The following is a 244,290-nucleotide window of genomic DNA, read 5'->3' as shown; positions in this document are numbered from 1 at the left end:
AGCCGAGAATATTCCCTGACAAGCAAATGTGTGGGAGCCACTGTGGAAGCAGGTGCAGCCAGCACTTTTTAACGTGTCCTTTCACTCTTGTGATGGGGCAAGGCCAGATGGCTATAGAAAAGTAGTTGGAGATAGATATATTAGCTCCAGGCTAAACAAATCCCTGGTACCAGGATAAGTTAAATGGCAGCTGCTCCAGGTCAATTAAGACACCTGGGGCCAATTAAGAACTTTCCAGAAGGAAGGGAGAACGCTAGGTTGATTGGGACACCTGAAGCCAATCAAGGACTTGGCTGAAACTAGTTAAAAGCCTCCCAGTTGGTCAGGTGGGTGTGGATGTCAGGAGCTGTGGGAGGAAGTGGTGCCGTTGGAGAGACTGAGCAGTACACACCATATCAGGCACAAGGAAGGAGGCCCTGAGGTAAGGGTGAAGTGGAGCTTGAGGAAGTGGGGGCTGCTGTGGGGAAGTAGCCCAGGGAATTTTATGTGTCCTGTTTCTAAAAGGTCAGCTACCATAGCTGATACTATTAGGGTCCCTGGGCTGGAGCCCGGAGTAGAGGGCGGGCCTGGGCTCCCCCTTTTGCCCCCCCCCCAATTAATCACTGAGACTGGGAGACAACAGAGACTGTTGTATCTCCTCACCTCCCTTGTTGGCTTAAGATGAAAATGGCTCAGTAGAATGTGACCCTTGTGTCTAGGGAGAGAAGGGTTACATGGAGGGTCACAGTGAGCCTCTGAGGCTATCAAAATCCACCAGGAAACGTGGGACCCAAGGAGACAAGGACAGAGGTTTGTCACACTCTATTACATGGGTGGTACGCCCCCAGGAATGGTGGGTGGACCAAATTCATCCCAATTGTAGTATGTACATAAAAGGAGTGAAACAACAATTCAGTTGGTGGGTGTGGGGACACACCTGGAATTGTCATTGGAAAAGGGGATTGTGGGCAGCGGGGAACACTATGCTGGGTACATGGAATCTGGGGGATGAGTGAGTAACCAAACAATTGGTAAGCCAAAATGTGAAATTTCAACAACAAATTAATGGCACAGCAACTATTGGCAGTTACCACAGGGTGGAGGACAGCAGTAGAGGTAAACTTGCAGTTAACTTATTGGACCTGCTGACATGGGTAGGGGATGGCTTCAGAAGACTAACATGGGGAGAAGTGTGTGTAGGTATTCAAAATGCTCAGTTAATAATGTTAATGGATATTATGAAAGATGCTCGGTCAGAACAATGGCCTTCAGTATTAAATCAGGAGGCTAGCCCATATTTATCCACAATTGCAAAAACATACCCATCTACCTGGAAAATAACATCCCCGACCTGTGGGGAGAGTTCTTGTGTAATTGTTACTATGATACCCTGGGAAGGAAATGCAAATAGGGTGGTCCCCCTTGAACCCTATGGGAGTAACTAGGGAAGGGGGAGCGCATTGGGAGCCACTAGGAAATAGGTGTGTGTGGGGGATGGAATGGGGGTAAACTGGACTGTCATCACATTATGCAGTTGTATATCCAGAGGAGGAATATGGATGTGCCCCTCTCCTATGACTATGGAGGAGCAGGATCAATGGCCTATTGAAAAGGGGGGGCATTTAGGGGTAATGTATATGGGGTACAGTGTATTCTGTTGGCAATGTATGCAATCCTGGAATATAACACTGGGAGGCAAAATCCTTCCAGTGTATGACCAAATTATGAACTTCTATACACTGCCACCTGGACTGTGGTGCACCAATGGATCAGAGGACTTAATCATTGTAAACAATCAAACCAGCACCTACTACCCCATGCTGTACCAAGTAGTTGAATTGCTTTGGACAATACCAAATTTCACTGTGGATATTCAATGGTCACACAATATGGACAAAAGTACACAAAGATTACAAGAGCAACTTGCTGCAAGCGCCAACAGTTGGACACACTTACAATACACACTACAGGATGGCACTGACAAAATTTTAACCTTATCAAAGGAGGAGAAGCAGTGTTTTTGGTGGTGGCCAGGATGTTGGACCACACTGCAGTGGTCAGGACTCTCAGTGTTGCTGTGGATTATCATAGCAGCTGGTGTATTGTTAACTATATTTGTGTTACGTTGCATATGGAAACGATCGGGGGGGGGGGCACAACCCCCTAGAGAACAGCCACTAATTATAACCTATAAGTAATGTAGTAAGCCCTCCCCCTCCAGTGTACTAGAAAACCCGTACCCAATCTTCTCGGGCCCACTATACTGGGAAGTCTGGAACACTAACTGGAATAGGTGTAGTATGCCCGTACGAGAGAAGGTGCAGGGCACGGTACTACACAAGGGGCAGTGGGACAGATGGAGCATCGACACCTTCCACCTTGATGCCTGGCCCTATCAGGAAGTGTGTCACCATATGTCCTATGCTTTTCCAGGGATACCTGGGCAGGAGGATGGCAAAAGAAAAAAAAAAAAAAGGGGGTTAGCGTGTTAGGATATAGATATTCAGGTCTGCCTGTAAAGACCTATACTTTAAGAATGTAGGTATATGTTTATCATTTAGCTAGTAATAGAGGTATACAAGAAAGAATCTGTGTAAGGGCCTTCTCTCACTGTCACAGTCTGAGGCCCTGTTCTTAGGCCAATGCCTTTGGCTAAGCAGCAGAGGCAGCCATAAGCTGGGAAGCAACTGGTCACATCCTCACATTCCAAACTAGTCAATATGGGGCTGTTAGCAAGGTGATCCGATCTATCACCTCCAAAGAAAGGGAAGAGCCTACAAGATGTAAAAGGAAATTTAGTTGGATAGTTTTCTGTCTGATAAGAACTTACTTATCAACAGTGGTGGATTAATGATTTTGCCGCCCCTAGGTCCTGAAATAATTACTGCCCCCACTGCCCCCCGCGCCAGATCACCTCCGCTCCGACTCAGCCTCCTCCCCAAGCACGCCGCCGGGTCCTGCTTCTCCCCCCTCCCTGCCAGCGCTTGTGTGTGAAACAGCTTCGCGCAGCTGGGAGGGAGGGGGTTAGAGGGGGGGACGCAGCACGCTCAGGGGAGGAGGCTGGGCTGGGGTGGGGATTTGGGGAAGGGGATCAATAGGGGCAGGGAGGGGGTGGAGTTGGGACGGCAATTTTGGGGAAGGGGTTGGAATGGGGTCGGGGAAGGGGTGGAGTTGGGGCTGGGCCTGGGGGATGCAAGCACCCACCGGTGCCGGGGGAAGTTGGCGCCTCTGGCTGCACTTACAAATTTGCTGCCCCTGCAGATTTGCTGCCCTAGGCCTAGGCCTTAATATGCTGCTGCTTATCAATAGACAGCTGGGAAACCCTTATGTCTTTATAGGGGTAGTTGTGAAATCCTCACTTCTGTATTGTTTTGTCATTATAGTTCCCACTTTGCTATTGTTTATTTGCATGGTCTCTGTCTGGTTCTGTGATTGTTTCTGTTTGCTGTATAATTAATTTTGCTGGGTGTAAACTAATTAAGGTGGTGGGATATAATTGGTTAGCTAATCATGTTACAATATGTTAGGATTGGTTAGGTAAATTTCAGTAGAATGATTGGTTAAGGTATAGCTAAGAATATTACTACATAAATTAGGGGCAAACAGGAAGTAAGTTGGGATTCAAAAATAAGGATAAAGGAACTTGGATTTAAGCTTGCTGGAAGTTCACCCTAATAAACATTGAATTGTTTGCACCTTCGGACTTCGGGTATTGTTGCTCTCTGTTCATGCGAGAAAGACCAGGGAAGTGGGAGAGTGAAGGAATAAGCTCTCTAACAGTTGAGGTCAATACATTTGAGGGTGTGGAAAAACATCCAAAATATTTAATACATTTCAATTGGACTGCGATTGGTCACGATTAATTTTTTTAAGTTAATCGCTTGAGTTAATTGCGATTAATCGACAGAGCTACTGCATGCAGATGTGGTCACCCCATCTCAAAAAAGATATATTAGAATTGGAAAAAGTACAGAAAAGGGCAACAAAAATGATTAGGGGTATGGAATGGCTGCCGTATGAGGAGAGATTAATAAGACTGGGACTTTTCAGCTTGGAAAAGAGACAACTAAGGGGTGATATGATTGAGGCCTATAAAATCATGACTGGTGTGGAGAAAGTAAATAAAGAAGTGTTATTTACTCCTTCTCATAACACAAGAACTAGGGGTCACCAAATTAAATTAATAGGCAGCAGGTTTAAAACAAACAAAGAAAAGGAAGTATCAGGGGGTAGCTGTGTTAGTCTGTATCCACAAAAACAACAAGGATCCGGTGGCACCTTAAACAAACAAAAGGAAGTATTTTCCCCCCACAATGCACAGTCCATCTGTGGAGCTCTTTGCCAGAAGATGTTGTGAAGGCCAAGACTATAACAGGGTTCAAAAAAGAACTAGTTAAATTCATGGAGGTCCATCAATGGTGTCACGGAGTCACTGGGGTGCTCTGGAACTATTCTCTACGAAGCCAGTCAGGACTCTGGGGGAGCCTCGTCTCTCTGAGCATACTGTCTCCAGGGCAAGAAGCTTACACAGCTTCGACCTTCCTGGGTCTGACTTCGGAGCATTCAGCATCCCCTTCTTCACCGTGTGCTTCCTGCAGCGAGTCCACCCAGGCGGGGCTCCTGGGGAAGCCAGAGGGCCCTGCACCCCAACTCCACAGTCAGCAGTGACTCTCAGCCAGCTGGTAAAACAGAAGGTTTATTAGTTGACAGGAACACAGCGTAGGGCAGAACTTATTAGCACAGAAATCAGTGACTTTCAGCCAGCTCCATCTTGGAGGGAGGGGAGCCCAGAGCCATGGCTCTGGTCCTCCCCCTGAACCCCCAGCCAGCCAAGACTGCCTCCTTTCCACCGGCCAAGCCTTAGTTACCCTCGAGCCCCTCCTCTGGCCTTTGTCTCTTTCCTGGGCAAGGAGACCACCTGATCTCTTTGTTCTCCAACACCTTCAGTTGGTACCTTGCAGGGGAGGGGCCCAGAACTTCAGTTGCCAGGAGACAGGGTGTTGGCCATTCTCTGTGCAGACAGCATCACACCTGCCCTCTAGGGCTCTACAACAATTACACACCCTTATCCCACCACCTAAGATACTTAAGAAACACACAGGGGAAACTGAGACACCCACACAGTATTCAGAGAAAACATTAAGAACATTCCCACTTCATCACAAACAGCTATTAGCCAGGATGGGCAGGGATGGTGTCCCTAGCCTCTGTTTGCCAGAAGCTCGGAATGAGCGACAGGGGATGGATCACTTGCTGATTACCTGTTCTGTTCATTCCCTCTGGGGCACCTGGCATTGATTTCTGTTGGAAGACAGGATACTGGGCTAGATGGACCTTTGGTCTGACCCAGTATGGTTGTTCTTATGTTCTCCAGTTTACCCTGGCATGAGGGAGAAGAGAAGCAATGTTTTTACCTGACGTTTTGCCCAAGTGAGGGCAGGGCTTGACCCAATCTGGTAAAAAACCAGGAGTGATGAGTGTGTGTGGAGGGGGGTGGGGAGGGGAAGGATTCACTGTTCTTTCACTTTCCTTATTGCTCTATCTAGAGGTGCCAGACGGGAGTGCGTGACTCTCGGTACTTGTTCCAAGCTACTGGCCCTCACATAAGCCCACAGAAGTGTCCACATTTAGCACATAATTATAGTGAAAAACAAGTCCATTGAGCTCATTTCTACATCCTCTGGGCCTGCAAAGAAAGTACTGCAACATCTGCTGCCTCATCATTAGGCCGTGTTCACTGAAACATCACTGGTAATTAGGGAATTAATTCTCATAGCCATTTGACCGCCATAAGGAAGGGGGTAAGGGACTACTGCTAGAGGTTACATTAAAACAACCTCTCTCAACTTCACACAGGCTACATTTGAAGGCCACAGACCAACCAAATGACCATTTCTTGGGAAAACCATTTATTTCTCAGCGCTCACAGGGAGAACAAGAGGGACGGGTCTAGAGTACAAAGAAAAGGAGATTGAAGAATCCTGGGCAAACCTCTGCCCCTTACCAGGCAGAACTTCTAAGAGGCCAAATCCTTACAGTCCTCAATTTTTAAATCACTTCTTGTGACTTCAGGACAACTTGCTCTGGTTTGCCTGAGTAAGCACTAGAGTATTTGACCCACTAAAGGCAATAGGAGTTTTGCTGGGAAAAGCCTAAAAGATCTGACCCCATTTGAACATAGAGCTGTAATTCTATCAAAAGGGTCTGGTTAGAGCCTGAGCAGGAGCAGCTGAATTTTCCACTCAGTCACATTCATTAATGTCTGTGAGGTTAGTTCAGCTTTACACCAGTGAAAACAAGTGCAGAATTTTGCCCTCAGATTGCAACTCATTTCTTCATGTGCAAATTGTTTTATAGGGCCAGGCATTGCCTGAGTGGCTTTGTTCTGCATCTGCTGGATGTCGCTGGGAAACTCCATTGGATCCCTCCCTTTGAAAGCTCCAAAGCACAAGTCCCCCCACCCACTCATTCCCAGTCAGGGTACTGTCTGTCCACCAGGAGAGGAGGAGAAGAAGAGGCTCTTAAGGACACTATAACAGCACCACCCCATCTCATACACTGATGGTTACTGTGCTAGGGTCAACACCATGCTGTCTCCATCACAGCTCTCTCGCTTTGCCTTTCTTTTCTGCTCTCCTCCATGGCTTTTCTCCTTTGAAGCACGAGCACCCCAAATTGGAGCCCGTTCTTCAGCAAAGTTGGAGATTGGGTATTGGGAACTGCTGACAAGTCCATGTTGTTAGTGGGGTTTGAGAAAAGGCTGGGAAGGCAGCTGGCTTTCTGCCTATGCAGGGGACAGGCAATGGTTGGGACAAAGTGGGGGCCTTGGCCTGTCCCCAGTGATGGCAACGGCAAAGGTCCCATTGACAGCAATGAGAACAAGAGTATGTTGTTAATGGGCCAAATTCTGCTCGCTCTTAAACTCAGAGAAGCCCCTTGATTCCATGGATCTAGAGAAGCCCCACATTCGGCCTATCGTGCTTTTACCTCTCACGCACCTCCCCCATGCAGCACGTGCCCCTCCTTGGGAGAAAGACCTTCATTCACACATTAAGACTGTGAAAAAACATCCTCCTGAGCGACAAAAGTTTTAGCGCTGAAAAGCACCACGGTGCTCCCAGCGATAAAGCTACTACTCCTTGTTCTGGGTGGTTATTTTTTTATCATCGTGACAGCTCTCCCCCGGCAATAAAGTGTGACTACACTGCCCGTGTCAGAGTCTCTCCATGGCAGATTTGCCACAGAAGGGCCACCAGCATTGGGTCTAGAGAAGGTGGCAGCTTTTAGCCTGCTCTTCCCCTCCTGTCTCAATGGTATCCCAGGAAAGCACCTCCTGCTCCAGTCACACTGCTTGCCTAAGTCTCTCTTAAGACCCTTATTTATGTTAGATAAGGGTCACTTGGCTGAGATGTGGTTGGGGCTTACAAGAAATCCACAGGGAAAGAAAGAGTGTTAAATCCCCAATGAAAATATCCTTAGCCCTGGAGTTTAACCAGGTATATGCCCTACCACAGAAGTTTGTGACACTAGGGAAAGTAACCACCTGTGCATTGCTGCACCCTGTATGGCAGACAGCACAACAACAGGGAAGGGCACCCATGTGTGTACAGGGAACTGATTCTAGAACTTGGGCTTGTGCTTCTAGATCGCTTCTGAATGCATCTGGGAGATTCTGGGCTGCATACTCTGGGACCAGGCTTCATCCCTAGGGAGTTTATGGAGGGTTGTCACAGACTCACCATCCTGGAGTGCCTCCTTCTGGCAAGAGCCAGCATCGCTGTCTCACCCTCCTCCTCCTCCAGACTGCAGTGACTTAGCCCTCCAGCCAGGTCATGCTGAAAGTCCCGCTCCTTCGGGGATAGCAGAGTCCTAACTCCAAGGAACGAGAACTCTTCCAACTCTCCCCAGATGCTTTTCCTCTCCCCCAGGCTCTGCAGCTCATCCTCACTCTTGCAGACACTGCCTCGGAGGAAACCCAGCTCCTCCTGTGCCACTGACCCAGGCCTGATTTAGGAACCCCCTTCTCCCCAGCTACCATCTCTTCCAACAGGGACAGGGTACAAGCTCCCTCAGTGGTTCCTTTCCCAGAGACAGAAAACTCCAGTCCCCGCTACCGCTCTGCTGGACCACCCAGCTGGCTCTAATCCATAATTGCCCATCTCTTCTCCAGGTGCCACAGAATGGGCTAATTGGGGTCCCCAGTTCCCACTAACCCTGTCATTGCCAGTGTGGGCTACTGGCCCATCACAAGAAGAGAGGAGTTTTTTCCCCTTAGCTTCACCTCTGATAGTGTGACAGAGATGGAACAATGTTTACAAAGCTTGACTCCATTATTAAAATGCCCGTGGAGCTCCATCGAGACTCTGTGCTTGTAACACTAGGAAATACCAACTGCCTGCAGGAGAAGTTTGTGTGAGCATTCTGTATGCCCTCTGCTACCCTACATGATTCTAGCACACCTTTATGAAAAGCAGCAGGGCTCACAAAACGTTGTATAACAAATAAATATTTATTTAACCCTTGATATTGCAGCAGAGGATATAGATCTGCTCTATGCCATGATTAGAGCTCAGCTGTCAAGGTTTCTGGTCAACATCCCTTTGAGGAAGGAGCTGTTCTTTTGTTCTGCATTTGTACAGCACCTACCACAACGAGGCCCTGGCGGCCCATGCCATGGGTGAGCGCCTAGGCACTTCTACAGTACAAATAATGAATACTAACATGGTGTTATACTATTGATTGACAAATCACTTGGGGCCAGATTTTGGAGGCCTAACTGATGCGGGCCGTATCACCCTCAACCAGCAGTCAAAAATAATGGAGCAGGCCTCCCCAAAACTATGAGATTGGCTTAAAAGTCACGAGATACTAAAAGCAATACATTGGTGATTCTTTTATTTGCCTTCCGATTTGTGAGCCTTTCGGGCCATGTTTTCAAGATTTTATCCAGAAACTGTAAGGCTAAAAACATATTTGTTCTTAACTTAAAAGCAGAGAGTCTCACACAGTCATGTGACTCCAGGGGCTGAGACTTTAGGAAAAACACTAATTATGGCGAGACTTGCAACAAAATTCTGAGAGTTGGCAACACTACCTGTGATTCCAACACATTTTAAAAGAAGCTCTTTGCTGGTAACTCACTGTGCTCCAATATCTCCTTGCAAGTTCCCCTGGAGTTAACACTGCACCTCTCTAGTGAGGCTTTTAAAAACATTGAGTCAGATCCTCAGCTGATGTAAATCAGCATGGGAGCTCTTCTGGTTTATACCAGCTGAAGGTTAGGCTCATAGGATCTGCTCCTATTTACACCAGTGTATATTTGGAGTAACTCCATTGACTTTAATGGAGTTGGTCTGACTTTATCCAAGTGAAATTGAGCACAGAATTTAGTCCAGAGAAGACAACAGGGAAAAGCAAAGAAATAGCAGAGAGCACTTCAGCTTGGTTATTAAATGAAACAAACAAGAGGCAACAGTAGCTCAGCTTTTATTGGTATTACCCCAATCACACACAGAATGCACTGAGTTTTCGGTATGTACATAGAGATATACATAAATGCAGGCATACAGCTTGATTTGGTACAATTTCTCCTGATACCCTTGAATCTGTGATCAGTTTTTCAGAGTCTTGCATCTAGTGAATCACTTATGTTCACATAACTGTGCTGTACCTCCAGAACTGTGTGGGTACGTCTACATTCCAGCTGGGAAGTGTCCTTCCCAGCTCCGGGAGATGTGCATGGGTTATCTCTGATTGAGCAAGCACACTAAACATGAGCAGGGTGGCTGTAGCAGCATGGGTGAGAGGTTGGGCTAGCCCCCTGAGTACAGTCCTGTCCGAGGTCTTAGGTAGGTACTCGGGTGATTAGCCTGAGCCACCACACATGTGGCCACTACTATTTTTAGCTCAATTGGAGCTAGCGCATATACCGATCCTGAGATGAGAACTACAGTGCAGACATGCCCAGCTCAGTCTATACGTGAGCCCATGTGTATCTAGCCCCGCTCTACCGCAATTCCAGCTTATTCCTTGGGCTCCCTCCCTGAAGTTAATAGTAACCTTCCAATTCCTATTTTCTCTATGCTGCAGGATGTTGTGCCATCTCTAGGATGAGGTATCTATCCAGACCTCCAATTGCAAGCATTTCTAACATGGACCTCGCTCCTAACCTGATACAATTCTCATCCACTTCTCCTACCAATGATTCAAGTCCCACTCTATGTGCCTCTCCTTTGCATGCGGGCAGGCTTCCAGCAGGAGTGCCTTGTGATGTGGACATTTGCTCACTAAGGGTGGGCTTCACAAAGGCACGTAACTCCCATGAACTCAGTGAACCCCAGCCTAAGGGATTGATGTGTGATGTCAAAGGGACATTGCCAGACCAGGATTTTGGAACAGCCACTGAAGGGAATGTCATCCCTTCGAGAAGCCACCCCAGACTTTACACTGAGCCCAGTGTCTGCTTGGGACGGGACTTGGGGAGTCCTTCTTAGCACTTGGTGACTACTCATTAAGGGGAGCAGGTTACCCTGCACTGGAAGCCTCGTGTGCCACTTGAGTCCCAGTTGTATGTAGAACACCTAGCAGCACAACATGACCCTGCTGATGACTGAGTCCCAGGAGCCAAGACCAGGACTGTAATACAATGACAATGCCAGGTTCAGGCTTCTGCCTCTGGAACAAGGCTCCCCGCTGCCCATCACTATGGAATACCGTCCCCTTTACAGGAACTTTCTGTCACATGTCCCATGGAGACATTGCTATGGCAACACAGACCTCACAGTACCCAGAGTACTTTAGAGCAGCCCATCCAGGCTAGCGCTGCTGATCGCCCATGATTGCACTGAGGGGCACTGGAGTCTGTTGTCCCGGGAGAATGAATTGCTGATGCCCAGTTGTCTTTCATCTCTCCCCAGCTGCGCCCATTCCAGATGGAGTCCTGAGGAACTTTTCTCTACTTACCTACTTTGGTTTTCCTCCTCCCACCCTCTGGATGAGAGGGCTCCGAATTGGGACCTGTTATTTTTTTACTGCCTGGCTCTGGGGGTAAGTCTAAGGCTGACCGATTTGAGGATAAACTATACCGTGAGCTAAATTCATCCCTGCTGTAACTCCCCTGACCCGAGTGGAGCACTGGGCATGGCTTATGCAGGGGGTGCTGTGTCCATTGGGGAAGTTAGGAAATGCTCCCATGTGGACCATTTCCCCACATCAGGATTCCAGGCTAATGACTCCTTACAGAGCAATAGCAGGATCTCTGACTTGGAGTGACAGCTCTAATAGGAATCTAACATCCCAGCTAGAGCTAAGGCCCAGCAGCACCCAGGGAACTTTGTACTTCCTCAGTGAAATAGATGCACACAGTGGATCCAGGCTCTGCAGCTCTCTGCCACTCAGCAGTGCTGGATTCAGGAACAACTTAGGGACTTGCACCCTGAAAACCAGCTGACACAGATACAATTTGGGCAGAGTGAGAGGTGGGACCTGCTGTTTCAAGAGCACCTCCTGCTGGCCAGTGGACATACAGCACGATCAGTGCTGCTCTTAGGAAAGGCAACACCTGACGGATTGTTGTAGGGCAGAGAAATGGTCAAGGATATAAAGGACTGACAGCAGCTCTAGAATGAAGGGGTGGGGATGCCAGTGTCTCCCTGGGCCTGGCCTTTGCACTGCAGTCAGGGGCTGAAACTGCTGTTGAACTGTTTCTACTGGGCAGGAGCAGTGGGCATCAGGCCTGGGGCAGTTGGCGGTAAGTTCCTCCCACAGGGCGTCTGCCCTCTGACTCCTAGCTCAGTCAGATTCCTACACAACACAGAGTTTAATTTACTGTACTATGCAAACCCCTGGCTTCCAAGTACCCTACGGAGGGTGAGTCTGTTGGAAGTGGAGGCTAAATAAAGCCTTGCTGCCTACTGATTTCTGTTCCCATTTACAGCCACTCCATTTAGGCAACAGGAAGTGGCTTTGGCTCTCTGCCCAGGACTAGATCCTGTGTGACACACCCATGGCTAACTGGTTCCTTATGTGTCTGTAAAATCCCATTTCATTAAAGCAATAAGAGCACTCTGGCCATGCATATGAAGGGGATTATTGTACTCCTTGGACCATAGGCACCTCCTTGCCCGGGGGGTACTCAAGGCCCGCTCAGCCCCAGCCCGCACTCTACCCTTTCCTCCTAGCACCCAGGCCCACCCTGCCTCTTCTTGCTCCCGCTCCACCCCTGCCCCGACTCTTCCCACCCAGTTTTGCCCCCTCCTCCCGAGTGTGCCCCGTCCCCACTCTTCCCCCTCCCTCCAGCACCTTCTGCAGGCCACGGAACAGCTGATCACAGCAGGAAGGAGGCACGGGGAGGGAGGGGGAGGAGGGGCAGTTGGCTGCTGATGGGTGCTAAGCAGCCCTGGAGCACCCACGGAGTTGGTGCCTATGCCTGATGCTTCGAGTAACTTGCTTTCAGCATCACCTGAGATATACCTCACTGAAGTGGCCCAAGTTCTTGAGGCAACACACACCTACTGTGCACCCCTACGTACCAGGCCTGTTCCTACTGAAGTGCCAAGATTCCAGCAGAACACTGGCAGCACGTCATTCAACTGCTGCTGGGAGTCAAGGGCTGGGCTAGCAGGGGGCTGCAGGCTGGGAGTAAGGGGTACCGGCAGAGCTGTATGGGGAGCCCATTGGCTGTGGCAAATCCATCAGCAAAGGGTGGCAAGCAGTGGTACATCTGAATGCATGATGGCTGCAATGCACCAGAGCCAGATTCTGATCTTGGTTACATCAGTATAAAACTAGACCATTTTCTGCAATGGAGTTGTTCTGGATTTATGGTGGTGTAACAGAGAAAAAAAATCTGATCCCCAATAGCTTACACTCAGAGGCCCAGCTCTCGGAGTGCCAAAGTAGCCAATGCTAAACAACACGGTCCAGAGCAGCTTGCACAAAAAAGAAAACAGATACTGCAGCTTGCTAGCTAGAGACCTCTCGATTGCCATAAGAGATCAATGTTCAGACAGGAACCAGCACCATCAGGCCTTACAGTCACAGGATTGCAGAGAGCAAAGGGACCTATTGTGGAACAACACAGATTGTACAGGGGGAGTTTCACTCCAAACATCAAAAGGAAACTGACCAGGCCAAATAAATGAGAGTTTCTGGAGACAGTAGCTTTTCTTATTGTAAACGTTGCTCTCTCCTGCCAGTGCTGAGCACTGAATCAGCCACAGGGAGCCTGGGAGAAGCTGCCCTCTTTGAGGAACAGGAAACAGGGCTTCCACTGAAGCAATCAGTCAGCCTGCAGCGACTGAATTTCAGAATGGATTAAGTATGCTGCTGTACAAACATATTGGGAAGTTTAGTCTCAAGAAATAGCAAATATATCTGACCTAGCCTCCCGGAGAAGATTGGGTTTTTGCCTTTAAAAAAAAAAAGTAAATGCAATGTCAAATGTGCAGCATCCCCCTCTCTGCCACGCTCAGGGAGAGCCTTCTCTTCTTCATTTTACTCCAGGTTTTTTTCAGGAAGGCTGTGATGTCACTACTTCTGCAAGCTGCCACTGCACACATTGGGAACTGGAGCTGTCAGAGAAGCCAGTGAAAGTGAGTCAGTCTCGTGCATGGTGCAAACGGCAGCAGGAAGCAGAAAGAGTCTGGAAAGAGGAAAAACTAGGGCATGCCTCCTTCATCAGCATTCTGACGGGAGAGGGAAACCAGCCATTCGGATACTGGGCAAAAACATTTATAATTTCATGAAAAACTGCCAAATTGTTTCCATTTCATGAGGTTCAAAATTGAATCGCTTTTTCCATCAGTTTTCACAGAATATTTTTAAAAATCTTGAATTTTCAAAATTTCAATTTCCCCCTTTTCCCACAGATTGAAAGAAAGTAAATGATGTCTTGGGCAGAGTTGGATTAAGGTTTTGTGGGCCCCTCCCCACCCCTTTCACCTGTGGGCCCATCCCTGTTCTGCCCCTCCCCCCATGGCCCTGCACCTGTTCCACCCAAGATCCTGTCCCATTCTGCCCCCAATGTGGCCCTGCAACCCGTTTGCTCCTTTCTGCACCCCCAAGGCCAGAGAAGGTCTGTCTCCCCACCATGGCCATGGGCTGCAGTGTGGAGTGAGAGCTACTCCAGTCCCAGGGCCACAGGCGGGTTCGAGTGCTGGGGCTTCCCCCACCACCCAGTGCTTCTGCCAGGGAGCAGGGTCAGGGCACAAGGGTTTCCCGTGCCCTGTCTGCCCATCTGGCGCTTCTGCCAGGGCTTCAGGCTTCCACTGCAGTTTGGCAGATTTTTGCCAGGGCCCCTGGACATAAGCCTCATTAGCCCGGTGGCTAATCCACCACTGGTCTTGGGGGGGGGGTCTTATCCTCCCCCCCTCAATAACTTTTCAAAACTTCCTCTACAGCACGGCAGAATTACAGTTTCCACTGGTCCCTGACACTCTGAGGTGCTGAGCATCCACAGCTCCCCATGGCTTTAGCTGGAGTTATGGGTACTTAGCATTTCTGACGATCCGTTACATAGCTCCTTGAAGGAGGGTCTGGCCCTTCTGTCTTGTGCAGCACTTCTTTGTGCCCAACAAGTCATTAACAGTGACAGTTACCTACATGCAGGCAGCCAGGGGCAGTGGCTCCTGGTATCCCATGGAATGAGATATTTTACCATGGGGCAGGGAGGTGGGGCCGTGAATGAAGGAGCTGGAAAAGAACCACAGCTCTGGGGACTGGACTGGTCTTTCCAAGATCAGTTGCAGCTTTGTTACCTCTTTCCTGCTGTTCTCCAGACTCCCCCCCCCCCCCCCCGGCTGGCGACTCCTAGCTCCCAGCACTGGCATTTAGTGCTGATTTCAGCTTTGCCTTCACTGGAACAAGCCCAGTGCCCAGTGCACAGCTCTGCTTCTTTTCCTCCTGCAACGTGTAGTCTGTTCTCCAGGCACTGCCTCCCCAGAGCTAGTTACAGATGCCCTTGCAAACGACTCCCCAAGCTGACTCAGTACCCAGGGCTGTGGAAATGGTGCCCAACTTGCTGCTGAGCAGATGGGTGCGTCAGCTACAAGTTTTCCCATTATATGCCATGTCAGCTGGCAAGCCCCATTCAGCAGCAGGGTAGGGCTGGACAGAGCGGCTCTTACTAAGTGAGAATTACTCAGAATGAGGGAACTCCCCCGTGAGCAGAGTGGGGGAGTAGATCAGAGTGAACAGGCACGTGTGGCAACAGCTGGATTGCCCTCTGAGCAACGCCTCTGGGGATCACAGCTATACACCCAGGTCTCCATTTTATGCATGCTCCTAGGCAGGTGCCCTTGAGGGGGGAATGGGCAAAGGGGGCCCCTTCTCTCCTCCCCCTCCCAGAGCACATTTGCAGATGGCAAGTGTAATTTGGTTACTGGTGCTCTGGAAGTGCTGGGGGTGGGAGGAAGGGGGACCAGTCTGGCAAGCACTAACTGGCCAAGGGGGGATGTGTTGGGGCACTAGCATGAGTGCTGGGGAGAGCACTGTAAAATAGCTAAAGCAGCTGCTGTAGGCACCCCCAGCACTCCTGCCATGTGCTGTGCCTTCTGAAGGCATAATGCACCCCACGTTGGCATGGTGCTGGCTCACAGAGACCACAGACATGAAAGCTGGAAGGAATCCGTTGGTTCATCTGGCCCTCTGCCACAACAGGCCTACCCCCTCAAGAGTAGCCTTCACGGCCTGGCTTTAACTGAAAGGTTTCCGTGGTCCTGAGTTCTGGCAGCAAGACAGACTTGGTTAGTGCCTGGGGCAGCAGAGGCAGTAGTTAGAAATTCAAGGCCCTACACAGACTGCTGCGAAACCAGCTGTGCTTCCAGCTCCAGCCTATCTCCCAAAGGGCCTGATGGTTCCATTCTGAGGCAGGTGAATCAATCATGGTCACTGAGCCAAGGAAGAACGAGGAGTAACGGTCTCCAGCTGCAGGGGGGGAGGTCTAGGCTGGATATGAGGAAAAACTTTTTCACTAGGAGGGTGGTGAAGCACTGGAATGGGTTACCTAGGGAGGTGGTGGAATCTCCTTCCTTAGAGGTTTTTAAGGTCAGGCTTGACAAAGCCCTGGCTGGGATGATTTAGTCGGGGATTGGTCCTGCTTTGAGCAGGGGGTTGGACTTGATGACCTCCTGAGGCTCCTTCCAACCCTGAGATTCTATGATTCTAAGTTCTTCTTTTTCTGGTCACTAACAAACACGATAGCTCTTGCTGCTGCTTGTGCTTGGCCTGGTTTTCCCCGGGCAAAGGGGCGTCGGAGGCTCTGAGTGAGTGGATGGCTCAAAGCGTTCTCCTGCTCAGTGTGGGGGATCTAACTGGAGATTGGTTTAATCCATTTACAGCCTTTGAAGTGAACAAGCAGATGTCTGAAGAGGCTCCCTTTAATCTTTACACAGCTGCTCTGGGTCACCCTCCCATCAGCCTCCACCAGTGCCTGCTGTGGTTGGGCTGCGAGTTCAGACAGCCTGCAGCCAGTTACCCCTCAGACCTGTGTTGGTCTGAGTACCTAACAGGCCTTCTTACAAACCACCCCGAAGGGAAGAGAAATGCAAACTCCTCATGCCCCAAAATAGGGTGGTATATGGCATCATCCGCCATCCCTCTCTGAGAGCCCCCCTGCAAGTCTGGGCAGGTGGGGGCAAAGCAGTGACATATCTGGGCAGGTGCAGGAATCTGAGGGGAATCCTTCATGGCCCCATCTCTCTTCCCCGCAGTCCTATATTGCAGGGCAATATAATGTGTCACTGTCAGTGCCACTTACACACATTCTCCCCATGCTCTGAAATGCCTTCAGGGGGCAATTTAGGTCAATTCTGGCAAGGAAGAATGGGCAGCTGGGCTTCTGAGAAAGCTGTCCTGAATTGTGCTCTGACCACTGGTAGAAAGAACTTCTATGACCATTGCCAAGAGCGCCCTATCTCAGACTTGGCTGTGGTCACCAGTAAAGTCCCCACTGTTCACCAAGTCTATTCAAGCAGCCTCTGAAAGGTTCTTGAGCCTAAATAACAGTATAAACCCACTCCCAGCTGCAGACAAAATGTAATACCCTAGTTCCAGCACTAGCTGCTGAGTGCAATATGGTTCATGAGTCTTACATAAGCAGAGGGAGAGAGCCAGTCCGCGTTCTTGACCAGACTGATCCCTGGTGTAACTCCACTGGCGTCGCATTGCTTCCATCTGTGTGAAACTGCCAAGGGGCAGACTGGAGCTGCAGGGCAATACAGTTACTTTAGTCAAGCTTCACCCACAGCCCCAGACTACTCCCCCATAGCACCAGGGTAGATGTTTCTGCTAAAATGACCAGCTGTGAAATAGTTAATAACGTTGATTTTAATTTATCAACATATGACTTCCTCGTGAACACCCCACCCTCAATACTCCAGATTAAATGGTGACACCCCCACGTAAACCCAACTCACGGGGCTTTTAGGGGAGGCTCCAAATGGCCATTCTTGTAGGCTCACTGATCCACAGGCATCTCTCTGTGTCCTGTTGAAGTGGCTCAGAGCAGGCTACAGTTGCTCACAGACCACGAGAGAAGAGATCCCAGGATGCTGCCCTTCAGTGGTTGGCCAACAGAAAGGAGACAGGATCTACTGCAGCTTTCAGCTTGAGTGATAACAGTTTGGAATGGAAGAAGCAGGGTTCTAGCCCTAGTTCCACAGAGGTATGTATCTGATTTATGTGGTATTGTCTATATATTGTCTATCTATTGTCTCTACAGCACATGGGTGAGTTACAAGCAGGAAGTACTTTACCTGCCATCTTTAGCTCAGCCGAGTGGATGGAGCTATAGGAAGGCCAATGGGCTAACAGGAAACACTTAACAGAAGCCCCTCTAGATTTTATCAGCCTTAGACTAAACAGTCATTTCAGACCTGCAAAAACAAATATGTGGCAGGAAGACAATTCACATCAGCAGGAAGAGGAGAAAAAATACCCGGGGGAAAAATTTTGCTGGACAGCCCTAGAGGAGAGCTCCACTGTGCACACTTTGATTAGCTGAGAGTATTGTTTCCAGCTCCTAAAGGGGAGATTTTCTTTGACATTTGCCCTAGTTCTTACTGAGTCTCAGAGCCATGACTTCAACACCAGTGCCTCAGTTCTGACCATAGTGGCATAACTCTGGATTTACACCAGTGTAACTGACCTTAGTGTGCTGGCTCTGCATTTACACTGGTGCAACAAATCCGAAGCAAGCCCTGCTAGTGCACATACCTGCAAACAGCCAGCCATTATGGCTCAGATTTTCAAAGCCAGTCATTGCATGTGGATGCTCAATTCCTGTTACTTCTAGTGCTGACTGGGTGTCCAAATCTTCTAGGCTGCCTTGCAAGTCTGAGCCCATATGTTCAACCACTGCCTGGACATTAGCACTTATTTCAGTGCTGGTCAGAACACCAGGGCTATCCTGTACTCTGTTTGGGAAGCACTGCAAGATCTTTGATTTAAGTGCTACTAGGTGGAAGGGACTCAGAGTTCCTTGCTATTAGTCCCCGTAGAATGGAATATTTGCATTTACTTTCTGTAACTCCTGTTTACTATGTCCTTAAGGCAAACAGCCCAAGTTCCCAGCACTTCTGACTATTCCCTGGCCCCCATCCAGTCAGTCCTAAGCACATCCCTGCACTCAGTTCAGTCCCAGTCTTGTGCGCGGGGACTCATGTCCAAATCATATTTTGGGAGAGTGGATTCCAGAAGGATGCCTTCCCATGAGGTGACTGATATGGATTGGTGTTATTAACCAGGCCTCGGTACCTGTGCAGTGTGCCCAGCAGTCCCACATCTTTCCCTTACCTTGTAGCTATTGGGATATGTAACTCTCAGGAAATAGGCTGTATTAATAAATCAGTGGGTAGGTGTTTCACATGTTTCAGGAGGGTTACTTCGGCAATTGAAATTACCTTCCACTGAAGGGCTGGGGAACAGATCTGACCCCTTCCACTCAGAACTGAGGCGCACTCACTAGCTTGGCAGGTGATGGCAGCATTCCATGCTTCTAAACATGAGATCTTGGTCTGAGTCAACCTGCCTTCTTGTTCAGCAGGCTTGCAGGGTCAGGAGGACAGAGATGGGGACTCTTGATAATTAACAGCAACCCACTGGGGTTTTTAGTAGTAGTAGCCCATTCAGCCCTCTTCAGTTGTAAGGATCCTACAACTCAGGATCATGAGGGATTTATAGCGTCTGTGGGTGCAGGGGGAGATAAAGGTAGAATCTCAGAATTCTGCTGAGTGAAACAGAAGGCAAACACTGGCTGCATGTGTGTCTTTCAACTCTTATGCCCTGCCTACACTAGCCCTCAAATGGGGAGGGGCATACCCTTGTGGCTAAAACACAGGCCAGGGAGTCAGGAATACTGAGTTCTAGTCCCACCCTGCCTGTAACCTTAGGCAAGTCATATAATCTCTCTGGGGTCAAATTCCTTAATTGTAAAATGGGGATAATTCTATTTCATAGGGGAATGTGAGGATTGATTCCTTAATGTTTGTAAAGAACTTGGACACCAGCGGAAGAAGGTGCTAGAGAAGTGTACAGTGTTATTTAAATAGATTTTATTGAACCATTTTAACAAGCAATTTAAATATAACTGCAGCTAAAATGATTTAAAAACATGGATGAGGCCAAATCCTATTATAAACCATTTTAGATACTGTGAGCTAGCATAGGGGGGGTCTAAAATGGCGTAGAGTAGCAGAATTTGACTCCGTCCACCCTGGAGACCCAAACAACAGCTGAGCCATTTTAAGGGGTAGGAAAACTGCAGATGAAGTTTGACCCTCTTGAGATGTCATTATCTATCTCCAGTTCTCCATCTTTATTATTATTTGGTTTCAGTTGTGCTTCCACCATATCTCTATGAAGGCACACAGCCACATTGCTTTTTCTTTTTCGGTTTGCCTTAAAAGTATAGTCTTCTCATGGTAGAGAAGAATCTATATAATATAGTGCAGCATATTTCATACAGAACACCAACTACTATAGAATTGGACACAACACATACACCATGGTGTACTACTATGTAATACTGACTCTGTGCCAGAGTTAGACCTCGGCTACACTGCTGTAAATCCAGAGTCAGTTTGTTGGGGTGGCTCTAGCTTTACACTGGTATTACTAAGGGCTGGTCTATACTACCACTGAAGTCAATGTAACTTACATTGCTCAGGGGTGTGAAAAAGACACCCCCCAGAAAGATGTAAGTTACATTGGTTTAAACGCTGTCCACAACAACGCTATGTCAGCGAGAGAGACTCTCCCACCAATATTGCTTCCACCTCTCATGGAGCTGGAATAATTATGCCAATGGGAGATTATCCCATCGGCATAGCATGCCTTCACCAGACGCAGTGCAGCTGCACTGATATAGTGCGGTAGTGTTGACTTGCCCTGAGAAAGGAGAACTTGTTTTTTTTAAAGAAAAGCCAGTCAGCAGAATGAATGATCAGAGTCAAGTGACATGTTTCTTGGCATAGTAACCAGCTAGAGTCATTGATAATTAGCTGTATTCACTGTCCCATAGGAGGTAGAAAATGGTCCCCTCCTCAAGTTTTCTATTCCAGCCCTAGCAGGTATTGGCAGGAACTATGCCAGAAGCTCATCCCACTTGGAGTAGGCCATCCAATATGGCCTTAGGTATCCTCCCTAACCATGAAGAGAATGCATTATATGCTGTACATATGGAATGGATGACAGACTGCACTGTACGTTCTGCCAGTGCCCAACCTTCAATTGATCTCCATTTCCTCGGTCACCCACCGCTGCCTACTGTAATGCCTGGTGGGGCTGCAGGAACATCCATGCTGCTGTGAGCTCCCTTGCAGGCAGTCATTCTTTTAGAAGCTTTGTCTCCTTTCTGCCGTTCACACAGAAAGAATTGGCCGAGCTTAGCAGAAATGGAAAATCCAGAAGAGCAAAGAAAAAGCTTATCTGAAGAGCCAAAGATCACTAAGCCAAAAGCAAATCCAGGATGAATTGTCTTTATCATTGACCCTCACAGTGGCTCCTGGGGATGGGCTAGTGCAGTCTTCTCACATACAACTCTGTGTATGCTGTCTCCTGTACAGCTTGTTCTGGAAGCAGGACACAGAAAAAGATCTCAGACTAGGGACCAAATGGCTAGGCAGCAGTTCTGCGGAAAAGGACCTAGGGGTGACAGTGGACGAGAAGCTGGATATGAGTCAGCAGTGTGCCCTTGTTGCCAAGAAGGCCAATGGCATTTTGGGATGTATAAGTAGGGGCATAGCGAGTAGATCGAGGGACGTGATCGTTCCCCTCTATTCGACATTGGTGAGGCCTCATCTGGAGTACTGTGTCCAGTTTTGGGCCCCACACTACAAGAAGGATGTGGATAAATTGGAGAGAGTCCAGCGAAGGGCAACAAAAATGATTAGGGGTCTAGAACACATGACTTATGACGAGAGGCTGAGGGAGCTGGGATTGTTTAGCCTGCAGAAGAGAAGAATGAGGGGGGATTTGATAGCTGCTTTCAACTACCTGAAAGGGGGTTCCAAAGAGGATGGCTCTAGACTGTTCTCAATGGTAGCAGATGACAGAACGAGGACTAATGGTCTCAAGTTGCAGTGGGGGAGGTTTAGATTGGATATTAGGAAAAACTTTTTCACTAAGAGGGTGGTGAAACACTGGAATGCGTTACCTAGGGAGGTGGTGGAATCTCCTTCCTTAGAGGTTTTTAAGGTCAGGCTTGACAAAGCCCTGGCTGGGATGATTTAACTGGGAATTGGTCCTGCTTCGAGCAGGGGGTTGGACTAGATGACCTTCAGGGGTCCCTTCCAACCCTGATATTCTATGATTCTATGATCTCGCTCTCTCTGTCTTTGATAAGCTCTGAGACTGCCTTGCAGTACCAGTTCTTGATCAGGTTAACCATTGATGGAGGCTAGGACTTGAACTTCTGTCTTCCCTGGTGCTTATGAGTCCTGCATCTGACACAAAGCTCCTGCAAGCCTATAAAACATCCCTGAGGTTTCCTTTAGTTGGAAATGCCTTTATCATTTCAAAACTTTTTAATTCAGCATTTATTTTTGGTGCTGTATTTAGTGACTGAATACAGTGACCTTTTGGAGAGCATTACACTCCAGCAGCACAAGAGAACATAGCACTCTCATTCCTCCAACATCAAGGAGGGGTCTCTAAGGACAGGACTGTGACCAGCCCCATGGAGCTACGCAAGGCAGCATTAGAGGGTTCTTGGCAAAATAATAGTCCTTGTGCTCCTAGAGCAGACGACTAGACCCTACAGTGGCACTGGTCTCCAAAAGTGGGTGGGAGCTATGGATCTGTCCCCTCTCTTGTGCCACTTTGGCCAGGACAGCTGGTCTTACACCAGGTAGAGGGAGCACATCACACCCTTTCAGCAGGCGCAGCAAGGACTGTGCTTACCCTTCACTCCCCAGAGCTAAGGGAAGCACTTGAACTTGTTTCCAGGAGCTCCATTTAGGGCTATGCCACCCCCAATGCAGGGCTGTGCCTGAACGGCACAAGACAGACCAAGATGAGGGATATGGCCAAAACCAAAAATAATGAGCAGAGGAGGAAACGCTGTGGGTTCCTTTTCTTCAACATGTAGAGTTCAAACTTCTGCAGAGAGCTAATTGAATAACATTCCCTGGATGCATAATTCGGCAGATCTGGGCTTTTTCTGTGAAGCCCTGGTGCATCGTTCACCGGCATTCAACCGATGTCACAAATGAATGAATGGCCATCTATGGAGCATTTATGTTGTGTCTAGTATTGGTACTGACTATCTAAGCTTCAAAACTGGCCACCCAGGTCACTCGTGGTATGACGCACCTATTCACAGTCAAACGCGTGTATGTGCAGCTGACCGCAAACACACAATGCCAAAGAGGTGTATTTGATAAAGCTGGAAGACATTTTTCTGGCAAGACATAATTCTGACAAATGAGACTTTTGGTCAAAAACAATTTTTGTGTGGAAAAAATTATTTTCAACAAACTATTCTGGTTTTTCATGGGAAAAAAATGGAAACCCAAACCTGAACATTTTTACTGAATGATTTTCAGATTTTGGAAACTGTACATTTTATCTGAAAATGGTTTTTGGTGTATCATTTTGGTTGAAAAATTCTCAAGAGACGTTTGATGAAAACAAAAAACCCTCAAAATTTCAAGTAAAAAAGTTACTGGCATTTTTTGACCAGCTCCAGAATTCAGCTAGATCATGCAAAACTGTTTCCCAGCTTTGCGAACACTAACGGGCTGGGGTGTAGTGGAATTCTGCATCTGAAATGAGAGCTGATTTGTAAGGGGAGAGGGTAATTTGATGAAATTTGATAAAATGAATGACACGAATCATGTAAAGCACACACGTACCATATGGGGAAGGCACTCTCACATCCTGGATTGACAGAATCATGTGTCAGGGGCTTTACATAATCCCATACCCCTATGTAGAACTGGCTTGACATGAGTAATTAAACATGGAGGAGGCCTTATATCTTGGGAGACAGGATTAGGTAGGTAAATGGATAAGCAGGCTGGAAACAGAATGTCTGAGCTAGCTAAGATAAGAGGGAGAACACCCTGGGAATCATCTACTAAGAACAAGAGAACAATGGAGAAGAGAAGTCAGGAGTGTAAAGATGATGTAAAGAGTAAAGTTGAATATGGACAGCACGTGGGCAGAGCTTGCTATAAAGGGATTGGTTCCTGCAGAGTAATGCAATATATAGTGAATATAACGTATATAACGGAAGGGAGTTTCTGTATAACTTTGGATGTGTGGTATAGCCTGTGCCCACCCCCACATCTCAGTCTGATCAACTCAGCATAGCTTTGAGGTATGCCAAATAAAGGACCCTGAGTGATGAGACCAGTGTCAAACAAAGATCTTGGGGAACCAAGTGGACAAGGTCTCAGAGGTACCTCAACATAGTGGTTCCATAACGGATCAGATCCATTCATCTGAAGCAGGTAACACATGGTCTATTATACTTGGAGCTTTACTGTCAAGGATTGCAACCCAACAGGTTAGCAATGGCACTGGAAGGGTTTACATTTAAGAATGTTTCCAGGGCACTAAAGAAGTAAGTTAAGTCTAGGGGCGGACCCTAGGGACTCCCCAGAGAGGTATCAGGAGAACACTGGAATCAGGTGAAAAAGGAACTCCAATGGATAGTGCTTACTCCATAATAATAGTGCTGACTAGTGGCTGACTGCAGGCTCAGACCAGCTGAATGGCTAGGATGGCTGCAGCTGGGTGCAGTGTGATGAATGGCATTAAATGGGGGAAGAGGAAGCCCAGACTTAGTTTTAGGATTCCCACTTCAATCTACCACTTTCTGGAGTCACTGCATCCAGATGGTGAATGCTCCTTCCCTTAGCACACCCCAACTACGCTAACGCAGCCAGGACTCCCCTACACTCAAATTCTTGCATTTCCTCCCTCTGGATTTACTTTCTCTCCAGGGAAATCTCCATTTGGTTAGCAGGTTATACACTAGACCTGAACCCAGGACTCCGGGAGTTAACTAAGAAGAAATCACAATCCACTGCTGGGTGCTCACTGTGCTGCAGAAAGCAAAGCTAAGTGTGTTTGGTCTGTTGCGCCATTCTGCACGTGACAGACGAAATTACTCCAGCGAGCTCTGTGACGTCTGTGATCCCACTGATCAGCCCAACTCACCAATCTCATCCACGATATTCCCAAGGCCTCCAGGATGAGTGGCTTTCTCCTGTTTTAAAACAAACACACAGCAAAAACAAAAGAAACATCAATACTGCAGCCTTCTGTCCAGGACATAATTAACTTCCTCTCCCTGGAATGATTAACCCCAGCTGCAGGTCTTTTACTGCAGTGTAGACATGCCCTATTGCTGCAGCAGCAGTGAGGCTAGAATTCATACCCTCCTGCTCAGAAAGCACAGACAGCTACTGCTTCAGCTAAAGGAAAATCTCCTTTACCTTTAGCAGTATTAGGGCTATGCCACACAGTCACCTGGTTCCATTCTATCAAGTAGAGGACACACTATAAGCCTATGAATTTTTTTTAAAATACAAAACAGTATTAGTACAAGACACTATTTCATGCATCTGTTGCAAGACTGAAGCCCTAATTCAGGTGAGGTCTCTGCCAGTGTGAGCCTGAAAAAACACCACCACCATAAAACAAAGGGACTGGAGGGAGGTTAGTAGTGGAGCTTCCACAAGACTGGTCTTGGGCCCAATCTTATTCAATATTTTTATTAATGATCTTGGCACAAAAAGTAAGAGTGTGCTAATGAAATTAGCTGATGACACAAAGCTGGGAGACATTGTCAATACAGAGGAGGATTGGAACATTATGCAGAAAAATCTGGATGACACTGATCAGAGATACAGAAATGAGATGACCTTCAATAGTACAAATTGCAAGGTCATGCTTGTGGGGTCTAATAATAAGAATTTCTGCTACAAGCTGTGGGCTCAACCACTGGAATTGACACAGGAAGAGAGAGACCTGGGTGTGCTGGTCCATCACAGGATGACAATGAGCCACCGATGTGATGTGTGAAAAATGTGTGATGTGTTATGTGTGAAAAATGCATCAGATGAGGCATTTCCAGTAGAGATAGAGAAGTGTTAATGCCTTTGTACAAGGCACTTGTAAGACCTTATCTGCAATAATGTGTACAGTTCTGGTCACCCATGATCAAGAAAGATTAATTTAAACTGGAGCAGGTACAGAGAAGAGCTACTAGGATGATCAGGGGAATGGAGGGCCTGTCTTCTGAGAGGAGACTGGAAGAGCTTGGCTTGGTTAGTCTAGCAAAAAGAAGGCTGAGAGGTGATATGAGTGCAGTATAAAATACATTAGCGGCGTAAATACCAGGGAGGGTGAAGGCTATTTAAGCTACAGGACAATGTTAGCACAAAACCAAATGGCTATAAACTGGCCATGAACAAATCCAGGCTGGACATTAGAAGAAGGTTTCTAACCATCAGAGAGGTGCGCTTCTGGAACAGCCTCCCAATAGAAATTGTGGATAAATTTATGAGAGCAGTTGTATGACAGGGTTGCTTGTGATGGTGCAGATCAGGGCAGGGTTCAAAAGCCCTGGGGCTCAATTCTGCTTTATGGCTTATGTTCCTAAAGCTCGTGCTTCAGAGTTTCAGCTGGCCATCTGGTGGGGTCAGGAAAGGATTCTCCCACATTGTATTTGGAGATGGTTTTTTCCCCTTCCTTTGAAGGAATCCATCCATCAGGGATGGCCATGGCTGCAGATGAGACATTAGAGGAGTGGACCAGGGCTCTGTGGTGATACAGAGCATTGTCTCTCTCAGGTGCGGACCTGGCAGGTTCTTGTTCACATGCTCAGGGCCTGTCATAAATATAAAGGGAAGGGTAAACCCCTTTGAAATCCCTCCTGGCCAGGGGAAAACTCCTCTCACCTGTAAAGGGTTAAGAAGCTAAAGGTAACCTCGCTGGCACCTGACCAAAATGACCAATGAGAAGACAAGATACTTTCAAAAGCTGGGAGGAGGGAGAGAAACAAAGGGTCTGTGTGTCTGTCTATATGCTGGTTTCTGCTGGGGATAGACCAGGAATGGAGTCTTAGAACTTTTAATAAGTAATCCAGCTAGGTATGTGTTAGATTATGATTTCTTTAAATGGCTGAGAAAAGAATTGTGCTGAATAGAATAACTATTTCTGTCTGTGTATCTTTTTTGTAACTTAAGGTTTTGCCTAGAGGGGTTCTCTATGTTTTTGAATCTAATTACCCTGTAAGATATCTACCATCCTGATTTTACAGGGGGGATTTCTTTATTTCTATTTACTTCTATTTTTTTATTAAAAGTCTTCTTGTAAGAAAACTGAATGCTTTTTCATTGTTCTCAGATCCAAGGGTTTGGGTCTGTAGTCACCTAGGCAAATTGGTGAGGCTTTTTACCAAACCTTGTCCAGGAAGTGGGGTGCAAGGTTTTGGGAAGTATTTTGGGGGGAAAGACGCGTCCAAACAGCTCTTCCCCAGTAACCAGTATTAGTTTGGTGGTGGTAGCGGCCAATCCAAGGACAACGGGTGGAATATTTTGTACCTTGGGGAAGTTTTGACCTAAGCTGGTAAAGATAAGCTTAGGAGGTTTTTCATGCAGGTCCCCACATCTGTACCCTAGAGTTCAGAGTGGGGGAGGAACCTTGACAGGGCCTAACTGATTGCCATATGTGGGGTCAGAAAGGAATTTTCCCCCAGGTCAGATTGGCAGTAACCCTGGGGATGAGGGGTTTGCCTCCCTCTGCAGTGGCTGTGGGTCACTTGCCAGGATCATCTGTGTGTATCTCTGTGACATTCTTCTCTGGCGTTATCTGGACCAGTGATCTGCTAGGTCACTCCAATCCTTGACTCTGGGAGCCAGCCTTACCCTGCTCTGCTGTGAGAACCCCCACTCCTGGGCTGTTCACGCACAGCCTCTGGCATGTAAGCTGCTCCTTGGATTGTGCAACCAAATGACACTAGTGAATACCTCCAGTCCCAGACACAACCCTACGAACCTCTGTCTTGCAGTGTCCAGTTCTGCCCGCTGGATGCGGCAAGCTTATATGAGTTTGTCAATTTAGCAAAGAAATTGATATGTATCAGGCTTGTTATCACCAGGGGAGCCTCTGACACACTTCAAACCAAACACTGCTTCAGGTAGAATAAACAAACAAATTTATTAACTATAAAGATATGTTTTGACTTATAATCACTTAAAGTCTAACAAGTCAGATTTGGTCAAATGAAATAAAAGCAAAATGCATTCTAAACTGATCTTAATACTTTCAATGCCCTTACAAACTTAGATGTTTCTCACCACAGGTTGACTAGTTGCTCTTCAGCCAGGCTCTCCCCTTTGATCAGTGCTTCAGTTGCTTGGTGTGGTGTCTGTAGATGTAGGTGGAAGAGAGAGGAGCAGCATGGCAAATCTCTCTCCCTTTTATCATGTCCTTTTTTCCCCTCTTGGCTTTGCCACCCCCCCCACCTTCAGAGTCAGGTGAGCATTACTGAGCCATTACCTTCCTTGCTGTTGCCTCTGTGGAGATAATATTTGGCTGATTCCCCCAACTTACAGCATGTTTTAGTGACAACCATACTACACAATTCTCATAATTTCATATGGATTAGTGATACACATATATAGATAGAGAAATGACTTTCAGCAGATCATAACCTTTCCCCTGATATCTTACAAGGCATGCTTTATACGTAAACCACAATTATATGAAAATTAGGAATATGAGGGTTACAACACCCTCCCCCAAGGTACAGAATGTCACAATCTCACAATCATTTCTGTGCTATTGCAGGGGACTTGGGCACTGGTGCATCTCAGTCCCTCCTATTCTCTTCCTGTGGCACAGAACAGTCTAGTCTCCTGTGGGCTGTGATACTTTGGACTCATTTCGGTTGCTGGGGTGTGTCGGTGGCCTGTGAAATACAGGAGGTCAGACTAGACAATCTGGCAGTCCCTTTGACCTTAAACTCTGTGATTCTCTCGACAGCAAGTCAGGACTCTTGGCTGCAGAGGCCAGTTGGAAGTGCCCCCCAGAACCTGCTTCCCAGCAGAAAGAGCAAGTCAAACCGCACACCTTTTAAAGGGGTCATTGCAGCAGGTTAGACACAACAAATCCTGCATCTTGGTTGGGCATTAGGCTAGATGATCCTTGCGGTCCCTTCTAGTCCTATGGTTCTAAGATTTAACAAATGATGGTCCACCACAGCTGTCATTATGCTGCATATCACACCTATTCAAGAACTGCAAGACGACTAATCTTAGAATCTCCTGCTCTAGAAGAATAGACAGTTCTTGAGTTAAAGGAGAATCTGCATATATGGTTAGCAGTATAGAGCCTATGACAGGCAGTTGAGCAATTCTAATTCCAGCCAATACAGGGGACTGGTGCAGACAGATGCAAGCCAGCTCACTACAGTACTTTCCATTCCATCAAAGACAACAATTCACCTCCTGTGCAGTGTACCAGCGGTTGAGAATGCCAGTTCTACATAGAAAAAGATGTATTAAAAAGAGGAAATGAGGCCAAACTGGATTATGAAGTTCTGCACCAGTTCACAAAGTGTCTCACATGGGAGAGGAAATGACAACCTTCATGCGGTCTCCCGTTATGTGCAAAAACACAACCAATGTCATCAAATCAGCGACCAAACATCCTTAAAGGACCTCCAGGTCAGAAAATCAATGGCAATAATGGCCTATGTCAGAGCCAAACCTCCCTTCCAATAGGCCCATTGCTGCAGATTATGCAGTTCAATATCAAGGGACTATCCAATGCAAAGTATTATTACATCACAACGATACTGCAGACTCAAAACACTAATGTCCTTGCACTACAAGAAACACACTTGGAGAGTGCAGGCCACCAACTGATGATCAATTGATATGCCCTTGTATCTGGAAGCCATCATCCCAAGTATGGACTCGCAATGTACATAAAACATGACCTTAAGGATTCCATCCAGATCATGCCTATCACAAATCCCTACTCAACTGCCATCAAGATGGGTGATCTGACAGTTATAAACATGTACAAGCCACCATCAATGGAATGGCCATGTCCAGTGTTACCAACACCAAACCATCCTACAATCTACATTGGCTATTCCAATAGCCATCATAGCCTATGGGGCTATAACAAGAATGACCATGCTGGAGCACAACTAACATGCTGGTCTTTCACAGAAGACCAGCACCTCCTCTAATGATGCCAAAAACAGTGGCATGTTCAGGCTGGCCCGACAGAGGAAGTGCTACACTCCCAACCTTTGTTTTTTGTCGTGTGACATCCGTGGCCACCAACTGTCATCTACAAGTTCTCAATTACCTTCCCAACAGCCAACACTGCCCAGTTATGATTTCTGTAGATCTACATGTTCCACTCATTTGATTCCCTGCACTGGAATTTACAGTCTGCTGACTGGTCCTGCTATGCAATGATTGTACAGGGCTTGATAAACCAGATCTCACTATATCCAGCTCACGACTGCTTAGTAGGCCTACTAATATCAACCACCAAATCGAGGATTGCGAGGGCCTTCAGAAAAGCATTCACTCCTTGCTGGACAGAACAGAGTGAGACACTCTTCTAGCAATATCACGGCAACAAAAGCCCTGAAACTGCAATGGCACTGCTTGAGTCTTTGAACTCAGCAAGAAGGAAGAGGTTGTGTGAAACCGTGATGGCTCTTGACTTCACAAGGTCAAGCCACAAAACCCGGAAGCTCCTCTGTCTTTTAGGCAGTGTGGTTCCAGCAGCCTACCAACCATCTCAAGTAAAAATGTGAATGCCATTGCTACACAGTTAACTGTCAACTCCCATGTGCCAATGGATAAAAACATCAGGTAAGTCCACAAACAACTTTACTAGGCATCAAACTAGTGCCAGTTGTCTTCACCCTTTTCTGCCCCCTATATAGAGTAGGTGAAGTGGATATGGGTCTGTCCAACACTAAGGGCTGGTCTACACTATGAGGTTAGGTTGAATTTAGCTGCATTAGGTTGATTTTATAAGCAACGCTGTTCCGTCGACCTAAAGGGCTCTCAAAATCGACTGCAGTACTCCTCCCTGACGAGGGGAGTAGCGCTAAAATCGACCTTGTTGGGTTGAATGTGGGGTAGTGCAGATCCAGCGTTGTGCAATTTGACAGTATTGGCCTCTGGGAGCTATCCCAGAGTGCTCCAATGTGACCGCTCTGGACAGCACTTTGAACTCCGATGCACTAGCCAGGTACACAGGAAAAGCCCGGGGAAATTTTGAATTTAATTTCCTGTTTGGTCAGCGTGACGAGCTCAGCAGCACAGGTGACCATGCAGTCCCAGAATAGCAAACGAGCTCCAGCATGGAGCGAACGGGAGACACTGGATCTAATTGATGTATGGGGAGAAGAATCTGTGCAGGTTGAATGCCGATCAAAAAGAAGAAATGCTAATATATATGCCAAAATCGCATAGGGCATGGTGGAGAGAGGCTATACCAGGGACACACAGCAGTGCCGCGAAAAGTTAAGGAACTCAGGCAAGTCTACTACAAGACAAAGGGAGGCAAACAGTCGCTCCGGGTCAGAGCCCCAGACATGCTGCTTCTATGATCAGCTGCATGCCATTCTAGGGGGGGACCCTACCACTACCCTACCACTGTCCGTGGACATCTGCAAGGGGGGAGTCTCACACAACGTGGAGGAGGATTTTGTGGATGACAAAGAGGAGGAGGAGGAGGAGGGGAATGTACAGCAGGCAAGCAGAGAATCTGTTCTCCCTGGCAGCCAGGACCTTTTCTTCACTCTGAAGCCAATACCCTCCCAAGGCGGGTTCCTGGACCCTAAAGGCAGAGAAGGCATCTCTGGTGAGCGCACATTTGTAACTTCAGTACAGGGGTGTGACGGATCCGGCACTGCAGCGCCCCTTTGTGGCGGGGTGGATGGGGTGTCGGGACCTCACCACTTTTACTTTCCCACGCCTGTCCTGTAAGGGCGTTCCAATGTGGCACAATGGCCGGTTTCCCTGTGCTCAGCCCTTAGTCAGGGTAGTGGGACCTAATGGCTGGAGTCCATGTGTCACCCTGAGTATCGGGCGGTGTGGCCCGACAGCCAGGGTCCACATAAATCGCTTCCTGCTTTGGAGCAGTGCAGCCTAGCAGCCGGAGTCCATACAATCCCCCTTGCAAGTGGGGTGGTGCGGCCTAGCGGCCAGAGTCCATACAATCCCCCTCGCAAGCGGGGTGGTGCGGCCTAGCGGCCAGAGTCCAGATAACTCACCCCACACATCAGGGCAGCGTGGCCTAACGGCCAGAGTCCATATAACTCCCTCTCAGGCGGGGAAGTGTATCCCAATGGTGGGGGGCGGGTAGGGGGACCCGGGCCTGCCCTCTCCGCCAGGTCCCGACCCCAGGCTCTCCTATTGGTTGGGTTTCCCCTCGTGCTTAGCTCGGTGGGGATCCGCCCGCAACACGCCGAGCATCAGTGCAGCTTTAACGCTGCCCGTCTCTAAAATGCCCCTGGGTCACTTCCTACCCTCAAAGTCATCTTCTCCACTCCAGGGGGGGGGGGGGGTCCTATGAGTCCATCCCCTCCTGCCAAGACCTCCGTCTGGGATGTGGGGTGCGTCCCGGTTTGGTTGGCCCCTGGATCCGGAAGCCAATGTCATTTTGGGATGTATAAGTAGAGGCATTGCTAGCAGATCGAGGGACGTGATCATTCCCCTCTATTTGACATTGGTGAGGCCTCATCTGGAGTACTGTGTCCAGTTTTGGGCCCCACACTACAAGAAGGATGTGGAAAAATTGGAAAACATCCAGCGGAGGGCAACAAAAATGATTAGGGGACTGGAACACATGAGTTATGAGGAGAGGCTGAGGGAACTGGGATTGTTTAGTCTGCAGAAGAGAAGAATGAGGGGGGATTTGACAGCTGCTTTCAACAACCTGAAAGGGGGTTCCAAAGAGGATGGCTCTAGACTGTTCTCAGTGGTAGTGGATGATAGAACGAGGAGTAATGGTCTCAAGTTACAATGGGGGAGATTTAGGTTGGATATTAGAAAAAACGTTTTCACTAGGAGGGTGGTGAAACACTGGAATGCGTTACCTAGGGAGGTGTTGGAATCTCCTTCCTTATAAGTTTTTAAGGTCAGGCTTGACAAAGCCCTGGTTGGGATGATTTAGTTGGGGATTGGTCCTGCTTTGAGCAGGGGGTTGGACTAGATGACCTCCTGAGGTCCCTTCCAACCCTGATATTCTATGATTCAGTGGCAGAGGCCAGGAAAGCATTCAGTGAATGTGATCAGAACACACAGGAGGGGATGCTGAGGCTAATGGGGGAGCAAATCGATATGATCAGGCATCTGGTGGAGCTGCAGGAAAGGCAACAAGAGCACAGACCGCCACTGCATCCATTGAATAACTGCCTGCCCTGCTCGCCAACTTCCATATCCTCCTCACCCAGATGCCCAAGAATGCGGTGGGCGGGGTGGAGGCTCCGGGCACCCAGCCACTCCACTCCAGCGGATGGCCCAAGCAACAGAAGGCTGTCATTCAAACAGCTTTGATTTGTAGTGTAGCTTTAATAAGGAATGTGGCCTTGTCCTTCCCTCCTCCCTCAACCAGTCCCGGGCTACCTGGTCAGTGATCTCACTTTTTTTTTTAAATAAATAAAGAATGCATGGAATGAAAACAATAGGCAAACAGCGCCGGCAGGCTTTCAAACGTCCAAAGGCACATTCTACCACCACTCTGCACTTGCTCAGCCTATAGTTGAACTGCTCCTTACTACTGTCCAGGCTGCCTGTGTACAGCTTCATGAGCCATAGGAACAAGGGGTAGGCTGGGTCCCCAAGGATAACTACTGGCATTTCAACATCCCCAATGGTAATTTTCTGGTCTGGGAAGAAAGTCCCTTCTTGCAGCTTTTCGAACAGTCTGGAGTTCCTAAAGTTGCAAGCGTCATGCACCTTTCCCGACCATCCCACGTTGATGTCAACATGGGACAAACCATCCCGATGAGTCGAAAGAACAGTAAATATGGCAGGCGACCAGCTTGGCTTAATGGTGAAATCCTAGCGGATCTTAAACATAAAAAAGAAGCTTACAAGAAGTGGAAGGTTGGACATATGACCAGGGAAGAGTATAAAAATATTGCTCGGGCATGTAGGAATGTTATCAGGAGGGCCAAATTGCACCTGGAGCTGCAGCTAGCCAGAGATGTCAAGAGTAACAAGAAGGGTTTCTTCAGGTATGTTGGCAACAAGAAGAAAGCCAAGGAATGTGTGGGCCCCTTACTGAATGAGGGAGGCAACCTAGTGACAGAGGATGTGGAAAAAGCTAATGTACTCAATGCTTTTTTTGCCTCTGTTTTCACTAACAAGGTCAGCTCCCAGACTGCTGCGCTGGGCATCACAAAATGGGGAAGAGATGGCCAGCCCTCTGTGGAGATAGAGGTGGTTAGGGACTATTTAGAAAAGCTGGACGTGCACAAGTCCATGGGGCCGGACGAGTTGCATCCGAGAGTGCTGAAGGAATTGGCGGCTGTGATTGCAGAGCCATTGGCCATTATCTTTGAAAACTCGTGGCGAACCGGGGAAGTCCCGGATGACTAGAAAAAGGCTAATGTAGTGCCAATCTTTAAAAAAGGGAAGAAGGAGGATCCTGGGAACTACAGGCCAGTCAGCCTCACTTCAGTCCCTGGAAAAATCATGGAGCAGGTCCTCAAAGAATCAATCCTGAAGCACTTGCATGAGAGGAAAGTGATCAGGAACAGCCAGCATGGATTCACCAAGGGAAGGTCATGCCTGACTAATCTAATCGCCTTTTATGATGAGATTACTGGTTCTGTGGATGAAGGGAAAGCAGTGGATGTATTGTTTCTTGACTTTAGCAAAGCTTTTGACACGGTCTCCCACAGTATTCTTGTCAGCAAGTTAAGGAAGTATGGGCTGGATGAATGCACTATAAGGTGGGTAGAAGTTTGGCTAGATTGTCGGGCTCAATGGGTAGTGATCAATGGCTCCATATCTAGTTGGCAGCTGGTATCAAGTGGAGTACCCCAAGGAGGATACTGATTTGATGACATTGGTTGATCTGGAGGATGGTGTGGATTGCACTCTCAGCAAATTTGTGGATGATACTAAACTGGGAGGAGTGGTAGATACGTTGGAGGGGAGGGATAGGATACAGAAAGACCTAGACAAATTGGAGGATTGGGCCAAAAGAAATCTGATGAGGTTCAATAAGGATAAGTGCAGGGTCCTGCACTTAGGACGGAAGAACCCAATGCACAGCTACAGACTAGGGACTGAATGGCTAGGCAGCAGTTCTGCGGAAAAGGACCTAGGGGTGACAGTGGACGAGAAGCTGGATATGAGTCAGCAGTGTGCCCTTGTTGCCAAGAAGGCCAATGGCATTTTGGGATGTATAAGTAGGGGCATAGCGAGCAGATCGAGGGACGTGATCGTTCCCCTCTATTCGACATTGGTGAGGCCTCATCTGGAGTACTGTGTCCAGTTTTGGGCCCCACACTTCAAGAAGGATGTGGATAAATTGGAGAGAGTCCAGCGAAGGGCAACAAAAATGATTAGGGGACTGGAACACATGAGTTATGAGGAGAGGCTGAGGGAGCTGGGATTGTTTAGCCTGCAGAAGAGAAGAATGAGGGGGGATTTGATAGCTGCTTTCAACTACCTGAAAGGGGGTTCCAAAGAGGATGGCTCTAGACTGTTCTCAATGGTAGCAGATGACAGAACGAGGACTAATGGTCTCAAGTTGCAGTGGGGGAGGTTTAGATTGGATATTAGGAAAAACTTTTTCACTAAGAGGGTGGTGAAACACTGGAATGCGTTACCTAGGGAGGTGGTAGAATCTCCTTCCTTAGAGGTTTTTAAGGTCAGGCTTGACAAAGCCCTGGCTGGGATGATTTAACTGGGAATTGGTCCTGCTTTGAGCAGGGGGTTGGACTAGATGACCTTCTGGGGTCCCTTCCAACCCTGATATTCTATGATTCTATGTCGGTGAAATGTCCCTTTTGATCCACCAGTGCTTGCAGTACCATTGAGAAGTAGCCCTTGCAGTTCACGTACTGGTTGGCAAGGTGGTCTAGTGCCAAGATAGGGATATGCATTCTGTCTATTTCCCCACCACAGTTAGGGAACCCCATTGCAGCAAAGCTATCCACTATGACCTGCATATTTCTCAGAATCACTACCCTTGCTAGCAGAAGGTTACTGACTGCATTGGGTACTTGGATCACAGCAGCCCCCATGGTAGATTTGCCCACTCTGAATTGATTCCCTACTGACCAGTAGCAGTCAGGCATTGCAAGCTTCCACAGGGCTATCGCCCCTTGCTTCTCAGCTGTCAGGGCAGCTCTCATCTTGGTATTTCTGCACTTCAGGGTGCGGGAAAGCAACTTACAAAGTTCCAGGAAAGTGGCCTTATGCATGCAAAAGTTTCGCAATCACTGGGAATCATCCCATACCTGCAACACTATGCAGTCCCACCACTCTGTGCTTATTTGCTGGGCCCAGAATCGGCGTTCCACTGTATCAACCTGCCCCACTGACACCATGATGTCCCAATTGCCACATCCCGTGCTTTCAGGAACATCTGTGTCCATGTCCTCCTCACAATTGTCCTCATGCTGGTGGCTTCTAGCCAGGTTCTGCACATACTGCAGGATAATGCACGAGGTGTTTACAATGCTCACAACAGCAGTGCTGAGCTGAGTGGGCTCTATGCTTGCCGTGCTATGGTGTCTGCATGGGTAACCCTGGAAAAAAGATGAGAAACGATTGTTTGCCATTGCTTTCAAGGAGGGAGGGAAGAAGGGAGAGGAGACTGACGACATGTACCCAAAACCACCTGCAACAACGTTTTTGCCCCATCAGGCATTGGGAGCTTAACCCAGAATTCCAATGGGCAGCAGGGACGGTGAGATAGCTACCCACAGTGCACCACTCCACCAACTTACTGCGCTTAGTGGGGACCTACACAATCGACTGTATAAAATCTCTTTCCAAAGATCGACTTCTATAAAATCAACCTAATTTCGTAGCATAGACATATCCTAAGTCCAGGAAAGTGGCAGGAATGGACAGAATATACCCCAAGTTGCTGAAGAACCTTGGCCTGAAGGCAAGAAGTTGACTGGCAGACTTCTTCAGCAACATCCACTCTTTTGGCATAATACTGAAAGAGTGGAAGGTAGCCAAGCTCATAGCATTTTGAAGCCTGGAAAAGAGGCCACTGGCTCCAAAAGCTACCAGCCCATCTCCTTCCTTAACAGTTGCTATAAACTGTTGGAGCAGGTCCTATTTCAAAGGTTACAGCCAACTCTGGAGCAACTGGTTTCCAAAGAACAGGCTGGATTTAGAACTGGTCACAACTGCTGTGGTCAGGTGCTGGCTTTAACCAGCTACATAGAATCTGGCTACCAGCGAAAATAAAAAACAGCAGCAGCATTCACTGATATTTCTTCTGCATACAATACTGTATGGCACAAAGGTCTCCTGCTGAAGTTATCATTAGCTCTCCCAAGCCAATCAGTCATCAGACTCATCACCGAGATGTTGAGTAACAGAAGATTCACTGCACACCTTGGTGAGTCTTCTAGCAAATTATGAAGATTGAACAATGGCCTCCCACAGGGATCTGTTTTAATGCCTACACTGTTCAATCTCTATACCAGTGATATTCTGGTCACATCATCCCATAAATTCATGTATGTGGATGACAGTGTGCTAACAACACAAATGTCCTCTCTGAAGGCCACAGAAAAGGTCACGAACAATGAACTCTGGATACTTGAGACATATTTCAAAGTTTGGTGACTGAAACCCAACACTTTGAAAACACTTATTTCTGCCTTCCACTTGAACAACCACGATGCCAAAGTCTGCTGAAAGTGGACTTTTATGGTCTACCTCTTTTGCATGACCACAACCCATGGTACCTGGGAGCTACCCTGAATTGGATGCCGAGCTATCACCACCTTGACAACACTAAAAAGAAGATAAAGATGAGGGTTTGCCAGACGTTTGCTGGCACATCCTGGGGATGTGATACACATAAGCTTTGAACATCAGTACAAGCCCAGATTTTGTCAACAGTGGAGTATTGCATGCCAGTTTGGTGCAACAGCTCCCATACCAATCTCATTGACACTGAAATGAATGCTGCACTCAGGGTCGTTAATGACTCTCTCACATCAATGCTAATACTGAGGCTCCCACTTTAGGCGAGCATCACACCAGCCAACATCAGGTGAGACGTTGCTGTGGTCTGGAAGTTAAACAAGATTCTGGCCATTCCGGACCTGCCAATAAACCAAAACCTCAATTCACTGTCACTCTCCTGACTCATATCCAGGAAGCTTGCTGAATCAATGCATCAACGCCACAGGCCAACAGAAAGGAAGCTAGCACTTGCTGGCTCAAATTGTGGAATGGTCCCAAACAAAGACCTCATTGAAGACCCAATAAAAGAATAATTCCAGGGTTCTGTCTTCCCTGTAGGCGGTGGACTGCACTGATCTTCATTCAGACAATGTATGGAAGGTATGGCTATCTCCTTCATGAATGGAAAAGTTAAAGAATCACCAAATTGTGACTGTGGTGAGGTACAAGCCATGTAACATCACAGATAACTGCCCCTCTCACGCTTACCGTGATGGTAAAAGTGGGATCCACCAAGCTCCTCTAGAAGCATCAGAATGGCTTTTGAATCTTAGGATTCAATTATAATCCCAGCCCACTTCTTTTTGATTGTCACATGAAAGAAGAAGAAGAAGTGGAAACTCATTGATGCTGTGACCCCCAACACACTGGTGCTGGAGGACTTGTGGGTTTGGTATTTGGGATAATAATAGGTGTGATATTCAAGAGTCTGTGAAGTTGAATGTAAATTTAAAAATTAACAAAAAAAAGAAACAGTAGTGATAAAAATAATTAAAAAATATAAGAACTAGGCTGAGGTTTAAAAAATAAAAATTAAGATAAAAGAAGTTTAAATTAAAAAACAAAACAAAAACTCTCTCCCCCAAAGAAAAAGCTAACAACAACATGATGTAATTGAATCAATTTCACACACATACACATGGCTGAATCATATGACTTTCTACAATACTGCGGTAAGTAACTGAAGTCAACACAGCTTAGGTGGACTTACACCCCACTGTGTTGACAGGAGATGCTCTCCCGCCAACTTACCTTATGCTTCTCAGGGAGCTGGAATCAACCAGAGAGCAATCTGCCATAGGCTTAGTGGGTCTTCACCAGACCCACTAAATCAACACCAGCTGCATTGATCTCAGATCTACCTGTAAGTGTAGACATGGTCTTAGTACTGTTAACATAAGTTTCCCTATTTTCCCTTACTTGTTGCATCTTATTTTAACTTACAGTGTAAGCACTTCAGAACAGGGGCTGTGCCTTTCTATATGCCTGCACAGTCTAGCACAGTACAGCCCCAGTCAACAGTAGACACTAAAGTAATATAAACAATTACAATAATTATTAAGAACATAAGACTGGCTATACTGGGTCAGTGCAATGGTCCATCTAGCTCAGTACAGTGGCCAATGCCAAGGTGCTTCAGAGGGAATGAACAGAACAGGCAATCATCAAGTGATCCATCCTGTCGCCCATTCCCAGCTTCTGGCAAAGAGAGACTATGGACACTCAGAGCATCGGGTTGCAACCCTGACCATCCTGGCTAATAGCCATTGATGGACCTGTCCTCCATGAATTTATCTAGTTGTTTTTTTTTTAATATAGTTTTGGCCTTCCCTGCCAACAAGTTCCACAGGTTGACTGTGCATTGGAATCTAAATCTGTATTGCCCATAAAAAGAGTCCATAATACAATCATATAAGTTGGATTTTAAACATAAAATCCTCTCTGGGTTTCCCACTGTGTTCTGCTTCTTCTGTATCACTCTTGCTTAGACTGTAATAACACTGGTAGTGTGGCCTTTGAGAACTGGACTAGGACTCAGGAGTCCTGGATTCTATTTGCAGGTCTACCACTGGCCTGCTGGGTTAACCTGATTGAGTCACTTCACCTCTTTTATGTCCCCATCTGTATAACGGGGATAATGATGCTGACATCCTTTGTTAAGTGCTTTCAGATCTACTGATAAAAAGTGGTAGGTGTTTATCTGGAGCAAGGACTATATTTACTGGACGTTCTGTATGATGCCGAGCCCCTTGATAATAATATGTTGAAATTAGATATATTTTTGCCCTTATGGACCAACTCTATGCTAACATCCATGGATTTGCCACCAGTCCTGCCACCTACTTTCTGAAGCCTTTAACAGCTTGTTGCTCTTTTGCTAAGAGCTCCTGGGGAGGGAGGACTCCTGGACAGCAGGCACTCATTAATGTCACTCTCTGGCTGTAACAGGAATCTCACATGAACCCCATTAGTTTCATTTGTTTCGAAGGGCTGCTGTGACTAACTGGGTCTCCGTGAATATGCCTTGGCGCTGGAGTCTGTATTTATCGCTAGCCCAGGAAACATGCACTGCCAATCTGGAACTGACCTTTGGGGTGGGGAAAACAGTTCAATTTCCCATCCCTTCTAAATGTCTTGAAGGGGCTCCTAAAGTAGGTGTTGCTGTTGGCATCGGCCTCTCCTGTCAGGTACCCACTGACCATCTCCTCCTGCTAGATGGGTCTCTTGATCTCTCCCCATCACTTATACTGCGGTAACGGCAGTGGCAGTTAGGTAAGAACCTACATAGATCAGACAATAAGCTGAAAGTCTGATGCAGACGGTTGGCTCACCCTGGACCCAGTGTGCTGCCCTCTAGGATATAGAGATGGAAGTTTTTATAACAAGTTATCAAGCGGTGGGAGATATTGAACAAAGAAAGGAAAAATATAGCATGGGTGGTAAAATTATAGCTGATTATCTCTCCCTAGTTGCACTCCAGAAGCCCTGTCACTGGCAGAGACATGGTATGACATTAATTTGACCTTTTGGGTTCAAGGCTTCCAAGGGCTCCTGCATTTATGTAGCAGTCATGTGGAATATCATATTAGATCATATTGGTATAGCCTTACATTCCTGTGGGGGCCTGAGTGTAACTAAATATTGCCCATGTTGAGCAGTGGCATGTGACATCAGCCTTCCCTGCAAGAGCAGGAGTCTAAGATTCCTTCTCCACTGCTCACAGAATGTGTGCTACTGCTCAGCCAATGGCCCTCAGACAGTGTGTTATTACAGCATGCAGGGATGGCACATTGTTTGGAACAAGTGTAAAGCAAGACCTGGCTTTCAGATCAGCAGCAGATGCACCCAGGGTTTTCACCAGTGACTTCGCTGATGTGTTACGAATTTAGAGTGGATTTAGGCATTGTAGAAACAAGCAGAAGGAGCAGCCTGGGGGTGGGAAGTCAGCAGTCTTTCAAAGAGCAAAGTTTTAACAGGAGCATTCAAGTGGCTGAAGTACGGGTCAAAGGGCCAGAAACATGGACAGCATTAATCCCAGAACACTAACTCCAGATGGACGCAAATGCTTGGAAGGAGAGTGATGCCAGCTGAAAGGTACAGGCTTACCACCTGCTTGAAAAGAGCCTTCTCACATGTCTGCTGCCTAATGAATCTTACTCGTGTTCTGTAATTGCTCTGCCCCAACAGATTATTTTCCCCCATCTCCCTCTGTGACAATGTGCTATTTCAGGGCCCTCTCTACTCCATCATCAGTTTTCACTGGCACTTCAGCTGCCTCGAACCTGAAGAAAGATATACGATTAGCTGTAAATCTGTCACTATGAGCACTGACACAAACACTTCATTATTATGTTTTGGCTAGCTAGCTGCTGTGCTAGATTCCATTCCGGTGCCCAAGGTTAGAAGAGAACTTGAAGCCTGGTTTGTCAAAACTTGGTTAATTTTCATTGGCTGGCTGAAACAACCTGCTATCTTGGTTTGACCTAGAATTCACCTTACATGTTCTTTCTGACTGGAGACTCTCTTCCCATCTGGCAGAAATGCCAAGGTCTAAATGTCCAATACACCTGCCCAGTCCCTCAACAGTTCAGCCTATCAAACAGTCTATTTTTGACTGCTGCAGCTCCTTGGGGGTGGATCCAAGTTCCAGTTTGATTCCAATTATGAGACAAAAGAATAGCATAAACAAGGCAATGTTTCTTTTCGACAAGAGCAGACAGAATAAATAGCTTGGGAGCAAAATCTGATAAGAAAGCTTGAGCCACACAGTTTCTTTCCTTGTGCACAACTGGGATAACTGCTATCCAGATTTACAAACAGGCTATCAGTTGATGGATCTGGTGACTAGCTCTTCTAAGATCTCATCTTTGGAATTTGTTTCCATGTATTGGACCATTATAGTTTGAATGTATTCACCTCTCAGGCAAAGCTGACCTGTTCACTCACAATTTTGCCTAATGGGGAGATTGTGGGAGTGTGTTGAGCACTATTCTGTAGATGAAGTCTATGTTGTCTGACATGTCAATCAGTGAGAATATATATGTATTGTTTTGACTTTCTGTCCATGCATCTAAAGAGGGTGCAATAGGCCAATTTTATAACAAACAAAATAAAGTTAGCAGAGTGCAGTAACCAGAAGAGAAACATAATAAGCAGCATTTCTCACCACTGGAAAAACTGTGACCTGCATTCGATAATTAAGTTCAAAATTAAAAATTATGCCTTTTAAAAATAAAGCAAATTTGGTACTTGTTTAAAAGTGTGAAGTTCGAAAGCCCTGGAGGCTGAAATCCTCTGGGTATCCACAAAAAGGTCTGACATGGACAGTAACAGTCTGTTTGCTATCTTACTTCTTGGGTTCTGCAAAGATTTTACTCATCTCCGCTAGTACCTTTGTTGACGTGTGTTTGCGAAGACCTGGACTGAGATCACAAACGGTCACACAAGCACTGAATAGTTGGACAGCAAGAATCTTCAGTCACTATCAACCTAGTAGCTTCTGAAGCAGCAACCTAGAGGTAAAAGGATCCCTATTGCCTCTACTCTAACCTTTGTGATATACACCCACCTGCTTAACTATACTTTTGTTATTGTTATTTACATCATTGGGAAAGGTTCTCTCAAAACTAAGAGCTGAAGAAAAGAGTTCCCCTCTGACACAGATGGCAAGGATATCAACTCTTGAGAACTATTACAGTGCCCAAAAGGCACCTCTGGTTGTATTTGTAGCATAAGTACTTTGGGATATGGATCCACTAGGAGACAATAACAACCAATTTCTATCCTGCCTTAATACTAATGTAACAATCACAAGAACTTTACTAGGCACAAGTTTGACATTTTGTTAAAATTCTTCCTCCAACGTTAAAGCAGTATGAAACAAAAGGCAGAAAATTGGGGTGCGGGTGCTATTTCCTCCAGACCTGGACTGCTCTAGAACCTGATCCAAAGCCCGCTGAATTTACTGGAAAGACTCCCATAGAGCTGTGGATCCGGCCAATAGTGCTGACATTTCATGCTATGGGTCAGATTTCCCCCTCCCATGGATAAACCAATGGCTCCTGTGGGATGGGCAGCAAAATGTCTTGAGATTCTCCTTGTGGAGTACCTTGCACATTATGATGACTGCTCATAACAATGCCAATTTGAATGTAACAGATTCTGCCCAAGAAATGCTTCCCATCCTGTGAGCTCCAATGACAGAACAATGAAAAGAAAATGTCACCCAGTTTTTTAACAAGAGAAGAACAATCCTTTAGAAGAAACAAAGATGGAGATAATTTGAAGGTCTTGTACAAACCTATTTTAAGTGAATTTTGGTCTCCAACAAAATACACATAATATTAATAAAGCCAAATCCACTCCATGTTGATAGGCCAGTACATGAGCTGATGAAGGAGAATTTCTAAAGCGTTGTTACAGCCGAGACAAAGGTGAAGTAGATCTGCTGTGGTAGTGTTAAAATGTACTTCATGGAGCGCATTCATTATGATTCTTTTGATAGGCAAAGCCAGTCTTCAACTTTCTCCCATTCACTCACCTACAGTAGTGTCCAATCAGCATTGATAGAGAGGCATGTGTGTATACAACTAAACAGCAAAAATCCCATTAGCAGTTACTGGTAATGAGTGGCAAAAACATTAGAAACTTAAATTCAGCAGGCTTTGGATCAGCCTCAATAGCAGTTCAGTCTCAGAGGGGAAAAAAACCCACCCAATTTTCTGCCTTCCTTTCATACTGCTTGGATGGCAAAAAATATAAATTCAATTAATGCACTGAGAATTTATATGACACATTGCTTAACAACATGTTCCATGTGGTAGGACTGTTTTTCCAAAACTCCTGGCCAGAGCTCTGGTACAAACTCAATTAAAGGAGCTGGCCAAGGGCATATGACTGCACTCTTCGTTCCCTGTACTTTTCAAAATCCCTGAACCAAAGAGCATTAAATAAGTCATGCAAGCATCTGGTCAGTACCTTTATGTCTGGGACCATGGATGCACACATTACACACTTATATTACCATAAACTGCTTTTGTTAGCAGTGATGTCTCAGTCAATGCCTGACTCAAGTGGCAAGTAAAGGAAAAAGTTGAAACTATCCTAAAATTTCCCTAGTTATGATTAGTTCCTAACTCCCACAACTGCTCCCATTCTCTTCGTGAGAGAATCATGTCGTATCACACTCGCCTCCTTTTACCGCAGCTATACTCATCCAGCTAGGAGCAGAAGAAACACCATACAGCTAAGATGCTTCTTTAACCACACAGCAGTGATAAGACATGCAGCAAATGACCCAAAGCTGAAATATGTTTGCATAAAACAGTCACACAATTACGCAGTACAAACAAAGGTGGGGCCATTTGCAAAACTTCAGATCTGTGGTCTGATTTCAACCACTCCCTAAGTTTTAGGAATGATCAGATCTGTGGTTCTGATTCAGGCTCAGATCTAGTTTAAAAAAGCACAACTAACTTGTTTGGGACAAAACATAATTATTTTCTTCAGAATTCAAATATCCTTACGAATTTACATAATAAGCCACACCCACTCCCAATCCCTATACCTCCACTGAAAATTCTAGATCTACTATCATCGGGTTGGTTCAACATGACTAAAAACAGTGACAAAAATGGGGTGTCTTTTTAGACCTTATTTATTTGTATTGCCTAGCAGCCCCAGTCATGGCACAGGACCTCAGTGTGCTAGGCGTTGTACAAAAACACAGAACAGAAAGGTGGCCCCTGCCCCAGAGAGTTTACAATCTAAGATTGGGCTCTTTATTACTCCTCCATCTCCTAAATAGTGAACTGTAGTGGGCAAAACTGCAAGAAGTCCTGCCTCCTGCCTTACCCAAAGGACAAACTACTGAAAGACCTAACTAAAAAAGAGTGGTTGATGTTGCCATCTTCTCCTTGCTTGCAGAGCTGATATGCTAACATCAGCATTGCTGATTGTTGGATGATGTTATAAACTTCTGGGATATACTGGATTCTTACAGGGCCTCATAGATTACATGTTGATTTCATAGCCAAATGGAAGTTAAATCCTGCAAATTTATAAAGACTAATCTGCTATATTACAAATATAGCTGTATTTTAAATGTCACCAACAGCTGAGCTATAGGCCTGGTCCCAGGAGTGAGAAATTTTGGACCTGTAATAAATTATTTCTACTTATGATGAGCTCTGAACCTGCAAAAGATGTTATCATCCTACTGGATCTTCCACTCCTAGGCCTTGCCTTACAGCAAGCAAAAGGGGTGGGGTGTGTGTGTCAGGATGGATTCCTCACCTTAAAATAGAAGCACTAGAGTCCCTTGCTGCAAAATTCAAAGCGATTGGAAGTCATCAGAAGTCAGTTAATAGAAAGCCTACTAGTCTCTTTAAATTTGGGGTGAGTGAAGGAGAGGGGCCCATTCTTGTATCATAAGAAGCAACACTATCAAGTATGTATAATAAATACTTCCTTTCAGTTGTCCACTTGCTGTAATAAATGCCAAACACATATGACTTAGACTTATATTAGCACCATCACCAAAAGCAGTTTCCTGGGTATAGCTTTCTGAGGCCTGCTAAAGGAGACCCACGTTTAGGACAGCCCTAACCCTAACGCTGGAAAAAAGCTACTGGGTTCAGAAGCACTGGCTGTAGGCACGTCCACTGAAAGAAGTGACTTTACCTGACAATCTGACCAAAGGTGAATCCAGTCTGAATAAGAGAATAAATATATATACAGGTCCATATTCTGGTCTCAGTTACACAGCCAGGAAGTTACTATGGATTTACACCACTGATAATTTAATTTTACAGTCAATGATCGACAGCACAGGGTCTAGCTGTAAATACTCTAAGGAGACAGGCTAAGACATGCTTATGCCAAATTTTAATTTGCCCTATCATGCAGCCTTACCCCAATCTACAGCCAAGCAGATTTGGACACAACCCCCATGTTGTCATTAGCTGGGTTACTACACTAGCCTGTCACCCCTGAATGACTAAGTTGGCATGCTTGGTTTTTAAAGCCCTTGGCTATACTGAAGACTTCCTATTTCTGCCTTGCCCTAGTGGGTATGTGCACCCTGACACCTCTCTTCAGAGTACTTTAAGATTAGCAAAAACAACAAGGAGGGGATTAGCAGGGGATCCCACTCTTCCTGGGGGGAGGGAGAGGCATCCTCTGTGCCATCTGTCTCAGTTCATTTCTCTCCACCTTTAAAAAACAACTTGAGAGTCTGACCCTGCTCCAAGAGACTTCAGTGGAGCGGGATTCCCCTTATTTGCATTGCATTTTCATAATATGACTGCTGTTGGTCCCACATTTATGACCTACACCCACCTAAGCCTCCTGCCCCTTATATTTGAGTATTGAATCCCTTCACGTGGTTTTGTGTGTTTGAATTGTAACAAGTGGTTCATGTTACTAGACTGTTCAGCTTCCACAAGTATGGGGAGGAGAGAGATGGTTTGCAAAATAAATGATTAAATTATCTAAAAATCAAGTGTAAAGTTCAATGTAAAGACAATTGGAGATCCCAAGGAAAAATTGATTTTTTTTTTAAGGGGCACCTATCCAATGGTCTGGGTAACTGCCATGAATTACAAAAACAACTCTAGTTCTTTGAGAGTTTGTCTGTATAACAGGATGACTAGCCCTGGTGGAAGATGGAGTAAGAGAAGGTGCAAATTTAACACCATTAATTTGGGTTTGAATAGGGACTGGGAGTGGCTGGCTCACTACAAAAGCAACTTTGCCTCTCCTGGAATTGACACCTCCTCACCAATTATTGGGAATGGACTACATCCACCCTGATTGAATTGGCCCTTTCAACACTGGTTCTCCACTTGTGAGGTAACTCCCTTCTCTTCATGTGTCAGTATAATAATGCCTGCATCTGTAATTTTCACTCCATGCATCTGAAGAAGTGGGTTTTTTACCCATGAAAGCTTATGCCCAAATAAATCTGTTAGTCTTTAAGGTGCCACCAGACTCCTTGTTGTTTTTGTGGATACAGACTAACACGGCTACTCCTTGATACCTGTTATAGTCTTCGCCTTCACAACATCCTCTGGCAAAGAGTTCCATAGGTTGACTGTGCACTGTATGAAGAAATACTTCCTTTTGTTTGTTTTACACCTGCTGCCTATTTAATTTGGTGACCCCTAGTTCTTGTGTTATGAGAAGGAGTAAATAACACTTCTTTATTTACTTTTTCCACACCTGTCATGATTTTATAGACCTCTGTTGTATTACCCCCCATTAGTTCTCTTTTTTCCAAACTGAAAAGTCCCAGTTTTATTAATCTTTCCTCATACGGAAGCTGTTCCATACCCCTAATAATTTTTGTTGCCCTTTTCTGTACCTTTTCCAATTCCAATATATCTTTTTTGAGATGGGGCAGCCAGGTCTGCATGCGGTATTCAAGATGTGGGCGTACCATGGATTTATATAGAGGCAATATGATATTTTCTGTCTTATTCTCTATCCCTTTTTTAATGACTCCTAACATCCCATTTGCTTTTTTGACTGCTGCTGCACACTGAGTGGATGTTTTCACAGAAATCTCCACAATGACTCCCAGATCTCTACCTAGAGTGGTAACAGCTAATTTAGACCCCATTGTTTTATATGTATAGTTGGGATTATGTTTTCCAATGTGCATTACTTTGCATTTATCAACACTGAATTTCATCTGCCGTTTTGTTGCCCAGTCACCCAGTTTTGTGAGATCCCTTTGCAACTCTTCACAGTCTGCTTTGGACTTAAAATATCTTGAGTAGTTTTGTATCATCTGCAAATTTTGCCATCTCACTATTACCCCTTTTTCAAGATCAGTAGTAGAAGATATACTTTAGTCAAACATAAGTTACTGGGCTCCATACAGGGGTAACTGGATGAAATTCTATGGCCTGTGTTATACAAGAGGTCAGACTTGGTCTAATGTTCCCCTCAGACTTTGAAAATCTATGTATCTATGAATGTATCGGTCTAGTTTTACAGAGCAAAACGAGTGTATTTGGAAAATACATACATACTTGGGTTACCAAATGTCAGTTGACCCATAGAACAATAGCAGAAATAAGAAACCGTAACAATCAAGTTTCATAAATACCAAGGAAAGATAATCTATAATCAGAAATTAGATTTTGTATCCAACTCATCAAAAGCGGCTTCAGAGCATCCATAGTAACTATTTTACAAATGGGATAGTCAGTCACTTCAAACTTCTTACAAAACTCACGCTTTAGTAATGAAATGCTCCCCTTAATTTTGTTAGATTTGTTAAATTAGCTTAACTGGATGTTGCAATAACACAATCATATACTTTTACAAGACTTCAATTTTATGATTGTGGCAACTGACCATATTTAAAAATCATTCATTATCAGGTACCAGAAGTGAACAGCAGCTGTTCTTGAAAACTACTAGATTTCTTGGCACCCAGCATAGCACGATATGGGAGAAGGGACAGCTGCAGATATATTAGCTCAATACTTCCACTGGAGGGTCCAAGATTTCCCATTGGAACTTCTATGATCAGCCACATTGGAAGCATGGAAATCTAGCTGGGAAGAGATGCATCCCAGTTCAGCTTGAGGCTCCTTGTCTCTGATGAAATGGCAGCTCAAGACTCTCAGCTGTTTCTAGCTCAGAACTAGAGCAAAGTATGTTTCAAACTGAGTAAACATGGATGTAACGTTTCACTTCAGGTGAATATCTATAGGTTTTATACTGCTGCCATCACTATAGCATCTGAGAGTCTTCCATATAAAATCAACAGCAATAGCAAAGCCCCTAGTGCAGGGGCGGCCAACCTGAGCCTGAGAATTTATCAATGTACACTGCCAAAGAGCCACAGTAATACATCAGCAGCCCGCCGCATCAGCTCCCTCCTCCCGGCTCCCAGCGCCTCCCACCCACCAGCAGCCCTCCTCACACCGCCCAATCAGCTGTTTCGTGGCATGCTAGAGGCTGGGGGCAGGGGCAGCGAGGGCATGGCAGGCTCAGGGGAGGGGGCAGGAAGGGGTGGAGTGGGGGCAGGGCCTGTGGCAGAGCTAGGGGTTGAGCAGTGAGCTCCCCCTGGCACACTGGAAAGTTGGCGCCTGTAGCTCCAGCCCTGGAGTCGGTGCCTACACAAGGAGCCGCATATTAACTTCTGAAGAGCCGCATATGGCTCCGGAGCCACAGGTTGGCCGCCCCTTCCCTAGTGGGCTTCCCCTCTGACTAGATGGCATAGGTACCTGGCAACGTAATACAGCACCTTTCACTCAAAGGTGCTGCTTCAAATCAGTGGTGTCTTAACATTACCATATAAAGGCTGTTGGGCAACCCCTGTGAAATGAATTGGTCTTGGTCCAGTTCCTAATGGATAATGACCCACATCTCAAAAATCACCAGCTCAACTGCCGCTACTGTTGGCACTTTCAGGGCTGAGTGAACCATGGAGACTGAGCCCCAGAGGTGGCCAGCTCAGCAGAAGGTTGCGGCACGTACTGGGGTAAGCGTGCATGCTACCTTCCGAACGGTCTCTGCTCAATGAATAAATGGAAGACTCCAATCCTGTGAGGTCCCAAACCACCTCCTTCCACCAACACTACATTCACTTTGAATTATTATAAGACATTAAAAGGTGAAAACACCCTCAGACTGCTAGTACAGTGGAAGGATCAAAGTGTCTCAGAGCCTCCTGGATCAAGACCCAAAAGTCTTCATCTACAGCTGCACTTTTTGGTGCATCCAAATGGTACATTAATCAAAGCCCTTACACCCCCTTTCTGGGGAGGCTTGAGAATAATAGCCTAACCAATTGGTTACAAAGTGAACACAGATCCAAATCCCTGGATCTTTGGACACTGAAAAAAAATAAAAATAAATCAATCAGTTCTTAAAAGAAGAATTAAAAAAAAAAAAAAAAAGAAAGAAAAGGTAAAAATCCTCTCTGTAAAATCAGGTTGGAAGATAACTTTACATGGTAACAAAAGATGCACAAAACACAGAGGAACCCCCTTAGTTTCAAAGTTACAACAAAACAGGGATAAACCTCCCTCCATCAAAGGGAAAATTCTCAAGTTGAGAAAACCAAGATAAACTAATATGCCTTGCCTGGCTGTACTTACAATTTCTGTAATATGAGAGACTGGTTCAGGATGGTTTGGAGGACATGGATTGATGTCCGGTCCCTCTTAGTCCCAAGAGCAAACGAACACAGAAACAAAGAACCCAAAACAAAGCCTCCCCCGCCCCTCCCCAGATTTGAAAGTATCTTTTGTCCTCATTGGTTCCTTTGGTCAGGTGCCAACCAGGTTATTTGAGCTTCTTAACCCCTTACAGGTAAGGAGGAATTTTAGGCTACCTTATGGTTGTGACAGGGTCTATAAACAAAAACGAATGCCATTATTCCACTGGATGAGCCACAGTACTTCAAATACAGATCTTTGCCATTTTCAGCCTACTGAAGAGAGAATAAAACTAACAGCACCTACACTTCAAAAAAATACATGCCAGGGAGTTTGTTGTTAACCGAGTTATTGGGTCTCTCAACATATGCTGCATGAAATAATCTCACATATGGATATCCTCCACCTCTACCTCCCTTTAGGTAGATTATTTTAATCCATAAATAGCCACTCTGTCAGCTGCTGATGACTGGGAATTTAAAATGGGATTTCTTAGTCAGCTGCTCCGAGTCTAGTTAACTGAAAAGGCAGTATACAGTGGTAACTCATACCAGGGGAAGTTGGGAGCATCTCTTGCTGCTTTGACAAGAAATGGGATATTGACATCAAGTGCCTGTCTGACCCTCTGGGCATCAGGGACTCAGCCTTTAGAATATCTTCCCTTGAGCAAATAATTTCTTATCTCACTAGTGGGGTACTGGCAATGGAAGACAGCTGCTAGCAGAGAGTTAATAGAGTTTTGCAAAACTGCCACAAAACTGTCAGCCCAAGCACAAAAATCTGATTTATTGTGATGAGAGCAATGATTAAAAAAAATAAAGGTATTTAACTTGTCTCCAACCCTTGTAACTTTAGTGCCCTCATGGCCAAGATGGACTCTGCTCTGCAGGTAGCTCTGGCCAAGAGACAGAGCGCGCAGGAATTCAGCAGGAAAAATTCCTTCCACCCCAGGGACACCTGTTCCAACCCCCCCAGAATGAACACACACACCCATAGGAAAAGTACAATGGATATAACAAAGGGAGATATTTATTTACAGAGGGACGAGAGGAAAAAAACAACAAGAGGAAAATGTAGGGGGAGAAGTAGAACAGGGTTGCATCCAAACCAAGGCCCCACAACCCAGTGGTAGCACAGTCTGAAAGGGCAGACGCTGAGCAATGTGTCTGAACACAGAGTTCAGGAGTCCTGAGCAAAGTTCCAGTCCAGTGCTGAGTCTTGGGTGCTCCTGGTCGTCTTTGGCGCCAGTCAACTTTCCCCAACAAACCCCTCCGGTGCCCTCTTCTGCTGCTCTCTGCAAAGCCATACAGGGCGACAATCTCCTCACTTAACTAACTAGCAGCCTCCCTCCTTATTCCCAATGTAGAGTCACAAGCCCCAGTACTCACAGCCCCATGCAGCTCTGGCAGCAGTGATAATGGGTCCAGCTCCGGCCTGTCCTTCTCGGGCAATTCCTCCCTGGCACAGTGCTCCTCCTGGCTCCTGTCCTGGGGTGTCCCCGATCAGCTGCCCTGTCCTTCCCAGGCTTCAGGCAGGTTCTCTCTCCTTCACTTTGTCCAGGGCCTCCCTGCTGCAGCCCTTCTCTCCCTGGGCTCCACAGCCACACCCTCAAGTTTCCCTCCTTTCTCTCACTGCTCCCCCGCCCCACTAGGGAAAAGATTTAAAAGGGCCATGCTCTCTAAACCCCAAGGGGTTACACCCTTAAAAAAATTACTTGCCCAAGGCAAGTTGAATTTTACAAGTCTACAACAGCATTTTTCATATTCTTAGGAGTTAGGAACAACACCAAAATAATATGAATTATCACCCCACATAAGGGCAAATATATATATAAACACTGTCCATCATTCAGTATTATGCTTGCAACAGGCAAGGGTGGGTGTCAGAAGAGCATCTGTACATATTGGACCAGATCCTCAGCTGGTTTAAATGGACACAGATGCATTAAAGTCTAAGGAGTTTTACAGATTTGTACTAGCTGAGGATCTGGCCCATTATTTCTTAAAATAAAAAAAATCCTAGTTACTTATACGCTTAGTACAGTCAAAAATAAGGTGGATTTACCAGGTTCATATACACACAAGTGGGAAATATCTATAGCCCATACACACTACATGGAGCTTAGGGTTGAACTGTTGGATCATGTTGAAATACAGCATAAGCCTGTGTGTGTGTGTGTGTGTGTGTTACATACATACACATCCCCACCCACCGACCCACCATATATATTTCAACAAGACTCAATATATCAACCAAGAGCTCAATGTAGTGCTGACTCTGAAATTCTTGGGTGGCCTTGCTCCATTACCTGAACCCTCTGCTGGCTAGATAGATGCTGGGAATGTCCTGGCCCCTTTCCCATTAGCTCTTTAGTTTCAGACTCTGCATCAGGTGCTTTGTGATGGTGATAGGCTTCTGCCTTTGCTGTTTTCTGCTCATGGTGGGTTTCCCTTTTTCTAGCGTCCACCTCAAACAAGATGCTGGTTAGCCTCTCCAGGGATTTCTCCATCTCTTCTTCGGTGTATTCCAGATGTTTGCCAGCACCACTGGAATAATAGGTGGTTGGCACTGGGGTGCTTCGTGTTTCTGTAACTTTCTTTGCGGCCTCCAAATCTGGGTCACGCTTCCTTAAAATAAGCACCAAGACAAGCAAGAACAGGCACAAGTAGACAACCCACACTTCTTCCATCTCGACACTTAGACACTAGGAAGATAGGTGCCTTAGACAGACCTGAGAGAGAGAGAGAGAGAGATCTGCCAACCAACACAAGGGTTCAATTCACAAGCCTCACTGTTTTCACTGTCAAGGGGGAAAAGGTCTATTACTATGAGGAGGATCAGTAATTAAACCACCCTCTAATTTACCTAGAAAAATGTTCAAAAAAAAATTTAAGCAAAAAAAAAACCCAAATGCATTAAAATGCTTAAAAAGCATTCTTCAGATGAAAATACCAAAGTAAGAAAATAGCATAAGCAGTAAACAGCCAATAAAACAGATATTTTCTTCAAGAGAGGAAAATAAAATGATTTCTTCTACCTTTTGAATAAAACAGCTTCAGTGGAAAGTTACAAGCTTATGCCTGCCAGCTCTTTACAGTCCCAAATCACCAATATTTCTTTTTTTACTGGCTTGAAACTTTTAGTTGCAGTCTCTTGGGGGGGGGGGGGGAATATCTTCAGGGGAAGAGAGTCCCAAAGAATCCTAGGTCAGGAACTTCACAGCTAGTTTCTATGTGAAATTAGGTAGCTCCAAGTCCAATTCCTCCTTGGAGCCTGAATATTAAGTCTTTTCTTTTATTATGTTTAAATCGAGTATTGATTATTTCCTTGGCTGCTGTTTTAATTAAATATCAAGGTTTTCTTTTGTTTGATTTAAAAAAAATTGTAATTCAGGATTCATTTTTAGTTGAAGATATAAAATATTTTCTCCCCCAATGATTGTTAAATGCACTTTTCCCCACCCTCTTTAACACTATTAAAAAAAAGATTAAATGACCAAGGTGAATGATAAACAAACTGTTACTTTAGATAAAGGTTCAGTGGGAGTGACTTCAGGTGGCTTCTCTCTCTGCTGGCCTTGGGGAGAGGCAGTCAAAGCAGATGATGGAAGTGGTTGCTGGGACTCCACAGATAACTCCAGCTGCACCTTTGCAGGGAGCCCAAGATCTCCCGTTGGCTGTTCTTCTATGTCTAGGCACTCGAATGCTCTGCTGTCACACCTGATTACTTCATGCACAACATGGGCAGCCCAGGGACCAATCAGTTCACTCCTTCAACCAATCCCAGGGGGAAGGAGAAGGAGGTGGTTGGCCAATCGGCTCTTAGCATTGGGTATTACAGCCAAAATGGAAACTGATAAAAGGAGCTGTCAGTACTGGGCCAATCAGTGAGTAGGGAAAGCTTGACTGGTGGTGCTGCTCTTTCCAGGGCCTGACTGGAATGGGATTGTGTTTCAGAGCCCTTGCTGTGGGATATTATTACAGATGAGGGTGCCAAGCCAAAAAGGGACAGAGACTGTGCCCAGGTGTTGGCTGCCTCCGCCATCTAACACTCCTCAGCTCAATGACCAGCAAAAACAACTCCAATTTCTTTGTTTCCAACCCACTCCCTGCTTCTTTGTGAAATAACCCTGAGCCGGAAGAGAATTTTGGCCTTCTCCCATCCATTACTGACTCTGCACGATGACAGAGGCTCACCCCAGGGCACCAGCAACCTCAGTTCTGCTATTTCCAACCTTTTGACTCCAACCTTAATATTCTTTTAACATAATTGTTTTGGATGTAATTTACTAGTGTAAAAAAAAACCCTGAAAAAACAAATGCCATCACATGAAACTATATCGATTCCCCCTCCAAACCCAACCCCCCGGGTTCACCCTTTATATCTTCAGCACAGATCTCTACCACCTGAATTAATGCAGTGAATGGTAGCTGTAGTAGGCTGTTACCCTATGTAGACCAGTCACTAGACCGGGGTTTCAAACACGTGGCCTGTGGGCCACATGCAGCCTGCGGGGTTATTTTCTGTGGCCCGCCAGCTCTCCACGGCACCCCCGCCTCCCCAGCATTTACATAGAGTGGCTCCAGCCCGGCGTGCACTGGAGGCAGGGCAGGCTCCCTGCCTGCTCTGTCCCTGCGCTGCTCCAGGAAGCGGCCGGGACCTGGGGGGGTACAGGAGTCTGTGTTGCCCTGGCCGCTCCTCCAGGTACCTCCCCCAAAGCTCCCATTGGCCGGGAACGGGAAACCGCGGCCAATAGGAGCTTCAGGGGAGGTAACTGGAGGCATGGCCAGGGCAACACACAGACCCCTGTGTCCCCCCAGGTTCCGGCCGCTTCCCGGAGCGGCATGGGGGCAGGGGAGGGCGGGGCAGGGCAGGGAGCCTGCCCTGCGCCCAGTGCGTGCCGGGCCAGACCCGCCCCCTGAACCCCTCCTGCAGCCGAACCCCCTGCCCTAAGCCCCCTGCCACACCCCTCCTGCACCCCGACCCCCTGTCCTGAGCCCCCTGCTGCATCCCGCACCCCTCCTGCACCCACTGGGGGCAGGGAGGGGGCGGAGTTAGGGTGGGGATTTCAGGGAAGGGGTTGGAATGGGGGCAGGGAAGGGGTGGCAAGAGGTGGGGCAGGGGTGCGGCCTCACGGAAGGGGTGGAGTGGGGGCAGGGCCAGGGCAGCGGGGGTGGGTGGTGGTCAGTGGTGTGGCCCTCGGGCCAATGTACTAGTCCTCATGTGGCCCTCGTGGTCATTTGAGTTTGAGACCCCTGCACTAGACACACACTTTGCCAATGGATTTCACAGTTATTTGCTGACAACAGAGGAATGTAGAGACTGAGGACTTCTGGATTCAGCTCCAAGTTCTGGAGGAGAGTGTACTCTAATGGTTATAGACCCTTCAGTTTATGTGTCCCTGGCCAGTCTCTACCCACCTCCAGCTCCTTTCCCCCCTCTACCCACAACCTCCTCATTCCCAGATGCCATTCCTCACCCCTCTGTATTCCAATAAAGTATCCTCCTCCTCCTTGCTGCCAGGGCGCCTGCAAGGGTGGACCCTGAGAGCCCAGGAGAGACAGACAATCTCCCTGCTCAGTTCTGGCCCCCAGCACCTCAGTAGCCTCTTGGCAACCAGGAGGAGCAATTGAAAGGAAAGTGCTGCTCAGCTCCTGCAGCCCTAGGATGGAACATGCTCAATCGCTCTGTGGGGATGGAGCATACTTAGTGCAAACAGAAAAAGATGAGGAGTCATGGCACCTTAGAGACTAACAAATTTATTTGGGCATAAGCTTTCATGGGCTAGAACCCACTTCATCAGATACATGGAGTGGAAAAGACAGAAGCAGATATAAATACATGAAAAGATGGGAGTTGCCTTACCAAGTGTGAGGTCAGTCTAACGAGACAATTCAATTAACAGTAGGATACCAAGAGAGGAAAAATAACTTTGAAATGGGCCACTCTCATTACCACTACAAAACAGTTGACAAGAAGGTTGAGTAACAGTAGGGGGAAATTAGGTTTAGGTTTTGTAATGACCCAACCACTCCCAGTCTTTATTCAGGCCTAATGTGATGGTGTCCAATCTACAAATTAATTCCAGTTCTGCGGTTTCACGTTGGAGTCTGTTTTTGAAGTTTTTGTTGTTGAAGAATTGACACTTTTAGGTCTGTTATTGATGGTTTCTAACCTTTCCATAAAACTGTTGTTCTTTGAGATGTGTTGGTCATGTCCATTCCAATGCCGCATGCACCATTGCTGGAAGTTTTTCCCCTATTGGTATCTGTTGGATCGACTCTGGTGCCTCCTGGAGTGGCACCTTCATGGCGTAGTATATAGGCACCTGCCGACCCGCCGCCTCCTCAGTTTCTTCTTGCCAGCAACTCCAACAAAGGTGCAGATGGGTTGGTTGTGGAATGGACATGAGCAACACATCTTGAAGAACAACAGTTAGGAAAGGTTAGTAACCGTCTTTTTTTCTTTGAGTGCTTACTCATGTCTATTCCAATGTAGTTGATTCCCAAGCAATCAGTTAGGTGATAAGATCAGAGTTTCGCTGCGACACAGACCAGAGGACTGCTGTGCCAAAAGCTGCATAATTTCTGGACTGTTGAGTCATGGCATAGCGTGAGGTGAATTGGTGTATGGAAGACCAGGTTGCAACCCGGCAGATAACCAGGATTGGGATTTGAGCCACGAATGCTGCTGAAGAGGCTTGAGATCTTATGTAGTGTGGAGGACACCAAAAATCCAATCCTGGCCTTAAAAAAAGTAAATTTTATTAAAGGCTGTCAAGTGTGGAGGTGACACTTTAGCTAGGTCATAGCACATGCGGATGCAGATGTGATCCAAGAGGAGATTCTCTGTACTGAGACAGGGTTCCCTTCATCCTGTCTGCGATAGCGATGAAAAGCTGGAGTTGTCTTTCAGAACGGCTTGGTCCTTTCTATGTAAAAGGCCAATGGACCTCTAACGTCCAGAGAGTGTAGCAGCCCCTGCTCTTGCCTATTAGTATGAGGCTTGGGATAGAAGACTGGAAGAAAAATGTCCTGGCTACTGTGAAAATGTGAGACCACTTTCAGGAGAAAGGACGGATGTGGTCAAAGTCAGACCTTAAATATATACAGTGGTTCAGAGGGGAGGGCCTGGATTTCTGAGACTCTTCTGGCCTAAATAATGGCTACTAGAAAGACAGTCTTCCTGGATAAGTAGAGCAAGGGGCATGTTGCCACTGGCTTGAACGGTGGTCCCATCAGTCTTGACACTACCCGGTTGAGGTCCCAAGGAGGCAAACGTTGATGCACTTGTAGATACAAACACTCTAATCCCTTCAAGAATTGGGCGCAGATCGGGTTTGAAAATACCGACCGGTCATTCGCCACTGGGTGGAATGCTGAGATTGCAGCAAAGTGAATCCTGATGGATGATACCGCAAGACCTTCCTTTTTCAAGTAGAGCAAGTAATCCAGGACAACGGGCAGTGGGGCCTCCAAAGGTAGGATCTTTCTCCACAGTGACCACAGCGTAAACCGCTTCCACTTAGCCAAATAGGCCATTCTAATTGACGGCTTTCTGCTATCCATAAGAAAAGCACGCACCAATGCTGAGAAACTCTGTTCTGCCTCATTCAGCCATGGTGCTTCTGGGCTGTCAAGTGTAGGGACTTGAGGTTGGGGTGGAGCATATGTCTGTGCTCCTGGGAGTTCAAGTCTGGCAGCACCAGAAGGCTGACTGGCGTGTCTATCGAGTGGGCCAGCAAGGTTGTGAAACAATGCAGGCGCAGCCATGCTGGTGTTATAAGGATTATGTGCACCTCGTCCCTCCTTACCTTAAGCAAGACCCTGTGGATGAGTGGGGGGGTGGGGGGGAAGGTGTAGAGAAACCTCCCTCCCCAGGGAAGGAGAAAGGCACCTGAGAGTGAGCTCAGGCTGTTTCCTAGGTACAGGCAAAACTGGGGACATTTCCTATTGAACCTGGTCGCAAACAGCTCCACCTAGGGAGACCCCCATTTCTGGAAAACTGCATTCAAGATGTCTGGTTGGATGGACCACTCGTGATGATTGGTGAAGAATCTGCTCAGGTGGTCCGCCACCCCGTTCTGAGCACCTGGTAGATAGGAGGCTTCCAGGTGAATGGGGTGAGCAATGCAGTATCCCCATAGAACCAGCACTTCCTGGCACAGGGGAGAGGAGCGAGCCCCCCTTTGTTTGTTTATATAAAACATCATGGTTGGTTATCTGAGGACTGACATGCATTTGCCATGTAGGTTGTGACAGAACACCTGACAGGCTAGGCTCACCACTTTTAGCTCCCAGACATTGATTTGTAAGTCTAATTCCTCTGGCGTCCTGAGGAGTGAGCTCCCCATCCCATGTCCAAGGCATCAGTTACCAGAATCATTGAAGGGGCAGGCATTGTGAAGGGGACTCTGGCACTCACTGTGTCCTGGTCCAGCCACCACTGAGGAGTGAGCGTTACTGCTCGGGGAAGAGTGACCACCTTGTCCAACAGGTGACAGCCTGGTATACATATCAATGCCAGCCATGCTTGAAGAGGCCACAGTCTGAGCTGCGCATGTTGCACCACGTAGGTATAGGAGGCCATATATCCCAGGAACCTCAAGCATCTTCGTGCCATGGTGATGGGAAAAGGACCTCGGGCCGTTTATGATCTCTTTGAAGGCTTGGAAGTGGTTCTTTGGCAAGGAGGCTCTGGCCTGGTTCGAGTCGAGAACTGCTTCTATGAACTCCTTTGTATAGGAGAGAAAGTCGACTTGTGCTTGTTTATCAGCAGCCCCACGTTCCTGAAAGTGGATTGTATGAGGTTCACGTGCCCTTCCACCACGTCTCTGCATTGTCCTCAGGCGCGCCCTCATAAGGACTGCTTAGACCCTGCAGGTTGTTTTGCAGGTGCAGACATGGATGTTGAAGGGGGGTAAGGTGTATGTCTCCTCCTAAAGCCCTTGTTTCTCTGCTGACTGAAGTCCTGCCTCTGCTGTTGAGGCTGGTGGAATCGGCTCATAATGTTTACGAACCAGGGCCAGCATGTGAAGTCCTAACGACTTCAGAGTGGCCCTGGAATCCTTCAGACTATTTAGGCGGGCGTCTGTCTAGTCTGAAAAGAGAGAAGCTCCCTCAAACAGCAGGTCCTAAATTGTTTCCTGGACCTCATGAGGGAGTCCAGAGGACTGGAGCCAAGAGCTCCACCTCATCATGACGGCTGTGGCCATGGCCCAAAAGCCGCCTGGAGGGATGCCTTGGATACAGCCTTACCGTCCTCCACCAAAGCTGCAAACTCTGATCTGGACTCTGTTTATGAGAGTTCCCTGAACTTTAACATGGCAGACCATGAATTAAAATGGTAAGCAACTTAGGAGGGCCTCCTCAGTTGGAGGCTCTGCATAGAGCAGACTTTTCTCCCCAACAGGTCCAGTTTCCTGGCCTCCTTTGCCTTAGGTGAGGGTCCTTGTTGTCCCTCTCTCCCCCACTCATTGGCAGCAGCCACAACTAGGGAACACAATGGGGGATGGGTATAAAGGTACTCATAGAATATCAGGGTTGGAAGGGACCTCAGGAGGTCATCTAGTCCAACCCCCTGCTCAAAGCAGGACCAATCCCCAATTTTTGCCCCAGATCCCTAAATGGCCCCCTCAAGGATTGCACTCACAACCCTGGGTTTAGCAGGCCAATGCTCAAACCACTGAGCTATCCCTCCCCCCTAAAAAGCAGGGCCAAGCCCCAATTTTTGCCCCAGATCCCTAAATGGCCCCCTCAAGGATTAAACTCACAACCCTGGGTTTCGCAGGCCAATGCCCAAACCACTGAGCTTTCCCTTTCTTCCGTTCCACCTGCAAAGCCTTGATGGGCTAGAGAATGACCTCGTTTAAAGGTAGGGCCACTCTGGCTGGACCCGAGTGTGCCAGTATGTCTACAAGCAGAAGAGATAGAGGAGTCAGCCCTGGCACATTCAGGATTTGAGCCACCCGACACAAGAGCTCCTGATGGGCCTTGTAATCATCTTGTGTGGGTGCTATTGACTACCTCATCAGGGGAAGATGAGGAGGAGGCTTGTACTGTCATCTGGGCCTTCATGTCTTTCGTTGCTGGTCACTCCCCCACGGGGGTATCCTGGGTCTCATCCACTTCTGCGCCTGGAACTGAACCTCTCTTCGAAGGGGAAGGTTGAGGTGCCCTTGCCTTCCAGGGTGCCGAGTGGGACCGATCAATGTGGAAGGCTCGGTAGGATCGTGCTGCCCATGGAGTCCACATTGGCCACTGTAGTGGCCTCTGCCACTGCACAGGTGGCCATGTTGGCTGGGTCAACCCCTGGGTCACCGGCACAGGATGCCCAAGGTCTTGCTAGATGTCTGCTCCGTTGCAAGGTATATGACCTTGCCATCGACTTTGAGCTTGAGGACCCACTTCTGGGTGACCACGGAGGTGCCTTACCCACCCGTGCCGTGTGGTGGTATCACGACTGAGGAGCGGTGCCTTGATGAAGATTTGGTCCAGGAATGTGACTGGTGCTTCAATGTGGGATGGTGCCAGGGTCATGACTGTTGTCGGGATTCCAATCGGTGCTGTGATTGCGAGCAGTGCCAGGACTGTGATCGGCCAGGAGTGGAGTCTCTAGAGGATGAGTGAGATACCAGGAAGTGTTTCACCATCATTGAAGGCTTGCCCAAGATGGGTACTTGCATCCATGGGACAATTCCTGCGGTACCAGGCCTACCTCCGATTGGCCTCGTCTCAGAGAAGGTGCTGGAAGGGACTGAAAGCCTTTTGCTGGCTCATATGCCTCTGGCGTAGTTGGCATGGCCAGGGCTGAGTCATCTTTCTGGCTCATCCTAGGTGGGGAATCCATGCGCACTGGACTCGATGGGTCCCTTCCCGGGGTCAGAATCAATGGTGCAGGCTGGTCGTCGCCAGTGTGAGAGTAGCCTGGCACAGGTCTCACTTTGTCTGTCACTTTTCCCAAAGAGGATCGTCCCCGGTCCAACTTCTTTGTCCTTTTGTTCGGCACTGGTGATGAGTATTTGCTTGCAGCGCAAGAGAACAAGAGCGTTCCAGCAACTGTCACAGTCAGAAAGAAGGAACTGAGGAGGCAGCAGGTTGGCAGGTGCCTATGTACCAGAATTGACCCGACAGAAACCACCAGCAGGAAAAATTTCCGGGGATGGTGCACGCAACACATGCACCCCTATATTGGAATCGACATGAGCAAGCACTCAAAGAAAAACCTCAGATTTAGCTATTAAACTCTAACAAGTGTCCACTGAGTCTGAGCAAACTGAGATTTATCAAAGGTTTATAACTTGGCCAAATTTAGTCAGATATTCACAGGGATGTCAAAACACACGTTCCTGATACAAGGGCCAAGCTCCTGCCCCATTCCCAATGAAATTTCAAGTCCCCGCTCCACAACATGGGGACACTAGAGCGTCTCAATGAAATGGATGTAAGATTTTCTTTTTTCCAGCACAAGCAAATGGCGTATTTTCCCCAACCTCATTCTTAGAAATGGCCACTCACTTTTAACTAAAATTTAAAAAAAATTAAATTAAAATAAAAAAAAATTGCAGCCTGAGGCAAACAGCTGGCATGGAAAATTTCTGCCCAAATAGCTGGAAATTTGGCAACGTTATGAGTAAGGCTAAGTTTTTGTCGGGGTATTTTTAGTAAAAGTCAAGGACAGGTCATGGGCAATAAAGAAAAATTCACAGAAGCCCGTGACCTGTCCCTGACTTTTACTAAAAATATCCATGATAAAATGGGAAGGGGCTGGGCAGCTGCGGGGCCCCCACCACCTGTGGGGGCTCAGAGCTCCAGGGTTTCCCTGTCTCCACAGTAGCGGGGAGCTGCAGGGATCCCTCTGCCTCCCCCCCCCCCATGGTGGGGGCCAGGGAGCTCTGGGGGTCCCTCTGCCCCGCTGGGGTGGCCAGGGAGCTCTTGGGGTCCACCTGCCCTGCCGATCCCCCTGTCCTGCTGCAGCTGGCGGGGAGCTGCAGGAATCCCCCTGCTGCCACGGTGGCCGAGGAGCTGCAGGGGTCCCCATGTCACCGGTAGCAGCTGGGAACTTCAGGGTACCCCTCCTGCCCACAGTGGCCGGGAGCTCCCTGCCGCTGAGGAGGCGACAGGACCCTGCAGCTCCCAGCCCCTGGGGCTGAAGTTACGGAAGCCTTTGGAAGTCAGATTCCCTGACTTCTGTGATCTCTGGCTCAAAATTGTAGGCTTTGTTAATGAGCAACCAAAAACACATCTTATAATGGAAAGTGGCAGACAATCTTAACTGCAGGCAGTGCTATCAGCTCTGCCTATAATGAAGATCAGCCTCAACTTTTTCTAGTCTATCATCTGTCCCTTTGATCTATTCAAAGGAAATAAAGTCCCCAATTCGGCAAATCACTTTAGCATGTGCTTGACAGCTATGTGAATAGGGACCACTCACATGCTGAAAGTACTTTGGTGAATCAGGGCCTTAAATTTGCACAATGCCACTTTGGGCTCTAACAGGAAACCCTCTCTCTCCAGTGGGTCACACTGCATATTCATCAGTGGGTACTACTGAATTTTAATTCTCTACCCTCTTCAACACCCTCACTTTCCCACAACTATAAGATGCATCATTATAAGAGGAGTTAGCAGCACTCATTCAAAACAATTGCCTCAAGTAAAAATATACAGCTCGGGTTAATCCACTCTCTAGGCAGTCCAACAGCAATTAGCAGTATAAATGAATCCATTCCATTAATTAATGACATTTCTTTCAAACAATCCAGCTTGGTGAGCAGTTGGATCATTATTGCCTGGTAAGAGTTTTGAAAAGTAAAAATTAAATTATCATAAAATAATCCACAGAATTTTCTTTTAGAAATTGCTAACACCAAATCAGAGGAGCACAAAGACTTCAAAATGCAACTTTCCTCCATCTGACTGCCGTATCATAAGGAGGGACCCACCGCACTCTGATTGCCATACTTGATTCCCACAGGAAAAGGGGTTGACAAGCAACCGACCCCCCACTCCCCCGACCTTCCAGCCTTCTTGCTTCCACAACCCACTCTCTTCCTCACCTGAATGATAATTCTTAGGGCCCAGACACTTCAGTGCTATGCTGCAGTATGTGACTGCCCATCCGCAGACTAAATTTCACTGGAACAATGCTTTAGGAGTTGGAGCACCTCAATTTTGCACAATTCACTTGTAGAGGCAGCCTACACACCAGGAAGCAACACAGGCAGTACGAGCTGAAAGTTCCCCAGTAAGGAAATGGTTGGGGTGTTACAGCAGAAGGCTGGTTAGATCGTTATAAGAAAACCAGAACAAACGCCTACTTTCAGTGTAACTCGGCCAGCACTATAAAACCAGACTATCTAGTCAGCCTGTGCTACAAGACTTTCATTAACACTCAGCCAAGTACAAAAGCAACTCCTTTGTGAGATGTCCATGATCCCTACCACGCCAAGCCAACTGCCCAAGCAAGCCTACAGATGTGGCCACAAAAGGCCCAGCAATGCAAGGCTACAAAGAATCATATATAAATGCAAAGGGTGGAAGGTATCCAAGAGATGCTCATAATTTACAGGGATAGTCACATAATCTAGGCCCCATATTTTTACAAACGGTGACAAGGAAAGTCCCCCAAATTCCAAATAGATAACAAAATTTTAAATTAAAAGCCACTGTGTCTTTGCTATGAAACAACATTTTTGTGGAACCCACAGCATCTGGTTTGTGCGGTTTCAACCAAAAACAGTCAAGAGATACATTAACAACTGATAATGGTCCAGAGATGTTTCAAGCATGAGAAAGCAACAACGGTGGAGTTAAAAACTGCTGTAAGCTCGCTTCTTATACAGCGATTATTTATTAACTAACTTTCAACAAGTCTTTGAAATAGGCAAGCAGTATCCCCATTTTACAGTTGGAATGACTTGCTCAGGGACACAGTGCGTCTGTGGAAGAGCCATCAACTGAACACAGCCTATTCCCATTCTTGTGATCAGTCAACTTTCCAATTTACAAAGGTAAGGTATTGTTGCCTGGGACTGTAATGTACCCCTTTACTGAACAGCTGCACTCTAGATCTTCCCATGCTGCAGCACAAGGAAATGAATATGGGAATATGGCTTTATAGACCAGCTTTATACAGGTCCAAAGCACAGACCTGTAAAAGCCCACAGAATAGCTCTCCCAAGTTTTGGAAGAAGTTTTCATGTCCCCTGCCACCTTTGGAGATAACAGGATTTTATGGTAAACTGCTATATTAATTCCAGCTTCTTTGGAAGCAAGACAAAAAAGACAAAATTTGCCTAATGGAGACCACAAAACTAGTGAGGATAAAAGACTGTCATAATTCTACAGCAATGGAAAAAATTATTGCAGTGTCTTTGTAAACTGCATCAAAATGCTAGAACTTTGGGAGTGACATAGCTTTTTCATGTTTAATATAAAAACTTTTTATACCCACAAGGAGTTTCAATCCTACTTTGTTACTCTGTTCCATACAGCCAGCATGAGAGCTGCACTTCGCATACAACAGAAGAATTGCCTTCAAAGTGCTAAGCTATCACCCTTCTCTTCATCTTTACTTATCCCTTTTCTGACCATATATCTTCTCCTTACCAAATTTGTTTCCAAGCTCTAGATGTTCCTCAGGGGTGCAGCCATAAATATATATATATTTTAAAGATTTTAAAAAATATATGCACACCCCAGGAGGCAATTTATTATACCTGAGTCAAGGATGAAATAAGTTCCTTGTTATGTTCAGCAACAGTTTTTTGAAGTCCTCTCCAGCAAATATTCTTGCTCTCAGTACATTCAAGAATCCGCTTGTACAGCCGTTTGTTCTGACGATTTACTGGGCCACAAAAAGGGAGGAAAAGAAGATTCAAGCGGAGCTCTTCAGGGACAAGTGATGTCAGGTCTCTATTTAAAACATGGCCTGTTCCTTCAGATTTTCAAACTCCCTCACTAGGGAGGATGCTCTGCATGCACACAGCATAGCATACACATAGGCACATTAACTGAAGTATCATCAAGACTTTGGAAACAGACTCATTTAATTGTCCAAAAAATAAAAATATTCACTGATTGGATATTGATCATATAAATATTTTTATTTCAGTAAGTCCTCTGCTGGGCTCTCCCACTTTATTTCACCTCCACCCAAGGCTTGGCATGGAGCTGACTCACCCTTCTGGTGAAAGAAAGCTAGGTATGGTCAGTCATTACTGTTCATTAGTTGGCTGCTCAAGAGCAAAGCTTCTTTTTCCAAGATTGACTGTGCTTCCTTCACAGAGCTCCCACCAACTGGCCCAGAGAGCAAGGGACTGCGGCTCAAACTAAAATCCTTTCTTGTCTGGTGGTAGTTGGTGCTGTCCCTATACCACTTTGTTGGTTTAAGTTAATCTGTAGACCTTCATCATAGAATTCTCCTCTCAGACTACACTCTGAATGGCCAGTAGCCTGTGATTCACATACTCTCTCTCTCTCTCTCTCTGAGTGATGCTGAATCTTTGCACACTGCAGAGGATGGGGATACCAGTACTGACCAGGACCTGTGAAACCATCATAACTGGTTTGTGCTATTTAAAAAAAAAGGGGGGGGAGAATCTCCCCTTTACAAAAAGATTATCCCATGGAATTGCCATGAAGATAAAAGAAATGCAAAGTCCAACTCATTCCATACTGATAATTTGCAAAGGCACCTCCTAAAGGTGTGTATGAGGAAAGGAGCCAGCCCACAGACTGAGTCTGTGGAGTTGTATGCATTATAGGTAGAGCTGTTACATACACTTGATCTAAGGCACTTAGTCTCTTTTCACTATGAACCTATGCATGTTTCCCACAACATGATCCTTTTTCCCTGCTCAGCATCCTTTCACCCCCTAAGATTATACAGGTTTTGGCAACATTTTCAGCCATGAAACAAAAACAATAAATGTTCAACGGACTTTCCTAAAAAAAGTTAAAGCGGAATTCCTCTTGGGAAGTTGGGATCATGAACAAGTTTGTGCCAGACACCTGTGGTGACTCAGAATGGCTGGGAGGATGAAAAGGGGATCCTGCAGAACTTGGGCTTTTCCTGGACGCCTCTGAACGCTTCCTGAAGACCTGGCTGCTCTTTCTGCGGGCATTCTCCCTCACCTCCACGACCTGAGCAGACTTCGCAGCTTACAGAGTGGAAGAGAAAGACAGAAAGAAAAACCATTAAGGCTTCTCATGCACCAGAATTCCATTCTCTAGGGCTACATGGACAATGGAGGGATTAGTATTCCTGCTCCCTTTTTTCAGGCATCGTTTCCCATCCTGGACCCTTATGTAGGTCTGCCTCTCATACCTGCCTGCATGAGCTTCAGTTGTTTCTGTCTCTCCTCCTCCATCTTCTTCTTGTAATCTCCAAACATGGCTCGCATGACCTGACACTTCTTTGCCAGCACAGCCTTGTCACTGCGGAGTGTCTTGATGGCACAGAGAGCTTCTTCAGCTGAATCATTGGAAAGGAGAGACATGTGCACACAGAATATAACTCTCTCCCTTTGCTCTTTCCCTGCATCACTGCTTCTGCCTCCCTTCCCTTCCAACAAGACACTCTCTGGCTTACTCACCCTGTTTTGGAGTGGATTTTTGTGTCTTCAGGCCAAGTTCCAGCTGTTCCACACACCAATCCACTTCCTTCCACAGCTGTTTAACTGACTGCTACATAAAACAGAACACAGAGAGGGGAGGAAATGAAATTGCCCCAAAACTAAAACTGCATCTGTTAGTCAGCAAGGAAAATCAAGGATCTACAGATTTAGGAGTTGAATGTTCATGTTTTCACACCCTCAGAGCTGGTTTCACTTCATATTCCTGAAGCCACTTTATGTCCAGCACCTTCCACCTGATGATCTCAAGCCTTTGCACAAACAGTACTGAAGCCTCCCAACACCTGTATGTGGAAGGTTTGCTTGCCTATGTTTGTCCAGCACTATGGGAGCCTTTGGTCTGACAGCAGTTATACAAACATAAAATAAGTCATTTTCCAGTGGGGAAAACTAAGGAAGAGAGAGGTGAAGTGACCTTCCCAAGGTTGCACAGTGAGTGAGTTACAAAACCCAGAAGAGAATCTAGTGGCCTGTCTCCTATTGCCCTACCCTCCCAGGGATGTGCAAGTGTTAGCTAGTTAATGTCTGTGAAAACAGAAGGAGCTATCCAAACACTAAGGCCTGGTCTACACTACAAGTTTAGGTCGAATTTAGCAGCATTATCTCGATTTAACCTTGCACCCGTCCCACACGACAAAGCCCTTTTTTCCGACTTAAAGGGCTCTTAAAATCTATTTCTTTAATCCACCCCCGACGAGGGGATTAGCGCTGAAATCTGCCTTGCCGGGTCAAATTTGGGGTACTGTGGATGCATTTCGACGGTATTGGCCTCTGGGAGCTATCCCAGAGTGCTCAGTTGTGACCGCTCTGGACAGCGCTCTCAATTCAGATGCACTGGCCAGGTATACAGGAAAAGGCCCGCGAACTTTTGAATTTAATTTCCTGTTTGGCCAGCGAGGCGAGCTCACCTGCACAGGTCACCATGCAGAGCTCATCATCACAGGAGACCATGCAGTCCCAGAATCGCCGAAGAGCTCCAGCATGGACCGAAAGGGAGGTACGGGATCTGATTGCTGTATAGGGAGACGAATCCGTGCTGGCAGAACTCCGCTCGAAAAGAAGAAATGCCAAAATATTTGAAAAAATCTCCAATGGCATGAAGGACAGAGGCTATAACAGGGACCTGCAGCAGTGCCACGTGAAAATTAAGCTCAGGCAAGCCTACCAAAAAAACCAGAGGCAAACGGCTGCTCCAGTTCAGAGCCCCAGACATGCCGCTTCTATGATGAGCTGCATGCCATTCTAGGGGGTGCAGCCACCACTACCCCAACCCTGTGCTTTGACTCCATCCAAGGAGTGGGAGGCAACCTGGAAGCAGGTTTTGGGGGTGAAGAAGATGATGATGATGAGGAGGAGGTTGTAGATAGCTCACAGCAAGGAAGCGGAGAAACTGGTTTCCCCAACAGCCAGGATCTGTTTATCACCCTGGACCCAGTACCCCCCCGAACCCACCCAAGGTGGGCTCCCAGACCCTGAAGATGGAGAAGGGACCTCTAGTGAGTACACCTTTGTAAATATTATACATGGTTTAAAAGCAAGCGTGTTTAATGATTAATTTGCCTTGGCATTCACGGCCAGTACAGCTACTGGAAAAATCTGTTAACGTGTCTGGGGATGGAGCGGAAATCCTCCAGGGTCATCTCCATAAAGCTTTCCTGGATGTACTCCCAAAGCCTTTGCAAAAGGTTTCTGGGGAGGGCAGCCTTATCCTGTCCTCCATGGTAGGACACTTTACCATGCCAGGCCAGTGCATGTAGTCGGGAATCATTGCAGAACAAAGCATGGCAGCATATGGCCCTGGTGTTTGCTGGCCTTCAAACAACATCCATTCTTTATCTCTCTGTGTTACCCTCAGGAGAGTGATATCATTCATGGTCACCTGGTTGAAACAGCGTGGTTTTAGTAAGGGGACATTCAGAGGTGCCCATTCCTGCTGGGCTGTTTGCCTGTGGCTGCACAGAAATCTTCCCCGCTGTTAGCCATGCGGTGGGGGGAGGGGGTGAAGCCATCATCCCACAGAATTGGGTGTGTGTGGGGGAGGGGGCTGGGGGGGCGGTTAGTTGGGTTTCTGCTGCACGTGAACCTGAAAACCACAGCCCTCCTTTTAAATTGCCAACCCATTTTTAATGGGCAACCCAACGGCTACTTCGTATGGGAAATGAGGGTGCTGGTGTTTGAAACCATTCCCACGTTATGAAGCTTAAAGAAACCAAAAGACTGTGGCTTACCATGGTTGCCTGCAAGCCGAATTCTGCTGCCCAGCCCTGTGTGAGTGATCTCTCACACCAAACCAGCATACCCTCAATAAGAGGCAAAATGCGACCTTGTAATGAAAGCACATGTGCTATGTAATGTTAACAGCAAGGTTTACCGTGAAAGAGTGTTCTATAAAATGTGTCTTTTTAACTACCACTCTCCCCACCTTTTTCCCCTCCACCAGCTGCATATGTTTCTCCTTCCCAGAGGCTAGTGAAGATTAGAAGGCAAAAAAAAACAAACCACTCGTGATTAGATGTTCTCTGACCTCATGCTGTCCTCCCACACTGACAGAGCACAGCAAAATATGTGGAGGCAGACAATCTCAGAGTGCTGGAAAACACAATATGACTGCGAGGAGAGGTGGTGGGCTGAACATGGTAGGTGGCGTCAGCTTGCTGAAAGAAGGCAGGAGTCAATGCTCAGGCTGCTGGAGGATCAAACTCATGCTCCAGTGTATGGTTGAGCTGCAGGAAAGGCAGCAGGAGCACAGACCACCGCTACAGCCCCTGTGTAACCAACCGCCCTCCTCCCCAAGTTCCATAGCCTCTTCACACAGACGCCTAAGAATGCGGAGGGGGGGTTCCAGCCACTCCACCCCAGAGGATTGCCCAAGCAACAGAAGGCTGGCATTCAATAAAAGCTTTAAAGTGCTATGTGGCCTTGTCCTTCACTCCTCCACCACCCCACCCGGTGCTTCCCTCCTCCACCACCTCCCCGGGCTACCTTGGCAGTTATCTCCCTATTTGTGTGATGAATAAATAAAGAATGCATGAATGTGAAGCAACAATGACTTTATTGCATCTGCAAGCGGTGATCGAAGGGGGGAGGGGAGGGTGCTTAGCTTACGGGAAAGTAGAGTGAATCCGGGGGGAGGGGGGGAGAAGGGGGGTTTCCATCAAGGAGAAACAAAACAGAACTTTCACACTGTAGCCTGGCCATTCCTGAAACTGGTTTTCAAAGCTTCTCTGATGTGCACTGCGCCCTCCTGTACTCTTCTAACCGCCCTGGTGTCTGGCTACACGTAACCAGCGGCCAGGCGATTTGCCTCAACCTCCTACCCCGCCATAAACGTCTCCCCCTTATTCTCACAGATATTGTTGAGCACACAGCAAGCAGTAATAACAATGGGAATATTGGTTTCGCTGAAGTCTAACCGAGTCAGTAAACTGTGCCAGCGCGCTTTTAAATGTCCAAATGCACATTCTACCACCATTCTGCACTTGCTCAGCCTATAGTTGAACAGATCCTGACTACTGTCCAGGGTGCCTGTGTATGGCTTCATGAGCCATGGCATTAAGGGGTAGGCTGGGTCCCCAAGGATAACTATAGGCATTTCAACATCCCCAACGGTTATTTTCTGGTCTGGAAAGTAAGTCCCTTGCTGCAGCTGTTCAAACAGACCAGAGTTCCTGAAGATGCGAGCGTCATGTACCTTTCCCGGCCATCCCACACTGATGTTGGTGAAATGTCCCTTGTGATCCACCAGTGCTTGCAGCACCATTGAAAAGTACCCCTTTCGGTTTATGTACTTGCTGCTCCGGTGCCAAGATAGGGATATGAGTTCCGTCTATGGCCCCACCACAGTTAGGGAATCCCATTGCAGCAAAACCATCCACTATGACCTGCACATTTCCCAGACTCACTACCCTTGATAGCAGCAGCTCAGTGATAGCGTTGGCTACTTGCATCACAGCAGCCCCCACAGTAGATTTGCCCACTCCAAATTGATTCCCGACTGACTGGTAGCTGTCTGGCGTTGCAAGCTTCCACAGGGCTATCGCGACTCGCTTGTGAACTGTGAGGGCTGCTCTCATCTTGGTATTCTTGCGCTTCAGGGCAGGGGTAAGCAAGTCACAAAGTTCCATGAAAGTGGCCTTATGCACGCGAAAGTTTTACAGCCACTGGGAATAGTCCCAGACCTGCAACACTATGCGGTCCTACCTATCTGTGCTTGTTTCCCGGGCCCAGAATTGGCGTTCCATGCCATGAACCTGCCCAATTGTCACCATGATGTGCACATTGCAGGGGCCCGTACTTTGTGAAAAGTCTATGTCCATGTCCTCATCACTCTCATCACCGCGCTGCAGTCGCCTCCTCCTTGCCTGGTTTCGCTTTTCTTGCAGGTTATGTTTCTGCATATCCTGCTGGATAACGCATGCGGTGTTTATAGTGCTCATAATTGCTGCAGTGATCTGAGCGGGCTCCATGTTCCCAGTGCTATGGCGTATGCGCTAAAAAAAGGCGCAAAATGATTGTCTGCCGTTGCTCTGACAGAGGGAGGGGCGACTGACAACATGGCTTACAGGGTTGGCTTACAGGGAATTAAAATCAACAAAGGGGATGGCTTTGCATCAAGGAGAAACAGAATGGCCCCCTCAAGGCTAGAACTCAAAACCCTGGGTTTAGCAGACTGTTGATTTCACGGAGAGAGGGAGGAAGGGAGGGGAAAATGAATACAAAACAAATCTGGTCTATTTCTTGTTTTGATCCATTTCATCTATCTTTATAGATCTTGCTGGCAGCAAACGGTTCAGTACGACTGCTGGTCATCATCATCTCCTCGGTGCTCGGCAGAAGACGGTGCAGTATGACTGCTGGCCATCGTCGTCTCCTGGCTGCTCATTAGAAGACGGTGCAGTAGGACTGCCAGCAGGACTGAATCTCCATGAGACGAAACTTAAAAGGGAAATGACCTGGCTAAGTCACTCCCATGTTTGCCCAGGTGCCCCGACCAACCGCACGAGGTCAGCTAAAAGAGCACCCTGGAGTACAGCGACGATGGCTACCAGTCATACTGCACTGCCTGCTGCCAAAAGGCAATGAGCTGCTGCTGTGTAGCAATGCAGTACCGTGTCTGCCAGCACCCAGGAGACATACAGTGACGGTGAGCTGAATGGGTTCCATGCTTGCCGTGGTATGGCGTCTACATGGGTAACCCAGGAAAAAAGGCGCAAAATGATTGTCTGCCCTTGCTTTCACGGAGGGAGGGAGGAAAGGGGGGCCCTGACAATATGTACCCAGAACCACCTGTGACAATGTTTTTGCCCCATCAGGCATTGGGATTTCTACCCAGAATTCAAATGGGCGGCAGAGACTGTGGGAACTGTGGGATAGCTACCCACAGTACAATGCTCCAGAAGTCGACGGTTGCCTAGGTACTGTGGACGCACTCCGCCGACTAAATGCACTAAGAGCATTTGTGTGGGGAGACATACGCTCGACTATATAAAAACACTTTCTACAAAACTGACTTCTATAAATTCGACCTAATTTCGTACTGTAGACATAGCCTAAGTGTTATCCAGCATACCCAATAGACTGGATTTAATTCACGGTTACCTAGGAAAGCTACCCACTGGTGCCTTATATACAGTGCCCACCTGAGGGATGGATACCTCAGGAGACAGGTAAAGGGCTGTGGGGCTTTTGACCCCAGGCTGGTCTGGTCTAGGGCAGTAGTTGCTGAGATTCATCTTCTGAGGTGTGTCTGTGCGTCTCAGTCCAGTTCCTAATGGACAGCTGTCCACATCGCATAAACTGCAGTTGTCTGTCTCAATAGAGAGGCCAGTAACAGAATGGCCAGAGATTGAACCCTCCCACCTCACACACACACTCTTGGAAGGGGGCTCTCAAGGTCAGGGTTGAGGCACAGCAGTTGGGTGATGGAGGAACCTCTCACAGCTGTTTCCTGTGTTGCAGCCTTCACATTCCAGCCTTGCTGATCTGGGACCATTCATGAGGCCTAAATTCACTGACATTTTAAAGAAAAACATAACAGAAACTATAGACTTCAGTGCAGCATTAGCAGATGGTAAGGTGTACTTTAATGATCTCTTAAAAACAGGACTCAGAGCAGTTGGTGCCTTCAACCTCTTTCCGTGCCATTATAAATCTAGAGACAAGGACTGGGACGCAGGAGGTCTTCTGGGCTCTGTTCCTGGCTCTGTGACAATCTTGATCTTGGCCAAGTCAGCTAACCTCTCTGTATCTCAATTTCACCATTTGCACAATGAGGATAATACCTACCAGCCAGGGATGCTACAAAGTCTAAATCATTACATGTCTGCAAAGCGCTTGCAGACTCTCAGACATGGTTCTAGGGAAGGGAAAAGTAACATCAACTTGAGCCACCTAGTCCACCCCCACTTGTTAGGTTTCTGGTCACAGTGAAACCCTAATGGGATAAGCAGCAATAAATGGCTATTCGTTTCCAGCCTGTGCCACCACACAGATTTAGAAACCCCACACATACATTAACTTTCCCTTCCAACGAAACTATGGAGCCTTAACAGTGAGGTTATGTTTATTAGCCAGAAATTAATTCACATACCTGCATGGTCTTGTCCTGGACGGACAAATCTGTGTCTTCACATCCACTGGCTCCCACCTTCACCTTCTTGCTGACCTCAGCTTCTGCCATCTCCTTCTTACTATTTGATGGTTTCTTTTTCTTCTTCTTCTTCTTGGGCGCTCCAGCTGCTGCTGTCTTCCCTGCCTTCACCTCATCTACAGAAGCAATCTCTGGTTTTGGGGTCTCAAAAATGAGAGCCTCTCTCCCTAATCCTCCACCCACACAGCCCACAACCTCAGGCATATTAGCCTCCAACAGGGTTGAATGCTTCATTGGTCCTGCAGATGCTAAGCCATGTGATGTCACATTTTCTGCTACACTCTCCGCTCTTTGGCCTGTAACAACAGACGGCATCATGGGGCCATCTTTATCTGGGATGACAAAATTGAAAGCAAACTTGGGCTCTTGTCCAGTGGTGGAAAAGTTCAACACTCCCCCAGAACTAGAAGATTTGAGTGAACTTACACTGATGGGCCTCTGTTCAGAGCCACCTACCCCCTGGGCCTCTTCCAAAGTTCCAGTGGTTGCTTGTGGATCCATCTCAGGAAGTGCAAAGCTGAATTGGAAGCTATTATCAGATGGTGTGAACCAGTTTGTTGCTGTCTCAGAGGTCTGTCCAGATCGCTTCCTATACACCATGCTCCCTGAAGCAGACGCCTTCCCTTGCTGTATTTGCGCTTTCCCAGGTTTCATGGCTAGAGAGAAGAGGAAGATTTGTGTTTCTTTTACTTCTCTGATTTCTTACCATGTTGGTGCCACATTAGAACAATTCACTTCTATAAGGGACACCCAACCCATGTGAATGCAGAATGCTATTGTATTTTGGTACCAGCAAGGGATTGTGGGCAAAATACTGTAGCAAATTGCCGGCACTACTATGATGGGTCTCACGCTCTCTCTTCTTGGGGGGGAGGGGGGGGTCAGGGCACCGTTTCTTGCCCCTGAACTGGGGTATTAACTGCCCCACTAGTGTCCTAGAGGAGGGGAGTGGAAAGGGAGGGACCCGGGCCCACCCCCTACTCCGGGTTCCAGCCCAGGGGCCCTAGGGATAGCGGTAAACCACTAGAACTAGCAGTTCCTTCCCCTGGTCTACTTCCCTCTCCTGCCCTTCAGCTTGCGGGGCTTCCTGCCCTCCCTCTGCACCAATCAGTTGTCCCTTTACCTAGCGTCTTGGTCTTCTTAGCCCACCGCAGCACTTCTCCAAACTCTCCTCTGCTTCCCTCCAAACTGCTCTCTGCTTCAACACCAATCCACTCTGCTTCAACTCCTCCTCTTGTCTGATTGAAGCACGGAGTTTTTATCATGTGACTGGCTTCAGGTGCTTTAATTAATTTATAGCAAACTTTCTTCCCTCTACAGGGAATAAAGCTCCCTTCTAACACTCTCCTGTTGCCCTCTGGCCATGCTGTATCACATATCCCCCCCCCTTTGCTCAACCACGGGGTTGGGCTACTTCAGACGAGAGGCAGTGCTGTCATGATAGGCCATCAGTATTGCCGTATTGGCTTCCGGCCCTACACTGTACCCGGAAATGGAAGGGCTGCAGGGATAGGAACAACCTAGTCACTCTTGCGTTCTTCTCCTTGTTTCTGTGCATCCACTGGAGTGGGGCATGGTCTGTTACGAGGGTAAACCGCCGCCCCAGTAGGTAGTAGCGGAGAGTCTCCATAGCCCATTTTACCACCAGACATTCCTTTTCAATGACGGTGTACTTTTGTTCCCTGGGGAGGAGTTTCCGGCTGAGGTACAAGATCGGGTGTTCCTCTTCTCCTACCATCTGCGAAAGGACGACTCCTAGCCCTACCTCCGAGGCATCTGTTTGTAGGATGAATTCCTTCTCGAAGTCTGGAGCTATGAGTACTGGATGGCAGCAAAGGGCTGTCCTTAAATCTGCAAATGCTCCTTCTGCTGCATCAGTCCACTTTACTATCTCGGGGCCCCGAGCCTTTATGAAATCCGTCAATGCTCTTGTGGCAAAATGAGGGATGAATCTCTGATAGTATCCTACCACCCCTAGAAATGCTCTGACCTGCTTTTTGCGGACTGGTCGAGGCCAACCTTGTATTGCCTCCACTTTATTCCATTGGGGTTTCACCAAACTTCTCCCTACTACATACCCAAGGTATCTGGCCTCAGCTAGTCCTATCACGTGCTTGAGAGGGTTGGCAGTGAGGCCGGCCTTCCGCAGGGCGTCTAGCACTGCTTCTACTTTTCCTAGGTGCATTTCCCAGTCAGAGCTATGGATGACTAAGTCATCTACATAGGCATACTTGGCATGGGGTCGCAGCAATTTGTCCATAAGTGGTTGGAATGTTGCAGGGGCCCCATGGAGTCCAAAAGGGAGGACAGTGTATTGGAACAGGCCATCGGTGTAGAGAAGGCAGTCTTTTCCCTGGCATTCTTGGCCAGGGGAATTTGCCAATATCTTTTGGTCAGGTCCAGAGTGGTTAGGTACTGGGCCTTGCCTAACTGATCAACTAGCTCGTCAATGCGTGGTAGAGGATAGGCATCAAATTGGGATACTTCATTCAACTTCCGGAAGTCATTGCAAAACCTCAGGGTGCCGTCAGGCTTGGGAACTAGGATGATAGGGCTGGACAACTCACTGTGGGATTCTTCAATAACCCTGAGTTCCAGCATCTTCTTCACTTCTGTCCTAATTTCTTCCCTTTTAGGTTCCAGTATCCAGTACAGTCTTATCATCACCCTCACTCCGGGCCTGGGGACAATACGATGTTGGACCAGTGTCGTACGGGCTGGCTGTGTATAGAACACATCCCGGTTCCGTTGCATCATATCAATGACCTCTGTTCGTTGTTCTGGGGTCAACTCAGGAGATATCTTCACCTGCCCCTGTGGGTCGTCTGTCTGGGATGGAGCTCCCCGAATGACCAGGCACATCTCTCGGTCACGCCAGGGCTTCAGTAAGTTGATGTGGTAGATTTGCTCTGGCCTTCAGCGGTCTGGTTGTCTGACCTTATAGTCCACCTCCCCAATGGCTTCCACTATCTCATATGGTCCATGCCAGCTGGCGAGGAGTTTGCTTTCTGCTGTCGGCACTAGCACCATCACCCGTTCCCCCAACTGAAATCGCCGTATTTTCGCCCGATAGTTGCAGTATGTCCTTGGTCTGTCAGGATCTCCTTAGGGATGCCCACTCTGGCAAAAACCTGGAGTAGTTCTTTTTCTATTGCCTTGGATGTGGGGTTTCTTAAAGGAATGGCTTCTGGATACCGTGTGTTGTAGTCAAGGATGACTAGTACGTTTCGGTGGCCCCATGCCGATCTTTCCAGTGGGCCCACTATGTCTATGGCTATCCTCTCGAAAGGGACTTCAATAATAGGCAAAGGTACTAATGGGGCCCGCAAGTGAGGTTGGGGGCTATGCAACTGGCATTCAGGACAGGAGGTACAATAGCGCTGGACCTCTGCATGTAATCCTGGCCAATAAAACCTTCTTAGGACTCTATCCAGTGTCTTGTCTACTCCTAGATGTCCCCCAAATAGATGACTGTGATCTAACTCTAGTACTACCCTTGTGGGTTTCCGTGCGACTAAGTTGTTCTACTTCTTCCCCTCGTATTTGTGCTATCCCGTATAACAGATCGCGTTTGAGCACATAATACGGCCTTGGGCCTTTCCTTCCACAGGTACGTCATTTACTTCCACTACCTCCTCCCTCACATTTGCATATAGCGGGTCATTGGCTTGGTCCTGCCCAAAATTCTCATGTGCGGTACCAATCTGACCTAATTCCAGGGGGCCTGTTTCTACTCCGCCCCCTGGGTTGCCTCTACTTGGGCTAGGAACTGCCTCCGAGTCCTCACTGGCCTGAATTATCTCCTGGCCTTCTGAACAGGTTTGTCTACCAACAAGGGAGGTTTTCTGGTTCTCTGCTAGAATCCTGGACCCCAATCTTTTATCTGCCCTCCTTTCCTGCCTAGACTTTTGGGGTTTTCCGGGGGATGAGAATAACTCTGGGACAAATTCGGCAAACATTGGGGTGAGGCTATCTGTAGGTGCCTCCGTCTCAACCCAGAGGTTGCTACCCTCCCCTGGCTCTACTGGGGGGAGTAAGCTCTCAAACCCGGGGAAGTCCCTACCAATTAAGACAGGGTAGGGGAGCCTGGGGACCACCCCTGCAGTCACTCTGGTAGTAGTCCCCTGGACCACAATCCGTACCGGGATTGTGGGGTAGAAATTTACAGTGCCATGAACGAACGTTACCCCTGTGTTTTTGGCCTGGATTAGTTGGTCTTGCCCCACCAACTTCCCTGAGACCAGCATGACAACACTCCCGGAATCTATTAATGCTGTGGTCTCACTACCATTCATTTTTATTGATCTTGTATACCCATGCAAGGTCATTGTGACCCCTACCAGGTCGATTAGGCCACATTGCTCCCCATGATCCTCAACATTACATTGCATAGACTCTTCCCTGTTGGGGCACTGGGCTGCTCTTTCAAAAGCCAGGAAGTATGCCTCCACATCATCCTCGTGTGTCATTTTCTGTAGGCAGTGGTGGGCCCGTATGATCTGGGTCCCGTCGCAGTTGTGGTTCAGCTCCATAAGGGCCTTCATCTGGTTCACCAGCTCTTGCAGCAGGGCTCGGTCCTGGGCAGCCTGACTCAACAACAGATGATTAGTCTCCTGCTGCATCTGAGTCGCCTCCTGTTGGGCGGTTGCTTGGACCCGGGTAGCCTCCTGCTGGGCTGTGGTGGCTTGTATTAGGGCCTTGACCTTAGGGATGGCTAACCCTGGTTTAAGTCCCCAGCGCGTAGATCCCACTTCTCACACCACGTGCAGCAAATTGCCGGCACTACTATGAGGGGTCTCGTGCTCTCTCTTCTTGGGGGGGGGGGGGGTTCAGGGCACCGTTTCTTGCCCCTGAACTGGGGTATTAACTGCCCCACTAGTGTCCTAGAGGAGGGGAGTGGAAAGGGAGGGACCCGGGCCCATCCCCTACTCCGGGTTCCAGCCCAGGGGCCCTAGGGATAGCGGTAAACCACTAGAACTAGCAATTCCTTCCCCTGGTCTACTTCCCTCTCCTGCCCTTCAGCTTGTGGGGCTTCCTGCCCTCCCTCTGCACAAATCAGGTGTCCCTTTACCTAGGGTCTTGGTCGTCTTAGCCCACTGCAGCACTTCTCCAAACTCTCCTCTGCTTCCCTCCAAACTGCTCTCTGCTCCAATGCCAATCCACTCTGCTTCAACTCCTCCTCTTGTCTGATTGAAGCAGGGAGATATTATCATGTGACTGGCTTCAGGTGCTTTAATTAATTTATAGCAAACTTTCTTCCCTCTCCAGGGAAGAAGGCTCCCTTCTAGCCATGTCCTGCTGCCCTCTGGCATGGGCTTTCCTTGCTTTTTGCCCCTGCTTTAGTTCCCCCCCCCGCGACCGGGCCAGACGGTTTTTCTTCGTTTTTTTTGTTTTTGTTTTTGTTGCCATTCGAGTGCTGGTCGGCTGCTAGCTTGCCTTGCCCCCCCCGCCCTCGGACGCTGCTATTGCTCCAGCTGCAACCCCCAGAGGAGGAGGGGGGGGAGGACTGCCGACCAGCTCCCCGGAGGAGGGGAGTGGACGCCCCCAGACCCAACCGTTTTGCTGTTCATTTGTGGACCCGCGATTACTCGTCTTCTTATCTTTGCTTGGCATTTTTGGAATGCTCCACAAAGACCGGGAGAGAAGACAGCTGACAGAGACATCGCCCAGGGAAGCTACAAATCATTGTGGAGAGGGCCGTAAGACTGAGTAACTTTTGAACTGTACTCTCGTGTGGGGGGAGTTTGACTGTGTCTTAACTGCGTTTGTAGGGGCACAGGCCGTGTGGCACGGAGCTGCTCCCCGATCCATCGGTGCCGCCCCCCCCCCCAATACTACTACAACCGTCACGGCCCCTCCCGCCGTCTGTCCCTGCTGGCAACCTGCTATCTGCCTCTAGCCTCAAGTGCTTGCTTTGAATTCCATCATCCGGACCAGACACAACAGCCGACCAAACGAGACTCTTTGGATAAACGCGCGTGGGTCTGCGTTCCCCACCCCCGGACTGCCCACCCCACAGTTTGCCCCTATTACCTGACCCCAACTCCTGTTTCCTTTCCCTGTCCAGTCAGACCCATTTGGCCACTCCCTGCCTGCAGCCCAACTGGGAGAAGTGGTTAATCTGCTTCCCCCTCCCCCCTACTCCTTCTGGTGTCTCCCCATCTCTCCCTGCTCACAATGGCAGGGAATGAGAGGGGTGAAACCCCTCTAACAACCTCTGTTGCCCCTCCCCCACCTACCCCCCTGCCCAACCCCCAAGCCCCCCTCCCCACCACTGCTGCCAAAACACCTGCCACCGCCCCCGCTGGGGCATTGGCAGCCGGAGGCACCAGGGCGACTATTACTGCTGCTACGCCCACCGCCCCCCCCAAATTCAAGGAAAGCCCCCCCCGGTTAGCCGGAAAGGCCAGGGGGCAAAGAAGGGGAAGGGCCCCGCCACAACCACCAAGCCCTCCATGGCAGAGGCTGCCCCCATCGCTGTGGCCTCATCATCGACCATGGCATCCCTCCCCGCTGTTCCCTCCACCAGCTCTGCGAGCGTCCCTCCCCCGGCCCCCAGGGCGTATGCCCGGGCCGTGGCGGCCCCACCCCCACCTGCCGCCTCGTCATCTCACCCACCCCCCGCCTCCGCTACCATTAATAGCGGCCAGGGCCCCTTTCCCACCATGACCAGGAAGCATGACGTCCGTTGCCTCCTAGTGCCCGCCTCGCCCCACATGGAGACATACATGCAGGCGTTGGCGACGGTGCTAGGACCCACGGCTATTGTGGCAGCCTCCAAAATGTATGGGAAGGTCGTCTTTTTCTTAGCATCGGAGGCTGTCGCCCAGGAGGTGGTGGAGAAGGGCCTGGCAGTGGGGGGGGTGTTTGTCCCCCTGGAGCCGCTAGAAGACCTGGGCGTCCGCCTAGTCCTGACCTCCATCCCTCCTTTTCTACCCAATGCTGCCCTGTTACCCGCTCTCTCCACCCTGGGGAAACCCGTTTCCGTCATCAGCCCTCTCCCGTTGGGCTGCAAGGACCCCGCCCTCCGTCACATCCTTTCGTTCTGCCGGCAAGTGCAGCTTTTACCACCGCCAGCGGCGCGTGACGGAGAGGTGCTCGAGGGGTCCTTCCTAGTCCCCTATTGGGTCTACTATTCCACAGGAGAGGCCCGGTGCTACCTCTGCCGCTCAGCGGGGCATGTCCGAAGAGACTGCCCCTTGGCCCGGTGGGGAGGGGCACCCGAGACCCCCGAGAAACAGCAGGACATCGGCTCCGTCGTTGCGGATACCCCTGGCCGCCCGAGATCTGAAACCACCTCTCCTCCTGCTCGATTCACTGCTGCTCCTGCCCGGGCCCAAGAGACACCTCCCCTACAATGCCCAGACGAGCGAGGGAGCCCCGCCCTTGCTGTTAACAATCCAGCAGAGCCTACGGAGGAGGGTGCAGCAAAGATATTACCGGGCATAGGAGAGGACCCGCCCCCAGGAGAACCGCCCCCCCCTCATGTTGCCTCACCTTTACCCCCCCGAGCCCCTGAACCACCGCCTCTGCCCCCCGCCATGACCCCTGCTAACCAGCCCCCGGACGATGCTATGGAGGGCTGGACCCTAGTCCAGGGAAAGCGAGGCAAGCGAAAGGCCCGAGCTACGCTGCACCCATCCGATGCAGAGGTCCCCCGGAAGACCAGGAAGGGAGGCACTGACACAAAGCCTTCCGCTATGCCCATGAGAGACATCCATCCGCCGGTGTCAGGAGTGGAAGACAAAATAGCACTGGAAGGTAAAATCTCCCCTTCACGGGAGACTCTCCCCTCCGAGACCCCTGAGGAAGCCCCTTCTGCCCGAATATCACCCAAACCCCCCGCGAACCCCAAAGCGACCGTCATAGCGGCTGCCAGAGGCGAGTCCCCCAGGGGGGCAGAAGACAACCTTTCCTCCCTGTATGAGGAGATCGAGGCCCTAGGTTTGACCCCGGTCACCCAGGGAGAGAATGACCTACTACTGGCTGGCCTCGATCTGGGCAACCTTACCCCAGTCCCCCTTTCCCCATGCTCCCTCCCCCTAACCGCCTTCCCCGGCGAGCACCCTGCAGAAGGTGGTCCACCACCTGAAGCCATGGCTGCTAAATCCACCACAGAGCCTGCGCCTAGCATCACTGGGAGCCCCCTCCCCATCTCCTTAACCCTCGAATCTGTTCGGGAGGCACCACCTCTCAGCTGCTTGCCTCCCGAAGCCCAGAGCCTCGCCTCTGCCCCCGCCCCCACCCGTGTCCCTGCCCAATCCACCTCCTCCTACAATGCTATTGCCGCCCCGGGGTTATTTCTTTCCCGTTTTTTGCGGATCCCCCCCAAGGAGCAGTCTTTGCATTTTCCTGCCGCGACCCATTGGCGGAGGGAAAATTGCAGCTCCTATCCTCTTCTACCCCAAGGCTTGAGACAGACCTAATAACTTTAGCCTGTCAGACGCCCCGTTGGTGGTCTGCACCCTGCCTGCCCGCCTCAGCGGACCACAAGCCTGCACCAAGAGCCCCACCAGGGAATAACCCGGAAATCGCAACCCCCCCCCCCCCCATGAGCCGCGAAAAGCGTTGCGACAGTTTTTAGAAGACATCCGTGGCTCCCGCAACAGGGTACAGCTAGCTCTCCAGCTATGGGGGGGACTTTGATCACATCATCCAGGCCACAAGGGCCCTCTTAAAGGAGGGTAAAGGGAAAGGAAGGCACGACGCTGCGGCCTACGGGCGGGCCCGCAGCTTCCGTGACAATTTACTCACTTACGGGATGGGTCACTGATTGCTGCGCGACCCGCTGGGGGCTGCAAACACCCCCGCCAACAAGAAACCCACAGCCCTCTGCATGACGCCCCTCATTATTGCAACTTTGAACACCAGGGGCTGTAGGATGGCTTTCCGCAGGTCCCAGGTGTTCTCTTACCTTCGGGAAGGGGGGTACTCTGTGGTTTTCCTGCAGGAGACCCATACGGATCCTACCGCCGAGGACAGCTGGCGGCTGGAGTTGGGGGATGGGGTCTACTTCAGCCACTTCACGATTCGACAAGCTGGAGTGGCGACCCTGTTCTCCCCCAACCTACGGCCCGAGGCGCTAGGGGTCACTGAGGCCGTGCCAGGCCACCTGCTGCATCTCCGAGTCCGTATGGAGGGGCTCGTGGTCAACCTCGTCAACATCTATGCCCCGGCAATGAGCCCGAAGCGGCCGCAATTCTATCAGCGGGTGTCCAACTTCCTCAGCACCCTAGATTCTCACAAGTGCTTAGTCCTGGGAGGGGACTTTAACACCACCCTCGAGGAACAGGACCGCTCAGGGGCCGAGCTGAGCCCAGCCGCTGCAAATATTCTCCGAGAAATAGTTGATTCCCTAGTAGACGTCTGGCGTGACCACCACCCAGATGACACTTCCACGTTCACCTTTGTCCGGGTTGGAGGCCCATCGGTCACACCACTCTCGGTTGGACAGTATTTATTTATCCCGTTTCCATCTTTCACAGGCCCACTCCTCTGACATTCAGCCAGCCCCATTTTCTGACCATCATCTAGCCACCATAACGGCCTCCCTCCGTGCAGAGAGGCCGGGGCCGGCCTATTGGCACTTTAACAACAGCCTGTTGGAGGATGAGGGCTTCGTGACGTCCTTCTGGGAGTTTTGGCTGGCCTGGTGAGAGCAGCGGCGTGCCTTTCCCTCGGCGCGGCGATGGTGGGATCTAGGGAAGGTGTGCGCCAAGCTCTTCTGCCGTGACTACACCCGGGGCACCAGCCGACGGAGAAATGCAGCAATAGAGCAGTTGGAACGGGAGGTCTTAGAGATGGAGAGGCATCTGGCCGCCAGCCCCGAGGACCCGTTTCTCTGCGGAGCATGCCGGGAGAAGCGGGAGGAGCTCTGGGCCCTCGAGGACCATGGGGCCCGAGGTGCCTTTGTTCGATCCCGCATCTGCCTCCTTCGGGAGATGGATCGCGGCTCCCGTTTCTTCTACGCCCTGGAGAAAACGAGGGGGGCCAAGAAACACGTCACCTGCCTTCTAGCAGAAGACTGCGCCCCCCTCACGGATCCAGTGGAGATGTGTGGGAGGGCCCGTGACTTCTACATAAGCCTTTTCTCCCCGGATCCGACCAATCCTGGCGCTCGCAGGGTGCTCTGGGAAGAACTCCCCACGGTCAGCATGGGCGACCGAGACCGACTAGAGCTGCCTCTCACCCTGGCTGAGTTCTCGGAAGCCCTCCGTCGCATGCCCACCAATAAATCTCCAGGCATGGACAGGCTCACCGTGCAGTTCTACCGCGCGTTCTGGGACATTCTTGGCCCAGACCTAGCCACTGTCTGGGCTGAGTCTTTGCAGGGCGGGGTCCTCCCTCTTTCGTGCAGGTGAGCGGTGCTTGCCTTGTTGCCGAAGAAGGGGGACCTCTGCAATTTACGAAATTGGCGTCCCGTCTCGCTCCTTACCATGGATTACAAAATCGTAGCGAAAGCAATCTCGCTGCGGCTAGGGTCCGTGATGGCGGACGTGATCCACCCAGATCAGACCTATGCTGTCCCGGGTCGCAGCATTTTTGACAACCTATTTCTAGTCCGAGATCTTTTGGAACTCGGCGTAGAGATGGTCTGTCGTTTGCCCTCCTGTCTCTTGATGAGCAGAAGGCGTTCGATAGAGTGGACCATGGCTACCTCCTGGGCACTCTGCAGGCGTTTGGATTCGGACCTCAGTTTGTGAGTTTTCTCCAGGTGCTGTACGCTTCCGCGGAGTGTCTGGTTACGCTCAACTGGACCCTGACTGAACCGATCAGCTTCGGCCGAGGAGTACGGCAGGGGTGCCCCCTCTCGGGCTGGCTATATGCTCTGGCGATCGAGCCCTTCCTCTGTCTCCTCCGCAGGAGGTTGACGGGGTTGGTGCTGTGGGAGCCGGAGCTGCGGCTGGTCCTATCGGCGTACGCCGATGACGTGCTCCTCCTGGTCCAGGACCTGGGGGACTTGGCGCAGGTGGAGGCTTGCCAGGCCATCTATTCGGCAGCCTCCTCTGCCCGAGTCAACTGGGTCAAGAGCTCTGGCTTGGCGGTGGGGGACTGGCGGCAGGTGAGCTCCCTCCCACCTGCGCTTCAGACCATCCGGTGGAGCGTGGGCCCACTGCTCTACCTAGGTGTTTACCTTTCTGCCATGCACCATTCTCCACTGGAGAACTGGCAAAATTTAGAAGGCGGGGTGATAGAGCGGCTCCGGAAATGGACGGGGCTACTCCGATGTCTCTCCCTCCGAGGCAGAGCGCTGGTGCTTAACCAACTAGTCCTGTCCACGCTCTGGTACCGGCTCAACACCCTGGTCCCGGCCCCGGGTTTCCTGACCGACCTCCAGACATCGATTCTAGAGTTCTCTTGGTCAGGAATGCACTGGGCCCCTGTTGGGGTTCTTCATAGAATATCAGGGTTGGAAGGGACCTCAGGAGGTCATCTAGTCCAACCCCCTGCTCAAAAGCAGGACCCATACCCAATTAAATCATCCCAGCCAGGGCTTTGTCAAGCCTGACCTTAAAAACTTCTAAGGAAGGAGATTCTACCACCTTCCTAGGCAACGCATTCCAGTGTTTCACCACCCTCCTAGTGAAAAAGTTTTTCCTAATATCCAACCTGAACCTCCCGCACTGCAACTTGAGACCATTACTCCTTGTCTTGTCCTCTTCCACCACTGAGAATAGTCTAGAACCATCCTCTCTGGAACTACCTCTCAGGTAGTTGAAAGCAGCTATCAAATCCCCCCTCATTCTTCTCTTCTGCAGACTAAACAATCCCAGTTCCCTCACCCTCTCCTCATAACTCATGTGTTCCAGACCCCTAATCATTTTTGTCGCCCTTCGCTGGACTCTCTCCAATTTATCCACATCCTTCTTGAAGTGTGGGGCCCAAAACTGGACACAGTACTCCAGATGAGGCCTCACCAATGTCGAATAGAGGGGGACGATCACATCCCTCGATCTGCTCGCTATGCCCCTACTTATACATCCCAAAATGCCATTGGCCTTCTTGGCAACAAGGGCACACTGCTGGCTCATATCCAGCTTCTCGTCCACTGTCACCCCTAGGTCCTTTTCCGCAGAACTGCTGCCTAGCCATTCGGTCCCTAGTCTGTAGCTGTGCATTGGGTTCTTCCGTCCTAAGTGCAGGACCCTGCACTTATCCTTACTGAACCTCATCAGATTTCTTTTGGCCCAATCCTCCAATTTGTCTAGGTCCCTCTGTATCCTATTCCTGCCCTCCAGCGTATCTACCACTCCTCCCAGTTTAGTATCATCCACAAATTTGCTGAGAGTGCAATCCACACCATCCTCCAGATCATTTATGAAGATATTGAACAAAACCGGCCCCAGGACCGACCCCTGGGGCACTCCACTTGACACCGGCTGCCAACTAGACATGGAGCCATTGATCACTACCCGTTGAGCCCGACAATCTAGCCAACTTTCTACCCACCTTATGGTGCATTCATCCAGCCCATACTTCCTTAACTTGCTGACAAGGATACTGTGGGAGACCGTGTCAAAAGCTTTGCTAAAGTCAAGAAACAATACATCCACTGCTTTCCCTTCGTCCACAGAACCAGTAATCTCATCATAGAAGGCGATTAGATTAGTCAGGCATGACCTTCCCTTGGTGAATCCATGCTGACTGTTCCTGATCACTTTCCTCTCATGTAAGTGCTTCAGGATTGATTCTTTGAGGACCTGCTCCGTGATTTTTCCGGGGACTGAAGTGAGGCTTACTGGCCTGTAGTTCCCAGGATCCTCCTTCTTCCCTTTTTTAAAGATTGGCACTACATTAGCCTTTTTCCAGTCATCCGGGACTTCCCCCGTTCGCCACGAGTTTTCAAAGATAATGGCCAATGGCTCTGCAATCACAGCCGCCAGTTCCTTTAGCACTCTCGGATGCAACTCATCCGGCCCCATGGACTTGTGCACGTCCATCTACCCCTGAAGAAAGGAGGGCAGGGCCTGAAGTGTCTGCACACTGAGGTCCATGTCTTCTGCCTCCAGGTCCTGCAGAGGCTCCTTTATAGTGCAGGTAGTTCGACGTGGAGCATATTGGCACACGCCTTCCTGCATTGTTTCCAAGAGCTCCGATACGACCGGCAGCTCTTTTATCTTTGTCAAAGAGGTTTTCCGCGAGACCTCTCTGGGCTGCCTGTCTTCTACCAGGACCTCCTCCGGATCTGGAAACTGTTTTCAACGGCCAGGTCCGTGGAGGCCACCGTGGGAGCAGATCTCCTCACGGAGCCCCTGCTACACAACCCCCAGCTCCGTGTGCAGGCGGCGGAGTCCCGCTCGGTGCACCAGAGTTTGGTCCTGGCGGAAGTCACGAGAGTCGGAGACTTCCTGGACTACGACCGGGGAGACTGGCTGGATCCCGTGACGCTCGCTCAGCATATGGGGCTCTCCAGACCTCGTACCCCCCGGCACGTACTTCAGGAGGCGAAGGCCGCCTTTGCGCCCGCTGCTCGGGCTTATCTCAACTGAGCCCTGCGCGAGGGTGCACCCCGCCCACCCTCTACCCCAGGCCCACCGGACCTTTCAATTGGGCCCCTACCCCGTAGATCCCAACAAACCCCTCACCCTTTCACTGCAAGCCGGCTGCATGAACTGCAGCCGGTCAGCTTCCAAATCGCGCGACGGAAATATCTATACACACTCATGCTTCACACCCTTCATGCCCACACCCTGGTGTCCCGCCCCGATACAAAGTGGCGGGACCTCCTGCCACCTTTGGAGGGTGAGCAACCCCTGTGGGCCAGCCTGTATTCCACCTTGGTCCCGAGGCCCGTCAGGGACATTAGTTGGCGGCTCCTTCACGGAGCTGTGAGCACGGGCGTGTTTTTGACATGGTTCACCCCCATCCCGGATACTTGCCCTTTTAGCAACGTGAGGGAAATCCTGGTGCACATATATTTAGAGTGTGCCAGGCTGCAGCCCCTTTTCCGGCTCCTCACGAATATTTTATTACGCTTTTGGCTACACTTTTCCCCTCATCTTTTTATCTACACACTCCCCATCCATGGCCCCACAAAATCGCGAGATCTCCTGGTTAACCTCCTCCTAGCCCTAGCTAAAACAGCCATTTATAAAACCAGAGAGGGGAGGTTGGCTAATGAAGCGTCCTGCGATTGTAGGGCCGTTTTCTGATCCTCAGTACATTCACGTATCCGGGCGGAGTTCCTCTGGGCGGCGTCCACCGACTCCTTTGACACCTTCAAGGAGCGGTGGGCGCTGTCTGAGGTTCTCTGCTCGGTGACCCCGTCCGGTTCCCTCCGTCTGACCCTTTGATCAAGGAGAAGAGCGAGAGACCCCAGCCCCAGCCGTTGCCGCTGTGGATAACATCATCACTGTCACCAAGGAGGGGTCCTATCACACGTGGTGTACGTCCCACTCACCCCCAAACCACCCACCCCGCAACTGTGCTCATCTTGTCGAGCACTCTCAGGAGAGGAATAATTGGTGACACTGGGCGTGGCATTAAGTAACTCGAGGGGGTGGAAGACCATGAGTGTCGAGGAAGCCCCTCCGCTCTAGGCCCAGGCTAGCCTGAACACTTCTCCCTCCTGATGGTTGCTGTGTTATACCTTGTGTTTGCTTTTGTTTTGTTGCATAGTTTTGCCTTATCCTTTTTGGTGATTCCTTGTAAGTGTTACACAAATAAAATTCTTTTCTGCTTCAAAAAAAACAAAACAAAGAAAACCACACTCTCCTGCTCCCTCTGGCCATGCTGTATCACAATACCCAGTGCAGCAGAACTAGCTGTTTCTCCATTTCCATATGGGACTGCCTGACATGCAGCGGGAATGGGGGACTTGGTCCTATTTATTCGGGCCTTGTGCACCACCACCCTCACCAATCTCACACACAGATCCACAATGGATTCTTGGAGGAGTCCCATCTTCTGCTATTTTCATCCTGCTCAGTGCCATGTTAGGCCTTACTCTAGCTGTCACTAATAGGGCTTCCAAAACTATGAACTTCTCCTTAACACTGGACCCCACACCATGGTGATGCCATGAAGTTTAAACAGATACAGCCTTTACTTCATCCTCAAAACCCCCTTCAGTCCTGGGATTACATGTGTTTAAAGGCCCTTCCACTTTAATGGCATCTGGCTGGCCCCTTAAAGAACAGGACGGGGGAAAGGAGGTTTATTCCTCATGGGAATGACTGGACGAGAAGCCTCAAGAAAGGCCATTTGCTAACACCTGGACACCACATCAGAGGGAACCAAATGGTTCTGTAGACTTTAAGGATGGCCCCAGCCTCACCTGCTTTCTCCGTCCTCTTCTGCTCCTCAGCCATCTTCAGTTGGTAATCCCCAAACACGTGGTTCATCACCTGCCGCTTCTTCACAAAGGCAGCCTTGCGGGAGCGCAGGATTTTGAGGACGTGCCGTGTCTCCTCTGCTGCACTCAAGAAACCGACCGACACAAAGACAAGAAACGGGATCACAGTGAGTCCTACGAATCATAGTCAGGGAGGGAAATGATGGCGATTTTTCCCTCGGCCAGGTACTCAGATAGGAGAAAAGTCTCAAAGCGGCAGCACTTACAGACGTGTCCTAATCGCTATTCTTTGACTGCATGAGGACTGGAATGGCTACTGGTTAGGACACTGGGTATTTATACCACATACAGAATTAGTCCCTTATCAGTGGTTCAGAGATAGCTATTTTCAGGATTTTTACAAATGGATGCAATACCATGTAATACTTTTCCAGCGAGCACTCTTATGTGCTTATTGCATATACCTTTCTATTGTACCTGTCCCCATAGTATGTGGGCATCGACTACAGCAGGCGTTCTCAAACTTCACTGCATGGCACCCCTCTTCTGACAACAAAAATTACTTCACAATCTCAGAAGGGGAACCAAAGCCTGAGCCTGCCCAAGCCCCACTGCCCCGGGTGGGGGGCCAAAGCTGAAGCTCAAGGGCTTCAGCCTCAGGCTGGGTGCCTGCAACCTGAGTCCTGCTGCCCAGGGCTGAAGCTCTGGGCCCCAGCAAGTCTAAGCCAGCCCTGGCAACCCCGTTCAAATGGGGTTGTGACCCACTTTGGGGTCCCAAACCACAGTTTGAGAACCGCTGGATTACAGGTTACTAGACTTGTATGACCAATAGCATATGAAGCAATGCTTTAATATATAAATGATCAAATCTCATGCTTCTGCATAAACCAATGGCTGCAGCGTTCAGGAAAGAATTTTGTATCCTTACGTGCACCACAACAAAGACAGCCAAATGCCTTACAAGGGAAGTTTCACTTTCCTTTGAACCACTAAGCAGTGGTCACTGAGAGAGGCATGATACAGGGCCTGGTGGATCAACAGGTATGAAATCTTGAAACATTCCGGAATACACCTGAAGCCAGTATTTCAATGTTTCTCTTTTAAGTGATTTCACCTTTTTCCAGGGACAATGCTTAAAAAAAATAAAGCTACAAGCATTTAAGGGGTATCTCTATTGATACTATGCAGCAGCAGTCACTTGAGATTGTGGGATTATACCACAGATAAGTAACAGATACAGAATGTGATAGATCAACGCACCGAGGGGGATAAAACCACTGTCTGAGCTGCAAAGCAGTGTAGGAAGCCTGAAGTAGCTGAAGAATATGTAAGTGGAAGGGTACAAATAAGGGGAAGGGAGGAATGAGGCAAAGGGGCTAAAAGGAAAATGAGGAGAGAAGAAACAATGCATAAGGAAGGAGACAGTCCAGGTTACAGGAGTAAGGGCAGATAGGCAGATGGAGTTCAAAGTAGAACAGATGTAAAATAAAGCCAAAATGTTTAATTACATTTCACGTTTAGAATGAATTCCAATTATAATTCAACAGCCAGAGAAATTAGAAAGGCTTCTGGGTGAACTGAACCAGCATAGATTTTGATTTTAGCCAGAAATCTTGGGGGAGGCAGCATACCTTGTTTTGGGGTTGGGTTGAGATGAAGGAGGCCTGTTTCCAGCTGCAAAATACACCACTCCAGCTCATCTTGGAATGTCCCTTGGGGAGCCTGGGATATTGGGAAGTGCACAGATGGGACAATGTTTATTTTTAATGTACGGACGTGTACATAAACCAACCCCACACCCTTGCATCTGACACCAAAAAATTCCCTGTCCTGAGCTACGATAAGATGATCACAATGGTCCCTTCTGGCCTTAAATTCTATGAATGTTGCATAGGCTGCAAAGCAATGAAGAATAAAAGTACAATGGGCCCAGTATTAATCCAGGCTCAGAGTGAGGGTGGTGGTGGTTTTATGGTTAAATTGTTAAAAGCCTATTGAATGAGGCCCCTGTATCATAGAAATTAGTGACAGAAAAGATGTATTCACTGTCTGTCATCCTGTCCATTTCTATGCCATCAGGATTTTCCCTATAGGATTTTTCTAGTTCGATGCCCTGTTTAATGTAAAGGTCCAAAGTGATGGGTTCCCACCAATCTTCTTTGCAAAACAGTCTCCAGTCTAACAGATCTCTTGGTCAAGAAATTATCTCCCTTGTAAAAAGAAGGACTTGTGGCACCTTAGAGACTAACTAACTAACTGCGATGAAGTGAACTGTAGCTCACGAAAGCTTATGCTGAAATAAATTTGTTAGGCTCTAAGGTGCCACAAGTCCTCCTTTTCTTTTTGCGGATACAGACTAACATGGCTGCTACTCTGAAACCTATTTCCCTTGTATAACTTATACCCCATCCCCACCCAATCTCTCTTGGTTGCATTAAATAACTTTGTATCTATGTTACAATGTAAAGAGCAAAGTATGTCAAACAAAATCAAACAGATAATTTAAATACATTTGAACATACATAATTAAATTACATTGAACAAACAGAGGACTCACTAAACCCAAAAGATTAAGGCCAAGATTTTCAAAACTGACTAATAATACTAATACTTCAACGGGGCCTGAATTCAAGAGGGCAGGTGCTCATCATTTTCAGAAAAACAGGCTTCTTTAAGGTGTCTCAAGTTGGACTCCCAAATTCACTAGTCAGTTTTAAAAACTTTGGACTGGATTCTTTTTCATTATTACTATAAAAGTGGTAGACCTTAGGACTGATTGTCTGCCAAGACTTCTTATATTCCTCAAGAATATACCATAGGTAAAATTAAAATGAAAATAGTTTGTGTATGTTTAAAGATGACAAGTTTAAAGACAAGTTAGAAATTATATTGGTCCCTTTTTAATTTTCTGAAATGTTTTAAATTAGAGTTTCATTTTGCAATCGCATGAAGTTGGGGATCAATACAAACTTTTCTACCTGAATGTAATACTGTTAGCAAAGTGCTGTACTCTGAACAGTATGTTCCATTGCATTTATCATTACAAAAATATGAAAGCTTAAAAAAAGCCATTACAAGTATTAACAGATGGACATATGGTCAGCCTGTTGATATGTGGAGAATTGGGGGGAGCTTTAAGGAGGGGAAACAACGCATGGCAACCTCTCCACAGGGCAGCAGGAAGATGCCTTGAAAGATCAGGGCAGATGGCAGTTTTAATTGTATCAATTAACTTGAGTGCAGAAGACAGAGAAGAGCACACTGAATTTTTACCTCTTCCATTAGGAAAGTTGGCCTTGCTGATGTTCAGCTCTGGAATCCTCCTACATCGCTCCTGTTACCTAGAAGCACAAGACAGTAAGTGAGCTTTTGCTTCCTTTATATCATAAGGAGGAATGAAGAAATCCAGAGGCAGCAGAAAGCAGTGATGGAAGCAGCCCTTGGCATACTTCAAAAGTAAGATTTCAGGAGTGGGAAAGGAGTAAAACCATTCTACCTAGTTGCTTGTTTCAGAAAGCTCCCTATTGTGGGGAATTTCTAAGGGCGGGAGGAAAGAATGGGATCAAAACTAAGGTGGCTACTTTCAATTGGCGCTCCATCTCTGACAGACTCCAGCTTCTTCAGCAACCAATCACTGATGTCATTAGGGGAGGCGGCAGTGTCAGTTGACTGGTTTGCACAGAATGCAAAGTGACTGTTTTTGTCTTTTAATGATCGGCTGCACACCTAATATGGCCAACCAGACTTTTAGCAGCTGGAGCTGCCAGTGTCCCTTTTAGACTGGACGTTCTGGTCGAAAACTGGTCACCTGGCAACCCTATGCTCACAACTGAGGGTCAAAGCCCAACAGAATAAAAGATGCTGCCAGTGGCTGTTGACCCAACCCATCATCATGATTGAATTATGTCTAGTGCAATAATGTCTCCTACCAAACTCTAAGAGCTTGTATGTTTCTTTATTAACAGATCCCACTGGAACCATATCCACAAAACAACCACCCAGCCCTCCACAAATTCAGTACCCTACTTCTCCTCCCCAAATATTCATGCCCCATTCAACCTACTCAGGGTAAGTCCAGGTTGTAGATACATTTTGTTCTGATAAAAAAAATCAGGGCTCTGTGGAGCAGGGGGAAGAGACTAGAGTTCCACAGCCAAGGAATCCTTACTGAAAGCACACAACCCCCCACTGCAATGGGCTACACAGTAAAGGGTCAACAGCCCACAGCACAGTTGGCACAACTGGGTACAAAGACCCCTTGGTCTGTTTAATGATGCAAGAGATGAACCAGTAACGCTGTCAGGTTGGTCATGGCTGTCAAAGCTATAACCTACTCCCTGCCAGCCTCAACCCCATGAGCACCAGGACAGCCCCTCTCCCCAGCTCCGCATAAACCCCGTGGGGGGGAAAGGGCGGCTCGGCACCGGGAAAGCTCCCTCAGCTCTGTAGACAGACACTCCAGGGCAGGGCTCAGCACCGGGACAGCCCCCCGAGTTCTGTAGATAGATACGCCCCCCGGGGAGGGGGGTGTCTCAGCACCGAGACAGCCCCCTCAGCTCTGCAGACAGACAGACACACACCCCAGGGGGGGTGGGGGGGAACTCAGCACCGGGACAGCCCCCTCAGCTCTACAGACAGACAGACACACACACCCGGGGGGGGGGGGGAGCTCGGTCCCGGGACAGCCCCCTCAGCTCTACAGACAGACACCCGAGGGGGGGGGAGCTCGGTCCCGGGACAGCCCCCTCAGCTCTACAGACAGACATACCCGGGGGGGGGGGAGCTCGGTCCCGGGACAGCCCCCTCAGCTCTACAGACAGACATACCCGGGGGGGGGGGAGCTCGGTCCCGGGACAGCCCCCTCAGCTCTACAGACAGACATACCCGGGGGGGGGGAGCTCGGTCCCGGGACAGCCCCCTCAGCTCTACAGACAGACATACCCGGGGGGGGGGGAGCTCGGTCCCGGGACAGCCCCCTCAGCTCTACAGACAGACATACCCGGGGGGGGGGAGCTCGGTCCCGGGACAGCCCCCTCAGCTCTACAGACAGACATACCCGGGGGGGGGGGGGGAGCTCGGTCCCGGGACAGCCCCCCTCAGCTCTACAGACAGACATACCCGGGGGGGGGGGGAGCTCGGTCCCGGGACAGCCCCCCTCAGCTCTACAGACAGACATACCCGGGGGGGGGGGGGAGCTCGGTCCCGGGACAGCCCCCTCAGCTCTACAGACAGACATACCCGGGGGGGGGGGAGCTCGGTCCCGGGACAGCCCCCCTCAGCTCTACAGACAGACATACCCGGGGGGGGGGGGAGCTCGGTCCCGGGACAGCCCCCCTCAGCTCTACAGACAGACACACACACACACACACACCCGGGGGGGGGGAATGGAGCTCGGCACCGGGACAGCCCCCTCAGCTCTGCAGAAAGAGACGGGCGTCCCTGCCCCTAGCCCTGCACACAGACACCCCGAGGCCGGCTCTGCTCCTCACCTGTCGATCTCGGGCGGGGCGGTCCGGCCCCAAACTCCTTCCGCCACCGCGCTCCTTTCCCGCAAGTTCCGCCCTGCGCTCTGGCCCGGCGCGCTGCACTGTGCGGGGACTCCCGAGCCGGGGCTGGGCCGGGCGCGGCCTGGGGTGCGCTGGGGAAGATTGGGCTCCTAGGGGGTTACTTACCTGGCGTGAGTTGCAGGTGAGACGCGGGGTGTGTGGATGGGGCCGAGCCAGCGCCTGTGCTGGAGGCCAGCCAGGCAGGGCGTCCGTTGCGCGTGCCCGGGTAAATGGCGGCGTCAAGCAAGAGGAGCGTTTTGTGCAGGGTGTGGGCTGGGGCCCCAGGCCGGGGCTTGCCCGCCACCCACCTGCACGTGCTTCAGCAGCTGGGTCCTATTGACCAAGGTGCGCTCCTTTGTCACCCCTCATTGCATGTATCTCCACTCGGTCCCTACAGCCGGGTAAGGGCACAACAGGCCACAGCTCCCTCCTGGGTGTTACTGGGCTCAAGGGGCTGTGGTATCTGAGCAACTCCCCACAGGAAAGAGGCATCTCCCTTGTTCCCAGGAGAACTCATTTTAGATGTAGGGGGAAGGTGTGAGCATCTCTGCTTCTAGCTCTGCTCTTGGTGTACTGGGTGTATGTGTTAAACTAGAGCAGTAGTTTCTGTACCCCAAGCACTGAGGAGGGAGAGAGAGATCTGGGGCAAGGCTGCTTGCCTTGGAGGATAGCAGCAGCAGCATGGTCCTGGTGGCAGGGAACCTTGTCCCCACTCTGCTCCTGTAGTGGGGGCAGGAGGTGGGGAAAAATGGAAGTTCTCTAGGACTGATGCCCCTGCCCAGAATACAGCAGTCCCAACCCTGAGCTGTGTCTAGTGCTTCATGCCTGAAGAACCAAGGGAAAAACCAAACAGCACCAATCCACAGTATAGCAGCAGACTGCCTCGGAACATACTACTCCTAAGAGGGATTCTGTCTCTCCCCTTATTACTAGACCAGTAATAGAGATCAGTGAAAAAACACAGAAGCAGTTTATTGCACACAGATGCACTCTGCTGGATACCACAGCCCAAGTGCACAGCCTCATTTTCCCCTCAGCTGGCAGTAGTTGCTCCCTTCCTTCTGCAAAAAGCCTTCTGGAGCAGAAGGGTGAGCTGATAGCACTGGACCAGGTGAGCACAATTATTAAAGGGAAATCTGTAATAAGAACATTTTATTGGGGATGGTGGGGGGATGAGAAAGTGAAGCAATCATATCTAATTTGAAGCTGGGCAGGCAAACATTAAGCCCCTAAGCCTGCATTTTGCAGCTGCTTCAATAAAGAGTATCCCCAGGAGGGCACTGCAGCTACTCAGCTGTTAAAGTTAAGCACATTTAGGAGTGTTTGCAAGACTGAGGCCACTTCAACACTTACCAGTAGATCAGGGGGCTTCTGCAATCATAGAATCATAGAATATCAGGGTTGGAAGGGACCTCAGGAGGTCATCTAGTCCAACCCCCTGCTCAAAAGCAGGACCAATCCCCAATTAAATCATCCCAGCCAGGGCTTTGTCAAGCCTGACCTTAAAAACTTCTAAGGAAGGAGATTCCACCACCTTCCTAGGCAACGCATTCCAGTGTTTCACCACCCTCCTAGTGAAAAAGTTTTTCCTAATATCCAACCTAAACCTCCCCCACTGCAACTTGAGACCATTACTCCTTGTCCTGTCCTCTTCTACCACTGAGAATAGTCTAGAACCATCCTCTCTGGAACCAGCTCTCAGGTAGTTGAAAGCAGCTATCAAATCCCCCCTCATTCTTCTCTTCTGCAGACTAAACAATCCTAGTTCCCTCACCCTCTCCTCATAAGTCATGTGTTCCAGACCCCTAATCATTTTTGTTGCCCTTCGCTGGACTCTTTCCAATTTATCCACATCCTTCTTGTAGTGTGGGGCCCAAAACTGGACACTGTACTCCAGATGAGGCCTCACCAATGTCGAATAGAGGGGGACGATCACGTCCCTCGATCTGCTCGCTATGCCCCTACTTATACATCCCAAAATGCCATTGGCCTTCTTGGCAACAAGGGCACACTGCTGACTCATATCCAGCTTCTCGTCCACTGTCACCCCTAGGTCCTTTTCCGCAGAACTGCTGCCTAGCCATTCGGTCCCTAGTCTGTAGCGGTGCATTGGGTTCTTCCATCCTAAGTGCAGGACTCTGCACTTATCCTTATTGAACCTCATCAGATTTCTTTTGGCCCAATCCTCCAATTTGTCTAGGTCCCTCTGTATCCTATCCCTGCCCTCCAGCGTATCTACCACTCCTCCCAGTTTAGTATCATCCGCAAATTTGCTGAGAGTGCAATCCACACCATCCTCCAGATCATTTATGAAGATATTGAACAAAACCGGCCCCAGGACCGACCCCTGGGGCGCTCCACTTGACACCGGCTGCCAACTAGACATGGAGCCATTGATCACTACCCGTTGAGCCCGACAATCTAGCCAACTTTCTACCCACCTTATAGTGCATACATCCAGCCCGTACTTCTTTAACTTGCTGACAAGAATACTGTGGGAGACCGTGTCAAAAGCTTTGCTAAAGTCAAGAAACAATACATCCACTGCTTTCCCTTCGTCCACAGAACCAGTAATCTCAATCAATGCAAGAGGTGTCTATTTAGTGGGTCTAGTGAAGACCTGCTAAATTGATGGGAGAGCGTGCTCTCTGGTGGACTCTGGTACTCCAGATCCCCGAGAAGCATAAGGGAAGTTAGTGGGAGAGCGTCTCCCATCAACACAGTGCAGTGTAGATGCTGTGGTAAGTCGACCTAAGCTACATCAACTTACATAACTGGAGTAGCATAACTTAGGTCAACTTACCACGGTAGTATACAGTATACTGTGACGTTCTGTACCTTGGGGAACATCCAGCACCCTCATGTTCATCCTTATAATATGATTGTGTGGTATCTAATGCAAAGTTTGTCATGTCGGGTGTCTTTGGAAGGCTCATGATGCACTGAGCATTGTTGTTATAGTAATGTTATAAGTTGTAATTTCATGTATATTGTTAATGGACTTAACCTCCATGAATTTATCCAGTTCTCTTTTAAACCCTGTTATAGTCCTAGCCTTCACAACCTCCTCAGGCAAGGAGTTCCACAGGTTGACTGTGCGCTGAGTGAGGAAGAACTTCCTTTTATTTGTTTTAAAGCTGCTGCCCATTAATTTCATTTGGTAGCCCCTAGTTCTCATATTATGGGAACAAGTAAATAACTTTTCCTTATTCACTTTCTCCACACCACTCGTGATTTTATATACCTCTATCACATCCCCCCTTAGTCTCCTCTTTTCCAAGCTGAAAAGTCCTAGCCTGTTTAGTCTCTCCTCATATGGAACCTGTTCCAAACCCCTAATCATTTTAGTTGCCCTTTTCTGAACCTTTTCTAATGCCAGTATATCTTTTTTGAGATGAGGGGACCACATCTGTACACAGTATTCAAGATGTGGGCGTACCAGGGATTTATATAAGGGCAATAAGATATTCTCCATCTTATTCTCTGTCCCTTTTTTAATGACTCCTAACATCCCGTTTGCTTTTTTGACTGCTGCTGCACACTGCATAGACGTCTTCATTAACACCAAGCGACTGAAGCACTGATCAAAGGGGAAAGCCTGGGTGAAGGGCAATCAGCTAGCCTGTGGTGAGAAACATCTAAGGTTGTAAGGGCTTTGGAAGTGTTAAACTCAGCTTAGAACGTGTTTTGCTTTTATTTCATTTGACCAAATCCGACTTGTTATGCTTTGACATATAATCACTTAATATCTATCTTTGTAGTTAATAAATCTGTTTATTCTACCTGAAGTAGTGCGTTTGGTTTAAAGCCTGTCAGAGACTCCCCTTAGGATAACAAGGCTGGTACATATCAATTTCTTTGTTAAATTGATGAACTCATATAAGCTTGCAGTGTCCAGCAGGCATAACTGGACACTGCAAGACTGAGGTTCCTAGGGTTATGTCTGGGACCAGAGATATCGGCTAGTGTCATTCGGTTGCACAATCCAAGGAGCTGCTTACATACCAGAGGCTGTGTGAGAACAGCCCAGGAGTGGGGGTTCTCACAACAGAGCAGGGTAAGGCTGGCTCCCAGAGTCAAGGATTGGAGTGACCTAGCAGATCATCAGTCTGGATAACACCAGAGGGGAATGTCACATATTCATAGTGTGATGGGGCAAAGCCAGATGGCTATAGTAAAGTAATGGGAGACATATTAGCCATAGGCTAAACAAATCCCTGTTACCAGGATAAGCAAATGGTAGCTACTCCAGGTCAATGAAGATACCTGGGGCCACTTAACATCTTTCCAGAAGGCAGGAAGGACAACTAGGTTGATTAGGACACCTGAAGCCAATCAGGGGCTGGCTGAAACTAGTTAAAAGCCTCCCAGTTAGTCAGGTGGGTGTGTGTGTGTCAGGAGTTGTAGGAGGAAGCCATTCTGTTGGAGAGACTGAGCAGCACAAACCATATCAGGCACAAGGAAGGAGGCCCTGAGGTAAGGGTGAAGTGGATCTTGAGAAGTGGGGGCTGCTGTGGGGAAATGGCCCAGGGAATTGTACACGTCCCGTTTCTAAAAAGTCAGCTACCATAGCTGATACTATTAGGGTTCCTGGGCTGGAGTAGGGTGGGGGCCTGGGCTCTCCCCTTTGCCCCCCAGTTAATGACTGAGACTGGGAGACAACAGAGACTGTGAGAGCAGTTTCTCACCTCCCTTGCTGGCTTAGGATGAATATGGCTCAGTAGGCTGTGACCCTTGCATCTAGAGAGAGAAGGGCTACATGGAGGGTCACAGTGAGCCTCTGAGGCTAGTGAATTCCACCAGGAAACGTGGGACCCATGGAGACAAGGACAGAGCTTTGTCACAACTGGTGTAAGGCATGGGATCATCATTCATAGTGTGGTGGAAGAAAGAGGTTAAAAAAAAAAGTGAACTGGGGTTTTGGATTTTTGGTTTGTTTGCTTTGTACCACAATAGAGGAGGTGGTAAGAGCTCTGGTATAAGCCATAGCAGCCCAGCAGGAGGCCACCTGGGTTCAGGTAATGGCACAACAGGAGTCTGTGGCTACAGCAGGAAACCAATCAATTATTAATGGATCCAGGTGACTCAAGATCGTGCCCTCTTGCAAGAGGTAATGGACCAGCTGAAGATCTTTACCACCCAGGCCCAGGGGCCTACTGGTTGTCTGCCAAAGATGATGTCGGAAGATTATGTAGCGGCATATCTCCTCTCATTCAAAAGGATTGCTCAGCATGAAACGTGACACCAGGAGCAGTGGGCCAGCATTCTCGCCCCTTTTTTGTGCGCAGAGGCCCGGAAGGCCTACTTTGACTTGCTTGGCACAGGTGCCACTGACTATACCCTGCTGAAGGCAGAGATCCTAGCACGATTGGGGTGACAGCAGCAGTGCAGGCCCAGAGGTTCAATGAGTGGAAATACCAGGAGAACAAACCCCTGAGGTCCCAGCTATTCGACCTCAGACACTTCGCTTGGAAGTAGTTACAGCCTGAGGCGTGCAACCTGGAGGAGATTTTGGAGACCCTCGTCATGGACCATTACATGTGAGGATGCCACCAGGTCTCCGCAAATGGGTAGGCCAGAATGATCCATCCACCTATGGTGAGATGATCACGCTGGTAGAAAGATGCATGACACCCAGGGAATTGACCTGCCTACCCAAGGAAGGTTGGGCAGCCAAACCCCTGGGGATTCTGAGGTGGAAGAAGGGTGGGGGGCAAAAACCAGTGGGGACCCCAGAAGGAAGGGATTGGCCTAAGTGTGGGGAACCCTGGGACTAAAACACTAATCCCCATGGTAGGGGAGTGATTAAAAGTAATTATAGATGTTATGCATGTGGCAAGTGGGGACACATAGCAGCACAGTGTCCCAGCACTGAGGAGCCTATGCAATGTAACTTGGGAGATTGGGAAGTCCCGTGCTCCCTTATCCACCTTCCTTGCAGGCGTCACATTAGCGCCACATAACTACACCAGGCCGGTCTTTCGGGGCGGGGGGCCTCTACATCCTATGCTTCAGATGGGAAGAGCGGAGCTTGAGCCTTCCGCTTGCCCTGCTTACCCCTTACTAGAACCCAGCCCTTCATGGTATCATCTGCTGGCGGGGAGGGAAGATTCCCCCGGGGCGGGTCCTCTCCCATGCCTGGCGATAATCCCACTGCACCCTCCTCCATAGGCCCCGCCAGACTGCATGCAGCAGAGGCGGTGCTCTCCTGCTCATCTGGGCGTGCTGGGGGAAGTGCCCCTAGGGCCCAAGTGGGAGCAGTAGTGGGCTGGGAAGAAGGAGGGGCAGCTCTAGGCACTAGGCAGCCAGCGATGACTTGGGCGGCGCCCTGCTGGGGGTCCCGGACACTCCTTCGTGCTAGGCCAAGGGGAAGTCCCTCCAGACATGTCCCATCGCCTGGCAGAGGTAGCACTGGGCCTCCCCTGTAGAATAATGCACCCGGTAGCAGGCCCCCTGATAGGGGACCAGGAAGGACCCCTTGAGTGCCTCTCTGTCACGCACTGCTAGCGGCAGTTGAAGCTGTACCTGCCGGCAGAATGAGAGGATGTGACGGAGGGCGGGGTCTTTGTAACCCAGCGGGAGAGGGCTAACCACGGAGATGGGTTTCCCAAGGGTAGAGAGGGTGGGTAGCAGGGCAGCATTGGGAAGAAAGGGAGGGACGGAGGTCAGGACCAGTAGGATGCCCAGGTCTTGCAGGGGGGGGATGAACACACCCTCCACCGCCAGGCCCTTTTCTACCGCTTCCTGGACAGCGGCCTTTGATGCCAGGAAGAAGACTACCTTACCGTACATTTTGGAGGCCACCACGATGGCCGTGGGTCCCACCACCCTCATCAGCGCCCACACGTAGGTCTCCACGTGGGACGAGGCGGGCACCAGGAGGCAACAGACGCTGTGCTTTCTGGTCAAGGTGGGGAAGGGGCCCCGGCCACCAGAGATGGAAGTGGAGGCGGTGGCCAGGAGAGGTGACATAGCGGCAGGCGGGGGGGTGGGGTGGGGTCGCCGCCACCTGGGTGTACACCCTGGGGGCTGGGAGAGGGGCACCCGCAGTGCTGGTGGAGAGAGCAATGGGGAGGGATGCCACAGCCGGTGGCAGGGCTGCAGCAGAGGGGGCAGCCCCTACCACGGAGGGCCTTGTCTCTTTGGTGGGGCCCTTACCCTTTTTTCCCTGGCCTTTCCCACTAGCTGGGGGACACCCCCCCACCACAGAGTCTGAGGGGGCGAGGGAGGTAGCAGCAATGGAGTCTACCCTGGTGCCCGCTGCTGCCGGTGCCCCAGAGGGGGTGGTAGCAGGTGGTTTGGCAATGGCAGTCGAGGTGGGAGCCACAGGGGACAACGGGGGGTGGGCAGGTGGAGGAGGGGCAGTGGGGGCTGCCTGAGGGTTCCCACTTACTTTGTCCCCTGCCATAATGAGCATGGATGGAGGACAGACACCGGAGAGGCTGTAGGGAAGTGAGGAAACAGGGCGACCACTCCTCCCTGCTAGGCTGCAGGCAGGGAGGAGGGTGTCAAAGGGGAGGGCTGGATGGGGGGGCTATCAAGAACTTGGGGGCTCAGTCACCCACACAGGATGGGATTCAGACTCCTCTAGCTGCACTAGGGGAGGAAGAGGTTATAATAGCATTGGGGAGTGCAGTGACATGGGTTCAAGCAAAACGGGAGGGGCATAAGCACATGGGAGGGGGCTTGGGTGCATGAAGCAAGGAGCTAATCAGGGCAGGAGAACCACAGGGAGGAGCCGGGGAGGGGGGGACACAACCAGGCTAGAGGTAGGACAAGGAAATCAGGGGCTAGCTTCAGAGGCTGGGGCGGGGCAAACAAAACTGCAGAGGGAAAAGGGCAGGGCAGGCAAACAAACTGAAGCTGCTGAGGGGGAAGCAAAGGGGTGCAAGCGGAGAGGGGGAGACTGCTTCAGGGAAGGGGGGGGTGGCGGTCCAAGGGGAGGGGGGCACATGCGCCCATGTGCGTTTGCAGAAAAAAAGTCAATGTTGCTGGCCACTGCTTGAGGCCCAAATGGTGGAAGCAGGGTGGGGCAAGCCAATCAAGCAGCTGAGTCCCAGAGGCAGGAGCTGAGGCAGAGAGTAAGCAGCCAGTGGGGATAGTGGAGGGGGCAGCGATGCTGGTGGTGGGGACACATGGATGGACCAAGGGGAGGCGCCACACCACACCCCCTGTGTCCTCACAAACAAAGTCAAGACCCCCACAAGAGTACAGTTCGAAAGTTTCTCAGCCTGTAGAAGGCCCCCTCCACAGGGGTCTGCAGAGGTGCTGCATGCTTCCCCAGCAGCAGATGGTCCCCTTTTTCCTTATCCTCAAGACTCCAACAGCTCCTAGGCAGCAACAGCAGCTCCAGCAGGCAGTCTGGTGGCCAAGCAGGAAGGACCCCTCTCTGGCAGTGGTGGTGTCTACAGCAGCAACAGCTGGGGGTGGGGTCCCTCACTCCCCTCCTCTGGGGAGCAGGCCAGCAGCCCCCCCAAGGGGCTGCAACAGGAGCAGTAACAACTGGGGGGGTAGGGTGGTCCAGCAGCCAGATAGTAGAGAAGGGGGGGTTGTCTGGCCCAGCCAGGGGAGTAGCTGGAGCAGGAGCAGCGAGAGCCCAGGGCCTAGGAGCAGTAGTCTCCCACCTCCCTCCAAGCCAGAGGGCTATAGGAAAGGAGTGGGAGACAGAGATAGTAGCTCCAGGCTAAACAAATCCCTGTTACCAGGATAAGCAAATGACAGCTGCTCCAGGTCAATTAAGATACCTGGGTCCAATTAGGAACTTTCCAGAAGGTAGGGAGAACAGCTGTTGATTGGGACACCTGAAGCCAATCGGGCTGGCTGAAACTAGTTAAAAGCCTCCCAGTTAGTTAGGTGGGTGTATGTGTGTCAGGAACTATAGGAGGAAGCTATGTTAGAGAGACTGAGCAGCACAAACCATATCAAGCATAAGGAAGGAGACCCTGAGGTAAGGGTAAAGTGGGGGCTGTTGTAGGGAAGTGGCCCAGGGAATTGTATGTGTCCTGTTTCTAAAAAGTTAGCTACCATAGCTGATACTATTAGGGTCCCTGGGCTGGAGCCAAGAGTAGAGAGGGTCCTGGGCTCCCCTTTTGTGCCTCTCCCCCCCCCCCCCCGATTAACCACTGAGACTGGGAGATAAGAGACTATGTAAGGGAGGGTAGCTTCTCCTCACCTCCCTTGTTGGCTTATGATGAATATGGCTCAGTAGGCTGTGACCCTTGCATCTAGAGAGAGAAGGGCTACGTGGAGGGTCACAGTGAGCCTCTGAGGCTAGCGAAATCTGCCAGAAAGTGTAGGACCCACAGAGACAAGGACAGAGCTTTGTCACAATAGCCTTAGGCTTACCTCCAAAAGCAGAGACTAGCTGATCCCTTTACTATTTATTTGTACGCATTCCCACGCCCAAATAAAAAAACCTACACAAAACCACAACCCTGTGTTAACTGAGAATTCAGGTTTCTCCTGTGGATTTCCTGGCCGACAACACAAGCCCTAAAAATCAAAGGAACTAAGTTTAAAACCTTCACTCCCCTCACCAAAAGTGCTCTCCAAACATTCAGTCACTGGAGCACACCAACTCCCCTGAACATATTCATTTTCAATTCAACCATCCCATATTAATACACACTAACAATTGACTGTGACACTCTGCACCTCATGTTCACCATAGTGTTATGATTGACATAATTATGATGCACCTTGTACAAAGTGTCATGTAAGGTAAGTTATGATTTGCTGAATGATTATCCTATTTGTATGCATGTATTACATTTGTATCTGGAGTTATGAATATTGACTATGCATCTGTATTTCAAGTGTGCTTGCTCTGCATAGCACCCACAAAGCTTTACTTCTCGTCTGGCCAGCACATTGTGAAGGAACTATTCAAGTTGAATGGCCCATCAGAAAACACTTAACTCACAATGGACCATAGAAGAAGCCTATCTACACCTGATGGACCTTCCTCAGGAAGTATGGGTAATGGCTCCTGCTATGACTCAGTGAAGCATGCAAGGGCATGTGATGAGATCATGTGGTACTGAACTCCATTTTGGTACTTATATTTTTCCACAAACTGGGCTTGGAACTTGTCTTGGAACAAAGGGGTTCCTGCCCTATGGAAGAAACTATAAAAGGGGGAAGTGACATCACCAAGAAGCCTCACCCTCCACCCAAGATACATAGATATTAAGGTCAGAAGGGACCATTATGATCATCTAGTCGGACCTCCTGCACAACGCAGGCCACAGAATCATCCACTCCTGCGAAAAACTTCTCACCTACGTCTGAGCTATTGAAGTCCTCAAATCATGGTTTAAAGACTTCAAGGAGCAGAGAATCCTCCAGCAAGTGACCCGTGCCCCATGCTACAGAGGAAGGCGAAAAAGCTCCAGGGCGTCTTCCAATCTGCCCTGGAGGAAAATTCCTTCCTGACCCCAAATATGGTGATTAGCTAAATCCTGAGCATATGGGCAAGATTCACCAGCCAGACATCCAGAAAAGAATTCTCTGTAGTAACTCAGATCCCACCCTATCTAACATCCCATCACAAGCCATTGGGCATATTTGCCAAAATCATGTTATTCCATCATATCATCTCTTCCATAAACTTATCGAGTCTAATCTTAAAGCCAGATAGGTCTTTTGCCCCCACTGCTTCCCTTGGAAGGCTATTCCAAAACTTCACTCCTCTGATGGTTAGGAACCTTTGTCTAATTTCAAGTCTAAACTTGAAAAAGAACACCTGGAAACACCTTTGAAACAAAGATTGAACTAGGGGGAAGTGCTGGTCCCAGGCTGGAAGAGAGGATTCCTGCCTGCACATAAAACGTCTATAAACTGCTTGTACTGTAAGGTGGAACCTCCATCCTTAGAGGTTTTGACAAAGCCCTGGCTGGGATGATTTTAGTTGGTGTTGGTCCTGCTTTGAGCAGAGGGTTGGACTAGATGACCTCCTGAGGTCTCTTCCAACCCTAATCTTCTATGATTCTATCTAACAGTGTGAGATATTGTTTGATTCAAATCCTGTGTAGTGTGTAGTGGTCAGTTTGGATGAGCTATTGCCAGCAGGAGAGTGAGTTTGTGGGGGAGGGGGGGAGAGAACCTGTATTTGTGCTGGAAATGGCCCACCTTGATTATCATACCACTTTTAAAGAGAGTGGTCACTTTGGATGGGCTATTACCAGCAGGAGAGGGAGTTTGTGGGGGGGGGGGGGGGGGGCGGAGGGTGAGAACCTGGATTTGTGCTGGAAATGGCCCAACTTGATGATCACTTTAGATAAGCTATTATCAGCAGGAGAGTGGGGTGGGAGGAGGTATTGTTTCATGGTCTCTGTGTATATAATGTCTTCTGCAGTTTCCACAGTATGCATCCGATGAAGTGAGCTGTAGCTCACGAAAGCTCATGCTCAAATAAATTGGTTAGTCTCTAAGGTGCCACAAGTCCTCTTTCTTTTTGCGAATACAGACTAACACGGCTGTTACTCTGAAACCTGTGTAGTGTATATGATTACTTAAACAAAATACAACCTTCTTTGATCTGTTTGCTATCACTTATAATAAATTATTTTATATTTACCTAAAAACAGTGTAGTGTGAGGGAAGTGTTTTGGGGGAAAAATCTCAGCTCAGTTAACAAAGGTTTGTACATATTCCTTTCCACTGAGGGAAGGGCAGACTGGATAATTGTAATCTTTACTAGTCAGGCTTTTTTGGACCTGCGCAAACTATTGTTAGTTCATGTAGTGGCTGGCCAGAACATTCATGAACACAGCTAGGTGTGGCCCCCGCCTGTGGATGTTTGTGTGAGGGCAAACTTGAAGGGCTTTGCAGCTTATTACAATGGCATTCTGAGAGGGAACCCAGATTGGTAAAATAAAGTGCTCAGCAGTACCCCAGTTCCAGGTTGCACCGGGGGGTGGGGTGGGGAGAGGAACTGTCACAGTGACCACCACACAGCAACTGACAGTCTGAACACTGGCCTGTTAACATTCCATTTCAGTCTACAACACACTGTATGTACATAAAAGGGTGGGTATGGGGGAGTTTCAATCATACGTGCATATAGAATGGTTAATTCTCTCCAGTGGATAACTGATCCACCTCATTCTTAAAGTCAGACTATATTTATACTGCAGTTTGAGCACTTAAATCTATAACATTTATTCAATTAAAAACATTCTCAAAATTAGGGTCTATCAAACTTCTTTGTCCTGACATTTCCTCCAATTTTATACAGAGGCCCCATAGCAGTCAGAAGTGCCAGTGGTGAGGGGTGGAACCCCAGAGTGCTGCACATGCTCGCACACTTGACATCTCCTTCAAATGTTGCAGCCTGGGAGGGCAGAGTATCCGCTGATCTAGGCAGCAGATGTTAGAAATTCTCTGAGGAGACCAGTGATGCCAGCAGGGGTTACATCTACAATGAGGCCTTATTCAGATGTTTTTTCCAGTGAACTTATAAAAAGGTATGGCAAGGAAGAACAAATCTAACTAAAACCCACCAGATTTAAGGTTTCTTTATGCACTTGAAACTTGCTAAGATGCCCCACAGGTTTAAGTCCCATCATTGAGATGATTTAGGTCAATCCGACAGACACTGTCTCCTCTACCTATGAGGGGGTGTTTCAGATATATTTTTCTTGGTGGTAAGTTCATAATCAAGATCAGGTTTAGAAAGGAAACTCTCTCAGCCTCCTATAGAGAGGCAGAAAGCTAACTGACATCAAGTGAAGGTAATTATGAGAATGAGCAGATAAGCAACCATCTAATCCCATGCAGAGCTTCTAGTGAGGATATAAACCCTGAGAGAACCCTGCACCTCAAGATGGAATGGTGTCTAGTTACATCACTGCCATTTTGGATACATTCCCTACAGCAAAAGCATCTCGCCTCATCACTGACACGTAGGGCCTGTCCACTTACATTTTATAGCACTCTAACTTGCTGGCTCAGGGGCGTGAAAAATCACCCCCCTGAGCGCAGCAAGTCTGAGCGCTTTAAAGCGCTAGTGTAGACGTGCTCCCAGCATTCTGAGCTAATCCCCTCGTGGAGGTGGATTACCAGGAGTGCTGGGCAAGCTCTCTCCCAGCGCTCGTGCATGACCATACTCGCACTTCAAAGCGCTGCCGTGGGAGCGTTCCCGTGGGAGTGCTTTGAAGTTTCCAGTGCAGCCATGCCCAAAGAAACTAACAGACCAGCAAGCTGTGTGGAGTCCTCAGGAAGCTCTCCAGCCATATTGGTTTAATACAGATGGGAATATATACTAGAGCCTGTAAGACCCACTTTGCATGTGTACATAGTTCAAGACCAACATTGCTTTCTGTTGCAGAATGAAGTCCATGCACCCAGCAGACAAACTCGCCGCCAAAGCAGCAAGATAGCATGAGGAGCCAGCAGCTCCTGCTTTTCTTGGGTTTGTACACACCCCTGAGGATTCAGCCCAGGAGGAAAGTTGGCGGTGTGGGTCTCACCCCAGGGAGCAACACAAGGCACTAGGGCTGCCCACAGCCTGAGCAAGGCGGTGAGTACTGTGCTTCGGGGTACAGGAAATCAAGGGTGCCACATGAAATCACGGCCCTTCATGGCTGACAGTGCCAGGTGAAGAAGTCGCCCCCTCCACAGGCTCCCAAACAGATTGCAGGCTGTCACCAGAGCTGCTTCAAGGCCACTGGGATTTCTTCAGAAAATGGGCAGATTAACATTAGGAAGTTGACATGCTGGTACTAAGAGGCCCAATGGTGAGAGACAAAGGGCACAGCGAGAGGCCTACCCTGGGAGGTGAAGTTAGTGTTGTGTGTCTGCAGTGATATGCACACAGACCTATGTGGTCACATATAGACACAAAACGCGCATGGAGCAGCTACCCTTTCCTCTACAGCAGTGCTCAAATGCAGTGCTCTGGAGAGGACAAGGAGACAGACAGGCACCTTGTCCTTCAGGTAGCTCCATCATAGAGTGATCCCAGCAGCAGAGCTCCACCCACTCTTGTCTAGCAGAGAGCTGATGAACTCATTGCAGGCAGGGCTGTCAACTGAAAGCAAGGGCTGCTCTGGGACATGCAGCTCTTTGGTACTTTCAAGGGTGACCCAGGAGGAAGAAACACCAAGGTCTTAAAGCATTCTTTGAGAGGGAGAGGACAATGCGGCTGCCAGTGACCACTGAACATGGCACTTGGGGGAGCTGGTAGTTGGCACCAGGGTTGCAGGAGTGCTGCCAGTCCCAGGTGAGTCTCTGATTTCATATAGTGAAGATGTCTTGACTCCAGACCCGTTCACCTGCGATGTACGTGGCTCGCACGTGTAGGCTGTTGTCCAGCAGCAGGAAATCTGCAGCAGACAGAAGAAGTGGGAATCAGAGGCAGCAGGAGTGGTGCTTAATCTGTTGGGGTTGCCATGGGAAAGGACTGTAAGGGTTACATTTCCTGCTCATGGAGGAGACATTCCAATATCCACGGAGACTGCAGAGGATTTACAGTAAGGCACGTACCCCAACAGTGGTAGAACTGCCCCTACCCAGGCTGGCATCTCCACCATTCTGGGGGTGGCAGTTGCATCTTGGGTCTGTACAGGGAGAGCGACCTCCCCTGGTTTACAGATACCACAGGGATGAGACAGAATGAGAGGAATGGATTCAAATAGAGACAATAGGAATCAAAGGAGCCATTTCCCAATCCAAGTGCCAAGGCCAAGCTTGAGAGGGCATCATGTTACTGAGCCTCAGACAGCCGATCCCAGCCCCAACCTGTATCAGTAGGAAGCACTGTAGGGAATGGTGTAGCAGTCCCAATGGTGAGGGAGCTCATAGGTGTGTCAGTCTCAGCTCCTTCTAGGAGCCACCCCCCTGGGAAATGGTGATGGTGGGCTGGGGAGCTCACAGCTACTCCAGCCCTGGCCTCAGCCACCAGAAGACACTGTGGAGAATGATGAAGTGGCACATCAACCTGCCATCATGCTGATACCTGCATCGTTGTCATAGTTCAGCGTCCCCTTTCGGTGCTCAATTCCCAGGAGCTGGGCAGGGTGGAGGGATGCTGCCTCCAGGGCTGTCTCCACAGTGCATCCTTTGGGGAAGAACAGTGCCTTGTTATGGCAGTTAACAAGCATCCTCTTTCAGGATCCCCCCCCACTGCTTACCACAGCGGGCAGCCCTTCAGACAAGGTAGGGCTGCTGGAGCAAGGTGCCAGCTGAATCAGGGTCTTGCCAAGATACCGACAGCCATCCCTGGGGGAAACGGAACAGCGGGGGGCTGCTGGCTGCTACCCAGCCACACGCTGAAATCCAACACATGCTGGGTCTGCTGTGACTACTAGGCCCATAACATTTACCCCCGTTGTAAGCTCAAATGTGCAAAGCATGTGAAAGCTCATAAGACAAAATGCTAACCAACAATTTTTGCCTACTTGGAAATTAACCATGAACAGTAGGTTGAGTTGCCAATAAATGAATTATAAACAAGTGCAAGAGTACCAGACAAAGAAGCTAGGTTAGTCTAAACAGAGACCTGATGGTATGACTCAAGGACTGTGTTGAAATCATCCTTGGTAAAAACAGAATGTGGAACCAGAAGTTAATGGACCAAAATTGGTGTGAGGGATATTGGGTCTAGTGGGTAGAGAAAATAATGTGGGGGATGAACTATGCCACCAACATTTCCCCTTTTGGGACTTCCTCAAACAAAAGACTTTGAAAAAAAAATCTCTTCTCCCATTCACCCCCAACCTTGTCTCATCTCATCTTCCCTCACCCCAAGATGGAAGGAGCAGACCAGACTGAAAGACTTTCTTCCAGGCAGAATGCCAGCTGGCCTTGCTCTCAGTTAAGGAATTTTATTTTCACCTGAGTTCTGAAAATCATCACAGCATTATGACACCCAGTCCTTAGCCCACCAGTGGGGATACCTGATTGCCAGCATCACAGAGATGCACAAGATCCTGTTTTGTCTCCCTTCCTTTCATGTTGTTCCCCCCCACTGTCCCCCTTCCTGTCCTATTTCTTATTCTCTTGGCTTTCTATCATCCTGAAATCAGCTGCACTGCATCAGCACAGTGAGATGAGCTGACCAGAGCCTTGCCCCATCTAAGGAGAAAAGACCCAACCAGAGGACATCCCTGATGGGAAAGTGAACCAGGATCCAAGCAACTGGGGCCGTGGTCGACCTGCCAGCCAAAGCATCCATTTAAGACTGACCAACCAGCCAGTATTCCAAAGATGTCAACAAAAGTCTTTGATGTTACACACCATATGATTTTACGGAAATATGCTTATGAGTGTGAATATAATGCAACTGGAATATGCTTTATGTAAAAGGTCTCTTGTAAGATATTACAAAGCTTATCTACTTAGTCTGTTCATCCTATTTGTATTTATGTATCATTTTTGTATCTAAAACTAGAAACGATGTTAACTCTGAGGTCCTGTTGTAATTATGCAAAGTGTGGGACATTAATGGTGGTTTAGAATCTTGATGGCACCCCTTGCCTAGGACAATGGGCTGTAGATGGTTTATTTACCTGCAAGCCTACTTGTGGACATGGGGGGCTAGCCTATGGGTAATGAAGAATGAGGTCTTACCATGTCACCTGATACTGAAATCCCTCTTAAACCTGGTGCTCTTCCATTTAGAAGGAGGGGTAGGAACCCAGAGAGACAAAGGATTCCCACCTTGGGCCAAAGCTATAAAAGGGGGTGAAACAGAACACAGGGGGCTGCAGTCATGAGAAATCCCCCAGCTACCACCTGAGCTGGAACAAGGACTGTATGGGGAAAAGGATTAGGCCCAGACTAAGAAGGAGTCAAGTCTGTGAAAGAAGCTTATTGGAACATCTCTGAGGGTGAGATTTTATCTAATCAGTTTCTTGATGAATTAGGCTTAGACTTGCGTGTTTTGTTTTATTTTGCTTGTAACTTACTTTGTTCTGTCTATGACTTATAATAGAATATCAGGGTTTGAAGGGACCTCAGGAGGTCATCTAGTCCAACCCCCTGCTCAAAGCAAGACTGATCTCCAATTAAATCATCCCAGGCAGGGCTTTGTCAAGCCTAACCTTAAAAACTTCTAAGGAAGGAGATTCCACCACCTCCCTAGGTAGTGCATTCCAGTGTTTCACCACCCTCCTAGTGAAAAAGTTTTTCCTAATATCCAACCTAAATCTCCCCCACTGCAACTTGAGACCATTACTCCTTGTTCTGTCATCTGCTACCACTGAGAACAGTCTAGATCCAGCCTCTTTGGAACCCCCTGGCAGGTAGTTGAAAGCAGCTATCAAATCCCCCCTCATTCTTTTCTTCCATAGACTAAACATCCCCAGTTCCTTCAGCCTCTCCTCATAGGTCATGTGTTCCAGTCCACCAATCATTTTTGTTGCCCTCCACTGGACTCTTTCCAATTTTTCCACATCCTTCTTGTAGCGTGGGGCCCAAAAATGGACACAGTACTCCAGATTGACGCTGGTGAGGCCTCAATAGAGGGGAGTGATCACATCCCTCGATCTGCTAGCAATGCCCCTACTCATTCCAAAATGACATTGGCCTTCTTGGCAACAAGGGCACACTGTTGACTCATATCCAGCTTCTCATCCACTATAACCCCCTGGTCCTTTTCTGCAGAACTGCTGCCTAGCCATTCGGTCCCTAGTCTGTAGCAGTGCATTGGATTCTTCCATCCTAAGTGCAGGACTCTGCACTTGTCCTTGTTGAACCTCAGATTTCTTTTGGCCCAATCCTCTAATTCGTCTAGGTCCCTCTGTATCCTATCCCTACCCTCCAGCATATCTACCTCTCCTCCCAGTTTAGTGGCACCACTTATACTTAATAAAATCACTTTTATTAACCCAGAGTAAGTAATTAATACCTGGGGGAGTAAACAGCTGTGCATCTCTCTCTCTGTGTTAAGAGGGCGGACAATTTAGGAGTTTACCCTGTATAAGCTTTATACAGAGTATAACAGATTTATTTGGGGTTTGGATCCATTGGGAGCTGGGTGTCTGGGTACTAGAGTCAGGAGCACTTTTTAAGCCATTTTCAGTTAAGTCTGCAGATTTGGGGCATGAGGTTCAGACCCTGGGTCTGTGTTGGAGCAGACTGGTGTGTCTGGCTCAACAAGGCCGGGTTCCGGAGGCTCACACTGGCAGAGAAAATGGTCTCAGAGGTAGTCTCAGCATATCAGGTGACAGTCCCAAAGGAGTCTCTGTGACCAAACCTGCCACAGCCATATGTTCCCCACCTTTTCTGTCCTATCTGACCTCCGCCTCATGTGGGTCTGTCTGTCAGACACAGGAGAAATGAATACACTTTCCAGATCAGGACTGAATGTAAATTTAACCCTTTCCTTTTACTTAAAGAAAGGTTGTTCTGAAAATGAGACTAATTTTTCTCCCAAAGGAGAGCGACTTTAAAGGGTTTGATTAAGCTTGTTTTGTGTAATCACTCAGTTTTAGTATAAATGCTTGTTTTTCTTTCTTGTTCCTGATAAATAAACTTTCAGCTTTAGAATGAGTGCTTTTGTATGTTTGCCAAGAAATCTAATACACCAAGACCCTGGTTGACAGACCCTGGGCCTCTTTGCATCACTCATTTTATGTTGGACAGTGGAACGCTTTATCTCTTCTGACCCTTGAAGTTAATACAACAGGCCACAACTCAGCCTGGTAACCCCCTTTGCTCCCTGAAAAGGAGGGAGGAGGAGTGAACAATCATACAGAGAGATGGACACTTTGCTGAACCACTGAGGACACAAACGTGTATGAGGAAGAGCAACTCAGACACAACTTTTTAATAGTTACTTTTGGATGGTGCTTGCAGGGAAAGGCCCAGAGGGGTTGCAGGAGAGGGATAAGCAGTTGCAGTGTGGCTGGAGGGAGGAAGGGAGGAATCAGAAGTTGTGGACAAAATTATTCACCTTTGGTTCCTTTGTACCTGTGACTACAGAGGAGCTCGCTCGTCCTCATTGCAGTAAGAGTAAAGCCTAATCTCTCCCTGGCTGGCACCCAGTGTGGCTCTGCTGACTTGAGGGCTTGGAAAGAATGCCACAGCCAGCCTTGTCTGGGGAGAGGATCTCCCTCCTATGCTCTCTGGATATGTGTAGAGACCTTTGGCCCTAGGAGAGGTGATAAAAGCAGGGGGTCCTGTACTCCATCCCAGAGCCTGCAAGCAGAGCAGTAAGTGAGTTGGGCTCACCTGTGGCTTCCAGGAAGTGCCGAACACAGGAGTCCATGGTTGCTACACTGCCACTCAGCGTCTTTGTCCCTGAGCAGGAGAAAAGACAGGAAACTGAGCAGATCCACCTGCCATCTAACAGCAGCGGTCCTCGTGGGGTTACAATCCTATTCCACAAGTGGAATGAATCTGAGGGCTCTCAGCCTCAGCTCCAGAGAAGCCATAGCAGATTTTGGCAATAGGCTGGGGTTGCAGGGGGTGCGACAGGGCAGGACTGAGGAGTATGGTGGGAAGGAGGTTCTGGACTGGAAATCACAGGTTGTTAGAGGTGCATGGCCAGCTCCTGCTCACCCCATGCCTGACTCTGCCCTGTGCTCCTGGCACCTCGCTTTCATGGGCACCACAACCCTAGGGGAGGGTTTGGCTTTAATGGGGATGAAGTAGCTTCTATTGTCCCACATAGTGCAAGACCTCCCATAATGGCAGAGCATGTGCCTCATACCAGTGCCCTCTGCCACGTGAGATGTGGCACCATTTGCTCATATTTCCTCCCCAGCCTTTCCCTTCACAAGGTACCTCACCACTAGGGGGTCAGGATTTCAATCAGCCAACAGCGAGTGAGACACAGCCAAAGGGCACTCCCTTCTGGGCCAGGCAACAGCGAGCTCCCTCATAGCACTGGCAGCCTTTGCTAGCTCAGCACATGCAGGGCTCACACCTGCTCTGCAGCCAGTGGAGCCATCTGGAAGGCCCAGGGATCTGCCTTAAACACACGTGGCCCTAGGTGGGGGCTGAAGGTGACAGGGCTGCGTATGGAGTACTCACCTGCAATGTATGTGTTCAGCCCGTCCACCTCAACCACCTGCTGGCCCAGGGTGTGCCTTCCCGGGGCCAGCCCCATTCCAGCAATGGCGTCTGTCACCAGCACCAGGCCTAAGGGAGACAAGAAGGGGCTACATTAGCTCTAGCCTGCAGCCAAGCTTTGCAGGAGGTTTCTCTCCAGTTCTTTGGCGCAAGTCCCAGGCATTTCATTCTGCTGGGAGTGGTAATGGCACCAGTCAGAATGTCTGTGACCCAGCAAGGAGGACTCTCCCGAGAGCACCGTAGCTTCTGGCTGCAGGGCTGACTGTAGCTTAGGAAAGTGGGGAGGGAAAGAAGATTGAGAAGCAGGGAGACGACAGACTGTTTCACAAGACAAGCATAAAGTTTTGGGCAGGTCACACAGAGGTTTGGGCTGAAGGACCTGGCTGTGAGCTGGGTAATTCGGAGCTACAAAGAACGTGTAAGTGCAGTAGGGGGTGGGGAGTGACACTGGACTCTACTCGTAAGGGGCCATCAACACACAGGCTTCCCTTCCCGCAGCACTGGAGAAGGGTGCAGGGGTGCCCTGGTGCCTGAAGTCCCCTGGTTATCCACAGAACAGGTAGAGCATGGGTCACTCTTCACCTCCCATTGGGCTACCAATCGGCCTCCCCCAAGCTGGGAGGCCGCATTCCCAGGGCAAGAACTTGGGACGTTCTCTGGGCATCTCTCCTGAGATGGTCAACAAGGGGGCAGTTAACCCCACTCTCTATGATGGTGTGCTATGCAGACACCTATTCTTTGAGAGTTGGAGGGAGCCCCAACAGCATGGGCCATACCTCAGAGAGACTCCGGGAGCCTGCTCCTCCCAACACTCCTGACCACAGAACAGCCTTTGGGCAGCTACAGCAACTGCTCACATGGAAACAATAGCAACTAATCATAGTTTTTCAGCTTCTTTTAGCAGGAACGAGGAGGAACCACCAGCACCATGCACAGGCCATACTGGTATGAAACCAGTAACCTAGAGGTGAAAGCTCCCACTATCCAGAGCCAGCCAGGTCCCTGACACACACCATTCTTAAGTGGAAGTAATCCCATCTGGTACCATTTGAAGAGGATGCTGCATGTCAGCTGGGAGAAAAGCAATCCACATGGGCACAGCACTTGGGTTCAGAGGTCTTGTGCTGTCCAGACCAAGGGGATCCCCAGTGATTCACCTTTGGGGTGCGCTCGATGAGCAATTCTCAGAGCCGCAGGGTTGGTGTGGATCCCATCTGATATCATGCCATAGAACACCCTCCGCCTGGCAGGAATCTGGTCACTCGTCAGCAGCCCCACGATCCCAGGGTCGCGATGGTGGAACTGTGCAAAGGGATGAGAAAACAGGTGTGATGACTGCCATGAAGAAACCCACAGGCTGCCAGTGCCAAGTAGGGTGACCAAATGTCCCAATTTTATAGGGACAGTCCTGAAATTTATGGCTTTGTCTTATATAGGCACCTACTGCCCCGCTAACTTCTGTTCTGATTTTTCACACTTGCTGTCTGGTCACCCTGGTGGCCCGGATAGGGGGTGCTGCCATGGGGTGGCAGGATAGTTCAGTGGTTTGAGCACTGGCCTGCTAAACCCAGGGTTGTGAGTTCAATCCTTGAGGGGGCCATTTAGGGATCTGGGGCAAAAATTGGGGATTGGTCCAGCTTTGAGCAGGGGGTTGGACCAGATGACCTCCTGAGGTTCCTTCCAACCCTGGTATTCTATGAGGGCAGCAGCTGGACGTAGTGACAATGAATAGGCATGCATGGTGATATAATCCACTCAGGGTGGCACTTTATCCCCCACTAGTGGTGGCCGGCCCATGTAAAAAGTTTGATGAGCCTGCTACAGCCTTAGCTAACAGAGCTGGGTCTTCAGCTCGGGCAATAGGGGCTTGTGCGTTTAGACTCAGAGTCACATCCCCCTGCCGACAACCCACCCAGATGCGTGGTAGAGAATAAATGTTCATGGAGGAGAAGACAAACCAGAGTGAGCCACGGGTCCCCTCGGTTACTTACAGGTAACATGGCATTGAACAGATGGGTGATAAAAGTAGCACCATGCCGGACAGCTTCCTCTGCCTGAGACAGATTAGCTACAGAATGTCCTGTGAATAAAGAGCACCAGGTGACTTCTCTTGCTATTTCCCCCTTTACTCTCTCCATTTACTCCAACAACACCGAGAGGCAAGTGTGCTCAGTCCACAAATCACCAGAAGTTTGCTGGAAATCCATCTATTATTCAATCATGCTACACTCCAGTTCTGACAGCCTCATTCAGAACCCAGCTGGACCATGGAAGTTCCAGTTACAGTGCTTGAGATTAATTTGGATCCCTACTGCAGCGTACCAGGCACGTAGAGTGCTTGGCTTCCAAGGACTTCAGCAGAAAGATAAGATGGGTGAGGTAATATCTTTTACTGGACCAACTTCTGTTGGTGAGAGAGACAAGCTTTCGAACTTACAAGGAGCTCTTCTTCAGGTTGCGAGGGTGCTGATAAGATGAGACTGCGGGGCTTTGTTACAGTGATGGAATGAGCTTGTTTTTCCCAATGAAGATGAGAACCGTAGTCCTTTCCAGGGGCCTTGAATCCTGCTGGAGGCAGAAATTTGCCCTTCTGGATTTTTCTTTTATACGGCTTGTAGGGCAGCGCATGCTATGGCTGATTATATACAGATTTACTGGCTCTGTGGATGAGGGGAAAGCGGTGGACACGTTGTTCCTTGACTTTAGCAAAGCTTTTGACACGGTCTCCCACAGTATTCTTGCCAGCAAGTTAAAGAAGTATGGGCTGGATGAATGGACTATAAGGTGGATAGAAAGTTGGCTAGATTGTCGGGCTCAATGGGTAGTGATCAATGGCTCCATGTGTAGTTGGCAGCCGGTATCAAGTGGAGTGCCCCAAGGGTCAGTCCTCAGGCCGGTTTTGTTCAATATCTTCATAAATGATCTGGAGGATGGTGTGGATTGCACCCTCAGCAAGTTTGCAGATGACACTAAACTGGGAGGAGAGGTAGATACGCTGGAGGGTAGGGATAGGATACAGAGGTCCCTAGACAAATTAGAGGATTGGGCCGAAAGAAATCTGATGAGATTCAACAAGGACAAGTGCAGAGTCCTGCACTTAGGATGGAAGAATCCCATGTACCGCTACAGACTAGGAACCGAGTGGCTAGCCAGCAGTTTGGCAGAAAAGGACCTAGGAGTTACAGTGGATGAGAAGCTGGATATGAGTCAGCAGTGTGCCCTTGTTGCCAAGAAGGCCAATGGCATTTTGGGATGTATATGTAGGGACACTGCCAGCAGATCGAGGGACATGATCGTTCCCCTCTATTCGACATTGGTGAGGCCTCACCTGGAGTACTGTGTCCAGTTTTGGGCCCCACACACAAGCAGGATGTGGAAAAACTGGAAAGAGTCCAGCGGAGGGCAATATTCTATGATTTCATAGAATATCAGGGTTGGAAGTGACTTCAGGAGGTCATCTAGTTCAATCCCCTGCTCAAAGCAGGACCAACCCCAACTAAATCATCCCAGCCAAGACTTTGTCAAGGTGGGCCTCAAAAACCTCTAAGGATGGAGATTCTACCACCTCCCTAGGTAACCCATTCCAGTGCTTCACCACCCTCCTAGTGAAATAGTGCTTTCCTAATATTCAACCTAGACCTCCCCCACTGGAACTTGAGACCATTGCTTCTTGTTCAGTCATCTGCCACCACTGAGAACAGCCTAGCTCCATCCTCTTTCGAACCCCCCTTCAGATAGTTGAACACTGCTATCAAATCCCCCCTCACTCTTCTCTTCTGCAGACTAAATAACCCCAGTTCCGTCAGTCTCTCCTCATAAGTCACGTACCCCAGCCCCCAATCATTTTCGTTGCCCTCCGCTGGACTCTCTCCAGTTTGTGCACATCCCTTCTGTAGTGGGGGGGACCAAAACTGGACGCAATACTCCAGGTGTGGCCTCATCAGTGCCAAATAGAGGGGAATAATCACTTCTCTCAATCTGCTGGCAATGCTCCTGCTAATACAGCCCAATATGCTGTTGGCCTTCTTGGCAATGAGGGCACACTGCTGACTCATATCCAGCTTCTCGTCCACTGTGATCCCCAGGTCCCAGATCCCCAGCGGTGTATGGGATTCTTCCTTCCTAAGTGCAGGACTCTGCACTTGTCCTTGTTGAACCTCATCAGAAGGCCCAATCCTCCAATTTGTTTAGGTCACTCTGGACCCTATCCCTACCCTCCAGCGTGTCTACCTGTCCCCCCAGCTTATTGTCATCTGCAAACGTGCTGAGGGTGCAATTAACCCCATCATCCAGATAACTGATAAAGATGTTGAACAAAACCAGCCACAGGACTGATCCCTGGGGCACTCTGCTTGATACCAGCTGCCAACTAGACATTGAGCTGTTAATCACTACCCAGACAATCTAGCCAGCTTTCTATCCACCTTATAGTCCATTCATCCAATCCATACTTCTTTAACTTGCTGGCAAGAATACTGTGGGAGACCGTATCAAAAGCTTTGCTAAAGTCAAGATACATCACATCCACTGCTTTCCCCGTATCTGCAGAACCAGTTATCTCATCATAGAAGGCAATCAGGTTGGTCAGACATGACTTGCCCTTGGCGAATCCATGCTGACTGTTCCTGATCACCTTCCTCTCCTCCAAGTGCTTCAAAATGGATTCCTTGAGGAGCTGCTCTGTGATTTTGCCAGGGACTGAAGTGAGGCTGACCCATCTGTAGTTCCCGGGGTTCTCTTTTTTCAGTTTTTTAAATATGGGCACTATATTTGCCTTTTTCCAATTGTCCGGAACCTCCCCCGATCGCCACAAATTTTCAAAGATAATGGCCAGTGGCTCTGCAATCACATCCCCCAACTCCCTTAGCACCCTTGGATGCATTAGATCTGGACCCATGGACTTGTGCATGTTCAGCTTTTCTAAATAGTCCTTAATCTGTTCTTTCACCACTGAGGGCTGCTCACTTCCTCCCCATACTGTGCTGCCCAGTGCAGCAGTCTGGGAGCTGACCTTGTCTGTGAAGACCGAGGCAAAAAAAAAAAAAAGCATTGAGTACTTCAGCTTTTTGCACATTATCTGTCACTAGGTTGCCTCCCCCATTCAGTAAGGATCCCACACTTTTCCTGACTTTGCTGCATAAACCCTTCTTTTGCATGGTTCATCAATTTCAGCCCAAAGAGGAACAATGGGGGTTGGTGGGGTTAAGCTTTTCTATCCTTGATCTCAGCCCCAAAGGAGAGCTTGTGAGGAGACCATGAGCAAAATCCAGCCAGTGCTAAGTTATCAGTGTGTGTGTATGGGGGTGGCGGGGGGGGGAGGCGGGGGGGGGGGAGGATTCTCCGCACACACGGCTTCCACTTAAAAAAAAAAAAAAAAAAAGGACTGTGCTATATTTTCCAGAGATTAGTGATGCCTCCATTTTTGGGTGTGTAACTTGAAACACAGTAAAGGCCCTAGTTTTCAGAGGGCAGGTATTTAAGGTGGCTACAACTGGACACTTAAGACTTTTTGTGCAAGGAGAATTCAAACAGGTTAACTTTAGAAGTTGAACCTTTGCATGTGGTTGGCCCTCACTGAGGTCTTAGCTAAGTTTAAGACAAGAAAAGGTCAGGATCATATTCTTCCCTCAAATACAGATGACCCACCCACCCCACTCCTCCATTTTGCTGGAGTCAGAGTTGCTCACTCTTATCAAAGTGGAATTTGGCCCTTATTTACAAGCACTTTGAAACATTAAGACACGCACACCGTCAGATGTGCCCACCCAGTTTAGAGCCATGTTACACAGATGAGTTTTTGTACTTCTGTTTCACTGCAGGGCTCCAGAGCTTTGAAGGACATTAACTCTGCACAGTTGTGGACATGAGGAGTGGAAGCAGAAAGGTTTTCCTTTGAGGTTGGAAAAAAGACAGAGGGAAATCCAATGCAGATAACTTGCACTAATGCACGATTACGGTTACTATTCAAATAGTACACCAGGAAATGCAGATGTTAGGGTTCTCATAGCCATGTTGGCTTGAACACACAGCTTGCACTTTGCACTACAGACAATGGGCCTGATTTGCTAGGGTAACTCCATTAACCTCAATGCACCTGCACTGGCATGAGACCACTGTGACAGAGCAGAGGATCAGGCCCAGGGCGAGCAATGTGAGCAAACAGATTGGGCCTCTAAGGGACTGCCCAGACCCACCCACATAGCCTTCCAGGCCCTAGCCAGCAGACACCCTTACCCAGCGAGACACAGATGCCCCGTCTGGTAAGTTCCTGGATCACCTCACTGCTCCTCTTCATCTCAGGGGCCAGGGTGACGATCCGGACACAGTCCAGGTACCTGTAGGTGGCAAGCAGGTCCTGGAAAGCTCCCGAATCGAAGGTGCTGAGGTAGTGCTCTGGGTGCGCCCCCTTCTTCTCCTTGCTTATGAAAGGCCCCTCCAGATGGGCTCCTGCCCACCAGGGAGGGAAAAAATATCCACAACTGTTTCCCTTTCTTTCCCTGGGGGTGAGGACACCCCCACCTCAGCCCAGCAAATCCCCTCTCCCGGCCAGCCCCACCTCAGAATTACCAATCCCCCTCCCTCTGCAAGCTGGCTCCGAGAATGAAAAAACAGGCAGCTGCAGTGTAAGAGAAAGTCAAGGCTCCTTCGCATCTCCCTGTAACTGTTATCCTGCTCTATCCCCTACCCCAGACTCCTTCCCCTCGCCATCCACTCTTGTCTGGCTTTGCTTGACCTCACCTGTGCTGGCACCTATAATCTTTATTGCCCCAGCCCACACCTCCCCACAGCCCCTTCCTGCTGCCTGTTTCCCACTCTCCTCAACGAGCTTGCCCCAAATGCCAGCAGCTCAATTTTAAGTAGCAAAGCAAGGTCCCTGAGGTGCAGCCTTCCCCGAGGTGCCTCACCCCCAGTTGTCAGGCCGAGATCTCCCCACTCCTCAGAATGATGAAGGCCCTTGGGTTGCTCTCGTCAACATGGCAAGAGAGATGGCATCGCTGCCATCATGGGCAGTCTGCCCTCTCACAGTGACCCACTGCCACACACTGCCCAATTCCAGCAGGGCCAACATGTTGGATGCAGAGCCCAGCGGAGAGGAGTGCAGTAGCAAGTACCATGGGGTGGAACTGAGGGAGGAACATGGCAGCCAGCGTACAGAGATCTCCGGGAGTCCTGGCTAGGCTGCACCTGGCCTTGCACAGGGTAAAAATCTCAACCCCACCCCCACTTCCCTGTGGCACAACACTCCCAGCCACAGTGAATGCTTTCCACAGCAGCTGCTTCTCCTCCCTCCATAGAGGAGTGAGGCCAAGAGGACAGGACCTTGCTGTTCACTTACCCAGGATACCAGCCCCATGAGGCCCTCCATTTCTTACGCTGATCTGAGGAAGAACCTAGAAGGATGGGGATGTGTTAGAAGCCTCACAGACACAGTACCCTGCCTGCATTAGGGCCCCTAGCATAATGCCTGAGTGCCAAAGGGAACTATTTCACCCACTCAGCCCCAGGGCAGTGAGAGAGAGGTAACTACCCCAGCTGGAATCGTAAAAACTAGCCCCAGGGTTAAATGTGCTTTTCTGCTGGGTATGGCCTGGTCAGTTCTCGTAGCGGTGGGGCAGAGTGAAGGACTGGACTTAAGCAGAAAGGGTTAATCTCTGCTGGAGGGGGACACTACTTCGGGCCCACAAGAAGGTGGGTTCTATGTACCCCAGCCCCGGTTCTCAAAAGCACCCAAAACAGATCACTGTGGATGACTTGCAATACACTGTGCTCTGAGAAAAAGCACGTCCCAAGCCCTGTATAACTTGTCTCATGGGACACTGGGAATATTGCAGCGTCAGCTGCCTAAATGTGCAGACAAGCCATCTGGGTTTAGAACCCAGCTCCTCACACTCCCTCCCCTTCCCAACAGGCCGCTGACATCACAGAGCCCACACATTCCACTTCTGTGGTGAAGCCCCCAAGGCTTAGCCACCTGATCCAGTGGTGCCAGCCCCATTGCCCTGAGTATTTTGGTGCCCTGTGGGGCTCCCCTTACCTTGTGATAGACAGATGGTGGGGAGGTCACCAGGGTTGGGCAGAAAGAGGTCACGCCATGGGAGAGAATCTTCTGACTCACCAGAGAGATCCCTGATTGGACGTCATCCGTGGCCAAGGAGAAATCCACCCCAAAGCCCCCTGCACCATAAAGGAAACAAGGACAGCTGTGCACTCAGGAATGCCAAGTGGTGACATGGCAATTGGCTCTAGAAACCAGGGAGGCCAGCTCTGGAGACAGGACTGTAAATGGTGCCTAATATAACATGCAATTGAAGATTAGCTTTGAGAATAAAGGGCGTGCTACAAGCCAGCAGGGTGCGGGAGGATTTTGGGTTCCACAGACTATTTAGAAAAGCTGGACAAGCACAAGTCCATGGGGCCGGATGCGCTGCATCCGAGAGTGCTGAAGGAGTTGGCGGATGTGATTGCAGAGCCATTGGCCATTATCTTTGAAAACTCATGGCGATCATGGAGGTCCCGGACGACTGGAAAAAGGCTAACGTAGTGCCCATCTTTAAAAAAGGGAAGGAGGAGGATCCGGGGAGCTACAGGTCAGTCAGTCTCACCTCAGTCCCTGGAAAAATCTTGGAGCAGGTCCTCAAGAAATCAATTCTGAAGCACTTAAAGGAGAGGAAAGTGATCAGGAACAGTCAGCATGGATTCACCAAGGGCAAGTCATGCCTGACCAAACTGATTGCCTTCTATGACGAGATAAGTGGCTCTGCAGATGAGGGGAAAGCAGTGGTCGCGTTTTCCTTGACTTTAGCAAAGCTTTTGACACGGTCTCCCACAGTATTCTTGCCAGCAAATTAAAGAAGTATGGGCTGGATGAATGGACTATAAGGTCGACAGGAAGCTGGCTAAATTGTCAGGCTCAATGGGTAGTGATCAATGGCTCCATGTCTAGTTGGCAGCTGGTATCAAGTGGAGTGCTCCAAGGGTCAGTCCTGGGTCCGGTTTTGTTCAATATCTTCCTTAATGATCTGGAGGATAGTGTGGATTGCACCCTCAGCAAGATTGCAGATGACGCTAAACTAGGAGGAAAGGTAGATATGCTGGAGGGTAGGGATAGGATACAGACGGACCTAGACAAATTAGAGGATTGGGCCAAAAGAAATCTGTTGAGGTTCAACAAGGACAAATGCAGAGTCCTGAACTTAGGATGGAAGAATCCCATGCACCGTTACAGACTAGGGACCAAATGGCTAGGCAGCAGTTCTGCAGAAAAGGAGCTAGGGGTTACAGTGAACGAGAAGCTGGATATGAGTCAACAGTGTGCCATTGTTGCCAAGAAGGCCAACATTTTACATTTTGGGCTGTATAAGCAGGGGCATTGCCAGCAGATCGAGGGACATGATCATTCCCCTCTATTCAACATTGGTAAGGCCTCATCTGGAGTACTGTATCCTGGTTTGGGCCCCACACTGCAAGAAGGATGTGAAAAAATTGGAAAGCGTCCAGCGGAGGGCAACAAAAATGATTAGGGGACTGCAACACATAACTTATGAGGAGAGGCTGAGGGAACTGGGATTGTTTAGTCTGCAGAAGAGAAGAATGAGGGGGGATTTAATAGCTGCTTTCAACTACCTGATAGGGGGTTCCAAAGAGGATGGCTCTAGACTGTTCTTAGTGGTAGCAGATGACAGAACGAGGAGTAATGGTCTCAAGTTGCAGTGAGGGAGGTTTAGGTTGGATACTAGGAAAAACATTTTCACTAGGAGGGTGATGAAGCACTGGAATGTGTTACCTAGGGAGGTGGTGGAATCTCCTTCCTTTGAGGTTTTTAAGATCAGGCTTGACAAAGCCCTGGCTGGGATGATTTAATTGGGGATTGGTCCTGCTTTGAGCAGGGGGTTGGACTAGATGACCTCCTGAGGTCCCTTCCAACCCTGATATTCTATGATTCTAAGCCAATATAAAAGGAGATGTGGAGTACCCGATTGCACTATCTGTCCTGGTCACTAATCCCCAATGGCAAGCAGGCAAACCCACCAGAAGGGACCTGACCCGTCTATTTCATTCCCCCACACTGCCCCCTAATCTTTCTTAGGTACTTACCTGACCTCTATTCCCACAGTATATGAGCACCTCATGAGCTATTATTCATTTATCCTTACACACACCTGGGAAGCAGGTTAAGACTCTGATCCCATTGTACTGAGGCACAGAGAGGCCCAAGATAATGCAAGAAATCTGTGGTGGAGCAGGGACTTAACTCATGTCTCCCAGGTCCTTGGCTAGTGCCCTAACCACTGGACCATCCTTCCTCTCTGATCCTTTATGCCACACTACACATCGTCCTTCAGATCCCTTCTCAAAACCCAGCCCATCTCCACAATTCTCCCAATGGCGACCCACCCAGCTTTTATACCTCCTAACTTAAAACTCTGTAGCGTACACATGGACTGTCAACAAATGTTATGCTGCTTTAAACAGACTGCTACTGCCTGCCCAGACTATGCTCCTTGTGTTGGAGGAGCACATCCACACTAGCAGCTCTTGCATTGACACAGAGAGCACTGATGGTAGCTATCCCACTGTGCAACTGGCCACGGGGTGCTTTGGGAAAGGTTTGCAATGCCTCATGGGACAAGTATAGCATCACATGATGCAGGTTTCTCAATCCTATGTTCCATGGGCATCCTACTAGATCGTCAGCCACTTTTCAACTGAAGTGTGTGTGTGGGGGAGGAAGGAGAGCGTGAGAGACAGGGAGAGTTTGGTGAGAGGACAGGGAAGGAGAGACAGAAAGAATGTGTGTTGGGGAAGAGTGTGTCCGCATGCTCTCTCTTAAGTTCAGACAGCAGGCTGAGCAATCATTCCTGGAAGAGGGGACACCACCCCCGCTCCCCATCAGCCCCCGGCTTTGCACAGCAGTCTCTCTCCCTCTTCCTCCCCATAGCAGCAGCCTGCTCTGCCTGCCTGTGGTTCTGGGATTCCCTCCGTATTCTCCCACAGCAGCTCTGTGAGCTCTCCAGGCTGAGGAATGTCAAAGCTTCAGAGCTTTGAAAGTGGAGAGGCACATGCCTGTAGGGCAGCCGAGTTCAAAACAGTGAGCAGAGCGGTCACAACGGGCATCGTGGGGTACTGGAGGAGGCTAATTATGTCGACATAATGAATGGCAGCATCTACACTGAGTGTTTGCCACTTTAACTTTGCTGCAAAAAGCTTTATGCCTCTCATTGAGGTGGTTTTATTTTATTGGCAAAACAGCAGAGTTTTGCACCAAAAGTAGCTTTGTAGTGTGCACACCTCCATTGTTTTGTTGGCAAAATCTGCTTTTTGCCGACAAAACTGCACAGTGTAGACAAGGCCTTAAAACGGAGAGCCAGCCAGAGACTGCTAAACTAGAAGCTATGCAAACCTTATCTGCTGACGCAGCTGACGTCCCAACAAAGTCTGTTTTCAGGAAACAGGCGCACTGTGAGTCAGAGTTCAAAGGGCAGGAGGGGATACGTTTGTGTTGGAACTCATTGGTCTGTTTCTAAATGGCACACGTGGAGCCTGGTTCTCACTCAGATCTGCTCTAGATCAGTTGGAATGCCTTACCATTAATCTGCACATCAATGAATCCGGGGGCGATGATGCTGTCCTTACAATTCAGCTGAATATCAGCAGATCCCTTCTCATCAAAGAACAGCTTCTCTGGGTTAAGGATCTTCCCTTCTCGCACCCACAGATCCTCCCTGACGGAAGAATCACACAGAATAAAAGATGAACAATTCCTCCCAGCAGCAGGGGAGAGGCCTGGACTGCTTTCCACACTATTCAGTCCCCCTTTACCTATTAGCGCATAGACCACCCCAACACAGGGGCTGGTGGTTAACCCACCATGTGCTGTTATGGTCAGCAGGTGGAAGAACCAAATCAACACCAGGCACTCCCGCCCCAGGGAACTGCATGTGTCACCTCTAGGAAGTTTCCCACATGTCACCCCAACATGAACAATGCCTATACAGTTTCACTGGAAGGGCTGGCATCCTTCCTCTCTCCCTGCAGAGGGAGGATGTAGGAAGAGGTTAGCATGGATCAAATGATTCTAGCAAGAGTCTATGCCTGTTCTGATTGTTACCTAGGTGGCAACCTAAAACATAGTTGAGACCTCTCGGTTTCTGCTACAGGGAACAACTGCAGCTTTACAAAACAGAGGGAAGTTGGGGTATTGTAGGAACCAGCAGCCCTGTGGTTAGTGCTCTTTGCTGCCATGCAAGAGATCTGCATAGGTTCAACTCCCAGGCCTGGTTTTTCCAAAGAGCAGCACTCTGGGGTCCAATATCGTCTATACCTCGCATTCCACGGCATCGGAGGAGCATATTTTGGTATGCAGGCAGCCATCCCAGGGCAAACAGCCCTATCTGCTCACCTTTGCAGCTGGTGACTCCTCAAAATCCGGCAGTTAGTGAACTGGAAGATTGGAGCATCCGAGACAGACTTATTAGACGGCATTGTCGGGGCTTGGAGAAAACACCTGAAACAGGGAAGGGGAATGATGCAGAGGATGGGATACTTCCAGTAACCCAAGGACAGACAGAAGAATGAGAAAGGAAGGGTGGTTTGCACACAGGGTTGAGACTCAGGAGACCTGGGGCAGGTTGGTGGAAAATGAGAGAAAGGAGGTGCTGCTTTACAAAGAAAAAAGCAGAATGAGAATACAGTAGAGAGAGGTCAGCCAGATGGGACAGGGATTATCAGTGAGTTCAGACAGTGCCCAGTGCAATGGGATCCTAACCTTGATTGGGACCAGAGTGTGCTACTATATCACAAATAAATAATTGTGGGGCAAAAATGGAGATAATGTGTTGGAGATGGAAGTAGAAAAAAAAGGGGGGAGGGAAAAGCAAGAAGATAGACAACTTAATTTAGTGAATATCATTTCTTTGTGCTCTTTTGTTTTACTGTACTTCCAGGACCATGATTCTCCAAGCTGCTCCACGGACCCTTAAACCTGCAAGGAGCTCTTATGAAGTCAATGAGGCTCTGAGGGGCATGGATCAGCGTTCATGTCATGTTCCCCATCAGTACCCGGCCCGGGTCAGGGAACCTAATGATCCAACCAGTGGAACAAATTCAGTGATGAATCCTGGTCACATGCCACCTGAGGCACATTGCACATATGCTAAGAAGAACGAGGCTCCAAGCAGTGGTTCACCCATATGGAACAGTGGATGGGACAGCTACTCAGAGCCCTTAGGCTGGAGAGAGAAGTATTTGGAGGAAGACAGAAAATAACCTGATCTCTGTCAAACTGCACACAAAATGCTCTGATAGGTGGGGGGTCTGGTTGCTCCAGGGCTCCTTATTTACTTAGAGCATTTCCCCACTGAAAGGTTTCAGGTGTTTGCAACTCCACCAGGACCTTCACAGCTGCAGCTTGGCTCCACTTATCCAGCAGCACAGGAGGATACGGGGACGGGGAGGCAATAAGAGGAGGAATCTTTAGGTCACCAACACACACATTTTGTTTCTCTGTTTAGAAGCACCCCAAAATCCTGAAGTCCTGCTGACAAACAATTGATCCAGGCTAGTCTTAAAACACCCTTCAATAGTCACACCAAGTTAGAGAGACAAGGAGTCCGGTGGCATCTTAAAGACAAACAGATTTATTAGGGACTGTCCGGTTTGGCCAATGAACATGGCAGAGGGGCATTGCTGGCACATACAATATTAGCAGACGTGCAGGTGAATGAGCCTCTGATGGTGTGGTTGATGTGGTTGGGTCCTCTGATGGTGTCGCTAGAGTAGATATGGGGACAGAGTAGGCAACGAGGTTTGCTACAGGGATTGGTTCCTGGGTTACTGTTTCTGTGGTGTGGTGTGTAGTTGATGGTATTTGCTTCAGGTTGGGGGGCTGTCTGTAAGTGAGAACTGGCCTGCCTCCCAAGGTCTGGGAGAGCGAAGAATCATTTTCCAGGATAGGTTGTAGACCGTTAATGATGTGTTGGAGAGGTTATAGCTGGGGACTGTATGTGATGGCCAGGGGTGTTCTGTTATTTTCTTTGTTGAGCCTGTCCTGCAGTAGGTGATTTATGGGTACCCGTCTCGCTCTGTCAATCTGTTTCCTCACTTCCCCAGGTGGGTATTGTAGTTTTAAGAATGCTTGATAAAGATCTTGTAGGCGTTTGTCTCTGTCTGAGAGATTGGAGCAAATTCAGTTGTAAACTAGGGCTTGGCTGTAGACAATGGATCGTGTGATGTGTCCTGGATGGAAGCTGGAGGCATGTAGATAAGTATAGCTGTCAGTAGGTTTCCGGTATAGGTTGGTGTTTATGTGACCATCACTTATTTGCACTGTAGTGTCCAGGAAGTGGACTGGTCCAGCCTGAGATTGATGGTGGGATGGAAATTGTTGAAATCCAGGTGGAATTCTTCAAGGGCCTCCTTCCCGTCCCTCCAGCTTCCATCCAGGACACATCACACAATCCAGACCACAACAGACCTTTTACTAACATGTTACTACCCCTAAGGGATGCTAGAAATAATTAAGTAAGATGCTCCAATTTACGATTCTGTGAAAAGGACGTAAAAGCTGACAATGTAACCAAACTGCCCCAAATGCTATGATTTTGAAACACAACATGGTACCACAGGAAAGTCAAGCACAGAGAGTGGAAACAATGAATAGAAGTCATTTGATTTCTTTTCAACTAACCTTAGTTCCTGGGAAGATCAATTTGAGCTCTTCAACCTTTTCAGCTTGTGATACTGCTCCTCTCACTCAGCATCCCATACTGACTTTGGAGGAGGACTGCATTGACAGTCTGCTGGTACCTGTGGAAGAAACTGTTAAGTATAACACAGTGGAAATGAAAGCAGAGAGTCTCTGAGTATCCTACTCCTTGACAGACAGTTAGACCAGACTCCTACTTTAGTAATTGAATAAATTATATTGTATTATGGTACAGTCGAGAGGCCCTCGAAGGCATCAGAGCCACTTTGGGCTAGCACTGACAACACAGAATGAAAGATAGTCCCTGCCCCTTTATTCTCTCCTTCCCCACTCTCCATATTTTTGGGTCCTCCAGGTAGTTTCAGTGGCATTGCAGCAGCTCTTCTTTTCAGAGATACCTCGCTAGGCAGATGAGAGGGGTTATGCAGTCCAGTGCAAGTCCCACTATTGCTGTCCTACTGGGAAAAAAAATCCACCCCCCATATCCAGGTACTGAGAGGGAGACAGTGCCAGCACAGCGAGAAGGCAGCAGCAGACAGAGTTGGGGGCAGGCACAGAGAGGGTACTGTGGAAGGAGCTCAGGCCATGCTCCCTCGCTGGCACCCCAACGCTCTGGTAGAGTATTGAGGACGCAGAATTAGCAGAAAACGGGGTGGCTGGTGCAGCTCAGCTGAGCTCAAGTCTATCTCCCGGCTCCCTAAGGCCCGTCAGCGCAGGGCAGAAGGGATAGGAAGCTGGAGGGGGAGAATGGAGGTCCTTAAGACAGCTTAGCCCGGGCCCGGTTCTGCGGGTTCTGACCGGGCCGAGGATGCAGGGGCAGCCCAGCCATGCTACTCCCGGCGCGGGGGCAAGGTCCCCACCTTACCCCTGCGGCTCTGCCCGCTCCTGCGGCAGCAGCGGCTCCCCAACGTCCGGTCAGGTGAGTCTACTCAGCTGATTGGGAAGCGACGGGAAGGCGGGGTTACCCTGAGCACGTGATCGGCTGCCGTCATGGGAAGGGCGAAGTAAAGGAGGGTAGTCAGCTGCTGCCGCCCTCTTAGGGAGGTCGTAAAGCCAAAGGGCTCAGATAGGGAGCTCGACCCTGGGAGCAGGTTTGGCAGGTGAGTTGCTGGGGGGATGTTTGGGGGGCGGGTGGGTAGCGAGGCAGGTTTGGGGGCGGGTCAGTGAGGGGGGTAGCTTGCAGGATGGGTAGCTAGGGGCAGGTTTGGAGAGCAGCTTAGCGGGTGAGTTGTGAGCATATCACTGGGGGTGATTTGTGATGGGCTGCCGGTAGGATTCATAGAATCATAGAATATCAGGGTTGGAAGGGACCCCAGAAGGTCATCTAGTCCAACCCCCTGCTCAAAGCAGGACCAATTCCTAGTTAAATCATCAAATGATTCTGCCAGGCGGAGCCAGAGATCCTGAGGGTGGCTAGACCCAGAGGGTTTTGAGGTTACGGGAGATGTGGGGGAGGGAACTTGGATCCATTTGACCCTTTTCTGAGTTTGTGAGCTGGGGTGAGCTCTGCTGCCATGAGAGGAGGTTGTGTTGCCAGTTACAATAATGCAATGTGAAGCAGGGTATCAAAAGTCACATAACTGAAATCAAGCTGCCAGCATGTTGTAATGCAATGCTCCGCTTTTAAAAACATCTTTATTCACTTTTCTCATCTTAGTAGACTAGAATAGGGACAAGCTACCTTTGCCTTTACAAATGCATGTTACCAGGATCTGGAATGGTCCCCTGCCCTCATCTCAAAGTGCTTTGCAAGTAGTCCCTGGTGAGATAGGTATTTTTGTTCCATCAATATAATGATTGGCCAAAAGTCACACAACAAGTCAGTAGGCTTTAATTTTGTACCTCCTCAGAGATCCGTGCTACAGCACCAGTCAGTTCACAAATGTAAATACATTATTTGGAATGGCTGCAGTCAGTTCTGTGAAAATTCTCCTCTAAAAACCTGTCTATGGCTGCTCAGCTCCTGTGGCGATCAGGCCATGGATACGGGGAGCATTGAATTTGTTTGGTAATTTTGTATTTCCAGGGAGCCGGGGCTATGTGGGGTGGCTATCAGGAGGGGATTTCGCCTGAGGTTGCATGGGCTGTTCGGAGGAATTTCTTTTTAAAAGCTTTTTTGATAGGGGATTACTAGGGCATTGCACACTTCATTACTTCTGTAGGCTGAGCACATTGCATTCCTCCATCCCACCCCACCAGCCTCCTCTATTTCAGGGAACCACCTCCACCCCCTCTCCCATGCAAGGGGCTCTCTGTGACCCCCCTTCCCCCATACCATTGTCTTTGACTCCCCCGCTCCTTACTATGCCGGGGCTCGGTATGTTCCCCAGTCCTTCCTCTCCCCATACAGGGGTCCCCCATTCTCCACCCCCACCCCATGGGCTAGGGGTGTGTGTCTCTTTCATACCTTTCTTCCCCTGCAGATCGGAAGGGACGGGCAGATGGTTGGTGCCATCTCTCTTTCTCTTTGCCTCCCCCACTACAGAGCAGGCTTGGGGGGAGGCAGCACACTTGGATGGAGGAAGGAATGAAGGCTCCTTTACATCTCTCTCCCTCTGGCTCCCCTGACGGCTGAGCATCCAGTTCTTAGCTAGCTCTCCACAGGCAGAGCCAAGAGCAACTTTTTAAGTGAAAACAGCTTTTCCAGTTATGACATTACACCACATCCCAAATTCTTCATAGAAATATTGTTCTGATATGAATATGGCATGACTAAGATATGTTTTATGCAAGAGGGGTCATGTGAGGTATCATTGAAAAGGTTATGATCTACTGAATGTGTTTATCCAATTTGTATGCATGTATCATTTTTGTATCTGAAGCTAGTAATATTTAACATGTATCAGTATTTCAAATGTGCTACTCTGGGTAACACCCATAACTAGCCCTTCAGGTACAACAATGAAAAAGTCAGACAGGGCTGATGGGCCATCAGCATAGACAATGGACTGTGAAAGAGCTTAGTCTTCATGTGGACGCTCCAGACAGGTTGTGAGTAATGGCTGCTATGACCCTGTAGAGACATGTGACTGAGTCACCTGGTACTGGACCCCACCTTGGAATGCCAGTGTTTTTTCACTGGAAGACAAAGGATTCCTGTCATACACAAAAAGCTATATAAGGCAGGGGAGTGACATCATCGTGGTTGTCCTCTGCCTCCCCACCCAAAAAGATGCTGGGAAACACCTGAAAATAAGAACTGAACTTGGGGGGAAAGAGTAGAGCCCAGGCTGGAAGGGTGTCTAGTCTGTGAGTAAGAATACCTGAAGTTTCACACTGCATGCCAGTGCAGCTGGCTTCCAAGAACCTTTGCAATCTGCCTGAAACAACATTTAGGATAAGTTTCATAGTTTCATAGATACTAAGGTCAGAAGGGACCATTATGATCATCTAGTCTGACCTCCTGCACAATGCAGGCCACAGAATTTCACCCACCCACTCCTGCGAAAAACCTCTCACCTATGTCTGAGCTAATGAAGTCTTCAAATTGTGGTTTAAAGACTTCAAGTAGCAGAGAATCCTCCAGCCCCATGCTACAGAGGATGATAAATTACTATTTGTAGCTAATTTCTTTAGTGAATCAAGCTTAGTTTGTGTTTTGTTTTATTTGCTTAGTAATCTGCTTTGTTTTGTTTGCTATCCCTTATAATCACGTAAAATCTGCCGTTTATAGTTAATACATTTGTTTTGTTTATTATTAAACCCAGATTGTGCAATTTCTAACAGGGCGGAGAGGGGGGCAAGAAGTTGTGCATATCTCTCTTCACATTGAGGGAGAGGGCGAACTTTTATGAGCTTGCCCTGTACATAAGACATATTGCACAAGACAATATACCTTAGGGTCTGCACTCCAAGGGAGGTGGGCACCTGAGTGCTGGGGCAAGTCCCTTAAGATGAATCTTCTCAGAGCTAATCTCAGGGTATGTCTACACTATGAAATTAGGTCAATCTTATAGAAGTCGATCTTCAGAAAGCGATTTTATACAGTTGATTATTATGTCCCCACTAAGCACATTAAGTCGGCGGAGTGCATCCTCAATATTGTGGCTAGCATCGATTCATGGAGCGGTGCACTGTGGGTAGCTATCCCGCAGTCTCTGCTGCCCATTGGAATTTTGGGTTAAGCTCCCAATGCCTGATGGGGCAAAAACATTGTCACGGGTGGTTTTGGGTATATGTCGTCAGTCTCCCCTCCCTCCTTCCATGAAAGCAATGGCAGACAATCGTTTCACACCTTTTTTCCTGGGTTGCCCATGCAGACATCATAGCACTGCAAGCATGGAGCCCGCTCAGCTCACTGCTGCTGTTGTGAGCATTGTAAACACCTCGCACATTATCCTGCCATATGTGCAGAACCTGTCTAGGAGACACCAGCACAAGGATGATTGTGAGGAGGACATGGACACAGATATTCCTGAAAGCATGGGATGTGGCAATTGGGACATCATGGCAGCATTGGGGCAGGTTGATACAGTGGAATGCTGATTCTGGGCCCGGCAAACAAGCACAGACTGGTGGGAATGCATAGTGTTCCAGGTATGGGATGATTCCCAGTGGTTGCGAAACTTTCTCATATGTAAGGCCACTTTCCTGGAACTTTGTGAGTTGCTTTCCCACACCCTGACATGCAGGAATACCAAGCTGAGAGCTGCCCTGACAGTTGAGAAGTGAGTGGTGGTAGCCTGGTGGAAGCTTGGAATGCCTGACTACTACCAGTGAGTCAGGAATCAATTTGGAGTAGGCAAATCTACTGTGGGGGCTGCTGTGATCCAAGTAGCCAATGCAATCACTGAGCTGCTGCTATCAAGGGTAGTGACTCCGGGAAATGTGCAGGTCATAGTGGATGGCTTTGCTGCAATGGGGTTCTCTAACTGTGGTGGAGTAATAGATGGAATGCATATCCCTATCTTGGCACTGGACCACCTTGCCAACCAGTACATAAACCACAAGGGGTATTTCTCAATGGTGCTGCAAGCACTGGTGGATCACAAGGAATGTTTCACCAATATCAACAGGGGATGGCCAGGAAAGGTGCATGATACTTGCATCTTTAGGAACTCTGGGCTATTCCAACAGCTGCAAGAAGGGACTTGCTTCCCAGACCAGAAAAATTAACGTTGGGGATGTTGAAATGCCAATAGTTATCCTTGGGGACCCAGCCTACCCCTTGCTCCCATGGCTCATGAAGCTGTACACTGGCAGCCTGGACAGTAGTAAGGAGCTGTTCAACCTCAGGCTGAGCAAGTGCAGAATGGTGGTAGAATGTGCCTTTGGACATTTAAAAGCTCGCTGGCGCAGTTTGCTGACTAGATTAGACCTCAGTGCAGCCATTATTCCCATTGTTATTGCTGCTTGCTGTGTGCTCTATAATATCTGTGAGAGTAAGGGGGAAGACATTTATGGTGGGGTGGGAGGTTGAGACAAATCACCTGATGGCCAATTTTGAGCAGCCAGACACCAGGGCAATTAGAAGAGCACAGCTAAGTGTGCTACACATCAGAGAGGCTTTGAAAACCAGTTTCATGACTGGCCAGGCTAAGGTGTGACAGTTGTGTGTGTTTCTCCTTGATGCAAACCCGCCCCCTTTGTTGATTTTTAATTCCCTGTAAGCTATCCACCCTCCCCACTTTGATCACAGCTGGCAAAGGAAATAAAGTCACTATTGTTTTGAAACCAGGGGGAGGGACAGCTCAGTGGTTTGAGCATTGGCCTGCTAAACCTAGAGTTGTGAGTTCAATCCTTGAGGGGGCCATTTAGGGATCTAGGGCAAAAATTGGGGATTGGTCTTGTTTTGAGCAGGGGGTTGGACTTGATGACCTCCTGTGGTCCCTTCGAACTCTGATTCTTTATTAATTAAAAAAAAAAAGTGAGATAACTTACAAGGTAGCCCAGTGGGGGTAGGGGAGGAAAGGATAAGGCCACATTGCTTATTGAAGCCACACTACAAAATCAAAGCTGTTTGAATGACAGCCCTCTGTTGCTTGGGCCATCCTGTGGAGTGGAGTGGCTGGGTGCCCGGAGCCTCCCACCCTGTGTTCTTGGGCATCTGGGTGAGGAGGATATGGAACCTGGAGAGGAGGACAAGCGGTTATACAGTGGATGCAGCGGCAGTCTGTGCTCTTGTTGCCTTTCCTGCAGCTCCATTAGATGCCTGAGCATGTCTGTTTGCTCTCCCATTAGCCTCAGCATCGCTTCCTGCCTCTTCTCATCGTGCTCACCTAATGCTTTCCTGGCCTCTGACACTGAATGCCTCAGAGCAGGAGGACTGCACAAGCTCAGAAAACATGTCATTGCGAGTGCGTTTTTTTCACCTTCTAATCTGCGATAACCCCACGGAGGGAGATGATGGGGGAGCATAGAAACATTTGCACCTGCAGGGGAGATAAAAAGGGAGAGTAAAATTTATGAGGATACATTTCTGAGAACAAAAGGGAGACTTTCACAGTAAATCAGGCAATTAACAGCAGACAGCACGTGTGCTTTAAGTACAAGGTCGCATTTTGCCTTTTATATTGAGTGCCTGCCCATATGGTGACACATTATACACAGCTGGGCAACAGAATTCTGTTTCCAGGCAGCCATGGTAAGCCAAAGGCTATGTGGGGTTGGCTTCTTCTGCCTTCATAACATATGGGAATGGCTTCTGTCCTAAATATAAAGGGAAGGGTAACCACCTTTCTGTATACAGAACTATAAAACCCCTCCTCGCTAGAGGAAAAACCCTTTCACCTGTAAAGGGTTAAGGAGGTAAGAACCTTGCTGGCACCTGACCAAAATGACCAATGAGAAGACATGTTCCTTTCAAAGCTTGAGTGGGGGAAACAAAGGGTCTGTGTGATGCTTTTGCCAGGAACAGAAAGGAATGCAGCTCAGAACTCCTGTAAAAAGTTAGTAAATAATCTGGCTAGAAATGCGTTAGATTTCCTTTTGTTTAATGGCTGGTAAAATAGGCTGTGCTGAATGGAATGTATATTCCTGTTTGTGTCTTTTTGTAACTTAAGGTTTTGCCTAGAGGGATTCTCTATGTTTGGAATCTGATTACCCTGTAAGGTATTTACCATCCTGATTTTACAGAGGTGATTCTTTTACCTTTTCTTTAATTAAAACTCTTTTAAGAACATAGTTGTTTTTTCATTGTTCTTAAGATCCAAGGGTTTGGGTCTGTGTTCACTTGTACAAATTGGTGAGGATTTCTATCAAGCCTTCCCCAGGAAAGGGGGGTGTAGGGCTTGGGGGGATATTTTGGGGGAAGACTTCTCCAAGTGGGCTCTTTCCCTGTTCTTTGTTTAACACGCTTGGTGGTGGCAGCATACGGTTCAAGGACAAGGCAAAGTTTGCACCTTGAAGTTTTAACCTAAGCTGGTAAGAATAAGCTTGGGGGGAGGGGGGGGTCTTTCATGCAGGTCCCCACATCTCTACCCTAGAGTTCAGAGTGGGGAAGGAACCTTGACAGTTTCAAACCACAGCGCCCTCCTTTCCCATAGCAAGCAATACTGGTTGAGTTTGCCATTTAAAAGGAGGGGCTGCGGTTTTCAGTTGGATGTGCAGCACACTCCTCTCCACACCCCACCATGTGGCTATTCTCTGGGATGATCCCTTTTAGCCAAGCGCAAACAGTCCAGCGTGAACGGGGTCCTTTTACTGTTCCCTTACAAAAATTCCCTTATTTCAACCAGGTGACCATGAATGATATCACTCTCCTGATGCTGACACAGAAAGATAAAGACTGAATGTTGCTTGAATGCGACCAAAACCCAGGATCATTCGCTGCCATGCTTTGTGCTACAATGATTCCACACTACTTGCTACTGGCTTGGCATAGTAAAGTGTCCTACCATGGGGGACGACATAAGGCAGCCCTCCTCAGAAAACTTCTGCAAAGGCTTTCAGAGTCTTTTGGACACTGGAAAAAGGGCTAATGTAGTGCCCATCTTTAAAAAAATGGAAGGAGGAGGATCCTAGGAAATACAGGCCAGTCAGCCTCACCTTAGTCCCTGGAAAAATCATGGAGCAGGTCCTCAAGGAATCAATTCTGAAGCACTTAGAGGAGAGGAAAGTGATCAGGAACAGTCAGCATGGATTCACCAAGGGCAAGTCACGTCTGACTAATCTAATTGCCTTCTTGACGAGATAACTGGCTCTGCGGATGAGGGGAAAGCGGTGGACGTGTTGTTCCTTGACTTTAGCAAAGCTTTTGACACGGTCTCCCACAGTATTCTTGCCAGCAAGTTAAAGAAGTATGGGCTGGATGAATGGACTATAAGGTGGATAGAAAGTTGGCTAGATTGTCGGCCTCAATGGGTAGTGATCAATGGCTCCATGTGTAGTTGGCAGCTGGTATCAAGTGGAGTGCCCCAAGGGTCGGTCCTTGGGCCGGTTTTGTTCCAGATCATTTATGAAAATATTGAGGATGGTGTGGATTGCACCCTCAGCAAGTTTGCAGATGACACTAAACTGGGAGGAGGTAGACATGCTGAAGGGTAGGGATAGGATACAGAGGGACCTAGACAAATTAGAGGATTGGGCCAAAAGAAATCTGATGAGGTTCAACAAGGACAAGTGCAGAGTCCTGCACTTAGGATGGAAGAATCCCATGCACCGCTACAGACTAGGGACCGAATGGCTAGACAGCAGTTTTGCAGAAAAGGACCTGGGGTTACAGTGGACGAGAAGCTGGATATGAGTCAGTGTCTATATCACACTCGGGTGCCTGCGATTCATCCCTCTGTCGGTAACTTTGCAAGTAACTCTGCTGCCATGCGCAATGCCCTCACAACAGTCAGGCTTGACAAAGCCCTGGCTGGGATGATTTAGTTGGGGATTGGTCCTGTTTTGAGCAGGGGGGGTTGGACTAGATGACCTCCTGAGGTCCCTTCCAACCCTGATATTCTATGAGAACCTCCAGGAGAGCTTCATGGAGATGTCCCTGGAGGATTCCTGCTCCATCCCTGGACACGTTAACAGACGTTTCTAGTAGCTGTACTGGCCATGAATGCATCCCAATTCTTCAGGGCAAATCAAACATTAAACAATTGCTTTTAAACCCTGTACTGTAGTTACAAATGTGCACTCACAGGAGGTAATTCTCCAGCTTCAGGGTCCAGGAACCTGCCTTGGGAGGGTATTGGCTCCAGGGTGAGGAAAAGGTCCTGGCTGCCTGGGAGAACAGATTCTCCACTTGTCTGCTGCGCATTCTCCTTCTCCACAAAATCCTCCTCCCTGTTGTGTGAGACTCCCCCCTTGCAGGTGTCTACAGACAGTGGCGGGGTAGTGGTAGAGTCCTCCCCAGAATGGCATGCAGCTGATCATAGAAGCGGCATGTCTGGGGCTCTGACCTGGAGTGACCGTTTGCCTCCTTTGTCTTTTGGTAGGCTTGCCTGAGTTCCTTAACTTTCACACAGTACTGCTGTGTGTCCCTGTTGTATTCTCTGTCCATTACGCCCTGTGTGATTTTGGCATATATAGATAGCATTTTTTTTTAAATTAGAGTTCGGCCTGCACAGAGTCTTCTTCCCATGCAGCAATAAGATCCAGTGTCTCCCATTTGCTTCATGCTGGATCTCGTTTGCGATTCTGGGACTGCATGGTCACCTGTGCTGCTGAGCTCGCCATGCTGACCAAACAGGAAATGAAATTCAGAGTTTCCCCAGGCTTTTCCTGTGTACCTGGCTAGTGCATCGGAGTTCAAAGTGCTGTCCAGAGCAGTCATATTGGAGCACTCTAGGATAGCTCCTGGAGGCCAATACTGTTGAATTGCATCTGCACTACCCCAAATTCGACCCAGCACGGTCAATTTTAGCGCTACTCCCCTTGCCGGGGAGGAGAACAGCAGTCGATTTTAAGAGCCCTTTAGGTCGATGGAACGGGGTTGGTTGTGTAGACGCATTGCTTATAATATAGACCTAACGTGGCTAAATCCGGCCTAACCTCGTAGTGTAGACCAGGGCTCAGTGTCTGTCTTTCTGCAGCTGGGTGTCGCCCTTTCTGTGTGTGTGGCAGAGGAGGCTTAAGAACCTGGCTCAGCAAGACAGGTTAAAGGGGACTCAGGCCGGCAGAACAGGCAGGCTCAGTGGTATCTCAGTACATCAGGTGGTACCTTGAAGGGGGGCAACCCATCACATCGGTGTTCCTGATTTTTACCAGAATCAGGAGAAGTTCTGCCCACTGGTGCCTAGAACATCCACTGAACATTTTGGATTGATCAGATATGGTTTCAAAAGTTATCATGTTACACCCAGACAAATAGAGAAATGCCATTGGCTTGAGCATAGGACCTTGTTTCATTTGGCCAGTTGTCATCAGTATTGTGTTAGTGCTGCTATAGAGCCCCATGCATACTCCGTTGTGCTAGGCACTATACGACTACAGAACAAAAAGCTGTGTGTTTTATATCATGTAAATGCTTAGAGAGCTGGCTCGCTATGCCCACTAATAAACAGAAATAATTCAGTGAAATGTTAGCCCTTTCTTTGTTTATGGATGTGACGGAGTTGGGAGTCACCAGCACAGCGCCTCCTGCTGTTCACTCGGGGAATTAGCTCAGTTCATGCAGAGCGCCCTCTGCAAGTGGTGTCCCGTCCATCTCTCGCCCTAGATTGGCATCTCGACCCACATTGCTCCCAGATTGTGGTGTCCTCTTCAGGACACTGCCCTCCAGCAGTGCCCACTGCTCCGGTCTCACCCCCTTCCAGGGGTTTGGTGTTATGAGCAGTCCTTCTCTTTGCCCCAGCCACAATGGCTAACCACACCCCAAAGTCTAACCTTTTTGGCAGGGGTCTGGTGCAGTCCGTGATGACCACTCCAAACAGCCAGGTGGAAGTGCAGGGGGGGGGGACCCAGGCCCGCCCTCTACTCTGGGTCCTGGCCCAGGGACCCTTTGGCAGCAGCCTTCCTTCTCTCCCTTTGTCCGTCTCTCTCCCTGGGCCGTTTCCCCTTCAGCCCCTTTGCACTGGCTAGGCCATTTTTCTCAGGGCCTGCAGCCCGACAGGTACTGGGCGGGAGTCCCCTTCTGCTCCCCTCGCCCACCGACTTCCCAGATCCCAATAGGGCTAGTCTCCTCACGCAGGAGACTGTCCTTCACCCTCTGAAGGCCTGGGAGAGACTGCCTGCTCCCTTCCTGGGCAGTCTTTATATAGGGCCTAGCCTAGCCCTGATTGGCTGGCTGTAATACGGGCCCTGATTGGCTCTAACAGGCCCTCCCTGATTGGCTGCTGCCCTGCGCAGCTGCTCTGGTCTGTTGTAGCCCAATCTGGCATGGGGGTGGGGCACTGCCCCACCACACACCTCCCCCCTTAAGACTATTCTCACGGGGACAGGGGATCCCTATTGCCCCAGCTTCCCTTGCAGCTGGGCCCACAGGGCATCCCTCTCCTCTCGCAGGCCCTCCACACTCTGGAGCCACCTGCTTCCCTCTTCTAGGGTCTGGGTTCCCACCGTAGACCACCCTGGTTCTACGGGGGTTCCCCTCTCCATTTGGGTCCTCACTGTAGCCCTCCTGGCCCCAGTGTAGGTTTCTTGGTTTAGGCGGGGCCTCTCTGCCCCAATCTCTTTCTCCCTCGTGGCCCCAGTCTTCACCACCCCTTCCCTGGGGCTGGTCTCAGACCAAGCCCTTGTCTCGGACACTTCCCCCTTCCTGCCTTAGGGAGCAGCGTCCCTTTAAGTGGCAGTGAAACCACCACTTGTGTCTTCCCTTGGCCACGGCCCTACCACAGCCTGTTTGGGCCCTAGCCCTTCCCTCTGGGCTAGCCCAGGCCTTGGGAGCCCTGCAGGGGCACTCCCTCTTGAAGTCTCCCCACAGACCCAACAAGCTGAAGGCCCCCTTCTTGCCCTCACAGGGGGCACCTTGTCTGGGTGGGGCTCTCTGCCCCCTCCCAGTGGGGATACTCCCTCCTGAAGCATCCCAGTTGCCCACAGGTGAAACAGTGCTTGAGCCCAGGCCCTAGCCTCCCGCTCTTGGTGCCTGATCTCTTATAGGGCCTGGGTGCCCACCCCTGCAATAGCCAGAGCAACCCTCTCTGCTGCTTGGCAAGCTGGGCCCCCCAATAAAAGTCCAACTTCTCCACCATTTTCTCCTTTCTCTGTTCTGTCCCACAGTCCATGCCCTGCCCCTTGTAGCGGGGCGGACTGCTAGTGCCTGCATTCTCTACCACTTGTAAAGGAGCGGACTCACCCCTGCGGCACCTCCTGCTGGTCGTTGGGAACTAGCTCTTTTCCAGCCTGGAGCACCCTCTGCAGGCTGGCGATCCGCAGAGCTCTGGCCCTCGTATCCCTCACAGACCCCAGTGCCCCTTTCTCTGGGGATCTGCCCCCTGTCAGTACCTGTACACTCTGCCTCTGGGTCTCCCCTTCCTGGGGAACCCCCAACCCACTATCCCCACCTTGCCTCAGTCCAGGCTACTGCTAGTCATCACCAAGCCCCCACTCCCTGGGGCAGACTGCCGTGTAAAGGCCACTCATTGTAGGCAAGGGGGTTCAGACCTGCTGCCTTCCTCTCAGTACCTCTATGGGCCTTGGACCAGGCCCTACAGCCTGGGGAGTTGCCAGCCTGGAGCACCCTTGCTCAGCCTGCTCCTTCCCCAGCACTGTACCACCCTCAGTACCCTGTCAGACAGGCCCTGCTCTCTCCCAGCCTGGAGAGAGACTCCTTGGGACTCTGGCTCACAGCCTTTTTATACAGGCCAGCTGGGGCCTGACTGGGGTGTGGCCCAGCTGCAGCTGCTTCCCCAATCAGCCAGCCCCAGCCACAGCCCTCTCCAGGGCTGCTTTTAACCCCTTCTATTTTATAAAACCAGAGAGGGGAGGTTGGCTAATGAAGCGTCCTGCGATTGTAGGGCCGTTTTCCAATCCTCAGTACATTCACTTATCCAGGCAGAGTTCCTCTGGGCAGCGTCCATCGACTCCCTTGACGCCTTCGAGGAGCGGTGGGCGCTGTCCGAGGTTCTCTGCTCGGTGACCCCATCCGGTTCCCTCCGTCTGACCCTTTGATTGAGGGGAAGAGTGAGAGACCCCAGCCCCAGCCGTTGCCGCTGTGGATACAATCATCACTGTCGCCTAGGAGGGGTCCTATAACACGTGGGTGTAATCCCCCCCACCCTCAAACCGCCCACCCTGCAGCCGTGCCCATCTTGTCGGGCACTCTCAGGAGAGGAATAATCGGTGACACTGGGCGTGGCACTAGGTAACTCGAGGGGGTGGAAGACCACAAGTGTCGAGGAAGCCCCCCAGCTCTAGGCCACCAGGTAACTCAGGAAGGTGGAAGACCACGAGTGTCGAGGAAGCCCCCCCGCTCAGGGCCTAGGCTAGCCTGAACACTTCTTCCTCCTGAAGGCTGCTGTGTTATACCTTCTGTTTGCTTTTGTTTTGTTGCATAGTTTGCTTTACCCTCTTTGGTGATTCTTTGTAAGTGTTACACAAATAAAATTCTTTTCTGCTAAAAAACAAACAAACAAAAAAAACCCTTCTATTTTAGGAGTAGGGTAGCCACCCCGCTACAATGGAGCAGAGGTAAATATATGATTCCGGAACCTCTAACTTCATTTCTCCAAGAATTTTAGATCTTATTGGAAAAATATTACACCTTTGAAAATCATGTCCACATGTGGTGTCTGGAACTTGAGCAAGGCAAGTTATTTTTCAATATTATTTTTAACCTGACCGTGTCCCTTTAATAGTGACTTTACCTGAGGTCACACAGTGAGTCAGTGATAGTCTAGAATAGAATCCAGGTGTTCTGACTCTCAATTCTAACTTCTAGTTACCTGCTCTTTTCTCTCCAGTGATTATGATGATAACAGCAAAAAGGCTCACTTTTATAATGTTTTCAGTCTTTCCATTGACTTCAGTGGGAGTTGGATCAGGCCCCAAATATTTCAAACAGATAAATTACAAGCTGGGGACACTTGGGAACATCATCCATATTTCCCTTCAGTTTAAGCAAATGTCCCAAATAGTCCACCTGCTAAATCGTTCGTTTCGTTTATGTTCTTCTTGCCCCTTAATTGATGGCTTCCTGCATGAGATGGTTCCTTTCTTCTCAAGAATTTTTTAATATGTAATTTTTGCTTGTCCATTTGCCTGATGGTTCACACTCCAACAACACTGCATAGAAAGACAAGTTCCTTAGCAAGTTTTGTATTTGGACGGGGCACTGATGCAATCTGCTGTTTAATGAATCACATTGCACACAGATAAATGATAAGGAATTGAATTTTGTGTGTGTAACATCTCAGGCTGGCAAGCAATCTAATTTAGGTAAAGTTTTATACTGCGCTCAGCACCATAATAGCTGACAATAATGTCCTCATCTACACTATGGAAACTACCCCTTGCTGCCAATGGGTGACAGCAGCAGGGCAGCTACAAGTTCAGCCAAGGAAAAGCCATGCTCAGCAGCATGCTGGAAATCCTTAGTTAAGAATTGCTCAGAGCAGGTTTGGAACACAGTTTCTGAGTGTGTGTGTGATACAGGTTGTTCCTGCCCTAATAGGTAGTTAAACCATGTTCAGCGGCACCCATCACTGACCCTTCGGGCCTTTTACTGTGGTTTAACCCATTACTGAGCCCAGCTGTTGTCAGTAATGGTTCATTTTCACAGCATGGTCATAAGCTGAAGAAACAGCGCAGCCATTTGGAAGAGAGAAAATGCCATCCACAAATACATTCCAATGCCAGGCTGTTTGCTCAAGAGGGAGAGCACCTTCTGAAGGTGCAAAATTGTGCGTATGCATAAAAAGGTGAGTGTGGGTTCATACTCTACTATGAGATCAAAAGGAAACCTTGGTATACGCAAATAAGTGTGAATAGGCTTGTTCTACCTCCAGAGCCAATTTGGGGAGAACTTCCCAGATTATGGAAGAGAAATTTATTTAAAACGTAAATATTCATTGTTTAAAGATGTTTAAACCGCTGTCAGGAATGGTCTAGATATACTGAATCGTGCCTTGGCGCAGGGGGACAGACTAGCTGTAATCCCTTCCAGCCCTACATTTTAGGATTCTGTTTAATATCCATTGATTAAGGATGTTCTGACTTGATCTGGCATGTTAATAAGGCTTTTTTTGACACCTGCATGACATGAGTTCTAAGAAGAGGATGCAAGCCAAAGGGTGAGTCACTGAACCTGCTGAAGGGTGCATGCATAATAGCTTGAAACTTCCTCCATGCTGCTGGAAAGAGCAAAGCAGTCTGTGCTTAGATGTAAGACTTTGAATCCTGCCTAACCATTAAGTTGTAACTACAGGATTCAACCTACCTTTGCCCAGTTTCTAGAATATTTGATTCTGCTTAACTTTTATCAGTGTCAATTTTTTATTTTCAATGCCACATTGACTTTATTTGAGAGGATCAGAACTGCCAACTGTTATTGGAAGTTTCTGAAAGACCCAAGATTAATTTATCAGAGGATGCCAATGAGAGAGAAGGATGCTAGCGTGAGAATGGGTCAAAAGCATGGGGGGGCTCATCTCCAAAAGGTACTGATAAAGCTGCGACCTGAATTCTAAACAGTTTGCAATTTGTACGCTCTGGATTGCTCAACAATTCCAAACCAACATGCCAAAGGGATCTCAGCTTCTGATCTCTCATGTACACTCACTCAGGTATCTAAAAGAATAGTCTTAATCCTTAATATCTCGTCTGAAACTGATTTCATGGATGACCCGGGGAATACATCAGTCTGGGACTCATGCTTTCATGGGGTTTCATCTCAGTATGCATGACCCAAAGGGGAAGGGAGGTTTTTTTAGGCAGTAATTATAATTTTTAGCCACTTGGGGTCACCCCTTGTCTCCACAAAAGGAACAGAGGCTGACAGTCAAATTGGCAGCCCCTGTGGAGGGAACTGCATAAACATGGCAGCCTGACGTGCTGACAAAGAACCAGTCAGCATAGCTGCTCGGCAAGTGAGAATGAGAGGGAGGATTTCAGCCTAAGCTACGTGCACCTGGTTACCTCTAGAAAAGATTGGACTTAGCCGACTCTTAACCAAGAGCCTGATCCTTCGAAGTCAATGAGAGTTGCAGATGCTCAGCATTTTGCAGAAGGCATTTTGGACTCCAGGATTGGGACCTATAAGAATAGCTGTACATACTAGATGCAAGGTGTTGCATTATAAAGCTTTCTCAGGGTTTTCTAATGCTTTTATTAATGTTATTTGTCATTTATTATTTCTGTTATCATACCGCCTAGGAACCTCAGTCATGGACCAGAAATCTGTTGTGATAGGTGCTGTGAAAACACAGAAAAGCCAGTCCCTGCTCCAAAGAGCTGACAATCTTGGATTTGGAACATCAATACCAAAACCAGCTTGACCTAGAAACTAGACTCATTCAAAAATTTTAAGGACTTAATGTCTTTAGCCAAAGACGCACTACTCCTGGGGGAATTCTGTGCCACTGCACATGTGCAGAATTTATGTCCTCCGCAGATTTCTTTGCTTCCCTATAGAAAAATGACTTTCTGATGGGGAAGCCACAAGAATGGTCATGCAACCCTCCACAGCAGTATGTTTCGGATGCCAGGGGCAGCTGGCAGAGAGGTAAATCATTGTGGGATAGGGAGCGGGACTGCGGAAGACCTAGCTGGTGGCTTCTACCCTGCGCCAGGCTCAGCTGCTAGTCCCAGCTGGGCTGGGGAGGACGGGATTTCCTCTTCCCCTATCCAGAATCGGTGGCGGGGTCGGACCCACCCCCAGGTTTCTCTCCCAGCTGCAGGAAGCTCTAGAAACTCCCCCCTTTCCTCCATGTTTCCTGCAACCATCACTCCTCAGCTGCAGGGGGAGGGATCCCTGTACAGGGAGCTGCTCCCCCATCCACCCAACCCCCATGCATCCAGACACCCTCATCCCCAGACCCTCCCATCGAGCCTCACCCCCCTGCATTCAGAACCCCCCATGATGAGTCTCTCTTCCCCTACACCTGGACCACCCCAAAGAGCCACCTGGATTCCCACCTCACCGAGCCCCAACCAGCTGCACCTGGATCCCCACCCCACTGAGACCCCCACACTCAGACCCCCCTGCCAAGCTCTATCCCCCCCACACATCCAGACCTCCCGCAGTGAGCCCCAGCTACCTTGACCTGGACCACCTTCACCTGCAAAGTCCCATTACCATTGCATCCAGAACCCCCCAACAAGGCCCTGTGCACCCAGATCCCCACCAAACCTGGATACTCCACTGAGCCGTCTGCACCCAGATTGCCCCACACAGAACCCTCTCAACCCACAGCTGGCTCCCCCCACACTAAGCCCCTCCACACTTGGATCTTGCCTTGCTGAGCCTGCCTGCCCACACCTAGTGCACCTGGCAAGGAGGGGCAGGGCCCTGGGGTGTTTCTGGGGCAGGCCTGGTTTTCATTGTGTCACAGTTGTGTGCAGCCTCACCGCTGAGTCTGTGTCCCAGCGGGGCTGCACAGTGATCTCCCATCTGTGCAGCCAGTGGCCTATGCTCTCCAATGCCATGATGGAGCCTCCACATTTATTTCACAAATAAAATTTGCAGAATTTTAAAATATTGTGTGCAGACATTGATTTTTACACTAGAATGTTCTAATGATTTTTTCCTTAAGTAAATTTTCTGACTTTCATCTTAATGATTTCTTGTCTGAAAATTTCCTAAACTTGGGATAAATGTATCAAGGAAGATTACAGGACCCTGCAATGCACAATTATTTATATTAGGTAAATTAGATAGCAGTTAGTCCTATGCATTTCTTAGTCTTTCAAACCAGGCTCTTTACTCCTGAGGGCATTCTGCACCAAAGAATTAAAAATTCTGCGCCAAAAAACCCCAAAATTTTAGCCTGTGAAACAAATACCTGGGGTTTTAAGCTGCGAGCAAGGGCAGCTGGCCCCAAGAATCACCAAAAACTGCTTAAACCATCATTTAGGGTAAGAATTTGCTACTCATATCCAATTTCTTTAGTTTATTTATTTAGTTCTTTCATTTTGTTTATTTGCTAGGTGATCTGCTTTGATCTGTTCGCTATCCCTTATAATCACTTAAAATCTCTTTTGTATTTAATAAACTTGTTTTCATTTTTTCTAAAACCAGTGTGTGGACATTATAACTTGGGGCAGAAGCTGTTGCATATCTCTCTCCACACTGAGGGAGAGGGCAAATTTAATGAGCTTACGCTGTAGTTCTCTGTGAAGCACAAGATGGTATAATGTTGGGTTTACCCTCTAGAGGGGGTGTGTGCCTGAGAAGCTGGTATGTGCCCTAGCTGTATAAGCCTTCCCATGTAGGGGCTGGTCAGAAAGCCTGACTGCCTTTACAACAGCAAGTTGTGTCCCTGTGTGTATACTGATTGAAAGAGCAAGATTGGAGAATTTAGCAACTTGTCACAGCAATTCAGTGTGAGAGGCTGGTGGGTCAGGGAGGCTCAGTGGTACCCCAGTTCCAGGCAGCACTCTGGGGGGAACCCATCACACCCAGCAGCACTGGAAAACAGAAGTCCCCCTGCCCCCATTCCCCATCTGTGGTAAAGCATCAGCCACAGGAACACCTCTGTACCATGATAAAATTAATGGCCATTTGTCTGAATGGGAGTTTTATTTCCTTGCAGCTCATTTTAAGAGCCTTTTTAGCCCAACAAAGGGATTCTGGAAAAAGCACAGGACCTGGTCAGTCACTGACCAAACTTCTATTAAGCTAGTCTCCAGTGAGACCCATGAATAATTTATTTCATTTTCATTTGCCCTTTCCTCCTGGATCTCTAGAGAAGTCAGACACCTGGAAAGAGTTAGAGAGAGGAGGGATAGTCAGCTAAACAAGAACATGGTGTATGTAAGCAGTATCTGACACCCACCATCTCTCAACCTGGCCTAGCCAGAGCCTGGGCTGACTGTTAATGGATGTTTATCACCTCAGATCCATCTTTTCTATTCTCTCTCTCTCTCCTATCTCTGCAGGGGTGACTCATGCTGCTGTACTCAGAGAATGGCTGAAGTATAGGTTCACAGGCAGGTAACCTGCTGTGGTAGAAGGAACTATTTATATCCCCCTTTAAAACTGGGCACTCCAGAGCCTGTGTATTCTTTTCCAAGGGTCGGGGTGGAGTCTCTATCAGACAATTGTTCCATCAAGATGGATGCTTTGCTAAAAGCTCTGCTCTAGGAATTATTCTGGGGCAGTCTCTGGCCTGTGTTATGCAGGAGGTCAGCCTAGATGACCACAATGGTCTCTTCTAGCCTGGGAATCTATGAATCTAACTAAACTCAAACTCCTAAACACCTCATCCAAACCCTGAGTCTACAAGGCTTATCCCTGGCAGATAGGTAGGTCAGCATGCTGATGGGGTAGATTGCTGGAGCCTGTTGGGGGTAAAGGAAAGTGAGAGACTGAACGATCCTATAGTTCTCAATGGTCTGAATCACTAGAGCCATCTGCAGATGCAACACATGAAGGACTTGAACAAGCTTATTCCTGCCTGGGAGTGGTCAGTGACAATCACCACAGCCAGGCAGTTAGAGGAACTGCCCTGGCCAAAATATAAATTCAGAGGCATGCCTCTGAACTTGTTTTTCCTACTGCTATTTAACAATTTGTAGGTACACAAAATAAATTACCCTCACCTGGTATCCTCTGCTCTCTAGTCATATTGATGCATGCATACTTCAATATCAATTACATACCATGGGAGATGCCTGGCTTTCTAACCCATTTGAGGATCACAGCTATGTTTAGTTACGCAGGAGTCATACTATAGACTTATTATACCTGGTCCTTGTAACCATTACAAGCTCTTATAAGAAGGTACAACTGAGTCAGAAGCAGTTAAGTTTTAGGACTTCTCTAGACCAGTGCCTTCAGTTTGCTCGGGGGCTTGTTTCATATGCAGCCATTACAGATTAAAGTTACTTCCAGCATTTACTATTGCTATTTCATGTGCAATTTGCTAATATGCTTTCCAATTGTCTAAATACCATCCTGACTGTGTGTATTCCCTGAAGAGCATAAATGTGAAGGATCTTGCATGCATATCCCTAACTACTTTTAGGCCCTCCTCTAACTCTGCCATGAGCGCTGTATAAATCTCTAGGCTGGCTGCAGGATTTTAATATTTGGAAGATAAAATTTAAGCAGCTTGAGATGAGAAATTTTAAAAAATTCATCTGATGTTCTGTGCAGAAGGGTGAGAAGAGATGATGTAGTTGTGCTGCTGGAAATGTATAATATAGGTCCTGTACAACTTTCTGAAGACCATTGGTCCAGCAGCAGTTTGAAGATTAGGACTCTGTCTCTGTGTTCTCACTTGGTCTGTTCAGGCTTCAGAAATGTCAGAAAGAATTTTTCTTCATGCAATCTGGTGCTCCTAGTAGAATTGTGGCATTTTCCACATTTTTCTTTGCCCCTACAACCTATGTCCAGGTCTACACTACAGAGTTTTGCCAGCACAACTACATTGGTCAGGGTGTGAAATTTGATCTCTGACCAACACAGCTGTGTCAGCAAAAGCCCCTAGTGTAGACAGTTATATTAGCCAAACTGTGCTTGTGCCCATATAACTTACAAGGGGCATGGGGCCGGAACAAACTATGTTAGCAACAGTGCTGCATCCACACTAGGGGTGCTTTGCTGGTATAATATCAGTATTGCTACACTGGCAAAGTGGTCCTAGTATAGATCTGGCCTAAATGTGGTGTAAATTGCAGTTTGTGTAGATGCACCTATGCTAGATACTATCTCGCTACCTTTCTGAAAGTAACAGTGAGGATATGGCAGCAAGGACTTCATCCAGCGCCCTGAATTCATAACACTCATTGCTCACTAGCGCTTGAGCCCATGACACTGTGTCCTCATTGCCATTTTTAGCAAGCTAGCTCTCTTACAGCTAGTGCAAGTATACCTACACACACTGCACATGACTCTTCTGGGTGCAGTGTAGATGTATCCAAAGCACACACTTCACCCCAAGAAAGCTGCACAGCTACAAAGCATGTGCCTGTAGTGGAAAACTTGTCCATTCCATGTCTTAAAATCAACAAAGACACTGAAATGAAAGCAACTGGAAGGGAGTCACCCCTAGAGCTGTAGTTATAGGATATCTGGTCAGTTCAATGAATCCAGACACAAGTCAGCTTTTAGCAAAGAACTGATTTAAATAACTGGTAACTTAATCTACACACACTTGATTCCAAGTCAGGAGCAGTTTGTAACAAACTCAAACATGCCTTTGTGATGAGGCTGTTATTCTTTAGATGAATTAGAGCTTGGTTTTTAAAAGTCCTCTAGTTAGGATGGCAATTCTATTACTCCTTGTAATCCAGTCACCTTCAGTACAAGGAGTCAAATTTTAAATGCAGTAAAAGTTTCTACATTTTTGCTGAAGGCAGGGCCAGTGGTTAGGACTCTAACTTGGGACTTGGGAAACTGGGGTTCAATTCCCTGCTCTACCACAGATTTCCATGTGACCTTGTGCAAATGTCTTCGCCTCTGTGCCTCAATTCTTTCTCCACAATGTGGATAGCAGCACTGCCTTGCCTTGCCTCACCTCACCGGTGTGTTGTGAGGATAACTACATTGACTGTGCAGTGTTCAGCTACTATAGTGATGGGTCCAGATAAATACCTCAGATAGCTGCTGCTTCTTGAGTAAGCCAGCTGGGAAGCTGCAGCCATCCTTAAAGTATTATGTACACTGGATTCAGAACGTACAGACCCTCAGGGATGGTCCATGTGGGGAATTGTTTGACACAGTAGCTGCATGCATACAAAATCAGGGTTTGAACCAGTACAACTTAATCTGGTTTGTACTGGTGCAGCACAGCTACCATGGGTGCACAACACCCACTACAGACAAGCCCTCAAGTGGCAGAGATTCTGCCAGGCTAGCTCAGAGATTCACTTCACAGCTAAGGTAAAAATGGAGGTGATACCACTTATTAGCATCATAGTGTCCAGGAAGTGGATCTCGTGTGGACTGGTCCAGGCTGAGGTTGATGGTAGAGATCCACTTCCTGGACACTACGGTGCTAATAAGCGATGGACATCACCACCACCCTATACCAGAAACCTGACCGCTATTCCTACCTACATGCCTCCAGCTTTCATCCAGACCACACGATCCATTGTCTACAGCCAAGCTCTATGATACAACCGCATTTGCTCCAACCCCTCAAAGACAAAGACAAACACCTACAAGATCTATATCAAGCATTCTTACAACTACAATACCCACCTGCTGAAGTGAAGAAACAGACTGACAAGAGCCAGAAGAGTACCCGGAAGTCACCTACTACAGGACAGGCCCAACAAAGAAAATAACAGACCACCACTAGCCGTCACCCCCCAAATAAAACCTCTCCAACGCATCAAGGATCTACAACCTATCCTGAAGGATGACCCATCACTCACAGATCTTGGGAGACAGGCCAGTCCTTGCCTACAGACAGCCCCCCAACCTGAAGCAAATACTCACCAGCAACCACACAACAGAACCACTAACCCAGGAACCTATCCTTGCAACAAAGCCCATTGCCAAACTGTGCCCACATATCTATTCAGGGGACACCATCATAGGGCCTAATCACATCAGCCACACTATTAGAGGCTTGTTCACCTGCACGTCTACCAATATGCCAGCAATGCCCCTCTGCAATGTACATGAGTCAAACTGGACAGTCTCTACATAAAAGAATAAGATGGACACAAATCAGACGTCAAGAATTATAACATTCAAAAACTAGTTGGAGAACACTTCAATCTCTTTGGTCACTTGATTGCAGACCTAAAAGTTGCAATTCTTCAACAAAAAAAAAAACCTTCAAAAACAGACTCCAAGGAGAAAGTGATGAATTGGAATTAATTTGCAAACTGGATACAATTAACTTAGGCTTGAATAGAGACTGGGAGTGGATGGTCATTACACAAAGTAAAACTATTCCCCCCCCCCCCCCAACTGTTCCTCAGATGTTCTTGCCAACTGCTGGAAATGGCCCACCTTGATCACTACAAAAGGTGCCCCCCCATCCCCCCGCCCGCTCTCCTGCTGGTAATAGCTCACCTTAAGCGATCACTCTGGTTACAGTGTGTATGGTAACACACATTGTTTCATGTTCTTTATATATATGGATCTCCCCACTGTATTTTCCACAGTATGCATCCGATGAAGTGAGCTGTAGCTCACGAAAGCTTATGCTCAAATAAACTGGTTAGTCTCTAAGGTGCCACAAGTCCTCCTTTTCTTTTTGCGAATACAGACTAACACGGCTGCTACTCTGAAACCTGTAGTGCTATAGACTCATTCAAAAAAGCAGGACAGGGACATATTTAGCTTTTTATATATATTCTCATAGCAAAATAACTGATTAAGTATTATATCACTTACAACTGGTTATATTAACACACTTGATTTAACTAATATGCTGCAAAGAGACACAATAAGAGCTCATGAGCCTCAGTCTGAGGATCACTGATCTACATTATTCACCAGCAGAAACAATTACAAGAGCTTGTCCTTAGGGCAAGTCACAATAAGGAAGTAGCTGAAGACTTTGGCTCAGTCTGAAGACGTCTCATGTCTATGCTCCTTGAGAAATGCTTCCACAGCATAAGAATATAAGTGTAGCCGTACTAGCTCAGACCAAAAGGTCCAAGTAGCCCAGTACTCAATGCCTGGTGCCCCAGAGGGAATGAACAGAACAGGCGATCAGCAGCACAGATGGGCAAGCCATTCCTGCCACCCCCACAGAAGCAGTATTAAAAACTCTGAAGTGTACATGCAGCATTAGCCTGATCAGTAAGCTACCTGGTGATATTTCTACCTAGCAGGGAGTGAACCATGGATAGTCTGCTTAAGGGATATTGTCTCTCTCTTTAAATGTGTTTTGAGAGCACTCAACCACAGACAATTTTGTTCTCTTGGCATGTACTGTTTTATTATCCATTTTTATGTTCAGGTTTACAGCAAAGAAGCTGCATTTAAGTAGCTTGCACACTGGGAAAGTAGAGGGATGATGCATCAATTAAGTATTGCTAGTCCTGCACCCTTTCCATTGCAGTTGCACCAAGTACCAATGAAGCTAACAGTAGCACTGTGATAACTGGGTCTTCAGCACACTTAACATCCTGTTAACTCTGACTTAATATGCAGCAGGCTGGAAGGACTGAGTGCATGAAGCATTGCTCTAGCCCAGTGCTGTCAGAGTGCCCAGCCAGTGTAAAGTAGGTCTCTGGCTTAGGTAAGAGCTCATTATCCTTGGTAAGGGGACATATTGCTTCTTTCATGTACAGGCTATATTTGATGCACTGCAGTATGAACTCTTCCATTACTATATGCTCAACTGTATTGGAATCCTGCCTGCTCCCATGATTCAGACAGTATGTATGTGTGGGTTGGGGGTGTCTAGGAGGTGGAGTGCGATACCACTTATTAGCCACTGTTTCACATGATTTAAAATAAACCACAAGATCTGCTACAGTAGGGTAGTGGAGGAAGTTTTATTTGGAAACATTGTATAACTGCAAAACCCAACACTGGGTGCACGACTGATGCTGGAGCATAAATTTTACTACTGGAAACATGGGAGTGTTGGACATTTGCTGTATAAGTAAAAACAAACAATTCTCACACTCCAATACCAGGACACAACAGTAATCTTTAGCATCAAGTTACATCCAAGAAATTCTCTGCACTTACAATTAACCCCACAGTGTAATAATCTACCTATATATGATTAATATATATAGCATGGGAAATTGAAAATTCTTGCTCCATAATGCATGAACATGTCAAGTCTTTTATAAATAAACATCCAGTGAAGAGAAAAAAATTACATTTCTAGTTCCTATTTATACATACTCTAATGGCAAATGGGTGGAAAGTTGAACATAGGTCATGCCAAGCCTGAAGCAGGCTTGGGACAGCCCATCCAGTTTAATATTGAATTACACACAGGACAGACAAGTCACTAACATACATTGCGCATTTACAAGAGATCCACTACCAAATTAAGACAACTGTACACATTGTTGAGACCATTTTCATTCTGGAGCTTTTGTTTTAAATGTGATTTTGTTTAATTCTTTACATCATACTCTGTGGTGTTTACTTTGTGGAAAGGATCAGGGCAACAATGAGGCCATAGAGACCCAAGACTTCAGCGAAGATCAAGATCAGGATCATTCCCACGAATAACCTGGGCTGCTGTGCTGTCCCCCGTACGCCTGCATCACCCACAATGCCAATGGCAAAGCCAGCAGCCAGACCACTGAGGCCCACACTCAAGCCAGCACCCAGTTGAAGGAAGCTCCTGCAGATCAAGGATGAGACAATTAGTGGTGAATGATAGATCTCAAGTTCAAGGGCTGGGTCAAAAAGGTAACTGCCATTTTTCTGTAGAAACAGCACTTCCATCACCACTTTTGAAGGGGGAACCACATCCTCCTAAAGGGACAGATATTCCCTCACAATCTCAGCAGGGAACTTCCCAACTGTACACCTAGCTTTATCTCCCACTACACATGTGGTGTAGTCTTGGAAGACGACTGATGTTGAACAGAGTTGGGAATCTCATGTTCTCAGGGTCAGCAAATGCAGACACCTGACAGGACATCAAGCCCATATACTATCTGGAAGCATGCTTCTGAAAGAGCATTAGTAATTTAGTAGGAAGCAATTCCAAACACTGGCAGCACATGAAGCTATGTAAGAATCAAACGGTTCATTAAACATTCAAGACTCTGGCAACTATAGCTTTGCATAGGTTTTCTAGGCAGTTAATCATTAATGTGTACAGTAAGGAGTCATTCTGGTATTAAGTTCTATCCCAATAGAAGTGTTTGCCATACTGTGCTGCACAGCTACAACTTTTGCTCCAAGTTGTTTTAATTCCATTTGTCAGGACACCTGGAGTGCCAGCTTCCTCCCAAGAATAAAGGTAGAGCATAATTTCACTTTCTACTGCTGATGGACAGCATTGCACAGTAACTCCTGCATTGTGATGTAGTCCTATTTCTAGAATCAAGGGGTTTAACAGTATCACACTGGACAGTTGAGGAGTGCCAGTCCCTCATTAACTTGCATAGAGATTTTTTCCAAAACTAAGAGTGCTTAAACAAATTCCAAATCTGTTAGGGCAGAAGAGTTGCCACTTGAAAGGGAGTTGGCAATAAGGACTGCCTTAATTTCAGTATCTGAAGATCCTTCTGCTTCTGTTACCCAGTTAGGATTAAGGCAGATTTTAGTGGTCCTCAATAGGACAGACTTTAGAAAGTTACAGAATTACAGGTGTTACTGCCTTATTAGGGTAGTTTCAGCTTGTCTCAGGAAGCACGGAAGGGATTGGATTTCAGACTGCTCCAGGTGCAAAAAGGCAACTGTTGAGACATTAGCATAGCTAAAGGATTAATTTACCGGCATGCTCTGAAATAAGCACTAAGTTGAATTATTCACAAACACCTCCCTGGTAACTCTGGTGCATACCAAAGCTCACAAATTGTGTATTTGACCAGCCTAATTAAGTTAGCACACCTTGTAAGTGTCTTTAAATAGTCTTTAAATAGTCTTTGTTTAATCAGGAGCTGTACCATAAACAGGGACTGTTTGTAAAGTTCTTCTCACTGGCTGATGACCCCTTTCTTGAACTGCTTATGGGCCATAGTGGGACAACTTTAAATGCCAGTTTACAGTAATATATGAAGGGAAACAGAATGGCAAGGTTAGACAACCATGTACTGAAGCTCTCCATTTTGCATGATGTACTGAGTTCCTATAGGACAGTGGAAGTGGATCGGAACTTTGGACCAGATTGTTACAGGATTACAAGCTATTCTATAGCTATAAAATGCTCGAAGTACTTTACTGCCCTTATCACCACAGATTCCAAGTACTCCATAATAAGAGGCTTCTCTGCAGTAGTGTTTAAGTGATATCTAGTCATTTGACAAGGGTCAAGAGTTTCAGGTTAACGCTCCCAAACACTGCTATTGACAGGTATAGCAAAAACTTACTTGAATAGTGTGATGCCAGGTGCAAGGGAGTTGGCAATAAGGACTGCCACTACCAGGCCATAGATAGCTATAATACCAGCCATGACAACAGGGATGATTGACTTCATGATCAGTTCAGGCCTCATGACAGACATGGCTGCAATACCTGTGCCACTCTTTGCTGTTCCATAAGCAGCTCCCAAGGCTGGAAAAGAGGAAAACAATGTTAATGGTATCCCTACAATACCATATACACTTACGAGAGCAGAGTTTTCTAGGCTATTGTACCCTATTAAGTTAGCATAGGGCTTTGCTAGTAGGTAGGTAAACTGGCACCAGCCTCAGCAAATATTTCCCTCATCTCTCATTTGGTGGGGGAATGCTGAAGTAGGAATGACTTGCCCAAAGTAACATTAAGATTAAACTTCTTCCAAGTTGAGCCTGTTCCGCCCATCACACACTGTAGCTAGGCTAGGAGGCTAGTTAGCCTGATGTCCCAAGAATGTGCTATGTTATCTGGAAACTGCTATTTCCTACATTTAAGATGGTCTAGTTACAGGGCACTGGCACAAACATGGGCATCAGTGTTCTGTTCCCTTTGATTTACGGTTTAATCTAGCACCTCTAGAATTAGGACATCACCATGCCCAGGTTTGAATCTGAATGTCTCCTCCACAATGCATTTAGTCAGGCTACCAGCTTTCACCCCAAGCAATGACAGTGAAGTAAGTCTCCCAGCAACTACAACTGAGCCGATGTTGAATTACCAAGCAGCAGTATGGTCACTGTAACCTGATGGTTAAACAGGTTTGGATGAGGTTTCAGTAGAAGGGCATTAGGAAGCAGTTACAGGGTGGTACACATCTATTATAATTACTTAAGTGTGTCTAGGAAGGCATTTAAGATTAATGCCAGAGGCATACAAAATAAGTATCTGATGTAGCTTTACAGCTTGAAAACTTTGTAGACACCCTTCCTCTTCAGGATTTTGGACTGCCAGATCATATTTCTCCTTTACAGAGGAATAGCCTTCAGGTGTTTCCACAGTGCATACAACTGAAGAATCCAACTCGCACTGAATCTAGCTGCAGGAAAGTTAACTTAGCTAATTCACATTAGACTATTGCACTCCATTTTAAAACTTGCCCAAGTATGATGATCTGGCTCTCCGCTAAGGGGAAGCCTACTGCAGGTCAGGGTATTATCTGCATTTCCCCATAGACGTGTTCAGAGAACGCCACTACAAGTGTTTACACAGGCTGGGCCAACTGAAGCACAGTTCTGCTTACAAGTAAGGATTTTTATGGTTTCCTCTTGAAGTACGGAACTGTTATAGAGCAAATGTCTGCAAGAGGAGGTTATTTGTACAGAGGCTTGTAGGAATCCCATGCTGTTTACAAATCAGAAGAACCAGTTGCTGTCTAGTAACTGTTCATTATTTAAATTTTCTGATTCAGGTTGCCTTACATCTCTTCCTTGTCAGATGCTGACAGCTGTTGGTTCTTTTACTGCTGTTCTGTTAAGTGCAAATAGTTATTCAAAAAGATAACTCACAGGGTAATAAGATGCAAATGTGGGACATCATCCTGGTATTCACTTAGTGCCTTGGTAAGTCCATGATTCTGGGTTAGGCCTCCCCACACGCCAGCCACCTTTCAATGGCTTCTTTTGTTGACTCTGACAAACCAACCTAGGAGCTTCTCAGGACATTGTGATCTCAGTACTACAGAGCTTCTGAATAAAGGACTTCAAAGCACTTTTCTACTTTTAGAGAGCTGGTACTTTAGTGAAATTCTTCAGGCTTCAGTGTAGAGGCAGGTTTAGGCAACAGCTATGCTTTAGAGAGTGGTTCAATACTTCCAGAAGGCCAATGACTTGTTACATCTTTGTCATTAGAAGCAAGTTCTACTTTATTTTTTTATAATATAATTTCTTACAAGTTACAGAAAGGTCAACCGAAGCCTTGGGCTGAATTTATCATGGTAAATTGAGGTATACATGTTGACAAAGGAGTGGTCTTGTTAAAGAACTAGTTTGGAAGAGTCCATGTAGTCTACAGTAATTTGGTTCATACCAACTTTTACAGTCTGTAAGGCATAACCTATAACTTTAAACAATGCCAAGTTTAATTATGTAACATCCAAAAGGAATTGGCCCAACAGTCTAAGTTTGTGCCTTCTACCAGCAAACTCAGGAAGATACTATAGTCCATAAGGGCTGGATACCAAGCTGAAGGCTGGTTAGGAAAACACCAAGCAACTAGATATTATGAACTTGTTCAGCTTTTGCTTCCAAATTCCCCATCACTGCATTTGATGTTCCTGTTTAGCAAGCATCTATACTCCTAGAAGTGCTACCTCTAGATAGCTGTTCTGGGCAGGCTAGAAGATGAACTTAGAGTCTTGCTGGGCATTGAGTCCAAGATTTATATACGGTCCTAAAAAAAAAAAAAAATATGCTCTAGGAATTTTGGGGAAGTTCTGTGGCCTGCATTATAAAGCTTGGGACCATTATGATCTTGTAGCAGAAGTGGGCAAACTATGGCCTGTGGGCCACATGTGGCCCACAGGACTGTCCTGCGGGCCACATGTGGCCCACAGGACTGTCCTGCTCGGCCCCTGAGCCCCTGGCCCAGGAGGTGAGCCCCTGGCCCCTCCCTTGCAGCCACACCACTGTGCAGGGAGCACTCTGGGCAGCAGGGCTGTGCGCTCATGCAGGGCAGCACGTCTGGCTCTGGCGTGGCTCCCAGACATGCTGCTCTGAGTGGCATGGTAAGGGGGATTGGATAGGGGTGGGGTCCCAGTCAGGGGATAGCGAGTGGGGACCAGGCTGTTTGGGGAGGCACAGCCTTCCCTACCTGGCCCTCCATACAGTTTCACCCCAATTTGGCCCTTGAGCCAAGAAGTTTGCCCACCCCTATCCTATAAGTCTAACTGGCCTTTGAATCTATGATTGTTGGTCCCCGACAGACCCAGACAGCTTCCACTTCTTGCATAAAATACAAATGTTAAGAAGTCAGCAATATTGTAACCATTTCACTTATCAGACCTCAGACATGTAAATTCTGACCTTCCCCCACCGAGGCATAGTTGTAATAGGTTTTTGCTTCAGACTTCAAACCATAGTTACTCCACTAGATTTCTAGTTGGCTTAGGATACAATCTGAGAGCCTTAAAAATGAAGGTATTTCTAGAACCATGCTGTGTTATGATTTTAGGATACATTCTGCCCGCAATGAAAATACTTTGGCCTAGCTATTTTGCAGGAAAACAGAAGGAAGAGAAGCACTGACAGGGAGTCAAAGGTTTCTGTAGTTTCAACCTGCTAACAAGATCAGTTTCCCACATGCCATAATCTTGTAATCACAGAAGCACTAAAGAATCCTCTCATGAGATTATTTAAGCATGCTATTGTTTGAAGTTGTGCTTTTGGAAAGCATGTTTTAGTTATACGGACATGAACTAGTCAGTTTCTTGCTCCTGTAGTTATTAGGTGGAGATAAAGGGTTTAGATTTAGTCAGCCCTTAGTTGGTAGTAGGAAAATTCTACACTGGTAGGATGTAGTAAGCTACAAGTGTTTAGTTTAGTGTATTCAAAACTGGATTCTGATTTTGGCAAGCCTCAGGAGATGGCACAACTTTCTGCTGAGACTGAGAACGTAAGAACAATGATATTGGGTCAAATCAATAGTCCAGCTAGCCCCAGTATCTGGACAGTGGCCAGTGCCAGGTGCTTCAGAGAGAGTGAACAGAACAAGGCAGTTATCAAGTGATCCATCCCCTAGTCTTAGCTTCTGGACACCAGAGGTTGAGACATGTAGAGCGTAGGATTGTGTCCCTGAGCATCTTGGCTAATAGCCACTGACACATCCTCCATAGACTTAGGATTATAAAAAAACCTAGTTACATTTTTTGCCTTCACAACATCCCCTGGCAATGAGCTCCACAAGTTGACTGCATTGGTTGAAGTACTTCCTTACATTTGTTTTAAGCCTCCTGTTTATTAACCTCAATGGGTGACCTGATTTTTGTATCATGTGAAAGGGTAAATGTTTCTCCAATTTGTTTTCCCACACACCATTTGAGATTATAGATATCATTCCCCCCTTAATCAATTTTCTAAGGGGAACAGTTCTAGTCTTTTTAATCCCTCCTTGTACAAAAGACTTCTATAACCCTAATCATTTGTTGCTCTTCTCTGCACCTTTTGCAATTCTAATATATCTTGAGATTCGAGCATGCCATTCTGGTTGCCCTATTCAGTGTGGGTATACCGTGGATTTATATAGTAGCATAATGATTGTCTTATCTATCCCTTTCCTAGTGGTTCCTAGGATTGTAGTAGCTGTCAAAGCTATCACCTGCAAGCTTTGTTTACCCCCTTAAGATCACTGTTTAATCTTATCCAGATCTATGATTACGTTGAAAAGTACAGGTCCCAGTACAGCTCCTTGGACAACCCTCTTTTGCTCTCCATTGTGAAAATGGAGCATTTATTCCTACCCTTTGTTTCCTGTCTCTTAACCAGTTACTGAGCTATGAGCCCTTCTTTCTTATTCCATGACAGCTTACTTTGCTTAAGAATGTTTGATGGGGATCTTGTCAAAGGATTTATGACAATCTAAGTACTACAACTGGATCAAAGCTTGCCGAGACCCTCAAAGAATTCCAATAGATTGAGGCATGATTTGCTTTCACAAAAGTCATGTTGACTCTCCAACATGTTGTGTTCATATATGTCTGATAATGCTGTTTCTTACTAGAGTTTCAACCAGTCTCCCTGGTACTAGAGTTAGACTTAGTCTAATTGCCAGGCTTGCCTCTGCAGCCTTTTCAAACACAAACACACAGCAATATATTAGCTAGCCTCCAGTCATCTGGAATAGAAGCTGATTTAAGTGACAGGTTACATACCCCAGTTAGTAATTCTGCAGTTTCATATTTGAGTTCCTTCAGAACTCTTGGGGGAATTCCACCGGGTCCTAACACCCCTTTATATGGGATGGCAGAAAAGGAATACAAAGGTTGTGCAGATATGCTCATTTGACTGGCAAGCTAGACTTTCCACTGAGTTTCTCAGACAGTGTGTGGCTTAAGAATGTGCTGATCTTGTAAAAGTCCAATTATGTTTTCTGCAATGCAGTGCACCAATTCCAGCAGGAAGGCAAAAGTACAGCTTATTCTGGAAAGTTTGGCAGCTCTTAGCTGATTTGTGATCTAAGTTTACTTTGTCTCACTTTTTTACAATTTGAGTATCATGTCAGAGTGGTCCACCTTTCTGTATGCTGAAAGAATCTGTATGCAAGAGAAACATCCTGGACAGCTTCCAAGTCACTCCGCATCAGCTCAACTGATTCAGAAACAACTAGGACAATTAATTTTTTTGGGGCGGCCAACAAGTGCTTGGACTGCAAGCCAGGGTCAAAGTTTGTCTAACCAGTCATGTCTTTGAACGATTCTGGAGTGGGTCAAAGCTAATCCAGAATACAGAACACAAGTGACCAGATTTAGTATGTAAACCAGACCCACCACAAGATACTGCCAGTGGTAATACATTACAGAAGTAAAACTGTACCTGCCACTTGCAAGCCTATGCTTTAATGCTGGAGGACACAAGTTGCCCAAATATCACTCAGTGTACAGCAGCTGTTTCATGGTGATTAGATCATTGATTTACAACTGCTTAAAAGTGCTTTTTGCAGGCAGACTGACCACCAGGCCTTCACTGGGACAGATTAATGAAATCTGGGGCCCTAGACCTACCAAGAGTCAACTGGTAGCAAAGATATTTTAGAGGTGAGATGCACAGGCACTGACTTTCCAATGCACTGGAGGGTGTGTGACCCCTGGCTCTACCCACACTTCAACCCTTCCCCCAAGGCCCCACTCTTCCCGCCCCCTCCACATCCCTGCTCCACCCCCTGAGCCTCCTGCATGCCACAAAACAGCTGATCATGGCAGGCAGGTGTGGAGCCAGAGGGGGAGGTGCTGATCTGTGGGGCCTGCCAGTGGGTGCACAGCACCCATCATTTTTTCCTCTGTGGGTGCTCCAGCCCCAGAGCACCCATGGAGTCTGTGCCTATGGTGAGATGCAATATTGAAGTTTTTCCCCTCCTACCCATTTGAGATGGAATAACTTCTACCTACACTAGGTATTTCACTGCTTGGTCTGGAGGTAAGAGCCATTAGAGAGAAAGTCTGTATTTTAAAATAATCAGATAAACTGTTTCCTGCAGCTGTTTGCAACCCCAGAGTGTTGAACCTAGAAGTGAAAGTAATTACTGTAAACTGTACCTTGTCTTACAGGCACATGACTAGGATTAGGTTTAGAGGAATGGTCAGTTTTCTAGTTCCTTTTTCTACACCCTCCTCCTCCAGTCTTCCCAGGAGATTAAAATATGAACTCTTCCTGAAACCGAAAGGAGTTCCTCCTATTGCTGTATGGTAAGTGCATAAAATAGGGGAAGCAAGAACTATATAAAAAGTTATAAAAACAGAAAAATCTTTCGAACAGTGTTAAGTAGAAGATAACATTTTGGGGGGGGGGGGGGGGGGAAGCAGTGTTTAATCAGTCTGGCCTGGAGAGACTTTTTGCATCTTCTACAGGAAAGCAGTACTGTAGCTTCTGGGAGGGAGGAAGAATTCACAGTGGACAGCCAAATATGCCTTTCTGGTCCTACAAGTCTGAGGATCTATTTAAAACATTTCCATATTTGATCAGTTTAGCAATGTTTTTCTTCTGGAAGCTAGTTTTGCAAAACAACTTTGTCAACTGCTTAGTTCAGTTCTCATAGCTAACTCATCAGTTGCTGCAGACTTTTTACAGGGCTAAAACTTCAGGGAAGGGTTGGGCAAAACCAGGGTTCTAAAGCAGAACAAGGTAAGTAACAAAGCCACACTGCATTATCCACAATGTGGACACTGATCAGAGGAATACGGAGAAATAGAAAGATGTTAGGGTAAAGATTAGAGATACTCAAAATCTAGGGCCCTAGGCATGGCCATGAAGTCATGCAAATCTCAAAATTTTAGCTTTCATTTAATAGCCTTCCAATCTTTGCAGTGAGACTTAATTGATGCAGCAGTGTTTGCAGAGGTCTGCAGATTGATGGAGATGATAGCACTGAAGGAGTGGGGGAGACTAGTACTTCCTTTCCATTGAGATGGATGGGGATCTGTCCCTGCCAATGCCATCCTGGCAGGACTGTGTGGCAGCTGGAGTGCAGAAGGTCCAGCCCACCTCAACACCCTAGCTCTAGAGGGGGTATTTGGGACACCCCTGCTGCTACCCTTACTTCTGGTGAGGGATGCCCTGTTGCCATCTTTGCTGCTCCTGATGAAAAGTGGTCCCATACTACTGTCCTTGCATCTTTGGAAGAATCCTCTGCCAGTCCAAATGGGCATGGCTATCCCATGAGACAGCCTTACCCTATCTCTGCGCCATGCTGTAGCAGGCCTAGGGCCAGATTGCCCTAATGATGAATATGCAAGAAGGCTATTCTTGAGTTTGATATTAGAAATTCAGGTCCTGGCTACATTGGAAGATGATTTCACAAATTCAAGTCAACAACTTGGAATGATTCCAGCAATGGGGGGGGGGGGTGGAGGAGGAGGAAGGTATTTTTAGTCCGACTTTACAACTTCTGTGACTAGTTAAGAAAAGAAAGCTTCTCAAAAACTTCTGATCCATTACCACTTAAGATCACACAAACATCCCTCTATCTTCAACACTAGGGAAAGTTGCACTTAGGTCTTTTTCAGTCTGTTTAAGCCCTTGATGTGTAACAAGGGCTGATAGTAAGGTTTCTTTGCAAGAAACCTTAAGTCTGAATCCATATTTATAGCCAGGAAAGTCCTGGCTTAGTTTCACAGACAAGATTAATCCAATATTTAAAAACGATTTCAAGTGATTAAGGGATCTCACTGTGGCTATTACAAGTGCTGTATACTTTTGGGTGGATGAGATACTCAGCTAGGTAGTCGGCTGAGGACCATAGACTGCAGATGGCCACTCTGACTTGAACAAGTATTCACAGCAAGACCATACTGAAAGCATAAGCAGTATGAAGTGGAATGATTATCTCTGCATTAAGGTTGTACAAACAACCTTAACTAGTTTAAGTTTGAATTGCAGAACTCTGCAGTACTGTTAAAAGATCAGAAGACATTTGATTCTTCACTAACCACGCAAGTTAGGTCACTATAATGCTGTGTTAATGCCACATGAAGTTTGAATCTAGCCTGAGACTTGAGTCTTTTCACCTGTTCTGCTGAAGACTTCAGTGAATTTATACAGGTAGCCTCTATTGATCTGTGGAAGAGGTTCAATTTTGTAGTGTGAGAAGTAGTCAGTACAGACCACCTGGAAGCATAAGAGACTGAACACCCTGAAGTTCAGCAAGGATGCTCAGACTGAAGATTAGGAGCCAGTCACCACAAATTCTAATTACATAGCCAGACCAGCCATCCCAAACACATTCTACTCACTTGTTCAATTAAGCAACCATTTTGAGAGTTTTAGGTAAAGATATCTAAAGAGACTTAACTTTCAAGATTTCAGGACTCTGACCCCAAAATGCTCCAAGTTTGAAGTGAATTGAAGAGCAATTTCATGGCAGGCAGCCATTGAGAAGTTTTATATTAGATGATCTTATTTAAAAGCTGAAGTCCAGGTTAATGGGTAAATAGGCTACAAACGCTGCAGAGCTATAGTAGCAATGCCATCATTCTCAGAGCTGCAGTTTCTCTCTTCAGTCAGGCTGACTACTCTCCTGGACAGATTATGGATAGCAACTCAACTTGCAGTGTATAAACATGTGATCAGACTTTGCTACATTAATATCTAATTACGATACTACACAGTTTACTTCTGCTCACCACTAGTCAAGTCTCAAGTGCCTCATTTAATCAGATTAGAAGAAATCCTCATTTCTTTACACATTCTAAAGAAATCTTGAGTGTTTGCAAGAGCAGTGCTAATTAAGATTTCCTCCAAAATAGCTTGTTGAAGGCAAGCGCATGCTTATGTTCTTTGATGAAGAGTTTTCATCAGGACTCTGGAATGAAAGCTACATATGGAACTCAACTGAGGCAAACTTGGATTACAGTTTACATATTGAGACTTAGAGGGAAGGGATCCCACTTCAGATTTGGGTTGTTTTACATCATAAGTGGGTCTAGGAAAGAATTTGGCAGCCAAATGCCTGAATGCTTAGGACAGTATGTAGTCTGCCTGTAAGTAGGTAAGTCTTACAAGTGAAGACAAGGGAAATCAGATCACTGCATTTACTTAAAAAAAAAAGTTTCTCAAATGTAGTATGAGTACAACATACTAGTTCTCCCTTGAAGTACTGAGGAAGAAGCAGCCATGTTATTTCTAACTAAGGCTACATTTTAGTCACAGGTATTTTTAGTAAAAGTCATGGACAGGTCACAGGCAGTAAACAAATTCATGGCCCCATATCAGTCTGTAACTTTTACTAAAAACATTGTGACTTGGGGGCTGCCTGGAGACCCGGCAGGTGCTGGCAGCAGTGCATGGCCTGGGATCCCTGCTGGTGCTGGGGTGCACGGGTGGCAGTGCACAGCCCAGGGCCCCTGCTGGTGTTGGGGGTTGGTGGGGCTGGCAGGCTCCCTACCTAGCCCTGTGCTGCACCCATCCCCCCCCGCAGCAGCAGAGTTTGGGTGTGGGAGGGGGGAGAGGCAGTCTCTGGCAGTGCTTACCCGAGGGGCTCCCCAGAAGTGGTGACATCCCCCTCACTCAGCTCCTAGGCAGAGGTGTGGCCAGGCAGCTCTGTGCAATAGACTACCTCTGCCCACAGGTACTGCCCCTGCAGCTCCCATTGGCTGCAGTTCTTGGCCAATGGGAGCTGTGGGGCAGTGCCCCGGACAAAGGCAGTGTGCAGAGCTGCCTGGCCATGCCTCCACCCAGCAGCTGAGTGAGGGGGATGTCATTGTTGCTGCTTCCAGGGAGTCTCCCAGGTAAGCACCACCCAGAGCCTGTCTCATCCCATCCTGTAACCCAGTCCCCTGACCCCTCCCACATACAAACTCTGATGCTAGTGGGGGAGGGGGGGGAAGGTGGAACACGAGGGGACCTAAGACTGCCCCAGCAGTGGCCAGTGCAGAAGTCAGTCATGGAATCTGTGACATGAGTTAGAAGTAAGGCTGCAAGTTTGTCACTGAAGTCACAGTGAGCACTCAGTTTGTTTAAAGGCAGTCAAAGACTATCAGGTCAAGCATGATGTGTGAGCAATAGCGTGGGAGAGGTCCTCACTTACCACCCACTCCACCCTCATACACTCCTCTATCCAGTATTTCATCTGCTATTTCTAAGATGTTTGTTCTTAGGATAAAGTTACTGGGGTCTTTACTATGCAGCTATCCTGTAGCTACTTCTCCCCATCTGTGATTTAAGCAAGCATGCGCCAGATATAGTCCTACAGAAAAGTGCTTGGGCATATCCTTGCCTTGCTCTGGCTGTTGCCATTATCCTCTCCACTAAATGGAGTGGATAATGAACAAGACAGCAGCAGTTCTGTTCCAAAGCCAGGACATAAGCTAGTGTAGTAAGCCACAATGCCAAGTTGTTCTCTAACTGACTGACTTCAGTAAGTGTTAAAGTAAGACTAGTTGTGATCTTGCAGGATGTCAGGAATATGGCTAATTGCCAGGGATCAAGTAGGTTTAATATTTTTGATTACACATTCTAGTCACATTCCCTGGCACTGAATTAGACAAAGGGCCCTAAGATTTTGAAGCATACTTTGCCAGTTCTAGAGATTTAGAGCAGCAGACAAGTCATCTTGGGTCTGCATTTAGAGTGCTTAAGTAATGTTTGGTAATAAGGGTTTGTACTATGCTATGCACATGGAACTCTTTCCAGCAACTGAGTATGTATAGCTGAGTTATCCTAATGACAGTTCTGCCAACAAAGGATGTGCTCCTGGAGGATTTTACAAGCTTCTGTACAGAAGTATTTCAGGAGATACCAGGCAGGTGCCCAATAGTTCTTTACTCTCAGAGAACTGCACCATTCTTAGATATGCTAAATATAAGCTAGGCGGCCCTATTCTATAGTAAGGCTATTTACCTTATAAACAAAAAGGTTTGTAAGCAACTAAAAGTATTAAGCAACATGATCAAGTCAAGAACAGTCATGCCAAGCCACCCTGATTTCCTTTGACAGGGTACTAGAAGGCAGTGAATAGGGAAGCTGTAGATGCGATACTGATTTTATTAAAGCTTTCACAGTCCCTCATGACAGTCTCAATGTAACTAGGGAAGTATAGTCTAGAAAGATGAAGTTACTATAGGGAAGTTGCAAAACCATACTCAAATGATAGCAAACTATTGATATATAACAGGGCGGTGGGCGGGGAGGGGGTATACCAAGTGCAGTCCTGCAGAGGTCTGTCTGGGATCCAGTATATTCAATAGTCATTAATGACTTGGATAATGGAGTGGAGAGCATGCGTATAAAAATCTGAAGAGGACACTGAGCTTGGAGAGGTTATCATCACTTTGGGGAATAAAATTAGAATTCCAAGTGACCTTGACAAGTCAGAGAATCAGACTGAAATCAACAAGATGAAATTCAATAAAAGCAAGTGGCAAAGTACTACACTTAGAAAAAATAAATAAATGCACAAATACAAAATGGGAGATAACTGCGTAGCATGAAATACTGCAGAACCAGATCTGGGGTTTATGGTGGACTCATTCAACTTGTGATGCACTTGTATAAGAGGCTATATCATTCTAGGATTTATTAACCCGAGTGGCATATTAAGACATGGAAAGTAACTGTCCTGTTCTACTGAGCACTACAAAGGCCTCAGCTAGAATAGTGCGTCCAGTTCTGGGTGTCCACATTTTTCTTGAAGCACAGCAAACTGGAGACATCCCAGAGAAGAACTACAAAAATTAGAGAAGATTTAGAAAAAACTCTAATTTGTAAAGGAAGCTTAAAAACTAGCTATGTTTTGTCTCAAGAAAACTGGGGGGGGAGAAGTAATGATCAGATAAGTCTTCCATATGTTAATTGATGTCAAAGAGGATAGTGATAAATTGTTCCCTGTGTCCACTGAAGGTAGAAGTAGTAATTAGCTTATTCTGCAACAAGGGAGATTTTGGTTAAATATTAGGAAAAAAATTTCTAATTACAAGGATAGTTGTGGAATCCCTATCATTGGAGGTTTTTAACCAGATGGTTACGCAAACTGTTGGGGATGCTCTAGCTTTACCTGGTCATACTTCAGTGCAGGGGACTGAACTAAATGACCTCTTGGTCTCTTTCAGCCCTACATTTCTAGGATTCTATGTTGGTGGCAATACTAACTAAAGGCAAGTTCTAATGTGAGCGAGGAAAAATAAAAAACCTAGCCAGGCAGATTCATTGAAATTTACCTATTAAGTGTGATGAAAAAATTCCAAGGCAGTCCATAGGTGCTGTGAATTGACAGTAGTGAAAACCTGTTAGGCAGAGAAATTCTGTAAATGGGCCCTTGTTTGATATAAGTTTTGCAGCAATGATAAAAACGAACTAATGTGCACAAGACTAGGCATCTGCTATTTCTGAGATACTAAAGTAGTATTTCCATCATCAAAAATCTTCCATCTGCTTGCAGCCTAGCAAAAGCATGATCCTGTTTCTAGGACAAATTCAAGAGATTAAGTGAAACTTCATATAGGATTATGGCTTTAAATGATTATCAGGGTTGAAAGTGTTTGAGACTCCTAATAACCCTTAACACAGCAACCCTCCATTGTGAAGTCTCCACTGATGAAAATGCAGAAGCAGACCACTTGGTCTTGATACCATGCCTCTATTTCCTTTTCCGATGTAAGGATGTGCTGTAGGAGTTAGAACACGGAAAGGATTATATAAAATTTGACCACTCAACAGCATCTGACATTTAGCCACCCACACATTTTACCCACTGGAAATAGCTTCCCCCCTCCATTTAAACCACAAGAAATGATTTAGGTCTGATCACTGAGTAAGCAGTCTGAAGATATTCAAATACATGAAGGTCACAGTAGCCTGTCAGATGCTGCTAGTGGCCACCACAGTTATAGCTGACCAAAACAAGCTCTGCTAGCTATTTACTATAATCAAAAGTCAGTGTTCAAACCCAAAACAAAAAGACTGTATGCAATACTGTTTCCACATCAAGCCTGCCAGGACAGAACAAGCCTTGAACAGGTTTGCTAAAAGACAGAAGTCTCTGAAATACAAGCCTCAGAAGAAACAGTACACAAGACTTATTTGAGTTAGAAATGTATGACTTAAAGAGTTGTGTAACATATCAAGTCTACTGCATTAATTGACACTGAGCTCAGATGTTCTTTATGCAGTCTTAAAGCCACTGCCTCCCTCCCCAGAGAGTCGGTAGCTTCTTGCCTCTAAAATCAGTTTATTTTGAAACAATTAACACTTAGGCAAGAAGCATTGGAACATACTGTAGTGCTACATACCAGTTAAAAGTGCTACATGACATTGCAGATTTTAATGCTACATTTAAGTCTGCATATTCAGTAACAGATCACATATGAATAAGATATTGCCTCATTTAGTTTACCCTGAATTGACAGCAATATCAGCAAGACTCAGTTGATAAACCAGCAGTTCAGAAGCAAATATGGAACTAGAAAAGTCACTTTGAATTAGTGACAAACCTATTATAAGTCTGCATAAATGATCGCAGGTTTCCGGAGCCTAGTTTAGGATCGTTCCCTTAAGAGATTGGTAAACTTTTAACAGTAGTATTAATTAGTTAGCTTTAGGACTCATTCATATAAAAGCTTGGTCAGATGTAATAAAAATATTACTAGTTTTCAAAGCAAGTAATCCCTTTAATCTGTTGACAGGACTAGTTCACAGCCAGACAGTGCCTAGTACTCTCCCTCACTTCAGCTGTATATGCTCGCACATCAGGAACAGGTTTCAAGACCCAGTGATTATGTAAAAGTGAACAGCTCAATGCCACAATATCATCTTCCTGCAGTAGGTATCTAACCTTCAGAATACTAACATTGGGTATTAACAAGTTACTTGAAGGGTGTTGAGGCATATCTAGTGAACGGAAACTTAAAAGAGAAGCAATTAGAGCAGGGGTGGGCAAACTATGGCCTAGGGGCCGAATCCGGCCCCACCAGCTGTTTTATTCTAGCCCTCGAGCTCCCACTGGGGAGCGGGGGTCTGGGGCTTGCCCCCCTCCAGTGCTTCAGCCAGGGAACAGGGTCAGGGGCTGCACATACATGCAAGCAGCTGCATGCTTGTCCCCCCTCCCCCCACACACAGGGGGAGCATGCTGCTGTCCAATTTCATTTGTCAGGTTCCAAATGAGGTGTGTGCTTGACAGGTCAGTTTGTAACTGAGGTTCTACTGTACCACCGCTTGAGGGGGTGGATTTACTAGAGACACAGAACAAAGCCTTCCACCACTGAAGCACTTCAGCAGCATAGGAGCAGTTTTGAGTAGTTTTAGGGGCTCAATTCCTTCCAACTCAACAGAACCACCTACTCTTCCAAAATGGGTGTCAATGGTTTAAAGAGATGTGTCATTGGGTTTGGAAATGGAGCAGAAAGCTTGACTGGGTTTGGCTACCAAGCTGTTAAGACCACCACCTTCTGTTTATTCAAATTCTGTGAAATCCTCTTCACCCCACTTCAGCTTCTTTCCCAAGGAAAGATCACATGCCCATCATTTTCCTCCTCCAGCCTTATAAGCCATCCTCTGGCAGATGAGGGTTAGACAGCCATCTAGAGCTACATTATGCAGGAGTCTGTGTGCAGACTTCTTTCTCTATACCCAAGATTGCAGTACACTGGCTTGACATGACTGTCACTGCCGAGCCAGACAACAGTGTTAAAGATTTGGAGATGACCCACTGGCCTACCCTGCCCTGCAGCAGGCAACTTAAGTCTGTGCTCCAACACTGTCTCAGGAATGACTGAAGAGCAATGCCAACCATCTACATCAGTGGTCTCCAACCTTTTTACACCCAAGATCACCTTTTGAATTTAAGGGCAACCCAGGATCTACCCCACCCTTTCCCCACCCCACTCACTCCATCACTCGCTTTCCCTCACCCACACTGGGCTGAGGGCTCTGCGCTGGATCTGAGGGGTTTGCAGTGTGTCAAGGGCTCTGGAGTGAGCACGGGGCAGAGACGAGGGGTGCAAGCTCTGGGAGGGAGTTTGGGTGCAGGAGGGGGCAAGGAGCTGGTTTAGGGTGCTGGCTGTGGGAGGGCAGCACTTACCTCCTGCAGCTCCTGGTCGGTGGTGTAGTGTGGCTGCTGCTAAGGCAGGCTCCCTGCCTACCCTGGCCCCACACCGCTCCCAGAAGAGGCCACTGTAGCCCTGGGAAAGTGGGGCAGCACATGGCTCCGCACACTGCCCCTCTCTGCAAGCACCAACCCCACAGCTCCCATTGGGCACAGTGCCCCGTTCCTGGCCAATGGGAGCTGCGGGGTCGGTGATCGCAGAGAGGGGCAGAGGGAGACCCCTGCCCCCATCACTTCCCCAGGGCCATGCTGGCCACTTCCAGGAGTGGCATGGGGCCAGGGCAGGCAAGGAGCCGGTCTTAGCGGCAGCTCCACTGAGTCGCTGGAGAGTGTGATCGACTAGTTGATGACCACTGATCTGCATCATAACACTCTACTGCAGAGGATAACATCTATGTGCAGAAGCCCATGAAAGTAGCCAACAGGGGAAGCTAAAGGAAGTCTTCTCCTTAATTCAGGGGAGGTAATTATACCCATGAGCACTCAAAAAGGAGACCACCAATGAATTAATAAGGATTTTTCTGTCTACTGCTTGCAAGTGTAGGTCTGACACATTTTGGACTACTTCATACCAAAAGTTCTCCCATCCAGCAAGGCTAATCTTCCACAAGCCTACTGGTACAGCAGAGACCTAGGTGTTTAGCATCCAGATCATGTTGTAGTGTTGGTGACCAAATAAGGAATGAGTTGCTCAGTGTACATTGCAGAAGAGCTGTAACAGATACTTAAGCATTTTTTATTGATCTGAATTTAAATTCAGTTGTACAAAGTTGGGGCGTCAGAATTAAATGGCAGCACATGAAATTGAAAAGTTAAAGCTTTGGAACCATTAACAAATTGCCATCATGTGTCAAAATATACACAGTCAATATCCTTAAATTGAAGTGGTAAGTTGTCAAGCAGCATCTCACTTTGGACAAAATTCCATTGATTGAAACTTAGGCATTTGTGTACCCAGTGAAATTGATGTTGGGGGGGGGGGGGGGAGGGATAGCTCAGTGGTTTGAGCATTGGCCTGCTAAACCCAGGGTTGAGAGTTCAGTCCTTGAGGGGGGCCATTTAGGGATCTGGGGCAAAAATTGGGGATTGGTCTTGCTTTGAGCAAGGGGTTGGACTAGATGGCCTCCTGAGGTCCCTTCCAACCCAGATATTCTATGTTTATTAAAATTTAACAAAAAAAATTATGCTTGGAAGGATTAGGTTATCTCCCATCTACAAATGTAAGTATAGAGAGGCTTACTAGTTTCTGCTTGTGTAATGATCTTCATTTTAAGAGAGGTTAATTCAGCTGCCTACTTAAGGAATATCTACATATATTTTGAACTAAGCAAGGATGACTTGTGTCTATTGTAAGCGTCAGACACTGGAGTAAAAAAATGGGTAGTCATAGTTAAAGTTGAAGTAGGTAATGTGATGGTTTACATACTATTTGGTCAGTGGCCTTTGCCATATTTACAGTTGTACTTAACAGAACTAAATCTGGACTTTTCAAACACAAGTCAGTATTGCGCCAATGTAATCCTCTGTGTATAGAGTACAATGTGACTGGGTGATTGTACAAGCATGTGAAGGATTCACTGCTTTGAGTTCAGTGGCTGCAGGTGACCAGAGTGGCTTCCTTTAGATTTTCCCATATATGAAGTGAAAGAAGGTTCCATCTGGCTTTTTATTCTACAAAATGAAGAAAGTTCCTAGAAAGTCAGTGTGACAGATTTACTTAATGCCATGATTAACAAATCTAATTCATTCGGACTAAAGACCACATATCCCAGAAGAACTTGTTGGTTAACCAAGGTTTACATTTACACAGACATTCAGAATGTGTCAAAGTTTAGTCTGTCAAGTACTAACAGCCAAAGTTAATCCATATCCAAAAGTGATCTTTAGGTTGGATGGAATTTAGTTACTTGTTAAAGCTAACCATAGCTTCATAAGCCTGAGACAACAATTACTAGTAGTCATATGGGCATCTACAACTGACTCTGTACCCACTAACAGCTCTGGGATCACTCACTAAGTCAGAAACTCACTCAAAATGGTCCTCTTTTCTTGGTATCCAGTGGGTTAGCTCATTAGTCAGATTTACAGTAAGTAGTAAATATTTGCCCTGGTCTTGTGAATTGAGATGGCAAGCTATTGTAGATCAGTCATTACATGCCCCCTCTTTGCAAGGCTTCCATTAGTCAGAAAGGTGGACACCTATTCAGCCATATGGAAACAGCCCCCTTCCCCATTCATAGCAGCATCGTCCTTACAACACATTTGCTAGGAAAAGCCCTCTTGGGAGAGCACCTGCACCAAGCGCCCTAGCTGGCTCAGGCCATCCGCATTAGGCTCTTTGCTAAGCACAGTTCTTCCTTACCAACCCCCACACCCTCCCTGCAGTCACGTGATCAGCCGGGGGCTCCTCCACCAGCTGAGTCTCCCCAGTGACGTCAGCCTCAGACCCTCAGCGTCTCGCCCTGGAGGCCCCTCCCTCCGGAACCTTCCGAGAGCCCACAGTAGCCCGGATGGAGCAGCTGGGCAGGATGGCGGCAGGAGGCGGAGAAAGCGAAGAGCTTCGACAAGGGGGGAGCCGCAGCAAGCCACGGGAACTGCAGGCTCGGCAGGGTCCGCCCCCGCAGTAACATCCCGAAAGCCCAGTGTACGGGCCACCCCCATACCCGGGGAGCGGCGTCCTGGTGCCTTGCGGTGGAGCCGCTCCTGCCTCCCCAGACATCTCAAGTGTCAGCTGCCCAGCGGGCGGCGCGGCCAAGGAGCCCCAGCCTGGGGCGAGTCCCCCCTCCAGCCCCAAAGCACTGCCAAACAGCAAGCCCTCTGCCAGCACCCCCCGTCCAGCAGCTATCACTCCCCAGGTCCCGGGAACGCGAGCCTCCCCCACAGCCCATCGCGGGGTTAACAGAGCCTGCGCCCCCGCCCGAGGGCCGGAAAGAGCCCCCCACTCCCCCCAGGTAAGGGCGCAGGCACCGCGGGCATCACGCCCCCCGGCGAGGGAAAGCAACCATCGCCCCCAGACCGCCGAGGGCTCGGGAAGGAGCCGGGTGTCTCACCACTGAAGACCATGGCGGCGGAGGCGCCCATCACTGCGAAGAAGGAGGCGTACTCGGGAGCGCTGCCCTCGGACATGGCTGGGCGGTGCTGGGCCGCGGTCGGTACTTGCGCGCTGCGGGGAGCGGACGGTCTCCTTCTGCCTCGAGGCTCCGGCTCCTCCTGAGGCAGTGCTCAGCCACAAAACGGCGGAGACCGCGCTAGGACGGGGTCGGGGCGCAAGCCGATCTACGGGGGGGGGGGGTAGCAGTGGTAGCGTGGGCGCTCGGCTGGGTCCTTACTGATATGCGCTGTCTGCGGACGCTGCGCTCTAAATACCCAACCTCCGCAGGACAAAATGGCGGTCGCCGACAGGTCACATGACCCGCCCGCCGGAGTTCCCTCCTTCCCCCGCCGCTCGGGGGTCGGACCACTCACAGCCAGGTGGGTTTCACGCCTCACTCATGAACATGCAAACGCTATTCCCCAGCCTACAACACCGTCAAGCACATCATCCCCCGTTACAAACCAAACAGGGTCCCAGCTGTCCGTCTCCAAGCGGCGTGAGGGGGGATCTGAATATCATCCTGCCCTTCTTCCGTGCGCAGATGGTTTAGTCCACTCCCTATACTTCGCTTCCTCCCGGCGCATCGGCCACAGCTGAGCGTGATTCAGCGCACATTAGCATATGGGGCGCGTCCAGCACAGCAGGCACCGCCCCTCTCCGAGCTGTGGGGAGATAAGGCCTGCATGAGTGGCCCGCGGAGCGGGGGCGTTTTTCTTGGGGTTCAGAGAGCGGGGGGAGGGTAATGATCTTCGTAGACCGAGGAAGTGCGTCGCACGGGGCAATTGCCTAAGCCAGCGCCCAGGATCCCCGGGTCTTGGGGACCCAGCCATCCACAGCAGGGTGGGTGCCCTGCTGTTGGTGTGCACCCAACCGACTCCAGAGCCCTCCTGGACAGCAGGATGCTCCAGAGGCCTGGGGGTGGGGACTTGAGATGCTGGGCTGGTGAGTGTGTAGAAAAGTGGAGTAAACGCTGTTATTATTACATGTATAGGTGACAGTCTGCTGGGTTCCTTATAGTCATAAGACCAGCCAGACAGGGTCAGACCAATGGTCCATCTAGCTTAGCGTCCTGTCTATGGATAAAAGAAAAGGAGTACTTGTGGCACCTTAGAGACTAACCAATTTATTTGAGCATGAGCTTTCGTGAGCTACAGCTCACTTCATCAGATGTTTACCGTGGAAACTGCAGCAGACTTTATATACACACAGAAATCATGAAACAATACCTCCTCCCACCCCACTGTCCTGCTGGTAATAGCTTATCTAAAGTGATCAACAGGTGGGCCATTTCCAGCACAAATCCAGGTTTTCTCACCCTCCACCCCCCCACACAAATTCACTCTCCTGCTGGTGCTAGCCCATCCAAAGTGACAACTCTTTACATAATCAAGTCGGGCTATTTCCTGCATAGATCAAGGTTTTCTCACATCCCCCCCACCCCCATACACACACAAACTCACTCTCCTGCTGGTAATAGCTGATCTAAACTGACCATTCTCCAGGTTTAAATCCAAGTTAAACCAGAACATCTGGGGGGGGGGGAGGTAGGAAAAAACAAGAGGAAACAGGCTACCTTGCATAATGACTTAGCCACTCCCAGTCTCTATTTAAGCCTAAATTAATAGTATCCAATTTGCAAATGAATTCCAATTCAGCAGTTTCTCGCTGGAGTCTGGATTTGAAGTTTTTTTGTTTTAAGATAGCGACCTTCATGTCTGTGATTGCGTGACCAGAGAGATTGAAGTGTTCTCCGACTGGTTTATGAATGTTATAATTCTTGACATCTGATTTGTGTCCATTTATTCTTTTACGTAGAGACTGTCCAGTTTGACCAATGTACATGGCAGAGGGGCATTGCTGGCACATGATGGCATAGATCACATTGGTGGATGTGCAGGTGAACGAGCCTCTGATAGTGTGGCTGATGTTATTAGGCCCTGTGATGGTGTCCCCTGAATAGATATGTGGGCACAATTGGCAACGGGCTTTGTTGCAAGGATAAGTTCCTGGGTTAGTGGTTCTGTTGTGTGGTATGTGGTTGTTGGTGAGTATTTGCTTCAGGTTGCGGGGCTGTCTGTAGGCAAGGACTGGCCTGTCTCCCAAGACTTGTGAGAGTGTTGGGTCATCCTTTAGGATAGGTTGTAGATCCTTAATAATGCGTTGGAGGGGTTTTAGTTGGGGGCTGAAGGTGACGGCTAGTGGCGTTCTGTTATTTTCTTTGTTAGGCCTGTCCTGTAGTAGGTAACTTCTGGGAACTCTTCTGGCTCTATCAATCTGTTTCTTTACTTCTGCAGGTGGGTATTGTAGTTGTAAGAAAGCTTGACAGAGATCTTGTAGGTGTTTGTCTCTGTCTGAGGGGTTGGAGCAAATGCGGTTGTATCGCAGAGCTTGGCTGTAGACGATGGATCGTGTGGTGTGGTCAGGGTGAAAGCTGGAGGCATGCAGGTAGGAATAGCGGTCAGTAGGTTTACGGTATAGGGTGGTGTTTATGTGGCCATTGTTTATTAGCACTGTAGTGTCCAGGAAGTGGATCTCTTGTGTGGACTGGACCAGGCTGAGGTTGGTGGTGGGATGGAAATTGTTGAAATCATGGTGGAATTCCTCAAGGGCTTCTTTTCCATGGGTCCAGATGATGAAGATGTCATCAATATAGCGCAAGTAGAGTAGGGGCTTTAGGGGACGAGAGCTGAGGAAGCGTTGTTCTAAATCAGCCATAAAAATGTTGGCATACTGTGGGGCCATGCGGGTACCCATAGCAGTGCCGCTGATCTGAAGGTATACATTGTCCCCAAATGTGAAATAGTTATGGGTAAGGACAAAGTCACAAAGTTCAGCCACCAGGTTAGCCGTGACATTATCGGGGATAGTGTTCTTGACGGCTTGTAGTCCATCTTTGTGTGGAATGTTGGTGTAGAGGGCTTCTACATCCATAGTAGCCAGGATGGTGTTATCAGGAAGATCACCGATGGATTGAAGTTTCCTCAGGAAGTCAGTGGTGTCTCGAAGGTAGCTGGGAGTGCTGGTAGCGTAGGGCCTGAGGAGGGAGTCTACATAGCCAGACAATCCTGCTGTCAGGGTGCCAATGCCTGAGATGATGGGGCGCCCAGGATTTCCAGGTTTATGGATCTTGGGTAGTAGATAGAATATCCCAGGTCGGGGTTCCAGGGGTGTGTCTGTGCGGATTTGATCTTGTGCTTTTTCAGGAAGTTTCTTGAGCAAATGCTGTAGTTGCTTTTGGTAACTCTCAGTGGGATCATAGGGTAATGGCTTGTAGAAAGCCATTTTCTACAAGCCATTACCCTATGATCCCACTGAGAGTTACCAAAAGCAACTACAGCATTTGCTCAAGAAACTTCCTGAAAAAGCACAAGATCAAATCCGCACAGACACACCCCTGGAACCCCGACCTGGGATATTCTATCTACTACCCAAGATCCATAAACCTGGAAATCCTGGGCGCCCCATCATCTCAGGCATTGGCACCCTGACAGCAGGATTGTCTGGCTATGTAGACTCCCTCCTCAGGCCCTACGCTACCAGCACTCCCAGCTACCTTCGAGACACCACTGACTTCCTGAGGAAACTTCAATCCATCGGTGATCTTCCTGATAACACCATCCTGGCTACTATGGATGTAGAAGCCCTCTACACCAACATTCCACACAAAGATGGACTACAAGCCGTCAAGAACACTATCCCCGATAATGTCACGGCTAACCTGGTGGCTGAACTTTGTGACTTTGTCCTTACCCATAACTATTTCACATTTGGGGACAATGTATACCTTCAGATCAGCGGCACTGCTATGGGTACCCGCATGGCCCCACAGTATGCCAACATTTTTATGGCTGATTTAGAACAACGCTTCCTCAGCTCTCGTCCCCTAAAGCCCCTACTCTACTTGCGCTATATTGATGACATCTTCATCATCTGGACCCATGGAAAAGAAGCCCTTGAGGAATTCCACCATGATTTCAACAATTTCCATCCCACCACCAACCTCAGCCTGGTCCAGTCCACACAAGAGATCCACTTCCTGGACACTACAGTGCTAATAAACAATGGCCACATAAACACCACCCTATACCGTAAACCTACTGACCGCTATTCCTACCTGCATGCCTCCAGCTTTCACCCTGACCACACCACACGATCCATCGTCTACAGCCAAGCTCTGCGATACAACCGCATTTGCTCCAACCCCTCAGACAGAGACAAACACCTACAAGATCTCTGTCAAGCTTTCTTACAACTACAATACCCACCTGCAGAAGTAAAGAAACAGATTGATAGAGCCAGAAGAGTTCCCAGAAGTTACCTACTACAGGACAGGCCTAACAAAGAAAATAACAGAACGCCACTAGCCGTCACCTTCAGCCCCCAACTAAAACCCCTCCAACGCATTATTAAGGATCTACAACCTATCCTAAAGGATGACCCAACACTCTCACAAGTCTTGGGAGACAGGCCAGTCCTTGCCTACAGACAGCCCCGCAACCTGAAGCAAATACTCACCAACAACCACATACCACACAACAGAACCACTAACCCAGGAACTTATCCTTGCAACAAAGCCCGTTGCCAATTGTGCCCACATATCTATTCAGGGGACACCATCACAGGGCCTAATAACATCAGCCACACTATCAGAGGCTCGTTCACCTGCACATCCACCAATGTGATCTATGCCATCATGTGCCAGCAATGCCCCTCTGCCATGTACATTGGTCAAACTGGACAGTCTCTACGTAAAAGAATAAATGGACACAAATCAGATGTCAAGAATTATAACATTCATAAACCAGTCGGAGAACACTTCAATCTCTCTGGTCACGCAATCACAGACATGAAGGTCGCTATCTTAAAACAAAAAAACTTCAAATCCAGACTCCAGCGAGAAACTGCTGAATTGGAATTCATTTGCAAATTGGATACTATTAATTTAGGCTTAAATAGAGACTGGGAGTGGCTAAGTCATTATGCAAGGTAGCCTGTTTCCTCTTGTTTTTTCCTACCTCCCCCCCCCCCAGATGTTCTGGTTTAACTTGGATTTAAACCTGGAGAATGGTCAGTTTAGATCAGCTATTACCAGCAGGAGAGTGAGTTTGTGTGTGTATGGGGGTGGGGGGGATGTGAGAAAACCTTGATCTATGCAGGAAATAGCCCGACTTGATTATGTAAAGAGTTGTCACTTTGGATGGGCTAGCACCAGCAGGAGAGTGAATTTGTGTGGGGGGGTGGAGGGTGAGAAAACCTGGATTTGTGCTGGAAATGGCCCACCTGTTGATCACTTTAGATAAGCTATTACCAGCAGGACAGTGGGGTGGGAGGAGGTATTGTTTCATGATTTCTGTGTGTATATAAAGTCTGCTGCAGTTTCCACGGTAAACATCTGATGAAGTGAGCTGTAGCTCACGAAAGCTCATGCTCAAATAAATTGGTTAGTCTCTAAGGTGCCACAAGTACTCCTTTTCTTTTTGCGAATACAGACTAACACGGCTGTTCCTCTGAAACCTGTCTATGGATAGTGGCCAATGCCAGGTGCCCCAGAGGGAATGAACAGAACAGGTAATCATCAAGTGATCCATCACTTGTCACCCATTCCCAGCTTCTGGGAAACAAGATGGGGACTGCCCATCCTGGCTAATAGCCCTTGATGGACCTATCCTCCAGTAATTTATCTTGTTCTTTTTTGAATCCTGTTATAGTCTTGGCCTTCACAACATCCTCTGGCAAAGAGTTCCACAGGTTGACACTGCACTGTGTGAAAAAATACTTCCTTTTGTTTGTTTTAAAATTGCTGCCTATTAATTTAATTTGGTGACCCCTAGCTCTTCTGTTATGAGAAGGAGTAAATAACACTTCCTTATTTACTTTCTCCATATCAGTCATGATTTTATAGACCTCTATCATAACCCCCCTTAGTTGTCTCTTCCAAGCTGAAAAGTCCCAGTCTTCATGGGCTGTGGGTCGCATAGGCTGGGGGAGGCTCTGTCTCCTCAAACAGCCAGGGGTGGCCCCACCCCCTGTCACGATTGCTCCCCATGTGTGGCTCTGGTCCTCCAGCTCCAGATCCCATTGCTCCGGCAAGGGCTGGAGAGGTTGGGGCCGTGTACCACCCACCTTCCTGGTGCTCCAGGGCTGGGGCCATGAACCACCTGCTCCAGGGCTGGGAAGGCTGGGGCCATGTGCCATCCTCCCTCCTGCGTTCCAGGACTGTGGGGGTTGGGCTGCATACCTTCCTGGTGTTGGGGAGGCTGGGGCCGTGAACTGCCTGCCTTCTTGATGCTGGGGAGTCTGGGGCTGTGCGCTGCCTGCCCTCCTGTGCTCCAGGCTGGGGCCACGTGCTGCCTGCCCTCCTGGCACTCTTTTGGGGCTGGGGGGCTAGCTGTGGGACTAGGCCGGTGGCTGCCGGGGGGCGGAAGGGGCGTAACCTCAGGCAGGCAGGGGTTAGCCTCCCCCCAGCTGGCAGTTCACACGCCACCCATGCCAGTTTTATTAATCTGTCCTCATATGGAAGCTGTTCCATACCCCTAATCATTTTTATTGCCCTTTTCTGGACCTTTTCCAATTCTAATATATCTTTTTTGAGATATGTGTACCATGGATTTATATAGAGATATTTTGATATATATAAAATATCAATATGATATTTTCTGTCTTATTATCTATCCCTTTCCTAATGATTCACTTTTCTGACTGCTGTTCCACACTGAGTGGATATTTTCAGAGAACTATCCACAAGGACTCCAAGATCTCTTTCTTGAGTGGTAACACCTAATTTAGACCCCATCATTTTATATGTATAGTTGGGGTTATGTTTTACAATATGCATTACTTTGCATTTATCAACATTGAATTTCATCTGCCATTTCATTGCCCAGCCACCCAGTGGGTCCAGAGGGAAGCCTGATGAGATTACAGTGCCCATAAGGAGCATGCAGACAAAGGATGAATGGGGGTGGGTGTGCATTACAAGGCTTTGCTGACTTTATTTCTTTTGCTTAAACTGGGATGTCCCCATACTCTCTCCCCAGGAGCCTCTGCTCTTTCCACCCCTACTAGTGAGACTAGATAATACCCCACCCCCATTTCCTCCATCCTTACTACTGAGGCTGGATGGTACCTGCACGCTCCCGAAACCCCTATGAACTAAGTTGAGTAACTAAGTCACAGTTGACAGAAAGTGGCCACAAGGGAAAGTCCATCTGGACAGGGATCTGGCTGGGCAAATAAAACTGTACATAGATCCTTCAGAACCAGGGACTGACTCTTTTGTGGGACTCCAAGCAAGAGTGGTCCAAGGAAGGAACTGGTTGGAGAGCTTTGTTCTATTATATTCAGGTGCTTATACTGCCCTCATCACTATAATGTTGTCCCCTATTTCCATCCTGCTAGTGGAGTAGGGAGGAGATCGGGCTGATGGGTGCCACTGTTGATGTGGGAAGGAAATGGGAGTTTCTTCTCCCCAAGAAACACTTCTCTTCACTCCTGACTGGGAATCAGGTATTCTGGGTTGTATTCTTAACTCTGCCACTAACTTTGTATGCAACTCTGGCTATGTCACTTAAGCTATGTCTACACTAGCACTTTTGTTAGTAAAACTTTTGTCAGCTAGGGGTGTGAAAAAAACACCCCAACCAAGAAAAGTTTCACTGACAAAAGTGCAGGTGTGGACAGCACTGTTAGTGGGAGAGTGTCTCCTTCGGACATAGCTACCACTGCTTGTTGGGGGTGGTTTAATTATGCCAGCGGGAGAGCTTCCCTCCCACCCCTCCAGCATAGAGCAGCTACAAGGGAGACCTTACAGCGATGCAGCCGCAGCGGTCAGCTGCGCTGCTGTAAGTTCCATAGTGTAAACATAGCCTTAGCTTCAGTTTCCCTATCCATGAAATAGGGATAATAATACTCATCTGGCATTTAGAAAAGGAGGACTTGTGGCACCTTAGAGACTAACCAATTTCTTTGAGCATAAGCTTTCATGATCGATGTATCCGATGAAGTGAGCTGTAGCTCACGAAAGCTTATGCTCAAATAAATTGGTTAGTCTCTAAGGTGCCACAAGTCCTCCTTTTCTTTTTGCGAATACAGACTAACACGGCTGCTACTCTGAAGTCTGGCATTTCTGCACAAAAGATACCCTTACCCCCACAGGGCTTCTGAGGTGCTCTCAGCTGTCTCTTGGTGGGTGTATCCTCGTTCTGGATCTGTGCCATGATTTTCCCAGTGCTACCACTGTTTTCAGTCTGTATTCTCCACTGCTGTGGCAGCACTGCTACTGTGTAGCCATCTTTGATTCCCTTTACTTCTGCCCTGACACCTATCTTGCAGTGTCCTACATATTTGTGTCTCAGTCTTTTCCGTTCAGGTTTTAGCCAAGACGGAGTCTGGTGGGTTTTAAACATTTTATTATCACATCACTAAAATGCAGTATAACCCATATTGGGCTAGCTCTTTTGAAAGGAGAGCAGTTCTTCTTTCAAATTGAGAAGTATCATCTTTGTCTATCATAGTCCTGATGTTCCAAGCAGCAATCCTTAGTACCTTTTTAGTTTTCGACCACATTGAGGATGATCCGCCAGCACGGTAAGCTAGCCAGATTTAATTTGGGCAGGCAATATTTGAGGCACCTTTTCTAGCCCCTTCCCTTAAAAAGGGAGAGTAGTGCAATCCTAAAAAGGTCTGCTCTGTCACCTGGGGTGTTGCCGAGCTTCCTTGCTGCCCTTGGGTCAGGGATGGGAGACCAGTGTCCCAGGCCGCCTGTGTGCAGGCTTGTGGCTACGACTGCTAGTAATCATCTTCACCTGTTGCTTTGCCACTTCCGCATTCCCACAGGACTTTTGAAGACAAATGTGCATGAATGACGTGTGCGTGAAGTTGATTAAAATGGGAAAGTCATTGCACTGGGACAGTCCCATTCTCCTGGCTGCTGAGGCTTGGCCAGTAACACAAAGGCTGTTACAGCTGGAGGCTTCTTTAGCTGCTGTGGATAGCCATGACTTCTCTAGTGCCCTATCATGCCTTTTGCCCTCCACAATATGGCTTTACAAGTCGTTGGACCAATATATTTTGCCTCGGCTACCAGAATAGTCTTTGTATGTTTGGGAAGGCAATCCTGAAATCACCATCTGTTTCCACACTTTCGGTTACCCTCACATGGTGTAGCCTGCCTGCCAAATCAGTTTAACGGGCTGTGGCCACTGTTGCATACTTACAGCTACTTGGAGCCACAGGTGAGAGCTGGGTGTACAGGGAGGACTGGACCACAGAGGAAAAGAACCCCTGAAGTAGTTCAAATCACTCAAAGGTACTACCTCTCCCATACACCCCTACAATGTAATTAACACACACACACACACCCTCTCAGCCAGGTTGCAGAGTAATTGATGCATGATTTAACAACAATCCTGAATCCCTACAAAATTATACAGCAATACAGTAGAGCCTGAAATATTATTTTATTTCATTGAATCAAAATGCATGAATAAAGTTTTAAAATTACTCTAATTCTGGTCAGCTTGTAGCTGTTTATCATCATTCATTTCATTTATTAACATTGCACAGTCCATCATATCTCCAGTCCAACCCTTAAATAACAGCATTAAAAGAAAAGAAATTCTCTTGTCTACCAGTTGTCGTGTTGCTGCTGCCCACCTTTTTGAACCTCACAGTGAAGGTGGGGACAGAGCTCAGATCCTCCTGCTCCAAAAATCCAGGCTTCATGAGGAATCACTCATAGCTATTAACAGTGTGGGGCCTATAGCACACAGCTGAGCAGCTCTGATTCTGTTCAGTAGTAGGCTGTGATATGCACTCTCGCTAACCAGTTCCTTCTGGGCCTGATCTAAAATCCATTTAAATCAATCAAAACAATGGAACTTGGATCAGGCCCCATCATAGTATTCTATTTCTCCACTAACTCTCCATGCAACAAAATGGTTGAAAAATATACAGTAAGGAGAAAGAGACTATATAAGGACACATAACTAAGGGCTACATGGTGCTCTGCCAGAGAACCACACTTAATATGGAAATAGGTTTCAGAGTAGCAGCTGTGTTAGTCTGTATTCGCAAAAGGAAAAGGAGGACTTGTGGCACCTTGGTGACTAACAAATTTATTTGAGCATAAGCTTTTGTGAGCTACGGCTCACTTCGTCGGATGCAAGTGAGCTGTAGCTCACGAACGCCTATACTCAAATAAATTTGTTAGTCTCTAAGGTGCCACAAGTACTCCTTTTCAATATGGAAGATATTGCAGCCAGTTTCAATTATGTACATACAGCCACAGAGCCTATGGGTTCCAGCATGCAGTGCTGCATCTTAATTTAATCATCCTTTCTCCCAGATCTACGTGGAGCATTGCATGCTTGGATCTGTAGTTTATTATTAATTGGTATTATTGTTCCCAAAGGTCTCAATTGGGATCCGGACTCCATTGTATGAGGCAGCAAACACATATGTAGACAAGCAGAGCTTAAGGATATTTAACCTGTAGAGTAATTTATCTAGGGAAGTGGTGGATTTTCCATCACATGGGGTCTTTAAATCAAGACTGGGTATCTTTCTAAAACATATGCCCCAGCTCAAACAGTGGTTGTGGTCTTGATTCAGGAATTGCTGGGTGAGGTTCTGTAGCCTGTGTTCTGCAGGAGGTCAGGCTAGATGATCAAAGCAGTCCTCCTGGACTTAAAATCTATGAATCTTATAGTCTAATTAGAAATGAGGCACAATAAGTGAGCGTGGCAAACAAAAGGAGGGCAGGGATGCGGGTGGTGGAGATAGGAAGATACAATCACTAAGGTTGGGTATGTGCACAACTCCATATTTCCCAATCATCTGAAAGTTGAAAATATATCAATAAAATTGGCTCTTCCAGACTGTTGCATTACTTGAACATCCTTCATTGGCTGATCTCATGTAGGCATCATGGAGAGGGTAGTTCTGAAGGAGGGGAGGGGAGAGGCCTTACAAATTCATTCAGGAAATGTGTTTCATATATAAGGAGCATTTTGGAAGAAAGCACAGAGTCAGTTAAGGGATAAGCAGGCAAATGTGTGTACAAGGCTGGCATTCTTAATGGCACAAAGGGCATGTAGTCAGTGCAACAAGAACCAAGAAGGGATGAGTAGGGACCAACAGAATTGTGAAGGGTCTTCAGTTTGATGCAGATGGGAAACCAATGGAAAGTGTCAAAGATGGGGTCACATTGGAGCAAAAGACTGTGAAGATGACCTTAGCAGTTGCATTTTGAATGGATGGGGGATGGGACAGTGTGTATGTAAGGGAGGCCAGAGAGGATGAGGTTGCAATAGTCAAGATGGGAGACGCTGAGGATATGGACTAGAGTTTTTGTGGTGTGGACAGAAAGAAGAGGCTACATTTTTTAAATTTGTGTAGGATGCTGCGGAAAGCTTTGGACATAGACTGGAAGTGTGGGCCAAGGGAGAGGGAGGCCTTGTCAGACATGATTCCCTAGGTTAAGAGCCTGAGTGACCAGGAAGTGTTGTCAATGGTGAAGTAAGCATGCAGGGAGAGAGGCTTCAGGAGAACAGATAAAGAGTTCAGGTCTGACCATGATAAGTTTAAATTGCTGATGAGGCATCCAGGAGGTATCAGAGAAACAGGCTAAGATATGGAGTTGGATGGCGGAAGATAGGTCATGAGTGGAAAGGTGGATTTCCAAGTCATCAGCATAAAAACAGCATATAAAGCTGTGTGAGTGGATGAGATCTCCAAAGAGAGGATGTATAGCAAGAAGAGCAGAACGCCAGGGATGAAGCCCCGTGGGCTACACAGAGCATGGGAGAGGAGTGTGTGATGGGTTGGATCACAGAAACCCCCTTGGGGCTGCCAACTGATGTGCCAAGACTACTTCTGTCCCTGCTTTCCCTGCCAGCTTGGGACACCAGAGCCCTGCCTGGCCGTGCCAGACACACTTGCCGGCCACAAACACAGACCCAGGTCTGAACCACGTCCCACAATCTGCAAGCTTAATTGAAAGCAGCTTAAGAAGTGTTCCTGTCTTTAACGCTCAGATGCCCAACTCCCAATGGGGTCCAAACCCCAAATAAATCCATTTTACCCTGTATAAAGCTTACACAGGGTAAACTCATAAATTGTTCACCATCTATAACACTGATAGAAAGATATGCACAGTTGCTTCCCCCCCCCCCCGGTATTAATACATACTCTGGGTTAATTAATAGGTAAAAAGTGATTTTATTAAATACAGAAAGTAGGATTTAAGTGGTTCCAAGTAATAGCAGACAGAACAAAGTGAATTACCAAGCAAAATAAAATGAACATGCAAGTCTATGCCTAATATAGTAAGAGAACACAATACAGATAAAACCTCACCCTCAGAGTTGTTCCAGTAAGCTTCCTTTTACAGACTAGTCTCCTTCTAGTCTGGGTACAGCAATCACTCACACTCCCTGTGGCTACTATCCTTTGTTCCAGTTTCTTTCAGATATCCTTTGGGGTGGAGCTGCTATCTCTTGGGCCAGCTGAAGACAAAATGGAGGGGTCTCCCATGGGCTTAAATAGACTTTTTCTTGTGCGTGGAGACCCCTTCCTCTCTCCTATGCAAAGTCCAGCTCCAAGATGGAGTTTTGGAGTCACATGAGCAAGTCATATGTCCATGCATGACTCAGTTTTTACAGGCAGCAGCCATTGCTCACATGCTATCTTGAATGTCTCCAGGAAGACTTCTTATGGGGATTGGAGCCTTCCAAGATCCGTTGTTCGTTAAGTTTGACAGGTTTCAGAGTAACAGCCGTGTTAGTCTGTATTCGCAAAAAGAAAAGGAGTACTTGTGGCACCTTAGAGACTAACCAATTTATTTGAGCATAAGCTTTCGTGAGCTACAGCTCACTTCATCGGATGCACACGAAAGCTCACAAAAGCTTAAGCTCATATAAATTTGTTAGTCTCTAAGGTGCCACAAGTACTCCTTTTCTTTTTGTTCGTTAAGTGTTTCTTGATTGGGCACTTAATTTGCACATTCCTTTCTCAAGAAGCTGACCAAATGCTTTACTAAGGCTACTTAAAAATCAAGCAAGTACACAGCCAATATTCATAACTTTGAATACAAAAATAATACATGCATACAAATAGGATGAAGGTATCAGTAGATCATAACCTTAACAGAGATATGTTACATGGCATATGTAGCCTCAAACATATTCCAGTTATGTCATATGTACATTAATACGCATATTTCCGTAAAGCCTTATGGGGTGCAACGTCACAGAGTGGACCCACTAAAAGATTCAAAGGGAACAGCCACAGAGGTAGGAGGAGAACCAAAAGGGCAGCATCACGAAAGCTGAGGGAAGGCAAGATTTTGAGGAGAGTTTGTGGATAGTGTCAAAAGCAGCTGACGAGTCTAGGCGTACGGTGTAGAGGCTGAGATTTGGCTATAAGCAGGTCTCCAGAAACCTTGGAAAAAGCTATTTTAATGGAGTGAGGAGGGCAGTGGGTACATGCAGTGGGTTCTGAGGTGAAGCGGGAGAGGGAGATAGGGTGGTATCTGGACAGGTAGATGGGATCAGGGGTGGGTTTGGCGAGGATAGAGATGCCAGAGTGTGTTTGTGCTGTGAGGAGAAGGAAACAGAAGGTTTGGCTGTTTGGGCTCCAAAAGGCTGTATTTGGCCCATGGCCTGTATTTAGGAGGTCAAAGAGATTATGAGGGATTGGGGTTCCTGCCTGGTGTCTTAGCCCTATGGATATGAGTAGTGGCTAATCCATTGGCTGCTCCTCCACTGCTTTCCAGACAAACTGCCAAATTATTATTGCAAGTTCTAACAGCATGGACATCAGCATGGTTCTGTCCCATCAAGGCATTGCCATGCTCTAGCTGCCCCAGAAAGAGGTAACACAGAGCAAAGCTTCATGGAGTACATGGGATGTAGAGTCTCCTCAGAACTGCAGCGGTGGTGAGAGAAAACTGCAGGGAGACAGACAGGGGAGTAGAAGGGAATGGGGACCAGGGGCTCATTTAGAGCCCTCCCAAAACAGAGCTTGCAGGTGGAGAGGTTGGGGTTCACCATGGTCAGATTTGCCCTTGTGTAAACTCCAGAAAACCACTTCCTAACTGTAATCAAACTGTAATCAAAGCAAATGGGAGGTGTCCATTCTGAACTCATTTTTCCAGGGATTAAGCTGAAGGGGAAGAGGCGATTTGGGAGGCAGTAATATAAGTGGTGATTCTGCCATTTCAATTCTTGGATTGTGAGGCAAGAACAAATTCCAGCCACACCATTAATGAAGGCACCTGTTACCATTGCAGTGTGGCATGGGTGTGGATTGATGCTGGAACAGGTTCTCGACTGCACAGTTGCCCTTGTTTTATTCATTGTTCACCATTGGTGATGCACATTCCTTGAGACAAGGACTCCTGTGGAGTCCTGCCGTGTTCCCTACATATTTACAACATTTTTCAGCTAAGGCCCAGATTCAGAAAAGCATGCCAGTATGTGCTTAAGTCCAGTGGGAAGTGCTTAAAATTAAGCATGTGCTCAAGTGCCTTGTTGCCTTGAGGCCTTAGTTAGTCACACCAAATCTTACTACAAAGTGTACTCAAGCACTCAAGGCACTTCTCACTGGGGTTATTTTCCTGCCAAATTTCAGCTTTCCACCCCAGCTGACCTGATGCATGAGCTGTTTTTACATGTCACAATTGACACTTTTATAATGGGAAAACTACTCTGTTTTTTTCACAGGGACTTCGGAGAGTTGGGCTGAGTTCCCGACTCTACCATACACTCTCTCTGTGATTTTGTGCTAGTCACTTCATATCTCTGGGTTTCAGTTCCCCTGCTGTAAAATGAGGATAATAGTTACAGCCAGTCAGGAATGTACAGACTAAATATTTTTTCATCAGAAAATGCAGATTTCTTGAAACAGAAATATTTTGTGGGAAAAGGTTGGGTCAGACACATTTTTTGATGGACAATTTTTGATTCCCTCCCCCCCCCCACCCCAATTGTCAAAATGATTTATTTTGACATTTTAAGAATGAAAAAATTCTGGTTTTCCATTTGAAATGACTTTTCATTTGGACATTTAAAGCCACTTATAGTAAAAATAAAAATAAATGTTTTGATTGCCCTGAATCAAATGTTTTTGGATTTTTGGCTCAGTAATATTTTTGAGATTTGTAATTTTTGTCCCAGTTTGGGACAGAAAAAAATCCTTTGAAATCTTGAAAATTTTCATGTGACAGGAAAACCATTTCCTGCCCAGCTTTAATAGTAATATTTTCTTCTTTCACCCTTTATCTGTCTTGTCCTTTCAGATCGTGCGCTCTCTGTCTCTCGCTATGTGTATGAACAGTGCCCAGTCCAATGGGACCCTGAGGTGCCTCTAGGCAATACTGTAATAAATAAATAAATACAAATAATAGTTTAACCACTTTCCCAAAAGCTTCATCCTCAAGCAGAGACCAAGTCTGGCTAACTTCAGCCTTAGAGGCAAAAGTTTCTGAAAATCTAGTCCAATAAAAGACAGGTTTCAGAGTAGCAGCCATGTTAGTCTGTATTCGCAAAAAGAAAAGGTGTACTTGTGGCACCTTAGAGACTAACCAATTTATTTGAGCATAAGCTTTCGTGAGCTACAGCTCACTTCATAGGATGCTTATGCTCAAATAAATTGGTTAGTCTCTAAGGTGCCACAAGTACTCCTTTTCTTTTTCCAATAAAAGAGGGGACTAGAATGAAAATGCTTATGCAAATTTAGCTACAGCAGTCATGGTTGCTAGCACAATAATAAGACACTCTGTTATAAGGCCTGCACTGAGCCTGAGCAATTCTCTTTATTTTCAGCTCCAGTCACTATCCTGCATTTAATATTCCTAGTAACATAGGCCACTCTTGGAACTTGTAGTGACTGCGTAATACATTCCCTGGCTGATCTTTGCAAAGATTCTGTAAGCAACCCAAGTGGGAGAGGGAATGAGACTGGAAAGAATGAGGAAGGAAGCTCTGGGGCATGTGCGTGAAGTGAAAAGCACAGAAGATTTCTTATATTACAGATTTGGCTATGTCGTTCTGGGCTTTGACTGTGTTCATACATGTGGGAAGAACCCAGCACCAGGTGTGTGCAGAATAGACAGCAGCTGGAGACAGTATGGTCAATAGAAAGCACACGGGATTAGGACTCAGTTCTATTTGCTGTGCAACTGATCTTCTGGGTGACCTTGGGCAAGTCTCTTTCCCATCCCACCTTTTGTCTGTTTTGTCTATTTAGATTGTAATCTCTTTGGGACAAGGGCTGCTTCTCACTCTATGCTGTATCATGCTTAGCACAAAGGGGCCCTGATATCAGTTTTTTGGAGGGCCCTCTAGGTGCTGTTGTAATACAATAAATAGTAAGGATCCAGAAGTGAGTTCTCTTGCAGAATGGAGACCAGGAAGGAGGATAGTGATACCATGGGCTATTTTGCTCTGGTGGTATGGACCCTCCTCTCACCAGTATCCACAGCTAGGTTGTCCTCTACCATGGCAGGTCTCAATCTGAAGACTGGTTCAACTGTTACCCACACAGGATATCATTTACTTCCATTCCTCTTCTACCAAATGGGGCACAATTGTCATGGAGGTGAGGGAAGAGACACACAAACATGCAGTGAAGGAGAGTAATGCTAACTGCACCCTATCATCCACACACAACATGGTGTGCAGGCTGCATTGCATATGGTAAGCACTCCTGCTCCAGGGGCCAATGTGAAAGTACTTGAAGCGCTACTCATTTATGGCTGCTGTCCAGGCTACAGTGGGTGTGACGTGTGGCAGGAGGGCATAGGCCATGTCAGCATGGAGTTTGGACTGATGAGAGGTCCCCTGTCTGGCTATCTGTGAGCTGATTGACTATCAGTGCAGGCATCACATTAAGCCTAGTTTAAGATGGTGGGGCACAGGACTATAGAGGCATAGGAGAGATGGCCAGCTTGCAATGGGTGCCAGTGAACCTGGTAGCCACATGAGACCATAATCATAGTGTTACTGTTAGAAAAGACTTATTTATTAATGATTTTTATTATTATGGTAGCTCCTGGAGGCTCCAGCTGAGATTTCTGGGTGAGAGACAGTGCTTGCCCTGAACAGCTTACTAGCTAAATAGGCAAAACAGACACAGGATGAGGTGGAAACAGGCAGAGAGTTGGTGTGACTTGCCTTTGATCACACAGCAGGTCAGTAGCAGAATGAATGGGTGAAGGCCCTAGACATGAAGCTCCAATTTCACACATGCCACAAATATTTCTCTGCCAATGTTAGTGTACAGGTCACAAGTTAAACAAGTTTCTCTGGGTATGAGCCACTGTTCTTTCTGAAAACTGGTCTGGATGTGAGTAAAGGAGAGATCCTGTCTCTCTGACAGCAAAGTGTTCATGTGTGTGCATGTGTGAGCGCAGGGAGAGTGAGTAACTTTTTCCTCTTTCAGAGTTCTGACCCAGTGTAATAGTGGGGAAAGGTGCTAGCCTATTTAATTCCTGAAGCAAGAGAAGGCCTGTCTGCTCAGATGAGAGAGGACCCACATAGCCTAGGACTTAAGTGATTACAGGGGCCAAAGAATGAAAAAACAGGGACGGTGCCTGTTATGGGGTCCCTGGGGTGCAGCCTCGACTGTGGGACTGCTGAGCCCTCTCTCCTACCAACCTGGGCTGCCTCTCACATGGTAATGCTGATGTCAAGCTACAAACTTCTGGTGTGTACTGCACTTACAGAGACATCCACAGGCAGGGACACACCCAACTGTGTTCCATGAACTCTCTCCTAGCTACTCATGAACCATCCATAGGGAGGCTCCAGCCAATTCCCCCCAGCTCCAGCACTACACCGCAGAATTGTACCATCTTCCACTGCTCCAGGCTCCCCAGGGCAGTGCAAGTTCATTAGTTTGTCACTCCTTCAGTGTAGAGTAGACACACGTTAGCCTTTGTAAACTGAGCTGAGATTTCCCAAGCACTTCAACCAAAACACACTGTTTTAGGTAAAATATAAATCAGGTTTATTGATTAGAGAAAGATAGATTTTAAGTGATAGGCATAAAGGTCAGAGTTAGTTACCTTAAGAAAACAAAAAGTAAACACACAGTCTAAGTTCTACAAGCTAAGCAGGATTGCGGATGATACTAAACTGGGAGGAGTGGTAGATACGCTGGAGGGGAGGGATAGGATACAGAAGGACCTAGACCAATTGGAAGATTGGGCCAAAAGGAATCTGATGAGGTTCAATAAGGATAAGTGCAGGGTCCTGCACTTAGGACGGAAGAACCCAATGCACAGCTACAGACTAGGGACCGAATGGCTAGGCAGCAGTTCTGCGGAAAAGGACCTAGGGGTGACAGTGGACGAGAAGCTGGATATGAGTCAGCAGTGTGCCCTTGTTGCCAAGAAGGCCAATGGCATTTTGGGATGTATAAGTAGGGGCATAGCGAGCAGATCGAGGGACGTGATCGTTCCCCTCTATTCGACATTGGTGAGGCCTCATCTGGAGTACTGTGTCCAGTTTTGGGCCCCACACTTCAAGAAGGATGTGGATAAATTGGAGAGAGTCCAGCGAAGGGCAACAAAAATGATTAGGGGTCTGGAACACATGAGTTATGAGGAGAGGCTGAGGGAGCTGGGATTGTTTAGCCTGCAGAAGAGAAGAATGAGGGGGGATTTGATAGCTGCTTTCAACTACCTGAAAGGGGGTTCCAAAGAGGATGGCTCTAGACTGTTCTCAATGGTAGCAGATGACAGAACGAGGAGTAATGGTCTCAAGTTGCAGTGGGGGAGGTTTAGATTGGATATTAGGAAAAACTTTTTCACTAAGAGGGTGGTGAAACACTGGAATGCGTTACCTAGGGAGGTGGTAGAATCTCCTTCCTTAGAGGTTTTTAAGGTCAGGCTTGACAAAGCCCTGGCTGGGATGATTTAACTGGGAATTGGTCCTGCTTTGAGCAGGGGGTTGGACTAGATGACCTTCTGGGGTCCCTTCCAACCCTGATATTCTATGATTCTATGATTCTATGATTTGAATTAAGCAGTGTCTCACTCTGACAGAAGGCACAAGCAGGTTACAGTTCCTCAGTGCACAGACTGGACTTCCTTTGCAGCCTGGGACCAATCTCCCCAGATCCAAGTCTTTGTACAGACGATCTTCCAGGTGTTAAGATGGTGGGGTAATGGGAAGGGAGGAGAGAGGCCAACTGATGATGTCTTTTCCCCTCTTTCATACTTTCGGTATGGGCAGCAGCAGTGCAAGCTTCTCCCCTAGAGGGACCATGTTAAGGGGGTGAAAAGATAGCCCAGGCTCCACTCCATACTCTCCTGGTTCCTCCATACTCTCCTTGGTAGCATGCTTGTAATAAGATTTTCTTTTCTGTGATGTGGACATGTATCCAATGGGAATGGGAGTGATGTAATTAAGTTCATTTCACAGAGGCCACTGAAAAGCACAAAACGGCAGTGACCAAAGGCTCTTGTCTCAGAAGAGGAGGCGAGGTGAAGAGGTGACTATATATGAATGGTGATTAACGGGAAAGGGCACAGAAACCTTTGCACAATAACTTTCGTAATCCCCCAAAAGCTTAATCTCTGATTCCTCTTTGCCTGTGTCTCAAGAGTATGGAGATGATTGCAGCAGTTTACTGCAGCCAGCTGTTCCAACTGTCAGGGTGAAGCAGTACACGCAGTGCTTAATTTGTGCAGGGGATGAGCCCCGACTCCTCTAGGTTTAGTAGTTCAGAGCCCCAGCACCTCTTGGCTTGCTGCATCAGTTATCAATGTAAAAAAAATTGCTTGAGCCCCAGCACCTAACTTCTTGATCCCTGACCTCTTTCGTTGCACTGAGCACATGAGACTGTTAATATTCATGCTATTAAGGGATTTTCCCAAAGCCTGAAGAAATAAGGAAACAGCTAAGAAATGTTTTCATTGTCCTCAACACTATACAAAAGAGGTTAATTGTGAGTAAGCTAACATATTAATCACCGAAAGCAAAAAAAAGGCTAGCACTTCACTTTGCAAAGCTCATACTGTCTCCAGGGAAGTCAGGAATATTATTTATAGCTGGATCCAGTTGTATAAATTGCTTGGAGCTAAACAGAAAAAATACAATCTTTAGCTGGAATCATAGTATAGGAGGGCTCTTAAGGTATCACGTCCCCCCTTTCAGTGATTAAAGAGAACCCAGATTCATAGGGCCAAATTCTGTCCTTTTTATACCCTGGCCATAGGTCTAACTCTAATCTCATTTAGAAAGATGTAAATCAGGAGTGACTCCACTGAAGTCAATAGATATATACTGAGGTCAGAATTAGATCCATCAACTTTAGTTACAGGGCCAGTTCCTCAGCAGGTGTAAATCAGTTTAACTCCATTGACTTACAGAGAACTGCGCTGATTTTCACCAGCTGAGGATCTGACCTTCCCAGGCTGGATTATACACTAGTTTCCTTTGTCTTCCCTCTCTCCAGGAAGATACAAACATTCCCCAACTTTGTTTGTCCCTTGGGCCAAATCCTGGGTCCAGCCATGGCCTGAGGAAATGGACTGTGTCCTACAGGACTCAGCAGGGCTCTGTGGATGGAATCTTCTCCACAGGCTACTAAGAGCCCTCTAGCTCCTGGGCTTTCACCTCCATGGAGGAGAATGGCTGGTGAAGCCCACTGCTGAGGTGCAGGGAGAGCTATGGAGCACATCACGCAGGGGCTACAGACCACTGGCCTCACTCCCTGTCCCTGGCAAAACAGAGCCACATTGATCCATGCTGGTCAGGGCTCTGCATTGCCAGGGCTGGAGGGCATGAGTAGGATTAACCCCATTCCACTTCCAATATGGTTTACTTTAGTGTCTTTACCTGTGCCAAAACCCAAATGCTGAGCAACCCAGAGGCCACACTGGCAGCTTGCCAGGAAGGACAGGCATGCATGTCATTTGCATGTAATAGAGCAGATTGAAACCATCTTCCTGTCTCAGCCTCAGCCCTGGGAGATGAAAGGTCCCATCAGCATGCAGCATTCCTGGCCTGGACATGCCGATCCAGACGGAGCATTGTATGCTTTGACCCTGTAGGGTTGAGTTTTCAAAAGAAAGGGTTAGGTCAACACTACAGGAGCTGGGTTAGGCTGAGTGCCTTGGAAAATCCCACCCTAAGAGTATGTCTACACTGCAATAAAAGACCCATGGCACAGATGCAGCTGGCTTGGGTCAGCTGACTTGGGTTTGGGCTGCAGGGCTATAAAATCGCAGTGTAGAGGTTCAGGCTCAGGCTGGAGCCTGAGCTCTTACTCTGAGACCTTCCCACCACACGGGGTGTCAGAGCCTGGGCTCCAGCCCCAGTCTGATCATCTATACTGCACATTTCGCACCCCAGCCTGAGCCCCGTGAGCACAAGCCAGCTGTCCCAGGCTCTGAGGCTTGGTGCCGCAGATCTTTTATTGCAATGTAGGTGTACCCTTGATCTCTGTTGGCTGCAGCTCTACTTGAAGAAGGAATGTGGTGGTATTATGGAGCTCCATGAGCCACCCCAAAGTAAGCAAGGTTTCCTTGCTTATTCCTGCATCCACTGAAAGCAATGGGAACTTGGCCATTTACGTCAGCGGGTACATGACAGGGCCCTTTGTTTCAAAGTTGATATGTAGCAGCAGGCCAAGTCCTACAAGTCCTTATGTGTTGCTTCTTTGAAGTATCCACCACCCATGGCGGTTAGGGTTTGTAGGACCAAGGCCAGAAATTGGTTAATCCTGCGGCTGGCATTTTTCCCTGTATAAAGGAAATTTAGTGACCCGAGTACTAACAAAACCCTCTGTTATGTGTACACACTCTGTGATGTGTGCACACTGGAAATGTGTGTGTATGATATAACTAGGGTGGAATGTAAGTCTCTGGGTTAGAACTGATAGAAAAAAGAACAGGAGTACTTGTGGCACCTTAGAGACTAACATATTTATTTGAGCATAAGCTTTTGTGGGCTACAGCCCACTTCATCAGATGCACAGAATGGAACATATAGTAAGAATATATATATACATACAGAGAACATGAAAAAGTGAAAGTTGCCATACCAACTCTAAGAGGCTAATTAATTAAGATGAGCTATTATCAGCAGGGGAGAAAAAAAACTTTTGTAGTGATAATGAAGATGGCCCATTTCAGACAGTTGATGAGAAGGTGTGAGGATACTTAACCTGGGGAAATAGATTCAATTTGTGTAATGACCCAAAAAGAAAAGGAGTACTTGTGGCATCTTAGAGACTAACAAATTTATTTGAGCATAAGCTTTCGTGAGCTACAACTCACTTGCATCTGATGAAGTGAGCTGTAGCTCATGAAAGCTTATGCTCATATAAATTTGTTAGTCTCTAAGATGCCACAAGTCCTCCTTTTCTTTTTGCGAATACAGACTAACATGGCTGCTACTCTGAAACCTGTAATGACCCAGCCACTCCCAGTCTCTGTTCAAACCCAAGTTAATGGTATCTAGTTTGCAAATTAATTCCAGTTCAGCAGTTACACAATTACACTTGTTAGCGAGGGGGAAGGGACCCCGTGTAAAACTATTTTCTTCCTCTTAACAAAAAAAAGACAATGGAATTCAAGATGATGGTGCAACATCAAGGGTGAGCATTTAAACAGCTGGAAGACAGAATCCAAAATTATAGTTCCCACAGCAACTGTAACTCAGCTAAATTGCAGCTTGAGGCATATATTTAACAGCATTTGTGCTGAATATGCACAAGGTAAGGGGGGGGGATGAACTACGTTTGCTCTGGGGACTATAACTTTAATTTTCTGGCTTTGTGCATTTAATTGCATTAACACAGATGTGTGTGTGTGTATTGCCATATTAAATGTGGAATGGAGAGCAAATGCAGCCACAGACACACCCGTCTCATTAGCAACAGCACAGTGATCCTCAGATGACAGCAGTTTAACAGCTCTGTCACTGAATATGAAAAGCCATCCATCTGATAGTAATGGATTTACAGTGGTTGTGGGGGGGGGGGAACGGAAGCAGAAATCTGTGCTCTCCATCAGCCAGACATGCAGAAGTAGGAAGAAAAGGGTCCATGAAGGAGGCTGGATGAAATGTGATGCTGCTGCTCCTGGCAGAGTAAAATAAAATTCATGTATTCCTGATTTTGTGAATGGTGTGGCCAGTGAGCAAGCCGACCCCATTTAGGGACCAGCTCGCAATATCACAATGAGAAGAAAAGTGTAGAGCCCTGCCCAGTGACCACCAGCAATTAGTGCATGTGTTGAAAATAAATGATTAGGAAGAAGACACGCACTTACTGCTAAGATCAGGAAGGAAAACATCCTTACTCAGCCCAACAGGGCTCCTGTTTTGATTCACAGAGGCAACTGTGTGTGTGATAGTCCAGGATTTTGTACACGATCCCTGGCACAGGCTGCTCCCCTGCAAGTGTGATTGTTAAAGGGCATTTAAAGGTTATCAGTTCCTTCACTAATGCAAGGAATCAACCACAGGGAGAGGAGAGGGCAATGGGACAGGCTGGGTACAGATGGGATTTCTGGCAGACACAGGCTCCAGGTGCACCCAGGCCCTTTGTGGAGTTTTATTTTTAAATGACCCTGCAGCAGCCAAAGAAATATGCATATTTATCATAATTGAGAGCTCATGTCTATTGGCTCTTTCCACGAAACGGGCAGGCGTGACAAACACTTACTTTTTTCTTCTAGTAAATAGGATCATAGAGTGAGGCAGACTGTGGGCTAGTGCACTCAGCAGGGGGCTGAGAGTCAGGAGTCCTAGGGTGTATGCTGCCACTGACTTGCTGTATGTCCTTAGGCAAGTTTCTCCATCTGTAAAATGGGGTTCATTTTGCCTACCCAGCTGGGTAAAGTGGATGCATCAGCTATTAAACCAGTCTTATGAAGTCAGGGTGGCAGTACTATACCAGGCCATCCTTACTTCTGCACTGCTGCTGGCGGCGGCTCTGCCATCAGAGCTGGGCTCCCGGCCAGCAGCCGCCGCTCTCCAGCCACCCAGCTCTGAAGGCAGTGCCACTACCAGCAGCAGCACGGAAATAAGGGTAGCGGTACCACAACCCCTGCCTACAATAACCTTGCGTCCTCCACCCCCCCCCCAATTTCTTTTTGGGTCAGGACCCCCTACAATTACAACAGTATGAATTTTCAGATTTAAATAGCTGAAATCATGACATTTATTATTTTAAAAATCCTATGATCGTGAAATTGACCAAAATGGACTGTGAATTTGGTAGGGCCCTACCTATGATCATAGCCAAAAGAGCTATGATTTTTCTTAGGTAGTGGGGTGTATTACCTGCCTGTCTGAGTATCTGTATTTGTAGCAAACCCTTATTACACTGAAGAATTTTTGAAAGATTTTTCCCCTCCTCCATATCCCTCTGGTCTTATTGGATAGAATGATTTTAGGTCCCAGAGAGCTTTGAAGGACTGTGGAATGGTGGGTGGGGAAGAAGAGACAGTCCATGGTGGTGTTTCTATAGTCAGTGCCAGAAGACCTGCCCAGGCACGTGGGGGTGTGTCATAAAATAAAGGGAAGGGTAACCACCTTTCTAGTATACAGTGCTATAAAATCCCACCTGGCCAGAGACAAAATCCTTTCACCTGTAAAGGGTTAAGAAGCTAAAATAACCTCGCTGCACCTGACCAAAATGACCAATGAGGAGACAAGATTCTTTAAAATTGGGAGGGGGGAACAAAGGGTTCGTCTGTCTGTGTGATGCTTTTGCCGGGAACAGATCAGGAATGCAGTCTCAGAATTCAGTTAGTTAGTTAGTAAGTAATCTAGCTAGAAATGCGTTAGATTTCCTTTTGTTTAATGGCTGGTAAAATAAGCTGTGCTGGATGGAACGTATATTCCTGTTTGTGTCTTTTTTGTAACTTAAGGTTTTGCCTAGAGGGATTCTCTATGTTTTGAATCTGATTACCCTGTAAGGTATTTACCATCCTGATTTTACAGAGGTGATTCTTTTACCTTTTCTTTAATTAAAATTCTTCTTTTAAGAACCTGATTGATTTTTCATTGTTCTTAAGATCCAAGGGTTTGGGTCTGTGTTCACCTGTACAAATTGGTGAGGATTTTTATCAAGCCTTCCCCAGGAAAGGGGGTGTAGGGCTTGGGGGGATATTTTGGGGGAAGACTTCTCCAAGTGGGCTCTTTCCCTGTTCTTTGTTTAACACGCTTGGTGGTGGCAGCACACAGTTCAAGAACAAGGCAAAGTTTGTACCTTGGGGAAGTTTTTAACCTGAGCTGGTAAAAATAAGCTTAGGGGGTCTTTCATGTGGGTCCCCACATCAGTACCCTAGAGTTCAGACTGGGGCAGAAACCTTGACAGGGTGGCAGAGAGAAGCCCACTGCTACCCCATGGGCTTGCCCAACTATTCATCCTGTTCAATTTCCTCACATAGAGGACAAATGATACTTATGCTGATTCTTGTGCTTGGCAAGGAAGAGGCTCTGGCTTAGAAAAGCCCATTGCTGAAATTAGATGAGGTGGACTGGGAGGGAATTCTTTGATACAAACTTGCCTGTTATTTAAAATATACTGTGTAATGGTATCAGAGTTAGAAGAAGAGCCTGTCCCTTGGGACTCAGAGAAGGGTGCATGAGTTAACTAAAAATAGGGTTACCATACATCCAGGTTTTCCCAGACACAGCCTCTTTTTTGATCCTCTGCCCTCAGTCCGGACGGATTTTTCAAATACCAGGCAATGTCCAGAATTTTTGCAGAGCAGTCGTTGCAGCTCAGAAAAAGCTTCAATTGGTCCATTTCCGCATCCGCAGCTGATTGGTCCAGTCCCCTACAGCCACAGCTGCTGGATGCTGCCCACCCAAGCCGTGGCTCCCAGCCTTGAGGTGCGGAGTCTCGCACTGAGGCACTGACTGATGGCTGTTGTGTACTGGGTTTGCACCAGTCACCCTGCCACTGTGACAGGGAGCGACACTGCCCACCTCACCTTCAGTGAGTACCCCCGCTTCAGGTATCCCCTCCAGCATCCCTCATATATTCCTCCCAGTATGCACACTCCTCCAGCAGCCCCCAGGTACTCCCTGCAGCATCCCCAACTGTACCCCACTCCAGCTCCCCCCTCCAGCAGTGTCCTCTTTTTGGGAACCTAAAATATGGTAACCCTAACTAAAACAACAGAGTCAGAGGAATACATAAACTGCAGAAGCTCCATTGACATCAATGGAGTGAAGCCAGTTTACACCAGCGGAGGATCTGGCCCATATCCTGACTGTGGTGAGAGGAAGGCACAGTTGGCAATCTTGGATTCAACTCCCCACCCTTCTCAGCAAGCACATCCCGTAAATACTGTACATCCAGCAAGGTCACTTCCTCCTTCCTGTGCCCCATGCACAGCCTCTTGGAAAGCACATGACTCTAGAGTCATGGGTTGAGGTTAGAAAGGCAATTTTTCCTCTAGGGGAGCCACATATTCCTCTGAGGATGGAGACTTCAGAATCTCAGATCACTGGTGATTGTCACTCAGGGAACCACACCTTAATTAGCCTAGGGCTTATATATCTCCTCTCGACCACTCTCCCACCTAGTTTTGGCCCTTTGACCCCCAAGCCTCAGGGGGAGTCTGTTCCTTTCCCTGCTGTCCCACCCTTGTCTTCCCCTGCCCTCCCGTCATCGCCCTCGTCCCCTGGCTCTGACCTGGCCAGCTAGCCCCCTTCTTCGGGGAGCTGGGAGCTTGTATGAGGGAGGCGCTGTAAGTGGGGAGCGCGGGCCTAGCACCCCCCTCTTGTTACTGAGGGGGAAGGGACCCCGTGTAAAACTATGAAGGGGATTGCTGGTGCTGGGCTTTCCATTGAGTCCCCTGCTGATGTTCATAGTTTGGAGTCAGCCGAGGTTGCTGCAGCCACGGCGGCAGGTAGTACCGCCTCTCTCATGGAGTCCCTCCCTGAGGGGGTCTTGGGGAGTGCCCCTGCTGCCTCTTTGCCATCTGTGCCCCCTGTAGGCGCCAAAGTGGCTACTGCCCTGGCTGCTGTCAAGGGGGACCCTGTAGGTGTAGGTCCCCGAGTGGGGACTTTGCCTCTATTTTTGACCCTTACCACCGAGGGGGGCGGATGCCCCCCTGTTAGAGGGCCTCTGTCAGGGCAATTGCAATCTGTCAGCCCCACCTATCCTTTCTCCTCTGCCTCAGGTGGTTGCCCCTGTTTTGGCCTTTGTAATGCCCTGGGACCTGACCATCTGCCCGGCCGCGGTTGGTAATCTGGCTGTGCCCAGTGTGGCAACGGCTGACACCAAGCAGCTGGGCTCTGAGCCCACAGGTGCCCTTCCATCTAAGATGGGGTGGCAGCCTGTGCCCCCCTCTTCTCCCACCAGTGCTGTAATCATGGGTGGTTCATTTAGCGAGGCACCTGACTCTAGCGCTGTGGGGGCATCCCAGTTCCTTGCTGCCCTTTCAACCACCGTGCCATATCGAGAGGCGTTGTGTCCTGGTGGCTTTCCCACTCGGGTCCTCGATTTTGTCCCTGTCCTAAGCCTGTTCCTGTCCTAGGTCTGTGAACTGCTCCTGTCCCTGACCCTGTTCCAGCCCCTGCTACTGTCCTTAACCTTTTCTCCTTCCCTTCTCCTGTTGCTGCCACCCCCGGGGTTGCCTCATTTTCTTTTTATGAGGGCCCCTGGGAGGCGGTTTTTGTTTTTTCCTCTCCTGGCCCATCGGGAGCTGCAGTTCTCCCTCCGCCACTGTCCCTAGTGCCGAGTGCTGAGTTGGATGGCGCCGCAGCGGGGATCTGATCCCTGCTTGCCTGTCTCGATAGGCCACAGGGATGGTAGGGGGGCCCAATTGGGAGACACTCCGGGGTCTGTGACGCCAGTCCCCACTGTGCAGAGGAACAAGCTGCACTGTTTCTTGGAGGACACTCATGGCTCCACGAACAGAGTGCATCTCGCTCTTCAGCTCTGGGGCGATCTCCATCTTGCTCTCCAGACTGCGAGGGCCATTTTGGAAGAGGGCAAAGGGACCAGGAAGCGGGACGCTGAGGCTTACCAATAGACCCGCTTCTTCTATGACGCCTTGATTGCTTTTGGGGTTAGCACCCCTGCCCACAAGGATCATCCCCAGCCCTCCTTATGCTGCTGTCCATCTTTGCCACTTTGAACACCCAGGGCTGTAAGGTGGGTCTCCATGCACTTACAGCCTGAGGTGCTGGGGATCACCGAGGTCGTGCCGGGTCACCTGCTGCACCTCTGGGCTTGGGTGGAAGGGCCCAGAACGTCTATGTCTATGCCCTGATATCCAGCCCGGAGCGAGTGCGTTTCTTCCAGCAGGTGTCAGCCTTCTTTGGTTCTTTGGATCCTCGTGAGTGCCTGGTCCTGGGCGGAGATTTCAACTGCACCCTGGAGGAGTGGGACCGCATGGGGATTGAGCTGAGCCTGGCCGCCACAGATGTCTTCAGGGAGATTGTAGCTCATCACTCCCTGGTGGATGTCTGGCGCGACCACCTGGACGATGTCTCTCCGTTTACTTTTGTCTGGGTGGAGAAACAATGATCGAGCCACTCCCAGTTGGATCGCATTTATTTTTCTCGCTGTCATCTTTCACAGGCCCACTCCTCCAGCGTTTGGCCAGCCATGTTCTCAGACCACCATTTGGTCTGCTTTGGGAGGAAAAGGGGCAAAAAAGTACATCCTCTGCCTCTTGGTGGAGGACGGCGCCCCCTCACGGATCCGGTGGAGATGCGTGAGGGGGCCTGGGCCTTCCACACTGGCCTTTTCTCCCCAGATCCAACTGACACCGATGCCTGCGGAGTGCTTTGGGACGAACTCCCGACGGTCAGCACAGGCGACCGGGACCAGCTGGAGCTGCCTCTCACTCTGGCCAAGTTCTTGGAAGCTCACCATCTCATGCCCAACAATAAATCTCCAGGTATGGACGGGCTGACTGGAGTTCTACCACGTGTTTTGGGACGTCCTTGGCCCAGACCTTGTCACTGTCTGGGCCGAGTCTCTGGAGGGCGGGGTCCTCCCTCTGTCATGCAGGTGAGCCTCTGCGATCGCTGGAATTGGCATCCCTTCCCACTCCTCAGCATGGACTATAAGGCCACGGCGAAGGCCATCTTGCTGCAGCTGCGGTTTGTGCTGGTGGATGTGGTCCATCCTGACCAGACCTACACTGTCCTGGCCCGTACCATCTTTGATAATCTTTATCTGGTCCGGGATCTCGTGGAGTTTGGGTGTAGGGATGGTCTGTCGTTCGCCCTCCTATCATTGGATCAGGAGAAGGCATTCAACCGGATGGACCACAGGTATCTCCTGGGCACTCTGCAGGCATTCGGCTTTGGGTCCCGGTTTGTGGGGTTTCTCCAGGTGCTGTACACCTCCACAGACTGTTTGGTCAGGCTTAACTGGACCCTGACCGCACCTGTCAGCTTCGGGTGAGGAGTGCATCAAGGATGTCTTGTCGGATCAGCTGTATACTCTGGTCATTGAGCCCTTCCTCCTTCTCCTTCGTAAGAGGTTGACAGTGTTGGTGCTGTGTGAGCTGGAGGTGCGGCTGGTCCTGGCAGCATATGCTGACGATGTGCTCCTCATGGTCCAGGACTCAGATCTGGTGCGGGTGGAGGCTTGCCAAGCTGTTTATTCAGCGGCCTCCTCCGCCCGGGTCAACTGAGTCAAGAGCTCTGGCCTGGTGGTTGGGGACAGGTGGTGGGCAAGCTCCCTCCCACCCGCACTTCAGGCCATCTGGTGGAGCGCGGGTCCGCTGCTCTATCTTGGTGTTTACCTTTCTGCCACACATCCATTTCAGCCAGAGAACTGGCACGATTTAAAGGGCGGGGTGACTGGGCGGTTGCAGGGCTGAACAGGACTGCTTTGGTGCCTCTCCCTCCGGGGGAGAGCGCTGGTGCTTAACCAACTGGTCCTGTCCATGCTCTGGCACTGGTTCAACACCCTGTGCCCGCCCCTGGTGTCCCTGGCCAATCTCCAGAGGTTGGTTCTGGAGGTTTTTTGGCCAGGACTGTACTGGGTCTCTGCGGGGGTTCTCGATCTTCCCCTGGAGGAGGGAGGACAAGGCCTGATGTGCATGCGCACACAGGTCCATGTCTTCTGCCTCCAGGCCCTGCAGAGACTCCTTTATGGTGTAGGTGGCTCGGCGTGGAGTGTATTGGCGCACGCCTTCCATCGGCCCCCTGCCCTGTGAGCCTTCCTGGCCTCCCACTCCTTGTACCCCAAGCCTCTGCGTGCTATGCAGCTGGTTCATTTCTGAACCGCACCAAGAGACCATCTATACGCGCTCATTTGCACACGCTTCATTATCCCACCCTCATGTCCTGCCCAGATACCAAATGACGGGACCTTTTACCAGCAGTGGAGGGTGGGGAACCCTGGTGGGCCAGTTTATATTCCATCTTGGTCCCATGGCCCACCGGGGATATCAGCTGGCGGCTCCTTCGTGGAGCCATGAGCACGGGCGTGTACTTGGTGCAGTTCACCTCTGTCCCTGAAACTTGTCGCTTTTGTAGCGTGAGGGAGACCCTGGCACATGCGTACCTTCAGTGCCCCGGGCTGCAGCCCCTCTTCCAGCTCCTCCAGAACCTCTTATTGAGGTTCTGGCTGCACTTTTCCCCGCATTTATTTATGCACACCTGACTCAAGGCACCAGAAAGTCGCGGGTCCACCTCATCGACCTCCTCCTAGCCATGGCCAGGGAGAGGAGGTTGGCAGAGTGGGGTCCCTGTGACTGTGGGGCTGTCTTTCATTCTTTTACCCATCTCTCTCTGTGAGTTGTCTCCAGGTGTTGTATGCTTCCGCGGGGTATTTGGTCAGGCTCAACTGGACCCTGACCGAACCTGTCAGTTTCGGGTGAGGAGTGTGTCAAGGCTGCCCGCTGTCAGGCCAGTTGTATACTGTGGCCATTGAGCCCTTTCTCCATCTCCTCCAAAAGAGGCGCCTCATCCCAGGCCCTCCGGATCTCTTCATTGGGCCCCTGCCCCGTGAGCCCTCAATACCCCAGCCCCTTTGTACCCTGTGTCGGCTGCGCTATTTGCAGCCAGTTCATTTCTGAACTGTTCCATGGGACCATCTCTACATGCTCATGCTCCACACTTTTCATTTCCCCACCCTCGTGTCCCACCTTGATACCAAGTGGCGGGACCTTTTACCAGCTACAGAGGGTGAGGGACCCCGGTGCGCCAGCCTGCATTCCACCTTGGTTCCACTGCCCACCAGGTAATACACCAGAAGGTAGGGATAGGATACAGAGGGACCTAGACAAATTAGAGGATTGGGCCAAAAGAAATCTGATGAGGTTCAACAAGGAAAAGTGCAGAGTTCTGCACTTAGGACAGAAGAACCCCATGCACTACTACAGAATAGGGACTGAGCAGCTAGGCAGCAGTTCTGCAGAAAAGGACCTAGGGTTACAATGGACGAGAAGCTGGATATGATTCAACAGTGTGCCCTTGTTGCCAAGAAGGCCAATGACATTTGGGCTGTATAAGTAGGAGCATTGCCAGCTGATCAAGTGGCATGATCATTCCCCTCTATTTGGCATTGATGAGGCCTCACCTAGAGTACTGTGTCCAGTTTTGGACCCCACACTACAAGAAGGATGTGGAAAAATTCAAAAGCATCCAGCAGGAGCGCAACAAAAGTGATTAGGGGGGTGGAGCACATGATTTATGAGTAGAGGCTGAGGGAACTGGGATTATTTAGTCTGCAGAAAAGAAGAATGAGGGGGGATTTGATAGCTGCTTTCAACTACCTGAAAGGGGGTTCCAAAGAGGATGGATCTAGACTGTTCTCAGTGGTAGCAGATGACAGAAGAGGAGTAATGGTCTCAAGTTCCAGTGGGGGAGGTTTAGGTTCGATATGAAGAAAAACTTTTTCACTAGGAGGGTGGTGAAGCACAGGAATGCGTTACCTAGGGAGGTGGTGGAATCTCCTTCCTTAGAAGTTTTTAAGGTCAGGCTTGACAAAGCCCTGGCTGGGATGATTTAGTTGGGGATTAGTCCTGCTTTGAGCAGGGGGTTGGACTAGATTAGCTCCTGAGGTCCCTTCCAACCCTTATATTCTATGATTAGTTGGCAGCTCCTCCATGGAGCCGTGAGCATGGGCGTGTACCTGGCTCTGTTCAACCCTCTTCCCGATGCCTGCCCTTTTTGCAGTATGAGGGAGATCCTAGCGCAAGTCTGTTTGCAGTGTCCCAGGTTGCAGCCGCTCTTCTGGCTCCTCCAGAACCTCTTGTTGAGGTTCTGGCTGCACTTTTCCCCTCACCTTTTTATATATACACACCCCATTCATGGCCCCACGAAGTCGTGGGACCACCTTGTCAACCTCCTCCTAACCATGACCAAAATGGCCATTTATAACACCAGGGAGAGGAGGTTGGCTTGAGGCGGGGGCCTGTGACTGTGGGACCTGTTTTCATTCTTTCGTCTGTTCGTGCATCCAGGCAGAATTCCTCTGGGTGGCGTCCGCTGGCTCCTTGTATGCTTTTGTGGAGCAGTGGGCACTGTGCGGGGTTCTCTGCTCAGTGTCCCCTTCCAGTTCCCTAGTTTTGGCCCTTTGACCCCCACATCTGTCCTGTTTTTTCTTCTTCATTGTCCCATGGTTCTAGTTGAGTTCCAGGCTCAGTAGCTCCTCCCCAGGCTGGCTTATGCCCACCCACTTCTCAGCACCCAATAGGACCACTCTCCCAGGCCTTGCTGTATTACAGTCCACACTGGTGCTTATCTTAAATAATCCTCTCACTCCCTTGTACTTATCCCTCTGACGTATTTATAGAGAGCAATCATATCTCCCCTCAACCTTCTTTTGATTAGGCTAAACAAGCCAAGCTCTTTGATTCTCCTTTCATAAGGTAGATTTTCCATTCTTCAGATCATCCTCGTAGCCCTTCTCTGCACCTGTTCTAATTTGCATTCATCTTTCTTAAACATGGGATACATGAATTGCATGCAGTATTCCAGATGAGGTTGTACCAGTGCATTGTATAATAGTATTAACCCTTCCCTGTCTCTACTGGAAATACCTCTCCTGATACATCCTAAGAGTGCATTCGCCTTTTTCACAGCTGCATCACACTGACAGTGTCACGGGGCGCAGACTCACCGGTGGTGCCTCCTGCTGGTTGTCCTTGGGAATTAGCGTTCCAGCCTCCAGAGCGCCCTCTTCAGGCCAGTGTCTTGCCTTGCTGCTGGCTCCCATGTCCCTCCCAGGACCCTGGTGCCCCTTTCACTGGGTGCTGCCTCCTGTCAGTAACCCCACACTTCTGGGTCTCCCCCTCCCAGGGGAACACCCTACCTCACCTCAGTCATAGGCTCCTGCCAGTCACCAGCTAGCCCCCGTGCCCTGGGGCAGACTGCAGTATGAGCCACTCATCACCGGCAAGGTTGGGTTTGGACCTGCTGCCTCTGCCTACCTGTAGCTGCCCCTGAAACTCGCCATACCTAATAGACCTTACCAGGCCCGCAGCCTGGGACTTTTCTAGGCTAGAGCTCCCCGGCTCCCTTGGCCTTTCCCCGGCCCTGCTCCAAACTAGGTCCTGCTCAGCACCTTGCAGCCAGGCCCTTCTCCCTCTAGAGGTGGAGGGAGAATCTCCCTGGGCTTTTGGGTCACAGCCTTTATAGAGCCAGCTGGACCCTGACTGGGGCATGGCCCCCAGCTGAGGCTTCTTCCCCAATCAGCCCCGCTGCCTTCCTTCTACAACAGCCCTCTCTCAGGGCTGTTTTAAATCCCTCTGGGCCCGAGTGGGAGTCCAACCCACTACAGACGGCTTATAGTCATCCTGTGATCAACAAATACACCCAGGTCTTTCTCCTTTTCTGTCACTTCCAACTGATAAGTCCTAGCTTTTGCACTATTACATTTAATCCCATTTCTATTACTCCAGTTTACAAGGTCATCCAGATCTTCTCACATGATATTCTGGTCCTCCTCCATATTGGCAATACGTCCCAACTTTGTGTCATCCGCAAATTTTATTAGCACACACTCACTTTTTGTGCCAACGTCAGTAATAAAAATGTTAAATAAGACTGGTCCCAAAACCTATCCCTGAGGAACTCCACTAGTAACCTCCCTCCAGCCTGACAGTTCAACTTTCAGTATGGCCCATTGTAGTTGTCCCTTTAACCAATTCCTTATTCACCTTTCAATTCTTATATTAATCCCCACCTTCTCCAATTTAACTAATAATTTCCCATGTAGAACTGTATCAAATGCCTTACTGAAGTCCAGGTAGATTAGAACTACTGCATTTCTTTTGTCTAAGAAATCAGTTATCTTCTTAAAGAAGGAGATCAGATTGGTCTTGCACAATCTACCTTTTGTAAAACTCTGTTGTAGTTTATTCCAATTACCATTCATCTCTATATCCTTAACTACTTTCTGTTTCAAAATTTGTTCCAAGACCTGGCATACAATTGAGGTCAAACTAACAGGCTTGTAGTTTCCTGGATCACCTTTTCCCCCTTTTCGTAAAAATAGGAATTATCTTAGCAATTCTCCAGTCATAAGGTACAATCCACCAGTTTACAGATGCATTAAAAATCCTTGCTGTTGGGCTTGCAATTTCATGTGCTGGTTCCTTTAATATTCTAGGATGGAGATTATCCAGACCCCCCGATTTAGTCCCATTAAACTGTTTGAGTTTGACTTCCATTTCATATGTGGTAATTTCTACTCCCATATCCTTGTTGCCATTAGCTACCGTGCCACTACCCCTCAGATCTTCATTAGCTTCATTAAAAACTGAGGCAAAGTATTTGTTTAGGTGTTGGGCCATGCCTAATTATCTTTAATGTCCACCCCATCCTCAGTGCTTAGTGGTCCCACTTCTTCTTTCCTTGTTTTCTTCTTATTTATATGGCTGTAGAACCTTTTACTATTGGTTTTAATTCCCTTTGCAGGTCCAACTCTGCTTGGCTTTTGGCAGTTTTCACTTTATTCCTACACTTCCTGACCCCCAAAAAGTAGCTTTCCTTGCTGATCCTTCCGAACTTCCATTCCTTGTAGGCTTTCTGCTTTCTCTTAATCACCTCTCTGAGATGCTTGTTCATCCAGTTTGGTCTGCAACCCTTCCCTATGAATTTCCTCCCCTTGCTTGGGATGCAGGCTTCAGAGAGCTTCTACAACTTTGACTTAAAGTTGATTCCAAGCCTCCTCCACATTCAGATCCCAGAATGGCCCATTTCCCCATAGTCTATGCACTGAGGACCCTCCCTGATATGTTTAGAGTAGCAGCCGTGTTAGTCTGTGTCCGCAAAAAGAACAGGAGTACTTGTGGCACCTTAGAGACTAACAAATTTATTAGAGCATGAGTTTTCGTGGGCTACAGCTCACTTCATCGGATGCATAGAATGGAACATATAGTAAGAAGATATATATATATATATATACATACAGAGAAGGTGGAAGTTGGCATACAAACTGTAAGAGGCTAATTAATATGTTCATAAGGTAAAGGAATTGTAAAAGCAGAGGTGGCCTCAAACATATATGAAAGCAGAAATGAGACCAGAGTGCAAGTGATGGCTTAGCTTTGGAGTTAAGTCCCCTGGCCTCAGTGTCCTCAGACCATCACATTCCATTAGAGAGGGGTTTGATCGTGGAATGTGCTCGTTGTGCTGACTTGTGGGAAGCAGTGTAAGGCTGCCTTAATGCAGGGATCTGGCCCCTGATGTTAAATTGGCAGTGTCCCCTTAATCAATATGTGGCCTCTCCAGTGGGACCTTCTTGACTCTGTTCAGCACAAAAGGGATAATTAGTTGTGGGGAAACTCCCACAGCTGGACTGGAGAGGGACCCAGTAACCCTTCCAGGACAGAAGTGCGTGGGGCGCTGGATTTTTGCTCCAGTGAAGAATAGCTATGCTGTCACGACCCAAAGAGAGACACTTTTGAAGAGGCTAATCTTAGAAACAAGGGAATCCAAACTTCTCACCTACCCTCTGTTGGAAGTGGGCGGATGTGGATTTTTAATGAATTCTAACTAACATTTAGATCTTTAAAGCACTAGATATAATCAGAGCTACGTATTGTTAGTATTTTAATGTTTTTTTAATAGATCTTGGCCTCCACTCCCCTGGCTGGCAGAGGAGAGCTCATTGCAGATCCAGAGGGTGGGGATGCCATGCTGTTTTTAAGCTATAACTATTAGACCACACTCCCTTAACAGAACACTGGGAAGTAGTTTTAGCTCAAAATGTAGGCTTTGTATGAGGTGGATTTGACAGCCATTGGCAGGAACTGAAATATCTTCATGCTAAAAAACTCAGGGAAAGCAGATGGTATTTTTTAATCATCCCCCGCAGCGTTTGCAATCCAACAATTGCAGCCGTGTGCTAGTGCATCAAATCGGGAGAACTAAAACCTCGGTTTCCTTGTAGGACATGTCCTGTTTCTGAAGAGCTGTGTGCAGTCCTTGCTGCCCATTGATCATGCCAAAGAAAACTGCTGTCGTTCTGCTTCAGATTGTACCAGACTGATAGACTGTTCTGTAACACCTTTCTCCTGCCTGCTCTGTCTCAGCTCTCTAGATCAAATTGCCAGGATATCAGTTTGTAAATTAAATCCAACAGAGCCAGCTCTTCCCCTCCCACCAACAGTCATGAGATGTAGATATTTATTTTCTGCCATTATGATTTTCAATCTCTCCAGCTTTTGGACCATTACTGGAGAATTTTGTTACCCTCCTACGGATTAGCAATTTGTTCTCTCAGTCTCTTCATGGGTGTTGAAGCTCAGCTCAGATTCTTCTACTTTGTTGCTCCAGGCTACGTGAACACTGATGATAACAGTATGAATTCCTAACTCTTATGAATCATAGGACTGGAAGGGACCTCGAGAGGTCATCTAGTCCAGTCCCCTGCACTCATGGCAGGACTAAGTATTACCTAGACCATCCTTGACAGGTGTTTGTTTAACCTGCTCTTAAAAATCTCCAATGATGGGGATTCTACAACCACCCTGGGCAATTAATTCCAGTGCTTAACCGCTCTGACAGTTAGGACGTTTCTGCGCAGTAAAGCAGTTTTCTGCGCTGTAAGTCCTGAGGTGCACGCACGGCCAAGCCACTTAGTGCGCAGAAACTGCGCAGATGCAGCGCTTTAAAAACCCACCCCGACGAGAGGCGTAGAGTTTTCTGAGCTGGGGGTGCAGCACTGCGGTGCCAGTGTAGACACCGTGGCGATTACAGCTCTGTGATTGGCCTCCGGGAGGTGTCTCACAATGCCTGTTCTCACCTCTCTGGCCATCGGTTCGAACTCTACTGCCCTGCCCTCAGGTGACCAACCGTCAGCCCCACCCCGTACATTCCTTTGAAAATTTGAAAGTCCCCTTCCTGTTTACTCGCTGATGTGTGCAGTGGTCTCAGTGCATCTTTCCAGGTGGCCATGCCCGCTCCATGCAGCAGGAGATTCCCCTCTTGGAGCAATGCCGAGCTGCTGGACCCCATCGGCTTTTGGGGAGAGAGGAAGCTTTGCACTCCAGCTGTCGGAATTATGATACCTACAGACAGATTTCTAGATGCATGATAGAAAGGGGCCATGACCAGGACACATGGCAGCGCAGGGTGAAAGTGAAGGAGCTGTGGAATGCCTACCACAAGGTGCGGGAGGCAAACCGCCGCTCTGGTGCTGTGCCCATGAGCTGCCGGTTCTACAAAGAGCTGGACGCGATAGTCGGTGGTGACCCCACCTCCACTGCGAAGACCACTGTGGCTATATCAGTGGCTCGCGTGCCAGTCGAGAGTGGACCAAGCCAGGAGGAGGAAATCTTGGACAAGGATGTAGAGGGGGAGGGGGACCCAGAGGCAGAGGATGACTCAGAGGCCACAGATGCATGCCCCCAGGAGCTCTTTTCTTCCCTGGAGGAGGATAGCCAGTCACAGCTGTCAGATGTTGGCAAAGTGCAAACAGGAGAGGTTGCAGAAAGCAGGCTTGTCTCCCACCACATGCCTAGTCTGAGCAGTGGAACACGCTGTTGATTGACTCCCTCACTTCATGGGAATCTTCCTCAGAGATCTCCAGGAAACTCTTGTGGAGATACTGGGCAATCCACTGCTGCAGGTTCTTTGGCAGAGCTGCTTTGTTTCTTGTCCCATTAACGGTAACTTTCCCATGCCACTGTGCCATTCCAGGGGGGTGGGGTGGGGGACACAACCATTGCTGCACATAGGCGAGCCGCATTCCTATGCCAGGGCAGAAGCTGCAGGCTTGGAGAAGACCCTCCTTTGATTCCCTGCTCATCCTCAGCAATGGGATATCTTCCATAATGATCACATCCTGTGGAAAGGCTGGGGACAGGAATGATTACCAGGCCTCCCCTACAGTGCCAGCTCTCCCCAAGAGCCACGTGCCCAGTGTGCCAGCAGGGTCCGGGAAGAGTGATTTACCCTGCCCTTGTGGCTGCTCACTATTTTGGGGGTCTTGTGGCTCATGTGTGCTTGCCTGGGGTCAGCCAGTTAGTGACAGGTGTGTAAGTACTGACTGTGTTTTAAATCACTGAATTAGCGTTGTCTGTGTTGCAAACAATACTGCTTCTGTAAAATGTTGCATTTAAACTTCACAGAGATGACCTTAGGAGTCCAGCCTCCCTCTTTGTTATCGGCAGCTGAATGGCTGCGCAGAATTAGAAAGCGGCCAAGAAGAACTAAGGAGGACTTTGTGCGTGATGTTATGATGCACTCTGCCACCGAGAAACAGGAATTGAAGGAGTGGCGGGACAGTGAGAAGAGGGACTGAAAGGAGAACACGGCATGCCAGAATGAATCCACGGAATGGCTCTTAAAGATTATGGAGCACCAAGCAGACACACTCAAACCAAGCAGCGCCACGCTCGCCCTCCCTTGCAGCCGCTCTCGCAAAACTTTTTCCCATATGCCTCCCAGACACTGCCAACACACTCTGATCAACCTCCTGGCTCCAGTCTATATCTGCAGCATTCCACTCCTCCCCCTCACTGTCCAGCACTGTGGACTCCCACTACCCACTGCACTCAACACTCATTCCTCTGCAGTTTGGCCCTGCTGAAGTACAGCACCTGTTGCATTGTACTCCAAAGGAGAAGGTTGGATATGATCCCTGGACATACACAAATCTTTAGCCATCCCAGGACCCCTCCTCCTCCTGGGACCTTCCCTTCCTCTATCCCACTCCCTGCTGTTGGGTTTTTTTTAGTTTGACTCTCTCCTCCAGTTGTTGTCTTTTAATAAAATAATTGTGTTTGTTTGAAAGCAATCTTTATTCTACTAATTGAAATCAAACAGAGCACTATAAAGCAACATACAATTATGTTAACCCCCCTTATTGCATCATGTACACCAATCACCTCCTAGCATTATAAGCACTGCAATCCCGAGCATAGCAACAAATATTAGTGGATTTCAGTTTCAAATTGCTGCCTCAAGGCATCCCTGATCCTTATGGCCCTGTGCTGTGCCCCTCTAATAGACCTGGTCTCTGGCTGTTCAAATGCAGCCTCCAAGTACTGAGTCTCTGCGGTCCAGCCCTGAGTGAAGCTTTCACCCTTCCCTTCACAAATATTATGGAGCGTATAGCACATGGCTATAAGAATAGGAATAATGTCATTGTCCAGGTCCAGCTTCCCACAGAGGCAGCACCAGAGGGCCTTTAAATGGCCAAAAGCACACGCAACGGTCATTCTGCACTTGCTCGGCCTGTTGTTGAACCGCTCCTTGCTGCTGTCAAGTTGCCCTATGTATGGCTTCATAAGCCATGGCATTAAGGGGTAGGCAGGGTCTCCCAGGATCACAATGGGCATTTCAACTTTCCCTACAGTGATCTTCTGGTCTGCTTGTAGCTTCTTGAACAGGCCAGTGTTCCGAAAGATGAGTGTGTCATGCACCATTACAGACCAGCCTGAGTTAATGTCTGTGAAACGCCCACAGTGATCCACTAGCACCTGGAGAACCATTGAGAAATACCCCTTGCAATTAATGTACTTGGTGGCTAGGTGCATGCCATCTATCACCCCTCCGCAGTTAGGGAAGCCCATTTGTGCAAAGCCATCCACAATGTCACACACGTTGCCCAGAGTCACGGTCTTTCGGAGCAGGATGCAATTAATGGCCCTGCACACTTCTGTCAACATGAGTCCAACTGTAGACTTTCCTACTCCGAACTGATTAGCGACTGATTGGTAGCAGTCTGGAGTAGCCAGCTTCCACAGTGCGATCACCACACGCTTCTCCAACAGCAGAGCAACTTTCATTCTTGTGTCCTTGCACCACAGGGCTGGGGCAAGCACATCACATAGTCCCATGAATGTGGATTTCCTCATCCGAAATTTCTGTAGCCGCTGCTCGTCATCCCAGAGGTGCATCACGATGTGATCCCACCACTCAGTGCTTGTTTCCTAAGCCCAGAAGCAATCTCATGTCGCAGCTACTACACGTGGCGAGATCAATGTTGCACTCCTCTTGCCTTTGTAGTATAAGGAATAACTCCACTGCCACTTGTGATGTGTTAGTCAGAGCGAGCAGCATACTGGTCAACAGTTTGGGATCCATTCCTGCAGCTCGAAAGAGGCAGGGCAGGGCACGCAGTACACAAACTGTTGAAAGATGGCGCCAAATGCGATGGAAGCACAGGGATTTCTGGAATGTGAAGCAATGCATCATGGGTCATTGGGATAGGATGCCCCACGACCCCCTCCTCTTTCCCACAACTCTTAGTGGCAGAAGAGAAAGAGGTGCTCTGTGGGATAGCTTCCCAGAGTGCACTGCTCCGAATGCCGCTGCAAGTGTGAACACGCTATTGCGCAGGCAGCTGACAGTGTGAACACTCAACAGCAGTTTTCCTTCAGCTCTTGCTGAGCGGCGCTGTAACTGCCGGCGCTGTAACTTTGCCAGTGTAGATGTGCCCTTTGGAAGTTTTTCCTAATGTCCAACCTAAACCTCCCTTGCTGCAGTTTAAGCCCATTCCTTCTTGTCCAATCCTCAGAGGTAAACGAGAACATTTTTTCTCCCTCCTCCTTGTAACAAACTTTTATGTACTTTAAAACTGTTCTCATGTCCCCATTCGGTCTTCTCTTCTCCAGACTAAACAAACCCAATTTTTTCAGTCTTCCCTCATAGGTCTTGATGAAGTGTTTTTCATGCATAGATCTCCCAGCACTTTACAAAGCAGGTCAGTATCACTATTTCTGTTTTATAGATAGGGGGAAATGAGGAAATGAATGACCTCTCCAAGGTCAAACAGCCAATCTGTGGTAGAGCCAAGGTTCGCAATATCCTGCACCCCAGTCCACCGCCTTAGCCACTAGGCCACGCTGACTAACTCTCCAAAACAAACAAACAAACAAACAAACAAGCAAACAAAAAACCCACAACAAAAAACCCACAACAAAAATCTTAATTCTGTGGCATTCTTTGTAATACATGGAGCTTATGGACCATCTGCCCTTCCTAACCTGGCAGCTCCGCACACATGCTCACACTGCTAGGTTCTCAACAACACTTCATTCAGGACTGCAGGGAGGGTTCTGGGGGTCTGTGATGGTTGGTTCATGGACCATTGCTAGAGAACCTTGGATCAACATTGTCCATTTTCTCCTTCAACAAGGTCTACATTATCGCAGCCTTTATGATCCCCCATGGTGTCTGTTGGCAAGAGCTAGGGGTCTGGTGACGACATACAGGATGGCAATGAGTGGGATTTTGAGGATGGAAAAAACAAGCACATTTACCATGTAAATATCCAGGTTTGCCTGCACTTCAAGTGATTCCCCTAGCACAATGCCAGAAAATAAGCTGCATACCAACATTTTAGGGCCCTATTCGTTAATCAAACGGAATGGGCTCTCAGGAGAAACTCACATCTGCTTATCTAGGCTGTCTTTTGCTAAACAGCTTTCTCAGCCACATGCCAGCTTTCACCTGGGCTATTCCCTCCTGCCCATGCAGATCTCTCATTGATGCCACTGGGAGTTCTGCACATGCAGGGAGAGCAGGAAATCAGCGTTCATAGCCGCTGTGCAGATCTGAGAGGAGGATTTTTGCATACAATGTTTCTCATTGAAAGGAATTTTCAGCTTGACATTGGCATGGGACCAGTCATCACATTATATGAATGTCTGTGAATTAGAATGCTGGGGCTCTGAGTTTCGTGGGATCATTCCAAACACACACAGCATGTTAAACATAAAATCTCAAAGAAAACTCAGCAAGTGGCTGTTCCCCAGCCAGGGCTGGGACTTTCTGTTCCCCTTTCACAGCAGAAAAAGGAATGATCATGAAAAGAAATATTGTGCAAAGTTTACTTCCTGGGATGGTGTTTCATGTTCCGACCTTTCACTGTCTCTCATTTATTCTTTCACATGCCCCGGGCTCATTAGATCGCATCTCTAAGCTTCCAAAGAGAAGCATTGATGCTTTCAGCCATGATTGGGCCCAGCCTCTGAAGATCCTATCATTAAACCTGCCTAGAAAAAAATAGAACACTGCTTTGTACGTCAGATCCACCCCCTGCTGCTTCTAGGTTCCTCCACACACCAGAGAAGGGCACTGTACCTGAAGGTGTGATTCCCACACAGGGCCCTCACTGCAGTGGGATCTGTGACCCTCCCTCCCCGAGAGCACCAGTGGAGAAGAGCAACTGGGATCTCTGCTGTCAGAGGCTGCCTCTCCCTTCATTTGCAGAGAGAGGAACTGGTGAAGAATGCCTTGTCTATTGCTAGGTTGCGGGTGAGGGGAAATAGAGATGAGTCAGATCCGGATTAGGTTTGGGGTCTTCTAAACTCTCGCAAACCAGCCTTGCAGCTGATAGAGCGAGACTGCTGCCATCGTGAGTGGTGGAGATCTTATGGGATTAGCTGGTCTTACAAAATCATTGCGCCATATCTGATTTGGATCTGGAAAGAGGCCCTGTCGGTTTTAGGATACAACAAGGACCCAGTCACAGGGGTGGCGTCAGCTCTTGGTGTTGGTATTGGACACTCCCTATCTCTGCAATCCAATTCGGGGCAGAAGGGTGGAAACATTTGCAAGATTGTTTTTTTCTTCTTCAAATGATCAAGGAAAAAATATAGACGAGAACTGCCTGTGCAAGAGTTTCCTCTTCCCCACCCCCATCCTTACCCCTGCTGAGCACAACTAATCATATAACCAGTTTGGCTTTGCTGAAAGTGGCCATTAAGGCCATTCAAAGATTTTCCTTCTCAGATCTCACTACACTAAGGAATCTTACCTATTCACACAACAGACATGAAAAAGATGTTTCTGTGAACATGCTGAGATGGCTGAAGCCAAGCTAAGCATGAAACACATGTCTGCAGGTCAGGGAGGGGAATGGCTGTTTGTTTGGTAATATTTTTGTTTCCATTTTCTTAAAAGTTACTCTTCATTATTTGCATTCTAGCAGCCCCTCCTGGCCTCAGCCAAGGTAAAGGCCCCATTGCGCTAGGTGCTGTACAAACTAATAGGAGGAGACAGTGCCTGCCCTGAAGAGCTTACTATCTAAATAGCCAAGTGAGACAGCATAGGAGAAAGGAAAGATTATTATCCCCATTTTACAGATGGGGTCCCAAGGCATAGGGAGATCCCACCACCTGTCTATAGTCACAGAAGGAATGTGTGCCAGAGCCAGGATTTGAACTCCCAACTCCCATTCCTGTGCCGTAACAAAAAGCCCGATGAATTTCATACTGGTGAAAGACGCAGCAATGGCAGACGATGCAGCAGTACACAAACCATTGAAAGAATGGTTGAAAAAGGCAGCAATGGCAGACTATATTTTAGACTCAGCAGGGGCAGGCTTTGGTAGGCCAGAAGTGACGCCAGTGCTGCCCACAACCACATGTATCTGCTACTAATAAAGGCTGGGTGTCTTTGGGAGGGAGCCCGTCTCTGATTTAGGGAGCAAGTTACAAGAGCAATACTGTCACAGCCTCCATCTGTTTTCCTGCCCTGTTATCTGCATTCGGTTCCTTCTCTTTCCTGAACCTCTGTCTTCAGTTACAGGAGTTTGATCCACTTTTGCAAGCAGGGTCTTATAGAATCATAGAATCATAGAATCATAGAATATCAGGGTTGGAAGGGACCCCAGAAGGTCATCTAGTCCAACCCCCTGCTCGAAGCAGGACCAATTCCCAGTTAAATCATCCCAGCCAGGGCTTTGTCAAGCCTGACCTTAAAAACCTCTAAGGAAGGAGATTCTACCACCTCCCTAGGTAACGCATTCCAGTGTTTCACCACCCTCTTAGTGAAAAAGTTTTTCCTAATATCCAATCTAAACCTCCCCCACTGCAACTTGAGACCATTACTCCTCGTTCTGTCATCTGCTACCATTGAGAACAGTCTAGAGCCATCCTCTTTGGAACCCCCTTTCAGGTAGTTGAAAGCAGCTATCAAATCCCCCCTCATTCTTCTCTTCTGCAGGCTAAACAATCCCAGCTCCCTCAGCCTCTCCTCATAACTCATGTGTTCCAGACCCCTAATCATTTTTGTTGCCCTTCGCTGGACTCTCTCCAATTTATCCACATCCTTCTTGAAGTGTGGGGCCCAAAACTGCACACAGTACTCCAGATGAGGCCTCACCAATGTCGAATAGAGGGGAACGATCACGTCCCTCGATCTGCTCGCTATGCCCCTACTTATACATCCCAAAATGCCATTGGCCTTCTTGGCAACAAGGGCACACTGCTGACTCATATCCAGCTTCTCGTCCACTGTAACCCCTAGGTCCTTTTCTGCAGAACTGCTGCCTAGCCATTCGGTCCCTAGTCTGTAGCTGTGCATTGGGTTCTTCCGTCCTAAGTGCAGGACCCTGCACTTATCCTTATTGAACCTCATCAGATTCCTTTTGGCCCAATCTTCCAATTGGTCTAGGTCCTTCTGTATCCTATCCCTCCCCTCCAGCGTATCTACCACTCCTCCCAGTTTAGTATCATCCGCAAATTTGCTGAGAGTGCAATCCACACCATCCTCCAGATCATTTATGAAGATATTGAATAAAACCGGCCCCAGGACCGACCCTTGGGGCACTCCACTTGATACCGGCTGCCAACTAGACATGGAGCCATTGATCACTACCCGTTGAGCCCGACAATTTAGCCAGCTTTCTACCCACCTTATAGTGCATTCATCCAGCCCATACTTCCTTAACTTGCTGACAAGAATACTGTGGGAGACCGTGTCAAAAGCTTTGCTAAAGTCAAGAAACAATACATCCACTGCTTTCCCTTCATCCACAGAACCAGTAATCTCATCATAAAAGGCGATTAGATTAGTCAGGCATGACCTTCCCTTGGTGAATCCATGCTGGCTGTTCCTGATCACTTTCCTCTCATGCAAGTGCTTCAGGATTGATTCTTTGAGGACCTGCTCCATGATTTTTCCAGGGACTGAGGTGAGGCTGACTGGCCTGTAGTTCCCAGGATCTTCCTTCTTCCCTTTTTTAAAGATTGGCGCTACATTAGCCTTTTTCCAGTCATCCGGGACTTCCCCGGTTCGCCACGAGTTTTCAAAGATAATGGCCAGTGGCTCTGCAATCACAGCCGCCAATTCCTTCAGCACTCTCGGATGCAACTCGTCCGGCCCCATGGACTTGTGCACGTCCAGCTTTTCTAAATAGTCCCTAACCGCCTCTATCTCCACAGAGGGCTGGCCATCTCTTCCGCATTTTGTGATGCCCAGCGCAGCAGTCTGGGAGCTGACCTTGTTAGTGAAAACAGAGGCAAAAAAAGCATTGAGTACATTAGCTTTTTCCACATCCTCTGTCACTAGGTTGCCTCCCTCATTCAGTAAGGGGCCCACACATTCCTTGGCTTTCTTCTTTTTGCCAACATACCTGAAGAAACCCTTCTTGTTACTCTTGACATCTCTGGCTAGCTGCAGCTCCAGGTGCGATTTGGCCCTCCTGATAACATTCCTACATGCCCGAGCAATATTTTTATACTCTTCCCTGGTCATATGTCCAACCTTCCACTTCTTGTAAGCTTCTTTTTTATGTTTAAGATCCGCTAGGATTTCACCATTAAGCCAAGTTGGTCGCCTGCCATATTTACTATTCTTTCGACTCATCGGGATGGTTTGTCCCTGTAACCTCAACAGGGATTCCTTGAAATACAGCCAGCTCTCCTGGACTCCTTTCCCCTTCAAGTTAGTCCCCCAGGGGATCCTGGCCATCCGTTCCCTGAGGGAGTCGAAGTCTGCTTTCCTGAAGTCCAGGGTCCGTATCCTGCTGCTTACCTTTGTTCCCTGCGTCAGGATCCTGAACTCAACCAACTCATGGTCACTGCCTCCCAGATTCCCATCCACTTTTGCTTCCCCCACTAATTCTACCCGGTTTGTGAGCAGCAGGTCAAGAAAAGCACCCCCCCTAGTTGGCTCCTCTAGCACTTGCGCCAGGAAATTGTCCCCTACGCTTTCCAAAAACTTCCTGGATTGTCTATGCACCGCTGTATTGCTCTCCCAGCAGATATCAGGAAAATTAAAGTCACCCATGAGAATCAGGGCATGCGATCTAGTAGCTTCCGTGAGCTGCCGGAAGAAAGCCTCATCCACCTCATCCCCCTGGTCCGGTGGTCGATAGCAGACTCCCACCACTACATCACTCTTGTGCAAATGCAATGCACCCAAAGTTTCCTACATTATTATCATAAATAAAGAGTACCGTTTCACTAAGGGTTTAGCATAAGTGTTGTATAGACAATAATATGCCAGGCCTTGCAGCCCATGATCCAGGCTTCAGCAAACTGCTGGATCTGGAGTCCTTGTGAACAGTAGCTCACAATAAAGAGGAAGGGTGGTCTAGTGTTTAAGGCACTAACCCAGGACCTGGCTTCAAGTTCCTGTTCGGTCACAGACTTCTTGTGCATTCTCAGGCAAGTCACTTAGCCTCTCTGTGCCTCAGTTTTCCACTTGTACAATAGGTATAATAGCCCTCCTCTGCCAGGTGTGAAGATAAATATACTAAAGATTGTGAGGTGTTCAGCTACCATGGTGATTGGGCCAGATAAGACAACCTCATTGTGGGTTGCAACCCACCAAACATCCTCCTGGGACTGTGTGCATCCCACAAACCTTGCAGGATGGAAGAGGGACTTTTTTCTCTTGCCTCTGATTCACCCTGCCAGCTGAGTCTGGCAGTGCTTCCCTGCTGCTGCACCCCTCAACAGCTGTTGGGCAGTGTGGGGGAGGGCTGCTGCACGTTGCACCCTGAGAATGGAATCCTGTTCCCTCTCCTTCCTTTTCTGCATCCCCTCAACATGGGGTATCAGCCCAGATATGACCCCCAAAGGGTCCCTGATGACCCCAGGGGGTATGATCCACAGTTTGGGAAGCCCTGCCCTACAAGAAGGACAGGTACCCATCTGCTGGTTTTGGCTGGCAGGCTCCTTCCTGATCTAAGGCCCCTTTAGGTGCAGGAGAACTCCAGCCATCCCTGATGTTGGCTGGCCAGGAATGTCTCGAGTTTATGGCTCCTTTACTCAGGGAGGAGATTGATCATCTTAAGAGAGAACCAGCAGAGAATGACAAGGCTCAGAAAAGAGGGCTGAAGACAGCCATGGGTTTGCTTATGATAAAGAATTATACAGGCTAGTATTCTTCAGCCTAGGAAGAAGAGTAGGAGGGGACTTGAAGGAGGTATATACATTTATAGGGCGTAAGTGGAAACTTATCTGTTCCTCTTTTAAACATGCACCATAATACAAGAACAAGGAAGACATTGGGGCAGTAACTGTGCTGCAGACAAAAGGAAATGTGCTTTCTGCAATGACAGAGTCAGCCTGTGAAAGTCACTGGCTTGATTTCAAAAAGACCTGGATGAAGTTATGGTCATTTGTAACAGTTGCAGCTTTGGCAGCTCAGACAATGACATGGGGAAATGAAATGCTTTCAAGGTACAATGCTGCTTTGCACGGCAGCCTCCATCTCAAGATCTCCAAGTGCTTCACACACATTAATACATTCAGCCTCACAATCACCCCAGAGAGGAAGGGAAGGATCCTTATCCCTGCTTCACAGATGGGAAAATAAAGGCACAGAGAGGGTGAAGGGGTTTGTCCAGAACCAGGAATATAATCCAGGTCTCCTGACTTCTAGTTCTTTATTCTCACCTCTAGGGCCTGGACCAAGCCTCCTGCCATAAACTCACCTTCTATGGATACGCAAAAAGAAAAGGAGTACTTGTGGCACCTTGGAAACGAACAAATTTATTTGCGCATAAGCTTTCGTGAGCTACAGCTCACTTCATCGGATGCTGTAGCTCACGAAAGCTTATGCTCAAATAAATTTGTTAGTCTCTAAGATGCCACAAGTACTCCTTTTCTTTTTGCGAATACAGACTAACACGGCTGCTACTCTGAAACCTTCCATGGATAGAAACTGAAGGGACTTACAGACTTGAGAGCAGTGAGTCTGTTTCAAGTTTATCAGCCACAATGGCACAAAGACCAGAACAGGGCTGGCCTTACCATGAGGCGAACTGATGCGGCTACCTCAGGTGCCAGACTGGGGTGGGGGTGGGGGGCACCACTAGGACCCAGAGTGTAGAAAATTGTGTCTGCTGCTGGTGCATACATATTCTCTCTGCTCTAGATGCACAGAGATGGTGGAGTGCTGTGCTGGAGGAAGGAGGGCACAAGAGACATAACAGGCAGGCAGGAGAAAAGGTGAGAGGGAATAACAGAAAGCAGCAGGAGCTGCAGGGAGAGAGAGGAGGGGGAGCCTCTTATGTACCTTTCTACCACCCCCAGGAGCATGGACTGATTAACACCAGCTTCTCAGAGAGCTTCCTGTTTCCTGCTGCTTCCCTGAACCCACTTGAGGAGAACACGCAGTCATGTGAGATATTGATGCGAGTGATTTAGGTGAGGAACTGAAAGCCCTTTCAAGATACATTTCAGCAGGATCAACTCCAAAGGCTGTTCTGGAATATATGTGCACAAATAAGATGACCACCCTCTTTCCAAATGCTTTTGTTGCTCTGTGCATACTTCTAACACTTCTTGTAACAGTTGCCAGTGGAGAATGCAGCTTCTCCAAGCTGAAGTTAATAAAAACACATCTACGCTCCACAATGACACAGGAGAGGCTGGTCGGCCTTGCAACCATCTCAATAGAGCATGAGCTGGCCCGGGCTGTGGTCCTTCAGGAAGCAGTTCAAATCTTTGCAACCAAGAAGATGCAGAAAGCACCACTTTGATTATTCAAACAGATAAAAACACAAGTGTTTACTATGCAGACTAGAAAAGTTACATTTGCTGTTCAGGCGTTTGAAAGTTAAGTGTTACTTAAAATTTTTGAACAAGGCATTTTAAGATGTTCTCCTTTATTAGGGTAGGTAGCAGAGCAGTACCATGAGAGGAGTAGAACAGGAAGAAGGCAGAATTGAGATCTTTCAAAGTTTTGGCCCAAGCGAGGAGGCATGGGGGCGTCATTTGAGCTCCCCGCCTCAGGTGCCAAAATGTTGTGGGCCTGCCCTGGACCAGAAGCCACTGGAAATGTCTGCACTAGAGCTCTCACTGGTGGAAATTTTTGTGTGAACATCACGAGTGTATGGCCTCTGAGAGGAGCTCCCAGAGACCGTAGTGTAGGACTGATATGGGATTGTTGACTGCTTAAAAAACAATTAGTAAAGATCTGTGCTATAGACCATCTACTAGCTTGGTTTTAGGCATCTCAGGTCAATTCAGCTTTGGTTTTTGCCACTTCACATAGTTTGTGAGTCTAGGGGCTTGTCTACATGGCAAGTTACTACACTGCAAGCCAGGTGTGAATCTGTAGTGCATCAGGTAGGCTGCACTCTGCACTGTACCCAGTATCTGCATGGGACGCTATTGCTGAGCAAGCTGGTGTGGGGAAGATTCACACCCTGGCTTGCAATGCAGTAACTTGCTGTGTAGACCTAAATAGTTTGGTCCCCTTTGCTCAGAGATGCATTCCTAGAGCCTCTCCCCCTATAGCACAGCTTGCTATAAGCAGAATGAACAGAGAACAGCTTGGGGGAAAAGATGCACATGTCCCATGGTCTATATTAAGAGTGTGTTGCTTCTTCCTGAAGGACAGTTTTTTCCAATCAGCTGACCCAGTCAGGATCACATGGGAGTAGCCTGATTGTCAGCAAATATCTCATCATTATTTAATAATGCCTTGGCTCTCTATATAAATAAAGGCAATGGGGTTCTACGCATTCCCATGTGACTGACTACAGACTCCCAGTTCACAGCCTTTCCTGAAGAGATCCTGATAACTCCCTGAAGTTGCCGAGGAATTTCCTGCTTGATCAGGGACAAGTTCTCCTCCCAGTTATGCTGGTGCTGTTCTACTGGAGCTGATGGTGTAACTGGGAAAGCACGCTGGCCCACTGTAGAAAGCAGACTCTGGACATAATATTCTGTGCCACAGTGTAATGAGCCCAGGTTGAAATTATGGTACTATTATTAACGGCAATAGCACCCACTCCATCCTAGTGCTTTCCAGGCACTCAGGAAGGGTGGGTCTGCTCTGGGCAGTTTACAGTCTATCTCAATCTTGTATTTGTCCCCAGCTGGCAGAGAGTTAATGCATCCAGAATCCTCTGCTAGTGCAGATGGGCTACAGAGAGACACCCATCCTGGCCTCCCCAGCAAGGAATTGGGGCAGGACCCTCTGCATTATTTAATAAATGGGGGGCAGGTGTCTCTAGGGGAGAGTATGGCAGAAGTTCAATACTCTCTCTGGCACAGAGGGGATAGGGAGGAAGGGAGAGATAATTAAAGAAAATGGGAAAAGGGGCCAGGTGTACTAGGAAAATTTACACAAGGAGACCATTTCAATCAGTAGGGCTGTTACTGTAGAAGTTCAGCATGGGGCATGGTGATGGATTTGAGCAGGGAATGGAGGAAAATGCCAGCTGGAAGAAAGGCGTGTAGTAAACCAACAGAAGGGCAGAGGGCTTAGCATTTGTCTCTGGGACAATGACACACAGGGGCATTATACAGGCAGTGGAGAGCAATGGAGGTTGGAATCAGGCATTGGATCACATTTGCTTCAGCCGTCCTTGTTCTACAGCTGTTTGCTGAATACATGGAGACATGTAGGAGCTGATTGTAGCTCCCATCCTAACTGTGGCCCCAAAGACACACACACATCATGACATTCACCCTGGTGCAAAGAGCCAGCACAAAGCGCTCCACCTCTGTCCCACTGAAGCCCTTATGCTGTGATTGTGCAATGAGCTCAGCTCTGGGGCTTCACTGAGCTGCCTCAAATCTCCCCTCACTCACTTGCAAAGAGAGGTGTCCTGTGTGATGGATGGGGAGCTCTGCAATAACAGCTGGATACTGGAATTTGACCTGGTTATTGAGAGGTTTAGCGTATGACTGTATTGGGGTTCAGTGTGAAAAAACAAGCTAGAAGGGAAGAATAGCTCAAGATATGCCACTCCTCAGCAAACACTTGAGGCAAACAATGGCAGAGCCATAGGCCTGAGGAGCTGACTTGTCCTCCGGCTGAGCCATCCAAAATGGTTTTAACAAACAGGGCCAAAATCCAGGAACAAAGGAACTGGCTGATTTAAAGGAGAGCTGGTCAGGACAACCAGACTGACACAGGAATCCTGGCGTGTCTGAAGATGTTGGGCCAGCCTGGTGTTCCACCAGGAGCTAGCAAAGAGTTAGTTAAGAGAGACATAGGTGTGACTGGTTTCAGAGTAACAGCCGTGTTAGTCTGTATTCGCAAAAAGAAAAGGAGTACTTGTGGCACCTTAGAGACTAACCAATTTATTTGAGCATGAGCTTTCGTGAGCTACAGCTCACTTCATCGGATGCATACTGTGGAAAATACAGAAGATGTTCTTATACATACAAACCATGAAAAAATGGGTGTTTACCACTACAAAAGGTTTTCTCTCCTCCCACCCCACTCTCCTGCTGGTAATAGCTTATCTAAAGTGATCACTCTCCTTACAATGTGTATGATAATCAAGTTGGGAGAGTGTAAGGAGAGTGATCATTTTAGATAAGCTATTACCAGCAGGAGAGTGGGGGGAGAGAAAACCTTTTGTAGTGGTAAACACCCATTTTTTCATGGTTTGTATGTATAAGAACATCTTCTGTACTTTCCACAGTATGCATCCGATGAAGTGAGCTGTAGCTCACGAGAGCTCATGCTCAAATAAATTGGTTAGTCTCTAAGGTGCCACAAGTCCTCCTGTTCTTTATAGGTGTGACTGTTTGTTGTTTTAAAGCCTTTTTTTCCTCTTATGCCATCTTTCTACTATGAGAACAGTCGCCACTCTATTTTAAGAAGGCTGTTTGGTCATTATATTCACTACTGGTCACAAACTCCCAAAGGGAGCAACCACAGGTGATGCACCAGTAAGCCCCGTGGGTACGCAGGACACTGTAGCCCCCAGGCCTGGTCTTGAACAGTAGTGGCTGTAGCATGGGTATGAATAGCAGTGTAGATGGTGAGGCATGGCTTAGGTGAGTAGAGCAGAGAGCCCTACATACCTGAACCCCCCACATGCCCAAGCAGTGTCTCTCATGTCCACACTAGTATGTTTAGAGGTGTAGGGTCCCACTGCCTGCCCAATGCCATAGCCCTTCCCCACAGCAATGAAATGCTCTAGCAGCAGGGACAGGCTCTGGCAGGGTAGGGTGCAAGGTGCATTTAGATTCTTTCCCTGCTGCCTTTCCCCTGCCAGCGCCTTTCACTGCTGCTTGTAGTTACATACTGGAGCGACAACTGTGGATACAGCCTGCTTTCACTGTGGTGTGTAGTTACACGTGCAGTGCCTGTACTCTACATGCTGCCATGAGTATAGACAAGAGCTAAGAGGGAAAACTGTGGGATTCCACCCCAGGAGAGGTAAAGGCATGAGAATTGAGTGTGCATTCAGAGAGACCAGAATGGGACAGAGACACGCCCAGCCCTATGACCATGACAGTCTACATGACATTGGGATGCTTTGGGGTTCAACCCAGACAGATAAGGGGCTGTGCCACCATCTGCCATGTAACCCTGGCTGCCTCTTTCCTATGCAGCTTTGGTTCAGAGCCTGGATATCAAGAGCCTGCTTACAGCACCCTGACCTCATCCTGGTTTCCACCAGCCAGCTTACTTCTTGCAGGGTCACAATAAACTTTCCAGGCCTGAATTTTCCCCCAACTGTCTTCCCTCGAGTGTTGAGTTCACTGATCCAAAAGAGATACCCTAACAGGCTGCTGTGTGCTATCTGGGCTTAACACACCCTTCCCTTCAACCATTGCTTGCTTACACTAAAAGTAAAACAAGTTTAGTAACAAATGGACACTAGCATAAGTGATACAAAGTGGAAGGAATAAGGATAGAAATGGTTACAAACAAACACAAGTGAAAATATGCTACTAAGACTGAAACTCAATTTAACAAACTGCATGGTTTTGTTCATAGAAGGTGTCTCACCATAGTCATTCTTCCTGCACAACTGGCTAGTCCTTAGCCAGAATCCAAAACAGAGGTCAAAGCGCTTGGTTTTCCTGCCTCCCTGGGTGAAGGATAACTCAGGGGTTCTCTCCCACTTCTTTTTATAATCCAGTAAACCTCTGAAATGTATTTGAAAAGTAAGCCCAAAGTTTCTCTCTTCTGCTGTAGTGCAGAGGCCATGCTATCTTCTCCCCATTGGTTAGCTTGGTTTACCTTACATGTAAATGAACCTTCATCGTCTCTGCCAGATGACCAAACTGATCAGACAAGCAAATTCATATTCCTTTGTCTAAGGCAGACTGGACTTATGCATTGCTTGCCAAACAGTTTAAGAACATAATTCTAGCATATTTATAATTCTGGACACACCCTGTACAGACACAATGATTTTTGGGACCAGCATGTTACCTTTTTGTATGATACCTACATGATGCTTTTTAGAGACAGATTATGACAACGGTGTGTTAGGTGTAGTGAGTATGTTAGGCCTCACAAGAGTTGCTGTCAGAGCAGTGAACCACCAATGGGCCTGTGTGTCATAATCACATGTGGGAAGGGTTGCCTTTATAAGACAATCTTTCTGTTAAGATGTGGTCCATGCCATGAAGCAGTCTGAGAACCTCTGTCAAACTTTGGTCCTTTCTTGGTTTCCTGTTGAAGGAAGGCTGTCAATGTGACTTGGAGAGGGGACAGTTTGCCAAAAGAGAGGTGCTTTACTGCAGATAAGCTAAGAAATTAAGATCTAGTTTTCTAGTTCGTCTGTTTCTTCCTCATGCCCCTTGCACAAATCAGTGCTTCTCATCCTTGACCTGAATGTTATTGCTCTTTGGTGTGGTATGCATCTTTTGCTGGGCTCAGAATGCATTTACTTTTACTGTATCAGAGGGGTAGCCACATTAGTCTGGATCTGTAAAAGTGGCAAAGAGTCCTGTGGCACCTTATAGACTAACAGACGTATTGGAGCATAAGCATTTGTGGGTGAATACCCACTTCGTCGGATGCATCAGATGAAGTGGGTATTCACCCATGAACGCTTATGCTCCAATACGTCTACTAGTCTGTAAGGTGCCACAGGACTCTGCCACTTTTACTGAGATTTCATGTCCCTTTGCTTTTTAAAAGCTCAGAGGCAATTGAGTGGGTCATCATTATTTCTGAATTGCATGAGCACTGACATCAAAAAGTGTTTCTGGGAGTCACCATTGCTGTCAACCTCCCACTCCCACTTCAGAGGTGCAGGTTCATCAGTTAGCAGGAAACTAATTAAATATCAAGCTCCACATACATCCTCTGCCTCTAAATCCAGTTTAAAGACAGGAGGGGAACTGGCTGGCATTGGGTGTTCCGTGTTTTTTATCCCTTCTGCTTTGTGTACAAGGAAAGCAGAGATCCAGACCCTGCCAGTAGGTTCTGGCTAGATTGATGAGGACAGGTCATGCTCCAACATTCAGGACAAAAATCTCCTTCTTGAAACTTGTGTAGTCTAATTGTTATCTGTCCAAGATCTTGCCTCTCCTTCCTTGCAGAGTTGCTGAGAAGGAACTCACCCAAATAGCTCAACACCACAGCTCAGGAATAGTGGACATTGACTGGAGGCTGCCCTGACTAGTGGCCAGTGAGAGGGCTCAGACAAAATGTCCACTCTCATTGGCTAGCAGAGCAGTGTAAATCCCCTCACAGCTGCAAGAATGCTTCTGGTTGGAGGGGGTTCTACCTCAGCACAAAGCAGCACCAAAGGACCCAGAGGGTTTAAAAGACAGCCCAAAATACAGCTACTAGCCCTGCCTGAAAAAATAACCAGACCTTTGCTTGGGAAACTTGCACACCTGATTATGACCCACCCGACCTACGGGCTCTGTTAAACACATGCTAACCCAGCTTCCCCTCCCAGTCAGTTATTCCCCTGTGGCTTCCACGTCTGCAATTCCAAAACTCTGTATATAGTTAGTGTCTCCTAGGGAGGGGATGATGTTCTAAAGGGCTGAGTATTGCTTGGACTAAGCTTTGCCTTGTGGCCCTAAAGCTGCTCCCCCTCTCCCCAGAGACCCTTTACAGTGTTGAGGAAACAATCATAAGCCTTCACTTCTGTTTGTACAGCATGTTAGGGGGTGGGTTTGACTGAAAGTGAGGTTACGGTCTAGATGTAGGCCAGTACATTTCCTATTCAATACAGCACACCTTGCCCCCAGTGAATTTAAAATGTCATTGAGTTAAAGGGGCCATTAAATAAGGTATAAGTGAAGTTTCACTAACTAGTGAAGCATGACAAAGACACTCAACAGATAGCTGCATTGGAGTAGTGTGCATCAGCTCTGTCAGCCACACACCCTTTGCTACCTTCCCCATGGACCAAGATAAAACAACTATACAAGCAAAAAGCTGCCCTTGTGAGTGAATCCCTGGGAAGGGACTATGGTTATTGGCAAGGGTATTTTTCTTACTAACAACCAATTAGCTGCCCTATCAGTCTAGGCACAATACAACATAGCACTAGACTGTGAGTCCAAGGTCAGGTACCACCTCTTGCACCTGTGCACACAGGTAAAGGGGATGGAGGGGGAGGCATGTTGCAGAGGAATAAAAAGGGCATCTTGGTGTCTGGGGGAGAGGGAGAATCTTCCCAACTCTATCACCCTGCCCTCTAAATCATGCCAGTTCTCCGGTGGAGAGGGATGCGTGGCAGAAAGGTAAACACTGAGATAGAGCAGCGGACCCGCGCTCCACCTGATGGCCTGAAGTGCGGGTGGGAGGGAGCTCGTCTTCTTCTTAGCATCGGAGGCCACCACACAGGTGGCGATGGAGAAGGGACTGGCAGTGCGGGGCACGTTCGTCCCCCTGGAACTGCTAGAGCACCTGGGCGTCCGTCTGGTCCTGAGCTCTGTCCCTCCCTTTCTTCCCAATGCCACCCTGTTACCCACCCTCTCTACCCTGGGGAAACCCATCTCCGTTGTTAGCCCTCTCCCACTGGGCTGCAAAGACCCTGCCCTCTGTCACATCCTCTCGTTCTGCTGGCAGTTGCAGCTTCAACTGCCGCTGGCGGCGCGTGACGGAGAAGCGCTCGAGGGGTCATTCCTGGTCCCCTACCAGGGGGCCCATTACCGGGTGCATTACTCCACTGGGGAGGCCCGGTGCTACCTCTGCCGGGCGATGGGGCATGTCCTGAGGGACTGCCCCTTGGCCCGGCACGGAGGTGCATCCGGGACCCCCGAGTCCCAGCAGGGCACCGGCCCTGTCATTGCCGGCGCCCCGGCTGCCCAGTGCCCGAAGCCACCCCTCCTCCTTCCCAGTCCACCATTGCTCCAGCTCGGGCTCAATGGGCACCTCCCCCATTATGCTCAGACGAGCAGGAGAGCCCCGCCCCCGCTGCTTGCAGTCTGGTGGGGCCTGTGGAGGAGGGTGCGGCAGGGATATCACCAGGCATGGGAGAGGGCCTGCCCCAGGGGGAATCTTCCCTCCCTCGTGATGCCCCACCATTACCCCCCAAGTCCCTGAGCCATCGCCTCTGCCCCCTGACACAACCCCTGCTAGCCAGCCCCCCGGATGATGCCATGGAGGGCTGGGCCCTAGTACAGGGGAAGCGGGGCAAATGGAAGGCTCGAGCTCCGCTCCTTCCATCCGATGCGGAGGCCTCCCCCGAAGACCAGGAAGGGGGGCACCGATGCCAAGCCTTCCGGTTTGCCCACGGGTGTGTTACATCCACTGGTGCCTGCTGAGGAAGACGTGGCAGCACCGCAAGGTAGTATCTCCCCTCCACAGGTGTCCCTCCCCTCCAAGGCCCCCGAGGGAGCCCCGCCTGCCCTGGTACCATATGAAGCCCCTGTGAGCCCCGAGGTGACCGTCGCTTTGGGTGCTGGTAGGGAGAACCCTGGGGTGGTGGAAAGCGATCTCCCATCCATATATGAGGAGATCGAGGCCCTGGGTCTGACCCTGGTCGCCCAGGGGGAGGACGACCCTTTGCCAGCGGGCCTCTATCTGGGCGACCTCACTCCAGTCCCTCTTTCCCCATGCTCCCTCCCCGTGACCATTGCTTCTGCTCCAGCCTCCGAGGAACCCCTGGACTCCTCCATCAACCCGGCCGCAGAAGGCACCCCTCTGACGGCTGCTGAGCCTGTTCAGGCAATGGCCAGTGCCATGCAGCCGGGACCTGAGCCACCAGGGGCATCCCTCGTTGGTGTGGAGCCATCAACCTCCTTCCCTGTCGGGGGCTCTACAGAAGACAGTCCACCTCCTGATGCTGTGGCTGCCAACCCAACCATAGAGCCTGCGCTCGGCATTGCTGAGTGCCCTCTCCCCACCCCCCAAACCCTTGAGCCTGACGGGGAGGTGCCACCACCCAGTTGCTTGGCTTCTGAAGCCCAGACTTTCACCTCTGTCCCTGCCCTTGTCCTTGATCCCAGCCCTACCCTCTCCCTATCCCCTCCACTTCGCTCAATGTTATTGCCGCCCCGGGGCTGTCTCCTTCCCTTTTCCAGCAAATGACCCCCAGGGAGTGGCCTTTGTGTTTCCCTGTCCCAACCCTCTAGGTGCTGCTATCTTCCCTCTGCCGCCCACTATGGCCCCAGGGTTCGAGACAGGCTGCGTGGCACCAGCCCATCGGGCGCCCCCTCGGGGGTCTGCACCTTGCCTGCCCATCTCGGTGGGCCACAGGGCTGTGCCAGGGGCCCTGTCACGGGATGGCCAGGAGACAGTAACCCCACCCCTCCATGTGCTGCAAGAGGAGCTGTGGGAGTTTTTAGAAGACGTCCATGGCTCCCGCACAAGGTACAGCTTGCTCTGCAGCGATAGGGGGACTTTCATCAGATCCTCTGGGCCACAAGGGCCCTTATGGGGGAGGGTAAAAAGACCGGGAAGCAGGCCGCCGCAGACTACTAGTTGGTCCGCGGCTTCCATGACTCGTTACTCACCTACGGGGTAGGTCACGGTTCGCTGCATGGCCCAATGGGGGCCGCGAGTGTCCCTGCTGGCGAGGATCCCCCCCAGCCCTCTTCATGGCACCCATCATCATCGCACCATTGAACACCCGGGGCTGTAGGATGGGTCTCCGCAGGTCCCAGGTGCTCTCCTTTCTTCAGGGGGCGGTACTCTGTGGTTTTCCTGCAGGAGACCCATACGAATCTGGCAGCCGAAGACAGCTGGCAGCTGGACTGTGGGGACAGGGTCTACTTTAGCCATCTCACAGTTCATACAGCTGGAGTGGGGACCCTGTTGGCCCATGGCCCGAGGTGCTGGGGGTCGCCAAGGCTGTGCCGGGCCGCCTGCTGCACCTCTGGGTCCGTATGGAGGGGCTCGTGGTCAACCTCGTTAATGTCTCTGCCCTGACATTGGGCCCAGAGTGGCTGCGATTCTATCAGTAGGCGTTTGCCTTCCTCAGCACCTTGGATCCTCACGAGTGCCTGGTCCTGGGCGGGGACTTTAACACCACCCTCGAGGAGCTGGACCACTCGGGGACCGAGCAGTGCCGGACCGCCGCAGACGTCCTCTGGGAGATAGTCGAACATCACTCCCTGGTGGACGTCTCGCACGACCACCACCAGGATGACATTTCAACTTTCAACGCGCCACTCCCGGTTGGACCGCATTTATTTATCACGCTTCCACCTTTCATGAGCCCACTCTCCTCCAGCATCTGACTGGCCCCATTTTTTGACCATCATTTAGCCACCGTGACGGCCTCCCTCTGTGCGGAGAGGCCGGGGCCGGCCTATTGGCATTTCAGCAACGGCTTGTTAGAGGATGTGGGTTTTGTGATGTCCTTACAGGAGTTCTGGCTGGTCTGGTGAGGACCTTTCCCTCAGCGCAGCAGCGTGCCTTTCCCTCAGCGCAGCGGTGGTGGGACCTGGGGAAGGTGCATGCCCGGCTCTTCTGCCGTAACTACACCCGGGGTGCCAGTTGACGGAGGGATGCGGCGATAGAGCAGTTGGAACAGGAGGTTTTAGAGCTGGAGAGGCGTCTGGCCACCAGCCCCGAGGATCCGCCCCTCTGCAGAGCATGCCGGGAGAAGCGGGAGGAGCTCCGGGCCCTCGAGGACCATCGGGCCAAGGGTGCCTTTGTTCGATCCTGCATCCACCTCCTTTGGGAGAGGGATCGCGGCTCCCACTTCTTCTACGCCCTGGAGAAAAAGAGGGGGACCAAGAAACATGTCACCCGCCTTCTGGCAGAAGACAGCACCCCCCTCACGGATCCGGTGGAGATGTGCGGGAGAGCAAAAATCTTCTACGCAAGCCTTTTCTCCCTGGATCCGATCGATCCTAATGCTTGCAGAGTGCTCTGGGAGGAGCTCCCTATGGTCAGCATGGGCGACTGAGACCAGCGAGAGCTGCCTCTCACTCTGGCTGAGTTCTCGGAAGCCCTCTGTCACACGCCCACCAATAAATCTCCAGGCATGGATGGGCTGACCGTGGAGTTCTACCACGTGTTCTGGGATGTCCTCAGCCCAGACCCAGTCACTGTCTGGGCCGAGTCTTTGCAGAGCGGGGTCCTCCCTCTTTCGTGCAGGCGAGCCGTGCTTGCCTTATTGCCAAAGAAGGGGGACCTCCACGATTTACAAAATTGGTATCCCATCTCGCTCCTCCGCATGGACTACAAAGTCGTAGCAAAAGCCATCTCGCTGCGGCTAGGGTCTGTGCTGGTGGACATGGTCCACCCAGACCAGACCTACACTGTCCCCGGGCCGCAGCATCTTTGACAACCTACATCTGGTCCAGGACCATTTGAAACTTGGGTATAGGGATGGTCTGTTGTTCACCCTCCTGTCCTTGGATCAGGAGAAGGCGTTCGACAGGGTGGATCACGGGTATCTCCTGAGCACTCTGTGAGCGTTTGGCTTCGGATCCCAGTTTGTGGATTTTCTCCTGGTGCTGTACGCCTCCACAGAGTGTCTGGTCAGGCTCAACTGGACCCTGACCGAACCAGTCAGCTTCGGGCGAGGAGTATGGCAGGGGTGCCCCCTCTTGGGCCAGCTGTACGCTCTGGCGATCAAGCCCTTTCTCTGTCTCCTCCGCAGGAGGTTGACGGGGTTGGTGTTGCGGGAGCCAGAGCTGTGGCTGGTCCTATCGGCATACACTGATGATGTGCTCCTCATGGTCCAGGACCCGGGCGACTTGGCGCGGGTGGAGGCTTGCCAGGCCATTTATTCGGCAGCCTCCTCCGCCCGGGTCAAGAGCTCTGGCCTGGTGGTCAGGGACGGCTGGCAGGTGAGCTCCCTCCCACCCGCGCTTCAAGCCATCCGGTGGAGCGCGGGTCCGCTGCTCTATCTCGGCGTTTACCTTTCTGCCATGCATCCCTCTCCACCAGAGAACTGGCATGATTTAGAGGGCAGGGTGATAGAGTGGCTCCAGAAATGGACAGGACTACTCTGATGCCTCTCCCTTTGAGGGAGAGCACTGGTGCTTAATCAGCTAGTCCTGCCCATGCTCTGGTACCAGCTCAACACCCTAGTTCCGGCCCCGGGTTTCCTGGACAACCTCCGGACATTGATTGTGCAGTTCTTTTGGTCAGGACTGCACTGGGTCCCTGCAGGGGTTCTCCATCTACCCCTGGAGGAGGGAGGGCAGGCCCTGAAGTTTCTGCACACTCAAGTCCATGTCTTCCGCCTCCAGGCCCTGCAGAGGCTCTTTTATGGTGCAGGTAGTCCGGCGTGGAGCATCCTGGTGCACGCCTTCCTGCACCACTTCCGAGGGCTCCGATACGAGTGGCAGCTCCTTTATCTCCATCTGAGAGGTCTTCCGCGAGACCTCTCCAGGCTGCCGGTCTTTTACCAGGACATCCTCCGGACCTGGAAACTGCTTTCAACGACCAGGTCCATGGTGGCCACTGAAGGGGCAGATCTCCTCACGGAGCCCCTGCTACACAACCCCCAGCTTTGCGTGCAGGTGGTGGAGTCCTCCTTGGTGCGCCAGAGGTTGGTCCTGGGAGAAATCACAAGAGTCGGAGACCTCCTGGACTACGACCGGGGAGACTGGCTGGATCCCCTGATGCTTGCTCAGTGCGTGGGGCTCTCCAGACCTCGTACTCACTGGCACGTACTTCAGGAGGTGAGAGCCGCTTTACCGCCCGCTGCTCAGGTTTACCTCGACCTCTCGCCCCTCCCACCCTCCACCCCAGGCCCACCAGACATTTTCATTGGGCCCCTGCCCTGTGGACCCAAACAAACCCCCGCACCCCTTCACCGTGAACAAGCTTCATGAGCTGCAGCCAGTCTGCTTCCAGACTGCGCTAAGGAAACATCTATACACTCTTATGCGCCACACCCTTCATGCCCTCATCCTCGTGTCCCGCCCTGATACAAAATGGCAGGACCTTCTGCCACCTTTGGAGGGCGAGGAGCCCCAGTGGGCCAGCCTATATTCCACATTGGTCCCGAGGCTCGCCGGAGATATCAGTTGGTGGCTCCTTCACCCCTACTCCAGACACCTGCCCCTTTTGAGGGGTAAGGGAAACCCTGGCACATATATATTTGGAGTGTGCCAGGCTGCAGCCCCTATTCCGGCTCCTCACGAATATTTTATTATGTTTTTGGCTGCACTTTACCCCTCACCTTCTTCTTTATGCACTCCCTATCCGTGGCCCCACAAAGTCATGGGATCTCCTGGTCAACCTCCTCCTGGCCCTACCTAAAATGGCCATCTATAAAACCAGAGTGAGGAGGTTGGCCGATAGAGTCTCCTGTGACTGTGTGGCCTATTTCCAATCCTCCATGTGTTCACATATGTGGGCAGAGTTCCTCTGGGCAGCATCCACTGACTCCCTTGATGCCTTTGAGGAGCAGTGGACGCAGTCTGGGGTTCTCTGCTCAGTGTCCCCGGCCAGTTCCCTTCATTTGACCCTTTGACCACACTCCTGTCTCTGTTATTTCATTAGTTGTCCCCTGGATTTATTTGGTGTCCAGGTCCTGTGGATCCCCCTCTTAGGTGGGCGGGGGGGAACTTTAGCAGTGGATCCCAATAGGATCACTCTCCTGTAGCCATCTGGCCTGACCCTGTCACACCTGATATTCTATGATTCTATGAAAACAATGAGCTCAGCGATCATTCCTATTGCAGAGAAGCACTGTAAGCATTACACAGTCAGTAGAGCATCAGGGGTATTGAACGAGGGCCTGGTCTACACTACACAGCGTTGTTAGTAAAAGGCAGCTTTTTCAGCAAAACAGTGGAGGTGTACACACTGCAATGCCATTTTTGGTGACAAAACTTTTGGCAACAAAATAAAACCATCTCGACGACAGACATACAGCTTTTTGTGCAAAAGTTTTGTTGACAAAGTGCCAGTGTAGCCACCGCGCTTGATTTTATTGCTTTAATTGGCCTCCGGAAGGTGTCCCACAATGCCCATCCTGACCGTTCTGGTCAGAAATTCTAACTCTGCTGCCCTGCAGCCAGGTAAACAACCTTCCGCCTCTCCCCTTTTAAAGCCCCAGGAATTTTTGAAATTCCACTTCCTGTTTGTTCGGTGTAGAGAACTCACTTTGCATCTTCCCAGCTGACCAAGGCGGCTCCATGCAGCAGATGCTCTCCAGCTTGGACCACTGCAGAGCTCTTGGATCTGCTCAGTATTTGGGGAGAGGAAGCTGTGCAGTCCCAGCTGCACTCCAGCCAGAGGAATTTCAATACCTACAGGCAGATTTCTTAAGGCTTGTGTGAAAAGGGCTATGATCAGGACACGGTGCAGTGCAGAGAAAAGGAGCTGCGGAAGGTCTACCAGAAGGCAAGGGAGGCTAACCATTGCTCTAATGCTGTGCTGAAGGCCTGCTGTTTCTATAAGGAATTGGATGCTATCCTCGGCAGTGACTCCACCTCCATTGCCAAAAGCCCTGTGGATACTTCAGCAGGGCTGGAGCTGGTAGAAAGCGGACATAACTCAGAGACCGAAGTCCTTGACGAAGAGGTGGAGTTAGAGGATGATGTGGAGGCCATGGCAGGGTCGCCTGGTGGTGTGTCCAGTCAAGAGCTGTTCTTCACTCCACCCAGTCTTGGCAGTTGCACTCTGGCAAGCGAGAAGCAGGAGAGGATACCCCCGGTACATGGTTTTGCTTTGTGAAGTGCAGAGGTGGGTAGAAGGCGTAGAAATGTACAAGGCTGGCTGTGTTTCTGTGTGTTGGACATTTCCCTGTGCGGGTAACCAGTATGAGATTTTACAGGAATCCTACAGAGAGATCTCTAGGAAACTTTCCTGGAGGTACTTGGCAATCCTCTACTGAAGGGTCGGGTCTGTGGCAGAGCTGCTTTGTTCCTTCCCTTATTGAAAGAAACTTTATCACACCATTCTGCAATCACTTGTGCAGGGACCAAAGCAGCACACAGTTGAGCAGCATAGGGACAGAGTTGGAAGTGAAAATGCATCCTTGCTTACTCTCAGGAGTGACATAGCTGCTACAATGACCCCCGCCTGTGGAAAAGGGTGGGAAAATTTAGAATATTGTCCCACTGCCCCGCAATGCTTTCATATTGCTTTTCTCCCCATGTAGAATGCCTCCCGCCTTGAGGTAAACTCACCATGCTTGGGGTGTTTGCTGACATGTGTGCTTGTCAAGGGTCAGTGAGAAAGTGAATGGTATGTTATTAGAGGTGTTTTTTACTGTACTGTTTCAATGCTGTGTATGTACTTAATCATACTTCTGTGTATTGTTCCTTGTGATTCTGCAGATGTGGCCTTCAGAGACACCCTCTACACACTGTGGGAGCACCTCTTCCAGATAAGAAAATGCCTGAGTCAGAGCAAGGAGGACATGTTCTGGGAGCTGCTGCAATACTCAGATGCAGAAAAGAGGGAACACATGGAATGAAGGGGAAATTGAAAGGCAAGACAGAAAAGAAAATGAGGCCTTTGTTAAGGATGCCACTGAGAGGATGATTAAAGTTATGGAGGAGCAAACTCAAATGCTGAAGTCCCTCATAACATTCTAGACTGAGCAGATCTGTGCCCCTTCAGCACATTCAGAACTCTTTCCCATGTGCCCCCCCCAAACTTGATGCATTCCTTTCTCCTTTCCAGGACTTCTCGCTTTCCTGTTCACTCCACCCCCATGGACACCTTTTCAAATGATAGCTGGACTTACGCACAGCTCTGAAAGTGAGCCCTTTCCTGGTACCTCAAGCATATGCGTGTGTGTGGTGATGCAATAAAAGCAGTTTTTGAATGATAAGTAATATTTATTTGTTTCCTACAAATTGTGATAGCAGGTGGCAGAAAGACATACACAAGCAGTTTAATCATTTGCTTACTGGAATCCTAGATCACAAAAATCACAAGTGCTTCCTAGCAAAATTTGATTTCATTAAGCACTGCAGTCCCAAGCATAGTAATATAAAATACTGGTTTTCATTTTCAAAGTGTTGCCTCAAAACCTCCTTGATTTGAATTGACCCCTGTTGTGCCCCTCTAATAGCTCTGGTATCTGGCTGCTCAAAATCAGCAGCCAGGTGGTCTGTCTCAGCAATCCACCCCTGAGCAAAGTTTTCACCCTTACCTTCATAAATATTGTGCAATATACAACATGCAGCTATGACCACAGAAATATTAGCCTAACTGAGGTCTAACCTGCCATAAAAGCATTGCCAGCATGCCTTTAATCTGCCAAACACACATTTCAGGGTCATCCTGAACCTATTCAGCCTATTGTTGAAGTGCTCCCTACTGCTATCCAGGTTTCCTATGCAAGCCATGGAATTAAGGGGTATGTCAGGTCTCCCAGGATCACTATGGGCATTTCAACATCCCCGACTTTAATCTTCTGGTTTGGAAAGAAAGTCCCTGCTTCCAGCTTTCTGTACAGGCCGGTGTTCCTGAAGATGCCTGCATCATGCATGTTCCTGGACCACCTCGCATTGACATCAGTGAAACGCCTGCAGTGATCCACAATTACCCCCTTCCTATTGATGTATTCCGTTGCAAGGTGGTCCGATGCCAAAATTGCAATGTGTGTGCCATCTACCACCCCTCCACAGTTCGGGAAGCCCATTTCTAAAAAGCCATCCACTATTTCATACACATTTCCCAGAGTCACGGTCCTTCATAGCAGGATGTGATTATTGGTCCTGAACACTTGCATTAAAGCGGCCCCAACAGTTGCCTTCCCGACTTCAAACTGATTCGCTACCAACCAGTAGCAATCTGGAGTTGCCAGCTTCCACACAGTGATTGCCAAGTGCTTCTCCACCAAGAGGGCAGCTCTCATTTTGGTGTCCTTGTGCCGCAGTGCTCGGGCAAGCTCCACAGAGTTTCAGGAAGGTGGCTTTCCTCATTTGAAAGTTCTGTAGCCACTGCTCATCATCCTATACCTGCATGATGATATGATCCCACCGCTCAGTGCTAGTTTCCTAAGCCCAAAAGTGACAGTCCACCATGTGCAGCTGTTCTATGAATCCAAAAAGTAATCTAATGTTGCTGTTAATCATGTCAGACAGCATATCAGGCAACTGTGAATACTGTTGAGTTAGGAATGTCATAATTAACTGCACTGCCATCTGTGATGTGTTAATGAGAGTTAGAACACTGGAGAGCAATGCAGGATCCATCCTTTCACATACAGAAGACAGGGCAAACAGAAAACAAGGACCGTTGAAAATGCAGGAAATTGAAGATGGAAAAACATGGAATGCTGGGATGGAAAGCAATGCATCATGGGACATTGAGCCCAGACCCATGATGTGCTGCAATCCACTCTGCCTTCCCACAAGACCTAGCCACAGAAGGTGGTAAACTGAAGTGTGGGATAGCTTCTCACAGTGCACTGCTCTCACTGTCGATGCTAGTGCCCCAAGTGTGGACACGCTCTGCTGACAGAAGGAGCATAGTATGAACATGCAATACCGATTTACTTATAGTGCTTTTTGATCGTTGACAAAACTTTTACTGACAAAACTCTGTAGTGTAGACAAGGCCTAGGATGCAGGGATGAGACACAATGCTAATGTTGGGAATGGCATTGGAGCTTGGGTGTTAGTGAGAACTCACAGCTCCCCCAATGCCTCTCTCAGTGGGCCAGTATCCACTCCCGCCACTGTTAGTATCTATAATTGTCAGGGTAGCTGCAGCCTGGAAAGCTTTTGTGGGTTCTGTGATATGGGGAATAAGTGATTAATAGACACCCTGTTGTCTGAATCATCTCAGAGTCAGCTGACTGCCATGATTTAAATTGACAGAGGCAATCTTTCTAGCGAAGGAACGAACCACACACTCCTTTACTATGTTTAGTGTGCTGTAGCATTGCTCCTGACAAACACTCTGAAGTTACAGTGGCTCTGCTAAGGAACACAAGGGAGCACACATCAGCTCCAGCTCTTATCCAGCAGGAGGCAGTGTGAAGGTTGGTAAGTAGCACTGATTGTGCTACAGTCCACAATTACTCCAGGCTCCTCCCTAGTTGTAATTCTTGGGAATCGGGTAGGACAGCTGGGTCTGGGGCAATTCTGATGCTCAGCTGGCAAGAGCATATGGGACAAATGCCCAGTTTTGGAAAAAGAGAAAAAAAAAAAAAGGACAGGGCTTAAAAAGGGGACTGTCCCAGCCAACACGGAACATATGGTCACCCTACTTTTTAAAGATCTCGTCAATTGGGTCAGATATCATTATTACCTGAATTACAAGCGTGAAGATCTCTTAAAAGAAGCAGGTAATCAAAGAGTCTGACTTTAAAGCACACTATACTCTCTCTTCAGGCAAAGTGTTTGCTACATGGAGTTAACACCCTGAAATGCACGCCCGCCCGCAGCAGTGATAAGGAAGTACGGAGTCCCCTGTTCCACTGTCTTCGAATGGCTCCTCCTACTATACATTTTTAGTGTGGGGGAGAGACTGTTTCTCTTTAAATCACATCTGAGGATGAAGCTGGTATAAGGAAGAGCTTTTGTGGGCTCCGTGATATGGGGAATAAGTGATTAATATACTCCCTGTTGTCTGAATCACCTCAGAGTCAGCCGATTGCCATGACTCAAATTGACAGAGGCAATCTTTCAATGAAGGAACAAACCACACTATCCTTTACTATGTGTTGGGTGTGCTGTAACATTGCTCCTACCTAACACTCTGAAGTTACGGTGTCTCTGCTGAGGAGTCACACTCATCTGGAATACTGTATCCAGTTTTGGGCCCCACACTACAAGAAGGATGTGGAAAAATTGGAAGAGTCCGGCGGAGGGCAACAAAAATGATTAGGGGGCTGGAGCACATGATTTATGAGCAGAGGTGGAGGGAATTCTGGGGGGGAAGGGATAGCTCAGTGGTTTGAGCATTGGCCTGCTAAATCCAGGGTTTTGAGTTCAATCCTTGAGGGGGTCATTTAGGGATCTGGGGCAAAAATTGGGGATAGCTCCTGCTTTGAGCAGGGGGTTGGACTAGATGACCTCCTGCAGTCCCTTCCAACTCTGATATTCTATGATTCTATGAACTGGGATTATTTAGTCAGCAGAAGAGAAGAATGAGGGGGGATTTGATAGCTGCTTTCAACTACCTGAAAGGGGGTTCCAAAGAGGATAGAGCTAGACTGTTCTCAGTGGTACCAGATGATAGAACAAGGAGTAATGGTTTCAAGCTGCAGTGGGGGAGTGTGACAGTGCGAGACTCACCCCTGTGGCGCCTCCTGCTGGTATCTCAGGGCATTAGCTCTTCCAGCCTCCAGAGCGCCCTCTCGTGGCTGGTGTCTCGCTGCTGCTGGCCCCCATGTCCCTCCTGGACCCCAATGCCCTTTTCCCTGGGATGCTGCCCCCTTGCAGTGCCCCCACAGCCTCTGGGTCTCCCCCTCCCAGGGGAACTCCCAACCCCCTATTCCCACCTCGCCTCAGTCTTTGGGCAACTACCAGTCACCATCTAGCCCCCGTTCACTGGGGCAGACTGCAGTATATAAGCCACTCATCACCAGCAAGGGGGGTTTGGACCTGCTGCGTCTGCCTACCCGTGGACTGCGTCCTGCAACCCCAATACCCCTTTTGGCCTTCCACTAGGCCTGCAGCCTGGGGGGTTTCCAGGCTGGAGCTCCCCAGCTCCTCTGGCCTTCCCCCAGCCCTGCTCTACCTTAGGTACCCAGGTACGCTCCCCACCAGCCAGGCCTTTCTCCCTCTAAAGGCAGAGAGAGAGAGAGAGAGACTCTGCTCCTGGCCCACTGCCCTCTTATAAGGGCCAGCTGAGCGCTGATTGGGGCATGGCCACAGCTGAGGCTGCTTCCCCCACATCAGCCTGGAAGCTGCTTGCCCCCAGCCACAGCCCTCTCCTAGGCTGTTTTAAGCCCCTCAGGGCAGGAGCAGGGTGACCACCCCGCTACAGGGAGGTTGAGGTTGGATATTAGGAAAAACTTTTTCACTAGGAGGGTGGTGAAGCACTGGAATGGGTTACCTAGGGAGGTGGTGGAATTTACTTCGTCAGAGGTTTTTAAGATCAGGCTTGACAAAGCCCTGGCTGGGATGATTTAGTTGGGGATTCGTCCTGCTTTGAGCAGGGGGTTGGACTAGATGACCTCCTGAGGTCCCGTCCAACCCTAATATTCTATATTGTATAACTTCCCAACTGTGTAAATTTCAGTGACCATGACAAGATCACCCAGGCAGGTGCTGAGTAAATAGCTCCGCCTACTCCTGCCAATGGATCTCAAAACCTGACCTGAGACATGCCAGCGATTTTTGTCCTGGGGTCTCCCTTCAGCAGAGTCTGACAAACATGTCCATTTTGCAGTATGGGTGAGCCATGCTGAAGTTAAACTCATTCCACTTGTGATCTAAACAGGATTCCAATGCAGATGTCCAGCAAGTTCAGTTCATTACCACACTGCATAGCCAGACCTCAGGTGAGTATAAGTAGAGATTTACAAGCCTGCATCTCACAGTGGTGGAATGAGACATGTTTGATGCATTTTGTATGCTGTAGCAACTAGTTCCAGGGAGAAGGGGTTAACACATGAGAGGACAAGGACAGGTCTTTGCTACAGAGGCCATTGTGCAGCAGCCGTGAGAGGCTGACCTACAGGAGAAATGCACTGTACCTGAGCAGCAGCCAGCAGGGAAGCACTGCCATCAGCTCCTTCTGCCAAGTTGATCAAAATGACACTGGTACTGGCTGGACGAGAGCAGACCCAGCTCTGAAGGTTTGGAGTTTGATTTGTTTATGGTGTGGAGGGCCCAAGTACACATAGGAAGGAAGAACACCGTGATCCCAGGCACACTGGGCTGCTGTCTGGCTTCATGAAGTCAGCTTCACCACCCCACCCCACTCACGTGGGAGAGCAAGTCAGCGACAGTTGGAATTACCCTCTTGTTCTCTAGCAGGGAGGAGAGGGAGGAGTGGCGGGTGCTGTTAAGCTTGAGAGGATGATTCAGATAGAGAAAATGAGCAGGAAAAGCCAAGAAGAAGAGAGCAGCAGTGCCATGAACTGCACCTAGCACCACTAGTGTTTACACTTACAAGGACCAGGTACTGGAATAATAAGGAAGCCCCTGTGGCTAAGCCTTGTTTAGATTGTAATAGCACTACAGTTCCACCAGCACACATCAGGTGCTAGCCTGCGTCACGGACCTGCTCTGGCCGAGTTCAGGTGACATGGCACACCTGCTGCCTTGGCTAGGCTACGGCTCCCACACTGGGTTAGCCATGATGGGACTTACCCAGGAAAAGGACTAGTGTACAGACAGCGCTGGAGCCTTGTCTACATTAGCAGAACTAACCTGAGCAA

The 244,290-nt window shown here is 48.4% G+C and overlaps 3 protein-coding genes and 3 long non-coding RNA genes across 15 annotated transcripts; 2 read left to right on the top strand and 4 right to left on the bottom strand.

The window, feature by feature from the left end:
- Window positions 1-19,146: 19,146 nt before the first annotated feature.
- C10H8orf33 (chromosome 10 C8orf33 homolog) lies at window positions 19,147-94,491 on the bottom strand. 8 transcript variants are annotated; one of them, XR_012161192.2, is made up of 10 exons: window positions 94,174-94,276; window positions 91,958-92,025; window positions 90,316-90,406; window positions 88,667-88,804; window positions 73,330-74,045; window positions 66,702-66,792; window positions 66,434-66,580; window positions 64,824-66,266; window positions 24,643-24,691; window positions 19,147-19,161 (listed from the first exon to the last, which is right to left on the bottom strand). XR_012161192.2 is itself a non-coding variant. In XM_073362919.2 (9 exons), the coding sequence occupies exons 2-9, from the start codon at window positions 91,964-91,966 to the stop codon at window positions 64,949-64,951; spliced, it is 1,344 nt and encodes a 447-aa protein (XP_073219020.1). In that variant the 5' UTR covers window positions 91,967-92,025; window positions 94,174-94,275; the 3' UTR covers window positions 55,846-64,948. The 8 variants fall into 8 exon arrangements, 6 of the variants coding, with proteins under 6 accessions (XP_073219020.1, XP_073219019.1, XP_073219017.1 ...); XR_012161193.2 differs by lacking the exons at window positions 19,147-19,161; window positions 24,643-24,691 and adding an exon at window positions 51,107-52,835; XM_073362919.2 differs by lacking the exons at window positions 19,147-19,161; window positions 24,643-24,691 and having other exon boundaries at window positions 55,846-64,951; window positions 66,118-66,266; window positions 94,174-94,275.
- Window positions 94,192-112,743, top strand: LOC140918465 (uncharacterized). 2 transcript variants are annotated; one of them, XR_012161195.2, is made up of 3 exons: window positions 94,192-94,372; window positions 107,561-107,752; window positions 110,259-112,743. It is a non-coding gene; the product is annotated as an uncharacterized LOC140918465 (long non-coding RNA). The 2 variants fall into 2 exon arrangements; XR_012161196.2 differs by lacking the exon at window positions 94,192-94,372 and adding an exon at window positions 94,385-95,341.
- Window positions 105,708-129,900, bottom strand: AMDHD2 (amidohydrolase domain containing 2). 2 transcript variants are annotated; one of them, XM_073362923.2, is made up of 13 exons: window positions 129,819-129,900; window positions 128,936-129,054; window positions 126,650-126,754; window positions 125,836-125,972; window positions 122,285-122,424; window positions 121,586-121,640; window positions 120,484-120,696; window positions 116,241-116,329; window positions 115,407-115,551; window positions 114,211-114,318; window positions 113,407-113,475; window positions 109,190-109,291; window positions 105,708-108,557 (listed from the first exon to the last, which is right to left on the bottom strand). In XM_073362923.2, exons 3-13 carry the CDS (start codon window positions 126,730-126,732, stop codon window positions 108,469-108,471), a joined length of 1,230 nt encoding a protein of 409 aa, XP_073219024.1. In that variant the 5' UTR covers window positions 126,733-126,754; window positions 128,936-129,054; window positions 129,819-129,900; the 3' UTR covers window positions 105,708-108,468. The 2 variants fall into 2 exon arrangements, with proteins under 2 accessions (XP_073219024.1, XP_073219025.1); XM_073362924.2 differs by having other exon boundaries at window positions 129,814-129,892.
- A 4,883-nt stretch (window positions 129,901-134,783) lies between these two features.
- Window positions 134,784-138,484, bottom strand: LOC140918466 (uncharacterized). The gene is made up of 2 exons (XR_012161197.2): window positions 138,028-138,484; window positions 134,784-135,324 (listed from the first exon to the last, which is right to left on the bottom strand). It is a non-coding gene; the product is annotated as an uncharacterized LOC140918466 (long non-coding RNA).
- A 14,888-nt stretch (window positions 138,485-153,372) lies between these two features.
- Window positions 153,373-174,595, bottom strand: ATP6V0C (ATPase H+ transporting V0 subunit c). Its single transcript, XM_073362915.2, has 3 exons — window positions 174,221-174,595; window positions 155,903-156,086; window positions 153,373-154,203 (listed from the first exon to the last, which is right to left on the bottom strand). Exons 1-3 carry the CDS (start codon window positions 174,294-174,296, stop codon window positions 153,999-154,001), a joined length of 465 nt encoding a protein of 154 aa, XP_073219016.1. The 5' UTR covers window positions 174,297-174,595; the 3' UTR covers window positions 153,373-153,998.
- On the top strand, window positions 173,681-213,455 carry LOC140918461 (uncharacterized). Its single transcript, XR_012161191.2, has 2 exons — window positions 173,681-174,641; window positions 212,792-213,455. It is a non-coding gene; the product is annotated as an uncharacterized LOC140918461 (long non-coding RNA).
- Window positions 213,456-244,290: the final 30,835 nt, after the last annotated feature.

This window comes from Lepidochelys kempii, chromosome 10 (assembly GCF_965140285.1).
Source record: "Lepidochelys kempii isolate rLepKem1 chromosome 10, rLepKem1.hap1, whole genome shotgun sequence".
Classification (NCBI taxonomy): Eukaryota; Metazoa; Chordata; order Testudines; family Cheloniidae; genus Lepidochelys; species Lepidochelys kempii.
The sequence above is the reverse complement of the archived record's forward strand: the minus strand, read 5'-3'. Positions and strand labels throughout refer to the sequence as shown.

Excerpts from the sequence above, each read along its gene's own strand:
- C10H8orf33 (XM_073362918.2), bottom strand. Across the intron at positions 66,793-73,329 it reads TCCAGGACAAGACCATGCAG|CAGTCAGTTAAACAGCTGTG; the intron begins GTATGTGAATTA and ends TGTTTTATGTAG. Across the intron at positions 66,267-66,433 it reads ACTGAAGCTCATGCAGGCAG|CTGCGAAGTCTGCTCAGGTC; the intron begins GTATGAGAGGCA and ends CCACTCTGTAAG.
- AMDHD2 (XM_073362923.2), bottom strand. The coding sequence starts at position 126,732 with ATGCCGTCTAATAAGTCTGTCTCGGATGCTCCAATCTTCCAGTTCACT. Across the intron at positions 121,641-122,284 it reads CACCATCTGTCTATCACAAG|GTTCTTCCTCAGATCAGCGT; the intron begins GTAAGGGGAGCC and ends CCATCCTTCTAG. Across the intron at positions 109,292-113,406 it reads GCACTTCCTGGAAGCCACAG|GATGCACTGTGGAGACAGCC; the intron begins GTGAGCCCAACT and ends TCTTCCCCAAAG.
- ATP6V0C (XM_073362915.2), bottom strand. The coding sequence starts at position 174,296 with ATGTCCGAGGGCAGCGCTCCCGAGTACGCCTCCTTCTTCGCAGTGATG. Across the intron at positions 156,087-174,220 it reads CGCCGCCATGGTCTTCAGTG|CCTTGGGAGCTGCTTATGGA; the intron begins GTGAGACACCCG and ends CCTCTTTTCCAG. Across the intron at positions 154,204-155,902 it reads CCTGGCATCACACTATTCAA|GAGCTTCCTTCAACTGGGTG; the intron begins GTAAGTTTTTGC and ends CTTGATCTGCAG.